This window comes from Balearica regulorum, chromosome 5 (assembly GCF_011004875.1).
Source record: "Balearica regulorum gibbericeps isolate bBalReg1 chromosome 5, bBalReg1.pri, whole genome shotgun sequence".
NCBI classification, from domain to species: Eukaryota; Metazoa; Chordata; class Aves; order Gruiformes; family Gruidae; genus Balearica; species Balearica regulorum.
This window is the reverse complement of record NC_046188.1, coordinates 3,270,550-3,527,968: the sequence shown is the minus strand read 5'-3', so window position 1 is coordinate 3,527,968 and position 257,419 is coordinate 3,270,550. Positions and strand designations below refer to the sequence as shown.

Below are 257,419 nucleotides of genomic sequence, written 5' to 3'. Positions count from 1 at the left end.
GGCGGGGGAGGTGGTGCCTCCCCCCCCCCTCTTCCCCCCCCTTCATGTTCCTCACAGGCTGAGGGCTGGGGCTGGGTGGCCGGGGTGGGGGTGCAGGTGTAGGGTGGCTGATGCCAGAAGCTGCCCCCATGTCTAACAGAACCGATGCCAGCCAGCTCCAAGATGGACCTGCCGCTGGCCGGGGGCCAAGCCCATCAGTGATGGTGGTAGTGCCTCTGGGATAACAGAGTTAAAAAGGGGGCAGGGGGGAAACACCAAAAGCAATTGTAGCCAGGGAGAGAAGTGAGAATATGTGAGAGGAACAACCCTACAGACACCAAGGTCAGTGCGGAAGAAGGGCAGGAGGTGCTCCGGGTGCTGGAGCAGAGATCCCCCTGCAGCCCCTGGTGAAGACCATGGTGAAGCAGGCTGTCCCCCTGCAGCCCATGGAGGGAGGATGAGGGGGTGTAGAGATTCCACCTGCAGTCCATGGAGGACCCCACGCCGGAGCAGGTGGAGGCACCTGAAGGAGGCTGTGACCCCGTGGGAAGCCCGCGCTGGAGCAAGCTCCTGGCAGGACCTGTGGATCCGTGGAGAGAGGAGCCCACACCAGAGCAGGTTTGCTGACAGGGCTTGTGACCCCGTGGGGGACCCACGCTGGAGCAGTTTGCTCCTGAAGGTCTGCACCCCATGGGAGAGACCCACGCTGGAGCAGTTGGTGAAGAACTGCAGCCCATGGGAAGGACTCATGTTGGAGAAGTTGGTGGAGGACTGTCTCCCGTGGGAGGGCCCCCAGGCTGGAGCAGGAGCAGAGTGTGAGGAGTCCTCCCCCTGAGGAGGAAGGAGCGGCAGAGACAGCATGTGAGGAACTGACCACAACCCCCATTGCCCGTCACCCTGTGATGCTGGGGGGAGGAGGGAGGGAAATGGGGAATGAAGTTGGGCCTGGGGAGAAGGGAGGCGTGAGGGGAGGTGGTTTAAGATTTGATTTTATTTCTCATTGCTCTGTTTTGCTTGGTAATAAATTAGATTAATTTTTTTCTAAGTCGTGTCTGTTCTGCCCATGACGGTAGTTAGTGAGTGATCTCTCCCTGTCCTTATCTCAACGCAGGAGCCTTTTGTTACATTTTCTCTCCCCTGCCCAGCTGAGGAGGGGGGTGACAGAGTGGCTTTGGGGGGCACCTGGCCTCCAGCCAAGGACAACAGCCCACGGTGTGGTGGCCGGGCACGGCCTCGGGGGCAGCCAGGGCAGCTTCCCTGTCCTCTTTCTGTGGCATTGCCCCGGGACATGGAGGTCACTGCTGCTTCCCTTACTGGGGTGGGCATCCCCACAGGGAGCCCAGCCCCGCAGCTGCACAGCCCGCACAGGCTGTCTGCCCTCCGTGCCCGGTGCATACTGCTTCCCTGACCTCCTCTCACACCCTGACAGCAAACAGGCAAACAAAGCCAACCGCAGCAAATGCTACAGCTGTGTTATTCCTGTATGCCCTCTTTCCTGCCCGAGCAATGGGAGAGAGCTCTGGGCACTCGGGGTGGATGTGGCCCGCAGTGAGGTGAGGAATCTGCTGTGCAAAGTCACAGGGAGAACAGATTCCTCTCACACCAACCCCTGTTTCTCTCTCCTGCATCTTTAGTTACTTCTGGCAGAAAGTAACTTAGTACTCGAATACTTAGTTCTCAGGAGAAAGGTCACTGTAACGAGCAGATAAATCCCACATCATTTCATTGCAGTCTGTGAACAACTTGAGCTTTTCACAGGAAGGAACCTCTCTTTTTCATGTGCACGTAGTTTCTCTGCCACAAAGTTTTCTCCAGCTCTTGGTCAGGAGTGGCAGTGATAATGTCACCTTTCCTTTCCCACCTGGATCAGTTCTTCCCTGCAGCTTTCAAAGGGGCCTTTGCCATCATTTCATATCCCACAGTTTAGGGCCTTGGCAGGTGGAGAGAGCTGGTCTGCAGCAGCCATTGGAGCAGTGTAGGAAAAGAAAAAATCAGTGTTTGGTTTCCCCCCCCCCCGCAATTTTGGCAACTTTTCTGTAGTACAATGTGTACATTCCTTTCTGTAGAACACTAAGGCATTACTAAGGACTCGATGAAGCTTGTTATTCCTTGATTCAGGGTTCAATAATAAATCGCTGCTTGCAGCACTCTCCCTGTTCATTGCCATTCCATATTAGTCAAAACTGAATTTTTGAAATTTGTTATTGATAATCCAAGAATACCTCTGTTCTGCACCAGTAATGAGACGAGATGCGAAGAGCTGTCTTCAGTTCTTCAGCGCAGCAGTACGCATCCTGGTAATTTAAGATGCGTTGAAGAATAAATGCATAAACAAATGTGTTGCATTACCATGTGGAGCGGAGGTTGGGTGATCTACATCCTGGGGAAAGCAGCTAGAAGCGTGATCCCACCTTTTATTCATGCTGAATAAGAGGATAATTAAATGTTCCTTTCTTTGATGCGTCCAAACAGATGACTGCATGGAGGATGAGTTTGATTTAATCCATGTGCAGGTTAACAAAAGAGAAAAAAAAACCCATGGTGACGTACAGGCAACAACCAAAGCAATTGCAGCACAGCCTTTAGACAACACCACAGGAGAGCTCTTCTGGGACCAAGTCCCATCGGGAAGGGCACACGTGGAACTGTGAGGCAGGAAAAATGATTTTGCCATTTAATGCTCCTAGGCTCAAGGAGAAAGGAGCTGGTAAGTTTTTGCTGTAAAGAGTAGCTGCAAAGGCACACCAAGCTCCCTGTGGAAACAGCATGAAAGACCCTGAGACGTATGACTTCATTCCTCCTTCGCTGGGTTCAAGAGATTATTTTAAGGGTAGTAAGCGCTGTGAATTACTTTTTATCTCCATTATTATTACATTGACATTGTCTTGTTTCTTTGTAAAGTTTTGAGAAGAAAGCCTTGACCATATCTCTTATGCCTTCTTCCTCCAGCCTATTCACCTCAGCCCTCCCAAGCTGACTGGAGAAATGTTTGCCTCATCTTTCAAGGTTCACAGTAATTTAATAACTGAACAAACATCAGATGGCTCTGAGTGACCTTACAAAATGAACAAGTCTCCTAATGCTTCCCCTTCTCCCTTCTGTGCTTGCTCTGTTATTGTGATGGGAGATTCATAAAAAAATGTTACTTTATTACTTACTGTATGACTTACTTTCAGAAACATGCAGAGGGTGGAAGGACAGCACTTCTTTAATCCATTAGTCACCACAGCCCAATCCCCTTCTTGCCCTCATGCTTCTTCAGAGGTTCAATACTCCTCCACGGGAGCAAGAGGAGATACATTTATGCTCACGAGGCTGCAGAGCCCCGTGGCTCTGATCTTGACCAACTTGAGGTGTCTCCAAGACCATCATGGCACTGCCCGCCTCTGCTTAGTCCTGAATCTAAAGAGGGATCCTCAGGCTTCTAGGCATGGCTCTTTCCCTGTGCAGGTGGCAGGAGTCAAATTATGGGCCAAGACATTCTCTCTCTTATTGCAGAGTTTGTCCATGCATCATTGCATACTGAAGTGAGAAGAATACGTGGTCCTGCCTACCAGAGGTGCTGTGCTAGCGTTAAAATTCAGGGATGGTGTTTGCAGGAAGGAAGAGGTTTGTTTGCCGAGATCTGTGCTGAGAACAGTGTGTCCTGCCTTTACAACCAACATCGGCCTCCACTTACAACACCACTCAAAGGGCAAAGTAGGATCACTGGTGAAAACTCTCCTGAGCCCGAGGACTGCTACAAGACTGCCAACAGCCTTCATTTCGGCAAACCCCAGTAATTGTCCACATCCTCCAAGAAAGCCCCAAGCGCTTCTGCAAAACGCTGTCTCCTCTGCTGGGATGAGTTCAGCAAGGCCAAGTGCAAGGTCCTGCACACGGGTCAGGGCAATCCCAAGCACAACGACAGTCTGGGCAGAGAATAGATGGAGAGCAGCCCTGAGGAGAAGGACTTGGGGGTGTTGGGGGACGAGAAGCTCAACGTGACCCAGCAATGTGCACTGGCAGCCCAGAAAGCCACCCGTGTCCTGGGCTGCGTGTCCAGCAGCGTGACCAGCAGGTCGAGGGAGGGGATTCTGCCCCTCTGCTCCCCTCTGGGGAGACCCCCCTGCAGTACTGCGTCCAGCTCGGGGGTCCCCAGGTCAAGAAGGACATGGAGCTGTTGGAGAGAGTCCAGAGGAGGCCACGGAGATGATGCGAGGGCTGGAGCACCTCTGCTATGGAGGCAGGCTGAGAGAGTTGGGGTGGTTCAGCCTGGAGAAGAGAAGGCTGCGGGGAGACCTTCGAGCCCCTTCCAGTCCCTGCAGGGGCTCCAGGAAAGCTGGAGAGGGACTGGTGACAAGGGCAGGGAGTGACAGGACAAGGGGGAAGGGCCTGAAGCTGCAGGAGGGGAGATGGAGATGAGATGTGAGGCAGAAATCCTTCCCTGTGAGGGTGCTGAGGCCCTGGCACAGGGTGCCCAGAGAAGCTGTGGCTGCCCCTGGCTCCCTGGCAGTGTTCAAGGCCAGGTTGGATGGGGCTTTGGGCAACCTGGGCTAGTGGAGGGTGTCCCTGCCCATGGCAGGGGGGTGGGACTGGATGGGCTTTGAGGTCCCTTCTAACCCAAACCGTTCTACAGGTCTATGAAGTTCTGGTGGTGGAGGTCAGAAGCTGCAAATAACTTTGTAAAATCAACCCCACAGTGTGGAGCACGGACTTTCCCCTCATTCTGGGCTGAGCTCTCCTTTGCTGAGTGGATTTTTTCACCCATTAGCGATTTTTTTTCTCATGTCTTTTTTCATTGCTGCCACACTGCGGCACAGTTGAGGCTGCTTCTAAAAGGGGAAGAGACTAAAAGTTCAGAAGAAAATCCTCTTCGGTTAGAAATTACCTGGCTCTCCTGCTAGGGACACCCTGTCATCTTTCAAGGCGTTAACATGGAGGGCTTTTTCCTTGTCCAAGAATACTCTTACTCGTGTTTTTAGGTTTTGTGGTCAGCCTCCAGTCCTTCCCCCCCCGCACACAACCACAATACTGCTTATCATTTTGGCCAAGGTTGCGGTTACAGAAATACTGAGTCTCTCTAACTTTCATGAAAACAGCTGTCCATTTAGAGAGACTGACTACTAATGATGCACAAAAAGAGGCTGAACCACAAGCCCAGGTTATTGTTTGACAGAGGGAAAAGGAATTACGAGTATCTTAACTGCGGGGAAGGCTGCAGTCGGCAAGAACACTTTTTGGACAAGGGGAGGACATTTTGGACAAGCTGTGAGGCACTGAACCCAGCAAACAAGGCCGATAACATTCTCCTGCCCACAGAGCTGTTTGGTTTTGATGCAGGATGAAAAATCATAAAGTAAAAAATGGCTGTGTATTCAAGAATTCATCCTTTTCTTGATGACATCTGTGCCTCAGAAAATCAGATCCCACAGGTAGGAGTGGGAGTGGAAAGACTCTGCTTTCTCTGGATGTTCTTTTGAGCTGAAAACAAAAAAAAAAAAACAAAAACAACAAAACACCCCACTTGAACGTCTCTACATTTTCCCCAAAGTTAAAGACACATAGATGAACACATTCTCCAAATTCAGCCAGTTCTGTAAGTGGTCAAAAACATTAAAAAAAAATCCACACAAATTCACCCACTCACCCACTCTTTCCCTTTATTTTTCAGAATGTTAATTCATCTGTATTTGAAATGTGACCAAATTGAACCAACTCGATTTTTACGTATTTTCTTTTTTTTTTTTTTTTTTTTTTTAAGTACTCTTCATGTCCTGACAATAAGCTGAACACAAAAGCAGACGAATGAGCAGCAGGAGCACAGAGGCTGCCCACCTGAGGCTGACCTTATGAAGGACCACTTGGAGAGAGCAAGAGTGCTGGCCAGGTAATTATTTCCAAACACGGACCAAGCTCTGCAGTCCCTGGATGAGGTACAGCATCAGAGCCCTGACCTCGTTTACAGAGCCTGCATTTATGAAATGCCAAGAGATTATGCAGAGAGCTTTCCTGCGTGTAATCATATGAGGCAGGAGACATGAAGTCATTGTCCTAAAGCCCAAGGTGAAATCAGGCTGACCCTGAACATCCCAGGCAGTCCTAGGGCTGCATTTTGTACTGCCTTAGGAAGAAAAACTGATCCTGCCTAATTTATTTGGCTGCTTTCTGCCTTCATCCTTTTGCAAAAGTTGGCATTTAGAAGAGTTTGCTGGGCTTCAGCGTTAGAAGAATTAAAGTCAAGAGCTAATTACTTTTCTGTAGCTCTGGATTTTGTTCCAGGAAGACAATCTATGCGTCAATGCTTCCTCCTGCAGAAAAATCCTCCCCATCAGGAGAAATAATTCAACCTTACCTGCCTAAACTGAAGCCCACAGAGGGTGTCAGTGGCTTCTCAGGAGCCAGACTGGGCTTAGTGCCTGTGACCATGCCTTTCACTCTGTGCGGAGTTGGGGAGGATTAGCAGATATCCCCTCTCCCCAGGGAACCGTACTCGGGGTTGGAGGTGTTAGGGGTTTGGCTTCTTGAGAGCTTCAGCTTCGGTGTGAGTGAAGAGTTTCACAGTCTCGGCTTCTGCCGTTATGCAATCCGTGCCTGACTGCAGTTTGCGTCAGCCAGTGAAAATGCTGTGCGCAGCAAGGTCTGATGCTTCTCGCTTTGGAAAACTGCTTGGAAGACCTCAGAATTACAACAGCCCTTCTCACAACCACTATCCATCAGCCTTTCCTCTCTGTGCTAAGAAACTCCAGTAACTGCTAATTATTGAGTAATTAAGTGTCTCTCTAGGGTCATAATTGTAAATCTGGCCTCTCCCAGTCACTGTTTGCTCATTAGGTAGCAGTTTCCTCATCGCAAAAACAAATTCTCTTCTTTACATTTGATTGGATTACAAAATTGCTTTAAACTCTGTGGAGATGATTAGGAAAAGTGTAGTTTTGCGCAATAGTTACCATGGGAACTAGAGTGGAGAGATCTTAATAAACCAAAAGTCAAACAGATTGTGTTTCAGACAATTAATATTGTCTCACATGTTTATTCATTTGCTTTAATTCTTTCATGCACTATTCTGAAATAGTTTTTAATCTCTTTTTTGGTATCAAATGCTGTGTCAAAGAGATTCTGCTCCCTCAAGGATTCACCTCTCTCTTCTCTTGCAAGGCCACCTTGCAGCCCTGCTTAGCTTCATCTTCCTCTTCTGCTTTGCCTCTTTGGTCTGGGACATCTCTGGGGGCTTCCAGGTGGGATTTGGTTTGGGATTGTGACACACCTGTGGGGAGAGATGTCAAAGCTCCAGTCCTGTCAGTGGAGCCCAGTGAGCTCCGGCAGACCAGGGCGTGTGGTGGGTGAGCTGAGCTGCTCTCTGCTTCTCCCCCACGAACCCCTCTGCTGTCTTTTCTACCACCTGGGACTCTTCAAACCTGCGTTTCTTCTGGTTCCATGTTTCACACTGCTGACCGAGTGCCAGTAGCTGTCCCTCTGCTCTCCTCTCTTTCCAAACCCTCCTCTTTCTCCAGCATCCTGACCCTATCCCACCTTTTGATTTCTCTCTCACCTGCCCTCAGCTCTCTCCCTAGCAGCTCTCCCCTCACAGCACAGTCTATCACACCTTGAAAATAATTAGCATTATGCCAGAGACCCATTTCCCGCCCTAGCAGTTTCTGTTTCTCTTTCTCCACATCCAAGATGCCAAGAGGCCACCACCTCAATGAGAAGAGACTGAAAGCAGGGGCTTGCAACGGGAAACGTTGGGCAGCCAGAAATGTAGGTGTTGCTACTTCCTCTGCTGATAGTATTTTGCTGCAAAAGATACCCAAACCAGAGAGGATAGAGGAAAGCACGTGTGTATAAAGGGACGTAGTGCTGGGCCCAGCACTATCTTGCACACTCAACTGCAGAGCCAGGCACAGAATGACCATCTCCTGCTCTACAAGTATTTATTTACTCCAGACTAATATGGCTTTAAGTCCCTACTGACCTGCTGGCTTTACATCACTTTGCACTCACCTGAAAGTTGCTCTTGAAAGTTCCGGGAAAGCTCCTGAAAGTTCCAGGAGACAGCGAACATTGTGCTGATTAAAACCCATTTGCTGTATTTTAGTGACAAGAAACCTGTTGCCCTGAGGCCAGCGCAGGAGTCTGCCTAAGGGTGTCCAAAGACCCACAGGAAAAAATGATATTAAAACCATTTTCTTGTAAAATGTCACTTTTGCAAGAGGAAGGTCTGTGCAGGTATTCTTGTACTGACTGAGGAGCTCCAGCAGACCCTGCGTGCACAGGGCTCATTCAGGCGAGACAGAAAATAAGCCATTTTTAACTCATTATACTCAGGCAATGAAAACATTCCAGTTCGGGACCAGTTTCTCTCTTTAAAAATTCCTGAGGCAGGGAGATGTCAGTATAGCATACATTTTCCCTGTCACTGTGGGAAACGAAGCCTATATAACGAGAGAAGCTGGAACCAGGCAACAAAAACCAGAAAGCGTTTCTCGTGGTCAGGGCCGCATGTGGACCTGTCCCCATGCACCAGCCTGCACAGCAGAGCAGACCAGTCCCAGCCTTGCACAGGCTCTAAAGAGCCAACCTGCATTTTGAATGTGATCTCTGAGGCTGGAAGAGTTTTCCTGGATAACTGGTGAGGAAGTAATGTGGCTTTTGAAGCCAAAAAATATTCTTTCAGATAGACAACATAATCTGTAACAGGCCCAGCACTTTACTGCTGTCAGATAATGCTGGCAAGATGCAGTTCATGACACTCTAGAAGATTATGTTGGATTATTCGATCAGATTAGATTATCTTCCTGGATATTGAGGTCAGAAGGGCTTTTCTGCATATCCCCAGGCATCCAGGTATTCTTCATGTGGGATCACGCCACTCCTCCTTTTCCTTACATCCCTGTTTCATTTACTTCAGCCTGCCCTGTGTGGGTACTGATGCCAACCTCTTTCTAGTCGCGTCCTTGCTATTGAGATCAAACCACACTGTGCCAGGCACTGCTACAAATAGCATTGTAGCACCTCGAAAGCGGGACTCATTTCTGCGTTCAGGAGGAGACGGGCTGGCTGTTGGCAGAAAGCCCGCTGCTGGTTAATTGGAAAAAGAGTTTTAAATCAAGTTGGTGTTTTTTCTTTAAACAAGACATCTCAAATGGTGTGCTCAGCATCAAAGAATCAAGAGGAAGAGCGCAGAAATAGCAGCAAGAGCAGCTAACGAAGCAGAGGACAAGACTGCTGGCCCTGGTGAGGCGAGCGAGGGAGACAGCACTTCCAAAGTCGTCATCTTCGAGCACAGGGGAACATTTCTGCCTGTGACTTTTCTATTTTCCAGCAAAGGGGGAAGCACAGTGGTAGTATGGCAACAGAACAAAAACTGTTCTTCCAGAAGGAATCGTCCTTATCTAGCCAGATATCTTCTCATTGACACTGGTGGGCTCTGAATCAGGCTCACAAGAGTATGAACGGCACATCATGATTTTGCATTTAACACCTCTCCTCCTCTTCTCTCCCTGGAAAGTCCTGCTGTGAGTACCCCCTTGCTGCCTGGTGCTGATGGGTATTTGCTCTCCTGGGCTGGGATTAGGATGGTGGGAACTTGCATGGAGCACAAAGTAAAGTTTGAGATCCAAACTCCCTGAGACTGGAAGAGTTTGGATCTCACGCTGGACTTTATTATTTACACTTTTTTTTCATGGCCACAAAAAGCCCAGATTTAGCCTGCGGAGTCAGTCTTTAATTGCAAACCCATTCAACAAAGACCCTCTCTGATTTGTCCTCCTTTCCCGCTGACCACGGCAGTACGAACCTCTCCCTCCTCTGCTGACACCAAGAAACCCAGCCTTGGCTACTGAGCGGTTTGTGAGGGACGTGGTGGTAGCAATGTAATTCATGCTGTACACTTACCCTGTTGGTTGTGAAAATGTGTCATAATCCTATTTTTGCTTGCTGAGAGTGCCTTTATACAGTGGGTGCACACTTGCCACACTCGTTCTAACAAACATCTTGTAAGGTTTTCTAAAAACTGCTCATACTATTTTTATAACTTTTCTTTTCTTTTTTTTCCCTTTGGGAATTGCAAGCCCAGAGGCCGTGCTCCCAACCAGGTAGGTACACAGCCCAGCCGCAGGGAGCTGTGATGGACAGGCTGTGATAAGGATGGATGTGCTGGGCCACTCGCAGGACCTCGGTTTTGTCACATTGTACTTTCCTCCACCGCTCTCTGCTGTTGCTGGTGGCCCGAGGGTTTGCTCTGAGCTACCTGCAGAGCAAGAACTGGCTGATCTTTCGTGCCCTCTGTCAATCCAAATGGAAACCTATGTGCACTAACAAACTGGATTTATTCATCCCTTTGCAATAAAAAGCAGAGTCATTTTAATATACTTTCAGGGAATAATTGAGTCAATGATTCTGTAATAAGAGCTCTGCCCTCTGTTCCTCAGAGGGTGTTCTCTCTGGCACATATATCTGCATTTCTGTTGTGAAGAGCCCTGTACGATTTGCCCACACACTACTTACCAAGGGTGCTGTAACTGCTGTGTAGGCTGATGCAAAATGTTCCTTCACCCACAGATCCCTGCCTGCCTCTGCCTTAAAATGTCGTTGAGAAACCAACCACGAAACCATGCTTATTAAAGAAGCTTCTTTCCTAGGAGTCCACTCCAGCATGTACCTGCTTACTTTCAGGTAGCAAAGGTAGTGCCGGGCCAGAAAAAATGTATCTTAGAGCAAAGCATTCTCCTCTGGTACAGCTCAACCTACTAAATCGGGGAACGTCTCTAAGTGAGCATGAGACACCTTTCACTGCAATCACCCCAAATGCTTTCTTCAGCCGGAATACGCTGAATAAAACAAAATGTTGCAGGCTGAATCAGAAACCCTGCAGGGAGGTGGTGCTTATCACGCTTTAACATTTTCTTGAGCGCTTCTGGAGAGCACTACGGGAGTCATTTTTTGGTTATCCTGATGCGTGACAGGCGAGGAAGCAACACGCAGGTCTCTGATACCCACAGACACAAGGCAGCTTCTCGTGCAGCCCCAACATGGAGACGTGCAGCCAGAGGGGATGAACTGGGAGCTGAGAAAGCTGCTGCATGATCCCACCTCTGCCGCAGAATTAGTTTGAAAAGTGACGGGGTATTTGTTTGCCATTCAAAGGAAAAACATGGGGACGTCTCGTCATACGCAGGATAGCAGAGTGCAGGACCCCCGCCTCGCAAGAGCAGGAGATGCAAGTGGTGGCGGAGAGTCTGAAGGTCAAACATCAAACAAGGGAAAAGTGGGACCCAGGGGTTTCTATCAAAGCCACATCTAAGTCAGAGGCCAAAGAGACAAGAGGGATGCTGGTAAAATGGGTCCATAAAGGAGCACTCTTGCCGCTCGTTTTCATGTATTTATGTTTTTCTCCCATGTCGACAATGGCCTAGTCCGCTGCACGCTCTTAGAATCAAAACTGAATCTTCAAGCAAGCAAATAAACGGACAATAAAATACTCCCCAACAGAAACTCTTTTATTTGCTTGGTAACATAACGCAATGCAGCGATAGCAGCGTGTCATTGCCACAAAGGTGAACTCCACTTTTTAGCACAAAATCTGTCATAACTGCCTTCCTCCCTTCCCTCGCAGTGCCTGCGCCGCAGTCCCCTGAATCCCCCACCTCCTGCACAGACGTGTGTCATGCCTCCTGCTACCACAAGCATCTCCTACTCGCCTTGCTTGTCTGCCGGTTGCGTGATCATGATGTCAGGCTTGATCATTTCCAAGCCTTATTCATACAGCGTTCGTTGTGTTTCAGCAGAAACACGGCGCAGATCAGTAACGTACGTACTGAACTCTTTAGGAGGGACGGTTTCACCCAGTTCAGAACAGGCATGAGCTGGCAGCAAGCTCTCAGCAGATAATGCGCATAATAAGGGGAACAGTTTAAGGATACCGCAAGTTCTCTGTGGGGAGGGAAGGTCAGCCAGATTTACAGGGCTTGGGTCCTGCTCTCCTCTCCCCTGCAGACCCCCAGGGTGGCATGGGAACAAAATCCCCCTGCGAGCCCGTACGGAGGGGGCTCGAGGCGGGCAGTGCCTGCTGGAGACCGCGGGAATGAGAGGAGGCAGCTGGGACACGGCTGTGGGAACGGCACAGGTCACAGAAGAGCAGAGCCCGTGGCCGTGGCTGAGGTGTGATGTCCTGCTTTGCACACCTTGTCACCGTCACACGTGCCCAGGCACACAGAGCTGGTCCCCGGTGCTGGTGCCAGCATCAGCGAGCCGGTTGTTCGGCAGGCAAGCTCCCCACGTCTGGCAGCCGCAGAGAAAATCCACCCTAATGAAATGCTTCCCTGTGATAATTGGATTTCCACTGTAAACGAAGTCATTATGCTGATTGTCCTTGCACTTTCGAAGACGAGACAACGCCAGCGAGCGCAGCTCTGGCTGATGGACCCATTTACGTATCTCTGCAGCGGGGAGCCAAGCAGGGGCACGTCCCTGCTCAGGAGAGCAGGGGCCGGCGTGTGTGGGATCAAGGTGGCCATGTGGCTCCAAATGCTCACAGCTCTGCTCCAAAAAATGGGCAGGGAAGAGGCTGTGGAGTGATCTGTGCGGTGGCCAGAGGACGCAGGAGCGTATCTCAGCTGCGACGGCATTCCTCCCGTGAAGGGCTGGCCGTGTCCAGCATCGGGAACGCAGAGGTCTCCAGTCTCCAGGGACGAATGATGGGAGAAGGAGCAGGGGAAGGGTATGTACCAAAGATGTGCAGCAGCAGCAGAGGTGAGATCAGATCTGAGCTCCTCTTCGAGGTCTCCACGGAGCTTGCTGGCTTTGGAGATGTGGGCTGATCTGGTGCTATCAAGGGAGAAAAGGTGAAGGCTATTTCAGGATGCTCTGGGAACACCCACAATTCAAGCTGGGGCTTGAGCAGGGCTTTGTCATCGTAGTTCGATCAACAGCGCGTCTGTGCCTGTGCCATCTCCTCCCCCTTTTGTTTTTAAGGTTCTTTAGTCACACAGGAAAATGTCACGCTATAAAAAACTCACAGAACAAAAACAAAAGCCCAAGTGAGAAGAAAAATACAGCTGCAATTCCAAGGTTAGTTTTCAGGTTGGCAGTGACCAAAACCCTTTCAGCGGGTTCACTTAGCAGCACTGCTAGGCCAAAGATGCACGTCTGGAAACAGAAGACAAAACACCGTTTGAGGCCAAGATGCCTGGTTGGACTGGGGACAGATGAAATAAAATAAATCTAAATTAGTGATTTGAATCATCATTTAAATCAAGAAGTGAAAGGTATCCATTTAAACAACTGGGAAATCTCAACTTGCATTTACACCTCATTTCTTTCTAGCGAGAATTTCTTGCGATCAGCGATGCAGCTGATGAAAGACACTGATCGGGAGCTACACCGGGGCTTTGCTCCCTGGGCGCTGCCTTTTGCTGATGGGAACGATGTGTTCAGGTAAAACACGCTTACGGAGGCACTGCTCTGCTTCGGCGGGCGTTTATTCGGTATTTACGTAGTGCGATGCTTGTGCGGTCGCACTGTCCCTGCGGTCGCACTTGTCTGTGTTCTCCTGAACCCCTCTGGACTCACGTTGAACCAGGCCAGCAAAGGGACCTCGCTGATGCTCACGCAGCATCGTTAAATGGCTGCAGGGTGCGGCTGAGGCCAGACACATAAACGAGTCCAAGAAGGGATTAGAAAGACGGGCTCCTTGGTGGCTACTGGACAGAATGGTCCAGAAGCCGCTGCCAGCTCCGCAGGTCCCTGCTGCCGAGGCACAGCCAGGAAAGGATCAGATCGGAGCTGCCTTCTCACTCACATCCTTTGCCCACAGCACAGACGGCCGGCCGTGGTTCGAGAAAAAGGGAGGTTGGTCTCTGCTCCGAGCCCCGCAGCCGTCCTTGTGTCCCCAGGCTGAGCTGGTCCCCTCTCTTCCTTGCAGAGCCCTTATGCTCCAGTCCCTTTCCCCGCCAGAGCCGATCCCCGTTCCCAGGAAGGCAGTGGGGAGCTCGGTGCTGGCACAGCCGGGTTCCCATCCCAGCTCCGGGATCCTTCGCCTTCTCCCCAGCCTGCCGGGGAGTCCCTTTGCGTCCCCGTGGCCGGAGGCCAGCGGGCAGAGCAGAAACCCCGCGCACGGCCAGCTGGCAGTCGGCGGGAGCTTCACAAACCCTGTGGTGCCGGAGGAGACAAGCAATTTACTTCATCTCCAACCCAGTGCTGCGAAGGACCGTGTCCCTGCGGAACTGGTGCAGAACCAGGGCTGGCTCCCGTGACAGCAGCACCCGAGCTCGTGCGGAGGAAGCACAGCCAGCCCTGGAAAATGCCGCCTGGGAGATTTTAGTGGTTTAGATGGGGTTTGGGGCTACGAAAGCCCAGTTTTAACACTGGGCAGGAGCAACCTGGAGACAAGGGGCTGTGTCCCCATCACCCGGGGCTGCGTGGATGCCTGGTACCCTGATACGGCAGGCTGCAGCCACACCATAGCCCTGGACCGGCTCTCCTGCGCTGTGGCGGGTCCCTGTGCCCGTCCCCGTCCCCTCCACCTGCCCCACGTGCCGTTGCAGCGAGGACGGGCAGACAGGCTCGCCCGCACTCCGTCCCACAGAGCTGCCTGTCCCCCCACCGCCAGGCAGATGGGATCAGGAACTGGGGCTGGATTCAAGCTGCCAAGAAGCAATGCATCGATGCCAGGAGGAGTCTTTGAAGAAATCTGGGCTCCAAGCCACTGCTGGAGCAGCGTGCCCAGGTCGCAGCGTGATCTGTGGCATGGCTGCGTTGGGAGAGGCGATGGCGAGCGCAGTACCTCACCAGTGCCTCTGTACAACAGAGAGCAAGTTTGGGGAAATCTTTGCCAAAGGCCTTTGGGGAAGCCAAAATTTGGGGAGACGGAGTGACTTCTAGGAAGGGAGACTTCTTGAGACTTTGCAAACAGACAAATCACGTACAGGTGAGGAAACACGCAGGTGTGGGAGAACACCCAGGGAATAAATCATATATATTGCCCTGCTGTGACAACTTCCTCTTAAGCCCCTAGCTGGAGTCAAGTATCGAGGGCTAGGACGAGAGGAAATGGCCTCAAGTTGTGCCAGGGGAGGTTTAGGTTGGGTATTAGGGAACATTTCTTCACTGAAAGGGTTGTCAAGTGTTGGACCAGGCTGCCCAGGGAAGTGGTGGAGTCACCATCCCTGGAGGTATTTGAGATGTGTAGATGTGGTGCTTAGGGACATGGTTTAGTGGTGGAGTTGGCAGTGCTAGGGTAATGGTTGGACTCAGTGATCTTAAAGGTCTTTTCCAACCTAAAAAATTCTGTGATTCTATGCGCTACATGGGCCATGGGCTGAACAGCACGGCTGTTTCTCTGATCCTATCACCCCCTTTGGTGGTATTTGGCAGTAGAGATCTTCCAAATGGGGCTCCTCGAAGAGAACTGCCGGCAAATTCAGAGGAAAGCAGAAAGCTTAACGCACACGCCATCAGACAATGCAGAGGCAATGCAGTCCCACTGTGCCATTCCCAGGGGGAAGAGGTATGTGTTGGAGACCTTTCTGATCTAATAAAAACAGTGCATAATGATATCCAACGGCTAGAAGCTCAAGTCTGAAAAATTCCAGCTGGAAATAAGATGCACATTTTTAACAGAAAGTAATGAATCACTGCAACAGATTGCCAGGGGATGGGATAAACTCTCCATCACGCGGAGCCTCGCAGTCCTGCCTGGCTCTTGGAGAGTGACGTTCTTCCATCGCAGCACAGCGCCGTGCAGAACCGCTGGCCGTTGTCGGCCTGTGCTCGGCAGATCAAAACTCCCTTAAAATCTGGGATATGCATTTTCCAATGGAAAATTGGCCTGCATCTGATGGAGGGGGCTACAAAGCCACTACTTTTTTCATACTCTATTTGCATGGCTGTTTCCCTAATGCTTTTCCTGGCTCCCCACGACAGAGGGGAGATACCAGCGTATTACCCCACACTTTGAGACTGACAGATCTGAAAATAAGGGGCTGTGTATATCTGGCTTTGGTCCAGTTCATCACTGAGACACATCTCTATTTGCTCAGTGACCCAAGATGCAAAATTATCTCATCTTAATATAGCAGAACACGGGCCCAGGGAATATACTTCTACCACTGTCATCTAATTTATTCACAACAATCAGATTAGTAAATGAATATATGCCAAGCCCCATCACTGCTACAGTCCATGCCTGCATCTGCATGTCTGACAGCCTGTTTACATGGTCACGCAGATGAAAAACTCAAATTATTTGGCTTAGCATCAAGAGCAGCCTCTGTCTTAGCAGCCTGCAGTGGCAGATCCCGATGAATTTTAATAAGCCGTTAACAATGCGTGCGTGTTTTGTTGTTGTCAGCGGAAGCATGCGGAAGGACAGGGTGACATACACTTATGGTGGGACACAAGAGGATTAATAATCTGTTTCCCGTGTGTCCTGCGTGGCTGAGCTGCCTACCGAGGCGGCTCAACCCCTTCAGCCGTGCAGGCGGCAGAGCTGGTGCCAGAGCACGGACCCTTCCCCGACCTAGCGTGGTGGCAGGAGCTGTGCTGTCACCTCCCAGCTTGTCCTCCTTACCATGGCTCCCTGTGAGGCTCATTAAAAAATCAACTCCCTCCTGATTCCTTCCCAGCTCACAGGTTTCAGTGACCTCCCTGAGGGGACACTATTTTTCGGATGCTAATAGCAATTGGTAGAAAACATGTTGCCTCGATCACTGGCGAGGCAGGTTAATGAGAAGTGGCGCAGAGCACGTGTAGGTGGTGGGAAGACCTCCTGGGAGTTTAGGTTGTTCATCCCATCTGATGGGTTCCAGAGGAGGGGAAGAAAAGTCATCCGAGGGCTGGAGCACCTCTGCTATGGAGACAGGCTGAGAGAGTTGGGCTGGTTCAGCCTGGAGGAGAGAAGGCTGCGGGGAGACCTTCGAGGCCCTTCCAGTCCCTGCAGGGGCTCCAGGAAAGCTGGAGAGGGGCTGGTGACAAGGGCAGGGAGTGACAGGCCAAGGGGAATGGCCTGAAGCTGCAGGAGGGGAGATTTAGACTAGATATAAAGAAGAAATATGTTACATTGAGGGTAGTGAAACGCTGGAGCAGGTTGCCCAGAGAGGTGGTGGATGCCCCATCCCTGGAAACATTCAAGGCCAGGGTGGATGGGGCTTTGGGCAATCTGATCTAGGTGAAGATGTCCCTGCTCACTGCAGGGGTTGGACTAGATGGGTTTGAAAGGTCCCTTCAACCCAAACCCTTCTGGGATTCTATGTGCAGAGGTGGCAGAATTTGTCTAATGGTTGGATCAGACAGCAGCAGACCTGGAGGACTGGATTTCACACAGAAAGGCATCAAAAGATCCTGGGATTTTATTTTAACATCCTACAAGGGAGGATTTTACAGTGTAAATATTGCAGCTCTGCCCCAGAGCCAGGAGACCGTAATCAGCACATGGGGAAACTGCACATCCATGCCCCAAGCCAAGGACCTTCTCAAAAAAAAAAAAAAAAAAGCTTTTACAACTAATTTATTAACTTGAGCAAAGTGATATCTTAACATCACTCTTTATCCCTGCTCCAGTGAGTGCAAAGCAACATCCCAGCAAGGAACGTGCCCGCCCAGGTGTGGGTAGCATGCAGGGACCACGTCTGTGGCGAGAGAGGGTGATGAGGTCTGCGTGACATCAACCCACCGGTGATCTGCGGGTAAGAGCCCAGCAGGAGAAAAGGCGGGAGGCTCAGAAGGAACAGCTAAAAAGGGATTTGCGCGCTCTTCTATTTTAGCAGTGCTTTAGTCAGAGCAGCACGTATTGCCTGGATATTTTTATCTGTTGCGGTTTGGGAGCGCATCTTCGGGTATCCAGCTGGCAATGGACCCTGCCTGTACAGACTGATGGACACGCTGACATCCCCACCGCCCGGCAGCCCCGCTGTGTCCCCTGGCTGCCCCATGCCCTGCGTTCCCCGTGCCCCCACGCCATGAGGGGGATGTGGGGAGCTTGGTGAGAGTTTGGGGGGGAACCAGGAGCATTGCATGTCCTCGCTGCCATGTGTTAGAGAAAAGAAGCACCTTCTGGTGCTCAAAACCTTGGGATGTTGAATTGTTTCCCTCCACGATGACCATTTTGGAGGGGAACTTGGCAGCTGGGGCTCCCCGTCTCACCCTCCTGCTATCGTGTACACAGCACGGGGTGAGGAGCCATCCTCCAAATCGATGGAGACGGGGTCACGGCTCCGCCAGAGCCTCCTTTCCCTGGTAAAATCCTCAGGCACATTGACCAGGCTCCAAAGTGCCACCCGTGACTTCTGCCTGGCCGCAGCTTTCCCTGCTGTGCAGGAATTAAGACCAGCACCAGTGGGGTCTCTGCCAGATTTCCTTGCCTACAGATTAAAGCTTCCTATGGGTGCTTGAAATTTTCCTATGAAAAGTAATTTCTCCTATAAATATAATGACTCAGTGATGCTTGGGAAGACTTTTCTTACTTCTAGAGTCATCCTAAAAGGCAAATGTCTTATTTATTCCTTACTTGGATAAAGATTTTTCTTTAGCATATATTATTTCCTGCTACTGCTCTGTGAGTCAGGGCACCTTGTACAGACACTGTAAGGTTGTGTCATGCTACAGCTGGTTATTTATGTAAGGGGAGATAATTACAGCATTAATTGAGAATTAACAAATTGTATGCAATCCTCAAGCAGCTTTCTTGCAGCCCAAAGGCAGAACCACTGCTGCCATGAGCACCAGGAGAGAAGGTGTCGCGTGAAAGGGTACAAGTCTGATATGTGGCTGAGGGGAGGCCCTCCCGTTGAGTCAGGAGGTTCAGAAAGGACCCCCTTGCTTTCTAAACTCCTTCTCAGAGAGGAGCCTAGGTGCGGCTAGGTCCAGTCTTAGTCCCAGACTTGGTCAACGGTTTCTGTCTAAAGGGTTATGTGTGTAGCCACTTATCAGAGTCAACGTTTGCCTGTCAGAGCCCCACTAAGGACTTTCACTGAAACAGTTTCGCAAAGTTGAAAAGAAAAATAGGTAATTTATTGAAGCGACAGATATAAAAGTTCGGAATTGCCGTTGATAAATGCACTAACTGCAACAATTTTGAGCTCAAGTTAATAGTTCAGCGCTTTTGTTAATGATAGTTTTCCCGGGGTAACATCCGACATAATCAGAGGCGCAAGTCTTACCAAAGAGGCGTCCCTGCTTGGGGAGGAGAGAGGTCCAGGCCCGTCGACCCGTCCGGATAGTTGGAGTTCTCGTCCTCAGAAAAGAGGATTCTAAATGCCAGATTTATACTTTTGGCGAGGTGGGACTAAGTCAGGTATTGTGTGTCGATTGGCCCTTAACAAGGCTTGTTGTGCAGTTGATCGGGGCTGGGGGGGGGGAAGTGGTGGAGAACAAAGGCGTTCAGTACAGAGGTGCGGTGGTCTGTTTAGTTTTACCAAAGTAACGTCAAGCTGTGAAGGCTCCCCCTCACCCCAGGCGTCACTTAGTTGATTAAGGAGCAGACCCGTCAGGCGCTGCATCTTGTTAAGATGAACAAATTGCTCATCTCCTGCCCCTGTTCAGGTCCAGGGCTTATCAGTTGCTCAATCCCTGCTCTCGCCCAAGCTGGACTCCCCCAGGGCCCCTTCTGCTGGGTCATAACGGCCCTGTATTCGGCACCAACAAGCCTGGATAAGTCCGGCACCCCACAGAAGGTCCTCGCTTGGGCTATCCAGGACTAAAGAACCACTCTAAAACTTGAATTTTAAGGGCCTATTTTGAAAGCCAGCGTAAGGGTGCTTGGAGCCATTTGCTGCAGAGCTTGGCTTCCCACGGAGCCTCACCCAACCCTGGAAAATTTTTTCAAAATACAGATTAAATGAGGTTAACTTGAAAAGCCTCCCCGGTCTTTTCAAACCCACAAATCCTCTACATGAAGCTCCAGGTAGGGGCCACGCAGAACATCCTGCAGCAAATGGCCCAGCCTGGCAGCCCGCTGCGGGCTTCGGTGCCCCGACGGTACCTTGTCCCCGCCGAAGGGTCGGCACGGGTCCCTCCGCCGGACGGTGTGATGGGCACCCCGGGAAGTGGCGTAGGCAAGGCAAGGGCAGCGGGATTGCGTCTGCATCGCAGAGATGCAGCATTCACTGATCCAGCTCTCGGGACCGCTCTTTGGGGACGCTTTGGGTTTTAAGGCTTTTCAGATGCATCTGCAGTAGCTGCTCTCTTTGCCGCCACGGGATGTAACAAACCTCTTCCGTTTTTGCTCTATTATAACTGTTTAGAGAAGCAGTGAGCCTCCCCTTAGCTTACAGGATTTTTTCCACAGCCGGGCGCTATTTGCAGTGTGGAGACATCTGCCATAAATGATTCATTCCTTCCCCTCCTCTCTCCGCTGATATTTTCCTCCGAGCCATAATAACATGCTTTTTTTTCCCTGTTAATGTTCCTCACGCTTCCATGTGTGGGATATTTCATGCCCCAGGAGAGGGCCAGCGAGGGCAGCGGTGGGTTCCCCCTCGCAGGAAGGTGAGACCCAGAGAGTGGCACGGGGACATCCCTGCCACCCGCCTCCTCTCCCCAGAGGTGACACAGCCAGCGTTGCAAGGGTTGCAAAGCCAGCCTGGCATCACCTGCGGCACTGCGCAGCCAGGCTGGATGTTCCCAAGCCAAGCCAGGACCGACACAGACCTCTTCCATCGGTACCACTTGGAGATATTTAAATCCCCTCGGATCGGCTTTGGAAACCACAGCCAAGGCTCCCCAGCGTGCCCACCACCCCGTGTTGGTGCGAAGGTTCAGCGAAGCAGCTGCTAAGCAGCTATAAATAGGGAGCTTGGGGAGCCTGTTTCCAACTGCAAAAGGCAGAGCCGCAGAGATGGCTTTGCTCTGCTTGGATGGTGCTAAATTTTCCTGAGCTCAATAGCGGAGAAGACAATGAAGATCTCAGACATTCGGATCCTACTCTCTGACTGCCTTCGCCTTGGTAATTTTGTCTGCCCACCTCCTGCTCCTCCTCCGGCAAACCTCCGCCTCCGGGCACAGATGTAGCTGCAGCATCCCCCAAAGAGGATTACATGAGAAAGGGAGCTGGGAAGACACTTCTGCCTTCGTCCAAGCATCCCTCCTGGGCCTCGTCCTCGAAGCACGCTGCTCTGATGGAAAGCGGTTTGTGCTGAGCCTTGCATCACGACGGGACGTCACACACCCTCCTGTGCTCCTCACCGCCCCGTGGGGCCTTTCTGCTCCATCCCATTCCTTCCCTGGCTCTCACCGCATCCCACCTGAGCCCACAGCCTCCGTGGGGTCTTCAGGAAAACATCTCAATTCAGATCCAGTCCCTGAGCCACCCAAGGAGGTAGCTTGCAGAAGGGTCACTCTGTGCTCAACCCTATACATTTCCCCTATGTGTTCACTGTTGACCACGCTGGAGAAGCTCCCAGCCCAAGGTCCAGCACGTACGGCCAGTCTTATGTTCTTAAACATAGGCACCTTTCATTCAAGAGCATCCTTTCATGACAGCCGTTCCCTTGTGCGGTCTCAGCATAAGCAGATGCTGCTCGTTTTTGATGTCCGTTGCAGAGGGGATCATTTTATCTCCAGATTTCCCAGTGAAGTCAAGCCATAGCCTGCAATTTCCTTTCAGATGTGTTAAGTTCCTGCATAATTTTCAATTCACTCTTCTTTTGTTGTTGATGAATAGAGAAGGGTGTTCTCCATCAAAGATGGTTTATTAAAATGCAAATAAACTTCAGACTGAAGGTCCGTTTGAGCACTGAAAATCACATACGTAAAATTTGGTCTCAAGAAGAACTGAGGAGCAGAATTTTTTTGCTGGGAGAAGCCAACATCATCACAGACACAACCCACCTCCTCTCACTGTGAGACCTTTATCGGTGGCATATGGCATCGCCCTCAACTCCGGGCAGCCAGAGCTGACATTTCCCATGCCAGGTCTCTTATCTGTCTCTTTGGAAAAGTTCAGCCAGACCAAGCCAACCACTTTTGAAGAAGAACTAAAAGCTAAAATATTAAGTAAAATACCAGGTTAATAAGAATTCAGCAGTAAAAAATGTCAGTGACAGTAAAACGTTGCAAAGTTCACAACAACCTTTTCTTGAATGTCCCGGGAGATTTGGGAAACCCCACGCCCTGCCTAGGGGATCGGTGCTGAGGAGACCTTGAGTCCAGGCTGGGCTTTCCATCATGCCTGACCACATCTGAAACACCGCTGGCCTGACGGGCTGAGTGGGACCTCTCAAGCCCAGCGGGGAGACTCTGGAATACCTCAGACTTCACCCAGGGTTTGGCTACAACACATTTCCAAGGGCTGCAGGGGAAGGTGGACACGTCCATGGAAGAGGACTCTCTGGAGGCTCACTAAATTCGTAGCAATGGAACCTGCTTGTGCTAAGCATGGATGGTGGCTGGGAAGGTCTACTGGAATACCTTGCACACCTTGAGTCTACCTGGGGCTCCCCATCCTGAGTCCTGTGGAGCCTGGAGCTGCTCCTTGGCAGGACGCTCTTGCTGGAGTGGGGATTTCCCCCTCTGTCCCCTGATCTCAGCAGTCCTCCACTGAAGACCCCATGGAGCACCCATCCCAAATGAATGGTGGTCACCAACCCTGGTCCCTCCTGCTGTAGTTCAGCTTCGTGGCAAAGGCTTCAGGGCAAGCATGCCAACTGACATGCCCTGGGGAGCCCCAGACCTCCCAGATGTCATCCAGTGCCACCCAAACACAATCCCTCTCCTTGGCCTTAGGCAGAGGAGACCCACCATTTCCCAGTCACACAGGCAAGGCAGCACTCAACGCCCACAACCCTGGGGATTCAAAGGAGCTCAGCGATGCTCCGGATTCGGGAACACAGGACGGGAAGGGTGGGCACATCTCCTCCCCATCCATGGCTAAAGCTGCCCGGCAGTTTTGGTACCCAACAGGCTGAGCAGGGAGCGGGAACGGCCATGGATTGCCTTCCAGGGGAGCCAGAAGGAGCTGCTGGTGATGATGAGGAGGGAGGGAGGGAGTCACTGCAGAGCTCAGAGGGGAGCAGTCTGCAGATTCCCAGCTGCGACACTCTCGGAGCAGCACCCATCTCCCACCCTTCCCGTGGGGTGCAACAGGAAGCCGGAGGCAGGATTTCCATCCCTGCAACCTTAAAGTATCCCTCGGAACGCTGCTCGGGGCTTCCCCAGGGGATGGTTTGGTCTCAGCAGGAAGCTGAGGGTGATGGCCGTGGGTGCTGAGGCTGCCTGGGCAGGCACCCGAGGGGCGGGCAGGATCGAACCCTCTTAACCAGCTCTATTTTTAAACCCCAAACGGGGGTCTGTAAAGTGGCATCACCGAGCACAGCCACGGCTCCTGCCGCCCCTCCGGGCACCGGTGAGGCAGGAGTGAGTGCAGAGGGGCGGCTGCTGCCCAAAACAGCCCCCATCAAAGCCTTCCAGCACCCGGTCCTGGAGGAGCCACAGGCAGAGGGAGGAGGGAACGTGTCCCGGGTCGGTGAGCTCTGCTCTTTGCTGGGGATCCAGCCAGGTCCCTGCCTACAGGGGACATCCCCAGCTCTGCGGGTCCCCCGGGGAGGTGTGTCACTTGTTGATTGATGCTTCTGTGGCCATCTGCAGCCAGGGAGGCCAAAGCCGTGACCAGAATCTATCCAGGTTGCCATGGAAACAGAAAAAAAAAATAAAAAGGGAAAAAGGCAAGTAATAGGTATGGGAGAAGGGATCTCCAAAAAAATAAAAAGCCAACAACATCTCAGTGCCAAGACAGACCCGGTGGAAGCTCCCGGGTCCCATGGGTCACGCTGGGTCACCCCGGGTACCCAAAAGCTGAGCAGCCGCCAGCTGCAGCCCCGGTTTTGTGCCGCCTTGCAGTGCGGTTAGGCGACAGCAGCAGCACCCATCGAGTTGCCCATCAGTACCCCCGGCACGCAGAGGAGAGGGGTGGATGTTGGCACAGGGGACGGGTGATGGATGGATGCAGAGCAGTCATGGGAGGAGGAGGAGGAGGAGGAAGCCGGGAGCAGCATCACCAGTCCATCACTCTCCTTGGCGGGGGGAAAAGCCCTTTAGAGCCTTACAGGACACAGGGATCAGGTAGTGGTGCTGCCGCTGCCCATACACTCAGAGAAGTTCCCTTTCTTATAGGAAAATGCTTCGGTGTTTCCTTGCCCTGTCCTGCCCCGGGGACCAGGCAGCCGGCACTCACCACTGGCTCCAGGACATCCAGCGGCTGCAAGAGCCCGTCAAAGCAGATTTGTTCATCACCCAGGCTTTTGTGAGGTCCAGAAGGACTAGACTGACTCATTTTAACTCTCTCTCTTTTCTTTTGTAGGTTGATTTTTTCCAGTCCTGTTCCCCACACTCCTCTGCTCCCAACTGCTCTGTGCTAAGGCACAATCACAAGTCCCCAAACCTTTCATTTTTCTGGCATTTTAGCAGCCCTTTCAAATTGTGTGGTTGTAGCAAGTGGGTGGCTGAAGCCTCTGTACAAATGATGGCCTGTTTGCTTTCCTGGAAAGAGTCTTCGCTGTTTCTCTACTGAAAATCAAAGCCAAAAGCAGGGGGGAAGTATGAGTTATGGGCAAGAGCCTTCAGAGCTAAGAAGAGTGTCCAGCAGGTCCTTGTCCTCTACAATTCAGCCATGGCGGGAGCAGGGCTCTGCCTGGTCAGTGCTCTCCTTTCAGCCAGGAGACGGTTATCCAGCTGCTGTTGAACCCGTGGGTAGTTTCACACTTATCTTCTTGGCTGTTTGTGGGCCTGAAGTTACCTACAATGGAGCAGACATGGAGCACCAATGTCCTGGCATCACCCCCTTCCTCTTTCTGTGGTCCAGATGTCTCCCTTCCTGCAAGCTCAGCATTTTCCCCACCACATCCACCACCATCACCTCCAAACATCCAGTCTGTGACATCCCTGTGCCTGCCCAGGCAGCCCACACGCTGGATGGATTGCAGAGCCAGGTGGGAACACACCAAAGAAGTGTCCTGGCAGCAAACTTCAGCTCTGCACGTGGTGGCCTTGGTCCTGCCCTGGGGACAGGACAGGCTGCAACCATTTCCCACCCAGCCATGCACGTTGCATCCACTCCGGTGCCATACGGCCCTTAAAAATAAACCAGGCAAAAAGGGGACAGAGTCTTTCGCTTTTGCTCAGGGAGGGCTTGGTCCTACCTTGGACGACTGGCAGAGGACATCCCCTTGCCAGCTCTTGGCTACAATCACAAGGCCCTGAGGTATGTCTGCCTGGAGCAATGCCCCAGGCAAGGTGTTTACACACCTCTTCTTTCCTAAAATCCCACTGCATTGCCAGGACAGCAAGGACCCTCCAAGAGAGAAGCATCAGCCCGTCACAGAGAAGGTGCAGTGAGGACAGCTCAGCTTCCAGTGAGATGGTGTATCAAACAACATGTCCCATGAGATATTTTCTTTCCACATCCTCTCCTGCACAGATCAACTGTTCACCTATGCCAGCATCTGCTCTCACCATGTCTGACCACATGGGATGTACATCTTGTTCCAGCCATGAGGCTGGGCTGGATGCCTGGGTGCTGGGTCCCCTAAATGCACAGGGAAGGTGTGTGTGGATGGAAATAACACCCCAAAAGAAAGATTTCTGACTTTTTAGAAGTTAACCTTGGTAGCAGAATAGCAGGAGGTAGTAATGGTGTGTAAACGCAACAGCACTGGACACCCATGGACACACACTGGTCTTCTGGATGTTGCCCCTGGTGAGCGGCAGCCCAGCATCCTCCCTGAGCCCAGCTGCCCCCTGGGAGGAGATGCTGGTTTCTCTCTGTGTCCTCCCACCACGTTGCCCATTTATTGAGATTAAAAATGTGACTTTGCCAGCCAGAGGTGAGTCTTCATGAGGAGAGGGCTGTCAGGGCTGGGAACATGCCTGCTTTGCTTACCTCACATCTCCTCAGCGCTTCCACCACCTCTTTGATTCATCTGAGTGTGTCACTGCATGGCAACAGGCTTGTGGGAACACCCACGCCGCGTTATCCGTGGTGGGAGGAGAGGGAGACTTGCCGAGGAGCTGGAAGCAGCGATTCCTCTGTGGAGGATGAGCGTGGGATCAACGCCACTGATCCCACCCAGGGCTGGAGCTCAACCACTGCCATAATCACCACCCCAGCCCAAATGGGCAGTCGTGGGAGGAGTGAAGGATCTACCTGCTGCTGTCCTTCCCACAGCCTTCAGTTTAGGACCTGTTGGCTCAGGGAGCAAGCCCATATGGCTGCCGAAAAGGCAACGGCTATGAGACAAACAGGTCTCCCAAGCCTATCTGAGCAAATTTCCACAGCGAGGCACGGTGGCACCTTCTGTTGACCTCATCAGAGACAACCCCAGCTTTTTGTGCAGTCTCTGAAGCGGGGTGAGTGTCCTGGAGTCATGGGCTTCATCTGAAGGCTGCTTCGAGCAACGGAAAAACTCAGCACATGGCTATCAGCCCATCTATGTCATCCCACCTAGCATGAGATGTCCTCCATGAAGACATCTACACCTGAGCAAGTCCCCTCAAGCTCCCTTTCCAAACCCCTGCCTTATTTCAGATGTCTGATTTAGGAAGAGTTGAATGAAGTCCTTGGACAGAGGCACCAGACAGGGATGCGTCTTTCTGTGAGCTACAAGCTGGTGAGATATCTGCACATCTGGGAGTGAGCAGCTAAAGTGCACCTTGCATGCCCGTGGGGTCTTCCCCGCAGGTTGGTTGCCTGTTTCCACCTGCACGGGCAGATTTTCCAAAAGTCCAGACTTTGCCAAGCCCCGGATAGTGGTTTATTTAGCGGTTAATTAGAGAAGATGGACAATGGTGCCGATTTCATGAGAGCAATGCCTCCCTTCGCATGTAACACATCATAGCAGATGTTAAAGAGCTACGCTAAGCATCTAATTATCACGTTAACAACATAAATATGAAAGAATACAGGGAAGCAGATTGACTACCAAAGTTATGCAAAACGTCTAACCTGGAGACAATTGTGCCATGTAATTACTGTAATGTTAAACGTCGTTACATAATGATTACAGATTTCAGGTCAGATACTCCGTACGTCATGGAAGCATGGTGTGTTTTGACATTTATGGGAATACTTCTTATTTTTAGTTAGTTTGGTTACCATGGCAGCGAGAAGAAATCTGCACTAGACTCAGCTATACATTAGATTTTGGCCTCCTACTTGATACATCCAAAAACTTTTCAACCGATTTGCCCAAAATTGTCAGCCATAAGCCGCGATGGGTGGAACGAGGCTTGAAAAGAAAATAGCCCGCACGCTGCTCTTCAATGGGGAAGCTATTCCTGAAGCCCTTCTCTAACGCCTGGGTGAAAGCAGGCACTCATTAGCATATCAAGTTTTACTTATTTAGATAACGAAGCAGACTGTACTGCGGAGGTTAGTGGAGGTTGAACAGGTTTCAGTGGTGATGAAGGAGCTGTGTTCTGCTCAAAGCAAGCCGGAATTGTCTGAAAACAGGAATATTCTGCAAATACCTGGGGTCTGGTTCCTGAGCTGCTCCCCGGGTGCTGCGGGAGCCGTGGGCAGAGCTGCTGCAGGTCACCAGTGGGGATGTGACCCTGGTGCACCAGGGAAGGGTGGCTTTTACAGCTCTCCTTGTTGGGAAGCAAGAAACAAAATGCCTTCGCTGCCCTCCTGAGTGTCTCAGCCATCAGCACACCGAGAACTGATGGAGGGGCGGCTGTGACAAATAACTGCCCATCGGCACTGCGTTGCTCCCACGCTCTGTTTGATGAAATTCCTCCGGGCACTGCAATCTCGCCGTGCTGCGGCACCCGCTGAGCTGCAGCTGGGGTTGGCTTCTACCAACAGCAATTTAACTCCTGGAAAGCCTCCGGAGCAGGAGCACTGCAGAGGCAAAGGAAAGACCCTGGTTTGTATCTGCATGGGGTAGGACTAGAACATTTAACCCCTTCCTGGAGAGGGACTGTTCATCAGGGAGTGTAGTGACAGGCCAAGGGGGAATGGCCTGAAGCTGCAGGAGGGGAGATGGAGATGGGATGTGAGGCAGAAATCCTTCCCTGTGAGGGTGCTGAGGCCCTGGCAGAGGTTGCCCAGAGAAGCTGTGGCTGCCCCTGGCTCCCTGGCAGTGTTCAAGGCCAGGTTGGATGGGGCTTTGGGCAACCTGGGCTAGTGGAGGGTGTCCCTGCCCATGGCAGGGGGTTGGGACTGGATGGGCTTTGAGGTCCCTTCCCACCCAAACCAGTCTGTGAGTCTATGAGTCTATGATGCCTCTGGCAGGGGACAGCCTGCTTTATGGCGGTGGGAGGCGATGCAGAAAGATGTGGGTGTAAAGCACCCGATTAGCCATCGCAGAGGGACGGCGTTGGGACAGACATGGCCCTGCCATCACCGTGCCCAGAGATGGGGGCTTCACGTTGGGGTGCTGCTGAGGATAACCTCCCTGGTGAGAAGCAAGGGTGAAGCTTAATGGGAAGCCGGTCTGACATTTGCGTGCGCTGAATCTCTACTGGGGGAGAAAACGATCCCATCGGCCTTCCAGTTATTTTCCAATCAAACATGGTAATTCATTGCAAACATCTCAGAATCTACCACCGCTTGACAGCTCAGGAAATCCAGTGTTGCCCTGAGCCTCCTCTGCCTCGGCCAACGCAGACTGATGCACCCTGGGCTCGGTTCACACATGGCAAGCACCTGCCAGACCCCCACGAGAGACCCAGGGAAGGCACCGGGAAATGAGTGATCGCTGGCAGGACCTCGGGGAGGAGCAAGAAAGGCTTTTGGATGCTGACTGTCCCGAGCTGATGGTCTGGGAGCACAGAAACCTCCCCAGTGCCCAGACCGGACCTGGGTGAAATGCAAAGTGCTGGTGGAGCAGAGCAGCCTGTGCTCACCAGTGCTTTGCTGTGCACGTTCAGAGAGGGGTGGGTTTATTTCGTTATTCCCCAGATGCTGGTTTGGCTCAGGAACAAACGGGCTGATCTGTCTCCCAGGGCCGCTCAGCCTGTCCCGCCGCATACGTCCACCCACGTTTCGAGGAGATCCATTCCCTCAGTGCCTCGGGCTCCGCTTTTGAAGCACCATCACTGCCAAGTCCTGGCGCTTTCGTAGCCTCCTGTGGGTGGGCAACGCCAGACAGCTCCCGGCCACGCCGTGCTGCCGTGGTTTTGGCTATTTTGCCGAGACCTTTGTGCTCTCCACCTGCTCCTCTCCTTGCAGCTGCTGCCGAGGAGTGCGTGGCCACGCAATCCTCCTTCCCTCAGCATCTTTCTTGTGATATCCCCAAACGCCCTTAGATCTGGTTTATCTGGGGTGACATCTCCCTTTTCCCGGTGGCTCGCCTGCTGTGCCGGTGTCAAACGAGGCGAGCTGAACGCCCCACCAAGCCTCTGAGTGCTGTACCAGCGTGAGCACCTCCATCACTCAGATTGCTGCTGGAGAAACCAAACTGCATTGGGTTTGCTGGTTCAACACAGCCAAAATACATGTGGATTGGCACAAATGCCCTGCTAGGGCTCTGTACGTGTCACAGTTCCCTACGGCAGGACCCTGTTATGGTTAAAGAAGCCTTGGATTGTTTGTTGAAGCCAGTAAATATTGGTGGGAGAGAGTTTTCTTTTCAATGCTGAAGACAAAGAGGCTATCACACCTTCAGAACATCTTCTGAAACACTAAATGTTCCCCAGCCGAGCCTTCAGGCAGCAGAGAAAGGAGGAAGAAGACGAACTCAGCCTGTGGGAGGAAGGACAGATTTCTCTGGTGGGATGAGTTTAATATTGCTGTTCTCCAAAATGAAAAACAGGTTGGAGAAGTGGGGCATTAATCTCAGGGGAGATGAGTAAGTGGGCAGCATGCGAAGGCAATGGTCAAAGGAGCATCACAATTTATACTTGCAGCTTACATCTTCCCGTGTATTAGCAACAGCTTCTGCTGTCTCTTGATTAAAATCAGAAATTTTCCACTAGCTCCCCGGAGTTAAAAAAAAATAAATTAAAAATAAATTATGTCACCTTCGAAAGTATTCAGCAAATTTAGATTTGCAGATTTTTCAATACATCTCACTCTGAGGCATCATTTAAGCATTTAGCTTCTCTTGTGCAGTCCTCCTGCAGCACTCAGACATCCCCAGGTCCTGGCGTAATGCCAGGCTGGGAGTTACTTGATGGAGCAATTTTGCCATCTTATTTTCAGAAGCGATTTTCAGCAGATGTTTTCAGGAGGTGACAGAGAGGCAGTGCCACCCTGGGGCTCAGCCACTCGCCGATGCCCACGGTCACTGCCGGCATCACTGAAAAAAAGACCTCAGAAGGAACAGCAGTTCCTCGACATCTGGGTTTTTATCCTTATGCTGTGCTACCGCTGAAGTGCTGGTTTTAATAAGGAAAGTGTGCGCTCAGCGGTTGTAATTAAAGTCTGTTAAAGGAAAAGATCATTAAATATTTAAAACGGTTACACTGTTAATGTTCTCATGAGTGTTTCTCAGGACCCAGCCTCCCCACCGAAGAGACTCGGTGGCCCAGAGCAAGCCCTGGCCACCTCCGCAGGTTCTTCAGAGGGATTTAAGCAGATACAAACCTGGGGTTTATTTAACTCCCACTGTGCACGCTACAGGTGCTGCAGAGAGAAGACTTCTCTGGGGTGACAATGAATAACTTTCTTGGTGTATTGGGCTGACAATAGTAGACCCAATCTCTGGGCATAAATCTAGAGATGTTGCTCTTCAGCCAAAGAAGCCCTGAGTGGCATCATTTGGGGAGCATGGGTGAGAGGGAAGCAGTGAGATGCTGACTCTGACTGTGATTCAAGTAGCTCCTGACTCAGAGATTGGTGGAAAATCTCTTCCTGATGCCGGTTCAGCTCAAAAATGGGCAAATCTCCCATGGCTCGATGAGTGCTGCAAGGTGTTACAGCTCTGCGATTTGATGGCGTTCATGCCATCGCCTAGCTACGGAGGAATTTCCCGGTTGCCACTTCCCAGCAGCTTTGCCTGTCTCCTACACAACAGGAAAAAATCCAACTTCTACTGTTTTACCGTTGGGAAGCTCTCCTCCAGCTTTGGAAATCCACTTAGTCCCAGAAAATCCCATCGCTATCTCAGGAAGCTGCCGTTCACTGCCAGAAGTGAAGCAACAGAGCTGGCAACAGCCACCGGACTGCAGCAGGCTCTGAGCGATGGAAAGCAACCCATCCTGGGCAAGGGGAGATTGGTCCTGGGAACTGGGCATCAAAACATTCAAAAACGTGAAGGTTTGGCTACAGGCACAAAGTATTTCTTGGATCCCTCGTGTTCAGGCAAGTTGGTGACCGTGAGATAAAATGGGCAAAGGTGCTGCCTGGGTTCAATGAAGGTCGACCACCCACAATAATTTGGTGCTTTTCCTTGAAGAGACCTGGGAAACAAATGGGAGGTGTTTTCAACTTTCTGAGCTTCTTTGGTGCACCTGAAGTGGTGCTTGGAGCAAATGATGTAACTAGTAATAAGCTCTAAAAACTGTGCTGGGAGGCAGTTACTGACGGAGCCCGGGGAGTTTCAGACCTGGGATGCTGTTAGGCATCTCACCTAGCATTTCTGCTGCTGATCTTTGCACCAAAAACAAGGGTGACCTCAGCAAAAGTGCTAATGACACAAAGCCAGGAGGCATCATAGAACCATGTCGTAGGTACAGAGAAGCAGCAGGAGACGTTGAAAACTGAGTGACCTGGGGGATGCAGTGACAACAGGGATGTGGATTTCAAGGTCACGCAGGGATGAATAAGCAGATTTCTGCAGTCAGCCAGGAGCTCGTCTGTGCAGAATGACTGAGGAGCAGGAGGATCAGGGTCTATTGGTTGATCACGGGATGAATTACGAGCTGCCAATGTCTTAAGGTCATAAAAAGGCAACTCTAATCCTAGGCTGCATCCATCGAGATGTTTCCAGCAGGCACAGGGGAACACGAGTGTTATTGTACAAAGGGCTGGAGAGGCCCCGTGTGTTTGACGAGACACCACGCGTGGCACCTCCAGGCACGAGAGGAGAACACGTTGCCAAAGCCTGACGCAGGTTTCCCGGGTGGTGGTGGCAGATCTCCTGCTTGTGTCAGACACCCGAGGCCTCTCCAGCACCTCTGGGAAGGCCCTGGGGCACCCCAGCCATGTCCCAACCCCTTCCTCCCAGGAGGGAAGCCCTCAACCCTTGTCCGTGCTCTTATTTATCTCCTCAAGGTGTTACAGGAGCGCAACGAATAAAGGAGACTGCAGAGCTCTTTGTCTCGCCTCATTCCTCTCTTTTATTAGCTCTAGCCCAGCTCAGGGCCTCATAAATCAGCCCAAACTCACCCTCCTGGCTACCCATTACCCGCACACGTGCGCCAGCATGCCGGCGTCTGTCCAGTCCACTTCTCCCCTTCAAATCCCACCCCGGACCCGAGGAGCCGGTGCGGTACAGGGGAGCGAAGGTGGGAGCCAGCCAATCTATCACCCTGCCGGCAACCCACCGCGGGGAGATCCAGGCAGGCTCCTGCTCTGCCCCGGTGATGGAGATCGATTGGCGTCGCAGGGACGACGCTGGCAGATTAATTAGCGACAGACAGCCTCCGGCTTCGCGTCCACTGCTCCTCGCTCCAGTCTAAGATGTGGTTGCTATTGATTTCCCGAGTCCCGCCTTCCTTCTGTCCTGTAATCCTTTCGCTGGTGGGGATCTCAGCAGAAAAATTTGTAGCGGACGTGTGTTTGCACATACACGTGCATAAATATAAAGCAGCGGAGGTTTAAGAAAGCACTATTGCCCAAGGCAAGTGAAGTTTAGGTTATTTGTCACCAAGGTAATATTAACAAGAAGAAAATATTCAGTTGTTAAAAGGGAAGAGGCAGCCCCTGCCTGCCAGGCAGGTTCCCAGCCCTCTGTGCCTCGGTGTCCCGGCACACAGCGCTCCCCCAGCCCAGGAGCCCGGCATCCCTCTGCTCCCACCTGCCCACCTCCACCTCTGTGTCACCATCACCAACAGCTTCCTCCCACGGGGATTTCACAAAATTTTACAGAATTCCCCAAAACTACTCCAGAACATGACACTTGATTTTTCCCTCCTAGTGCTGGGCAAGTCCCGGTCATTACCCCAACCCTTACCTCTGTCCTGCCAGGGAACCGGGGGGACAAGGACCTCTCATGCTCTCCATCCCTTCTCCTCTCTCAACTTATGGTCCCCCCACCTTCTCTTTCCCCATATTCTTATTTCTCAGGACAAGGAATGTCTCGGGGACACAGCTGATGGGAGCCAAAGGAGGTGGCTGGATGGAGGTTGGATACGGGAGCAGGTCCTGACGCCGTGGGCCACCTCCACCCCTCACGTCACACACCAGTTACTGTGGTTTTCCAATTGGTTTAACAGAACTGCACTGGTGTTGCAGTCTTTTTTGGGGGGAGTAACACGCCACACACGATTGGGGGGGTAACACACCACATACAATTCAAACAGCATCGCCCACTGCCCCATCTCACTCCTGTTGATATCTCCAAGCTTGATCCTGATTTCTAATCTGCATTTCCAGCAGACAAAGCAAACGGACCTGCAGGCTGGCGGGGCACAGAGAGGAACAGCCAGGGGCAGGCAGATTCACAAAATCCCAGACTGGTTGGGGTTGGAAGGGACCTCTGGAGATCATCTAGTCCAACCCCCCTGCCAGAGCAGGATCACCCAGAGCAGGTTGCACAGGATGGCGTCCAGGCAGGTTTTGAATCTCTCCAGAGAAGGAGACTCCACAACCTCTCTGGGCAGCCTGGCCCAGTGCTCGGTCACCTCAAAGTGAAGGAGTTTTTCCTCATACTGAGATGGAACTTCCTGTGTCCCAGCGTGGGCCCGTTGCCCCTTGTCCTGTCACTGGGCACCATTGAGAAGAGTCTGAGCCCTTCCTCTAGACACCCACTCTTTAGATATCTGTAAGTATTGATCAGATCCCCTCTCAGTCTTCTCCAGGCTAACCAGCCCCAGCTCTCTCAGCCTTTCCTCATACCAGAGATGCTCCAGTCCCCTCCTCATCCTCACAGCCCTCCGCTGGACTCTCCCCAGTAGTTCCCCGTCTGTCTGGAACTGGGGAGCCCAGCACTGGACACAGAACTCCAGATGTGGCCTCAGCAGGGCAGAGCAGAGGGGGAGGAGAACCTCCCTCGACCTGCTGGTCACGCTGCTCTTAATGCACTCAAGGCAGTTGATCTTCAGGATAACGGTCCTTCTTGTTATTACGAGTCACCAAGGGGATGCAACAGAGCTTACACAGAGTCCCAACGACTTTAATTTATCTCAGCCCAGCAGTGTCTTCCGCGTCCCCCAGAGCAGAGGCTGGTTCCAACAGAAATGGAGATGCACCATTCCTCTAGAGCTGAGGCTCCTGGCAAGAGGCACGTGAGAAAAACAAGAGCCAGCTTCGAACAAAACGACTTCCTGATCCTTTAACTTGTAATCGCTGATCACAGTGACATTAGACAAATGAATGTTGAAGCCGGGTCAAGTAATTATTGCAGGTTCATAGCTGCACAGCTCTCAGGGCAGTAACAAGTCTGACAATTGTAAATAATATGCAGCCAGAGCACGGGGATGCTTGCCTCTTGCTGAGATGAAAGTGAAGGCGTAAGCTGCTGCGCCAAGAAGAAAACAGCTAAATGTTTATTGAGCGAGGGTTGCTTCCAAATGCACTGGCCGCATTCTTCTTCGTAGGGCTTTTTCCTCTTTCTGCCTATTTACATGATCAGCATATCACTACAGCAGCAATGGCATCATATACCTGCCAGGGTGAAAAATGGCCACAGGAAACAAGAGGCAGAGCAAACGAGGAATGACGGTTTTCTTTCGGCAAAAGGGCAGAGAGAGGGATGAGAGCAGGAAAAAAAATTACCAACTCCGAGCACACAGCAAGAGGGAGCAAAGGAGGAACGCTCCGCAGAGTTCCGGGGAAGCCACGGTGCTGGTGGTCGGTATGGAGCCAGCAGGAGCCTGGAGAGGCAGAAAGGAAAGTACAAAGCACCGCTGCGCTCACCCCACACGGAGCAGCAGAGAGAAACACTCCAAAAGTCCTTTTCTCCTTATCACTCGTCCCTCTTTATCAGGCTGAGAAATGGCAGTGCCTTCCCTGCGCATCTCAGCTCTTGGGCTTCTCCCCCTTCTCTGTACCAATGTGGGAGCTTGAAATTGTACCTGCTCGCTGGATCTGGGGCACTGCACGAACCCCGAGGGGCTGGATAGAGCCCCGTGGTCTTGGTGCCCGTGCCTGGAGCTGTGCTTGTCAAGGCTTGGGCCTTTCAAGGCTCAGCCTAGTAAATCCCGCTCAAATCTCTCCAGTACCTACCCCAGCTGTTGGCTAGCAGGGTGCTGGGATGGATGCTGTGCTCCAGCGGGATCCCGCTCCCCCGGTCCCCACGCTCACCCACGCGACACCACAGCTCAGGCTCGGTAGTCCCGGGCTGCGGTATCACCTGTGCCCGTCCCCGCAGGGGGAAGAACGAAGCAGCCGGTGCTAGGTCCCTGCCGCCACAGCCCTTTCATCTGCCCAAGACTCAGATGAACAGCGTGGCTCAGCAGCAGCGGCCAAAAAATGGCTCCTCAGGAAAGGGGAGTGCACCATGTGGCTTGAATATTTCAGAAAATAACCTTGATTTCTGGGGTCCACACCAGTTCCCAGCACTCTGGATGTGCATGTACAGGCAGCCAGAGGAGAGAGCACCGGTGACCGTCCCGTTTTGGCTGGGCATTTCCAGAGCCAAACAGGTCACTGCATCTCCTGGGTGGTGCAACATCATCTCCATCAGTGGAGACCGTCACACACTGTGTCAGGGCTCCGAGGGCATTTAATTGTCCCCCACCCCTCTGCCCAGGGTCCTGGAGCTCCCGCTAAGCCCAGGTCTTGGCCTTTGGCCCCAGAATGGCCAAATCTTCAGTCACAGGGGCCTGTCAGCATCCAGCCCTCACCCTTTGGTGTGTACTGGGGACTTCATAGAATCACAGACTGGTTTGAATGGGAAGGGACCTCAAAGCCCATCTAGTCCCCCTATCTAGTTCAGATAGTCCTGCTGGGATGAATTGGATAAATATCTATTTCGAGCAAGCACATAAGCCAAAGAGAGCTCATGGGATAAATCTGTGGTGACCCTAGCTCAGGTAGCATCCTGGGACGAGAGGCAGAGGCTGGTGCGGCAGAAGCCCAGTTACTGTGAATCATCGAATCCCAGACTGGTTTGGGTGGGAAGGGACCTCACAGCCCATCCAGTCCCAACCCCCTGCCATGGGCAGGGACACCCTCCACTAGCCCAGGTTGCCCAAAGCCCCATCCAACCTGGCCTTGAACACTGCCAGGGAGCCAGGGGAAGCCACAGCTTCTCGGGGCACCCTGTGCCAGGGCCTCAGCACCCTCACAGGGAAGGATTTCTGCCTCCCATCCCATCTCCATCTCCCCTCCTGCAGCTTCAGGCCATTCCCCCTTGGCCTGTCACTCCCTGCCCTTGTCACCAGTCCCTCTCCAGCTTTCCTGGAGCCCCTGCAGGGACTGGAAGGGGCTCTAAGGTCTCCCCGCAGCCTTCTCTTCTCCAGGCTGAACCACCCCAACTCTCTCAGCCTGTCTCCATAGCAGAGGTGCTCCAGCCCTCAGATCATCTCTGTGGCCTCCTCTGGACTCTCTCCAACAGCTCCATGTCCTTCTTGACCTGGGGACTCCAGAGCTAGACACAGAGTAGAGGGGCAGTTGCTGTGAACCTGCCTCAGTTTCCCCACCTTTGCCACCAATCCCCCTGTGTCACCCCATGGCATCAGGATCCCCAAGCCAGTCTCCCAAACCCTCAGAGAATGGCAGCAAGGTCTTATCCTTTCCTTTGGGCCAGGGCCCTGTGCCCCACATATGGGATCAGAAGCCAGCCTTCTTCAGCTCCACTGCTCCCGCCCTTCCCACAGTGGCTTTGCAGGGACTCTGCGATCTGATTCCCAGTCCCAGGCAGGACCCTCTGCCCCCAAGCTCCCGTACCATGCTTCTCATGTCATAACTCCCAAGAGAGGTCCAAAGACACCGTCACAGCAAGCACAGAGCAACTGCGCTAACGTGCCACCCCAATCGTCTGCACAGGGAGAGGGAAATGAGGGAGAATACAGAGCCATTCCAAGTAATCTTATTCTTCCATTGGCTGAAAAGGAACTGTGATGCCGCACCACACCTTGCCAGGACATTTTAAAGACCTCAGACGACCTTCAGAGTAAGCCTGGTTGACAAGCTGCCCACTGGCCCCTTGCCTGCTCTCCGGCAGCGGAGCAGCACCCCACGGGGACACCCCATGCTCAGGGACCACAGCATCCCCACCCACGCAGGCCTGCCTGCACCCCACTCTGGGCTTGTGCAAGTCTGGGATCAGCGCCGTCATCTTAAGAGAAAGCTATAGGATTACTGAGCATGTTGCATTTATTAGACACGTATGGCTATTCTAATAATTATTACTACAGCCTCGTGACCCAGGCCTTCAGCAGGCAGATTTCTTACCTCCAGCATTCCCAGCCCTGAAAGTCACCTTGTGCTGTCAGAGGGGAAACTGCCGGAGCCCCAGGAGCCCCCCATATTGCATGCATGCCCTCTCTTCTGCAAAACTTCCCCCCAAACACGCTGCGCCTGGACTCGGGGCTCCTTCTCACTCCACCGCCCTTCATAGCACTTCTGCCGCTGTGGCCCCAGGGCTCAGCCCCCCTCAGCCCTGCAAAGCATCCCCTGTAGAGGAGCCTCGTCCGCCGGCTCTCCTTAAAAACCATCAGGAGAGACGTCCTGCGGCCATCGGACTCGCGGGGCGGTTCTGCAAGGAGCCCCGGTCACCTTCCCCTCAGGCTGAGCAGCCCCTCAGGGCTGGGACCCGACTCTCCCTGCCGCACCCCAACACACGGTCCTGACGCACCAGCAGCACCCAGCGGGATACCGCCGGCCTTCCTCCTACCGACAGCGAGGCCTCCGAAGCCCCTCGCCGGCCAGGCTGTGGGCCTGGAGACACCGCAGCGCGGGGGCCCGAGGGAGGCCGCCATCTCGGGGGGCACCCTCGGGGCTTGGGGCAGGTTGCTGCGGGCACCGCGGGCTGCCCGCAGGGAAGGCGAGAAGCCGGTGGCGGTACGGACGCTCCTTCTAGGCGTGGGGCGGGGAGGGGGGGGGGGGCGGGCGGGGGAAGCCGATGCCGGGGGAGCCGGGGCAGCCCCGGGGACAAGCCCCGCAGCTCCGCACCGCAGCCCTGAGGAGAGACCCCCGTAGCTCCCCCGGCGGCAGCGGGCGGACGGACGGACAGGCGGCGGAGCCAATCGCAGCGTGCAGCTCGCCTCCCCCGCCGCCAGTGGACCAATGGCGAGGCGCGGGGCGGGGCGGGGCGGAGCGTGCGGCGGGCGGGCGGCGGGCGGGCGGCAGTCGGCGCTGAGGCGCGGTGCGGTGCGGGTGGCTCCTCTCGCTCTGCCGCGGCCGCTGCCGGCGCCGCGCCGTCTCCCTCCCTCCCCTATGGAAGAGATGGAAGAGGAGCTAAAATGCCCGGTGTGCGGCTCCTTTTACCGGGAGCCCATCATCCTGCCCTGCTCGCACAACCTATGCCAGGCGTGCGCCCGCAACATCCTGGTGCAGACACCGGAGTCGGAGTCGCCGCAGAGCCGCCGCGCCTCGGGCTCGGCCGTCTCCGACTACGACTACCTGGACCTGGATAAGATGAGCCTGTACAGCGAGGCGGACAGCGGCTACGGTTCCTACGGCGGTTTCGCCAGCGCTCCCACCACCCCTTGCCAGAAGTCTCCCAACGGCGTCCGCGTCTTCCCGCCGGCCGCCCCGCCGCCCCCCGCCGCCCTGGCGCCGCCGCCGCCGCCGCGTAACGCCTGCCTCACCTGCCCGCAGTGCCACCGCAGCCTGGTGCTGGACGAGCGCGGGTTGCGGGGCTTCCCCCGCAATCGTCTGCTGGAGGGCGTCATCGACCGCTACCAGCAAGGCAGGGCGGCGGCTCTGCGCTGCCAGCTCTGCGAGAAGGCGCCCAAGGAAGCGGCCGTCATGTGCGAGCAGTGCGACGTCTTCTACTGCGATCCCTGCCGCCTGCGGTGCCACCCGCCGCGGGGGCCGCTGGCCAAGCACCGCCTGGTCCCGCCGGCCCAAGGTCGCGTCAGTCGCCGCCTCAGTCCCCGCAAGATCTCCACCTGCACCGACCATGAGCTGGAGAACCACAGCATGTATTGCGTGCAGTGCAAGAGCCCCGTCTGCTACCAGTGCCTGGAGGAGGGCAAGCACTCCAGCCATGAGGTCAAGGCCCTGGGCGCTATGTGGAAGCTCCACAAGGTGAGCCCCGGTCCCGGGGTGGCCTCTGCCAGCAGCCCCGCGGCTGGGAGACTGCACGCCTTGTCCCGCACAGTCCACCTTCCCCTGACTGGCAGGGCGGGAGCGTCGCCACCCACGCGCTCCCTCACCGGGGCTGCGTTTTGCACCCTTGCTTGGGAGGAGAGTTGCCCCCACACCCCCCCCCCGGCACGAGGAGGCTGGCATCGGGCAGATGATGCTCCCCGCGGGTCCCCAGATCGTGCAGGCTGGCCCCCACGAGCCGAGGCTCCCCCAAAGGAGCCGGCAATGGCCTGCGGGTGACGGCCTGGGGGTGGATCGGGGACATCTGCCCTGGGGAGCTGGAAGAGCAACGGGGAGCGATGGTTTCACACCTCCCTCCTCCTGAAATCCGCCGCGGGGGAGGACAGGGACACGGCAGCGGGGCGCCGTGGGGTGCTGCTGAGGAAGGGCTGCTGCCTCCTCCCGCACACTGAGTCATTGGGAGGAGGAGGGACGGCAGCGGGCGAGCGGGCAGCGCAGTAGCGGAGCCTTTCGCTGAATACTGATCAGCTCCTCTTGAGCGCACTCACTCCCACACGCGTCCTCGCCAGAGGAGAGGGTCCCAGCGCTTAAGGCAGGGGTGCAGCCGTCATTAGCTTCAGCTCAACTCCGTCCGCCCCGCTGCCTCCCTCCCTCCTCGCACCAGTGACCCCCTCGCCGAGGGAACTGGGGCAGAAGTGACTGGGACGCAGGCGGACAGGGCGCAAGGGGACGGGCATCACTCCCCGGATGAACATTGAAATAATCGTCCCCTACTTCAGCAAATCGGTGCTGGCAGGAGCAGGTTGGGGAACCTGCGACGAGGAGTTGGGGAGCTGGGGAGAGATCGGGAGGTGCGTGACGGCCCCCCTGCCGAACGGGGCTCGGCCGGATTGCTTTGATACTTTGGCAAACTGCGTGGCGGCGTGCGGCTCCGTGGAGGATGCAGACCGCTGGGCTGTTGGGTCGGTGGATGCATGCAGAGACAGGCTGTCCCTTGTCATGACGCGTCCCCTTGTAGTGTGGGAGGAAGGGGTACGGCGGTGCCTGTTGCTGCTGGAAAGGGCTCGTCCTGACCTCCTTTCACTGGGAGCAGGAACACCTCCTCCACAGCTTTCCTGCACTCTTACAAAGATGAAGCCCATGTGCCAGAGCAGTTTTGGTGCCCCCGTGCCCTTGTCCTTACACGTGGGCTGCAGACCCTGCTCCCAACTGGTGTTGGGCTCCCGGGGTGCACCATGGCACAGGTAACTGCTGACCAGCTCACAGGGGCTCTTCTTCACTGGCGTGTTAGCGCGGCACGAGCTGTCAGATGCTGTGAGCATCTTGCTCCTCTTGCCTATTATAAAACGCAGTAAGCGCACGCTGTGCGAGAGCAGCCCGTTCTCCAGCGCCTGGTCCTCCTGGTCCAGCTCTTGGTGGAGGATGAACCCGTTTGGTCTGTGCTGACAAGGAGCAGAGCAGAGCTGCGTCCATCTCTCGGTGTTCTTCTCCAAAACAAGATAAATCTAATGGATAATAGACCTTTTCGTAAGGTTTGGGCTTCACCTTCCTGCTTTGATTCGGGTGCAGCAAGGTAGTTAGGTACGCGCATGAGCGTCCGGACGACTTCGTACGCAACTACTCGCATACTTGAGGTTCAGCCCTTGTGTTCTTGATTAGGAGGGCTTATTCTTCCTTGAATGCTTAGCTTTTCTTTCAAAATACCTTTTCACGGGGAAGAGCTTTAGCACTGCAGCATGTCATTGATGTAGCTAGCAGACATGGAACTGTGATGTTATTTGAAATGATGAGTTTCATGGAATTTCTCTCAGATTTTTGGAAATCAGAATGTGAGGTCACACCTGCCTTGAGCGAGCCTGCGCTTCTGCAGGTGGATAAAATGGCTTTTTTGATATGACAGTGCAGGGTTTTACTCCTGTTTCCTGATGTTTGCTTGTTAGGGGAGGGAAAAGAGTCAGTTGTGGCAGTGTGGTGTCACCGAAGGAGGGATTTCAGAAGCGCTCCCTGAGATGCCGTGTAACTGGATCGAGGGGAGAATTGAATTGATGTTTCAAGCTTTATCCTGGTTGGGAGTGGGTGTTAGGAACCAAACCACCTGTGGATTTGAGCCGGTGAACCTCCTGCAAAGGTATCTGGGTGTCATTTTTTTGAGGGGACGGGCTTCTGGCAGCAAGACAAACTTGCTGGAAGGGTGACTGTCCCTTTTTGCCTGATCTTTTCGCTGCGATGAGTAGTTGTAATGAGTACTTACAGCTCGTAGGAAAGGACGGAGTCATCAGCTCTTGACTTCTCCACGATTACAACACCGCTCACTGCAAAATGTTCTTCGGGACACGTCTGTGCTCTTAATTCCCGACCTGAGGAGACCGTGATTCTCGCTGCAGTCTGCGATGACCCAGGAGCGCCTTGATGAGCTGCTGTTCTCGAAAGCAGCGTTCACGCGTCAGTACGTGATTGCCGGGCCCTAGGCAATCGCTGTTAAGTGCAGCGTGCTTTGCTTTGGAAAGGAGACCAAAGGGCTTTTTACAGACCTCTCCAGAAACTGCCCCAATTTTTGTTCTCCTCTGACAGCGCTGATTGTGTGGTTCTCGCAGATGATAGTTTCAAAATAATCTGTGCTAAGGCACAATCAAACATAATTCATGGAGCTAGGATTTCTAAGCTGGGCACAGATGATGGGAAATCCTCTCTCTTCCTGTCTTCCTTTCAGGACAGCTGTTGGGAGAGGGGAAAATATTCAGAGAAACACAGAGGAAAATGGGTTTTTAATCTGAATCGTTCCAGTTTTATACATATATTGCAGCTGTCTGGTTTTTATCCTGACAAGCTGGATTGCTGCTTGGCATGTCAAAAGCAGAAACACAAAATGGAGCTGAATCATTCATTCTTTGCGCATTCAAGTCCCTCTTGCTTTTGCTGGGAGGTGTGTGGTGAGTGCAGGCTCAGCAGCTTGCTAATGACTTTTAATAGATAGGTAGATACGTCCATACGTACGTACGTATACAAACGGACTGGAAGGGCCCTCCAGGGTCACTCAGTCCTGTCTCCAGCTATCCCCGACAGCTCTGAAATCCCATCCGTCAGTTGATCAAACTCTGCCTTAAAAATGTTTTATCCTTGCCGATGTACGTTGGAAAGGTCTCCCAGAAGTTCAGGGTTTCTGGTAGTAGCTTTTAAGCCGGCTTGAAAGCTTTCTGGGTTAGGCAATGGAGAGACGGTGATGCAGAGATTCCTGCCCATCTCTCGGAGGGTGTCAGGTTGTTGCCCGGCGCTGTTACAGCCGGCTATCCTCTGGAGTGTCCCCGGTGCTGGACATGGCTGGACACCCTCCCTGGGGTGGGTCATGCCTGCCAGAGGATGCTTTTGTCTTTGAGATTGGTACCCCACTGCAGCAAACGTGAACCTGGATATACCATGGACAAAGAGGCTGAAGAGGTCAGTGGTCCCACGGTGAATGGTGACACAAGCTTCTGCTCTCTTTTTGGGCAGTCAGGCAAGAAGGTTCCCTCTGCTTTGGGTTTTCTTTACAGGGGCTCAGGGGGCTCTGTCTCTTTTCTCCACTAGCATCTCTTTCATGTTCCTTTTGCCTTAAACCAAGACTCTGGGGTGGGAGTACTGTCTGCTTTGCCTTGACACTGAAAGGGGAGCAGGTTAGGCAGCCTGTCCAGTTCCTCCTGTAGAAAAGCAGAAACAGGTCTTGACTTCAGTGGAAGGTTAACAGCGCTCACAGTTACACTTTTACATGGGATTTAACTGCCCAGGATGGGATTGCCCAGGCTGAAGACACAAACTGTCCTCTGATTGCAGACCCCTGGAGCATCTCTGCACAGATTGCAGCAGAGACCAACCCTGTGAACTGACGTTACGCGCTCTGTTGAATCAGCTGTAACGATTGTTAGCAGTCAGGGGCTAATTAGCAGAGGTATTCTCTAGACCTCAGCTGATCCGGACTGTCACTAGCACAGATGGGATGAGGGATGCGGGGCGGGGAGCTCTGCTTTTAAGAATCAAACATCCTACGTACACTAGGCATGACTTTGTTGCAGTTGGTTTGCACATCTGGGGTGAACTAGGGGGTGGAAAATACAACCAGTGCCTCTTAGTTTCTGCCCGGGGGACAGCGGGCATCAGAGCCAAGATGAGGATGAGCAGACAGCGTTGTTCATTAGCTTACATGGCTGGGCCTCCGCGTTAACTTTTGTGCGGAGTTGCGTTCTTGAGGCACCATGACCGTACTGCTCTTGGGTCCATGGGAATTCCTGCAGCCCACAGCACTTGGGGAAGTATCCAGGGAGTTGCTGTATGGCGAAGATCTGTTTGCATTTGTGAAGTAAAATATTCGCTGCTAAAACAGAAGCAGGGAGAATCCATAATCTTTTCCTGTTGCAAGCAATGCGCTTTCCCAAGCCTTGCCTTGATGGCCTTCCCGAATCCCACCGCGCTTCCTCCGTCACCTGCCATCTGCAGCAGCAGGGTCCCTCCTGTCCTCCTCTGGCCGTGCCGAACAGCCTTCCCGATCGCTCCATTTTTCTGTTGCCCAAATCCCGAGAGTGGCAAACAGGCCGAGATGCTTTAAAGTCAGAAAAAAGCAAAGAAATGTCACTCAGGTCCATGGATTTACACCAGCTTGTGTCTGTCCAGGATCCGGAGGTGATGCTGCCTTCTTGTATTAATTTATTTAGAAAACAGCTTTCTGTCAGGTGGCTCTTCCCGCTGCACTTACCGCAGTTAATGGGGTAAGGAGCGACTCTGACCATCACGTTAATCAGAGGTAATGCGGTACAGCAAGTTCTACGAGGCGTTCTTGGAGCCTGCGTTGCGCTCGATGCCAGGAGATGTTCTCTTAGTTATGTGCAAACGGAAATGGGCCCAAGGGCCGTCTTAGAGCGGGTGTAAATCACTGCAGCTTCATCAGTTCCAGTGAGAAGTCCAAAAATACGCCGACCTGACAGGGCGATGCTGTGTTGCACCACCAGTGCTCAGGCTCTCCGAAGGCTTTTGAGCATCTCAGCGTCCAGACTGGTGTCTGGTGGGATCTGTCTTCATCCAGAAGGTTCCTGCGCTCTGTAAATACCAAACCTTTTCCATTCTCCCCATGCAGTTGTATCTGATTATTTTTTCATCTGCTCTTGGCCACTTTATGAGTGAAGGATCCCACTGGCTCGATATTTCTTGCTGCGTTTGCTGTGGTGGGAGTCAGGAGCACCGCAGCTGAGATGGGTGAAAAATCAGCCTGTGGACTCATTCTTGTCTCTCTTTCGTGGAAATTTCAGCAGGTATCAGTGTGCGTCACCCGGAGATTCTCCTGTCACCACATCCCTAGCCTGCAAAAAACAGGAGAATTAACAAGTAAAGCAAACACTGCACCTGGCGTTAAGTAAATGACATGAGAGCGAGAAAAAGACATTGTTGTTTATTTACCGGGTTTCACAAGATGCGCTCGGAGAGCTGACAGCGACGCAGGGTGGATCTGGGTCGGGAATATATTCTCAAAAGGCTTTAGGAGCTGCTCTGCGTTCCTTATTCCCACTCTCCTAAATAAACCAGCACCCAAAAGTTCAGGCTTTTAGAAGGAAAACTGCTTCATGTCATTTGCCAGAACCTGTTCACATATGACCACAGATCCTATGAAGGAGCCTTGCAGTGTACTTCCTAGAGATCCAACACACACCAGTTGGAGATGTCTTCATTTTCTTCCCTAAAGTTTGAAGGAGTTTTCTGCGTCCCTTGATTAACTTGCACGATTCGCATACGTATTCATTTAAAGCAGAGTGCTTTCGAATTGCTCGTGCTCTTCCCAGCTGCATCAAAGAATAATTAAAAAAAACCAACAGTCGAATCGTTGCAACTCCCCAACCCTCAAAACTGCTCTTTTGGCAGCCGTGTTCCCTGCTTTGTTTGTTCTTGGGGCGAGGCGTTCTGTCTGCCTGTGGTATGCATTTTACCTGTTAAATTGGCTTATAAATAAGCCAGCTCATTCCCTGTTCGTTCAGATAGTCCTACTGGGATGAATTGGATAAATATCTATTTCGAGCAAGCACATAAGCCAAAGAGAGCTCATGGGATAAATCTGTGGTGACCCTAGCTCAGGTAGCATCCTGGGACGAGAGGCAGAGGCTGGTGCGGCAGAAGCCCAGTTACTGTGAATCATCGAATCCCAGACTGGTTTGGGTGGGAAGGGACCTCACAGCCCATCCAGTCCCACCCCCCTGCCATGGGCAGGGACACCCTCCACTAGCCCAGGTTGCCCAAAGCCCCATCCAACCTGGCCTTGAACACTGCCAGGGAGCCAGGGGCAGCCACAGCTTCTCTGGGCACCCTGTGCCAGGGCCTCAGCACCCTCACAGGGAAGGATTTCTGCCTCACATCCCATCTCCATCTCCCCTCCTGCAGCTTCAGGCCATTCCCCTTGGCCTGTCACTCCCTGCCCTTGTCACCAGCCCCTCTCCAGCTTTCCTGGAGCCCCTGCAGGGACTGGAAGGGGCTCTAAGGTCTCCCCGCAGCCTTCTCTTCTCCAGGCTGAACAACCCCAACTCTCTCAGCTTGTCTCCATAGCAGAGGTGCTCCAGCCCTCAGACCATCTCCGTGGCCTCCTCTGGACTCTCTCCCCCACGTCCTTCTTGTCCTGGGGCCCCCCGAGCTGGACGCAGTACTGCAGGGGGGTCTCCCCAGAGCGGAGCAGAGGGGCAGAATCCCCTCCCTCGACCTGCTGGTCACGCTGCTGGACACGCAGCCCAGGACACGGTTGGCTTTCTGGGCTGCCAGCGCACATTGCTGGGTCGTGTTGAGCTTCTCGTCCCCCAACACCCCCAAGTCCTTCTCCTCAGGGCTGCTCTCCATCCATTCTCTGCCCAGCCTGTCATTGTGCTTGGGATTGTGTTAATAAGGTGTGCGTGTCTGTTGCCTGAAGTGCTGTGAGCAGCAGCCACGGTTGCCGTTGCCCATCAGCAGGAGGTCAGATCCGCAGCTGGTGCAAACGAGCAGGGCTCCGCTGATGCGGCAGCACCGAGCCATTTGAGTGGAAGTTTGTGTTTGCAGCTTCGGATGCCTCATGTGGAGATCCCAGCCTGGGTGCCCACACTGGAGAGGAGGTGTAATACCTAAACACTTGGGCAAATATCACTTCAATTATTTGCACGAACCCTGAAACTGTGGCACATCTTTCAGCCAGTGAACCCTTTTTTTTTTTTTTTTTTTTTTTGGGGGGGTCAGACCCTTGCCTTTAGTTCCATTTTTTCCCCTTTTCCCCTGCCTGGTCCTTTTGGATTTGCACCATCAGTTCCCTTCTCTTCTTGCGGTGCCCCGCGGCAGGATTGTTTAGTGTGTGTGAATTAACGACGGCTTATGGTCGTGCTTTCAGCTCGAGGGTGCATAATGCATCCATAGCATCAGTTGTTTAAGCCTTCGCTGTGGAACTGCAGCTGCTTCCCACCTGCAGCTCTTGGGGTCTTCTCTGATGAAATCCCTCTGTCCTCCCAGATAACCAATGCCCCTTGATTCAAGAGGCATTCATTCACTGATTCTTTTAACGTCACCACTTTCCTCTTCCCTGCTCTTTTACCTCTTGACCTTCGCAGGCATCAGCTGTAGATGCTGGAAAGAGCTGCTGCTCCTGGCCCCTGCCCAGGCTCTCTGTCGATGCCGGTGGGCTTTCTGCTTGGGAAGGACCTTTCTGTCCGCAGAGGCAGACTCAGAGGTCTGGTTTTTACTCCACAGCCTTGTTAGGAAAGCATCCCTTTCCAAACGAGTTTCTCTGATTTTATGCAGTAGTCTCTCCATTGGAGTACGTAAAGCTGGGAGAAGGGGGGGGTCGTGTCAAGCTTTGAAACGGATCGTTTCTTACAAGGGGTATTTATTGATTTCAAGACACAGACGTACTGCTTTGGGGTCAGAGCCACCGTTCCCGTGCTCCCCTTCCTGGCAGGGCTGGGCTGCGTTACCCAAAGCACCCCAATAATTCAGCCCGAAGCAGGGGAGGAGTGGGAAGATGCTGGCAAGCTCGGCTCCGGCTGTTTCTGTTGCAGCGAGGAAGGGAAACTGCAGCAGCATTTCCCTGAGGATGCTGGAAAAAGAAGGGGAGGGCTCATGGCTGAGGGAGGTCAGCTCTCCCTGCTGAGGATTTGCCTTGTGCTCCTGGACAAATAATTGCTTACCCTCCCTGTCTGTCCTTTCCCCTGCCTCACGCTGCGCTAGCTCGTCCAAAGCTGCCTCTTAGAAATGTATGTTTAGCACAGCTCCCTTCCTCCAGCCCAGCAACCTGATCGCGGTGTAATGCAAATTCCTAACTGAGCAGCCTTCTGCTACGCGCGGAGATGTACTGAGAACGTCCAACAACGCAGAGGGCATCGTAGCTGCCAGGGCTGGGTGAAATCCCATCAGGGACATAATGGGAGCATCAGCCTCCCTCCCTGGGAAAGCACTTCCATGCATGCTCAGTGTTAAATTGAAGTCACAGAGATTTAAGGGCATGACTTAAACGCTTTCTTGAGTTGGGGCGTCTGAAATGGTAAACTGGTGAGAGCCCTTGATGTGCAAACAGCGTCGGATTAACTGCATGCAGCGTGAGAGCTGGCGTTGTCCCTTGGCTCGGTGACAGATGCCACTGTTTCCTGGGAACACAGCGCTCTTTCTCTGGCAGGGTGCAAGATAGAAGTGTAAAACAAGCCTCGACTTTCACGGCCAAGCCAGTAAAGTCTTAGTCTTGCCATCTGAGGATGCAGTCAGAATGCCTCTGATTGTCCCAACATATATTTTATTGGTGCTCCTTTGTAGTTCAGCCGACTGCCTCTTTCTTACGCCATTTTTAATCTCCAGCCAGCTCTTTGTGAGGGTCTTTACTAGGAGGAGCAGCAGCGGTGGTTCACGTCTTACGGTTGCGTAAAACCCACTCGGCTCCGCAGCTCAGATGTGGCCGAGTTTGTCCTGTATCCATCCTGCAGCAACGCTTCTTCCATCCTGACACTGAATTCCCTGGAAATGAGGACCCGAAGGGGTGTTTGCTTAGGTCTGTGCCGCCGTCAGCCCACAGCTCCGTGAATCAGAGCAAGCACGTAGACACGGTTTCTCACCTATGAGATTATTTCTCACCTCCCCCGGAGCACAGCAGTTAAAATTTGTTGTTGGCTAAAAAAATCCCAAGCAACCGACTCCTATACCTACAAAGAGTTGTGGGTTTGTATCATTTTAAATTTTGCCCTCTGGCTGCGTGGCGGGACGGAGGGGAGCCGAGCGCTGCACCTTCTCCTCTGCTCCGCTGATGACAGATGGCAGCCCAGATCAAGGGGCAAGGAGGTTATTTGGTCGTTATCGACTCTGTGTGTGTCGTGCTGTGCTTCTGGAGCTACCAACCAGATGACCGATCAGTCGATCCATCTGTGACTTGGGCAATGGTTAGGCTCTCTATTGATTTCCTACCGCGGCTGTCAGAGGGTGAAGGGCGCGTTGGAAGCAGCTCAGAGGAAGATCTCTCCTCCGTTCCTGCCTCGCAGGTGACTTGCCCACGTCTCGGCTGGGCAGACCCTGCCAAGCTGCAGGCTGACCGGCTGCCTCTTGCAGCGGGTTTCTGGCTCGTGTTGCCGTGTCCTGGGTATTTGCTTTTGACAGATGTGCCAGATGTGGCTGGTTGGCCTGGCGTTGTGATCCCTCGATGAGCCGTGAGCGGTAGGTAAGGTGCCGGAGGAAGGCCACCGTGCTGCTCTGCTCCTGGGATGTCTCATCGGCGTGTGAAGCCCAGAAGAATGCATCTGTGGCAGGGGAGAAAGGTGAGAGGAGGGAAGGGGAAGGAGGTACGATCCCACCCCATGGTCTCAGCTGCATTCTCCTTCCCCACCTTGCAGCTGCAGCACTTCAGCACCCGGGGAGGATCCAGGGCCAGTGGAGTGCTATTTATTTAGTAGAGCTAAGGTTGATGATAGAGGGAGTGTAAGGAGCTCTACCTGATCATAGAACAGTTTGGGTTGGAAGGGACCTCAAAGCCCATCGAGTTCCAACCCCCTGCCATGGGCAGGGACACCCTCCACTAGCCCAGGTTGCCCAAAGCCCCATCCAACCTGGCCTGATGAGAGTGAAACCTCATTTGAACCCTCTTTGTGATTGAACTAGAGCCATTTTATGATTCAAGCGAGACAGCTGGCGCCAGGATGCTGTAAGAACCAATGCAGGTGGATTTTGTTTTGAAACAACCCCATTTCTGCTCAGGCAAAAGCTATTTTGTTCAATTACAGGGCAGTTCTTAATGCATAACAAGCAGGAGCACGGTGCAATGCAGCAGGAAGAGGAACAAGCAAGCCACGTCTTCTCGGCGGTATGCTGAGACTTGCATGAGTAGGTTGTCACGGGGAAAAATGTCAAAGCTGGTGGAACTTTAGCTGGCTTTTAGCTCGTGCCTCACGGGTTTGATTTCCAGGGGTTTGTAGCTGTCTAGGAGCTGGTAGCTGCAGGGTCAGTCTTTGCCTGAGAGTGGGCACTGGTGGGAAGAGAATTCTGGCTGTGCTCAGGGTCTGGGAGAGCACTGGGGATGAAGGAGGGAGGTCAGGTTTAGAAGCAGGTGCTCTTTACCCCAGGATCCTGCCCGATTTCTCAGCTGGAGTAAATCAACATAGATTCATCAACTTAAGTGTCTTCCTCCCTGAGCGTGATCCTTTCCCTGTGACTCCTCTAGACACGAGAGGAATATACAGCCCGCTTCAAATGTGAGTGTGACCCGGGGCGATACCTCCCACAATTATGTGATGTTTCTTCTGCAGAGTGAGAATAGGGGGACACTTTCATGGGGCTGTTCCCGTTCCCGGGAGCGTTTGCGACTCGGCAGAGGCAATGTCAGGAGGACGACACTGCGCAAGGTCGTTTGTGGCAATTAGCACAGATCGTCTTTCTGCAGGAGCGCGTGCACTCGGCGTTTGGCACCTCGGTTCATCCTGTGATGCATCAAAAGGAAAGTTGGGGGAATAATTTCTGTCACGACTGCAGCTGGCAGTGTGTGGTAGGACAAAAGCCCTTCCTGCCATGTGCCGCAGGTCTGGCTTCACTAAAGCTGTGAATTGTTGCAATTGTCATGAGTCACGTCAGGCCCAAGAGCCTTGGGTTTTACAAACCAGCCTGCGGCCCCAGAGAGATCTGGGAAGGAGGGACAGACATTTTAGCAGGGCCTGTAGTGACAGGACAAGGGGGAATGGTTTTAAACTAAAAGAGGGGAGATTCAGGCTAGATATACGAAAGGAAGACATTTTTTACGCTGAGGGTGGTGAAACACTGGAGCAGGTTGCCCAGAGAGGTGGTGGATGCCCCATCCCTGGAAACACTCAAGGCCAGGGTGGATGGGGCTTTGGGCAACCTGGGCTAGGTGAAGATGTCCCTGCTCACTGCAGGAGGTTGGACTAGATGGGCTTGAAAGGTCCCTTCAACCCAAACCCTTCTGGGATTCCATGGGTCTATGACAGTTGAGCAGTTTGATGCCAGATGGGTCTGGAATGGCAGCATGTGCAGAACTTGACGGTCTCTGTGTAGATCGTGCCATCAAATGCCGTTGACCATGGTGATTTGTCCCATCTCCATTCTGTGCGCTTGATGAGAGTTGACAGAAACCCAACGATCGACCTAAATACTCTTGCAAATCCGGAGGATTTTGTGGTTGCCCAGCTCCAGATGCGGCACCTGGCTGGCACTCGTCGTGTGATCTGAACCGCCCGCAGCGGTGCTCCCCAGCACCCGATAAAGCCTGTGTATCAGCAGCGTACGTCCGAGGGCTTCATCATCCCCCAGTCCTGCAAGGGCTTCTTGGGGTTTTATCGTTTAATTGGTGGTCATTCCCTACTGCAGAGAACAATCCTATTGTCTAACGAGAGGAAAGGCGCTAGCCACAAAATCAGCGAGTTGAGCTCGTATTTAATCAAGAGGCTGGGGTTGGGAGGGTGGGATGCTGGAGTTTTTCCTCACCCGGCACGTAGACCGGTGGCTTCCAGCAGAGATCACCAGGGCTGTCTGAAGGGCACCAGGCAGTGTGATGTATTCAGAGTTGTCTTCAGATAGGTGATGGAACAGTTCCCTTCTAGTAAATGTGTTTTTCATCACCTTGTATGTTATCAACAGTAAAATTAGTGCAATTTAAAATGAAAACACACAAGTAGAGTCTGTATTTATGCAGCCACCGGGTGTTAAGCCATTCCAGAAGAGTTTACATCCCAGCAGGGTTCCTGAACCCAAGAAAACATCTGCTTTATTTGTGCATGCCCCAAAATACATTTGATTTAAATTAAATATAATGAGGTTTACAGGACCGACGTCATCACCTGGCGGGAGCATGTGTTACAGTCTTGAGTTCAGGGGAGCTGTGCTGATTTAGACTGCCTGAGACTCCGCTATTATATATGACCTATTAATAAATGTGCTTACCAGGGATCCAGAGCAGAGTTATGTGCCTAATGACCATCTCTGTGAAAAGCTTTTAACCTCAGCAAAATGTTTACAAAATCAATATTTATTATATTGCAGTCATTTTGTTTAAATAGACAGTCGACTCGGTTTGGCGTCTTCAAGTTGATTTGCAGTTACGGTTTGAAGGAGCCAAGAGATCTCTGAATACAAGTAATATCACAAATGTGTGTTAAGTATGTAATTTAAGGCCAGATTCTGCCTCCTTTGTTTGTGCAGAGTGGTCCCTGCCGTCAGGAATAACCGTGGTAACTCGAAGTGATTTACTTCTTCAGTGTGAGGTTGGTGGAATTTGACTCTGAAAATGTATATGCAATTGGTAGGTAATTTATATAACGCTTTGTGTAACAACTTACTGCGTTCCCAATTTCGCATGTGCATAAATACATTAATCTACCTCTTCGTTAGTGAGAATATTTTAAAAGCAGGTAGCCTCAACGACCGCACAGCTCGGCAGTGGAGCGTCGGTTGATACATAGATGATTATTTTTAATGTACGTGTTCAGAGTGGCAGATAATAGAGTCTATAATTAAATATCAGTAACATCCCTGGCCCTCGACGAGGGGTATGGGGATGATAGGACGTGAATGTGGCAGGCAGAGGAAGGGTGGACGGGGGGGAAAGGGTCCCTTGTTCCGCAGAGAAGTGTTTTTTGGCCCCAGCTTTGCACAGCCCTCCACGTGCTCCCTGCCGCACACCCACGGCTGGCCGGTTTCCAGCGGCCTTGGTCGGCCAGCTGGGTCCTCCCATGCCCGGGAGAGACAGGGTCCGTGCGGGGAATGCCGTGGCCATGCTGATGCAGCATGTCCCCCAAGGGTGGGCAGCGGGAGAGGACATCCGAGCAGGGACCTCCTCACATGTCCCTCCGAGCAGGGCTTTACACCTGCACGCTTAAGCAAGCCTTCAAGTTGCTCTGATTTATTTGCCTTGCAAAACAGCGATTTTATTTCGGGGCTGTTACACCTGGCAGCATGAAATACCTTCCTCCTGTTGAGGGCTCGTCCTGCGGCACGCAGGTGCCTCCCCGGTGGAAGTGCCTGTGACGGCTCGGAGCCCGCGGTGCCGGTTGCTCCTGGCACTGCTGCGTTTGCAGCCGGTGTGTTTCGCTGCTGCTTCGCTGGGAGCTGTGCGAGCCCCTTCCCTGCGCTTGAGAGAAGGAAGGCAAGGTCAGTCCTGGGCAAAGTTTTGCTTAATGAGCTGGTTTTCCCTTCTGTATTCAAAATTGGTTGTAAGTTTTATTGGAAATGTATTTAAGTAAGTCAAAATCTTCAAGGATCAAAGCCGCAACCCAAAGGAACTGGCCCTGCCGCTTCTGCAACTTACCCCTTGCCTTGCAATGTGCCCCTGAAAAAAGCCCAAACTTCACATTTTAGAGTTATATTAGAAGCCCTGGTTTTCTGCCACATTTGTGTTTTGTCCTTTATCCCTCCCAGGCTGTCGTGAGAAGCAACCACAGCCTCCTCATAGTACTGGAGCTTGGATAGAGGTGAAGGCACGCAGGCGTGCTGTCCCGCGCAGCGTTCTGCCCGGAGCTGGTGGGTGCAGGGAGGCCAGAGAGCCGTGGGGCAAACCCAGGCTCATCCCGTGCACGTGGATTGTGAAACCGAGGGGTCGCGGCAGGGACACTCAAGCCATGGGAGCTAATTAAGAGTCGGGGCTAATGAGCTCAGGCAGAGCACTGGGCTAATCTCACTAGAGTAGGGCTGTTGTTCATCCAGCTCTGTGGGGTGGACATCCCAGCTTGGACACCCGTGGGAGTCCCTGCACCCATCTCTTTGGCACCATGAGAACGTGTCTAATGAAACCAACACTGCTCAGAGCAACTTTGAGCAGTGTCGGGCTACATGAAGACCCTTCGCTACACGTACAGGCTGCTGCCCAGCTGCCCCTTGTCCTGAGCATGTACTCTTTGCTTACCAACGAGGTAAGACCAGAATTAAGTGGCAGGAGGAATGAAACTCCTCTGAGATTCGCTTCTGCTGCTGCTCATCCCCGTAGCCCAGCAGCGGGGAGCACAAAGAGCGTTTTAACAAGCTGCTCCCAGCCCCTGCCAGCACATCGTGGACATCGTGGTGTGTTTGCTTTCTGCACCCGGGAGATCCTCTCCCACTCTCTTTAAAGTTTATTGGCGTCGTGGCAGAGTTGGAGACTGGAGTAACAGAGTTCCCGAGACGCTGCAGGCTACTACTGCGAGCTGGCCAGCTTAGTGCTGGGTTTAAAGCTGAGCTTATAAATATTACTAAAGTACGTGTCTCCCCAAGAGTTACAAATCCTCAGTGGGCATGTTGCAAGAGACTTCTTTTCCTCCTAAGTTAAACCCTTAAACTTAAAATAAACCCTTCACCTAAGTAGGAAGAGTGGGGGTTTTGCTGACTTTGCAAAATGAGAGGGGTCTCCGACTGCCTGTCAAATGCAGATTGCGCAAAGTCTCCAGAGACTCTTTTTTAAAAAAAGGAAAACAAGTTTTTTTCTGTAAAAGAGATCAAATTTATCACTTCCAACTGTGTTGGTACTTTCGTGGTATAAAGGGGCTTTTGTGTGTAAAGATAAATGCTGTGCAGCCTTGTCTGAGATTTGCGATACCGCCTGCTAATCCCGTATGCGGCACTTTACAGTACGGCTCACGACTTAAGACGACTGTTTGATGTGCCTTCTGTGAACTAAACCTGTCTCTCATTTCCCCCCTTCCCCACGCACATGTTTAGATTAGCAGTTTCTCCAGTATTTTCCTTTACCTTAAAAATTCACGTGTTCCCATTGAGTTGTCTCACTACCGTAGCTAGCAACAGCAGCAAGTCAGAGACCAAGGTGATGGGCTTCTTTCACGATGATGGTTGTTACTCCTTAGGAGCGGCTGTGCATCCCGTGTCTTCTCTGCTGATTTCCCTTGGGGTACACAGAGATGCAGGTCAGCTCTCAACTGGGAGAGGTGGTGGCCTGCTGCCCAGTGACCCCGAGAGGCTCAGTCTGGAAATGTCACGGTATCTTCCATACCACATCCCTCCTGCCCTGCCCCTGACTTGGATGCCAGCTTGGAATTGGCCCTTCCCCTTGGATCTCATGGCTTCCTTTGGTGTCACATCCCAAGAGGAGATCACCATCACTTCTGTGTCACCCCTGACTGTCCTTTCACTGTCACAAGCTGCTTGATCTTTGCAGGCCCTTCTGCATCTCCAGATCTTCCCTGGCCTCCTGGAAGCTCCTTTCCAACGAGGTTGGTGGCTGAGGAGAGAGGCAGCTCTTGTGTTGGAGCCCTGCTCCTCAGCACCATCTTCTCCCTTCTCTGCTGCTTCCCTTCTGGTCTTTGGGCTTCTCAGCACCTTGGGTACCTCATTCCCATGTTTGTTTATAAGGATTTAAGTGATTTCTCATCCCGCATTAGACCTGTTGATGTTTTAGTAGGAGAAGGAGGGAGTGGCAACTCCTGCGAGGTGGTCACAGCCACTGCTCTGGAAAAAGGACTGACTTCTGTTCCCTCTCCTGACTGGGCAGAGCCAGCACAGAAGCACGTGTTAGGTATATCTGGATTTTTAAAGGTGACATCATCAGCTACAGGAAACCCTACACATGGTGAACGCATAACCAGGGTCTTGTGCAGGACTTTGGACTGAGATGTGCTATGTTTGCTAGTCCTCCCTGAGATTTCGTCTCCCTCTCTTGCTGTCACCTTGTATCTCCTGCCCTTTCCAGCATCCTTCGCTCCTCCCTTCTGCCAGGCTTCCCCTCTGCCAGTTTTTCTGGTGGTCATTGCCCCTTCTCCACCCAGCTGAGAGGTACCTGTCCTTGCACAGGGGAGCTGGATCCATGCTGCAGCGGTGCAGAAGTCTCTTGCACACTGCACGTTTTTGTCTCATTTTGCTATTTCCCAACCATTTTTGATTTCACACTCACTGGAGATGATTGCTATGTGAATCTTCCAATGTTCTTCCTGGCTGGAGCTCACACCTATCTCTCGTGCGTGTTCATGGCCATGAAGATATCTTAGAGCTGTTTTGAGTCCTACTCTCAGTGGTGCTGGCAAGCCCTCATTTGCTGGTCTGGGGATATTCCTCCTTCACATGATGTGATTTTGTTGTTTTTGACTGCTGTGCCCCATGGTGGGCCCCCGGCTTGGCTTTCCATCCACCCAGCTGTGCTCGGATCCCAACCGCACATCTAAAGTCCTTGTGGAAGCCAAGTTTCTCAAGGCCCTCCAACGCAATGGGGACCAAGTTGGTGAGGTTTGGGCTCCCTGTGGGGTGAGCCCTGGCCTTGCTGGTGGTGCCTTTGCTGCAGGGGGGTGCGAGGGTCCAACCTCCAGCTGTATCCTCCCCACGCTGAAGCAGGATATTATTTTTTCTAGAGACTTTTAGAGATATTGACCATATTTGTGGCTCCTTTTCTCCTCAGTCTGGTTTTTCTGTAAGGTCTTGAGAGCACTTCTTTCTTTCCTCTGAAAAAAAAACTATTACTGAAGTAAATGTGAATTATTCCCCCTCCCATCCCTTAGTACTTCCTGGATTCTTCACTTCTTCATAAATAATCATGAATGATTCAGTGAGTCTATTAACTGCTTTCCTCGTGACACTAAGATGTATTGCCCGGCTCCAGCGATTCGAATATCCTTCAGTTGTGGGTACGGAGCCCCCTCACCTCCTCGCTCTCTGTAGATACACTGACAAGTTCTTCATTACTTCCTAATTAGCCATACATCCTTTCTTATTAAAGAATAATTTTTTTAAAGGCACTCATTATCTCAGCTCTTCCAGAATTATTGATTTAATCTTCCTCGTTTTTTATTAATGGGTCTACAATCTTCTCATCATCCATCCAGTTCATTTGGTTAGCCTTCCTGACAACAACTCTCATCCTCCCCTGCCTACACCCTTCCTAGTCTCATACCACCTTCAAGTGCTTTTGTCACTCTGTGCCTCTCTCCGTGGTTTATTTTCCTTGAAAATCTTTGTGTGGGCTCCCAAGAGGCCACTTCAAACACATCTTCTGAGCTCGGGGGAGTGGGGTTTCCAAAGAGCTCGTTCCTGGATTGCATTAGGAGAGCTGGAAGTTGAAATCCTCAGAGGTTTTAAGTCTTTGTGCTTGCTGAATTCACACCTTCCTGCACTGCCCTGCGCCTTCGCTCTGGGCACCTTGCTGGCTTTGGTAGGCTCCTTCCTGGAGGACCTGGTGCTAGACCACTTCCACCGACCGCTTGCTCCTTCCTCCCTTCTGCTGTGCCACGTTGCCTTGCTTCCAAAAGGGATAACAGGCCTGCAAGCCGGCAAGCGAGGAGACCAGAGGTCTGGGTCTTCTGCCTCTCGGTACTTTCAGTGCTCCTGAGCAAACGGGACACCCGCAGAGTTGCTCCGTTGGTTTTGCCGTGGTGTCCTCTGCGCAGCCGGGGAGGCCTGGGGACCTCGGGGTGATGCGTGTGTCTTGGTGCCAGGGCTACTTTTCTGCTCAGCATCCTCAGAGGTAAAAAAGCACGGCGTGTCCCAAGGGGTTGAGTCAACGGACTCTGGAGCAAAGTGCTGCAGCCACCGGGGCATGTCCTGAGCTTATTGGAGAAACGCCAACCAGTCTGGCCTCGCTGCTGGGAGCAGATGGCTTCTAGGGAGCTTGGGGTTTGCGGTACTGCCGAGCTGGTTTGCCTGAGGCCATCTCCAGCACCCAGCCAGAGGAAGACAAGGGGCCTGCGAAATGTCCCCTGTGCACACCCAACATGGGGATAGAGCATCTGGCACACGTGTGGTCTGCTCCCTGTCTGAAGGAGGACTTTTGGTTGTTCTTAGTCTGGGAGTGAGTTGCTTTCCCATCTCAGTCCTTCCCCATAAATCTGTGCCCTCCATGTTTTGAAGTCTCTGTAATCCAGACTGGCTTTTTTGGTATTTGCAGCAGCAAATGCACTCTAGTTACTATCACATTTTGGGATTAATCCCAAATCCAACCCTTTCCAACTTGAGAAGCTTGGATCCAGGTGTAGGGGCTCAGACTCCAGTGCCTGGAGGAAGGAGTTAGCAGAGGACAAAAGCTGGGTTTACTGTGGTTTTGCTGTGCTTGAGGTGAGATCCAAGCTTCCTCGCTCTGCTCTAGGTGCTTTCCTGGCAGCAGCCACCTGAGCATCTCTGCCGCTGCTGTGGTGAGTGTTGCGTTCCCAGTGCTCCGGTATCCATGGTGATGGGAAGTATTTCTAAAGTGGTGCTTCAAAGGAAATAGGAAATTCTGGTCCTTGGACCTGCCCTTTGATCTCTGTTACACCTGCCCTGGGTTTTCTCCTTGGCGAGCAGAAAGAGCCCTCCCCTACGCACAGCAGTGGCAACACTCGATGGTTTGCGTGAGCAGGAGCTCAGCGTGTGCCTGCAGAGCCTCTGAGCTGCCCCTCTGCCCCGAGGGGAAAGAGGAACTGCTCTCGGGGAAATGGCACACGTAGAGGTGGGACTACATGAAGCCCAAGGGGTTTGGTGGTCACCTTGCTCTGCTGAAGAGACTGGAGCTGCTTTGCCCCCACACTGAAACCCCAGTGGGCAACTAAGTGGGAGCATCTCTGCTCAGGCAGAGATGTTCACATCAGGCAAAAGCTCTTTTTTTAGTAATACAGCTTTGGTCTTAGAAAACTTCAGATTAGAAGGGACCTCAGAGAGCTCAAGTCCAGCTTTCTGCCCAGAAGCAGCAGCAATGGAGACTGAAGGAGACAGTTTCTCTAGTAAGCTCAATCTGGGGTAAGTCCCTCTGGCCTCTGCTTCTTTAAAGAGACGTGAGAAGAAGTAATGCCCAACCTACAATCCCTGCGACTTCCCCGGCACGAGAAATGCTTTGGTACTGCTGAGAGCTCCTTGTCACTCGCCTGGGCTGGCTGGAGTCTGCGAGAAGCTCGTGGCTGACAGCAACCATCCAAAGTGGTGGTCTCCAGAGAGCAGTTTCCCATCCTGTTGGAGATGGAAGGAATGAAGCAGAAAAGCCAATCGATCCATATGCATCTTGATTTCACTTCCTCCTCCTGCTGCTGTGTGATACCAGCAATCTTCCTAAAAGCAGAAAGCATAAAATTAGTCATAGTTTCCTGATGTTCTGTTGCTAGTGAAGTCTTGTCTGCCAGTGACTGCTAGAAAAGCAGAGATCTTCCAGCGTTGGTCCTGTCTCTGCTGAGCAGGCTGGCTGGCACGGACGGGCTGGGTGGGTCCGATGGGCTGTTTGGCTGTGTCATCTGCACGTCCCCGGGGAGCTGCCCTGCCGCACCGCGGCTCAGGTGTGACGGCGAAACAGCTCCTCAGCAGTCGCACCTCGCAGCCCAGTGCGTTACGGTGATGTCAATATACTTCGGTGACTGGGCACGGCTGTTTCCAGTGGTATTGCCTGCGGTTCAGCCATCGCACGGGGGTTTGTGGCAGAGCCAGAGCTCGCTCCTGTTTCCTAGAGATGTGAGGGAGAGCTCAGGACAGCTGCTGGAAATGCTCAGGTCCCCAAAGCATGTTTCACTGCTGGCTCTGGGCATCCTTGTTACGCAGAACATCTCGAGAGATTTAATGTTTCGCTTTTATGCTCATCAGGCACTCACCATTAAACATGAGCTTTAAAGCACTAGCCAAGAGCAACATTTAGAAAAAAACAGGAACAAAGAACCCACGTTCTCTTAAAAATCTATCAGAGAAGCAGAGAGAGAGGGGGGTTTGCTGTCTACTCTGAGGTTAGGTAGGTAGTGGTGTATTTGCCCAAAGAGCTGATAACACCCTGTGATTTATTTGGTCGAGTCCCATACACAGCGCAGTCGATTGAAGACCTCAGAGGAGAGCACGAGGAACACTCCAAAAGGGTGATGTGAGCTATCCTGCATGTAGGGGACAGTCATGCCAACGCAGCCTCAGCTGGAGGACGGTGACGGTGTGGGGCACCCAGGCATTGAGGCAGTTGCAAACACTGGTCGTAGCACGCAGGGAGAGCATCTACAGTGACCGCAGGGGAAAGAATGAATGAGCTGGGCATGCGTGGAGAGGGGGATTGTGATCGTCTTCAAGCCTATAGCGGGCTGTTGCAGGCTTTGTATTTCCATGAACGCAGCAAGAAGTTTGGCGCTTAAATTGTAGCAGTGGAAATGTGGTTAAATTTACCCTTTTCCTAGAGCAGGCGTTGTGATTGGAGTTTTGGCACATGGGCAATGGCCAGAATACGTGCTAATGACCCCAAATACAATCTCCTTCAATGGGTATTAGCCAGTATCCCATCAGGGAGTATCAGATTGGGAAAGATGGCTTAAGGCTGAGAGCATTGAGATTTGAGACAATGATGGAAAAAACCAACTGCGGGCTGTAGTCATAGAGTTGTAGAATGGTTGGGGTTGGAAGGGACCTTTAAAGGTCATCTAGTCCAACCCCGTCAGTGCTGATGCTGTTTCACTTCAGCACATGCCAGACTGCTTTCTGCAGGGGCAGATGGTTAAAAGCAAATAGGCAGAAGGAACATACACAGAAAAGCAACAGTCTTGTAGTTGTGTAGGACTTTGGATGTGCCCAAGGTAAGATTTGAGTGGAAGAGGAGATACCTTTTCTTACACTAATTCAGTTGGGAAAGGCAGACAAACTTTTGGGTACACCAGCCTGTCCTCAGAGGCTGCAGCATCAAGGATTTGTTAGGAAATGCCAGCAGATGGGTTGCCTGCAAGGCCGTGATGCAGCCCTGCTTTGTGGAGATGCTGGGGGGATATACGTGCTTCCTCCCGTTGAAGGGAAGGTCTGTGTGTTGATAGCCAAGGGGAATGAGATGCCATCTCCCATCTGTGCTTTTGAAAAGCTCCCTTCAGCTACGTCCACGAGTGCTTGCTGATGTTCTGTAAAATCCCAGTTTTGGTCAGCAGCCAAAGAGGCAAAGGGCTGTGAAATGTGAAGCTGCTGATAAGGCACCAGGCCGGGATCCCTGAAAGCCGCAGTGTGTTGCCAACTCGGTTCAGATGGCTGGTGAGATACTGCACAGGACTGACAACACGCAGAGCCGTTAGGATGCTAAGGCTGTGTGACCTGTTTGGTTTCAACCTGCGTGCTGCTGCTGTTTGAAAGTTGTGCTTTTACCTTTGTATGAAGCGCGAGGCCTCATTAGACCGAGTGCCCACCCAGCCAACTGCCCCAGAGCTTTATGGTCTATAATGGCAGGAGATGGGAGAAGTGGACTTGCCCAGCATCATGCTGGATGAGAGCAGGGCTTGGACTCCAGGCTCCTGGATAGAATCATTGAATCCCAGACTGGTTTGGGTTAGAAGGGACCTCAAAGCCCATCTAGTTCCAACCCCCTGCCATGGGCAGGGACACCCTCCACTAGCCCAGGTTGCCCAAAGCCCCATCCAACCTGGCCTTGAACACTGCCAGGGAGCCAGGGGCAGCCACAGCTTCTCTGGGCACCCTGTGCCAGGGCCTCAGCACCCTCACAGGGAAGGATTTCTGCCTCACATCCCATCTCCATCTCCCCTCCTGCAGCTTCAGGCCATTCCCCTTGGCCTGTCACTCCCTGCCCTTGTCACCAGCCCCTCTCCAGCTTTCCTGGAGCCCCTTCAGGGACTGGAAGGGGCTCTAAGGTCTCCCCGCAGCCTTCTCTTCTCCAGGCTGAATCACCCCACCTCTCTCAGCCTGTCTCCATAGCAGAGGTGCTCCAGCCCTCGCATCATCTCCGTGGCCTCCTCTGGACTCTCTCCAACAGCTCCATGTCCTTCTTGACCTGGGGACCCCCGAGCTAGACACAGTACTGCAGGGGGATTCAGGTCCAGGTGGATGCCGTATCAGGACCACATTCAGTTGGAAGGCAGGTTCATTGAGCTGCCCTGTGGTGGGACTTCATGGTCATCAGTGGTGGTGCTGATGAGTTGCTGGTGTTCTCATGCAGCCCCAGCAAGTGCAGTGAATACCGACCGGTGGCAGCGCTGGGGTGTACTCCTTTACCTTCGTGCCTCAGTGAGCGCTGCTCGGAGCTGAAGAGTGCCGCACAATTTGCATTTCTAGGTAATTAAATGTCAAAGCAAAGTCAAGATGTTGGCTAGCTGTCAAGCCTGTTTATGCCTGTGCCAGTCTACGGTGCACAGATGGTTATTAAAGGCATCTGTCTACTCTTGTGCTAACTGTACCCCAAAAAGTGGGTGCACTGATCCCCTGGCAGCTTCACCTGCAGGCTGATGGTCTTGATTTGTTTGCACACTTGTGCATCCATAGTATCTTTATTCTGTACAGGACACAGATCTTGGCCCATGAGATCATAACCTGAGTCTTTGCTTACCTGTTTTTCCATGCACCACGGAGAAGAACAGGGTCCAAGGAGACAGGATTTGCTTGGTGGGACTTTCCTCACCATTTACAGGAATGTCCCTGGATTTTTTTTAATAAAAAGATGCAGCAGTAGTTTGTGCCGTTCCAACCTAGCCAGACCCAAACCTTTCCCTATTACTGACCCATTTGGAAATGGTTTAAAGCTCCTTGACCTTTTCTGGCAGTCCTTCCCCTAGTGCTCATTTGTTCTGCATAAGTAAGAGCATGTCATAACCATCCCTGGGGAGCTCATTTTCTTCTGGATGGACTCAAGCCCTCTGGCACTCCTTGAGCCTGAAGGAGAAGGCAGGTCAAGTCGAGCATTGGCCTGGGGGATGTTTGCTGGGTAGATGGCAGCAGGTTGCTGCTGCGTTGCATTTCCTTCGTTGTGAGAGATATGAACCTCTATCCTGATGGCTCTACCAGCAAACCTGAGTCCGACCTGTGGGAAATGGGCTGTTCACGGGGTATTTTCACAATGCATGGGCGAGTTTAAGGAATTCTGCAAGAAAAATAATGAGACGATCTTGCCAGGAAAATGTAGACCAAAACTTGAGAGGTTTGTCTCATTATGGATGCAGCCCTTGTGATCGACCCATCCTCGACTCGTTACAGCCTTGACCCTTTTACAGCAACGAGCTGAAGCAGGGAGAGGATTTTGCTGCTTCATGTATATAATTAACACTGGCCATAACACCATCAGTGCTTCACATCCTACTCTTCATCTCATGGCCACATGGGAGTCCTTGGGAAGACCTGACATAGCTAGATGTTCCTTGAGCATCATGCGGAGGCCTGCTTTGATGTTTGTCGTTGACCAGAGATGCTACTTCTGTGTCGCTAAAACTTTGGTGGGAATTCATAGCACCCCACAGCCTCTCTCTTCCCCACAACCAGCACTGCATTTGCCACGTGGCTAGAATGAGCCCGTTCACTCCTGCAGTGTTTGGGAGCTAATGCTCTTAGCACAAGACATGCTTGCATGAACAACCAGCCGACGGGGCCTTGCCTGGATGTGTGCCTGACATGCAAGTGCTGGAGCTGGCCAGACATGCCATGCTTACAGGACAGCAACAGTGGCATCTTGGTCATATGGTGGCTATATCTCTAGTCCTATGATGGATATATGGCCTTCCAGCTCCGTAAGAGGCTCTGTTGCCTCTCCTGAGGTCTTGCACTAGCTTGTGAGAGGAATGGTGCAGAAGAACCTTCTCTTGGAGGGTGTTATTGGTGCAGTCCTTTGCATCCCAAAGTAGTTTTCCCAGAGAATGGAGGCCATTCTTGGTCACAGCAGTGGTGTGGGTCAGAAGGTGGCCTGATGTCCAGGCTTTTACCTTGCAGCAACTTTTGCTCTTGTAAATGCATTTTTAGGCAAGTTAACATATCTCAGGTTCTGTCTGCGCTGGACAATGGGGATTTTCTTTGGTGAGACAAATAGCAACAGCCAGAGGATTTGTTTGATCTCAATGGAGAAAGTAAGTGATGTTTGGCCCAGTTCTCCTGCCGACATGAGGCCAAGCAAGAGCACTTGTTAAGGGTAACACCATGTGTCAGCCTGCTGTTGCCTGGGGAGTTGCCATGACCCGCTTTTCCCTGTGCACAGCATGGAGTGGAGACCTAGATGGATGCAACACCAGCACACTCCTTTATCATTCACAAAAATGCTGGGTTTAAGCCCGTTTCTCCAGGTTCTCCTACTTGAGGAGCCTGAAAGCTCCTAAAAAGAGTCGATGCTCTTATCAGTGCATTCCCGCTGAGCCATTTGTCTTTTTATCTTGTTCAACCTCCTCCACTGCCCCTTGTTTAGCTCCAGACCCCTTGCAGAGGCAGCTCCCTCTCCGATGTGCGCTGCGATGGTCCGGGGAGCTGGCTGCTTGGGGTTTCTTGGTGTGTGTCACTTCACCGGCCCAGCGTTCACCTGAGTGCCTAATACCTGTTCCCTTACGTCTTCTGCACCATGGAAAGGGGAATCCAGGGCTCGGAGGCTTATTCAGAGTGATGGGAAAATGCTACAAGGAGCAGCGATCTAAGGAAGGATCAGCGCCGTAGAGATCAGCTGCTAAGCAGCGTTCTCAGGAAGTGCAGCGTCTGGTTGTATTAACTGCCTTTCTCTCTAATTAAGGCTGTGCGATGAATTTGTTATTTTTTAAAAACAATAATAATGCTATTTCAGTGGCTGCTTGAGATGTGGAAGATCTTGCTTGAGGAGCCAGTTCCTTCTGACCTGCAGAGTACTCCTCCAGAAGCTGAACCCTGAGCTTGCCGAGGCTGATTATGACTAGATCAGTTGCCTTGATTACCTTGCACTGCCGAACGTTATTACTCTCAATATTTGCCGTGCACTGACTTCCTCAACAGCTGTGCAGCAGACCGGTGGGTAACTCTGTGTCAATAAAACATCTCTCTGTTTCCCTCCTGGATGCTCGCTCAGGGCTGGTTCTGCGTCGGTAAGGGAAGCGGCATTAACAGCGGCTCTGGGTAACACACATCTCACTTTCCAGGGTACCAGGAAGCCAAATTTCTGCAGTTTCCCTGCAGCACGGACTTGTCTTCTGGGTGTTTTTTTCTGTCTGCAGCGTGTCCTGCCCTTTGTCATCCCTAGGGAAAGGAAATCTGTTGGTCGGGCCAGGATGAGCCTGATTTCAGCAGGCAGCCCCAGTGACGTTAGCAGATCGACAGCTATACTCTTATACTCTCCCCTGACTGATTTCCATCCGAGGAAGACCTTTGCCGACCGGACTCAACCCCAGTCTGCTCATCTCAAGCAGCTGGCCACAGCGCGGCTCTCTGGTGCCATTTGAGACCTTCGTCCAGACGCAGCCCACGCCGCACAGAGCTGCACCCAGGCCAATCCGCCCGAGCAGCGGGCGTGCTAATGGAGCTGCGGCGTGACGCTAAGCCGTGCTGCTCGGTGTCGTGCTCAGCTCTCACCCGCAGCTTTCTGACACCGCCGCTTGGCCAAAGGATCCCGAAGCACAACCGGGCACGCTGTCCTCCTCCTCTGTGATTCTCCTCTCTTGTCACGACGGCACACGGAGCTCTCAGCAACCTGGATGCGTTCCCATCTCCTCTCTTGTTTCCGGATCTCTCTAATTGGATTCAGCTCCGCTCGTTTCATCTCCCTCCCCCTGTGCTGGCAGCAGCTGCAGTCGGAAGCGGGGGAGCCTGGCAGAAGCCGTGCCCGGTGGGAATGCCCCTCTGCAGGCAAGGAGAGGAGGCAGCGCAGGGCAGGGGGGTCCGTGCCTGGCTCCTCCGGCCAGGAGGGCAACGGGCTCCGGGTTCCAGCGGGTGGGAGCCCGGAGGAGCAGGACATGGCCCAGGCACTGTCTGCCCAGGCGTCGGAGCCCGTGGAACAGCCTTGGTGGCCGCCCTTCGCCGTGCAGTGGTTTGCTCCAACGCTCGGCCCTCTGAGGGTTGGGGAACAGCAAAGAGTGCTTAAACCTCCTTCTTCCACAAATGTAGGGAGAGCGTGTGCAAGATGGTGTGTTCCCAGCTTCTCCAAAGAGGAGTGCAGGGGTAGTTGTGCACTTATTCTGCCTGTAAATCGCACCTCTAGCAAAGAACCAGCCTGTCTGCCTGAGGACGTGGCTGTAAGCGCTGGTCCAGGAGAGCTACGAGCATTTCCACCCTCTCAGGACACGGCACGTTGTTGCTGGACCGTGCCTCGCAGGGGAGGGAGCCTGGAGAGGTCATTGCTCAGCCGCGAGCTGTCCTCTGCCTCTCGCCAGCCTCATTCATCTCTAGAAACATAACAACGCTGACACGCAGCAAATGAGCCCTGTGCTTCCAGGGTGGTTTGGAAATGCCACCGGCCGCACGACGGCAGCTGTAGATCAGCGTGCTCCCAGCTGGGTCGCAAGCGACGGTGATCAGCCATCATTACGATTGCACCCCTCAAGACGTGGCTCAGCACAGTCAGTAAATGGAGCTACGTGCTGCTGGTGCTCTGGATGGACTGGTTTGCACCAGGATCCTCACCTTGCCTTTTCCGGCCAAAGCATGGCTGTGCTTCCTCCCATCTGCCTCGTTACAACCCGTACGGAGCTGCCCCTGCTTTTGTTGCTGGCACGTGTCCCTTCGGTGTCTGCATCCGTCACATCTGCACGTCTCCTCAGCCCAAAGAGCGCTCCTTTCGGGGCTGGAAATGAGCCTGACCCCGCGTTGCGCCCTTGGTACGTGGGAGCTGTGCCCAGGCTGTGGGAGGATCATCGGTGGCGATGTCGGTCGTGTCCCTCGCAGAGCTCTCGCTGTTGTGGCAGATGCACAAAGCCTGCAGTGAAGGCAGCCTGACGTCAAGGCTTGGGCATCAGCAGTGCAGACAGGAGGGGATCCCCTTCCCTGAGCAACCATCTTGGCCTCTGGCAGCGACAGGGAAGACGGTGGGCAAAGACTGCCTTTACTTGATGCCTTTGTGTTAATTGCTCTACAAATTCACCGCTATCTCACAGCAAAGGTGCATGGCTTTGCCCTCCCTGCCTGTTTTGGGCTACTTCAGACTTGCTGGGCCCGGTGACCAGCAGCAAAATTACCCCAGAGTTACAGTGGCATGGACGAGGACGAAGACGAAGCAAGGGCCAGCGTGCAACTTCAGCACCCTTGGCCTTTGGCAGGACACCGCTCCTGGGTGCGCTGATGCTGGGAGAGGGACCTGGATCTGCAGCAGACCTGGCTGAGGGAAGGAACGGGAGGGTTGTGCACAAATATGTGGTCCAACCTATGGTAATTTCCTCCTCCCGGTCTGCAAGGTTGCCTGTGAGTGCTCCGGAGGGGAAGAGATGTGTCCTGAGGATCCCATTTGGATCTCAGCTGGCTTTAGAGCTGGGAGCTGAGTTTCTTGCTGCCTGCCGTGCCCTGAGCTGCCCAAAAGGGACGACGGGGAGGAATTTATTTTAGTCTCGCTTGCGTGAACCAACCACTAGCAAAGTTCATGGCCTTCTCGCTAGGGTTCAGATCCCTGAAGAAGCCAGGCTCAGCCACTATCATCTTGGCAGCAAGACTCCAAGGGAGACTGCCACCCAGGCCAGGATGTGGACATTACTCAAGTCAGAAAAACAGCCTGCAGTGAACAGCTACAACATGGATTTGCGATACTCTCGACCTGCATTTCCACCCTGCTGTCTGTGTGCAGAGCTGCAGCAGGACCTGGGCTCCTCTCAAGGACACTACCTAGAAGATGTTCTCCAGGAGCACACCTAATGCAGTGCGGCTGAAGCAGAACCAGGTGGGAGTGAGTCCAAAGTATCTCTCCTCCTGAAATATGCAGAGCGTAGACCTCAGCATCAGCTCACTCTACAGATCTGTGCCAATCAAGCCAAATATTCGGCCTTTTATAGCTTCTCACCTTTACCTTGTTTGCCCCTCCGTGTACCCGTGGGCAGTTAGCTTGTGTTTTTCTCAGCATCCTTGTAGTAGAGCTGGCAGTTCTCTCTGTGGTTTCAAAGGGACGTGCGTTAGTTTTGCCAGTGAAAAGCTAAGATGATTTGTTGTGGAGTGTTAATGAAGCAAAACAGGAATTAATTGGACAATATCAAAGAGCTGTTTACGTCGGTGCTCACATTTCTTCTCCCTAAAAATCAAGGCAAGGACTATATCCTCTATCAAAGCAAGGACAGAGCATCTTCAACACATCCTCACAGCAAGGAACTGTCAGCAAGGAGCAGCCTGGGACGTTACGTACCTCTCGTATTTGTTTAGTCCGAGGGCTGGGGACAGCCGAGCAAGCTGCCGCGCGTGAACTGATCCACACTGAGTGTCCCTGTGCGCAAAGCCGACCTTCGTCTGGTTGCAGCCCTCTTCTGCGAGCTAAGCTGTACCAAGGTTGATCCCAGAGTAGTCCCCTTGAGACGTAGAAGGTCACTCCAGCTCCAGTGGTATCTAATAACTTCCTGTGGTGTCCCCACGTTTTTGGAAGCAAGCCATTGGTGTGTTATCTCACAGGCCACCTGGCAGCCCTATGTTCTGCTGGAGAGTTTTGCGTGCTGATTGTTTCCCCCTTGAAGAAGTGGGGTTAAAGTACCAGGATGCTGGAAGTTGGAGGTTCAGGTCCTCCTCCTCTTCGTACAGGCTTCTCCCAAAGCCTGCTGAGAAATTGTTCCAGGCTGCAGAGCACCAGCTGTCCTGGCCACAGACGGCCTGCGAACCGGGAAGCGGCAGGTTCAAGTGAGCACAAGGGTTCGCAGCAGGAGGAAAATGCTCTGCTGTTTGGGAGCGGAAGCAGCAGCGTGTGACCTGTCCCCCCGGCACCCACAGCCCGGGCGTCCCAGCTAGGCTGTCATGCTCGCTGCTCCTAGCAGGGGGTCTGGAGGCCAGAGTTGTTATTCTGCAATTTTGGCGTAACAATTACATGCATTAAAGCCCATGCAAAGAGAATAATTGACGTTTTTACCCTACGTCTCTTGCTTCCAACAGTGTCCCCAGCGCTGGCTAATGCTCAGTTCCAGGGCTTGGTGACTTTTTCAAGCATTAGAAGTCACCTTTCAGAGAGGACCCCTGGGGCTGGTCAGGGCGTAGAGCCCCGTCCCTTCCTGCCGCGCGTGCGGGGCGAGGGGCGGCCAGGCAGCGAGCTGGGCTAGGCACGTCGCTGTGCTAGTACAGACGGACTGACGGACATTGCTGCCGCGGGTTGTAACTGAGACCAGGCTAAATACACCGCGCAAGAAATTCGGCGTGAATTCGGCGTTGCCCGCAGCAAGGCTGGGAGGAGGCAGAGCAGCGAGCCTGCCCGTGGCCAGGGAATCCCAGAACCACACAGGAGGCGATGAAAGGTTTTTAGCAAGGTCATGCTTGAAAAGAATATATCCTTGTTTTATTTCCAGGCTGGAGCCTTTGAATCAGTTCTGCCTGCTGAGGAAATACACTGCCCTAGTGTCTGCGTGAACAAAGCCAGCGGCCGGGGCCATCTGTGCGCCCAAGCGACAGCACGTCGGTGCTGGGGGCTTCGGCTCCTGGCTGGTTATTGCAAGGGAGGGGGATCCCAAGGAAGCGAGGAATCCCACAAACACCGGGCTCGGGCTCAGGAAGGGCACAGACACAGGCTGAGCTGCGGACCAAAAGGGTCGGTGAGGCCGGGACAGTGCCGCAGCAGGCTGGCGTCCTGGAGACATCCAGGCTCGTGTGGGGTGCGCAGCCGTCTGCAGCGTTCCGACCTGAGCTCTCAGGGCTTGTCCTTCATGGGGACATCCCAAGAGCTGCTCCGGGAGACCCTGCCATGCCCAGCCCTCTCCAGCGAACACCCGTGACCCTGTGGTGGCTCCTTATCGTGGGGGAGGACAGATGCGCGTCCGTGTGCAAGATTTCACCTTGATACGCAATGATTTGGGGTGGGCAGGAATAAATAAAACCAACCTGGGCTGAGCTGATAAGGCCTCCAGCTGTGACACTGCTGGGTTTGGCAGTGATTTCTGCTCTGTGCTGCAACACCCCGAACGGCTTTGCTGTTCTGTTATCAACACTATCAAAAAATAAGTAGCTTTAACAAAATCCTACCAGCTGACAGGCAGCAGCCCAGCTTTGGGGCTTGGTGTGGGGCAAAACCCACGGCATCGCCACCCCCCCAGCTCGTGGGAGGGCTGCGGGAAGCTTGTCTGCCTGGCAGAGGGGACAGGAGGTGTTTTTCCCTGCTGAATTCTCCGTTGCCTCCATCCTGGGCTGGTCCACAGTCCCTTCTGGAGCGTCAGCTTTGGGTGACACACGTGAGTCTGGGGTGTTGCTGCACAGGGACAGGGGGAGAGGTGGGAGATGACAGAAAGGAGGAGGCTGCAGGAGGAAAATTCCCTGTACGCAAAACACAGCCTGCGTCCCCGGGGATGCTGAGCACCCTCAGCACCCGCTGTTGCCTGTGGGCACTGGGTGCCCTCAGCACTGCGGAGGGGTTGAGGGCTGGGTGCTCTGTTGCTCCACGCAGATCGATAACGGCCGTGCCGGGTTGGACCCTTGGGCATCCCAAACCCACCGCATCCCTCTGAAACGGCTGTAACTCACCCGAGCTCCAGCTGGGGCTGGGCATCCTTGTGGAGCTGCACGTGGGTGCCACCACCATGGAGGCGACACACCCCAAAGTGTCCCCATCTCGGTTGTTCTCCCTCCTCGGGTTCTGCCTAGGGTTTTCCCAGCGGTGCAGTGGCAAAGGGTTGCACGTTCCCCGCGGGAGGGTCTACTGGGGTCTAGGATTAATACTAGCGGGTGTAGTGGCATCTCTGCCTCTCCCAGAGATACAGGGACCCCTCCGCAGGCCCTGGAATTAACTCCAACGTCAATACAAATTGGCCCAGAGATAATCCGCTCTATGGATGCCTGCCCGCCCCAGAGTGCCAGCCTGCCCTGCACGTGCGGAGGCTCAGCTGCTTTGCAGACCCCAGCTGCCCTCCCGGCTGCTGCAGAGGCAGCGGGAGCAGCCCGGAGCTGAGGCACGCTCCCTGCACGGAGCTCCTCTCCCAGGGGCTGCTCTATCTTACTAGGTCACATTTCATCTTCCTCCTGCATACCCCAGTTTCCCCGGCATAACTGGGAGGAGAACCAAAGCCCCCCGGCACGCAGCCGTAACGATCGCTGCCTTCCCATCCCTTGCTCCCGCCGTGGTCTGCAGCGGGGGAGCGGGAGCCGTTCCTAGGGTTCATTTCCAGCCTGCGGTTTGCACCCGGGAGCTTTGCTCGCAAACCTGGCGCTGCGCGTGCGTGTGTCCTGCTGACAAGCGTAGGCTCTTCCGTCTGTTACTTTATTTGCAGCTTTAGGTCAGGCTGAGAGCACATCCTTCTCATGGGAAGCCAGGAAAACCTGAGCTGGGCCGATGTCAAAACGCGCAGCGGCAGAATGGCGCTGGGTTTGGAGAGGGGTAATTCAGACCCGCGCTCTGTTCCTGTCTCCTGCCTTGGCTCAAAGTTAGTTATTAGCAGCTGAGATGGTCCGGCTTTGCTCACCCTGCAGACACAGAGCATCGCTCACCTGTATTACTCTGCGTCCCTGCCAGCGGCGTGCCAGGATGGGCCCGGGAGCGAGCGCTGGTCTCCACCTTTCACAGCTGTTTGCTGGCTGATTGCTCTCCGAAGATGCCGAGGAGTTCAGCAGGCAGAGACCGAGGGAGCTGCAGCGAAAGCGCTGCTCTCCACCGACCTCTTGGGCACACGGGCTCGGGATGAGGTTGCCTCGGGGTGGAACCCACCATTTGCCGCACATCTGCCGCACATCTGCATTTCCAGTGTGATTTTGGGGGAGCGGGCTTGGCAGAGCAGAAGGGTGAGGAAGAGAAGAGGACCTCTGAGGAGGTTCAGGTTTGGTAGCCGTAGCTGCAGAGGTGTACGGCGGTTTTGGTAAGAGGTCTCCTTACATGCAGACGGGTAGTAAGCTCCCAGCCCTGCGTCGTGTCGCGTCGCATCACATCACATCACATCACGTGCGTTAGGAGCTGGCGGGCTGCTGGAGCTCTGGAAGCTGCTGTCTGTGAGCAGCGATCAGATAGAGCTGTTTCTGAGAAGGTTTTGGGCTTGTGTACTTGTACACAGGGATCACTGATAGCGTTTGGGGATGACTGCAAGGGAAACGGGGCTGGGACTATTCGGCGGGAGCAGAGGCAGCAGGGCCGGTGGGCACGGGGGTGTTGCTGGGGAGCAGCCGGGGGTTTTAGCAGTCAGCAGCGATGCCAGGTCAGCCCCAGAGCAAGCCCAGCAGGAGCGCCGGATTGCCTGTCTCCCATGAGATGCGTTCCCCACGGGACCCCGCTCTGGTCTCCCCTCGCCCCGCAGGTTCAGCCCAGGCTGCAGCTCCAGCAGAGCTGCTGGGTTCTCTTCTTAGACAACCCTGAAGCCAAAAGTCAGGCTCTCGTGACTGGAGCCGAAAGCCAATTAGCAGCAGTTTAGCTTCATCAACTTCCTGACTGAATGCAAGTTTTAATTAAACATCCCATTTTAATTAGTCAGGCATCACATACAGTAAGCTTGCCTCAAGAATCAAAGGCTGTAGGTCCTATGCTTTAATTAAAAGAAAGAAGCACATGACTTCAACTCCAGCATCTGTGACAGCTCCTCACCCTTTGGAGGGTACAAGCGGAACAGCTGGGAAGAGCATCTTTTCTTGCCATGGCTTATTCCTCTTCTCTTTTACCTCTGTATGGATACTCCAGCCCAGGAACTGCCTGCGAGATGACTTGGTCGGAAAGAGAGAAGAAACAGGAGCTGGTTGCGACATTTGGGATGTTAGAGCAGGTGCTGGGCTCTCAGTGTCATGCCAAGAGCTCTTTTGGGGTGAGTTTTCTATCCTGGGGTGACAGCACCTAGCCCGTCTGTGGCTGGTGAGGAGGCGCAGTCATCTGAAGTCTCAGGTGCAAACGGCCTTTGAAGCAGGCAGGGTCTGCAGCAGCCCAGAGGAGGTGGCTTGCACGGGGCACGCACTGAGAAGCACAGAACCGTTTGGGCTGGAAAAGACATTTAAAATCATCGAGTCCAACCGTAAACCTAACCTGAAGCTGGGAACTCCTTGCTACAGGACCTTGTGAGTGATAAAAGCTTATGGTGGTCACAAGGAGACAGGACAGTTCTGTAGAAGAGAAATCCTAGGGGGTTACACAGGCTACATGAAAGCCACGCCAACCTCATGAGGTTCCTGAGCTGCGAACTGTTGGGGGCTGGAAGAGCACCCTTGTACAGAAGATGCTGCGCTGGAGCCTACGTTTGGCCTGACCTTGAACAGAAACGTCCTTTCCTGATCTCGTTTGAATTCGTGCCCTTTCACCGTCACACACAGACGAGCTTTCCTGCATGTGGTCGCAGCGCGTGCGGGCAGGGGGCAGGCAGGGCAGGGCATCGCAGCTCCTGGGTGGCCAGGGGACTCGGGCTGGCAACTGGGCTTTGGCTTGCAGAGGAGCCCTCCTCTCCACTGAGCAGAGACTGGCATCTCTCCCGAGTACTCCAGGGACTTTCTCTAGTGCCAGAGCCTGCAAGCGAGTTGGGGTTTGAAACAAGAGCAACTGTTCCTCGCTCTTGTTGGTGGCCAACGCTAGCCAACTTCAGATTTTTCCCAGTATGCCAGATGGAGCTGACACACAGAACCAGCTCCGCGAATCCAGCATCCAATGCCGAGCGGTGCTCAGCAGCTCCTAAAATAACAGGCTCAGCTCCCTCCTCGCCTCAAGGTAAACCCGGAGGAGCTCCATCGCTAGCAGCTGGGTTATACGGGAGGAGAACCAGACCAGCTCCATCTGAGAGATGATGCAGAGTTTAAAATGGTGCTTTTCTCCGTTTCTTGGAGCTTGCTCAGCCCTACTGAGCCAGCAGCCTTCTGCACCGACTGCGCTCCCCGTGATCTGGGACAAGGGAGAATGAAAGAGCGACAGAAATCCCTTTGTCAGCCCTGCCTGGGAAGGAGGGTTACAGAGCTATTAGTGAGCACAAAGAGGGGACAGATCCTCTCCTAAGTGCTCCAGGGACAGAGATTTAAATGCTTAGCTCCCATTAATGCTGATGTGAATTGCAGAGGTCTCCTCTTAGTGTCTTGAAACAAGAGCATTGAAAAAGAGGCCAGCTTTCAGCAAAGAACAAATTCACTTGATTTTAAGACGGCGCTAAATGGGATTTTTCTTCATTTCACACTCATTAATTCCCCTGCCTGCACTAGCTCGGGGTGGGACTTTGCTCCAGCGCATGCGAGCTGGCTGGCCCACGGCACGCTGGAGGACACTGGGTTTCCATCCACTGTGCCCTGCTCTGAGGGGGGACAGTGGTCCCCAGAGTGGGGTTCCCAGCCCTGAGAAGCCCCAAAGATTTTGTTTCCACGCAGAGATGCCAAGTGCAACGTTTCAGCTCTTTGCAAGGAGGGGAGATCCCTCCAGTGTGTGTGTCAGAAATAATAACAGCATCTCGTTTCATGCGATCTGGTACAGCATCCACAGGAGACAAGGCTTGAGGTCCTTCCGACCCCCTGCTCCCGTGCAGAGGACCCCTCCTGAATCTCCATCTCCTGCTCCCTCCGTGTAGATCACACACTTGTGGGAAACCTGTGACTCTGCCTCCCGTGTCCGGTGATGAAATCCTTCTCCGAAGCGACAGACTGCATTAAAGCTTGGGTTTGCTCCAAGGGTCATGGAAGGTTCCTGTAGAATTTACAGACCCGATCAGTCATTTCATTTCTCTCCGCAGCCTCTGACTTATTAACATCATAACAGAAACCAGAAGGACTTTGTTTTTCTGTGGCGTACGGTTATGAATCACGTTGTCACTGCGCCTGCAGCGCTGCCCTTAACGAATACATTCAGGCGTGCCCGCGAGTCCCTGCGCACGTTCCCATACGCGCTCCGTTGTCGTATAGCGTTAATTAACCTTGTTTAACGGGCTAACCGTGATGAGTCCCCAGCGGGGTGACTCTTGCCGTAAGCAGCGGGGATGCAGCGGGAGAGCTGGCCAGATGTTTGTTTCAAAGGGGATGTGTCGAGGAACGCGTCTCCGCTCCGGGAGAGCCTTGGCGTCACGGGGACCCTTCCATGAAGCTCATGCCGATAAAAAAAACGAACCTTAGAGCTCACCTTTCTGGTGAGGAGCCCGTGGCCACCCATACGTAGGAACTTGAGGGAAGGGCTGAGCCGAGGAGGGGGATGCGGTGTAAGACCGCGGGGAGGGATGCTCTGAAGGCGATGGACCATCTTTTTCTTTTTGTGGACAGGCTCAAAGCTTGCTGCGCCGTGGAAGCCGTTGTGCTGTGAGGCTGGGGGTGTCCAGGGTGAAGGAGCTGCACGTGGACAGTGCGCACTGGTGCTGCAGAGCTCTTATTAAATTTTAAGAGCACATTTAAAATGCTTTCCCATTAGGAAATCCTCAAAGAGTTATGTTGATATAAAGGTCCCCTTTCTGAAATGTATGTTGATAGAAAAAAAAGCCTTCCAAAGACTGTATTAAAGGAAAAAACCCCACTATGCTGCAATTTTAATGAGGAGCTTGTAAACATAACAAACTCCTGCTGATTTTCTCTATTAATTGCCTGCATTATCACAGACCAGAGCCCTGCAGCGCTCGGTTCTCAGCAAACCACCTTGCCGGGCTTAAGACGTCTTCCTAAATCTGGGAGGGCTGGAGCCGTGCAGGGGCTGCGGAGGGCGATGGAGGGTTTTGCCGTGGCGCAGCGGGGAGGACGAGGCAGGGCTGGGCTGTCCCTGCGGTGCGTGGGGCTGCCAGGGCCACGGGGAGCAGCTCGGGCTCCGACCTCGGCTCTCCTCCAGCCTTTGCTCGGGGAGAGGGGGGAGGAGGGATGGGGAGGCCCTGCTGAGCTGACTTAGCAATCCCGGTTTTATTAGAGATGCATTCGCTGATTAGCTCCACATCCTAATGACTCGGGCACGATAAATTACAAAGGAAATGCAGAAATCGCTAGGGTTGTATTAACATCTCCCAGGGAAGCAGCGGTAGGGTCATTTTCTGAGCCATTAAATGGTTGCCATTCGTTTGTTACCCCGTCTCTTCGATAGCAATTCTTTTTTTCTCGATTTCAGCCCAGCCCCATCTCAGCAGGCGCTGCGCTCCGGTGACCTCGCATCCCTTCTGCACCATCACTCCCCCCGCTCTCGTCTCACCTCCTCCCTCTCCCCGTGCCAGCGTCCGGGGGAGCACAGCACGACCAGGCAGGTGCCAGCCCGGTGCCGACGTCCCGACCGCAGGTCACATTAGGTTTTTGGAGATATAGGGACATCGGCCGTCTTCTGGGCCACCTTCTGTGTCTCCCACAAAGAAAGATCACACCTCAAAACCCGCGTGGGTGTTTGCAGGCGTTTTGCAGCCCACGAAAGAGGCAGAATCTTTCCCAGAGGTAAATTTGTGTCACGGGTGGTTTGCCCAGCTCTTGAGATAATAACTCTTACTGAAATCGTGGCAAAAGTGGAAGATTCCGGAGTTAATGTTTGGAAAGCACCATGGAAATGAAAAAGCACCAGACAGATCGTTATTGTTGCCGTGTTACGCCGCTCAGCTTGGCACGGGCCGGAGCTCCCAGCCCTAGCACTGGAGGAGGAAGGGGCAGTCCGTGTTGTGCGTGGTGGTGGAGGACCCTGCTTCACCTTAGCTTTCAGGAGATTTTCAGTCTGATTCGGGTGGCCTGACCTGTGCCCTTTTGCTGATCACCCTCAGCCAACACGGGCCTGATCCTACAGGATTTGTGGTGTCTGGCTCCCCGGAGAGTGCAGATCCAGGGGAGGTAGCGACTGGCTCGCTTTGAGACCCAGGATGGATGTGGCTTGTTTGTCATCACCCAGGGGAGCCGATGGAGGAGGTGGACACCCAATACCTGCTTCCCAAACCCCGGGTATCCATGATGATGGCTAACCCTCCTTTTCCTCTCCTTACGCTCAGGGCAGCAGGGGCAGGACACCTCGGTGGGTTGCTGAAGGTTGCACATCCTGGCAAGGCCGTGCTGGGCTGCAGTTCATCCCCAGCCCACATCGCACACACATCAGCTCCTCCAGCACAAGGATGAGTCCAGGACATGGAAATGACCCCGCTCTTTCTTCCTCTGCAGAGCCAGCTTTCCCAGGCCCTGAACGGGTTGTCAGACAGAGCCAAGGAAGCAAAAGAGTTCCTGGTCCAGCTCCGCAACATGGTGCAGCAAATCCAGGTACTGTGTCTCCTGGCTGAGGAACAGCCCCTTCCCACCAGGATGAGCTGCTCTCTGCGATCCTCTGTCCCATCTTCCCAGCTTGGTTTGATGGGTGCTCTCCCAAAGAGAGACCTGACTTTTCATATTACCCCCCCTACAGCCCTCCCCAGAACTGCTCCTCCCAAAGCTGCCTGTGCCCTGGAGCGAGCAGCAGAGACCCCAGCCCTTCCCATCTCTGCCACAGGCACATCCGAGGATGTGGCAGGACGGACCAGACCTGTTCCTCACCTGCCACCACCACTTTTGCCACGAGCCAAGGGCATAAGTACCCCATGTGCAAATGGTATAGATTTGTGTGTTGCACGTATAAAAGTGGCCCATGTACCATAAAAAAATCAGGTTTCCCAACTGAAACGGAGACGTGCTCCGGGCTGTGATGCTCTGCTCTGACCCGCAGGAGAACAGCGTGGAGTTCGAGGCCTGCCTGGTGGCCCAGTGTGACGCCCTCATCGACGCCCTCAACCGCAGGAAAGCCCAGCTGCTGTCCCGCGTCAACAAGGAGCACGAGCACAAGCTAAAGGTGAGTCCCTACGCGCCGGCCGGGGCGGTCAGAGAGCTGTCTGCAGGGTTGGCACCGGACGGGGACGAGGACCGTGATGCTGTTTGCTGGGGTGAAGCGCCGCGGGAGGAGCAGCGAGGTCACGGGAAAGCCACTCTGCTTGCTTGTCACGTTAGCTGAAGTCTGTTTTGCTGCAGAGGCCCAGCCCGCTCGGAGCACGACGGGCCCTGAGCAAAGTGCTGGTTCTCCCAGGCGGTGGTTCCCACTGAATGACTCCTTTACTGGGCCAGTTACTAGTTACCAGCTCAGCAGAGCCAAGCGTCCAGCATCCACAGGCTGGAAGATGACCTCGTTCATGTCCCATGTTGCTTCCGAGCTACTAGCGCGATCCTGCAGGATGCTGAGTGCCTGTAACTTCTGCTGGCTTCAGCTGAAGTCCTGGAGCACTCGGTGTCATGACACGTCACTTTTGTCATCAGGCAGGAGCGAGAATTGCTCTGTTTTCTGTGCTTGGTGAGCACCTCATGGCCTTAGGGTGGTGGTTGCACTGAGAGGTGAATTGGTGGCACTGGGGGAGCGGAGATGCAGCTCTAGACGTGAGCGTTGAGGTCAGCTGTGAAAACAGGCTCCTGGGTTGTGTCATTCCTGCAGTCACTGCGTCTTTTCAGCTGGTTTGGGGCCGAGAGGGGAGGCGAAGGGCCAGATCTCACCCGGGAGCGGTGGAGCGGGTGTAGCAGTGCCCAGTATCTGTTGGACGAGGTAGCTGCACCGTGGCCATCACTGATACGGGCCAGCTGGGGCATTTCAAACCGACATCGCTCCGTGCTTCCAGGGTCCCTCTTCCAAGGGCGTTTCAGTGTTTGGGCTAGAAGCATCTGTATCTCTTCTCTGGCTCCACTTGCAGCCCCCTCCCAGCCTTCCTTTGGGCCATCCAAGAGGTTCCCGGAGGGATTCCTGGACCTGCCTAAAATGAGGGAGGAGGCCACCGGTCTCCAGGCTGCCTGCAGATGATGGGCACCACAACGTGAGGGCCCACGAGTGATTCCATCGGAAGATGGATAATAGCAGCCAGAACAGGCATGCCACGCCACCGGCCTGTCTTCTGGGTGCAGAGAGGACCCCCACTGCCCGGTGGGCTCTCTTGCCCTCTTCCCCTTCAGGGCACGGTTAATTAAACTCTCACAAAGCCCACCATCACAAAGCAATTTCCCTGCTGAGCACAACCCCAGGAAGCCTTTCACTTTTTGGCTGGAGGAAGGAATCTACATCCCACTGCTCGCTCTTGCCGTATCGCCTGTCCCCCCAACATGCACGCACGTGTATCCCACCCCCATCCGCCCCAGCTTTGTCATTAGGCCTGGCCCTTAAAAGAAGAAACAGCCCCTGGGTTTCAGACTGGACTCTGTTAAGCTCAGCCCTTGAACATCCATCCCCGAAGGACAGAGCTCTTGCAGCCTGCCACACGCCGTGGGAAGGGAGCTGCACGGGCAGGAGGGGCTCCGTGGCGCCGCGTGCTCCAGCAGACGTGGCACACGAACCTGCATCCCGTTACCAGGAGCATCGCGGCAGCTGGTGTTTCACATCCAGAAGCTGCTCCCCTCGGCTCTGCAGCCTGGGCAGCCTTGGTCAGATTTTTAGCCTGAAATTATTTGATTTTCTCTTTTAATTCTTGCAGGGGGTAGAGGGGGTAAATAATAAATGCAGGGGTACTGCCTTGGTCTTAGGCTTGTATGCGGAGACTCGTGCAGCGCTGACCCACCCGAGTGCCAGCTAGGGTCTGGCACACCGAGATTTGCCTTCCAGGGCTTCAGCATCGTCAGGCTGGGATGCACAGCCTCGGCACGCAGCCCAGGTGAGCCCACATCCTTCCCCTCTGGCTTGGGGACGGGGACAGAGAGGGTCTTGCCTGCTTTCGCAGCCTGCAGACGGGACAGGGGGTGCAGGCGAGTCTCAGCCCCGTTGGGCACCTCCCCGCTGTCCTCCTCGTGCACGCACAGGATTCCCCGGCCACACCAGGCCACCGAGGCGAGCGTTCGCCACCAACCCTGCAGCCTGTTCCCCGCACCCCCTTCCCCAGCACTGCCACCGTCCCCACCGTGCTCTGTCACCCAGGGGAAGGGGCTGCCCGGGTCATCGCCCCGTGGGGCAGTTTCCCCTTTGCCCCTTCCAAGGAACCCCCCCGGACAAAGGCAGCACCTGCAGCTCCAGCTGGGCACGGGCCGGGCTGGTCGCCTCACGCAAAGGGTCGGGGGAACGCGAGGAGACATGAAAGCAGCATTGTGCCTGGAGCAGCTGCCTCCCGAAGGGACGTCCCCCCCCGCTGTCCAAGGCTGGGGCTGACTGCGGGGGGGGGGTGTGACAAAGCCCCCAGCTCTTGCTCCGAGGGTCTGGAGTGCTGGAAGGGTTGCAGACAGAGCAGGAATCCTTCCAGGGTGTCGGGAAGGACGGTGGGCTGGCTGCGGGACCCCACCTCCGCCTGCCCCCGTCCTCGGCAGCGTGCTGCGCGCTGTCTCTTCCTGCGCGTGCCCTGGCACGCACGGTGTGCTGAGTTTGGACCCAGGGGGTCCTGCTGCAGGGCCGTGGGGTTCGTCCTGGTTGATGGTCACATTAGGACAGGACAGTGTTGGCTGCTGACTTGCAGTGATAGCTTCACCCTTTCCCAGAGGAGACCAGTCCAGAGCATCCTACCTGGCCTGCCACTGCCACGTCCCCGGAGCATCTCAGCTGAGGAGGAGATGAGCAGATAGATTGACCAGTGGGATTTAGCTGTGCCACCCAGGAGCCCTTTCAGACCCAAACTAGTTGCTCCAGCAGCTGGCACGGAGCCACAGTGCCCTGGCTGCAGCCGATGGCTCCACGGGTGCCCCTCCTGCCTGTGGGGACCTTGGCCATCACGGCACGGTACGGCACCGTGTGAGCGAGGACGAGAGGCACGGAGGGACAGAGCCTGCTGGCTGGCACACTGCCACAGGTGCCTTTCACCGGGGAGCCCAAGTTCCCGTTCGTTCCCGTGCCGTGCCTGGAGTTTGGCTCGGCTTGGCTTCAGGACTGACCTACTTTGGCTTGACACATATTTCACGGATGCCGGCACAAATCCAGGTTTGCCTGTGGGCCAACACTAATTGCTCCGGAGAGGGAGAGGATTGGGAGGAAATGAACTTAGAAGGGATGCTCCCCCGCCTTTCCCCAAGCTCCCCCTACACTTGGATTCAGAGTAAGAACCCAGGCTTTAAAAAATAACATCCAGAGGAGCAGTGGGGCCAGGTGCCTGCTCGAGCTCTGGGACAGACCTCCTTGTCTGTCCTGCTCCTCGTTGTTGGCCTTGGTTTTCAAAGGACCCAAGGGATGATTCCCTATGACATGGGCCAGTTTGAGCAGGGCGCACAGAGGCCTCCCTGCAGTGTTGTCCCAGGAAGAAATCTCTCCTCAGTCCACAGCACACGTGGACTGAGCTCTGTGTGCACCTCCTTTAAGCCCTCGGCAGCGTGGTGGACTATTCTGACCTTCTTCTGGCCTTCAGGTCATAGGATGTCTTTGCTCTGTGATTTCCCCACGGTGCTTTGGCTGCAGAGCCCTTGCAGGCAAACAGCGGTTGCCACCTTTCCCAGGGGAGCTAATGATACACGAAACGCTCACCAAGGGCTCCTGTCCGTAGCGCTGGATCTCCAGAGATGGAATGCTGGTCCGTGACCCTTCTTTAGGGGTCAGGATACAGTCAGGATTTTCCAGGAAGCCCAAGAGAAGTTGATGTGTCCCATTGGATTAGGTCACTGGTGTCAGGACTGGTGTGAAAGGAGGAGAGACAGGACAGAAGCACAGGTTTGGTTTCCTGTGCCATACCATTTCTGTTGGAAACACCAGACAGGACACACAGGTCAGATAAGCTCATCACGAGGCGCCTTATTTCCCCAAGATGCAGATACCAGACCGTTGCTTTCTCGTACTAATCCCTCCACACCCTGCACTATTTTCCCCCTGCCGCGGTGTCTGAGCACCTTGGGAAGGGCATCGGCTGATGGACGAGCAGCTCTGCAGAGCTGTGACCGAGCTGCAGGGATGCCTCTGGTTTTCTGATGTCCCTCGAGCTTTCCACTTGTTTTGTTGAAGAGCTGGATCAAGTCTGTCCTCCGCAGCATCTGCCCAGGTGCGATGTTCTCCAGCAGCTCTCTGCACTGGAGACCAGGTCTCCGTGTTGCACCTTCCCGCGCTTCCTGGTGCCTTTGATGAAAACGGGCTTGTGCCAGTCCCCAGGACGTGTCGCTGCCAGCATCGCACGGGGTTGGTAACACAGCAGCTCTCCGCTTTTCCCGGCTCCAGCCTGAGCCTCCTCTCCCAATAGCAAGAGGCAAGTCACCATGGAAACATTCACCTGGAAATGCTCTGCTCAGAGGACGCGTGGTTGGGGGATTCAGCACAATCAAACCGCCGGGATCTATCCTGGGGATTTTTCCATGCGGGATTTTTCCATCTGGGTTTGCAGCGCTGCGGCGAAGCACAGCAGCACTGCTCCCCAAAACACCGTCCTCCTTCCCCACAGCCGTGTAGGTGACCGTACCCCGGCCACGGTGTGCCCGGGGTGCGGAGGCTCCATCCCCGGCAGGATTTGTCCCGGGCGCTGAGGAGCCGAGGTTCAAGCGAGGTTGAGTGCCTTGGAAACCAGGAATCTAACCAAGTACTAAAAAGAGGAGGAAGGTGAGGAAAACATTTAAGTAGAGATGAGTGCAGATGTTACTGCCTTCTAGGAGCTGTATTAAAATGTAAATTATAGTTAATGTCATCTTCCAGGGAAGAAAAGCTCTTGAAATAAATTTCCTATTTTAAGGTAGTAGTGAGCTGCTGTGAGTGCACGGCAAAAGTCCTTTTTATAGGCTGTAATTAGCAGCCAGGTTCTGGCTGTTGCCTCCTTTGGCACCTAAAGGAAGAAAAAGGCGTTTGATAAAAGTGATCGCAAACAAAACGTATGGAGCTGCCCAAATCCCCTCGCCAGCTGAGCCATTAGCCCTTTCTCAGAAGATGCCACCGTTACCCGCATAGTTTCAGGAGAGGTTTGTAAACCATCTACGCAGAATTCATGGCAGCCTGGTTTTCCTGGCGATCGGGTGGATCCTGCAAGCTTTTTGAGACCTCCTGAGGCTGCCCCTCAGCCCAGCCCAGCCTCGTTTCCTCGCACGAGTCGAAGGCTTGAGGACCTTCCAAATTTTGCTTTCAACTGTCTTCATCAAAATACTCTTCATCACTGGGGTAACAGGGAGCTGAGGTACCCCAGGGACTGGAAGTCCCTGATGCATGAGGAGAACCAGAGGATGCTTCAGGCCATACGGAAAACTCGTGGGCTTCGCTGGCCCCGCTGGTTTCAGACCGTGCCTTCAGAGGTGTGGGGGATGCTTATGTCTTGTTTTTAAAACCTGTCGTTTCGCTAATCGAAGCAATTCACGGAGTCTCCCTATTCCTGTCTGCATCCCACGGAGTCTCCCTGTTCCTGTCTGCATCCCTTTTTTCTTGTGTGGAAGCTGTAAAGCCCCGAAGCCCCGCTAGGTCCCGACCGAAGATCCCTCCTCTTGCTTTGGAAACAGTTTGGTGGTGAAGGGAACCATGGCTTTCTGCTCTCAGCTTGCCTGCTGTGTAGATGCTGCAATTAAACTGCTGTTTCATGCTCTAGTTCTCCAGGTGAATAGGTGCTCGGTCCCCAAAGGGGATCACAGAGTTACAGAAGGGCAGGATTGCTGCGTTGGGTGCAGTTTCGGAGCACCTAGAGCAGGCTGCCTCCAGTCGGGGTTTGGATGTCTCCAAGACTGGAGACTCCACAGCTTCTCTGTTCTGGTGTTTGACCACCTTTATGGGGGAACAAAAAGCTTTTACTTATGTTTAAATGCAATTTCTTGTATCTCAGTTTGCACCCACACGTGTAAAGATTTACGTAGCCTCAGTGACAGCCTGCAGCAAGCGCTTCCACTCCGGACCAGACCTTTATTAGCAGGGATAATCTGCCAGGAAGCTCGGTAATTAATCAGCCTGGAGCTGCCTGGCGCTGGCCTCACCTCACCCTGCTGCCGGGGAGCGGGCAGGGCGGAGGGGCAAAGCCGGGGCTGGCATCTCCGTGTCGAGCTCCCCCCTCCAGACAGTGCCAGGAATGCCCGGAGGTCTCACGCCGACGCCGCAGCAGCGGTGGCAGGTCCCCTTGCCTCGCCGGTAAGCCCGTCTCTTGGCCAAGTGGGTGCTGGGGGAGCCAGCCGTGTGTCCGGGGCTGTGCTGGACACCGTGCCTGGCTTCACCGAGCAAATGCTGTTTCTTGGGGTCTCATGTCTGGCTGGTGGTAGCAGATGGCAATTCTGGTAATACTTCGAAAGCATCTATTTGGGCAGGGAGAAGCTCACAAATTCATTATCCTGGGCAAACCAGACAGAGATTTAAGCTGCAAAGAAGATAAGAAGATTGTTTTACCAATCCCATCTTTGCTGTCTTCCTGGTGGCATGTGCATTTCCCCGGAGAGGGGTCTCAGTGACAGAAGGAGGCTGCTTTTCTGGGCATTCAGGGTGGGATCCCCCCCTTGCCCCCCTGCAGCCCAGCAGGCAGGGAATGCAAACCTTGCTCTGGCTCGGTAGCTGCACTCAGGATATGCTCTAAGAGCAAGGTTGGAGCCCACAGGCAAGGTTCATCTCCCACTCAGTGGTAACACCACGGTCTGCAGCTGAGACCCAACATCCACACGGCCAACACCCGTTGTAAGAGCAGAACAACCCCCCCAGCACCGTCTCTCTGGGCAGAAGAGATCAAATTAATGCAAGGGGCTGCTTTGTGTCGCACGGCAGGAGCTGCGGCTTCCTGCAAGGCTTTGCACCCCTGCTGCACTTCTGGATCCCACCCCAAAGGACTGACCATCCCCATGGAGAAAGGAAGGCCAGGGGCCTGCCCATGCTTCTGGCAGAGGTCAGTGTAGGAGTCCAGATCTCCAGGACAAGCTGTTGCCTCCGCTCCATCCCAGCAGAGCCACTCCAGTGCACTCAACTGGCATTGAACGAACTCTTCCCTCTAATGACAGCGTTTCAGGCCAAAACCGGTGTGTGCCGATCATGCTGCTCGCTAGCCCTGTCTCAGAGCCATCCAGCGTCTCTGCAAGCCTCCGTACACACGTCTTGGTCCGGAGGAGCAATATGGGAGCTCCCCCTGCTGCCCTGTCTGCCCTGCACAGGGGGTGCGCTGGGTGCAGCCCCCTCCCCAGCCCCCAGCTTGCTGGAAATATCGCGCTGGGATTGCTAAAAGCAGCAAGGACCGGCTGCTCCCTAAAAATCAGAAGCTGGGTAGGAGAGTGTTTCGTAGCATTTCACAGAAGCAGATACATTGTCCCAAGTTCATGAGTCTTTTCTTCCTGTTGGGTGATTAAGTAGAGGTGATTAAATTATAATTAAACAACACATGGTGGGATTGATTGCCCCGCAGGAGTCATCGCCTCCCTTGAAGCCCCGGTTCATTCACCGCAGGAGGCTGACATGTGCTTCGTTTCACCTCCCCGTCCCCCAGACCGGTAGGGATGCTCACGGGAGGAGATGCTCCTCAGCCCGAGCGCTGCTGTGCCTGTGGAGCGGTGGGCACACAGGCGCTGGGATTCACCCACTGCGGTGCTGAGGATGCAACTCTGCGTTCAGAAATGTTAATCGCTGCTTATTGCAGTCTTTTCCATCACGCTGCAGCTGCAGCTGCTGATGCAGAGCTCATCTTTAGTGTCTGTAACATCCTGAATAGCTGTGGTCTCTAGAGCTGCGTAGCTTTGTTCAGTCCTAGTGGATAACTTTACACAGCTTTAAAGCTGCTCCAGAAAAAAAAAAAATAATGATCTGCAATGGGCACGTTCCTCTAAAGCAGAAAATCTCTCTTCCTGAGCCACTCTGCCGATCTCCCACCCACCGCCAGGTCTGTCTGACAGAAATCCTGCTGGCACCGGGTGCAGACCTGCACTGTCTCCAGGAGGGAGCACTTGCAGTTGCTCTGAGGGACCGGCCGCCCTTCAAACGCCCTCGCAGTGTTGGGACCTGAACCCCATCCTCTCCGCTGTGTTTCAGCCAGCCAAACCACACATTTGCTGGTACTCGGCTGCTGGGACGCTGAAACCCATTCCCCTGGGGGAACCATCCGTGGGTGCAAGAAGACGTGCTGCAACGTGCAGGCTGAGCAGCCGCGGGCAGTGCTCGCCGTGCTGGAGGGACCCCCACCGCAAGACCTGCGGGATTTATCTTCTCTCACTGGCACACCTCTCCCTCTGAGCTCATCCCCAGATTCCCGCTGCGGCCAGTGGAGAAAATGAGGCAATTCTGCAGCGTGGTCCATCTCAGCTGCTGGGCAGATGAGCATCTCAAACAGATCAATAGTCAGAGCTGAACTTGGGGGTGGGGGTGTGTTCATTCCTCTTGGAAATACCAAAATATGGGGCTCACTCCTCACCCGGGGCGGCTGGGTGCCGCTGCCCCAGAGCCAGCCTCGCAGCCCGGCTCCGTGCCGGGGATGGGTAGGGCAGGCAGCGCCACGGAGGCTGCAGCAGCGGCTCTGTACCCACGGAGGTAGGCTTTTGCTTTGCATGGAGTTCATAAGCTGTCATTTGGAAGCTGTCTGAAGTAAAGACAGAGCATGGAACTGCCCTACTGCTTTGGGTAGTTCCGTGGGTTAATAATTTTGAGCTAAACGAGGCTTGTTGTTGTTCGCCAGGTTTTCAAGGATCTGGAATTTGGTGTACGAGTCTTGGCCAGTTCTGCTCTTTTCTCTTTCCTGGAGTCTTCCTTGTTTCCCTTTGCGTTGCCCTGACCCTGTCCCTGTGCCCACGCAGCACCAAAGCCCGTTTGCTCCCCGTGTCCCCAACGCTGCTCTCCTTGTCCCATTGCAGGTGGTACGAGACCAGATTTCTCACTGCACGGTCAAGCTGCGCCAGACCACGGGTCTGATGGAGTACTGCCTGGAGGTCATCAAGGAGAACGACCCCAGCGGCTTCCTGCAGGTTGGTGTGGAGCTGCTCGTGCCTGGGCTGCGAGGGGAGCGGGAAAGGCATCGCACAGCCGAGGGCCCAGGGGTAACGCGGCAGAGTTGGGGGAGTTACACCAAGGATGGTGTAGCAGCTTTTCGAGCCATAAAATCAAGGGCCAACCTCTCATCACCTCCAGGTGGACAGCAGGACAGCAGCAGAACCCGGCCAGGGTCGTCGCTTACTCTGACCAGAGGGCTGCAGCACACGGTGGTGTATCTCTGGAGCAGTGATCATAACGTGCTGTCTCGTGGTTCTCCAGTGAGAGATGAACGTACAGCACTTGAGAACTGCACCCCACCGTTCGTTCCTGGGCCGGTCCCTTTGATACTAGACCCTGCCTTTAAAATAGTCCCCAAAGCTCCTCTGCCGATCTGAGCCGGCGGCAAAGGGTGATGCTAGAAACCACGCGTGATGTCCTGGCCCTTGGCAGTCAGGGACAGAAGTGGCAGCCTGGGAGGCCCAGGGAAGGAGGAGAGCAGGGCAGGGACAAGGCACACGCAGCCCCGGTGGCCCTCGGTAGCTGAGGCTGCTCCTTGCCACCAGATCTCCGACGCTCTCATCAGGAGAGTGCACTTAACCGAGGACCAGTGGGGAAAGGGGACGCTCACACCCCGGATGACCACGGACTTCGACCTGAACCTTGATAACGCCCCTCTGCTACAGTCCATCCATCAGCTCGACTTTGTGCAGATGAAAGGTAAGAACATTTCCAGTGCCTTTCAAAAGCCCAGCTCCGCTCCTGCTGAGTGCTTCCATCCATCTCATCACTGGGAAGGGGCAGCAGAGGGGAGCTTTTCATTTTCTCCCAGCGAAACTGAGCGCCCCAGACCCAGAGTTACGCCTGTTCCTGGGTATTTTGCACCCTTGGGCCAGCCATGTGCCTCTCTGTCTCTGATCCCTGAGCAGCTGTGTGCCAGACCAAGGTGCCAGGAGCTCGGTTTTGCCCGGCGGTGCTTTAGAAAGTGCTCTGCGGCGCCGGGAGAGCCAGGTTGGTCCCTGCTCAGCTGGTGGAGGTTGGGACCAGGATCTCGGGAGCAACACAAGGCACTTCCCAAACCTGGGCTCACCCACACGCTCAGTGCTGAGCAGCGTCTGGCACGGGCCAGCTGGTGAGCTGCCTGCTGCGGGCAGCCACGGCGTCCCTCCAGACACAAGGCACAGCCACGCCGCTTAGCTCGGGGTCTTCCTTCCCTCCCCTCTCCTCCCTGTTGTTTTAGACTTTTATTTCAGTTTCAATTTCCTCCATGGTCTCGCTGTGAGAGAGCGAGCATGGAGGGCCGCTGCATTTGCATCACTTGGCAGGAAGCAGAGAGCCGCTGCAACCTGTGAGCAATTTGCGTCTTGGCAAGCCCTGGGAAGCTGACAGAAGATGCAAATGGGCTGTGCCGCAGGGAAGCTCCGGAGGACGTGGAACGTAGGCCTGTACCTTCAGCGTGGTGCAAATGGGCTGCCTGGAGGAAAGGCCACCAGCCGTGGGTCTGGCATGGCCCTTGGTTGCCGTCGCGGCTGGGTTTCCTGGCCCGGGAGCCATTTGCACACACCAGCATTTCTCGGTGGTCAGACACAGGAAGGCTGTCGACCACGCGCTTCCTCCGTAACGATAACGAGCGTCTTCAAATTACGGCCCCGCTGGTATTTGCTGCAGGGAGAAGGGTGTGTTGGGCATGGCTGCTGGGAGCGCTCGGCGTTGCTCATCGTTAGCCAGGCTGTTAATTTGAAGTGTCAGTAACATTTTTTGATAGCGAGGAGAGCCAAACCCAGGGAGGGCTGGATTCCTGTTGAGCTTACACACCAGCCGTGGAGACGTTAGTGTGTTCCTGCCCTCCCTTCTTTCAATTTAGCCCGGAGGGTTATTTTTAATTGATAAGAGCAAATCTGCTGCTAGTTGAGCCGCCTGCCCTCCTCTGCGGAGGCAGGGCAGAGCTGACGGGCTGCCCTCCCATCTCACCCTCGCTGCGGAAATCAGTTGTTGCGTTTCGTAGACTTTGCAGAAAGTTGGGATCCCAAACACGCGTCGCAGCACCGGGGGGGGGAGGCAGGGCGACACCAGAGGTCTCGATAAAGAGCAGAGGTGAGCAGTAGGTGCAGGGCATCCCGCGTCCATTGCCAGCACGTGCTGGGCAGGAGCAGCGCTCCCTGCTCTGTATGAGCTGTAACGCGAGGCCTTTCTCCACTCCGTTTCTCCATGCTCTCAGCCCGGTGGTTCCTGCTGAGGATCCGACCCAGGAGGCGGAGGAGTTGCAGAGGGAGGTGGTGGATGGTGAACCTTTGCCAGCGAGTCCATCTTTTCTCTCCTGGGCATGCGTGGCTCCTCCACTTCTTGTCTGGATTCTCTATGTCTTCTTTTTCGCTGGCCCTTATCAGACTTTGGGCAGCGAGGATGAGGATGGAGGATGAGCAGCTCTATTGAGGGCTCTCCCTGACCAGGGATGGGATGTGTCGGTGGACATCCCCTTTCCCTGTCGTGCTGTCACCCCTCCGTGCTTTCCAGAGCAGGAGCGGGCTGCGTTACAGAGGTGGAGATGCCCACATACAGCAGTCTGAGCAGAAGCAGCCCTGGCAGTCCCTTATGTCCCCTGTGTAGGTGGTGGGAGGCCATAGGGCCTGTCTGGAGACCTCTCTGAAATGTGCTTGTGCCTCTTGTCCCTCCCTGGGAGGTGTTCGGCAGCAGGGGACAGCCCTGGGGACCCCACAGGAACCCCTGGGAGTGGGTGCTGTGCTTGGGACAGCATGGGAGGACCCTGAGCCTTCTGTGGCAGGTCAAGGGCTGTCAGTCCCAGGCACTAAAGCAGCATCGTGGAGAGACACCCTCATCTCTTCACCGAGTCTCTGGCTTCGTGCGGTTGCCTCTTCTTTTAGGTCAAACTCTACCACGGCAAAAAAATCAGGCGCTCCCCGTTCTGCAGGACCCGAAGCTCGGCTCTGCTGCTCCGGCATCGCTTGTTTTATTGCAGTGAATTTGGTTGATGGAAAAGCAGAGCGATGCTTGTAGATAAGGCCAGGCCCACGGCTGCAGCCAGCTCTGCGGAGCGTGTGGGAGAGCGTCCCAGGTTTGGGACCAGCTGCTGTAAAGAGTCCTACACCAGGTATATTGTCGCGCTGTCCTATTTCACCAAAAAGCACTAGAAAACGGGAAGAAAGCAGAAAAGCTCTGGGGAAATCGCAGCTTCAGCATGCTGCGGGGTGGAGGAATTTGGTGGAGCTTGTCTGGAGAACAGTCCTTTCTGCTTCCTCCCCACCTCACACCCACGAGATCACAGTTACATCCCTCGTGCCGTGCTGGCTTCGCACCGAGGCTTCAATGCATCCTCCACGCTCCAGCTGAAGGGTGCACGCCGCGGCTATCCCCCGCTGCTCCTCTGTGGTGCCAGCAGCCAGGGTCACACTAATTTGTGTTTAGTTTCCTCCCCAGTGCCGGCCCCCCCGATCCTGCAGCTAGAGGAGTGTTGCACCCACAACAACAGTGCCACCTTGTCCTGGAAGCAGCCCCCCTTGTCGACGGTGCAGGTGGAAGGTTACATCCTGGAGCTCGATGATGGCAACGGCGGCCAGTTCAGGGTAGGTGCTCGGAGCACGAAGCCAGTCCCGGCACCGAGGTGTTCCTCCTGGCGTCAGTATTTCCGTGCCATGAAGGGACCAAAGAGTTCCCCAGCCTTTTCGCAAGTCTCCTCCTTCCCTGGAAACATGGGGCTCGCTGCTGGGGTGCCCGGGGAAGCTGACAGTGCAGACAAGCTATGGGCTTTTTTTTGGGGGGGCAGGGTTATTTGAGGGGGTGGAAATAACCTTTCCAGTGACCGCTGACTTGCAAACACAAAGAACGCATTTGAAGCTCCGTCTTTTTTAGGTTGCTAAATATTTCATGCAAGGGGTGCTAATTGCCATGAAAAACTCATGGGTTGCCAGCTGCCAGCAAGCCGAGGTGTTTAAGGCCTGAGGGCTTTTAAATTGCTGTAATTACACAATTAGAATATGATTTTTCTCTGATCCGACACGCTGATAATTACCCTGGCGTGTTCACATCCACCTAGAGCAGGCGCGGGGACCAGCCCATCGCATTTTCTGAATTCATCCACAAGAAACTCAGGCAGGCAGGAGCCAGAGCAGAGTCGAGGCAGAAGAGAGGTGACACGGGTGGGATCTGGAGAGAGAAGGGAGCGGGAGCCTGGGTGCGGGGAGGCACAGCCACCCCGGCAAGGCGAGGGCGATTCCTCAGCGTGCCAGCCTTCTCCTGCCAGCAGTGGGAAGGGGCTTGGATGTACGTGGTATTCCTGCCGCTGCGGTTCTACAGGGCTGCTCTAGCCCGTGCGACGTGAAGGGGAACATCTCTGGCTTCTCAAATCACTGAGCCGTTCTCCTTTCCAAAAGCTGACCATGTCAGGCAGTGATTTGCCCAGCGAGCTGGGAGTGCCGGCAGCTCGGGCAGCGAAGCGCGGCGGGCTCTGGAGCGGGAGCAGGGCGGCAAAGCTTTCCCACGCGGGCAAGCTGCCCGCGCAGAGCGTCCGTCTGCGCCGTGAAGGGCAGCAAACAGGGCTTTGTCTTGGGATCTGCTACATACAAAGGCGTGTTTTCTGAGCCGTGTGTTTCGGTGGCCCGTAGGCCTGTTCACCGCTGTCCCTGCTCACACAACTCCGTTTCTCTGAGCGGAGCTATGGCAGCAGAAGCGTGACACTGGTGAGTCAGCGCCTGTTTGGTGTGATCACCTTGTTTTCATTCAAAGAACACTTTGATCCTGCCACCCCGGAGCATGCAGAATTGTTTTCTGCAAGGGTGTTTCTGTGCCCTGGGCTCAGTCTGTACACATTCTCTGGCAGAGCCCTTCTGGGATTCAGTGGGAGTTTGGCTGGGATTGATGTCCTGTGACTTGGTCCAATATGAATAGCATCTCCTTCCCCTACAGAAACTGGATTTATGGCACAGTATTCGTAGAGTCATAGAATCCCAGAAGGGTTTGGGTTGAAGGGACCTTTCAAGCCCATCTAGTCCAACCCCTGCAGTGAGCAGGGACATCTTCACCTAGATCAGGTTGCCCAAAGCCCCATCCACCCTGGCCTTGAATGTTTCCAGGGATGGGGCATCCACCACCTCTCTGGGCAACCTGCTCCAGTGTTTCACCACCCTCAGCGTAAAAAATGTCTACCTTCCGTATATCTAGCCTGAATCTCCCCTCTTTTAGTTTAAAACCATTCCCCCTTGTCCTGTCACTACAGGCCCTGCTAAAAACTCTGTCCCCATCTTTCTTATAAACCCCCTTTAAGTCTTGAAAGGCCGCAGTCAGGTCTCCCCGCAGCCTTCTCTTCTCCAGGCTGAACCACCCCACCTCTCTCAGCCTGTCTCCATAGCAGAGGTGCTCCAGCCCTCAGACCATCTCCGTGGCCTCCTCTGGACTCTCTCCAACAGCTCCATGTCCTTCTTGTCCTGGGGCCCCCCGAGCTGGACGCAGCACTGCAGGGGGGTCTCCCCAGAGCGGAGCAGAGGGGCAGAATCCCCTCCCTCGACCTGCTGGTCACACTGCTGGACACACAGCCCAAAGTATTGTCAAGGAACAAATCGTAGCGTGCTTCAGCCATATCCAGCGTTCACGGTAGCAAGGCACGGCAGAACCCCGGGCGTCACGATGGCTGGGAGCTGTTCTCCCGTCCCTGGGACTCGGTGGTCTGGGCGCTAATTGTGCTTGCTTTGCAGGAGGTGTACGTGGGCAAGGAGACCATGTGCACGGTGGACGGGCTTCACTTCAACAGCACGTACAGCGCACGCGTCAAAGCCTTCAACAAAACAGGAGTCAGCCCCTACAGCAAGACCCTGGTCCTCCAGACATCCGAGGGTAAGGCATTGCAACGGCTCCAGCCCGACGCGCTCGGACACTGCTCACACGCCCGCGGGGGGCCCGTCCAGCACACCCGAGCTTAGCATTGCAATACGGGGAACCGCTCCGCTGGTCCTCCGGTACCTCAGCAATCACTGCAGGAAAGCCAGTGCTGACGGGAGGGGAAAGGTTCTGTCAGGAGCCTCGACCAGTGCCAAAATTTCTCTCTCACCCCTTTCCTTTGCAGAAGATGTTCTTTGGGGAGGTACAGTGAGAGGCATCCCGCAGAGAGATATTTAAAATTTGATTGCAGCAGGGTTTGTATTACACAAAAGGAAGCTCAGATGTTTTCATTAATTTAATCTAAACCAAAACACTGTCAGCATTGCTCCTGAGACACTCAGGGCTGTGCGTGGCTGCACAACGCTGTAACCGCAACCCTGGCAGCGCACGACAGAATGGTGGGACCGTGGAGCCGCACGGGTGTCCCTGCAGACCCACGAGGCGTACGGCTAGCCACGCCGGCATCATCCGCATCGCCTCCGCGCCGGCAGGCGCTCAGTTAGAATATTAAACACCCTCTTGCAGGTTGCGGAGGAGTCTCCCCTCCTGGCTTTTAAGTACATTTGTCACACCAGGCACTTAATCTGCCGCGGAAAATTGGCTTGCTTCTGACGTGCAGGTGGAGAGTCGTAAGGCTAGCTCCGAGAAACGAGGTGGGAGTCAGAAGCAGCAGGCGATGCGGCTGTGAAGGAAGGAATCGGCCCCCACCACCACGTCTGCCGCCCCGTAACCTTGCTGCCAGGCGAGAAACCCCTCCTCAGGAGTTTTCCACGCTCAGTGGAATCTCTTTTCCTTAGTCCCAGACTAAAAATCTCTCTTTTTTCCAAGCCATGTGAAGGTTTGTTTCACAGCAGCAGCGCTGTCAGACCTGGCTGGCAGCTGGCTCTCGGCGGATGCGGTCGGGGGTCGGAAGGGAGCACACAGCTCGGGGGGCTGCCGCTGGGGCGGAAGGACGGTGAGATCCTTCTTGCCACAGAGCACCTCTGGTGGCTTTGAGCAGGGAGAAAAAAGGGTTTTCTGCTGAAAACTGATTTACAGATAGAAGCAGAGCAAGGCTACACAGAGCGTTTTCACTTGCCTGCACTCATCTGCAGGAGGTAACGGTTCCAGCTCAGAAGGAGCTCGTGCCAGGTTTGAATGCGTGGGCAGCACACGTCGGTGAGGAATGGGACTCACATGCGGCAGAGAGCAAACCAGTGACAAACCCTTCCCGTACGAGAGGCAGAACGCTCAAACCACAGGCCACAGAGGCCCTGGCACGTCCGTCTGAGAGCTCTGCGCGTGTTTGCAAAGCTGGGCACCAGCGTCGAGGAAGCTGCAGCTTCCTCTGGAGATCCAGGGACGGGACAGCCCTGATGCAGCCCCACGCCGGGGTGGCCAGGCCTGCTCCCAGGGCCTGACGGTCAACGGTTCCCACCCACTTCTCTACCCAACTTCAACAGCCTTTGCAGGAGACAGCAGAGCTTTGGCTTCTCATCACTTTTGTGTCTCATAAGACCCATTTGAGACACAGTTTCATAACCAAAACCAGTAGGGCTTTAAGTCCTCCCAGCCAGGAGTTCGCAGGGTCCCCGCTACGATCTTTCCGGCTCTGCTTTCCTCTCGTCGGGGTTTTCCCTGCCGAGCCAAGCTCCAAAATACAAAGGAACCTGGGAGAAAATAGCTGTTTGTGGGCCCGGCTGTGCTTGGGGCTGGCGCCTTGGTCTGTGCCAGCAAACAGCCGTTTCGCTCTTCTGAGCATCGGATGAAAGTTTGCTGCATTCACCCTTTTCACTGAACGGGCTTTTGCGTTTGTTATTCCAGCGTAAAAGAAATAGGGAGAAAAAAATCAAATGGGCCCGGAGCATTTTCTGTTCTTAGAGGCCATCTGAGCTTTTTGGACTCAAAGTAAAATAAATTACATCTCTGTGCAGCTTCCAGGTACCCGAGTGACTTGTTGAACAGAGCCGCCTCGCACGTCAGAGCTCTTGGTTAGGCTTTTATTTCTGGCCTTTACAGCAGCATCAGGCCTTTAAGTGCTATTTTGTCAGAAGTAGGCTTAGCTTTCCCCTTCAGCCGTGCTCTGCAGCTTGCTGCAAAGTGTTCGTGCAGGAAGGGGAGACGGGCTCGATGTGAAGAGAACATCTCTCTGAACATAGCTGTCCTGCTGTAAGTGGTTAGGAGAAATTCTGCGTAAAGGGTGTTATTTAAAAGCTGGCTTCTGGTCCTAGTGCACAACATCCTTATCCGCAGCCTGCGGAAGTTAACTGGAGTCTGTCTTCTGCCTTTGAAGAGCAGCGAAACAGGCTGTAGAGGCTAGCGGGGAGTGAAATGTCTCGCAGGGTCTCAGACAGCAAGGATGAGAAAAGGGTAAATTTGTGTCTGGGCCTCTGCAGGCATGCCTCTGTGGTCCTGTCCTGCCCAAGAGCCACGGTGAGGCAGCCAGCACCGATGGGAACGTCCCACGGGACGTCAGCACATGCACAAGCCTACAGCAAGCTGCGGAGCGCCTTCCCAGCCTGCAGCATGGCACGTCTTCTCCTCATCCAAAGGAACTACGTTTTCCAGCTGAGGACACTGCAGTTTGCTCTCCAAAGCTGGTGCTTGGTGCCACCAGCAGGACAAGGTGGCTCCTGGCTGGGAGAAGGTCTGTGCCCCAGAGCCCTTCCCACGTGCTGGGCCCTCTGGGGCTTCCCAGGGATGAAGATCCTCATCATCAGCACAGCAAATGGCAGCAAGGGCTGAGGGCAATGGTCCTTACTTTGAACTGTGTCCTCTCCTCAGCTGGTGTCGGGCTGTTTCACAGCAGCCCTAGGAGCATCTCTTGCCCTGTCATGTCTTAGCCAGTGCCTCTCAGGACCGTCACTGCAGGCCCCAAGGCACTGCGACGTGGGGCCTGGTTTAACTTCTCTGTTTCTTCAGCGCCTGAACGAAGTTCAGCTGTAGGCTTGGAAATCAGTCTGGAAGAAAGTTTGCAAGGTTGACCCCGTCCCAAGGCACAGGCAGCTTACAAAGCTTGGCCGGTGACAGCACTGCTCGGCTGTCCTCGTCCCTGGGAGACCTCAGGTCTCCCCCCCAGCCTCCTCTTCCCTGGGCTGGACAGCCCCAGCTCTCTTAGTCTTTCTTCATCCAGCAGATTTTCCAGCCTCTGGCCGGTCTCCTGCTGACTTTGGGACCCAGGTTCCCGTTTTCATCCTACCCGCAGCCGATGGTTCCTTGGTGCGTTCGTGGCTGCGTCAAGAGCAGCCTCTGAGAGGCTTTGCAGAAGCCCCCAGCTCTGGTCTGCTGGTCCCAAGAGGAGGAGGCACCTAACGCATGGTGGCAAGGAACAGAGGAGGAGATGTCCCAGTTGCGGTGGGATTAGAGTCTCCAGGTGGGCCGGCTGCTGGGCTGCTTTTCTCTACAAGGATTTCCGAGATGGCTTCTGAGTCCCTCCAGCGTCGTGTCTTTCCATGGGCTGTCCAGCCAGCTGGATGGTGGTATGAAGGACCAGCTCGCCCCAGGTAGAGGTGGAGAAGAGGAGCTCGGCAGTTCTGGAGACTGTCCCTGCCTGCTCCCCAGGCCCAGATCTGCACTCCTGGCTGGCGCTGAGGTTTGACCTCCCTCCTGCCAAAACCTGCTGCTCCATTGTCACCCTTCCCCAGGTCTCTTTAACCACCTTGACCCTTCCATTGGGCTGCTTCGTGTCTTCAGCCACGCTCTCCTGGGCCCGTGCTGCCTGCAGCCGTGCACTGAGAGCCAGCGCGGGGGAAGAGCCGTGTCTCCGCTTCACCTTCTCTCGGCTGTGCTGAGTCTCCAATTTTAGGCATGGCTGTGGAGTTTCGAGGCAAGCTTGGTTTTGGCTTCTTGTTCCTTTGGCGAGACACAAGCCTAGGAGCAGAGGATCGGGGAGGAACACCGGGCTTGTCACACCCCTGTCCCCTCTCCCGGGTTACCAAAGTTGACCGACTCTGCCGACACCACGAGCAGCCGCTCCCGTCCGCCTCTGCCGCCCTGGGGATGTGGCGCAGGGGCTCGGGCACCGCAGCCTGAGAGCCCTTCCCCAGCCTCGTCGAGCACCAGAAGCTTTTCTCTTCTTTCAAGCTCAGTTCCTCATCTGGGGCCCAGCTTTAAGTTCCTTCCCAGCCCTGGACTGACCCTCGGCACCAACCAGGGCTTTTTAACTGGCAGATTTTGGCAAGGGGCGGACACCACAAGGGGAAATCAGCTGCAAGGAGCTATAGGAACATAAGATGCTAGTTAGGGAGAGTCATGAGCCTGGCTACTCTTGGTAGTAGATCCTCTCGCTCTTGGTAGATGTTGGAGTGCACGTCCTTCCCCAACCTTGAGCTCCCCTTATTGACCTGTTGTGCAATAATTTGTCTAACCCGTGTCTGAACCCACTGACACTCTTTGCTTCCACAGCCTTGCACAGCAGCAAGTTGCAGAAGTTACAACCCACTGTGCGCAGAAACGCCTCCTTTGGCCTGGTTTAACGTGCTTTCCAGCTCAATCCGTATTCACAGCCGAGGCAGGAAGGCTGGGGATACCGGAGTTGATCTGATTTGAATGTGTGGAGGATGGTGGATTCTACATTTTCATGTTAATATACCCCTTGACGAGGCTAGGGAAGAAATTGCAGGAGGTGACCGTTTGTCGTAGGTGGGAACGGAAACCGATGACCCGAGAGGTTCCCTCTACTCTGACGTTTTGCTGTGAATCACATGAGTTAACTTCTTACTGTAAGGCTCAGATGTGTTTTGACAGGTACAAAGGGATACCAAGAACACAACATCCCGAACAACCTTTGAGTAAGGTGGGTGCTTGGTGGTACTTAGGGTTCTATAGCTTAGTACAGCCCTGCAAAATGCCTTTCAGCGTCACCGACCGACGAGCTTATACGCCAGTGATTGTTGCGCAGAAAACGGTACGAGATTTATTAAAGAACGATGGGAAGTGTGAATGGTAACTTGTGAATTTTTTTAGGTGCGTTACTGTGAAGAGGTGCAGGACTCTAAAGAAAAGCGTATTGAATTTGTCCTGGTGACATGGGAACATTTTGGAAGACGAAAATATGTTTATTGCCGATACTGTCAGAGGCAAGGCTTTCCTGAAGGGTCTCGCTGGGTTGCGCAGCACCAGACATTTCTGCTCCGCGCACCGCACGCACGCTCGCTGCAGCGAAGCAGGGTCCGTGCGTGCCGAAGCGTCTGTGCTCTGGTCCGAGATCTGGTCTTGGGCGACGGGAGTGACACCGTCCAGCAGACCCGATTTCTGATCTCTAGTTTGCATTGATCTTACGTTTAGACACGCAGTCAGAAGAACAGACCCTCCCTTTTCCAGTGCCTTTGGAAAGATCGCAGCTTCGTAGAATGAGTCCTTTCTCCTCCACCCTTAATCTACAACCCAGCTTTCCGGGGAGATCCTACTTTGAGCTAAGATCTTCGGCCCACCAGCTGAGCTTGCATTCTTCTTTACAGTCCCTGAATTCAGCCGGTGAGCCGAGTGCCTCTGGCATTTCCTCTTGGTCTGTGCTTCTGGGCATCTCCAAAATATTTGTTTGTTTTGTTCCGTTGTGTTTGTTTTCCCCATGACATGCGGATGGCAGGGGGAACTCACTTCTGTCTGTCAGTGGCCTGCTCCTGCCGAGGAGGGAGTTGCGGTGGTGTAGTTCTTGTGGTGTTTTCATCTGTACGTACCAGCATGGGCAGTTTAGGCGTGGGGTGACGGAGCAGCACAGTAACTCCTGACGTGGGTGCTGTTCTTGGCAGGGCCGGCATGGCTGAACCCTTCTGCGCAGCCGGCCGGCGGAGCAGATCCCTCGTCTCTAGTTCGCATTGATCTTGTGTCTAGGGACAGTCAGAAGAACAGACCCTCCCTGGCAGAAACCTGTGGGGACGTCTCTACGGTTTGCTTTCCCTATACAGCCAGAAAACGCAGCCTCTGCCGTGAGATTTGTTCTGTGAAATTTGTTTGCTCAATTAAATCTAGACCCCTCTTAAGAAAGAATTGAGTCTAGATGCAAGCAAGGTCTACTAAGGCCAGCTCACAGACCCCTCGCCGTCTGGCTTAAGCCCCTGAAGATGTGGGCTCTCAGCCGCTCAGCTTTGAGCACTGGGCTCGGCTTTTGCAAAACCAGACGTGATGGTATGGAAGTCTGGTTTTCCGCAGAGCAGAGGAAACCACTCCCGTGACCCCTCGCTCGTCCCGCAGCACCCACGGCCGCTTTGCTTGCCTCCTTGCGCCCGGTCCTCGCGGGCAGTGGCGGGACGTAGGCAGTACAGGCAGAACGAGTGACGGTATCGGGCAGCCAGCGAAGGAGCCGCAGGCACAGTGCATCTCTCTCAGCTGTTTTCTAACCAGTCTTTGCACATCTTCCGTTGCTAAAGATCCTGGGCCCTGATTCTTCCGCCACTCTGGATTTACACCACTCCATGGGCTCCAATGGAGTAATTCACAGCTTCCTCTGGTGTAAGCCCAGGAAGAATGGGGGCCCCCGATTGTTTGATTTCCATCCCATAACCCGGAATGAGGAATGCTGCAGCATGACCCTTGCCAGAATAACCAGGGGCCCTGCAACTTTCTTTTTCTTTGTGCTTTTTATGTTTGGTTTTTTTTTCTCATCGTACTGCTGTGCGCTAATGGCTTGAACTCTGTTTTGTTACGGACGTTTCTTACTTTGTGTCCAGTGTACCGAGATCCGCTGCGATGGCCACGAGCAATACTCGTGTGTGCGGTACGGACCTCTGCAGCCACGGTCTGGGGTGGTGGGGCAGGGGGAAACGGGGTCCTGAACGTGCCCGTGTGTCCGTGCTCAGGTGGACTTGTATGGCAGCGATGCGCAGAGACCTTGAAAACCACTTTTTGAATAGGGGCACGGGGCGCGATTCATTAAAACAGCCTCGGGAGGTGCTGCTCGGCATCGCCGGATGCTTTCCCACCAACACACACGTCAGCGGGGAGAAAAGCCTGCTTCCTGGCCCGAAGAGAGGTGACAGCTGGTCACAGAGCTAGACAGGGGGTTCCTTAAAATACAGCACCCTTCATCAGTGCCCTCCCATGCAGCGCCAACCTGGGGCTTCATCTTGCCCTCTCCCCCTGGCTCAGGACCGCCTCCTGGCGAGGACAGGCTCCTGGCTCAGGACCAGCTCCTGGCTCAGGACCAGCTCCTGGTTCCGTCCCCGGCTGCCACCCGGCTCCCAGAGGTGTTTTTTGCACCCAGGGCTCAGGCACAGCCCAGTCTCAGGAAGGTGAGGGGCACCCCGATGCATCCCACCCGTGTAGCTGCAGTCGAAGCTACAGCCCGGTGCCGTTCGGGCGCTGTGGGGGTCTGAGGCCAGGCATCTGCCCCCAGGGACCCCCACCCCCGGGGACACCCACCCCCAGGGACCCCCGCCCCGGCTCCATTCCTGCCCAGACCGCAGGCACGGCAGGGGATGCAGCCCGGGAGAGACACACCAGTGGCTGCTCTTCTTTTCTCAGTCCCTGTCCCCCAAGGAGTGCTTTTAAGTGATTCACCTGAGGGTCAATCTAGAGACTACTTACCAAAGGGCCATGATATTCTGCCAAGGCTAAAATTTCCTGCCCCTTTTCTGGAGGAAAGTCCAATGATTTGGCATCCCGAGCAGGTAGCGATCAGACTTGATGTTCTCAAGGACCGTGATGGGATCTGGCAGTCAAAGAGCAGATACCCCACACTTCCCAGACGTGAGACTCACCAAAACGGCCAGCAGTCCGCACTCAAACTCACGGGTCGTCTTTGCGACCCCTCTCCATGCTCTTTGGGCTTTTAATGAATCAGGCCTCCCGTGGCTGGCTGGATGCTTAGTTAATGGTTAAATGCTCGTGAGTGTTTTTCAGGTGGTTGTTGTTTCATAGCTGTGATGTGTGAAATGTAGTATCTCTTTATAGGATGCAATTTTGAGACACAAGGAACGCCTTACTCTCAATTAGGCAAGTATATTTATTACAATTAACTGGCACCTACTCCATGTCACTCATCCTTTTTTCTTTTTTAAATCTTTAACTTTTCTTTGGCGAGTGAGCAGCATTTCTTGGGCATACCCTGCTCACAGAGCAATCTTGGATGTCATGGCAGCAGGCAAATTTGGAGGAGGAATGGCGATTGCCATACGATATAAAGGCATTTTAAGTGTTCCACTGTATGGTTGTAGAGAGAAGCCTGAAGTCAGTGCTCTGGAAGTGGCCCTGTAATTAGGAACTGACCCTCCCGCTCAAAGCCATACGTATTCCAGTTCATTGAGGGCGCTGGAGCACGGGCCAAATGCCGAGGAGGTGATTAGCCCCTCTGCAGCTAATTGGAGCGAGCGTTCGTTGGAGCTGCCTGCCTGCCCCATGCAGATTGCCTCCTCCCGGGGCAGCGGCGCTCAGCACCCTGCAAGGTCAGGCCCCTCGGTCCTCCCCGGGGGAAGGAGCCCCGTGCTCAGCCCAGCGGGATTCCCTCCCCGGGCAGCTCGCACACCGTGCCGGCCAGCCTGCAAGGTCCATGCGGTCGCTGGAGAAGCAAGCAAGCAGAAATTGTTTCTCGTTCCTTTCTTTACCCCGACTTCACGTGCTGTTTTCTCTCCTGCATGCCTTTCCTTGGGAATGACCACAGTTGACATTAAAAAAATGGTGGCAGGTACGGAATCACCCCCGTCGAGTTGCGAAACTGGGGCGTCCGCGTGCATGTGAGCTGTCTTGTGAAACGATCCAATAAATCGATGAATAAATCTCACCAGAGTGTTTTATTTTTCAAGCCGTATTTACCCCTGCAGGCGTGAGAGTGTTTTGTGGATGTGTCAGTTCACGTTTCAGTGACCGCTGGAGAAAACCACCTGGGGAACTGGGCTGGTGGCTTGTGAAACCCTGTGCCTCTGTCTTGTCGGGGACGTGACGCTGTATCTGTCAGATTTGCAGTAACCGAGTCCTGTGCGTTTAAACCAGCAGCCGTACCGAGCCGTGGAGGTTTCCAGGCATTTTCCAGCCTTCCCACGAGCTAGCTCTTGTCTTACGTGGGGCCGGTTGCTCCTCAGGGAGGTTTCTTGGTGTGACGTAGCGTCTCTGTCAACGTAGGCCTTTGTACGTGCTTTTGGTTCCCAGGACTGCCAGCCCTCGAATACACACACACGGTTTATCTGCTGATCCTCGGTCCCCTCCCCGTGCTGGGCCTGACCCTGCAAACCGTTGCTTGCATGAGTAACCCTTAGTCCTAAGAGCAAGTTGTGTTAGCTAGAGCCTGGAGTCCTGGCCGGGATTGCACGTCTCCTTCTGCTAGGGCCAAATTTTAGGAGACCATGAGGATCCCGCAGGCTCGTGAGCCCAGACAGACAGACAGTGGGATGGGACGGAGACAGACAGGCACTGGGGAGCAGCGAGAGCAAAACTCGGGTGGATATCTGAGTCCCGGCCATAAAACCTCAGCCACGCTGGCAGGCCGCAGTTGCACAAGCTCAGAGCGTCCCTCCGTGATGGAAGGCGCCCTCCGTGAGCCAGCAGCCCCCTCCGCTGCGCAGCTCCCTGCCTGCTTCTTGCTGCCGCGACGGCGGCCAGCAGCCCGAGCCCGCGCCGTGCCTTCGCGCTACGTGTCGGCCCTGCATGCGGCATGCGCTGTTCCGTGTCCGCTCCACGTGGCTCGGTCGCTGACGGCCGTGCTCCCGCCAGACTAACCTGATGTCCTTTGTGTATTCCAGTTGCTTGGTTTTCTTTCGATCCTGCCTCTGCCCACGCTGACATCATCTTTTCTAATGACAACCTGACTGTCACCTGCAACAGCTATGATGACAGGGTTGTGCTGGGGAAAACGGGCTTTTCCAAAGGGCTCCATTACTGGGAGCTGTCAATCGATCGTTACGATAACCACCCTGACCCGGCCTTTGGCGTGGCACGCATCGATGTCCTGAAGGATGCCATGCTGGGCAAGGACGACAAGGCCTGGGCCATGTACGTGGACAATAACCGGAGCTGGTTCATGCACAACAATTCGCACACCAACAGGTAGGCCGTCTGCAACGGGCGCTTCCTCCCAGAGAGCACAGCCCGAGCTCAGCCCGCGTCAGAGCCCGTGGCTTTTCCAGTGGCACCTACAGGCGCCCACGGGAAGGGTGACATCGCTCCTAATCGCCTCCGTTAGAGGATGCGCCCTCACCCGAAGCAGAGGAACGGTCCCTGCCTCCCTGGTTCTGCCTTGCTCCAGTATTCCCTCCCTGCCGGCTGCGACTCTTTCCGTGCTGAGTCTTGGCCCGAGCACAGCACCGCTCCTGTGTGGCACCCCCTTCCCGTTAACACCCAAAGCCTTGCAGGTCGTGCAACGAGAAAATGGTGTTTGTCTTTATCCCTGTGCCACAGCTATCGCTCGCTTTCCCCGTGGGACAGAGGGCTGAGGGCTTTGAAGCTTGGGGTAGCTTGGGGACAGCCCGGTGTCACCTTCCTGCAGCCTCACGGGCCGTCCCCTGGTGGGTCGACGGGTTTTGAAGCGGTCCCTGCAGCTTCGCTGCCCAGCTCCACTTGCTTTCCCCTGTGGTTGCGTTGCTGTGGCTGCTCTGGTAGATGGCTTTGCCCTCGGGGACATCACAGCAAGCAGAAAACACCTCTGCGAGAGCCCTGAGGAGGAGGTGCCCAGGGCCCTGTGAGCGTGGCTGGGCTGGGTACAGGTCATGGCCTGGCTCCCGGGTGAGCTGTGAAGTTGAGGTCCATGGGTTGAACCCTGAGCCAGGAGTACAAAGGACGTGAAGCCACAGAGATGCTCTGATCTTCTTCTCGCCCCCACAGAACCGAGGGTGGGATAACGAAAGGCGCCACGGTGGGAGTGCTGCTGGATTTGACCAGGAGGACCTTGATGTTCTCCATCAACGAGGACCAGCAAGGGCCTGTCGCCTTCGAGAACCTGGAGGGCCTCTTCTTCCCCGCGGTCAGCCTCAACAGGAACGTGCAGGTACGTGCTTTGACCACGCTCCACAGCAGCGTACCCTGCGGCTGAGCTTGCTGGTGGACTCTGATGCTGCTGTCGCTGTGGTGTGTGTTGATGCTCGGCACCACGGGGACTTTGTGGAGCGGGGAGGGCTCTTGTGCACCGGGGGCGGCTTGGAAAGAGCTAAACTTACACCCTACACCAGCTGTGAGTCTCTAAAGTCAGGACAGGCCTTCCTGCAGCCACAGCTGCTGCCTCTGGCTCCTCGCTCCGGGTTTCTCCATCAGGGCTGAGGAAGCACCAGGGTTCTCCAGCCCTCCTTGGCTGATGGGGTTTGACAACTCTGCTTCGTAGTACTACCCCACGAGAGCCCCACTAGCTCTTACAGCTCTCCCAGGACACGGACAGGAGCATTACCAGGGAGGAGGGCACCTTTTAGAGCCTGTTCGCCTCTGGGGAGTTTCAAACCCCTCTTCTCTTCATCTCTCCCAAGCTCTCAGCTCTCCTGAACGTCACCAAGCGGTGGCTCCCTGGGCCTGTCTGGTATTTTCATCTTTCATTTTTTCTTCTCACTACTCTCATCCCTGCTATCCTCTCCCCCAACAAGCCCCCCCCACCCCGTCTTCACCGAACCTGGCTTTGCCGCATCCGCTCCACCACCGCTTGCACCTCCAGGACCGCCCAAGTGCCCAGGCACATCCTAGGACACGTGAGACGTAACGGATGACTTCAGGTTGTCGAGCATTTTGGCATGTTCTTCTGCAGTGGATGTCAAAGGCATCACCTCTGTGCAAGGGCAGAGGCACCAAGTGCCTTCTGTAAATTAGGGATCCCTGGATTAGGGCACGCTCTGTTTCGTGTGGCGTGTCCTGCTCTGTCACCAAGGCAGTGACAGTTTTCCAGCGGCACTGGGGCAGAGGTTGGTCGGTACCGTCCCAAACCCTGGGAGCATCCCTACCGGAGTATCCCACCCCAAGGGCCTTGCGGGCAGGGGAGGCTGCCCGGCTTGGAGCAGGGCTGGCAAACGTGCGACGTGCCGGGGCCGTCCTGGTGTTTAATTAGGAGACTTTAAAGCAGCCGGTCTTGTCTGCGCTGGTTTTAGAGGTTACTGTATTAATTTAGTGTGGTAAAACCATCCTGCTCTGTGATGGGTTTGATTCCTGCAGAGCCCTAAGAGAGCAGCGCGTGTCTGGAGCCCCTTCTGCTTCCTGACAGTTCTCTGGGCAAGGCAGAGCTTAAATCCCCTGACAATAGAGAAGTCCCATGGGATGCTGATAAAAGGCTGCTAATAAACCCAAGCCATTCGTTATCCTTCTTCAAAGGTGTATGTGTAATTAAAAATGACTCTAATTAGGAGGGAAATAATTGTATTTTAGATAAAGTTTTCCATAATCTGTATCCAAAGGGGAAAATGCTGCTGTTCCAATAAAAGAAGGAATTGTGCTTCCCTCCCAAATTAAAGTATTTGTGGAAGGAAGTGAATTATCCGTGTGCAGCTCCTGGGCGCGTGTGTGGGTCTGTGCAGGACCCGGCCCCTTGCCCGCTCAGTCCGTACGAGCAGACCTGCCCGTATCCCTTCCCGTGGACCGGGGTTTTCCTGGACGTGGTGAACAGCAGGTCTCTGGTATTTCTTCCACTTTCCCTTTGTCCCTGGGTTGCATTCTCTGCCACATCACTCCCCATCCCTGGATGATGCTGGGCCAAGTGCCTAGATCTCATTTTCGTAGGATCATGGAATGGTTTGGGTTGGAAGGGACCGATAAAGGTTGCACTTGAGCATCCCCCCCACGCCGCAGCACGGCTCTGCCCCAGCACCCTGCTGCTGCTCAGCTTCACCGCCGCAAAGGGCCTTCATCCCACCAACAATCGGCCACGTCCCCTCCGCTGTACGGCCTGCGCTCTGCTCAGGAGCTTCTCGGAGGTCTCCTTCTGTACTGAGCACCTTCGCTGTCCTTCAGGCCCCTCCATACCCTTTTGTCCGTCCCATCTGCAGAAGGACCCAGCTGGTGCCGTGTCCCACCTCTTCCAGCAGCTGGCTGTTGGACTTGTCCGCAGCCAGCTGGGAATATTTGGGGCTTGGTACCACTGGTGCCAGCGGTCTCCCTTCACGCTGGAGCCGAGTAGGGGATCCTACAGCGCAAACAAGTCGTGCGGCAGCAAGATGGAGCCACCGCCGTGGTCCTGGTGATGGCCTCTCCCACCGCCCTGGTCCCCACTGCAGCAGGGAGGGTGCACAGTGGGGCAGGAGGAGCAGTGGGCTCCCTGCGACATCTCCGGCCACATCCTGCCTCTCCCAGGGCGCTGCTCCTGCCCTTCCTGGGGATGATGTGCCAGCTGCCATGCCGTGGGCTGTCCCACCGGGCACGGAGGGACACGACTGAGCCCCGTGTCTCTCATTGCAGGTGACGCTGCACACCGGCCTGCCGGTCCCCGAATTCTACGCTTCGCGCTCGGCCATGCCCTGAGGATGCTCCCGGAGCCGGCTGCCTCTTCTCGGGACGAGAGGATCCAGCCCGTTCCCTCCTGCGGGACGAGGCCAGCCGCCGAGCCGCCGGGTCCCTGCTCGGCCACCGGCCGGAGACGGGGAGGCGAAGCGGGAAGGAAGAACCTGGCTTTTGGCCGTCTCTGATTTCCACCCTCCCGCGCTGTCCTGTGTGTGTGCGCTTCGCTGTTTAGCTCTTTTTGGCTGATGACGTACCTAGGTAGCCTGAGATGTTCCTCTGTGTCCGCTTTTAGGTTTGGTTTTATTGATTTGAGTTGGGGTTTGGGGTGGGGGGACGGTTTTGTCTCATTTGGCAGAGAGCTTTCCCCTCCCGTGGGGCTGGCCGGAGGGACCGAGGAGGGACCCCCGCCACGGGAAAGCTTTCACCCACGCCCGCCCTGTTACTTTGCAGGATATTTCTTTGCCCCGTTGCCTTTCTCGCAGAGCGCCCTCGGTCACGTGTAGAGGTGGGTCCTGGATTACCAGTCAGTCTCCGTGTCCCTACCAAAACGCCCGGCCCTGTCCCTTGTCCCCACGAGGCATTTCTGTGGGGCGCATCGGGGGGGGGGGGTTACCCTGTCCCCGGGTGCTCCGGGTGCCGTCCGGCCCTCAGTCCGGCGCCGAGCACCCACGCAGTGCTCATCCCCCGGCTCCCCGCAGCCCAGCGCCGGCACGCGTGCCACAGCCATATGCCGGAGAGCCCTCGCCCGGCTCTTTGGAGATTAGCGTTTATTTTTTTATAGTTGCCGTATAAAGCCTAGCCTTAAATACTACCTGATAGTGTCCTTCTGTTCACAGGAGAATTCATTCATTCTGCAGCGAGGGTCTGATGGGGAGCCCGGGGATGGGGACGGGGACGGGGATGAGGATGGGGATGGGGAGGAAGGAGAGCTGGCCACAGCCCTGCCACGCACTCAGGAATACGCGCCTGCTGCCCTGCCTGCGCCTGCTGCCGGCAGCAGTTCCCTTCACCCCGACTTTCTGGTAATTCAGAGGCAGGAGAGGAGCGGGAGGTCGCGGGCGCCGTGCCCGGTACCAGCCCCCATCCCCGTGCCGAGGGCGCCTGCATGCGCATGTCCCCACGCTTCGCTTTTCGGTCCCTCGCCGTCTCCCCAGCACGGCTGGTGGGGCTGGGGGAGGCGGCGGTGTCGCTGCCGGGTGGGTGCCGGCGTGCCCAGCCTGGCCGGAGACCTGCAGCTCATCCAGCCGGGGGCGGGTGGGATGCTACGGGAGTACCGATCCAGCAGAAAGACGAATGTAAATAGACCATTCCCTTCCGGCGTGCCCTCCTCCAGGACGGTCCCATTCGTTCCCTTGTTGCTCTAGTATTAAGTTTACCTAATTTATTGGATGGGTGCTATCTTGTTGACTTACACCGAGGAGTTTCTCTCAGCTGCAGGAGAGCCGTGTTGCGGGACAACGTTGAGCAGCTCTTTGGTGAATTCCTGACGAGCCCCCGTGGCCGGCTCACCCGGGGCTCCTCTCTCAGCCGTTACCCCCTGTTCTTTAGGATGTTCATGGTGCTTATTAGACTCCCAGTGATTGTAAGACGTCGTCCCCCTGTACCGCGATGATAGCTGCCTACAGCCGCTGTACTGAAGAGAAGTGTCATGTTTGCTGTTCTAATAAAGGACTTTTATGAGAGAAGGGTAGAGCATCCCAGAGCATCTCTGCACCGCCACAGCCCCCGGCTTCAGTTCCCATCTCGTTCCCCCCGGCGCGGGTCACTGCAACGCACCCCGTGTCCCTCCACTGTCCCCGTCGGGGGATGGCCGCAGAGAACGGACAGAACTCGGTTCGCAGGAGGGAGGGGGGCAAGGGAGCCAGCTGAAACCCAGTGCTGCGGCAGCACCACGAGGTGACCGAGGGGGGGGGGAGTATGTGCCACCGTGTCCCCTTCCCTGGCAGGCAGCACCGCAGCACCCTCTCCCCATGGTGATGCCACAGCCGGTGTGGCAGCAGCACCCGCGGGGTGGCGGGGACGGGAACATTTATTTTCCACCCTGCGATCAGGAGATGCCACCGGAGGGAGACGGGTCGTTGCAAACCCCGTGTTACGCCTGCGGGTGCTCTCGGGGAGCTAACCCAGGCACTGCCATGAACCCCAAATCCAGCAGCCCCACGTCCCGCCCAGCCTTTTCCCGACCCTTTCCCTTCCCCGGCACACTCACACCTCCCTGCTTCATGTGCACGAGGAGCGGTGGCGATTCCCGGCTCCCAACGAGGGTGCTGAGCTGGGACAGCGGGAGAGGGGAGGGGGCGGCCCCCAGCCCCGCCGCACACAGGGACACGGGGCCCACCCGGGGTTCCCCGTTCCGCCTGCAGCCATCAGCAGGGCAATTCGGGGGGCCGAGGGATGGTCCCCGGTGCCGAGGAGCCGGGATGTAAGGAAGGAGGGATGGCATCTGGTGGGAGGGAGGAATTACCTAGGCCGGATACAGAGCAGCATCTCCCCGGGGGGACAAGCCGCTGCATCCAGCCCGGCGCAGCCACCCCAACACCAGCCCCTGCCTGGCCCACCCAGGATGAGAGATGGTGGCAGGGACCAGGTGGGGAAGGGAGATAAAACGATGGAAATCACGAGATGTCAAGAAGTGAAAGAGCCCGGCGTCGTTGCGATGCAGTGCTGGCAACCTTAAAATCCCTTGAGGCAGCTTTCTTCCAGAAATGGGGGCAAACGCTAAGGGATGAGCGGTGTTGGGGCTGTTCCTGAAGGAAAGGCAAGGACGGTTCTCCCAGGGGCTGGAGAAGGGCTCGCTCTTGGGATATTACAGCTCGTTCTACGTTTTCTCAGAGTGCTTCAAGAGAAGTTTTCAATGTGAGACCTCTGAGCTCATCGTGGGCTCAAGTCCAGGGCTAAAGAAAAACCGCTAATGCATTGCATTAAGTGCATTTATGTCTCACAACTGTGCTCGTCCCTTCTGGAAAGGGAACGCGCCCAGGACACGGGAGATACGGGAAATTGCATCCTCCCTGCAGCACGTAAACCCCGGCCTGTAAGTCACGTACAGGGGGAGGGAATGACCCCGGGCCAGAGGACACCCCCTGTCTGGGGACGGGCCCCCGAGGCGAGGGCAGAGCCGCTTCCCAGCTGCATCCCCGCTCCGACTTCCGAGCGGGCAGCGCCAGAGGTCTTCTCAGGCTGCGCAAACCCAGCCGGGGCTCTGCCCCACGCTCGGCAGCTCCCGCAGCACTTTGCATGGCATCGTTTGCACGGCTGCAACTTCCGCCTGCGTTGGAGGGCAGGTCCTGGACACGAAATGGCTGCTCGAGGCACCGAGCCCCTGTCTGCTCTCTCTGGCATCTACTGGCAAGGAAACCATGCCCAGGCTTCTTCCACCCGGACAATAATCCTTCAATGTGCCCTGCAGAAAATCAGGATAATCGGTCACATTTCTTCTTTTCCATGTTGCACATGGGCAGTTCGGGCTGGTTTGGGAATCAGCCCCTTTTCCAAAGGCTTTTGGGAACCACGGCAGCCCTTTGCCAGGACCCTGCTCAGCGTGGAGCCTCGTGCCGCTCGGTCCCAGCCAGGGTGACCATTGGGGTGGCCGGGTTAACCCCAGGAGCCCGCAGGCCAGCGCTCGGGTTGTCTCGCTCTTCGGCTGCGTGTGGTTTAGCTTTTTGCAGAACTGGGCAGGGAAAACGCGCAAGGCTGAAAAAGCCTGCGCAGGCATGGCTGGAGGAAGAGGAAGAGGTGTTGCGTTGCACGCTCCGATCGGCTATCCTTGCCCTCCGGAGGAGCCGGAGGCAGGGCGGGCAGGACTCCGCGGGCAGGCACGGAGCCCTGCCCTGGGCCAGGGCTGGGAAGTGCTGGGAGCCCATCGGGAGAGATCCCACGCCATTTCCAGAGGGACTGCGGAGCGGGCAGAGAGAAGTGAGGAGGAGAGGGGAGAGGGAGCAGGGGAGATGGCTGCAAGGGAGGGGGTGCAGGGTGCAGGGGTGGGGGGTGCAGGGTAAAGGGGTGCAGGGGTGGGGGTGCAGGATAAAGGGGTGCAGGGTAAAGGGGTGCGGGGGAAGGGGTGCAGGGTAAAGGGGTGCAGGGGAAGGGGGGTGCAGGGTAAAGGGGTGCGGGGGAAGGGGTGCAGGGGAAGGGGGGTGCAGGACAGCAGTCGGGCAGGGGTGGGATCGTGACACTTTCCGTCTCGGCCATGAGAGCGGCATTTCCGTACGAGCCCCGAGAGCACCCACCGCCCCCCCTCGCCCCGGCAGCCGCAGCCAACGCTCCGCGGGCGGGCGGGGCCTTGCGTGGGGCGGTGGAGCCTTGCGTGGGGCGGCGGAGCTCTGCGTGGGGCGGGCGGGGCCTTGCGTGGGGCGGCGGGGCCTTGCGTGGGGCGGTGCTGCGCTCCCGTCGCACCCGGATAAGCGCGGGGGGAGGCCCGTGCTCTCCTCCCCTTTGCACGTTCCCGGGGTACACCAACACACACGTCCCCACCCTCCCCCATTTGCACACCCCCTCTGTGCATCCCGGGGGTACCCCCCCTTTGCACGCCCATCCGTGCAGGCCCCGAGGCGGCGGTCCGCGGGGCTCCCCCTTTACGCGCTCCCGGGTGGCGGGGCACCGCTCCCTCCCCACGAGTGGGCGGCCCGTGGCGGCGGCCCGGCCCAGCCCGGCCCGTTCCCCTCCCGTTCCCTCCCCACGAGTGGGCGGCCCGTGGCGGCGGCCCGGCCCCGTCCCCTCCCCGGGGCGCTGGCAGCTCGGCCCAGCCGGTGAGTTCGGTCCCGGGACGGAGCCGGAACCCGGTGCCCAGCCCCGCCGCGACGGTGTCCCCCGTGTCCCCGCAGCCACGCCGGGATGTCGCGGCCACTGTCGGACCAGGAGCGGCGAAAGCAGATCAGCATCCGCGGGATCGTGGGAGCCGAGAGCGTGGCCGAGCTGAAGCGGGGCTTCAACCGGCACCTCCACTTCACCCTGGTCAAGGACCGAAACGTGGCCACCCCCCGCGACTACTACTTCGCCCTGGCCCACACCGTGCGGGACCACCTGGTCGGGCGCTGGATCCGCACCCAGCAGTACTACTATGAGAAGGACCCCAAGGTGGGAGCGAGGGGATGCTGGGGATGGGGGGGAGGGGGGGGCACCCCTCCTTGTAGGGCAGGGGGTGGCGGGAGTCGTCGTCGTCGTGTCCCCCCCCCCGGCTTTCCCAAGGTGGGTCCTGCGTTATGGCTGGGGTGGGAAGTTGTACGGCCATCATAAGCCCTTGGGTGCAAACTCCCCCTCTGTGGGAAAATAGAGAACGGGGGGCTTGGGTTTTCTTGGGTTTAGGGATATTCCCCTTAACTTTGCCGAGCGTTGGGACTGGACTTTACCAAGCGAGGCCACTGTCCTTTGCTTTGTAAAACAAACAGAGCGCGGCTTGGCCGGGAGCTGGGTGCAGGGCATGGGAACAGCGTTTGTTGTCCCGCAGCGCTGGCGTGGGTGCGGTCTACCAAAAGCAGCTGCAAAGCCTTCTAGGGTCAATTAGTTGAAAGGCTTAAACGAACCCAAAGCCAGCCACAAGCAGGTCTTGTTTAAAATAGGCACAAGCCTAATCTACGCCGGAGAGATCCCGAGCGTGAAAGATCCGGTTTGTGCAGGAGTTTCTGCGGCTCGTCCATGCTGGCTGGCACCGAGCGCGGGGCTCTGGCTGCGGGGGGATTAAGCAGTAATCCCCTCCTGACACCTGGACGGTCCTGTCGGCTCCAATTTCCTCCCGGCGAGGGTGGCCCCGCAAACGCCTTGCTGCGCCCGTGCCAGCCTGCGATGGCTCAACCCTCGCCCCATGTCGTGTAGCGGTCAGAAAAAAAAAGATGAGGCTCTTCCAGGGCTTGAACCTGGGGACTCTCCTGTATAGCCAAGCCGTGCTGGGTCCTGTCTGCCCAGCATCGCTGCCTCCGGCTCTGCTGGGACCAAACCAGTAAGCGCAAGCGATCCTGCCCAGCACATCCCATTGCCGACCCCACCCCGACCCTGCACAGGTCCCAGGGAAACCTGTAAAGTCAGCGACTTCCTCCAGCCTAAATCCTTCCTTAAAACCTGCCGGTGCTGACGCCAGGGAATGGCTTACACAAGCCTCTGCCTTACTGGCCGCATCCTGCACCCCTCTTGTTGGTGAGAGGGGGGGCGGGAGCATGCCGTGCTCCTGAGACCGAACCCCCTGGTGACAGCAGAGGAAGCCGGTGTCCCCGCAGCTGCCGCACGCGCCTGGCACCGGCGGCTTGCTTGGTTTTCCGGTTGCTTTGCAGCTTGGGGTGACGTTAGGAAACATCTCCTCTTTAAAGTTTAACTTTGTACCGCCACAGCTGCCGGCGTGCTCGGGGTGACCAGCCTGGAGCTGTCCCCGCTCTCGGACAGGGCGTTGGGGCTTTTCCAAACAAAACGGCCTCAGCGCTACCCTCTGCCCGGCTTGGGAGACAGCAGCGGGGCTGGGGCTGTGGGGCACGGCCGCCTCGGGGCCTCCGAGGAGCCCCAGCCCTCAAATTCCTGCTGCAAACCACCCCGCTTGGTTGAGAGTTAGGTTTTCTCCTCTTGCTTTGAGATAACGCCCGGTATCAGCTTCTGGGGTCCTGGGGAGCCTCCTCCGGCCCCGGGGAAGGTGACCGGGGCGGGGTGGTGGTTTTATCTTTCAGAGGATTTACTACCTCTCCCTGGAGTTTTACATGGGGCGGACACTGCAGAACACCATGATTAACCTGGGGCTTCAAAACGCCTGCGACGAAGCCGTCTACCAGGTGAGCACCCCAGGGGGTCGGTGAGGACCTGGACTGGGAGGGCTCCGTGCTCTGCGGCTCCTGGGGATGTCCGTGTTTTACCGTGCTTCCTGCAAACTGCTCCCTGAGCCGCAGGCAATGCCGTAGTGGATAAACGCTGCTCCAGGACCTGCTCTCGGAAGGTCTGGGGCCACAGCCGGTGCTCGCAGCCTGATCAGGGCTGCCCAGCGTGGTGGCTGCGTGCTCAGGGATGCGGCACGGTGCTGCTGAGCGCTGGCAGGATGGAGGCTCGAGCCCGTGAGCTGCGAGGAAACTCATGGCTCTGTGCGTGAGGCCATGAATAGCTGTAATCAATGGCAGAGGGGAACAAAACCTTGGCCTAACTCAATACCCAGCCTGGCTCTGGCACCGCGCGGCACTCGGGGTTGGTGAAGGTTTTTGGGTGGCTCCTTTCCCCCCTCCCACCCTCTGTTTGCACCCCTCATGCCCAACACCATCGTACGTGGCTGGGGCGGTTGCACAACAGCAGGAGCAGCATTTGCACAAACACGTTCAAAGGAGAGGAACTTATTTTTAGGTTTTTAACTTTTTTTTTATCTGTTGACCTTGCAATGAGGGCAGCAGCCCAGCCTGGGATGCTGCGTGGTGGTAGTCTGGGGAAGCGGAAGGTATGAGGTTATTTAGAAATCATCTTCTTTGCAGCGATGGCAGATAAAGCTCTGAGAGAAATCCTCCTTACTGCGTACGCTGAGCCCCCCGGATGCAAACGCCAAAAGTTTCCAAAACAAAATGTTTGGCATAATACAAATCACTGTAAGATATTTCTGTAGGCCTTCAGGGCTGCCGATGAAATTCAGAGCTGTGCAGCCTAGTGCCAATGAAACGCCGGTGAGGCTGCGGCCGATGCTGGTGCTCCCAGACCTGTCTGCGACCGGCTGCGTTGGGAGAAGGTGCTGCCCACTGTCCCCACTTGCTGTGACCGTGGGACATCAGACCAAGGGGTTTCCGTGGGAAAAAGTGGCTCAGTCCTGACAAGACGTCGTCTTGTTTCCCACTGAGCTGCCCAAGGAGCTTTGCATAGGCAAACCTCTTCCTCCCAAAGCATCCCAGGCTGGAAACTTGAAATTTCCCTGTAAAAGTGGTGTAGCTGCTTCTCTGGGTGTCTCTGTTAAAGGGCGATGCCTGGAGCCAGGGCGACGGGCACCCGGGTGCCTGCCCCAGGGGATGGGGGTGCTGGGGGAGCAGGAACCTGCCCCTGTGGGGCTGGAGAGAGGGAACGGGCCCGGGAATGAGCCCCGGGAGACCAGCCTGAAACATCTGGGGCCATGAGAGCAGCGCCCTGGTTATGAGTGGGTGCCCCCCACCCCCAAGAACTTGTTGGGGCGCCTGTGTCCCTTGTAAAGGCTGTTGGAGTGACTTAAACCCCGGAGCTGGTCCCTGCCGCACCGTGGAGCAGCAGCGGAGGGGAAGGGTGCAAATCACAGTGTCCCGCCTGCAGGGATGGGTCTCGCAGGGTCGGGTGCCTTTCCACCCCTCCTGGAGCCCACCTGCAAGGGGGGACAGCAGTGGTGGGCGCAGGGCAGCCCCTCCATGGGGCTGGGTACCCTGGGAGTCTCCAGCCCGTCGCCCCCTTCTCCCCTGTAGCTCGGGCTGGACATGGAAGAGCTGGAGGAAATCGAGGAGGATGCCGGGCTCGGCAACGGCGGTCTCGGCAGGCTTGCTGGTGAGTGAGCCCCCCAAGTGGTGGTGGGGCACAGCCCCCGAGCCTTTGCATCCACTGCAGGGGGGTACCTAAACCCGGGGTTGGGGGAGGGGGGGTATTGCTCCAGCCTTTCCGTGCGCGGGGCGAGAGCAGCTGGGTGCCTGGCGAGCAAGCGGCGGCTGCTGGCCCCGGCTGGTGTGCCTGCGGGGCGGCTGCCTGCTGCCATCGGCTCTCCGCGGGTGAAGGACCTGCTGTCTCCGGGGCCCCTGGCTCCCCAGGGAAGCGCAGCTCACTGCTCTCCCCTCTCCCTGGCAGCCTGCTTCCTCGACTCCATGGCGACGCTGGGGCTGGCAGCCTATGGCTACGGCATCCGCTACGAGTACGGCATCTTCAACCAGAAGATCCGGGACGGGTGGCAGGTACGGATGGAGGCGCGTGGCCCTCTCGCCTTCCCCGGCACAGCTGACACCCCGAGTCCAGCCCCCCCTTAGCTCAGGACAAGATCAGGGTGTACAGACACTCTCCCTTAGCTTGGAGACTGCTGGAGCTGGAGTTGGTGCTGCAATATCTAGAACCTGTCAGATGTTTTCTCAAACAAGTTTAACTTCTTAAACCGGTGCAAGCACATAGCATCCCTCCCTGCGGTGGGGAAGCTCGTCTTTCATCCCGGCCGGCTCCGGCACGCGAGGCTGGGGATCAGCCCGCTGTTATGATTCCCAGTCGAGCCCGTTAGTGGCTCGGTGCAGCGGCGTGGAGTGGAGCGGATCCTCCTCGCAGCACACCCCGCTAATTAGCGGAAAGCTGCAAGTCATCCGCGTGACATCCTTTCCTCCCGAGCTGCGTTTGCGCAGATGCCTGCCCGCATAGTGGGGACGGAGCCGTACCTGCAGCGGGAGCAGGGCTCCTGTCTGGGGCCGCTGTAGGAGCGGAGAAGTCAGTGCTTCCACCTCTCCGGCATCCTCGCTTCTCCCGCACGGAGCCGCAGCCGCCCCATGCCCTGTGCTTCCTAGCAGCTCCTCGCAGGGACTAGCGGGATGGTCTCCTTGGGAGGCTTCTGGCTGCTGTGGGCTGCCCTCGCCTGTGCCCACAGCGTGCCCCGCTCGCGGCCAGCACCACCACGAGAGCTGCTCGGTGGCCGTGTGGAGCAGGCGAGGATGCAGAAGTCGTGTCTCTGCTCCTGGCAGGGTTGGGATGGTTTCGCTGAGGTGGTACGGAGATGGTGTGGGGAAGTTCGGGGGAGGCCAGATCCAGCCCCCCCCAGCCTGGCTGTGCCGCTCGACGGCTGCGTTAGAGCATCAGAGGGTGGAAGGGGCTGTTTCGGAAATGCAATGGAAAATGTGTGTATCTGCAAAACCCCTGATGGGAGACAACCCCAAATACCTGGAGGGACCCTGTGAGCACGTCCCAAAGCTGTATCCGCAGCCGGCAAGCGGAGGCCGTTCCTCCTCGGCACTGTGAAATAGCATTAACCAGCTGCTGAGCCCTAAAGGGGCTTATCTCCCCCTCTGCGACCCAGAGCTCTGACCTGGCTGTGCCAAAGGCGACGTCTAACCCGGGCTCTGCCCTGTGACAGCCCTGCCAGGGTAGGGAACGAGCCCGCTTCGTTAGCCGGCCTGCAGGTTGAGATCAAAACCCCAATTAAGGGGGCTAATAGCATCTCGGCCGCAGCACAGCAATGTTAGTGGTGTGCTAATAGCAGCGTTGCTTTCATCCCCACCTCCTCGTCCCCATCCATCACCCCTCTGTCAGGGAGACCCCAGGGCTCAGGGTGGTCTCTGCAGAGCCCTGCGGTGCCAAAATCCGGGTTTAGGCCAGACAGACTCCAAAGCATCACCTTTGCCTTGGGCAAAAAAAAGCTGGAGTCTTTCCCAGCCATCCTCCCTGTGTCTTGGGCTGCAACCCAGCGAGGTCCCTGGGGTGGGTGGTCCCGTCACCGCTCTCGCTCCCTCTGGCAGGTGGAAGAAGCCGACGACTGGCTCCGGCACGGCAACCCCTGGGAGAAAGCCCGTCCCGAGTACATGCTGCCCGTGCACTTCTACGGCCGGGTGGAACACACCGCCGCCGGCGCCAAGTGGGTCGACACCCAGGTACGGGCTGGGGTGCCGGGAACACCCCTTGCATGGCTTGTCCCGTCACCTGGGGGGGGGCTCTCGCTGGCCGGCTGCAGCCCGGGCACGGGTCCTGCCAGCATCCCTGCCGGGGAAGGTTGCACTGGTGAGGCTGCTTCGCTGGGGTGCAAAAGGCAGTGGGGGAGCAAATTGGGGAGGAGATGGACATAGGGGTGGGGTTTGCTGCTCTACATCTGCAGCCAACCTCTGAAATCCCCAAAAGCACCTCCAGCAGGTCTGTGTGCAACGCACAGCTCAGCACAGCAGCTTAAATTAAGCTTCTCCTGACCCTCGCAAGCCTCTCTCCACCCCCTGAGCGCTTCTGGCAAACACCAGCCGCTGGGCGAGCCGGGGTGTCCCCGGGGCAGGGGCTTGGGGGTACCAGCACACCCCCACGCGTGCAACCCCATGAAGGTGGATGCAACCCTGAGCTCAGTCCTGCAGGAGGGTCTGGGGGACCGGAGGGCTCGGCGGGGCGGGGGGGGGGGCATGGGGGAGACACCAGCCAGGGGCACAGCCCCGCTCCGGCTGCCCTGCCCGTGTCCCAGGTGGTGCTGGCGCTGCCCTACGATACCCCCGTGCCCGGGTACATGAACAACACCGTCAACACCATGCGCCTGTGGTCGGCTCGGGCACCCAACGACTTCAACCTGCGGGACTGTAAGTGGGCGCTGGCGGGGTGCCATGCGGGATGGGGTGCATCGGGGGTGTCCTGCGCCCACCTTATCCCTCTGCTCCTCCTCAGTCAACGTCGGAGACTACATCCAGGCCGTGCTGGACAGAAACCTGGCGGAGAACATATCCCGTGTCCTTTACCCCAACGACAACGTAAGTCACGATGCGGGGAGGGGGGTATCCCTGATTTAGGGATGGCTAAAGAGCGCGCAGATGGAGCGTAAAGCGGAGCAGCCCCTCTTGCCGGGACACTGCAGAGATGCTTTTAGTTGTGTTTCAAGCTGCCGGGGCCGCAGCAGAGACGAGTCCGTTCCCAGGCAAATCCGTGCTCAGCGTGGTAAGGGGAGGGAGTGGGGATGAGCGTGTCCTGCTGCAGAAATGTTCCTTGAGTCTCAAAATATAACGTGAGGGCAAATTGATGAACACTGCTGGCATTTCCCTGCCGGTCCCTTGCAGCCCAGGACGATGGTGATGAGGATGAGGTGATGCCTCAAATTGCCCTTTGCATCCTGACCCTTTGCCGCGGGTGCTCTCGCTTGCTGCACGCTGCCTGGCAGGGAGGTGCGATGGGATGTACAGCCCTTCCCCGGCCACAAAACAAGCCGCAGAGTGGGGGAAGAAGGCGAAAGGCGGCTCTCCTTGCTCTGCAGCCTGGTTTGGGCAGGCCCTGATGGGTGGTTTTTTTACTTCCTACATAATCCTACCCCAGCCTTCCCAGCGGGCGAGGAGAGCTCAGGGCACCACAGCTCCAGCGATGAGGATGCCTCGTGCAGATCCTCCCTTGCAGACCAGTGGGTTGATGCGTTGTGCTGCGTGAACGGGGGTTTTAATTCTTGTCTTAGAAACAGCTCCTAGGTGTTACAGCCCCTAGGGCTTCCCTTCCCGTTGCCCCGGTACCTTTCTTTGCGGCTGAAACTGTCAAATCAGGGAGAACAGGTTTCAACGATGCTCGGGGGGGGTGGATTTAAACCTGTTTGTACCAGCACATCTCAAACCCCCGTGCTGAAATCTGGAAAGCAAGAAGATGTTGGGGTTAGAGCTGAGTGCCACAACACCGGCATCGGGGGAAGCTTGTGCCGCGCGGTGGATGCGTGCCGGCGTGGATCCCCAGCCGGCAGGAAGCGCCGGGAAGGCTCAGCTCCCCCCGCGCAGGCGTGCCTGGGCAGCACGGTGCAATCCTGCAGCGTTCTGCTCCTCTGCTCGCAGTTCTTTGAGGGGAAGGAGCTGCGGCTGAAGCAGGAGTACTTCGTCGTGGCTGCCACCCTCCAGGACATCATACGCCGCTTCAAAGCATCCAAATACGGGAGCACGGACAGTGTCCGAACCATGTTTGATTCCTTCCCCGACCAGGTACGAGCCAGGGTTGCTCCGACACATGCCTCGGAGCTTGTTTCGATGCCTCCCGGGTGCGTGCGCAGGGCTGGAGGGGTTTTGTGGCCCCTCTGCGGGTGCCTGTGCCTGGCTGGCTCGGGCAGCGGGATGGCCACATGTTCCCCCGCGTGTCCCCATGTGCCACCCCTGCCCTCCCCGCAGGTCGCCATCCAGCTGAACGACACACACCCCGCCATGGCCATCCCTGAGCTGATGAGGATTTTTGTGGACATCGAGAAGCTGCCGTGGAACAAGGTAGGGACACTCGACCTGGGCCCTGGGTCCCTTCCGCTGGAATCCACCCTCCCACCCACCCATGGCGGAGGAACCGGGGAACCAGTTTTGTAGCTGCTGGTGGCCTGGGGAGTGATGTGGAACAGTCAGGTTGGGTTTAACTGGTACGGGCTTGGAGGATCTGGCTCAGCGATGCTGCCGGCCATGGTGGGAGGAGCACATGTGGGTGCTGGCACCCACCCAGGGGTGCGTCCACCCTCACCGCTCAGCACTGGCTCTCCCCCTGGCAGGCCTGGGACATCACCAAGAGGACTTTCGCCTACACCAACCACACGGTGCTCCCCGAAGCCCTGGAGCGCTGGCCGGTGGACCTGGTGGAGAAGCTGCTCCCCAGACACCTGCAGATCATCTACGAGATCAACCAGAGACACCTGGATGTAAGTGCCTTGGGGTGGCACAGGAGCCCCCTCCAGAGAGGGGGACGGGGGTGGCATGCGTTGTGCTGTCGAGATTGGGGGGATGCACAAACGGATGATGGTGGGTGCGTGGCCGGGTGGTTCTGGCTGCTGTTCTGGGAGGTTGGTGTGTAGGAAAGCCCTTTCCCACCAGCAGCTTGCTGTCCTGCAGTCAGTGGCTGTTTTACAGGCTTCAACCGTTGCTCCAGACTTACCTGTTGGCCTTTTTTTTCGCTCCCTAAACACTACGTTCATCCTGGAGAAGGATGAGGTTTGGGTTGCAAGGGAGACGGTGGTTTGGCCTCCTGGTCTGGCAGCACGATGCTTTTGCCAAAACGGCCCCGCTGGCCAAGCGGGTGCCTGCAAGCCCCTCTCTGGGAGGGGTCCTTCTGTCCTGAGCCATCCATGCTGGGGAAGGGCACCCTTTGGAGGGGGTTTGCACCGTCGCTCTGGACTAAAAGCCACCGCTCTGGCTGGTGTCAAACACACTGGGGACATTGCTGTGGCCCCCTCCGTGGGAGCCATCAGGCGGGACATCCCAAAATGCTGGCACCGTTCACCACCTCTCCGGCCTCCACCGGCAGCACATCGCAACCCTCTTCCCTGACGACGTGGACCGGCTGCGGAGGATGTCCCTGATAGAGGAAGGAGGCACCAAGAGGATCAACATGGCCCATCTCTGCATCGTCGGCTCCCACGCTGTCAACGGCGTGGCGAAGATCCACTCCGAAATAGTCAAGACCCAAGTGTAAGCACGGGGAGGGAGGCGGTGGTGGATCGCCCTCAGCTTGGACGTGGTGGTGGTGCCTGCAGCCTGAAGCTGTCCCCTCCTCATCCTCGCAGCTTCAAGGACTTTGCGGCGCTGGAGCCGGAGAAGTTTCAGAACAAGACCAACGGCATCACCCCGCGTCGCTGGCTGCTGCTCTGCAACCCGGGGCTGGCGGAGCTCATCGCGGAGGTAACGGCGTGGGGGGAGCGCGTGGCCTCCGACCCTTCCCGATCCGAGGGATGCTGCCCCCGGGGACACCGCTCTGACCTCAGCCATTGACATCTTTTAAATGGTCAAGCTGGTTGCATCTCACCCGAGTCCCCTGCTCCCGCTTTCCAAGCGCCGCTGGCTTTGGGGGGTGGGAGCAGCGCGCCCGAGGAAGGCGGTCGCCCCCGTCCCACGGTCAGCGTGTGCTTGTGCTCCTGTTGCAGAAAATAGGGGAGGACTACGTGCGGGACCTGAGCCAGCTGACAAAGCTGCACGAGTTCGTGGACAATGACCTCTTCATCCGGGAGGTTGCCAAAGTGAAGCAGGTGAGGGGTGCGGGGACGCGGGCAGGGGGGAGCGCAGGTTCGGGGCTGACACGCTCCCTGCCCTCGCGCAGGAGAACAAGGTGAAGTTTGCGCAGTACCTGGAGAAGGAGTACAAAGTGAAGATCAACCCTTCCTCCATGTTCGATGTGCACGTGAAGAGGATCCACGAGTACAAGCGGCAGTTGATGAACTGCCTGCACGTCATCACCATGTACAACCGTAAGCCACCGCGCACCCCGAGGGGACAGGCTGCCCTGGGGGTGCACGAGCAATCCCTGCCCCCCCCGGGGCTGCCCCTAAAACCAGGGGGTGACACCACGCTGCTGTCTTCTCCAGGCATCCGGAGGGATCCTGCGAAGCTGTCTGTGCCGAGGACAGTGATCATTGGGGGCAAGGTAAGTCGGGTCGGGAGTTTTAGGCATTTTGGAGGAAGTCCTTGAAAATGCCCTAGGGGATTTGGGTGCAGATGTTCTCGTGGGGTTGCGTCTCTGAAGCTCTCTGGGAAGCCCTGAGGCAGCACTTGTTGGCTTCAACCCAAGCAAAGTCCTGCTGCCTGTGGTCACGCGAGCCCCAAAAAACTTGGTGGCACAACACAGTGGATGAGGGATGGGAGCAGGGCTGAGCGGGTGCTTCCCTGGGCACGTGGGAGCTGGGTGCTCCTCACCAGCCCCCCAGGCTCACCTGTGGCTCTTCTCCTAGGCTGCCCCAGGATATCACATGGCTAAAATGATCATCAAGCTCATTAACGCTGTGGCTCAGGTGGTCAACAATGATCCTGTTGTGGGGAGCAAGCTGAAGGTCATCTTCCTGGAGAACTACAGGGTCTCACTGGCAGAGAAAGGTAGCCCACGTGGGGCACGCTGTGGGGAGGGGATGTCTGCCCTGTGGCTGTCCACCAGCCCATGGCTCCATCACTGCAAGACAGCAGATCTAACGTCATCTGGCAGGATGCAAACGCAAGGATGGTCACCGTGAGCCCCTTGCCGTCCGTGTGTTTTGTTGGCAGTGATCCCTGCTACCGACCTGTCGGAGCAAATCTCCACGGCGGGCACCGAGGCGTCGGGTACAGGGAACATGAAGTTCATGCTGAACGGGGCTCTGACCATCGGCACCATGGATGGAGCCAACGTGGAAATGGCTGAGGAGGCTGGAGAGGAAAACCTGTTCATCTTCGGCATGAGGGTGGAGGATGTCACGGAGCTGGACAGGGAAGGGTGAGGGCTGGGGATGCTGTGGGAGTGTCACCACAGGCGGCTGGGGCAGCACCATCTCATATCAACCCTTCCCTGCCAGGTACAACGCCCAGGAGTACTACGACCGGCTCCCCGAGTTGAAGCAAGCCATTGACCAGATCAAGAGCGGCTTCTTCTCCCCAGATGAGCCTGACCTCTTCAAAGACGTGGTCAACATGCTCTTCCACCACGACCGGTGAGGCTTGGGATGCCATCCATCCCCTGGGTTGGGTCTCTCCACCAAACTCCCCGTGTCTGTGCAGAGCGGCCCCCTGCACCAACCATCCACCGCTGGCTGATAAGGTCCCATTTTCTGGCCCTGATGTTGTGCACGTGGAAGAGCGATTGATGCTCCACGGGTACAAAAGGCTCTCTACGTATGGCACTTCACGCCTGCCACCTTAAAGCCTGGGGTACGTTAAGGCCAAGATGCATTTGGGTGCACAGCCCTCACCAGGTGGGAGATGCTTTTTAGGTATCTCAAGGGCTTTCCTGGCCGGAGCGCTAAGCAGCCAAGGGCCGTGGGTGTTTTGTGTTGGGGAAGTGTTTTCCCGGTGAGCTGACGCAGGGTGTCCCCTCCCAGCGCACCCGTCCAGCCTGTGCCGCAGCGCTCGCAGGGCTCTGTACCAGCAGGGCTTGGGGAGGATGAACTTGTCTGAAGCTTTTGTGGTGGAGGAAGCCCCAGAGCTGGCAGCCCGAGCCCCGTGCGCTGCAGCCGCTGGCCGCTGCTGTGCTCCCACCTACGCATTTCTCTTGTCGCTGACTCCCCCTTTTTTCGCCGCTACAGGTTTAAAGTTTTTGCAGACTACGAGGCTTACGTCAAATGCCAGGAGAAGGTCAGCGAGCTGTACCTGGTGAGTGCCAGCCTGGGGACGAGGTGGGGGAGCTGTGATGGGACACCAACATCACAACATCCCATCCCGGAGAAGGGGGCTGGTGGGGCTGTGCACGTCGGTGGGTTCCTGGCAGGGAGGCTCCTGGCTGTGCTGCTGCAGGGGCTCTCTGGTTGAAAGCCGGTCTCGGGGCCAACGTGGCACCCATGGGCACGAGCCTCCGGCTGTACTGTCCCACCACTCTCCTTGTAGAACTCCAAGGCATGGACCAAGATGGTCATCAGGAACATCGCGGCAGCCGGCAAGTTCTCCAGCGACCGCACCATCAAGGAGTACGCCCGGGACATCTGGCACGTGGAGCCCTCCGACCTGAAGATCCCCCCACCCAATGAGCCCCGGGACGCGGTCGAGGACAAGACCCCCAACGGCACGGCAGCGTAGGGACACGGAGCTGCTGGGGGACGCGAGCACGCGTGCTGCAAAATTGTCTCTGCTGTCTAGTCTCTGTGTTGTTGCTGCCTTTCCTACGGACGGGGAAGGGGGGGGAATTTTTATAACGTAACTGTCGTGCGGAAAGCGAAACCATGTCACCCCGTTGCTTGCATAGGTGCTAAAAATAAAAGTGCCCTTAGAGCCCAAGGAGCTGTTTGCTGAAGCTCCGGTTAGGGACTGGGCTCGCTCGCACCAACGCTGGCACAAAAGCGCGTGTAAGGGGCGAGCTGCTGGCGCTCGGCCGGGGATGGGGTGGGCAGCACAGCTGGCCACAGCTGGCCGAGCCCTTGCAGGCGATGCTGAAGCAGGACTTGGGGTGCAGCTTGTGCCAGTCCCAAGGAATCAGTGCTGGGGGGTTAAGGGGGGTTGGCAATCAGGCCCCTATGACGCTCCCAGTCCCCGCTCGCGTGGTCCTGTCCCCAGAGCAGCACCCAGCTCGCAGCACTGTCTCCACCCCCCCACCCACCCCCCGTGTACCCTGCAGCATCCTCGGGGCAGCGGGCAAAGTGGGAAGTTTGTCAGTAGTTTTTATTACGTACAGCAGTAAGTTCAGTGCCGTGAGGGGGTCCTGGGGGGGGAAGGAGGGAGTGCTTGTGGTCGCTGCACGCAGCAGCTGGCATCACTTCATGTTCAGGAAGTCTCTGCAACAAGATGCAATAAACCTTGCGCCGTATCCCTGACCCTCCTGCGCCTCCCCCCAGCGCCTGATCCCCCGGACGGGCGGCTGAGCTGGGCTTAGAGCAAAGCTGCACCTCTGTACCCAGGGTGAGGAGGAGCTGGGGGCCGTCCCCAGAGCCCCCCTCCCCGTGACACCGGAGCTGAGGATGGGCTCAGGGCAGCGAGGAGTAACTGGAGCTCAAAAATTGATAGCAGCAAGTACTGCAGGGAGGGGAAGGGATGTGCGTGGCCGCAGCAGGGGAAGATGAACCCACAGAAGAGGCCAAAGCTCGTTTCCTTCCCCCTCCCCGTTTCTGCAGCACTTACTTGACCAGGGCAGGCAGCTCTGGGTTGAATGAGATGTAGTCATGGCCCAGGCCCAGCTTTTCAGGAAAGGTGATGAACTTCACCTTGGTTTTGTCCTCGTAGGCGCTGCGTGCAGTTTCGAAGAGCTGCCGTGGGGTGGGAGCATGGTTAACAGCAGGCACAGGGGACCCCAAAACCCCTCTTGGTGCTCCGGGGCTGGCCAACCCCTCTCCAGCCACTTCAGCCCCCCCCAAAACCAGGCTCAGCCGGTGCCCACCCCCATTAAAGCCTGTGCGGAGGTAGCGGCAGTGGTCCCCACCTTGCGGCCCAGGTGCACAGGCAGCACAGCATCATCTTCTGCGTGCAGGATGAGGAGCGGGCAGGCCAGCACCTTCACGCTGCGGGCAGCAAGCACAGCACCGAGGAGTCACCCCAGAACAGACGGACCTGCGGGAGCCTCCCCGGCCTCTGCTAAAACAACCCTGACCCCCCCCCCTCCCCGCCCCAGGCGCTGCCCTTCGGAGCCAGCCCAGCCCACCAGGGCTGCTGAACCCCGCAGGGTGATGCCCACGCTGCTCACCCTGGCATGGCAGCACCAAGCACCCCGATAATCTTAAACTGCCAACGTGGGGTGCTCGGGCTTCAAAAGCGCCCATGAACCAGGTGGCTTTTAGCAAAGGCCACTGTGGGGCGTGTGTTGTAACGTGCGTGGGACTCGAGCCCATCGTGCTCAGAAAAAAAAAAAGATAGTGGCTTGTGGACTTTGCTCAATAGTAGTATTGGTATCTGAAGTTATGCAAATAAAAAGCCACTTTTAAAGCATGAGTAACCTGGGCAAACACAAACAAGAGGGCAGAGAGCCCCACAGAGGTGGCATGGTGTGGCATGGTGTGGCATGTCCAACCCACCCCTCCTTGGCCAGGTGGTGCCAGCATCATCCCCGCAGCCCTGGGGCGGGAGGACAGCTGCGCCCCATCCCTCCGGGCACTCACTTCTCGTCGTTGCAGAAGAACATGTTGCCCAGGGCTAGCGAGTCCAAGATGAAGTAGCTGAAACCTGGGAACCGGCGGTAAATCTGCCAGGGACAGAGATGGGGGGTGCTGTGTCACGGCTTTGATTGCTGCACCCTTCCCCTGCCGGGCGGGGTGGGGGGGGGAGCCCTGGACTGCCGGGGCTGCCACCGCTGGGGAACCCCGTGGCAGAGCCCCCCCACACACACACACCCGGCACCGCTGGGGGATGCTGCGGGCAGAGTCCCCACCTTGGTGATGGGGATGTGGGCAGCCGCCTCGCGGATGTTGGTGTAGGACGACTCCAGGACGATAGCATCAACCTGGACCCCTGAGGGCAGAGCGGGGCGAGAGCGGGCATGGCTGGGGGGGGGGGGGGCCGTCCTCCCCCCAGGCTGCTGCCATGCTCCCACCCCAGGCAGCAGCCATGAGGCCAAGATGCCCTCATCCCACTGAGGATGGGGACAGCCACTTGTCCCCACCGTGGGGGCTGAGCCTGATGCTCGAGCCGAGAGTGACGGGGCTCCTCTGTGGCCCCCAAAATCTGGCCAGAGATGTGCGGAGCCCCGGGGGGGCCACTGCGTGGGGCCAACCCACCCACACTGGCACTTACCTCGCTCCTCCTGCAGTTTCCTTGCCACGTTGGTGGCAATCCTGTGAGAAGAGAGGTGACAGTGAGGGGGAGCAGCCACGATGCCCCAGCGGGGTGCACAGCACCCTCAGGACCCCCCCCCTTGCCTGCTGCATTTGGTTTTGCAGGTGCCTCCACCAAGGAGCTGCTCCAACCCCTTGGTCCACCCCTGGGTGGCACTGGTCTGGCAGCAGTGTCACCCATGGGGGGGGGGGGGTCTCACACCTACCCCGTCCCCAAGGAGTGTCCCCAGAAGAGGATGCTGCTGTTCCCACTCCGCGCTTTGGCCCAGTCGTAGAGCGCCAGGACGTCTGTGGTGAAGCCGCTTTCCGTGGGATGCCCGCTGGAGTCCCCATAGCCTGCAGGGACACGGCTCGTTGTCACAACCCGGGAGGTGACCAGCCCCGGGGCAGGGGGGGAGGTCACTCAGCGAGAGCCAGGGGGTGACTTTACCTCTGTAGTCAAGAGCCAGGATGTGGAAGTCGGCAGCCCCCATCGTCTGTCGGAGCAGCGGCACGGCATTATGTCCCCAGGGCGGGGGTGATGCACCCCCGTGTCCCCGGGCTCGCTCTGCCCAGGGTCCCTCTTGGGTCCCCCGAGCCAGCGTGAGCCGTGCCCCCGGCAGGTCCCGGCCCCCCCCCCCCCAGGTGACCACTTACCTTCAAGAACTGGACACGGTGGCTGGCGGCCCTGATGGGAAAGGGAGGGTAGAGCTCGGAGAGGGGTCTCCATCCCACCGCGAGGGCAGGACCAGCTCGGGGGACCCTCCCCTCCAGCGCCGGTGGAGGTGAGGGACCGGGCTGCCCTTTTCCCAGGAGGGGAGAGCGGGATGCTCTGGGGTGGGTGGGTTTTGACATTTCCCTTTAACTCAAAGGGACTTTCCTCCACCCGTGGGGTCAGGAACCACCGCGGCAGCCCCGGCCCTACAGCGCTGCCGGCTGCTGCACCGAGTTTGCTAGTTCTCACCCCACGCAGAGACGCTGTGCGAGAGCAGCCGCCGCACCCGGCCTCCCCTGGGAGAGGCACACGCGCGGTCCCGGCCCCGCAGCGGCACTCACGGGTACTCGCCTGGTCCCCCCATTGCCGTGCAGGTAGATGATCACGGGGTGAGCGTCGCCAAGCGCCTCCTCGTACCAGCGCGGGTCCTTGCCCTGCGCCTCGGCCCCTCGGCTGCTCGGCACCGTGTGCCTGGGGGGGGTCAGAGCGGGGTTACCCCGGGGGGGCTCCACGCGGTTTAGCCAGGACACTGGCGTAGCCCCGCGGCTGTGCCGACCCGGGGTGCCGGGGCTGCCCCCCTCACCAGATGCCAACTGTGATGCCTGGCTCGGTGGGGAGGTACAGGCTGACGGTGTTGTTCAGCAGCAGCTCTGGCCGCCGAAGGTCCATGAAGAAGGGAAAGGCCACTGACGGAGAAATCGCAGCCGTCACATGGGCAACCCAGGAACCCTCATACCCAGCCGCTTTTATGCATTTTTTTTTTTTTTTTCCCCAAAGCAACGTGTTGTTGTTTTTAAATTATTTGCCCAGAAGCCAAGGACCGTGCTACGGCCGGCTCAGCAGCACAGCCCTCCGCCACCTCCTCCCACCTGGATTTCTAGCCCCATCGATGCTGTGCGCGCCAGATGTGTTGCAACTTCTGGCAGTAAACAGGGTTGGCAGCACGGCGTTATTACAGCTTGCAAAACCTGAGGAAAGGTCCCTCCGTGCCTCCTCTGCAAGCCCACGGCAAAGCGGGGGGGGGTTGGACGGGTGCTGTCCTGGTGCCACCCAGGCGCTGGGTGCAGCCCCACCCACAATTTGGGGATGCACACACACACACAACCCCCCCAGCCTGCTGGATCCCTGGGTGGGGGGGGTCTCTCCCAGTTAGGACAGCCCCGGAGCACTCACGGAAATTCAGAAAGACAAATTTGGTGAGCAGGATGGGGAAGAGGCGGATGACGAAGGGCACGGAGATGTAGATGAGGAGCAGGTCCAGGAGGAGGGTGCGCAGCCGGGGGCGCCAGGCCAGCCGGCCCCTGCAAGGCAAATGCCCCATTAGCAAATCCCCTCCCGCCCCAAGGGCTTTGGGGCAAAGCAGAGCGGGGTCCCCCTTCTCAACCCCAGTCCTGATGGTTGGATACGGCCGCTTTTCCCTGGCGAGGGCCTGAGGCTGCCGTTTGCGTCCCACTGGGGCCAGGAACTGGTTCCCCACACTGGGGTTGTGTTTGGCTTTTGGGGACGGAGCCGAGGTGTCAGAGCAGCCCCGCTGTGACACAGCACGAGATGCCACGATCCGGGAGGCTGGCCGGGGAGGAAGGGCAGGGCACGTGCCAGAGCTGGGAGCTGCAAGCCAAACCTTCAATAACGAGCAAACAATACTCTGTGGCAACACCCCGAGACGTGGCTGGTGTGGCACGACCACGGAGGTGTCCCCAGGCCCGGCACCGAGAGCCCCTGCAACTCTCCAGGGACAAGGAGGAAAGCTGGGAAAGGGGCTCGGGGACCCTGCAACGTTGCGGGAGAAACCAGTCCCCAGAGCGACGTCCGCCAGTGCCACCAGCACAGGGTGGGGAGCGTGACCACCTCCAACAGCATCCTGTCCCGAAGGGCTGGGGGACGCATCCAGCCGCCCCGGGCCATGCCCTCTGCAGACAACCACCGGCCGACCAGCCTCCGAGAGGGAAGGGAAAGCGAGGAGCTGCAGATTGCCCGGCATGGCTGTCCCTCACGGCCCGACAGGGCCAGGCGATGGGGAAACCAGCTTGGGCGCGGGGAGATTTAGGGCAGAGGCTTCTGACAGGCGTCCAAGCACAGCTCGCTCCCCGCCAGTGCGTGTCCCGGGGTCACCGTCACTCCTGCAGAAGCGGATTTAGTGCACTGCCTGCCCTCGGGAGTTCTGCAGGATGCCGAGAAAAGGTTGCGACAGGGGTGCCAAGGCAAGGTGCCCCGGGCACAGGCACCCTTCCTGGGAAGGTGCAGGGTGGCACGAGCCGTGCTGGAGCCACGGGGAGCTCCTCGAACCCCAGTCCCCCTCTGAGCCGCTGGTCTGAGCAGTCCCGCTGTACGCTGGCAGCGACGGGCCAGGAATGCCCTCGCAGTCACCGCAGTTAATTACTAGGTGCTGCTTTTCGTCTACACCCAATATTGAAGTGCAGAGGCGAGCGCTCACACCCGCTCTTGCACAATACCTGCTCCAGGTGAGAACCCACGGGTCCAGACCGGGGGCGAGGGGACGTGCCCACCAAGGGGCACCTCTTGACAGTTGACAAGGCAACAGGCCGCCGCGTGGCATGGCGGGGACAGCAAGGTGAAACGAAACGGGACGCAGCCAGAGCACGGAACCGTGACGGGGGGGAGGACGTGGCCACGGTCCGGTGTCATAGCTGTGGCAGGGTGACACGGGGACATGGCGTGGTACGGCGTCACGGCTGGGGCAGGCTGGCACAGCCATGGCCGGGGGGACGGACACACACGTGGCGTCACGGCCCCAGCAGGGTGACGAGGCCACGGCGTGGGGACACAGGAGCACGGCCGCAGCACGGGATGGCGGCCCCGGCAGGGCAGCGCGGCCACGGCGTGGGGACGGACCTCGGGCACGGGGTGACAGGGGGCACGAACGGGGGACAAAGCACGGCCACGGCAGGGAACAGGGGGACCCGGCGGAGAACCAGGGCACGAGAAACCGGTCCCGCGGAGCGCGGCGCTGCCCGGCCCCGAGTCCCAGCCCGGCAGCGCCCCTACGCCGACCCGGCAAGCTCAGGCTGCCCGCACGGCGGCGGGTACTCACGGCTCCTGCCGGGCCGCGCCGGCCCTGCCCTCCGCCCGGGCGCTGCCGCTGTCACCGTCACCGTCACCGTCACCGCCGCCCCGCTCGCCGCGCCGCCGCATCGCTCCCGCCGACTGCCCGCGCCGCCGCCGCGCCCGCCCCCACGCCGCCAGGCCACGCCCCCACGCCCTCAGACCACGCCCCCACGCCCTCAGACCACGCCCCCACGCCAAACAAGACCCCGCCCACGTGAAGCACGGCCAGCCACTAGCAGCCGCCCTCCTGCCAGCAGGCCACGCCCCCCCGGTCAAGCCACGCCCTCTTCCCGTCCCTCGGAGCCGCGGGGGCGGGGCCGCTGTCACCCCCGTGGTGCCGCTGCGGCCTGCCCGGGCCGTGGGTGCTGGCGGGGGGGGGGGGGCTGAGCCCGGGGCGGCTTCGGGGCGACGGAGCCGGGTCACGTTTGCGCCGGGCCTGGAGCGGGGAAAAAAAAATGCCCCCAACGCGGCCGCGGCCCTCCCCGGGCTCTAGGACCGGAGGTGGGAGACGCGGGCGGCGGGGGGACCCCAGCAGGGCTGCAGCCCCCTGTCCCCGAGGGCCGGGCCGGGGGGGAGCACGGGGCCAACAGCACGGTGACAACGCGGGGGGAAAATCCGCCTCGCCGCGGCGAGGAGAGCCCGGGGAAGCGTGCTGCCGGTTCCCCTCTCAGCTCGCAGCTCCCGCCCGCGGCTCCGTCAGCCAGAACTTTACCGGCCGAAACTTCCCACCGGGATAGAAACATCCCTTTGCACCGGCATTCCCCGTGCAGCTCCGGCAGGCGCGGGAGGGTGTGCAGCCAGGACACGGGCACACGCACCTGGGCCGTCGCCTCCACCAGAGAGGGCTTCGTGAATACGCTGCGGGCGGCTGGGGAGCAGCCCCCTTCTGCGGGGGAGCAGCCCCCTTCTGTGGGGGAGCAGCCCCCTTCTGCGGGGGAGCAGCCGGCCCTTGCCCGTGTCCCCCGCCGCTCGCCCTTCCCCTGCCCTCCAGCGCCGGGCCTGGGCCGCTTTTCCCAGCGCGCACCAGGCCGCTCCTGCTATGTTAGCCGAACTCCGGGGTCGGGCAAGGTGGGACGTGACGGTGGGACCGGCTGCTGGGATGAGGCAGGAGTTGGGCGCGTGGTCCCGCACCCCTCCAGCACCCGGCACCCGTAGCGAGTGTTTGAGGCGGGGGTTAGCGGGGTGCTTACGTGCGGCTGCGGGAATCGGTGTGGTTTATGCGGATGCAGTCCGCTCCGAGCCCCGAATGCAAATTCGAAGGCAAACAGGTCCGGTTAAACCGGGGCCGTCGGGGCCGTGGGCAGGCAGACGCGCGTTCCCTGTCGGCAAATGTTGCAATAAGGTGGCACAAGTCGCCCACAAGCTCCTCTTCCCGTGCCGCAGGGCCAGGAGGACAGGGGAAGCCGTCAGCGGATCCAGCTGGTTTTACACACGCGAGTTTGTCCATCCAATCCCAATTTTACCCCGTTCCCAGCGGGTGCTGGGGCTGCAGCTGGGGCATGCGGCAACGCGTTGTTGTCTCAAAGATGACGGGCGAGATCGCCCCGCGGGGCTCCGCTGCCTGCAGGGATGGGCAGGGTGCAGCCAGCGCTGCCTGCGGGCGTTTTATTGGGCAGCGAGAGCCCGAGGCGATCGGCACGGAGTTACGGCAGACGCCTTGGCGATACAGCGCGCGCACACCGCGCCGGAGCGGCCGTGCGAATGCTTCTTGCAATAAGGAGCTGGCACAGCAAACGTGAGGGTCTCCTGGGCTAGGGGAAAAATCCTGCGGAGGAGGGAGACAAGCAGAGCCGCCCGCTGCAGCCCCCGAGGGGGTGCGCAGGATCAGGCCCAAGTAGCGGTGGCGGAAACGCGACTTGTGCAGCGGGGGCTGGACGTGCGATGGCAGCAACGAGCCGCGGCCGAGGAGGTGTGACGCTGCTGCGGCTTAGCACGGCTCGCCATTGTTTTATGGGAAAAAAAAAAAAAAAAAAAATCAAAGTTTAGGCTTATTTCAGTACAAACTTCTCCCTGCACCGGCTGTGAGACAGGGAGGTTTCCGGCTGTTTTTTCCTATGGCGTCTTTCCCTGAACGCCCCCTTTGTTTATTTTTCGCTGATGGTTTCGTAGCAGTTTTCGCTAATTTTTTTGCTATTTTATGGCCCTGCTTTCCCCTGGCCCGGCGGGAGGCCAGGGTTAAGGGTGCTTCACCCGGCACAGCACAGCGGGAGGAGACCCCCGGAAGGCGGCAGCGGCTCTTGGCTCCCCCCCAGCTCCCCGGGACCGCGGCCGGACTTTTCCTCGCCCCGGCGGAACAAAGCGCCCCATTGTGCAGGGGAAATGGGAAGGAAAGCGTGACGGGGCAGCGAGAGCCGTGCCGGGAGGGCGTTTGCAGGGACCGGGCACCCACAGCCTCGCAGAGGGGTCACCCACAGCCTGCGCAGGCGCCCGTAGCCGCTGACCCCGTTTTTGGGTGGCTCCCTGCCAGCCCCTGAGCTTGGCCGTGGCGCTGGGTCCGGCCCGGCTGTGGGAGGCAGTTCATGTCCAGCAGTCTCGGATTTTCCCATGTGCCCCTTTTTTTTTTGTGGCGTGTATCGCACGTGACGGCGTGGGCGAGCGGAGGTTTCCTTCCGCCGAGCTTGCTTGCAAGACGCTCGCCGCAAATGCCAGCCTCAAATGCAGCTGCTTGCTGGAAGGGGGCTCCAAAAATAGGCTGGCGGGGTCCGTGTCTGGCCAGGCCCCGTGGCTCCTAGAAACATGCTTTCCTCCTGTGGGAAAAAGCGGGGAAAAAATAAAATCAGGATGCCTTTGCTAACAGCCGGTCCTAAAAATGAGTCGGGAATTCGCACTGCGGTGATAGAGCCCGGCACTGCCGAGCCCGGGGTCTGCGCGTCCCCGTGGGCTGGCTGGGGACACCGGGACACGGAGCGTGCTGCCCGGCCCCGTACGGCTGCACACACGCAAAAGTGTGGCGAGTCGCTTTGTTGGGTGATGGCAGAGATTTTTCCGGGGCTGTCGCTTGGATTAGCGAGGCACCGGCACCGGCGAGGCGAGGAGGAGGGTGAGGGGGATAAAGGTCCTGGCACTCGCGGGGCTCGACACAAAACAAAGCACCAGATGGTTTCAACTTCGGCATAATACGTGGTGAAAAAGTGTTTGAACTGGGTATGAAAAAGCAAATGCGGAAAGAGAGAGAGAAAGAAAAGAAAGAAAAACCCTCGGCAAGTGTCAGAGCAGAAGAAAGCGTTGGAGAAAAATGGCAAATGTTAAAAACCAAAACAAAAAGCCCTCCCCCGGCACAAAGCCGTGGCCGCTAACATCTGTCCAGCGAAGCCTCTCGCCAAGGCCTCCTTCCCTTTAAAGTCACCTTTCCTCGCCTCCGTTGTGGGGACACGGCCCCAACCCTGGGCAGGGCTTTTGCTCGACGTTGGGGGACCCGCTCGGCTCTGCCGTGTCCCACGTCCCCAGCGCTGGCACCCTGGGAGCAGGCGGCGACACGCCGAGCGGGTGCTCTCGGCCAGCACGGCTACCCCGGCTGCTGCAGCGGGCTAAAGATTTTATTACGCTGTTTCGCTCACGTGTGACGTCCCAGGCGTCCCCGACACAGCCGGTGGGACCGCGTGGCAGCCCCAGTCTCTGCTGCAGGATCTTGTGGGGTTTTGAGCCTGGTTTAAGCCAGGCTTATGGAACTGGCTGTGCAGCTGGCTGCAGGGCTTTCGTGTTTCCCTTGCTTCTCCCCTGGAAATATTTTGAACCTATAGACCAATTTCAGAGTCACCTTATAAAAGGGAAGAGGGCTTAAAAGTTGCTACGTCCCTAGTGCTTTCACAAAAAAGAACAAAAATAAGCCCATGCAATTGTGCGAGAGCAGACTGCAGGGTGAGCTGAACCTCTTATTAGCCATCAGAGAATCCACAAGCCGCAAGCCTTGGGGATTGCAGGCTCCCTGCCACTCAGCCTGCTGGCGCTGAGCTCCAGCCTCTAATGAGGGCTGCCGAGGTTTAAGTGAGGGTTTGGGTTTTGCTTGTGCCCGTGATGGGTGCGTCAGCGCCCCGGAGCCCCCCCGCGGGACGGCTCGTGGGGCAGAGGGTGGTCCCTGGTTGTGTCGTCGTCCCCCCGAAAGCAAGTGGGGGGCACAGGAGCCACCATGGGTGCTGGGGGGGGGATGGAGGGACTGGGTGTCACCCATGGGGGACGACGTGCAGAGCGGTCCCCGCGACACGGTGGCACAAGGAGATCCAGGGGGGATGCCGACCCCACGGGCCCCGGGGTGGCAGGGAACCGGGGTGCCATGTCCCCAGTTGGGGGGGACAGTGGGGTGACGTGGTGCCGTGACCTTCAGGCACGGGGCAGCCCATGAGGTGCCATTGGATTTTTGGGACGATGAGGCGCCTCAGGGCCTTGTCCCCAAGGAGGCGGGACAGCGGGGAGCCGGGGCGATGCCACCCCGGGGTCCGCGATGACGGAAACCGAGCCGATGCCACCCGGCGGGGCGGGACAGTGGGGATCACGGCGGTGCCGCCGCGGTTGCGGGACAGCGTGGGGGACCCCACGCAATTGTCCCCCCGTGCTGCGGGACGCCGCTGATGGCAGGCGGGGGGCGGGCCCGGGCGGTGCCAGCTGCACCCCACCGCACAAAGGCCGCCGGGCCGCCCCGGGGCCGCCCCCGAGCCGCGGCCCAATAAACGCCGCCGCATTTGAACGCAGCACCTCCCCCGGGCCCGCAACGCTCCGCAACGCTGCGCTCTGCCGCGCCCGGAGGCACCGGCACCACCGGCAGCCGCGCCGGGTGAGCCCGGGAGGGGACCGGGACCGGGACCGGGACTGCGCCGCCGGGGGGGTGCAGCGCCGAGCACCGCGGGTGGGTGGGGAAATTACCGGGGCGGGGGGGGACACACGACGACACGACGCCCGGCCGGCGGTCCCTCCTCCGCGGGCGGTACCGGGGCGCAGCCCGCCCCTTCCCGGCGGGGCCGGCCGCGTGTGCGGGGCGGCGGGGCAGGGGCGCAGCGGGAGAGGTGGGTGCGGGGGGAAAGGGGGGGACGGTGGTGGAGAGGTAGGGGGGGGATGCTGGAGGAGGGGGCGCTGGGGACGGGGTCTCATAGCCTGAGGGTGCCGAGGGGGTTTTGAGGCGTGGGTGGGCGCGGAGGGGGTGCCGGGGGTGGTGGTGGGGGGGGGGACACACACGCAAAAGCCCCCCGCGAGTGGCCTCGGCGCTGGTGGCAGCGGTGGGGTGAGGGGTACCGGGTGCTGCTCGCCCTCCTGCCAAGGGCACCCCGTCCTGCAGTGCATCCCCCGCCCGGCCCCAGAGATGCTCCGGATGCCCCAAAGCGCTGGGGCGGGAGCCGGCTCTGGAGCAGCTCTCCCGGGCTGAGATGAGGAAGCAGCAGGCTGTGGCTGGAGGAATTAATAACAGCAGTCGTTTTGTCATCGGCGAAGCCTTCGCTGTCACCGGGGCGGCAGACGGCATCTGCTGTCTGGTCGCAAACCGTGGGCCCCATCACCTCCGGCGCATCCGGGTAAGGATGGGACCAAGGCCGTGAGCCTGGCAAGCCCAAATCCGCAGCCCAGGAGGGTCACCCACCGGAGCCGGGCGCACCGGGGTTTTCCCATGCAAGTGGGTGCCAGTTTGGGTGGGTGCGTTTATCCTGCCCGTCTTTCTCGTTCGCTCGCCGAAGCGCGGGATGCCGGCGAGGGGCTCACCGCACGGTCCCCGCAGCGCGATGGACGCGCGACGTTATCGCTGTGATTCAGCGTGGCCGGGGTTTATCGGAGCCGGCGCGAGGCTGAGCTCTGCGGGAATCACTGAATCCCTTATTTCCCGGTGCGCGAGGCGTCGCTGGATAAATTGCCGGCTTGCTTTGTTTACTTCTGAAATAATCAGCTTTGTGCCTATACCTTAGGCTTTATCGCACCCAGGGCTCCCCGAGTTATTGCAGCGCAACTCCATCCCGATTTGCAAAATCAAACCAGATGGGCGCTTTGTTTTTCCTTGTTGAGGGGAAGGCTGCTTATTGAAAGGCCCTATTACAATGCAAATACCGGGGTGGCGTGAATATTCAAAACGCTGCGCTTCTTTTGAAGCTCTTTACATAAATTTATAGTGCTTTATATGCCATCGCTGCTTTGCTAATCCGGAGTGGAGTTTGGTTAAGAGAATCTTTTTTTCTCTGCCAACTTTGGAGGGTTTGGCCGTGGTTTGGGGAGCACGGTGAGAGGTGGCGTTGAGGTGCAAAACAGCCGGCGCCGGGCTGCAAAAATTATGACCGTGCTCAATGGGGAGGAGGAACCGCCAGCTGTAAAGCTGACTTTGGTGGTGACCCTTGAAGAGCCAGGCGTGCTGTCGAGTGATTTACTGATATTTGGGTGCTTCATTGTCCTTTTGGGCTTTTTTTTTTTTTTTTTTTTATCCCCTTTGGTTTCTCGGTGTGACCCTTTGTGGAGCTGCTGCTCCCCAAGAGGGGATGGGGTGTTTGCGGGGTGGGCTGAGCTCAGAAATCGCCCTGACACAGGCAGCGGTGTGGGGGTTTTGGGGTGCACGCAGTGAATCACGGCAGCTTAGCCGCAGCTGCGATGGATGAGAAGGTTCATTAGGGAAAGGAGATAATGAGTTAGATGAGACAACCCCAGCTCTGGCTTTCCGGCACGAGCTCAAGGGTCTGGTTTCGGTGGCTGCTGGGCATCCCGTCGTAAACCCTGCCATTAAAAACTGGGGTCCTGGTGGGTTCTGCCTGCTGTGCTCATATCGTCCCGGTCGTCCCAAGTGTGGAGGGAAAGACGAGTCGCTTTTAACCTGCCCGTGCCTGGCCTTGCTCCCCAGCGCAGGGCAGACGCTACCGAACAGTTACATCTCGGGGAGCGGGCGCTCGTGTTTTGGAGCGGCCACGTGATGCCGATCCGCTGGGCGCTTACGCGCTGCTAATTGCCAGGCCCTCGTTTGAGTCGAGGCAATCAAGAGTAGCAGCAACAGCAAGGAAAATACTGCTTTCCCTTGAAGGAGATGACTTGCTCCAGGCCGGAGAGCCGGTTGGGACAGAGGCAGCGTAGCCCGTAGCTGTGCGTCCTGGAGAGGGGCGGTGGGTGACGCAGCCCTGGGAGCATCCCTGAAATCTCCGCGTTGTGCCACTGCACAGCAGCGAACGTGCCGTTTGCATTCGTATTGGTTTGGAGACCCCAAAAAAAAAAAAAGAAAAAGGGAGGCATTGTGTTAATTGTCGTGTTTTTACTTGATGGCGCTATTGATTGACCAGGTAATCTGTGTCCTCGTTAGCTTGAGGCTAAAGCTTGGAGGTTGATATTGATTCCAGGCACTTAATATGCGAAGCAGTAATTACCATTTAAGCCTATATTGTTTGAGTTAAATTTAGCTGAGAATTTAGGCATATCAGGCCTCTACATTGTGCGCCGTGAAGGTTATCTGGCTCTCAGGAGGGGGTGGATTTAAAGGAAGGAAAGAAACATTGGTGAAAACTTCCTCTTCTCATCATCCCCCAGTGCTTTGCTTCCCAGGACTTGTTATAGGGAGGAGAGAAATAAAGAATAATGTGGTTATGACTCCAAGCAGTTCTCCTAATCCCGCACCTTTCTGCGCCGTCTGCTCGAGCTGGTCATTTTGGGGGACTTCCCATGACACAGAAGGCCAGCTATAAATCTGAACAAAGTGATGCCCTATGCAGGGAACGGCCCCTCTCCTCCTCGCAGGGGACCGGGGAGCCCCCCGCTCAGCTGCCGCCCGCCCCTATTATCCTGCCGGCTCCGGGCCGCCCTCCTGCATCTCAGCTGCTGGCCCATCTGGAGTGGGAGATGAAAGGCTGGGGTTTAATTCGGGCTTTGTGTGCCTCTTGCGTTCCCCCCTCCCCGCTCCCTCCCCTCTTAGCCCTTTCTCTGCTGCCAGTCTCCCATCCCCGACCCTGCAAGGCGGCTCCGGCGCGCGGGTGCGGAGGGTGGCTGTGCGCGCCGGGTCTCTGACGCCGCTGACCTCATTATTTTGACTGCTGGGTGATGCCAGGCTGCCTTGCGAGCTCATCAGGTAGGAGGGTTGGGTTTTGCTTTTGGTTTTGTTTTTTTTTTTTTTTTTCCTCTCCCCTTCTTGAAGTGCTGCTGAATAATTCAGCCGGGAGTAGGCATCTTGGGTCACCTTGCGCAGCCGGCTGCGTGCCGGAGCTGGCTTCCTAAGATGGAGGTTGCGCAGGATGCGCGCGGGATCGCCTTGCTGCCAGCAGCTCGGCGTTGTTGACTGACTGCAGGTAGGCAAAGAGCGCTGCTCTGCTTTATTCATTTCTGATGCTTTTTATGCTGGAAAGCATGAAATCCCTCCCCGGGCTGCACAGGGGTGGCTGGGTCGTGCCGAGCTGGTGCGGAGCCCAGTGAGCTCCCACCATTCCTCGCTGTGGGGACGTGTCAGGGTGCCGGGGCCACCGCGCCCTCGCCGAAAAATCACCTGGGCCGCAGGGCAGGTCTGGCCCGTGGCAGGGACCGTGCACCCGATGCTGTTCTCCTTTGGGGATCGTATTTTTCTTGCTGGTTCTATGGGCTCCCCGGCGCCTCCTCCCTCAGCCCATCTGGGGTAAGTTTTTGGGGGTGCCTGCTGGTATGGCACCGAGAGAGGGTGACCCCAGGGCTCCAGCAGCATGGGTGCTCGGGGACACCTTGGGAGGTGGCACTTTGCTCTCTGCGCTGGCTAACGGGGGGGAACTGGTTCTGGTGGTGTGGAAGTAGGGTCGGGTGCTGGAGAGGTCTCTGGGGAGCAGGAGGTGGCTGACCTTGGAGAGAAGAGGCTCAGAAATGCCTGGGAAACTCCGTGGGTCGGAGTCACCTTTACTGCAGGCTTGACTTGGGTTTTGGGGGCTGCTGGGGGTGTTTGGCCGGGGCAGGCAGGGCTCTCCCGATGCCGGTAACCGGCAGCAGCTGCTGTCGAGCCCCGTGTGTGCTGAACCATGGGTGCAGGTGGGAAATGGGGTTACCGGCGTGAGAACTGGGAAATTAGTTTGCTGCCTTCCTTCTGTTTGCAGACACCTGAGTTTCTGGGCGCTGACTCTTCCTCTGTGCCCTGGGTTGAATGCAAATGTGTCTGCACCCTCGCTCCTCCCCGCAGCGCTTGGGTGCTTCGCTGAAGCAGCTCAAGAAGCATCTGGGTGGGGAAAAACCCAGGGGACGCCGAGGGTGTAAGGCTCAGGCGGAGCGATGTGGGGATGGGGAGGGATGGTGTCTGCTCCCTGGAGAGGTCTGGCCATGCTGGTGTCCTTGCCCGTGTCGGCACGGGAGGAAGGACAGCCAGGCTGGGCTATTTCTGTCCCGTGGACCCTGCGTGCCACTTGGCACCGGCCCGACGTCCCTCTGTGGGTGCGGGAGCCCGATGCCGCTCTGCGTTGGCATCCGCCTCTGCGGCTGGTGAAATCAAGGACGCGGCTGCTGCTGTGTCTGCCCCGGAGATTTCCCAGTTACCCAGCTGCCTAGGTGGGACAGGCTTTTCTGATGGCCCCGAGGCCGCGGGGCGCTCGTGCGAGCTGATGTGGTGGCTTGTGATGCTCTTAAAGCTCAGAGTGACCCTCGAGGCTGCGGTGGTGGGCAGGGCTGTGAGATCGGGCAGCACCTTGCAGTCAGGGCAGCTCTGCTTGTTCTGGGATGTCCGTGAGCACCGCCGGTGACACGGGTGGCCGCGGGAACCCCGCGATGCCGAGAGGGATGAGGGGAGGTGGCTGCTCCATAGCAGAGCTGGACAGCGAGGGGGTTTGGATAGGACCCCCCCACACACCTTTGGGCAATCTGGCTGAGACAACCTGCAGGAGCGTGGGTAAAACAAAATTCACACGGAGACCTGGCTGGTGCTGGGTGATGGTCTGAGGCTGGCTGAGCACCCTGGGGTTGTGTCCTCGGGGCGCCGGGTCCCTGCAATGCCCGTTGCCGCTTGGTGCCCCCCCGGGGTGGTGGCACGTCCTCTGCACATGCCAAGGCTGTGTTGTGGCACTGGGTTACGCTGCTGCCGCCCCGAGCTGGCGGGGAGCCCCACAGCCAGGCTGGGTACCCGGATGCCAGCCAAATCCTTCATTTCAGACAGGAAACTTCCCTCCCTGCTCCCCTGCCAAAACAAGTCCTGGGGCTGCGATTCTCTGGATAGCGATGGAATGAGAGATGAAAAATTGTTGACTTGGAGGGGAGCGTGAAGCCCTTGGGCGAGTGATGAGGAAACCACCTGGGCTTTGTTTGCCGGTGCAGGAGACCAGCCGCATCTCGGCCGTCCCTGTGCCGGGGTCGGCTCTGCTCTGGGCTGGGTTTGCTGTCACCCTAGCAGTGTCCCCTGCCAAACCCTTCTCTGCCTTCAGGCAGGGTTTGAGCTGAAGTACCTAAAGGAGAGCAGTGCGGTAAGTGCCGTGAGTGACCCAGTGGGGACACGTCCCCCCCAGGCACAGGGCACCGCGTGGCTTTGTGCCGGGGTTGTGGAGGAAAGCAGAGATGCTGCACGCTGGCAGCAACAGGGCTGACTGCACGCTGGGGCTCCCTGCACCCCGACCAACACAAAAAGGAGCAGATTTGGCGCAGGGATGTGACTTTATGGTGTGGGGGGGGCTGTATGAAGTGGCTGCCCAGGCCAAAGTGCTCGGGGTGGGGGGAGAGGCAGCGGTTGGGATCTCCTGCCCTCCCCTCCGCAGGCAGAGCTGCACGCTTTGCTCCCCGCCGCTGGTGAGCTGTTGCTGCCGGGATCGTTGTTTATCTTCTTGCTAAGGCTGGTGAAGCATCACCTGCAACACCTGGGAACCGGCGCAGCTCAAGGGAACGATTTTCCCCTGCAGCACCTCAGCTGCTCCAGCCGAGCCAAATGAGCCGCTCGCAGAGCCAGCGCGAGGTGGCAGGTAGGGACGTGCGACCCAGGGCTGTCCCCACCCCGAGGGTTTGGCTCTGCAGGCTTTTTTTCCCTTGATCTTTCTGCTGTGCGACTTCTGGCTTCACCCAGCGGGATACGAGAGGCTGGAGGGGTGGTAGACCCCCAGGTTCACTTAATGCAAACAAACTGCGGCCAAAGGTCTCGTGGGCTGTCCCCGTACCAGGCCTTGGCGGGGGGGGTTCGCCTTTGCACGCCGCGCTCGATGTTCACTGGCCCCGTCTCTCCCCGCAGGTGAGCGTGGCAGGCTATGGGATGGATGAAGCTGAGCAGGACCAGTATGAAGCTCGCCTCAAGGAGCTCTTCGACAGCTTCGACAGCACGGGCACGGGGTCCCTGGGGCAGGAGGAGCTCACCGACCTCTGCCACATGCTGCACCTGGAGGAGGTGGCCCCGGCGCTGCAGCAGACCCTCCTCCAAGGCAACCTCCTAGGCAGGGTAAGGCTGGGGCGATGCGGAGTGGGGGGGGCATGGAGGGGTCCGGGGCTTGGGAGCAAGGCAGCGCTGGGCACGTGGGAGTGAGAACTAGAGGGTGAATGTCTGTAATTTGTTGGTGTCCAACGCGACTGAGGCTCTGGGGCTGCAGGACTTGCAGGGTGGGCACAGGGTGCCCTCCGAGAGCGGTAACGGGGAAGGAAACTGTTTGCTGATGTGTCCTCCCTGACTGGAGGCAGTCTGAAACTCTCCGAAGCCACCGCTTGATGCTCAGCCTTGTGTGCTGGCGTTGCACCGATGCGGGGTGTGGTTTTTTTTTTTCCCAAGGCTAGACCAAGCACTGGGTCCCCGCTGCCCTTGCACGGACGTCGGTGCTCGGCCGAGCACGCGCTGGCTCGCGCAGCAGACGTGCTCCCCAGCACCAGTTAGTGCCGCTTCTGCTCCGGGTCATCTTCCCGAACCAGCTCACCGGGTGCTTGCACAAACTCTGCGGTGCTTGGGGACCTAAAGCCCGGGCTTGAGCCTGTGATTTACGTTGACTTAAGCTATAGTTAAACTGGTGGGGCCGCGTGCAGGCGTGCACGTTTCTCTGAAGTAGAGAACGTTGTCCAACTCCAGCAGTCACTGACCGAGCCGCCTTTCTCCGTGTTACCTGATGTTGGTGTCTGCCGGCAGCTGCGGTTATCACAGACCCACCCGGGATAGGTTTTTGGGGACAAATGGCTCCTTTCATCCTTCTGCGGGGCTGCAGCATCCTGCCAGCCCGTGGAGGGGAGCTGGGGCTGGTGAGCACACCGTGGTTTCCAAAGCGATTTCTTTCAGTTGTGGTTGTACCTCTATAGAGTTAAATGCCAGGGTGCTGAGCACAAGCTGCTCGCCCTTGGGGACCTTCATGTTCAGCGTGGATGTCCTTGTGCTCCTGCATTACCTCTTTCCCAGCACGCTGTGCTCGGAGCGCGTCAGATGCTTCCTTCAAAATCACCCTGAAATCCCATCACTGCTCATTAAAATCAGACAACGCAGAGCAGGGCAGCCGGGGCTCTCAATAGACATGAGCTAAGCAGCTGTCCCGATTCCAATTTTCTATTAAACTGCAATTTTCACGAAACAAAATAATTCCTTTAACAAACAAAGCCTCCTCTTCTCCGCCTGCCCTGGGGCCGTAGCTCTTCTGACATGGAGCAGTGCCGGCACGGCAGCACGGATGGATCCGAAGGAGGTTTCTGACCTTTGGGGTTGCAGCATGGCATTTGCTGGAGCACCGGAGATTTTTTTCCATGCTGCTCAGCCATCTTGAGCTTCCACCGCTCGGATGCCGTCGTGCGGCTTTGCTGCTCGTGGGAAGGTGGGATAGCGGGGGAAGGAAGAGCGGTGTTAAAGATGTGGCTGTCACAGCTGGCCGGGGCTAAAGCAGCAGCGTTCAGCCCTCTCACCTGCTCAGAGGGGGTGAAAAATGAAGTTAAATGCAGTAAACGCTCAGTTTACTGACCAAGAGCTGGGTCACGCTTGCCCTGTCCCAGCCAGGAGCTCCATCCCTGTGAGCTGTCCCAGGGCACGAGGCATCTCGAGGAGCTTTATTTTATTTTATTTTATTCCCCCCTCTTTGTCTTTGGGGATGCTTCTCGCTTACAAACCTGCTACTCAAACGTCAGAATAATCTTTGTCTCCTGCATTTCCTCCCGTCTCCTTGGCATCTGTGCTCGTTAGCAGCAACAACGGCCCACGTCTAAGCGTGAGTTTGACGTAATAGCTATCGAATCCTCTGCGTTTCCTGGGGAGCTCGTCGGGAGGACAGCAGCAAACGTGTTGCTCCCTAAGCGCAGGCTTCTCGCACCTGCCCCACCGGCTCCTTGCTGCAGATGGTCCCTCTTGGCGGTGGGAGCAGCCTTTGTTCGCCTGCGCTTCCAGGGGCTGGGTTTTATGGGAGGGCACCGGGGAGACGGCTCCGGGGGGGGGGGGAGTGTTTTGTCCGCCGAGGGGAGACTCGGTGGGGCCACGTGCTTGCTTTTGTGCTGGGGGGCTCCGCTCTGGGGGTGAACGTGCTGCGATGGGGCTGCTGGGTTGGACTGGGAGCTGAGCCGGCGTCCCAGCGAGGGGTTGCGCGCGCTGCGTGTCCCGTCCCCGCCCCGCTCTGTGCGATGCTTTGGGGATTAACGGGTACGCGCTATCTCCGGGGTCCGGCGGGGGTGTGTAAATCCTGCCCCGGCTCGTTGCAGAGCCAAACCATCCCAGAAGAGCTTTCCTCACGCGACGCGCGCGGAGGCGATGCTCGCAGCAATTCCTGGGATTCCCGGGAAGGCCGTTTCCTCACGCCCCTCGCGCTTGTCTGCGGGACCGAGAGGATGCGTGCCGGCGTGCTCTTCTCGCCTCGCCTCCGAGACACAGCCTGACCTCCGGGACAGCGCGGCAGCAGCGCTCGTGGGCCTCAACGGCGACCGCAGTTATGTGATTTGCAAGGACGAGGTGAAATCGGGCACCTCCACGCCCTGCCCGAGGACCGTCCTTCCTGGCTGTCCTCAAGCAGGGACCCAGAGTTCAGGTTTCACCCTGCCCCTGCGCTATCGCCTTAGCAAGCTTGCAGCGAGGACACCGCAGCGTGGGGTTTCGCTCGTCAGCTCCCTTCAGTGCTTTGGCTGATGACTTCTTGCAAATATACTCCCTCTGAGCCCGCCGTGACGCCGCCGCCCTTAACGCACGGTGGCTTTTTGCGTGCCAGGCAGGAGGTTTGGTTGTAAGGTTGCCCTGTTCCTACGTCTTCCCCATCTGACATTTCCCTCTGCAACCTTCTGGCTAAGCAGGGACAGGGCTGTGGGGAAAGGATTCCCTTCGAAGATGGAGGAGAGGGAGCTGGAAGGAGCCACGGATGCTGGTTTGCCCCAGAGAGACCGGGCTTGCAGACTGCCGCTTTGCGTTGCAGGGACACGTAGCGAGAAGCAGCAGGTAGCTTGGCACATGCACGCTCTCTTTCTAGTGCTAATAAGTCACAGCTTCATAGGAAACTTGCTTTAAAGCAGGTGTCAAGATTTCTCAAAGGTGCAGGGGTTGCTCAGCAGCCGGCAGCTTGGTTGGTCCCTGGTTACCATGGGGAATCTGGGCTGGGCTTGCGATGTCCGTGTTGGCGTATTAGTCTTGTTTGCCTCTGATTTACTTGCGCTGGGAAAATTCTTCTCACCGGGGACTTACCGTGCCCTCAGCACCGCGCGGAGCCCTGGTCTCGCTGTGGGTTTGCAGGGATGCGTGTCCCGTCCCTGACCCGCGAGCGCCCGCCCTGCCGCTGCCTCCCAAACCCTGCCGCCTTTGGGCTGGCTTGGATGGAGTTGCCGTTTGAGAACCCTGGGAGCCACGTGAGTTGGCACTTCCAAAAATACCCCAAATTCAGTCAAGCAGATTGAAAAGAGCGTTAAAACTTTAAACACCCTGGCACTCTTTTCCAGCTGTATACTTCCTGCCTTGTGTTTGTAGAGTTTTTGGGTTGGCTCGAGTGTCCGAGGCAGTCGGCCAGAAGCGGACGACGCTTTGTGCGATGCTGCTGCAGTTAGTGCTTTCCTCCCCGGGGCCGTCCAGGCCCGTCCTTTTGCTGGGAACGTTCTCTAAGCAAAAACCAAAGACTATTGATGCGGACATGTGCCTGCCCACGTGGGCTGTCGCCTCCCTGGAAGTGCCCCTTGCGCTCGCACAGAGCCCGCGGCCTCCCCGGCGTGGGCTTTCCAGACGGGAGTCTGACCCTCCATCGCGTCCCGCGTGTGCTGGAGGCGTGCAGATAGCGAGCACGCACGCGTGGGACGCTTCGCGATGTGGGCATCGCCTGCGCCGTATCTCCCGGGATGCGCGTCCCTGCTGCGTGCACGCTGGCGTTTAAATTGGATGGGGATGCAGAGCCAGGACGTTGCCGGGGAGCAGCAGCAAAGGGTTGATCGCTTTAAAGCGTGCGATGTTGTTGTGGTGTTTGTGCCTTGCCTGGCTTGTGCTTGAGCACAGCTCTGATTTGAAGAGTTGCGTTTCTCTAACTCTTGAAATACTCTCCGTGTACGGATACGCCGCATCCAAGGTCAGATGTGCACCGCAAACAGATACTGTTTTTCCTGGTTATCTTGTGTTGGGATGGGCCGGAGGTTTTCCTGAAGAAAAATATCCCCCCTCTACCAGCTCGGGCTACATCTGCGGAGCCGGGTGCCACCGCTCAGAAGGCGTTGCGGGACCCCTCTGAGCCCCCGCAAGCGCCCGCCGTCGGGTCTCTGCGCTGCTGATTTGCATTTTAAATCCTGCGCCGCTGGCACGGGGGGCTGGAGGATGGCAGCCTAATCTTCCGTGGGCTCCTTTGGACGTGGTGGTCATGGTAAAATCGCCATGGTAAAATCTGCGGCCTCGACGCCGGAGCCATCTGTCCCGTGTGCAGCTGCGTCGACGAGGGCTCGGCCCCCCTTTCCTTCCTCCCCTTCCTTAGTGCTCCTTGGCAAACACAAGTTTTGGGGCTCGTTAGGCAGAGCAGGGTATGTGTCAGTGGTGCTCTCCGCACCCGATGGGGTGGTTTTACTGTGCCCTCTCATTCGGCGTATTTGCACAAGCAATGATAAGTGATTTTGTTGTTGTTGTTGTTGTTTTTGGGTTTTATTTTATTTTCTTGCTGCTGTGAGGTTCCATCCCAACCCAGCCCCAGCACCCGTCCGAGGGACCGGCTCTGTCTGTCCCCGTGGCTGTTGTCACCGTTCCTTTCCCGAGAAGATCCCGTGGGGTGGACCTGTTATTTGAACACCCTCATCTTTTATTCATCCTCATTTAGTCTAAATGTCAAGGTTTTTTGTTTTTTTTTAATCAGGCAAATTCTCCTATCTCTGTAAACTGTCCTTTTGAAGTACACCAGCCCTTGGAAATGAATGGCAGCAATTAGTATTCAGATAAAGGCATCCCTGACAAATTTCTTTGCTGAACTTATTTCGAACTGTTTAATTACTTGAGGTGCCTGTATTTAAAACCGCGGGGGTGATTCGCACTGCCTGAGCTGCTGTGTGAGGTGCTGCCCTGCACGGGGGGGCCTGTGGCTGAACCCCCAGCTCCGCCGTCAGCCCCAGCCTGTCATGGGCACGTTACTCCTTTTTTTTTTTTTTTTTTTTTTTTTTCCAGTTCAACCCCGAGAACAAGCTGACAAACTTCAGACCTGGACTTTGCAGCTTGTGCCTCCCCCAGCAGCGTTAAAACCCCTCTGACCGCGACTCCCGCTCTTCGCGCTGGATTCGCAGCAATCGGACCTGCCAACAAGAGCGACATCGGCGGGTTCTTTAAATATAAAGTCTCTTGTTCAATGCTAAAAATTCTCCTAAGATTTATTTAGCCGAAAGAAATCGTGGCCGCCAGCTCTGCCTCACCGCTGACCCATGTCAAATAACTTGCCCAGCTGTCCCCGGGTTTCCGTCCCCCGCGGCTGGAATTGCTGACGTTCCCCGGCACGGCTGTGAAGGATGCTGTAGCCCCTTTCAACTCTTTGTGGCCATAAGGCAGGAGGCTTTCCAGGAAGCCACAGATGGAAAAGGGGGGGGGGGAACCTAACCCAAACCCCAGTGGTGGGACCATCCCTCCTTGGTTTTCCCCATAGCCACCTCCAGACCTGGGAATTCCAGTCCAGCCTTCACAGAGCTGCGGCAGGCGGGAGCCGGGAGCACGGCTGTCCTGGAAAGGCTGCGACCTTCTGCCATCCGCTTTGGAAAGCGTTTTGTGCCGCTTAATTAGGGCAGCGGAACATTTCCATAACTGAGTATCTCTCGTCACTGGTGAGCACTGGTATCTCACTGTAGGAGCCGCTGCCCTTGGCCAGGTCCAAGCGATGTTCATGGTCCCTCTGGACACATTATTTCAGCTTCTTGCTTGGTGGAAAAACCCAACTAATGCACTAAAGCAGCGGCTTTGGGTCATTCTGTGATAACAGTCGGTTTTTCACATGTTCAGAGGCACTGGCTGTGTCTTCGTGTTGCTTGCTGTCATTTCTCCAGGCCCCAAAACCGAACGAGCCGAGGTTGGCTCCAGCCCCTTGACGAGGCTCTCGACGGGCGCTCTCGGCTCAGCGTGATGGTCTGAGAGATTTGCATTGCTGTCCGTCGTCCGGCTGGATTCTTGGTCTGATATTTAATTATCTGCACCGGTTGATTTCTTTCTTTCTTCCTTTTTCCCCACAGGTCCACTTTGACCAATTTAAAGAAGCACTTATCCTCATCTTATCCAGAACCCTCTCAAATGAAGAGCACTTCCAAGAAACAGGTACCTACTAAAATCATCGAAAACAGTCCATTTTCTTTGGAAAAGCAGATTTGGGTGGCTCTCACGGAGGAGCTTAGAAGAAAAAGTGCTTTTTACGTGCTGAGATAAATTCTGCTTGGATGCCCAGACCTGGGGAGAAGGGAGAGTTAAGGTCCTCTGCGGAGCCTTGTACCAAAGTGTTTTCTGAGCTATTATTTATTTATATCCCATTACCATGATCTAAATGCCTAGAGAGGCACGTGATGTCTGAGTGTAGATGACTAACAGCGCTTCAGATGCTCGAGATGGCCCATAGCCGCTAAATGGGCTGAGGTCTCTCTGTCCCACGACGTTTCTGGTGGCCAGGGATGCTTTAGGAGCTCTCCAGCTGCAGTAGATGGTTACGGGCAGGAAATCAAACGGTTGCTTTAATGCTGCCGCTGCTTTTTCCCGGCTGGGGCTTGCGCATCCCCTTGCCCTCCCCTCGAGCCGCAGAAACCCCAGCCTGGCGGGAGGATTTGCGAGCTCTGCCTCGGGGGAGCCTCCGCTCGGGGCTGAGCGGGCGGCAGCCGGTGCGTTCCTGCCGTGCCTCCGCCGGGGCCAGCGGTGGGATCTGTCTCGGGGGACAGCAGTGTCTCACCGCAAACCCGTGCTGGCTTTGGATGCTACTGTGGTTTTTTGTGAAGGCTCTAAGGGGAAGCTCTCTGCAAGAGTTCCTCCTGGAGCCGGGCTGCTGGACACAGCAGAACCCCTTCTGTCTAGCGCTGATTTTTGCTTTTTAAAGCCCATTCTGTTTCCTTGTGCCTGAGGTGAGCGAGGTGAACTTGGTCCTGTGGGAAGCTACTCTGAGGTGACTGTATTTCTCCCAGGGGACAGTCAGACTGCCCCAAAGATGCTTCCTGAACAAGATGAGCCCTCTGATGAACCACGTTGGGGATGGTGGGAGAAAGCAGTGGGTGCTGCCAGCCCTCGCTGCCCTGTTTTCTCCTTCCCTTTGTTTCAACGTGCCTTTAAAAAGTGGCTTTTTAGCCCTTCGTCAGGAACTAGGGTCACAGCTTCGGTGGGCTCCCTGTGCACGAGGGGCTGGTGGTGCTGGGAGCACTGGGGAGGTGTGGGGCCAGGGCTCCAGCTGGAGCGGGGGGCTGAGGTCTGCCTGGTGTCACACCTGTATGTAAATCCCTAATCCTGCCCGTGGAGCAGCGGGAGCACGAAATCCCCGAAGGAGAAAACAGCTTAGCAAGGAGGAGAGGGAACTCCAGGTTTCCTCTCCTGGAGCATCAGTCTCAGCTGGAGCATCCCACGCTCGAGAGCGCAGCCAGTCAGCAAAACACCACTTTTCCCCCTTAAATAGGCTGCAAAAACCACAGCGCCCAAGGGATACAATTGATGGATTATTACGTTTTTCCACCCCTCGTTTCTAAAGCTCTTTATGCTTAGAAGGAGATGATGGGTGATGACAACTCTTGCACCCAGCGTCCCTTAATGCGGTTTTCCCGCAGGTCAGCGGGTGCTCGGGAGCGAGGGGTCGGGTCTGCTGCGATCCCTTCGGCCCCTCGGAGAGGACCTGGCACGGAGCGGAAGGCAGCCCGGGCGAACCAGAACTAATCCAGGGTTCTGCATTTATCGGGGAATCGTACGGCTGAGAAGCTCCGGCTTGATTTCAATATAAATAAATCTTCTAGAAATGGTTAAATTTGGGGTTATCGCAGGGGAAATTACAAACGCAGCTGGCAAGAGGCTGCGTTGGAGCTGGAGAGCCCTCCTTGGGGACACGTTTGTCAGCGGGGTTTTGCACGGCAGGTAATCAAAGGGCATGCGGCGCAGGTAGGGAGCCCGCACCGGGCCGGCCTGGGAGGCATTTATTTTTAATGCGTTTTGACAGGTCGGTTAATGCCAAAGTCTTTGCTTCTTTTAATTTAGATCAAACTCGAGATTTGGAGAACAAGCTGCTTTGTGCTGTTGGTGTCAAACTGTCAGTGACTGTGGAAATGCTGGTGTTACAGCCCGCCCCGGGCTTGGGAAAAATTGAGTTAAGAGCTCCAACTCGTATCATTTAAATGAAAAATTAATTTTGGAGGGGGGGTGGGGGGAAGCAGAGATTTGAAGGCTATTTGCTGCATCTGGAGAGTTTGCTGTGCAAGGAAGCGGCCATGTGCCTTGATGCTGTGGTTTTACCCGGTGACTTGGGTGATGGGAAGGTCCCTGGGGTCTGCGAGCAGCCGGAGGGCTCGTGTCTTTGCTCTGCAAACCAGCTGCTCCCCTGCAGCCCTCGGACAGGCTGTGCGACACGGCAGGGGACACGGCAGGGGACAGCATCGCTGTCCTCGCGGCCGCAGCGCGGCCTGGCTCGGGGAGGACGGCTCGGCACGAGGAGCCCGTGGGTGACGGAGCAGCCCCTGGGGTCGCAGCGGGACCTGCAGGCTGGGGACAAGGAACCAAAACTGCCATGGGATGCAAAAGCAGTTCCTGCAGAAGTGGCTGGTGGGAATTTCCTTGGGTTTTTTTGGGGGGAAGCAGCAGGTGGGAGAGACACTCAGGCTTGCAGAGAGCAGCTGACGTCTTATTTATTTATTTTTTTTTCCTTGGCAAAGCAGCTAAATTCCCTTTCCAAAGGGAAGACTGGCAGGGAGGATGGTCCTGGCGGACGGCAGGCGCTTTGCCTGGGAAGCAGCCCTGCGAGCCAAGGCAGGCAGAGCTGCCGGCACTGCTGTCCTCAGCTCTGTCCCCTCGAGGACGTTGGTGTGGGGACACAGACCCAGCTGCGAACCAGAGCATCAGCCAGCTGGGGAAACCCCAGCTCCGCTGGGAAGCGGTGGGCAAAAAAATGGGGGAGGTTCCAGGAAAAGCAGAAAAAGGCCTGAATGTGTCTTAAACTAGTGGTTAATTTAGCTCCTGCATGCAGATGTGCAGGAGCGTGACTGCTGGGGAGACCCATCGCCCCCAGCAGCATTTCGGGGCTTTGCGGAGCCGCCTGACAAAGGTGGTGTGTGCGGGATAAATCGTAGCCCGAATTACCGGGGTTTGGCGCTCTGGAGCGATGCTGCGGTGGGGCTGGGGCTGAGCCCGCGGCTGCCGGGAGCCCCGTGGGACCCAGGCTGGATGCTGCTCCCACCAATGCTTTTTGTCCATGGGACACTGTAGCAGCGAGGGGGTGCCTGGGGCCATAAAATAGATTTGGGGGCAGGGGAGAGGAAAAAAAAAAAAAATCAGGTGGTATTTTTTCCTGCCCATTATGGCAAATAAAAAGTCAGCGCTGTGGATTGGAAGCCCGGATAGGGAGGGATTACTGGGGTGGAGCACGGGATTACGGGAACACCCAGGACAAATTAAAGAGCAGCTTGACGCCATCCTCCCTGCGGTCACGAGGGGCTGCTGGATTTTTTTTCTTCCCACCATGTGGAGACAACCGAGTTGCCCTCCCGAAGAGGAGCTGGTGGGGATGATGCCCTTGCAGGAATCCCATCCGTTGGGGAAAGGTCTGGCTGCGGTTCCACAAGCAGACCCAGGTGGGGACAGGTATAAAACCAGTGCCGCTGCTGGGACGGGGGTGATTTAGGCGCAGGTGATGCCTCTGGGGCAAAATACCTTGGGTTTGGGTCATGGTGCCCTGGGCAGGGTCCCCAGCAGCCGCCACTCTTCTCCACCTCGGTTGCTGAGCCCGAAGCTTGAAACGGGGACTAGGAGGAGTTTAAACTGTACCTGTGTCTCGGGGGATTGGGATTTAGCAGATCCTGGCCACAATGTGCTTCACCCAGCGGCAGGCTGTGCGCCGCCGCGAGGAGCATCCCTCCCTTCCGAACCTTAATCGGCAAAGAAATTAATTTTGCCTCTGAACGATGGGCTCACAAGACGAGGATCTTCCTCCTCTAAACCCCCTTTTGTCTGCGCTCGATGGCTTTGATGCTGGGCCCAGGAAAAAGCTGCTCACCATCAAGGGGAGCCCCCCTCTCCTTCCTCCCCAAGCATCTGAGGGCAGAGCAGGATTTTGAAATGACTTATCTAGCGCAGAAAGGCAGAAAATCAAGTGTAAATCTCTAACCATGGAGACGTTTAACTGCTGAGATGGACGGGGGGGGGGAGCGAGCCAGGGAATTGATGGCTTCTGTCTGCAGCGCTTAAATCAAGAGGGGTTCTTGTGAAATGCAGATTTAAGGTGGGATTTTTTTTTTTCAGGGGGCACTTTGGGGTCCACACACACACACACACCCCCCCCCCGCCCCGGGGCAGTGGTGTAGGGAGGCGAGAGGCGTGTAGGGAGGTGAGGCGTGTAGGGAGGCGAGAGGCTTGTTGTCTTGACGGCTCCTGCTCTCACCCCCAGCCCGGGGGGCAGTTCAGGGGGGCAGATCAGACCCCAGTGTCTAATTAGGCGCCAGCTCCGGAGTGTGTGTTTTACTAAGCCCGTGCGTCGCCGAGGGCTGTGGGAAGCAGGGAGGGGGTTCGACCTATTTTCTTTTTTTCTATTTTTCCCTTTCTTGATGGCTTGTCAGCCGCACAATGGCCAGAGTCTATGAGAAGCAGCATCTCACCTTGCTGCTGGTTGCAGAAGGGGGTACCAGAGGTACCACAGGTACCCTCTGCGTATACAATACCGGGGTATATTGTACAGTTTTGCGGATAAATAGCACACAGGGCTGTCTCATGTGCATCTGTCTCAAAAGAAGCATTGATTTTTGACGTCTCCTTCCTGTTTCCTCATGTACCTTTGAAAGCACGTGGGGGTTCAGCAGCTCTTTCCATCCTTCCTCGTGAGTTTTGGCTTTGTGCTCAGCTTTCCCTAAATACTGGGGATGGCGGGAGCATCAAGGGCACCGGCTGCCGTGCCGAGGGGCTGCCTTGGGAGGGCAGAGGGGCTCAGAGGATGCTGCACGTACGGGAGGTATCCATGCGCACCCAGTCCAGAGGTGATGGTGCGCGGGGCTTTCTGCAAAGGAGACGGGGCCGTGCCCGGGGATGGGGCCGCAGGATGTGATCCCTTACACCGGTGAGGTGCCCGTGGCCCCGTGACACGAGGACTTTGTTCTGCACCGTGCGCTTGTCGGCCGTCGGCATGAAGGTGCACGAGGGCTTGCGGGGAAGGAGCTGTAACCCAGTGTTAACGAAAGCACCCTGGCTCTGGAAAGGGGATTTTGGGGTGCCTGAGCTGGGGTGCCCTCGGTAGCTGGGCTCAGGCACAGCCTGTTTCAAAGTCAGAGCTTTGCAAGGCAGGAGCAAACTTTCTGCTCTTCTCAAACTGCGAAGGGTCACCTTTCCCTCCCAGGGATGTTCTCAGCCTTCATGATTTTTTTAAGTGCAAAGGCAAACCAAGCACACGCAGGTGCTCAGACCAAAGAGGAGAGAGGGCGATCAGCTGCCAGCCTCCAAATGCTTAAAACACAAAAGCGGGGAGACCCTCCCGCTCCCCGCTTGCAGGGTGGCATGGCATGAAGGCACCGGTGTTTCCACGGACAGCTGGATTTTCAGCTGCCGCCGTGGTTAAACACGCTGGCGGGGAGGGGTTGGGAACAGGACTCTTCCGAGCGTTGGGAAATCCAGAAGGCAATTTAGCCATAGCGTCATTACTGCTAAATATCGGCTTCTCCCCCCCCCCCCCCCCCCGTCTTTGCAAAGACAGATGTACGTGGAGGTGCGTTTCTGTCTTAGAGGAGGAAAAATTATTTAAAAAAAAAAACCAAACCAAAAAACCAAAACAAACCCAATCAAAGCCCCCCAGCCCTCTTCTGCAAGGGCGGGGAGATGGCAGGGAGAAAATAAATGGGTGAACGAGTAGCCACAAATATTAGCATTTCAGAGAGAGCTGCTCGATGGAGATTGTTCACCACCGGGCAGGCTTTAATAGGAGTGATAAGGTTTGCTTTTGTTCTCGGGCTCTTCCTTAATCAGCCTGTCTCATTGCGATTTTTCTATCGGCGCACTTCATCACACAACTTTCATGTGCGAGTCCCAGCTGCAGCAAATCTTGTTAAAATGGCCTTGTTCAAACACGGGCGCCGGGTTTGTTCCCTAGAGCTGCAATATGGATGGATGGAGTGAAAGGCTGGAGGAATCAAAGGACTCCTAGTCCTGTGTATTTTATAATTCATTGCATAGCTAAGTTGCAGAATATTTTTCCTCTAACAAGCTTGAAGCTTTCTTCCATATCTAAAGGAATATTATCCAAGGAGGCGTTTGGGCAGGGGGGTTTAGAGACCCGCTGCTTTCTGTGTACTGTTTGTCAATGATTGAACGGCTTCCCTGCGCCTTATTAGTATTGTGCTCTTGCATTTATTTTTGTAGCGGAGCGCTCTGCAAATAAAATTTTTAAAAGCTGCTGCTCTTGCCACTGCCTCGGTGCTCTGCAAGTGGCGGAAAATAAAGATGATCGAGTCCTGGGGGGGTTTCGATGGTAAGGTTAGCAAATACTGAAACAAAGCACGGCAGAGAGTCTTTCCTTAATTGAATCCCTGGTTAATTTGGTCCTCCGTTTAATTTGCCCCCTGCTCCAGACGTCAGATGATTCTCACTGAAAATAGCCCAAAATGTGCTTTTTTTTTTTCTTTTTTTTTTTGTGTTTTGTTTTGATCCCTGTCTGCGAGTGCTCCCGGATAATTCAGTCCCCGAAGGCAGGAGCTTGCTGGAGCCGGGGAATGCGAGCGGAGCCCCCTGTAATTAGATGACGACTCCAAAGGGTTATTTAGATCTTGCAGTTGGCATTAGTTGCACAGCACAAGCTGGGACCTGCCCCGCCATCGCCCGGATCAGCTGCTCATGTTGGCCCCCGGGAGACGTTTGCCTCTAAACTTGCTCAATTTTTTTTTTTTTTCCACTTGCCCGATTGTTTTCACACTTTTAATCGAGCTGTGATTTAAATCCACCGAAAGCAGCGGCGGTCACCCAGGTGTCTGCATAATCTGGAGACTTGAGCTGCCTAAGTGCAATGCTGTCCCTAATTAGACCTGCCCGTCGCTGGTAATGAAGATTAGTGCAAGGAGGAGAGACCTGATTGACTTTCCATCCGAGGCTGCGTTTGCAAGGTTGCGGGGGTTTGTTCCCCATCCTGTTAACGGAGGAATCTGTTAAACTAGGTCTGGGGATTGGGGAAGGGCGAGGAAGATGGAACCCTGATTCCACTTTGCAGCAGCATTGTTTTGGTTTGGGTTTTTTTGGGAGCAGGACCGATTCCAACCCATCGGACCTGATAGCCCGGTGAGGGTAACGCTCCTGGAAAGGAGCAAGCTGCTGGCGCCTGCCTGGGGGGAACGGTGGTGGCAATTCGGTGCTCAAAACACTGCAGCCAAACCAGTCCTTTGCCCTGGGATGCCAGACTGGATCTGCAAAAATCACGTTACCGATGCACTTTGTTCTTGACTTTCACAGATTCTTCCCCAGAAGCGCAGCCCAAGTACATCAAAGGCGGCAAACGCTACGGCCGGCGGTCCCTGCCGGAGTTCCAGGAGTCGGTGGAGGACTTTGCCGAGGTGACCGTCATCGAGCCGCTGAGCGAGGAAGCGCCTTCCCCGCACATCGCTTCCAGCGGCTGCGAGGAGGTGAGCGGGAAGGGGCCGGGTGCTGGGGTGAGCTGTCCCGCCAGACGTCGCCGCTCCTCACGCCATCCTCAGGGGGTTTGGATGTCCTTGGGGCCTTGCCAGCGAAGGCGATGGTCGTCCTCCTCTCCTGTCCCCAGCGATCAGCCGTGCCAGGCAGCGCTTCCCGTGGGAAGCCGGGAGGAGCCGAGCTCACGCGGCGGCACGGTGACGTGCACCGGGTGCCGGCGCCGCCGGCCTCCCTGTGCTCCTGGCTGTGGCGCGGGCCAGCAATTAAGCGAGGGCTGTAACGTTGCCTCCGTGGCTAACGAAGTATGGACGGGGAGCTAAGCGAGCAGAAGGAGCACGTCCTCATCCATTAGTTCATCCGCAAAAACCCGGCTGTGGCTCCGGCACCCTCCGGTAGCGGGGATGGGGGAAGAGGGGTGGTGAGCGGCAGAGCTCTGCAGCAGGCGGCTGCCTTGGGACGGTGCCCTAAATCCAGAGCCACCAGCTTCTCCGCTCAGTCCTCTGGGGTTTATTTTCCCAGCAAAAAGCTCGTGTGCCCCAGCACCAAGGGAAAAGGCTGACTGCCCCCGGAGCTGCACGCCTCTCGGCAGCCCCCATGCCCCGTGTATGCCTGTGCGTGTGCTTGCTCAAAAACCTAAATATTTTTTCCCCCCTGGTTTTGTGATCAAAATGTGCAGCTCTTTGTGCTAGCGCTTTCACTCTCAGAATCTCCTCTTGCTTCTCCAGACCAGAAAAGCAAAAGGTGAAGAGTGGTTGGGTTTGTGGCACGCGTTAGCATACGGCCACAGCAGCATTTCCCGGGAGCTGGGCTCCTTCCAGCCTGCCCCAGTTTGCCAAGTTTTGGCAATTCAGTGGTGCGTGTTCAGGAGCGTGCGGTGGGAGTTTTCCAGTGGGAAGGAGAAATGCTGCTGCTTTCTCTTCTCCTGTCTCCACTTGTGCTTTCCTAGAGATGGGGGGGGTCTCTGCAGCCACCTGCGTGGGGAGGGGTGCCCAACCCTGCATGGGGAAGCAAGGGAGAAATTTCCAGGTTTCCAGTGTTATGCCTATGCAGCTGAGATTAAAAATACATAAAAATACTCAAAGAAAAGGGGTTTTTTTCCACCAGACCCAGCTTCTTTACCCTGTTCTCAGCAACCTTTGCTTGCCATCACGGGGATGCTCATCCATCTCCTGGTGCCGGCCACCCGGACTGCCCTGACCTTGAAATCAATGTTAATCTGCCCACGACCCCCAGGGAAGTGATGCCCTCGATAGAAGAGGCCACTCTCTTCTTACTCCTCTGTTTTAGCTGTCAGGGAGGTGTAAAAGGCTAGTCCGTTAACAAGGTCAGTCAATTAACTCAACTGGTACGTAACGACGCTGGGCTCCCTGTTGGCTGAATCAGTCTCCTGGTGGGACCTCTTGTCGCACCTTTTGGAGCAGATGGGATGCTTAATTCTCTTGCAGCTTGAGCAAAAAATCAGGATGAATTTGGAAAACCCCCATTTTTCATCTTTATCAGCATCTCATCTCTAAAAGGAGATCCTCTTGGTATGCATAGAAATGAGTTGCTTGAAGGCGTTGGGGGTCCCTGGGGCTGAAACACCGGGTGGTGTTGGAGACTCCTGAAGCATTGACTTCTCCGGGCTTGGCACAACTAGCAGCCTTTGCCCGGGTTTCTCCTGCTGCACGTATAAACATGCTGCTGCCTGCGCTCCGCAAGCCTGCCTCCGGCCCAGGGTGTTTTGCTGGCCTGAGAACTGGGGCAGTGTGGCTTAATTGGTGCTTTCTTTCACCCAGTGCCAATTAAAAGGGCTCAGGCTCTGTCTGAGAGGCTTCCTTCCCCTTCTTGTCTCTGTAAACACGAGAGGAGAGGCTGGAGGGTTGGTCTGTGCCGGGGATCGGTTCTGCCACCTCCATCCATGGTGGTTTTTCCAGGTGTCGCTGGACAAAGTCATGAGCAGCCAGGTCTGAATTCAGCGTTGACCCCACAGTGAGCAGAGGGTGGCGTAGGGATCCCAAGGTTCCCTCTGACCCACGTGAGTTTGTCCCCACGGATGTTACTAGGCTAATGGGCGATGAGAAACGAGCGGCTCTGGCAGCTTTATGGATGTGGTGCTGGTGGAGCTGCAGTCACGAAAGCCTCGAGGAATGCAGTATTAAAGCTTGTGGTGGTTCAAGGTGTGCACCTCTGGCCCCGGTTGCCACTTGAGCTTGTTTGTCTCTTGGTGCAGGTGATGGGTCTTGTTGGGCTTTCAAACCCACGGCAGCTGAGGGCTGGCCAAGTGTGCTTGGGAAGTGCCGTGACCTTGCTTTCGTTTCCTTTTCGCCTTGCGTTACACCCGATGATGATCTGTGCCGTGGTGGTAGTGTAGGGTTGGGGTGGGGAGCAGGTTTGGTGGCCGTGGGGTACCGACCCCAAGCTAGTGGTGGGGCAGCAGCACCCTTTGGCTCCCGGGTCCCCGGCAGCACACCCCTGGGTACACAGCCAGCCTTCGGGCCATGCTGGTTTTCAGACCTCAGCGCAGGACATCTGTCCTCTCCCCTTCCCCAGCTGCTGGCTCTGCTCTGGGGAAGGTCTCTCCTACTTGCAGGTCGTGGAAACCGCTGCCACGGCCCAGCTCTGTCCCTTCAGTGCCCGCCAAAGCCACTCGCTCCCCAGACATCCGTGTGTTTGCTTCTGCGTAGAGCGGTTTCCAGCGTGGCATGGCCTCGGAGCAAAACCTTCTGGGGGGTGGTCAGGCCGAAACCCTTTGTCTTCAGGTCCTCCATGTACAAATGGGAGGCTCCCGAAGCGCAACCGGGATCCGCAGATAACGGCTCGGGGTAGCGCTCGTTCCCCACCAAAGGTGCATTTATGATACGACTCTGGTGCTTTGCAGCTGAAGGCGACCGGCGAAGCGGGGTGTGAAGATTTGCTGCCTTTCAGGGTGGTCTGCTCCAGCCGCTGAGACCAGGGAGCTGAGCTCTGGGCAAGCACGCAGAGAGGGGAAAACCGGGGGCCGTCGGCGTTGGTGCGAAGGCTCACCTTGCCGCGTGCAAAGCAGCACAGGCTCAGCGTGCGCTCCTGATCGTCATTTTAATTAGCAATATATTCTGGCGGAGAACAAAGGTCTGTCTTGCTGAAGCAGATGGCGGGGGGAGGAGAGGTTGCTGCCTTATTATGGGGAGAGGCCACCGCGAGCGAACGGCACGGGCTGCAGATGCTCGCCCGGGCCCTGAGCTGGAGGGCGGTGGGCATTGAAAGCTGCGGCCATCTGCTCCTCGGCACGGCCGAGCACGCGCCTGCCCAAATAATAACGCATTCCTGGGATCGCCGCCTCTGCGCGCGGCCCGGCGATGTGTGTGACCCACATCCAGCTGTAGCACCACCGGGGCCGGGGAAACAATGCCGTGCCTGACACGGGGACGCGCAGGCCCCCCGCGTCCGCCCCGGCTCCTCTTTGTCCTCCCGCCGACGGTGGCCGACCCTGAGCCCCCGCCGCACAAAGGGACCCCCTCGCCCTTCACGGCGGGGCCCCGGCACGGGGAGGGAGCTCACACGAGCTCCCCGGGGTCGGTGGCAGTGGGTTATCAGCCTGCAGCTCCCCCCCCGCCATATTCAGCCTCTTGAGGTTGTTGGTATTTATGGAGTTACCGCGTGCTGCGGTTTGGGGCTCTTGGTTTTGAGGCAAATCCTTGAAGTGAGAGGGTCTGGTGCTAAGTAGCTTAGATCTGGTTCTAAATAATAATATATACGTTGCTTATGCAAAAAGACTTGGACGCAGCAGTGGATTCCCCTTCTGAGCATCGCTGCTGAGATTCCCCTCGGTGCCCCCCGCCAAGGATGCAGGGCACCCAAAGATACCTTCTCCCAGCACCAAGTTGGCCGTCGCATATGTACAGGCACTTCTAGGTGGGGATGGTGTCAGCTCATGCATTTTTGGGAACATGGGCCATTTTCTGCCGTTGCAGACCATAACTTGACGGTACCTGTTGCCTCAGCTCCTGCTTTTTTGTGTGCTTGTCCTGATGGTTTATCAGGCAAACCAGGAATCTGCCACCCCAATGCCTCCATGGTGGCGCTAGCACTCGTTTGGGTCAAAATCTGCAACTTTCTAGTGCAGCATTATATACATTTTTGGCTTTGTCCAGAACATCTAGCAGAGCCGCAGGCCAGTTTCTGCCTGAAGCCTGGCTGGGAAAGCAATGGTTAAGGCTGCCTCTCCATCCAAGGCTCTCCCCAATTCCTGCCCTGCGACCAGCCCCGAAAGCAGAGGGGTGCGTCGAGATGCTGCAGCAGCAGCAGCAAAAGGCCCTTGTACAGTCCAGCAGATGAAACGGGAGCGAGCGGCAGAGCTAAAAAAAGTCCGGTGACCTAATCCAGTTTCCATGGTAACGTTGTAGATTAATGGCTTTTAGCTGTAATCTGAATGAGATGTATTGAACTTTTATATGATGATTTAGAGCCTCTTTATGTCCTGGGTGACTTTGACTTCAAATCCATCAGTCACGTGCATGCAGAAGTATCCGCTCGTAACGGTGGAGCAGTAACATTTGCTGATGCTGTTGCTAAACCAGAAATTAATATCGCTGAGCGTCGCGTGTGAGTAAATACCCTCGGCTGGTACAAGGGAGGTAGAGACGAGACAACATGTAGTACACGCGGAAATCATTTTAAACAACGTACTTCTGCCCTGCTCCTGCTGCCACCTAAGCTGATGTGGTATTGCCACAGAGGAAGCGGCATGGCTTAAGACCAGCAAAGAGTATGGGTTTTTTTTCTCTAGCTAGCTCAGCAGAGAGCTTGCTGGCAGCACGGCTCCGTCTCCTGACCCAGAGCTGCAGTTAGTGGAGGTGTTTTGGAGTGCAGGCTGCTGACCCTCTAGCTCTGCAGGCAGATGGGTGCCCCTTGTCAAAAGGGAAAGCATAAAGCAGCAAAAGCTTCGTTTCCCAGACCACACGTGCTCTGGGAGCAGATGTCCCCATCACGCTCACATGGCGGGCTCCCTGCAGCTTAATTACCTGCCATGGACGTCTGTTCGCTGGTGCCCGAGACGTCCAGGCTCTGCAGCTGGCGTGGGTGGCACGCAAGGCTGTGGGATGGTGCTGTGCCACGCAAATATCTTCCAAGGGCTACCCATGATGGGGGACGCTCAAGAATCTGTGTGCTGTGCTCATGTCCCGGCTTGCAGGCTGCGTACGAGATCCACGTGGGCTGCAGACAGCTGCTCTGCAACGGGGAGGTAGGGTGCTGGAAGGAAAGGGTAACCCAAACTCAGGTGGTGGCTACGCGCAGCCCATGACCTGCCCTGCATCCTCATCGACCATCGATACCTCTAAGACAAGTGGCATGGTTTGCTTGGAGGGCAAATCTCTCCCTCCCCATCAACCTGCCGGACTCTGATCTGTCACCTCTTGTGGGTCACTCGTGGGGCTTTAGGTGTCTTTTGCCGCAGCTGTGGCTTATCCTTGCCGAAGAACCTCGCGTGCCAGCAAAAGGCAGCATCAAAGAGCTGTGGATTGCCAGCCCAGCCTCTGGGGAGTCGGGAGATGAAAGCCTGGCGGCACCGCTGGAGCCCTGTAGCTCGTTTGATGCTGATCGCAGAGTCTCTTTCATATGGGTGATGTCTTGCAATAGTAATAACTCAGGAACCTTTTGTCTTCTCCCCAGCACTGGAAGACGCGAGACAGCGAGGAGTACGAGGCCGAGGGTAAGAGCTAACCCCAGCACTTGTACGGGCTTCTTATCTTTTCAGCTTTGAAGATGAGTCCGAGGAGCGCTTTAGGATGGTCCCAGGCCGGCTGGGTGTGCTGAGCGGTCCCAGCCTGGTGCAGTGCAGAGCTCGGGAAGGTGTACGTGGGGCAAGCAAGCCCCGAGCTGGGAATGAAAGCTAAAGCAGGGCTCCTCGGAGGGCACAGTCTTGTGCCTTACCCTCCCTGCCCTCTTCCTCCTGCCCAGCACAAATGCTGCCCTGCTGTGGGTGTTCCCCGTCTCCCTGGCCCCAGCACCCCTAGAGCAGCAGCCGGGGCTGGTCCTGGTCCCCAGTCCTGCCCTGGGGGCTGCTGGCTGTAGTGGAGCACGGTAGGCACTAGATGTCAGCACGGACCAGTCGTTAAATGTTTCCTAATTGTCCCGTAAGGGAGAGCGGGGTGACCCCCGGGGTACGGAGAGATCCTGCCCTGCTCCTTGTCCCACATGGACACAGCTTTTGGGGCTCAGGGACTGAGCGGGGACAGCAGTGGGGACACGTCCCTCTTTGTTCTGGGATGTGGCTAAAGGTTCTGGCAGGGATGCTTGAGGGGGACCCCGCAGCGTTGGCTAGCCGTGTCACAGCAAGCTCCTCTCAGCGCTTCTCCTGGCACCGGGCTGGCAGGCACTAACCCGCAGCACACCAAGATGTGTCTAATTGCTCCGACACCTCTTCTGTATTTCAGCTGCTCTCTAACCCCTACCCCACCCGAAGGGACTAAATTTTTGCTCCAAAACCTGCTTTTTCCGGCCCCAGGGTGAGGTAGCGGGTGCAAGGAGGTGGCCTCTGAGCAAGCTCTGGCTGTTTTGTGTCTAGTGAGCGTTTCCAGCTGGGTGAGACTGCTGCTCTCCAGGCATCTGCTGGAGGGAGAGGAAATGTGTTCAGCTGAAGGCTATTGGGTTTTTTCCTTCCCCTGAAGGGGTGTTTGGAAGTACTTACATCAAAACATACACTGTAGTTTACATTCAAAGGGTATGGGAGTTTGGGCAGGTCCACCTGGGAGGGGAGGGTGAGATTTATGGAGACAGGCAACCACTGAAGCTCTCGACCTAGTCAAGGTATATGTGGATATGCAACTTGCTTCGTCCTCTCCCTCGATCCCATAACTGCCCGGAAGGGGAGGAATCCCTCCTCTGTCCGTGCCAGCAGCCGAGGTGGCAGGGCTGCGCTTCCCCTGGCCACCAGTTCACGTTGGCCATCGGACTCATCCGCATCCCTGGAGATCTCCTGGCCACGGTCCTGGCTGCAGCTCGCCCTGCGCCTGGACTCAGGGCTCCCTCGCTGGTGGTGGCACATGCGAGTTGAATGCTGAGCAGGATCTGCCCCTTCTGGTAGGGTCTGATAGCCCAGAATTTGTCGTACCTCAAAATTACAGGTGCTTTGTGCAGGATGAGGTAGGGCAAACGGTCCTGTGGGGTCTGAGCGAGGAGGGAGGGGCTGCCCGCTGCCCCGTGATGTGCAAAACCCCACCAGGTCTTCTGGTGATGACTCACGGGCAGAAACCGGAGCAGTTTCCCCCATTTCCAGGGCAGCTGCGCTTCTGGAACCCGGATGACCTGACCGCCTCCCCCGGCACCTCGCTGCCCACCCCAGACTGGATAGAGGAGAAGCTGCAGGAGGTCTGCGAGCACCTCGGCATCACCAGGGACGGCCACTTGAACCGGAAAAAGCTCGTCTCCATTTGTGAGCAGTACGGGCTCCGAACGGCAGCCGGGGAGGTGAGTGGCCACGTACGGACCCAGCTTACACCAGCGCACGTGCCTGGGTTTTAGGTCCCCGCAAAGCCTGTCCTGCAGTTGACCAGAAACCTAAAGCACGAGTGCTGGTTGGAAGGTGGTTTCCAGCTCCAGCTCGCAGCTTTCCAGCGAGTTTGCTGGTGTCGAACCATCAGACGTGGGAGGCTGCTCTAGTAGAAGGCAGCTGCCAGACTCACTGACACCGTGGCGTGCGTGTCTTCTCATGCAATCGCAGAGTCCACTGGAATTTAAAAACATATCCTAGATTCCAAGCGTGTCTTCTTAATCCCAGAAATCTTCTAGCTAGACAGTAAATATGAGTTAAAATATTCATACATGGTTGCTTTTGACTTTGTGAAGGCCTCCGGGCTGTTTCTGTCCTGCAGGAAGAGTCCATGAGAAAATTATTTCTCTAGCAAAAAAGTCTCTTGTCAATTTAGGATTCAGTTTTATAAAGAAAATCAGACTGTTTTGCATCTTAAAATAACATGGCTTGTAACAACTTCCTCCATAAAGCATGTTTCTGAGCAGGTATTCATTTGCAGCAAAATGTTTTCAGGATATTGAGGCAGAAAATGGAAAAAAACCCCAACCTGTAGACAAAGAAATAGTAAGGGACTAATCTTAACACCTCTAGTCCTAATAAGGTTGATCTTGCTTTTCAGAAAGCAGGACTGCTCTGAAGCATAAACCAGATTTATTATAACCTTGCGGTGTCTTACCGTGGGGTTTTTTTGCTTGGTCACTTCAAGCTGCTGGGGTTTTGGCTTCCATCTCGCTACCTTGCACTGAATTCCTGAGGTCACCCTGTCTCGAGAGCAGAATGAAACAAAGGGTTTTTTTTTCATGCTGCCTCGCAAGATGAAGGCTTACACGCTTTCACAGGCAGGATTTTAGGAGTGTGTGTGGTTCTGCAATTTGCTGGATGGAGATTGCTCTACCAGTGTTGCAGTGTACCAGGTAACTCTTGCTTTGCTCTTTTTTTTTTTTTTTTTTTTTCCCCCAAGCCTTAGGGAATAGGATGTTTTCTGCTGTCCCAAATTGTTACCGCGGTGGTTTTGGCAAGAGCAGCTGTGATTTCTATCCCCTGTCGCTTGCAGGTGCTCGAAGAGGTGCTCCGTAACCTGGAGCAAGATGGCACCATGAGCATAGAGGACTTCTTCTACGGCTTGCTTAAAAACGGAAAGTCGCTGACACCCTCGGCGTCTACTCCGTACAGACAGCTGAAACGACACCTCTCCATGCAGGTGAGAAGCTGAGGTGGATCCTGGGGAAAAAGCAGGAGGAGGGGGAGAAATCCTGGGCAAATTCCACCTAGCCTGTCTCCTCCTCTTCCTCCCTATTTGTCCCTGTGGTGGGGCGGCTGTGACGGTGGAGCTGCTGCAGGCTTCCTCTGGATGTGCTGGGGCGTGGGGCGGGGGGAATAATGCAGAAAACACCCTCACGGTAAAGGGGAGGTGGCTTCTCTTTCAAGTAGGGTGCCTTGGAGATGGCTCTTGCGAGCTGTGAAGTGCAGTAAGTAAATAGTAAAAACCGGCTGCAGGGGGAAGCGGTGGCCTGGGGTAGAGCTGGAGATCATGGGCATGCAGGTCCTGCAGCTCTTCTTTCAAAAAATAAAAATTAAAGTTTGAAAGCTGCTAGCCTTCTCCGCCCGGAGGCTGGGGCCTACAGCAAAAGTACCTGCGCACATACTCCCTGCGGGCTTCTGAGGGGAGCTGCCGTTTGAAACCAGAAACGGACAGTGGAAAACCACTTTGGGAGCATCGAGGGCAGCTCTGAAGTGTTGCTCCTCGGATTTATTTTAAATCCGAAGCGCCTGGCTGCGCCGCGGTGCCGTGAGGTCAGCGGCAGCGTTCCCGCCGGCTATTTGCGTGGCAGTGAGGAAAAGCAGACCTTAAGCCTTAATCTCCAGAGTACCGTTAGCAAAATTACATTTGTAAGCCTTTCTTGTGGCGGGGTGGCCGGGCGCCTGGCTCTGGCCACCCTCTGGACACCCTCTCCCCTCTCCGCGCAGTCCTTCGATGAAACCGGGAGACGCACGACCACCCCCTCGGCCATGCCCAGCACTGTCGGCTTCTGCCTCTTCTCCAGCCTGGATGACGGGATGGGCTACGGCTGCGTGGAGGGCGTCCTCGACTGCTGGCACCAGGAGGGCATAGAGAACAGCCAGGAGATCCTGAAGGTAACTGGCAGCTCCATCTCACCCCTTTTATTTGCCTTTTTTTTTTTTTTTCCCCCCTGGTGTGGGATGATGAACTGTTGCTGGATTTTTTTTATTTTTTTTTTTTCCCCCTTTAAAATTCCCAGTACTAGCAACAAGAGTTCTGGGAAATTTCCAGTAATTTCCTTTATTGAAATGATGGTGCATCCCAGAGAGCTAGAAGTTAATGATAAAAATGTAAAGTGTCTTCCAGCGTTGCTCAAAGAGGTCACCTATATTTTTAAAAAGCAATTTAATTCCTTTACCTCACTGAATAGCTGCACCTGCAAACCTCTTAGCACTGGGATGACCTGAATGATGGCTTGTGCTGAGGTGGAAGACAGCACTTGAAACCCTGCCCAGTAATTAGTGGTTTATTATATGGAGTAAAAGGGTAATGTGGGTTGCAAATTGGATACCTGAAGTAAACCCCTTCCCTGTCTGTCTCACGAGAAGCCACGGATGGGAAAAGATAATTTCAGGTGTCTGTCCCGAGCCCATCGCTGGGTTCCCGGCAGCGATGACGCCATTTAACGTCCGCGTGGATATTGAACATCCGGGTTGTAATAAACTCTGCCGTTGCTCCGGCTTTAAAACTCGCTCGTAGCCACCTCGATCACCCGGCGCTGCTTTCACCAGGCTCGCGCGGGACACCTTTACCTCCTCTGCTGCTTTGCACGGTAACTTGTCTTGTTACCGGCGACACCGGGGTGGTTGCTCCAGTGTTTCAGCCCTAGCGCTAGCCCTTCTGCGCCCCCGCAGAGTTACCTTGAAGGAAAGTACGAGCAATTGCCGATAATTTATTTTCGAAGAGGTGGGATCTTTGCTATCAAATGCCTCCCTCCGTGTTGTCTCCACTGCAAGAGCTGGTTTTGTTTAACATGAACATCTTCAGCCGCTTTCTTGCAGTATTTGAATGTGTAAAAAGTGTACTTAGGTGCCTTAGAGAACGAATACTTTTAATGAGGCGTGGGCTTAATTTCCTGTTGGTCTTGCAGCACAACCAGGACGCTCTCCGTCTCCGCAGCTGGCAGCAGCTCTTTAACGTAGGAAGGTGGTGGAGATGTCTGGTTTATTGCCCCAAAGCCATTTGTGACAGATTAATCAGCAAGCGAAGATCTTTTCTGAGCCTCCTCATTTTATTCTGTCACTTCTGTGTACGAATGTCTCCAGGCTCCTGCGGGGCGGGAAAGCTCGTTCTGCTCTAACGAGGTGGTGTTTTGCAGGCTTTGGATTTCAGCTTGGATGGGAAGGTGAACTTGACGGAGCTGACGCTGGCGCTAGAAAACGAGCTTTTAATAACGAAGAACGGAGTCCACCAGGCAGCCCTGGCGAGCTTCAAAACGGAGATCAGACACTTGCTGTAAGTCACCAGGATCGCCGGCTCTGCCGCTTCCTCTCTGCCCTCTGCGTTTGGCCAAGCAGGACGATAAGTAGCAGCTGATTAACGGCAGGTCGTAGCACCTCTCCAAGTGGCACTGCCGTTTCGCTGCAAGGTTAGGTTCTCCGTTAGCTTGGTCAGAAACTTTCAACTCTCTCGTTTTGCATGGGTAAAATTCTCAAACTGTTTTTTTGGGTTATTGCAGGGGAAAAAAAAAATATATATATTTTAAAAATCAAAGCAGCAGGCTGTTTCCAGCCCCACTCTGCAATCCATAAATGGCCATCAATAACCGCTGCAGATTGCAATGACCAAGGAATGCAAAACTTAAGACAGAGGCTGGCGCAACGTGATGAGCGGTGCCGTTAATCCTAACTGGTTTCTTACAGTAGCGTTACGTAGGTTTTGCCATGCGCTAGAGGTGCGGGTGAGCTACAAAACCACCACGCACCCCCACTTCTTTCAGTTGAAAGTCAACACAGTTTGACTTTGCGCTGGACTTGCCGTGCGGGCTTTTCCAGTGAGAGAGCGTAGGAGGTGGGAAATGTTTCCCTGTAGGTATATTTATTAATTTATAAATTATATACACGTACTACTGAAGTGCAAATGCTTCTTCCCCCACACCAATGGATCATCTTGTCCGCCCCGCTTTGGAGCCCCCCCAGCTCTAAGCATTGCACCCTCGGTTTTGCGTTGGTTCATTCCCGGTGCGTGACCCTGGCGTCCACCTGCCGCGTGCACAAGCTCCAGTTGTCACTGCTGGTTTGTGTGCGCCGTGTATCTTTCGGTAGCGCTGGTATTTATCAGCTTACGCATCCACCTCCGTGCAATGCAATAGATGACTTTTGCCCGTCGTTAAGACTGCACGTGTCCTGTTACTTGTCGGCTCGTCACTTGTGCTTGCGAGCTGCTCGCTTTGCTCGTGTGAAACCTCACAAGATGAAGCTTCCCACTGTTTGCTTGCATCGACGTGTCTAAATACCTTTTTACATTCACTCGGTGGAGAGATTTGTTGTCAAGTTCCCATCAAGGAAGCTGCTCAACGTAGCAGATCTTACAAGCTCGTGATCAAAACCAGGTTGGAGGTAGCGTAAGGATGAAGCGGTAAAGGTAAAGCTTTAAAAAAAGTGATGAGAACAAGTAAATGGGGCAGAAAGGGGCCTGGCAAAATGGCACAACGTGGCAATTGGAGGGGGGTGAGACCACAGCTGGGGAGTTTGTTGTTGGGGCCTCGGGACCTCCATGGGGATATGGAGACAGGTCCGGAGCTATGTGTGCGAGGTCATATCTAGGGACTAAACCCAGCTGATGGTAAAAGACCCTTGGAGAGCTTTCCGAGCTGTTCTTCCCCACCAAGCCTCTTGCAACAAGTACCTTCTCTGGGGGAGCTGGGAGGGGTGAGCTAATCCAGGGCCGCTGCGTTTACCCTAGGGAGCGGGTTGACCAAGTGGCCAGAGAGAAAGAGAAACTGCGGTCGGACTTGGAAAAAGCCGAAAAGCTGAAATCCCTGATGGCCTCCGAAGTGGACGACCACCATGCTGCGATTGAGCGCCGGAACGAGTACAACCTCAGGTACGGTGTCCCGGTTCACCCCTCCCCTCTCCTTTGGGATCACTGCCGCGGCACTGCAGGGACTCTGACGCAGGCAGTGGCTTCGTGCCTGCTGATTACCACCAAGCTTCGCTCGCAGCGGTATCTGTTTCTTCTTACGAGCTCTTCTTGCCTCCGATGCCTTCATAGGAAGCTGGACGAGGAGTACAAGGAACGAATTGCAGCTTTAAAGAATGAGCTCCGGAGAGAGAGGGAGCAAATCCTGCAGCAGGCTAATAAACAGCGGCTGGAGCTGGAGCAGGAGATAGAAAAGCTGAAAACTGATGAGAACTACATCCGGGACCGCCTCGCCCTCTCCCTGAAGGTAACGGGGACTAGATGCAGCCACGGGTTTCCCCCAAAAGGCAAGGATGCCCAGGAGCCTTGTTGAGAGGGTGTTCGCAGTGCGTGTCGGACTAGTCGGAAGTAATTTTGGTGGTAAGATAGAGGCGCATCCATGAGAATTGGTTTTTGGGTCACCTTGGGTTTGTAAGGCTCCGTTTCAAATCTCTGCTGCCAGCGTGTGCATGAGTACAGCTATTGGATGGGCTCTCTGCCTCGCTGGCTCCTTGGCTGTCTAGCAAGAAGATAATGCATCTTGACAAAGTTTAAAATCTTGCTTTAAACCCCCCTCCCCAAAAACCATCTCTAAAGCAAGGTTGCTGATATGCCTTTTGATAATTAATCTGCTGCATAATGCAAGGGTATCACTCACCCACGACCCACAGATTCACATCCTTTTCCTAGATTTTCTTTAGAAAACACTTAAGTCACAACTCTTATCTGACCGCTGCCTTACCATATAATTAACTTTTGCTTAGGTTTTAAAAAAAAAAAAAGTAATGGTGGTGTCTTACAAATGACATCAAAAGTGGTGAACGTCAGAGGGAGGTGGTACACCCTTACAGATGATCCGGGGAGCGGCCATCCTGCGAGCATCTGTTCCGCTGCAGCGGGAAGGGTCATATCGTGCGTGGATTCACGATTCCCGTCTTTGGCTGAAGTTTGTAACAGTGTCGTGTTCTGACTTGACTGGGAGATTGCTCTTTTTTTCTAATGAGTTACCACGTGCTAATGTTTGCCTTCTCCAAATGCTGAGGCTGTTCGTGGGTTTTGTTTGGTCCAGGAAAACAGCCGCCTGGAAAGCGAGCTATTGGAAACGGGAGAAAAACTGGCCGAGTATGAAAGTTTGGCAAGCAAACTGCAGAGGAACTTGGAAAACGTCTTGGCTGAGAAGGTAAATCCTCCTCTTCTCAGTACGCTTCCAGAATTAAATCGCTTCTCAGTTACTACACTCGAGCTGCCAATTTAACTAATAGCCGGAGGCTCTTGGGGTCCCTAGCCAGATGTGACCAAGGCACTGCCTTTGACATGGACTGCTTGACTGACTTCCAGTTAAGGAAATTAAAGCTACCTTTAGCTGTAGTTTTATACTAATTAACAGAAGGGAGCCTTACAGTGAAGCAATTATCCCACAGATCTGCAGGGATTTTTTTTTATCCCAGCACGTAGTTTTGGATAGACCCAACGTGCAGATCCTCTCTAGGGAAGGTGATACACGAGGTGTTAGGTGGCATCTCCGCTAAACACAGGTGAAAAGCGAGGTGAACAGCTGATCACGGCTGTGTTACAATAAACTCATCAGAATATCAGCTTCTCCGAAGGCATTTCAGTGGGCGTGCACCTAGAGACAAAGGCTCGTATACTGGGATTCTCACCCAGCATCTGTTTTCCAGACTTCTTTAAAGCTGGGATTATTTATCAAGCTGCGATGTGCGTACGCTAAGCTAGAAAGCTGTGGTCTGAAATCAAAGTTAGCGTCCGAGCGATGGTGGGAGAGCAGCGAGTATTTGTTAGGGAGGTTGCTTTTGTGTTTAAAACTATAAAAGCCGAGAGGAGAGGGCGCAGGCTGCAGGACTGCTTGCGAATGGCACCCAGAGTGCCGTGAGCGGGGCTGTTTGGAAGAGTAACTGCATCCCATTGCTGCCCTTTCAGTTTGGTGACCTGGATCCCGGCAGCGCAGAGTTTTTCCTGCAGGAGGAGAGGCTGGCACAGATGAGAAGCGAGTACGAGCGGCAGTGCAGAGTAAGTGGAGTCCACGGCTGGAGACCCAGCACCCGTCTGCCCGTGTTCACCGACAATGCCGTACTGCAACCTGTAGTTGGGGTTTTTTTTGATTTATGAAATAATTTTTCCCCTAATCTGGATTCAGAGTTGTAGGAACTAACAGCAGAAATGAGATATATCCAAATCTGTCTTTCAAAGCAGTAGTATTTTCTTAAAATAAAACTGAAACTATAAAGCTTGTCTTCTCTCCAAATCTTGTATGGCTGACTACTTTAAGGTGGGCTTGCAAGTATCTATTTACATATCTGTTTTCTGATGACTGCTATGGTTATGAGCATTTGGCTCATCTGTTCTGCAGGATCCTTTTTGTTCAATAAAGGACTACCTTGACAAAAGGCTGTCTCATCTGAAATAGCATGGTAGCCCTGTTAAGAAGTTGCAGTTTAAAAGCACAGATTTTTCTAGAAATGTGTGCTGAATTGATACTTCTTGATAATAAATTGCTTGGATATGCAATTGATTTATTTTAAATTTTTTTTAGTACTGTCAGATATGAATTGGTATTCGGGGTTCACTTTCTGAACCTTTCAAATCTGCAGAATTGTATGTTTACACATTCAGGGATTCCTTTTCCTCAATAGATGCCATTCACTGAGCACTTGGCACAGATACTTGGGATATTCCCCTGGCAAGCGGGCAGGAGTACCAGATGGTAAATGCAGTCATGAGGGTATTTCTTTCCTAATTTGATCTTTTGCTTCTGATTTGATTTTGCAAGTAGATGGTGTTTGAGGAGGAATTTCTTGACCATCTGAAACCATTCCTAAGCTGTTGTTTAAAAAAAGGTCGTAGGAAGGAAGAGTAAAGTGGAAAGTCCTGGAGCATGATGAGCTTTAGAGGCAGAACATATACAGGCTCTCAGTCTGAAGACGCTTCTGCTCTTTTAGTAAGAAACACATCTGTTACTGGCACAGGTTGGAACCTGGAGAAGGGCGTTGTGCTGCTGCGAAGAGGATGACCAACTGTGGCATGATGGCAGGGTTATAGACAAGTCTTTACTACTATAATTCCCTCTGAAATGTCTCGGCATGGGAGTGCGGTGAGGTACAGATGCTCAGCTGCCTCAGTTGCCTTTTTTTTTTTTCTTCCCCCTCCCCTCTCAGGAGCTGCAAGACCAGATAGATGAGCTGCACTCGGAGCTGGAGGAGTACCGTGCCCAAGGCAAAGTGCTCAGGCCTTCACTGAAAAATTCACTGTCGGAAGAGTTTGACGTTGATATGAAAAGTCATGGCAATAGTGGTATTGAGCCTGACCAAGGTAAAGCACTTCTATATGACCAACTTCTGTGCTGTAGGTATTTACGATAACATCTTAGAGGCAATTACATAAAAAGTTTCCTGAATCCTCACAGTGAGGCTCAGCCACCGCCTCTGTTTCACTATTTAACATTAAGCGGAATAGGGCGGCTGTAACATATTTGAAGCTGAAACTAGTGTTTTCAGTTTCTTGTCTCTGTGTGCGATGGGAGTTTGAGAGCTGCAAGTAGCTGCCTAAGGAAATTTAAATTGATGAAATAGTTCTGTTGAGAGTGTATCTCTGTGGGCTTCAAGAATAAGTATATAATTACTATTTTTAAAGGACTTGGTTCAGAAGACTGCAACCCATTAAATATGAGCATAGAGGCAGAAATGGCGATTGAACAAATGAAGGAACAACATCACAGGGATCTACATCACCTCAAGCAGGAGCTTGAAGACACAGTAAGCTGTTTTAACTTAACCCAAAACTTCACAACTTTTCCAGCCTCTTCATATAGGTGGAACAGTCTTAAGAAGGACTTTTAATTCCTGGTCAGATTATAACCTTTCCGTGAATCTGAGCCCTCTACCTTCCCTGCTCCTTCTGCACGTTGCTGTGCAGTAGAGAGGTGCTGGGGAGGGCTGGATGAACGCTGCCATAGATCCTCGTGCCGCCCACCCGCTAACGAGAGAGCAGCGAGGCCTTCCGAGGCAGCGTTGCGTTTCCTGTCTTGAAAGCCTGCTGCATCTGAATTAGCCACTTCATTCCTGCTGGCATGGGATAATTGTGGGTTAGAAGGGCTGCTGGCAGGAGTCTCCGCTGCTAAATGCTGTGCTTGTGCAGTCTGGTGGCGTTGAAACGCAATCTCTGGTGTGGGAGTATGGAAACACTGCCGTAAGGATACCTCTGCTACTGAAAACGGGCAGTCGGCTCTCCGTTTTCTGGGGATTAATCTTGCCACACGTGCAGAAATACCTCCGTTGGCTCTATGTGGAGAAAGCTTGGGTCGAGGTGGGCTTACGAGGCTGGGGCAGCTCCACCCCAGGGCTTATCTACTCGTCTGCTGTTTCCAAGCAAGACCTACGAGGTGCACCGGTGTAGAGATGGCCACGCTCGTTCTGCGGGACTCGGTTCAGGACCAGAAGTCGGGGGATCCCGTCAGGCTTCCACCGCATCTGTCAGACCAGTGCCCGCCTCCAGATGAGAGCTGGCTATATAATTATAATTGTTAGAGAACTATAATCTATTCATTTCACATATGGAGTAACCTAGGTACACTGGAACTGTACTGGGATGAAGCTGAGGTGGGAGTGGGATAAGAAAACTGATAAAATATTACCGCCAAATCATTATTACGCCGAAATAATTAATTTTTCTTACGGCTTTGTCTCAAAAAAAGAAAACCAAAACCAAAAAACCCGACCACCCAAAACCCCAAAAAAACCTTTTTAAAGGGAAAGGCCTCACCTGCCTCTTAATTTGGGGAAGGTTTTGGGAAAGTAATCAGTGAAATAAAGAGCCCACTTGCAATTTGCAAAACTACTTAGGACTTGAAAATTGCTCATTGCTTTGCTTCTCCCTGCCCACCCCCCCCCAATTTGCTTAATGGAAAAGCATGAATTTCTTAGGCTACTACAGAATAATCATCTTTATCCCAGTAAGAAATTAAGCTGAGCACTTTAGCATTCTTTGCAGGGGAAATCAATGTAAGATGCTAATGTCGAAATCAAAATATTTGGTAGAATATATGGAAATACACAATACCAAAATGTTGAGAAAACACCTCTGTAAAAAACGAACTAATCCAATCCGGTTTCCTTTTTGTAGGTGAGCCATTATGAAAAGCAGCTAGATGAGACAAAAATCCACTGCGAAAAGGAGCAAGAGGATATGAGGAAGAAGTACGCTGAAGAGATGCACGTCATGGAAAAGCAAATCACCGGCCTTAAAAATCAAATTGCAGAACTGCAAGGAGAGGCAGCAGCGCTCAGAGAACAGCAAGAAAAGCTTGACTGTAAATATAATGATGAGAAAAACAAATTACAAATGTGTTTTGATGAGGAAAAAGCCAATCTGCAAGAACTCTTGAGGCAGGAGCATGAAGAAGATGTTAGAGCCAGACTGGAGCAGGTAAACGAGAAGTTTAGTCAAGAACGGGAAGAACTGATTCAAAATGGTGTCTGGGTGGAAGAAAAGATGAGAGTTTTAGTGCAGACGCTGCAGGAAGAGAAGGGAGAGCTAGAACGTGGCTTTCATGAGCAGCTGAAAAGGATGGCAGAGGGACATGCCCTGGAGAAGGAAGAGCTCCAACAAGAGCTGCTAAGGAAGCACGAGCAGGACCTGGAGGAGGAAAGGTGAGTGTCACCGCTGGTGGGGACGGTAGTGGGGTGTTGCTGACCTCGATGGCTTGGTCTGGTGACCAAGGTGAACCTGGTGCAGAAATGACTCCTGATGCTCAATTCAAGCGTACTAATCGTACAGTGCTGTTTTATTCCAGGACACCGGGCTGCTATCCAGGGGCTTTTCCTTCTGACCTTTCTCAAACAGATATTTATATTGATTTTTAGCTCACCCTGAGGCAACAATAGTGTTAAAGCATAACTAGACGTGATTAATTTGAGCTTTATTCAGGATCCCTGCGCTTTACAAATCCCCGCTTTGTACTTTTAAAGCGTTCGGGTTTTCAGAGTTGTTCTTTTCTGAAGAATGAAGGGATGGCTGGGAAATTCTTTTAGCCAGGATCGAGTGTCAAAAGAAACGGAGACCATCCTGGGGTGACAGGGAGAGATGGGGGTAAGAACATCTGCCCCCACAAATCTGCTCACAAGAACAGAAGGGCATATATAGTACATGAAACCTTTTCTGAGGACATTTCATGAGTTGTACTTCTCCAAGGCAATTAGACTTTTATTTTTGAAGTTTCAACAAATTGCCTTAAATTTAGCTCTCGGAAACATCCGTCAAATAGTACTTCATCTAATACTCAGTGAAAAAGTAATTTTTCAGCTTGTTTTATTCATCCTGAAAAGCCATTTGAATCTCTTTGAGTCAGCCCAGAGTTTAGTAATATATTATGTTAACCATGTTTAGGATAAAAATGGAAAGTGACTATAACAGAAGAGCATCTCATGCAGAAACTCAGTTTTCTGCCGACACACAAACACTTGTGAATAAATATGAAGAAACAATCCAAAATCTGGAAGGACGTTACCAGCGAGAGTTGCATGAACTTGCCGAACAGCAAAGAGAGGAGAAATCTCAGTGGGAGTTTGAAAAGGATGAAATTGCTCAGGAGGTTGCTGAAGCTCATGAGCAATTGAAGAAAAGTCTGGCAAATGAAAAGGCCATTTCTTCTGCCCTGACCCAGGAGAAAGATCTCCTGGAGAAAAACTTCAAGGAGGAGGTGAACAAGCTCGTGTGCGAGAGAGAGCAACTTCAGAAGGAGCTGCGAGACCTGAGGAATGCCAGTGAGAAGCAGGAGAAAAAGCTGAATGATAAAATAACACAACTCCAAAATGACTACGAGAAAGAGCTAAAGAACAAAGAAGAGCGTATATCTGCGGTGGAGGAAAATGGGAAGCTGGTTAGGCAAAAGCTGGAGAGGCTTGACAGTGAATATAAGCAAGAGAAAGAACAACTCAATTCCAAGCTTCTTGCTTTGGAGAGTTTGAACAAAGACATTTGTGTGACAGCAGAATCAGAAAAGGCTGAGATGAGTTTGGAAATCTCGAACCTTCAAGAGAAAATACGGAAGCTGCAGTGGGAGACTCACAGTTTTTCTGCACTACAAAATCATTATAGGATCCTGGAAAATGAGTATGCCAAAGCAAAGAGCAAAATTGCTTCTTTTTCTGGTACGGCACCTCTGGGAGATGATGTGGATGTTCTCCTAAACCTACAGAGAGTGCACGAGCAAGCCGTGAAGGAAAACGTCAGAATGGCTGCTGAGATCGTCAGGCTGCGGCACAGGTTGCAAGCTGCGGAGCGGGAGCCCGTGCGACCTCCCAGTCCTGGCTGCTCCGACTCTGGCTCGGAACAATCTCAGCTGCCAGATGAAATGGATCCCATTTCTGAAGAGTTGCCCAGGGATTGTAAAGACGCAGACAAGGGAACAGATTCGAATGTCCTTCTGCTTTTGGAGGCCGATACTACGGACTTGGAAGAGATGACTGAGATTGATTCAGATTTGGAGAAAGCAGGTGGCCGTGCACTCAAGGTGCAGCTGGGTCAGACGCAAGGAAGCGAGGCAGCACCAGAAGCTGATGACAATCAGGATTGTGACAAGAACCAAGAGCTGCTTTCTTGGGTGCCTCTGCTGCCAGACAAGAGAGATCTCGAGAAAACTCTTGAGAGAGTTCCCAGACCACAAATGCTACACAATGATGTTAAACGGCAGAAGGTTCATCTGCTAAATCGCAGAATAGCTCCCAAAAATAAAGGGTTTGTTTCTGATGCTTTGAAGCTTCAGGTGGAGCTTGAGAAGGCTGAAGAACTGAGTGAAGCCTCTCTCCAGCTTGATCATGCTCCTGGCTCAACAAAGGGTGACCTGAAAAGTGTAATAGCTCAACTTTGGAAAAGGGTCGAAGAGTTAGAAGACAGATCAGTGGCACAGGCTGAACTTCTGTCACTACAAGAAGAAATTCAGGTAGAAAATGAGGATCTGAAATCTGAAATGATAAGGTTGCTTGAAAAAAATAAAGTGCTAGAAGACAACCTGCGTAAGCTGAGAAGCCTTCATTGCAAACTAGAAGAAAGCAAACTGGAAAGTATTAAGGTCGGAGAGGAAAACACACAGCTCCTCCAAAGAGTTAAAGAACTGGAAGATGTCCAAGAACAAGATGCACAAGAAAACGTAGATGCACACAGTGACAAGTTAAGACTGCGACGCCAGCTTAAGAAGCTGGAAGAACATGCTGCCGCATTTCCAGGTCAGCAAGACAAGCGTGCCCAAAGCCACAGCACGGTGAAAGAAATGTTGGAAAAGAGGGAGCTGCAAGAGCCCAGGGGAGAGCTGAGGGAGAAGGTTGCTGCTCTGGGTAACCCAAACGACATGCGTTGCCACGAAGAGAGAGAGGAGAGGAATACGGTGCCGCGCGGCTTACAAAGCACGTGTGCCGAGCTGCAGCAAAAAGTTGATCTTCTGAGGTAACGTACGCTTGCAAAACTTTGTGGAAACGTGCCGGCCCAACGTGCCGCTTAGAAACTAACCTAGCGTGCCACTCATCGCTTCGTAACCGCCCGCCTGCCGTACGGTTGCTGCATTAACCACTGTAGTTTAACTCTGATTAGAAAACGGTGCCTTGGACTCTAACTACTAGCAAGTGGGCTGATTAATCACGGATAACAACGGTTGAAATAAACGTGCGTGCCTTACTCCTCTCTGACCGTGACCTAACATGAATGGTAAAACAGGAGCACCCTGCCAGCTGTTTTGTCTGTGGATGTGGTCACCTTCACAGCGTGTAGTTTATGGTACAGCAGAACCCCCTGTGGGCTTTTTATGTCCAAAATAATATGGTAACGCTTCCAGAATGCTTTTAGCTTTTACTAATATCACTTCTTCACTCGGTTTGCTCCCTTCTAGTACCGAATGTTACTTGGAATGCTAAAAGTGCTTCTGTTTTTCTCAATATTTAAGTTAAAACTAGAGAATAGAGAATTATGGTGACATTTTTCCCCAGCAGGAGTACTTGTGTTGGAAATCCATCAGATGTGTGGCATGGTAAATACCATTATAATACAGAGAATATAATAGCTTTTACCTACTTGTTTTTAACTGCTGTATTTCAGCAAGGATCATTTTTGGAGGCCATAAAGTGGCTTAACTATTGTTCAGCACCAGCTCCCTGCAGGAAATTGTCCTTTTGGGTATTACACCGTGGCTAAGTTATTTCTCTACGGTCGCCTCAGGACAGAAAAGGCTCTTCCCAGCGCGGCTCTTCCCAGCATACTGGGCTCTAAACCAGCTGGGGAGACCGCTCGCTCCCCCAGCAATCTGCATGTTGTGGTGTTAAGCTGTTTGAAGTTATGTCATTTGTAACTTAAGGACTGGAAGTGATAGTATAATATTAGTGTGGAACTTTTGTTAGGTATCTTAGATTTTTAACTAACTTTAACTGTACAAGAACATGCATAAAAAAACCCCTTTTTTCAGTGATCTGGGAAGCACTCTTACTAAATGAAAAGTAAAACCCATATACCATCCATACATAAAATAAGTCAATTGTAGCTTTGTTTTGAAATAGTACAGGTAGCTTAGGCTTCTAGTAATTTTTCTCCCTGTGGGCTCAGCTGATATGCAGAAAGAATTTTCACTTGTCTCGTGTCTCTGCCACAGATGTGAAGCCGAGAAGCTCAGAGAAGAAAATGCTGTTCTGAAAAACGAAGTGACTTTATTACATGAGGAAGGTAGCGCTTCCAGCCTGAAACTGAGAGAGCTAAATGGATCCCGAGAAGAAATGTGGTAAGAATTCAATGGGGCACGTACCACGTGTAGCCTTCAGGCTGTCGCAGCGGTGCTGACGTGATGGTTGCATCCCTTCTCTCAAAGCTCCTTCACGTGTTAGATATTCTACAAAATCTGAGATGGGCTTATTTCGTGGTGCCATTGGAAATCCAGCTGGCTGACAGTCTGTTCCTCATCCTTTTCACCTGCCCCAGCTTGTCCTGCTCATGCCTAGAGCCAAAGCGGGGCCTTAACTGCAGGAGTTCAGGTGACCCAGTAGCACGTACAACCACAGGACCAACGTACGAGCTGACCTGATGCAATTCTTCTTGCTTCAGCAAAGGCAGAGCCTGTTGGGCTGGTGTGGCCTTAGAAAAGGCAGGAAGAGGTACAACGTGACAGAGTGTTTCGGTGATTTGGTCTTTTGCAAGTAGATAACCATCCGTGATCCTGGGAGTATTCTTCCCTTCTAGAGAAGAACTACATGGGGTATAAAGAGATAGGATGAGGGGGAATGGCCTGAAGCTGCAGGAGGGGAGATGGAGATGGGATGTGAGGCAGAAATCCTTCCCTGTGAGGGTGCTGAGGCCCTGGCACAGGGTGCCCAGAGAAGCTGTGGCTGCCCCTGGCTCCCTGGCAGCGTTCAAGGCCAGGTTGGATGGGGCTTTGGGCAACCTGGGCTAGTGGAGGGTGTCCCTGCCCATGGCAGGGGGTTGGGACTGGGTGGGCTGTGAGGTCTCTTCCCACCCAAACCTGCCTGGGATTCTGTGATGATACTTTGAGGAACTGAGCACTTGCCAAGCCTCTGTAAACCCGTGATGCTAAGCAATAAATAAATAAATACCCAGGATTACCATTTCTGGTGATGTCAAAACCCAGCCCATTCTTGTTGGTGTGTGTATTAACAAGTGACCCTGATGTTAATGAGCTTTCATGTTTTCCTTAGGCAAAAGATAGAGGCTGTGAGAAAGGAGAAGGTGGCTGTACAGAAGATGGTTGACAACCTGAAAAAGCAGGTATACAGACTGAGCCCGTAACCTTCTCTGTATAAAAGCTGTTCCTTAGATGGTCACAAAGGCAGTAGAAAATGACCGTTACAGAAACTTAAACGTCTTGGTAACTGTTCTCATTAACTCTCTGGGATTGATACGAGACTTGTTTGCCCTGATCAGAAGATAACTGCAACGCTACTGTAACTAGCTTACAGACTTGAAAGCACTTTCCATAGTCAGCTTGGAAAGTTTATTTAATAGAAATATATTTTTTTTTTTTCTTTTGTAGTCTTTGTGGGTAATGCTTTGCAGTACCTCATGGGAAACAGAGGTTATGTGACTCAGCCTCTACTTGTTTCCCAGCTAGCTGGGCCTAGGAACGCTGCCAGCTGTGACCCTTTGCTAATCCATGTGACCGCTACTTTTATTTTAAGGGTGGTTTGTTATGCTAGGCAAAGTAAAAGGTTTAAGTCGCTCTTACGTTCATGTCCCTCTTAGTATTGCTTAATTCTACTTGCTCAGAATAATCTACTAGCTCGCAAGCATAACCCTCAAAATATACATCAGCGTGGCAAAGGGAGGGAGGAACTGCGTGGTGTGCCAGGTGACTGATATCGTAACTGCTGTAATCCAGACCAGCTATGAGAAGTTAACAGTGCGTGAGGCCAACCATGCACGCAACACGCCGTCAGGAGGATTCCTACTCCTAGCTATGGTTCTACTTGATTTGGCCTAAAATTAGGAAGTGGAGCAAGTGAAACAGCTGTAGGGAAATAAAGAAAGCAGTGCTACTGGGGTCATGACTGTCACGCAGAGTAGAGGTACCAGTTGTGCCCCACTGCTCAGAGCCACCATTGAATTGGAGTGACACTTGTCAGTTCTTTTAATCATCTTAATAGAAAGGAAATGATTTTAAAAAAATCTTATCCCCAGTGTAAAAGCAGTCATAACTGACACCGCTCTCCTGATTCAGGTAGCAGATTTGAAGACCAGGAACCAGCAGCTGGACTCTGAAAATACAGAACTTAGCCAGAGGAACTCCAAAAATCAAGCCGATGTGCAGGATCTTAATCAACAGCTGGCAAGGGTGCTCAAGCAAAAGGAAAGGGAAGGAGGAAAGTGTACCCTGGAGGAATGGGAAAAGGAGAGACTGGTACTGAAAGAGGAACTGGAAAACTCCAAAGTAAAGGTACAGGATTGCACCATCTCTAACGGTATGAAACAACTGAATGTTTAGGAATGCACAGGTGCTATGGAGTTCACATCCCTTTCGGGAGCTGCGCGTGGTCTTTCAAAGCTGAACTTTCCTATGTACTAGCCGCAGACGTACATACGTGCAACAGTGGGGGTGGAAGGAAAGCATGGCAGCAGCCAAAGGCAGGGAGGTACAAGTGTGCAGGTTTGTCTGGAAAATGCAGCTTAGTGATGCTAAATACTTACCTGCATTTTCCAGCATGCCTGTTCTGCTCGGTCCAGTGCCGTGCCAGCTCTAACCCACGTCACTGTCTGCAGCACCCTCTGGTTAACCTTTGTTACTCTGCCTGTTTCCAAAGTTGAAATCTGAGCCTTTTACTTTTTGCAGTCATCAAATATGGTGTCGTCTTTGGAGATGGAGCTGTCAAAAATGAAGGTTCAAGCTCATATACTGGAGCAGGAGAACCACCTCCTCGAGCAGGAACTCGAGAAGACAAAACAGGTACGGCATCCTATTGAGTGCCATCAGATAATGCTGGTTGTCCTTAACGTGCCCTGCTTTCTTGCCTGAGTTGGAAATAGTTAATTTCTTTAAAGAAAGGTCATAGGGGAATATAAATCCTCTTGAAACAGTCTCTGAGTACAATGTGTAATTGTTCAAATAAGGCTGGTTTTACTTAGCCTTTGCCAAAGGTTTTCCAGAATAGTGATTCTACAAAAACCGGCTTTGACAACGAAGACAAAGATTTAAAGCTCTAGTCAAGGAGTAGACAGGGCTTTTCTAGCTTGTGCGGATGGGATAGGCAGGGGAACACTTTCCTGAGTAACTGGTGATAGCTCTGCTTAAGGACTGGACTCTTCCAGTACGTCCTTTCGGAGAGAATTCCTATTGCTAAATCCATCTGGAGACTTCGACATCTCGCAGCTTCTGCGGATAATTTCCTGGAGGGCTTGCTTATCGTCTGTATAAGCGTGGTTCAATTGGCTGCAAATATATGCTAATAAACACAGATAATGAAGGCTACAAATGAGGTAGCTCTCCCGATCAGGGTTCCACAAAGTAATTTTCTTTACAGCATCAAGCACTCATTTGATGCACCTAATGTTTAGGATTGATAATAGTCTTAAAAAGCAAAAGCAGATGAGGCCTATTCAATAAAGAGTGGATTGTGGCTTGAGTGTAATTAAAGACAGAAGACTGAGCAAGCAAAGACAGAACAGCCCGGGAGAAGGCAGAGCATTAGGCTAAAGCACTGTGTCAAGTGGCCAAAGGATCAGAAGTCAGCAGTACGGTATTTTTTCCCCATTCACAGAAGAGGCAGAGAAAGACCGGCCCTAAAGCAAATCCGAGGGATCGGATCCCAGGGCGATTAGGAATCCTTAGCGCCGCTGTTGCGGGAAGGATGCCCTGGATCGTATGAACGATACCTGTATGGTCATTGGTGCCAAACTGGAGTCTGCCCCTCTCTCTCCCATGCTATTCAGAGTGGGATGCTTGGCCCGGAGGAGAAGAGAAAGCTTTGTGTAAGACTTGCATGCAAAATTCCAAAACAGCCCAGAAATGCAACTGAGAGAGGTTTGTTTTCCACAGCTGCCCAGATGTCCTGATTTCTCTGACCTTCAAAATGAAGTTTCGAGCTTAATTACTAAAAATGAAAAGCTGCAGAAAGAAAAAGAAGCCCTGAGTGAGGAATTAAACAGATGTATTGATAAGGTAAGAAAGAACTGCAAATCCACATCCCTACCTATGTGCTGTAACGGGCTGTTAAAATTTTTGTATCACTATCTGTACTACCTAACCTGTAAAACTACTTTGTGGGGTGGGGTTTTTTTCTTACTTTCAAGCCAGATAAAGACTTAATTGTCAATGCCTTTTTTTTTTTCCCCTAGCTGGTCTTAAAGCTTAAATTCTGGAGCACAGCTTTTACTGTAATTTGATTATGTGGAAAATTCCAAACATTGCAAGGTACAGAGGCCTGGATTATAAATATTGCAGCAGGACAAGGAAGACAGTGTTCTTGCACTCTTATTGCAACTCTAACATTGTAGCTCTGAACTTGAGCAGTGTGACTAGTACGTGCACTATAAATAATGATCCCGTTGTGTGGAGATTCGGGCTGGGAGCCGAGGGGTTTTTTTGCTCTCCTGTGTTCTCTTCTCGTAACTGTAACTCCCTCCAGTTTAACTCTCAAAGTGCAATTGAGTTAAAGAAAATCCTGAACGAGTCGGGCTTACCGATGTAATCTTATTTCAGGTAGCTAAAGTAAGCTGCTTAGAGAATGCAATTGGGAGCTTGAAGCAGGAACAGAAGTCCTGGGAACAGCAGAGTCAGACACTGAAAACACAGCTGACCATTTCACAAGAAAAGGTATAATAGTGATTTTTGTAATAGCCCTAGATCAAAAGCATTTTTTTAAATCTCTTGTAGTGCTTTTTTTCATAAAAACCAGCTGTCTTCTAACGTGTGCAAAGATGTTGTGCAGCTAAGAATGGCAGCTTTGATGGGCTTTCAAAGTGACGTTCTTAAAGGACAAGAGGAAACTTTTTAAATGCTACAAGGGACTCTTCCCCCCCCCCCCCCCGCCCCGAACAAGCTATGCTGTTTTGTATCTACAGCCAAGTTCCTTTTGCCGATTCATTCTGCCCAGTTATTTTTAAAATACTGGAGAGATTCTGCTGTTGCTCACAACTCTTCCGGCGGTGGCTCATCTCTCAGCAGGCAGGGGAGGGGAACGAACGGCTGTCTGCTTGGCTGATGGTGCTTGGCGTTTCTTGCTGGCCATGGGCTGCCAGGAAGAATAAATAATAGAAGAGAAATCTTCTCTTCCCAGCATATCGCAATAAATAGTCGGGGGTGGATGATGTGTCTCTGTAGTATTCTGGCTTGTATTCAAAGTGGATGGCTACTAATTTGGAACAGAAAGTCAGAAAATTATTTGGCATTTTTAAAGGGGGCTGGCAGCATTATATCTTCTCCACTCCTTCCATCAGAGATCCTAAACACGCGCGATATGTGGCACACACGCATCCTAGCAGACCAAGCTTATGAGACGTCTCGTACCAGCAAATGCCAAGCTGTATTCCTGCTCATTACAGGTCCAGAGTCTAGATGAAACGCTGCAAAATACCAACCTTCAAATATCCCGACTAAAATCGGACTTACGGGTGACACAACAGGAGAAGGAAACTCTTAAACAAGAAGTGATGTCTTTACACAAGCAGCTGCAGAATGCCAATGAAAAGGTAACAGCCCTCAGGTGCCCCAAAGTCACCCAGCTTTGCATGCCGGCTGCTCCTCTTTGTAGCCTGCTGCTGTAGCCAACTTATTTCTCTAGGTTGGCTTGTCCAGTAAAAGGACACAAATAGTGCTGCAGACTTGAGCAAGTAGACTCTGAATTAACAACTATTGATTTTTTTGGTTTTTTTTTTTAAATAAGTGATGTAAAGCTAATAATTATTAAAAAAAAAAAAAACCTGAAAGGAGGTGGGTATAACTTTTTTAATTATATTTTAATGATGTTTTCTGTATTCATTAGTTTTCCATTTTAAAATAGTTAACTATAATTAAGTCTTGTCAGATTGTACATCGTGTGCAGATTTTAAACTTATTTTTTAAAAACACATTAAGTTTTGAATGTGAGGACAAACAATAAGTCCATCTTCTGAGTCTCCGTTCTTCCCTGAAATAAATCTTTTGCACAAAAAATAATAAAAAAATAATCCGTGGACAATGTATGAATTTACACATATCAAACCCAAACCTTATTAACAATCATACTAGTAATTGACAGGGGGATCTAATTTTCAGCTGTACTTGTTTTTGAAAGGCACTGTATTATAGCAGTCTCTCTTAACTGATGAGGAACTGTAACCGTAGGTGGTTGTAGACGGCAGCCTTGGGATTGGTATTATGAATTCAGTTACTAATTTGCCTTGTTTGCCATGTAATTAAGGACTATTTAATGTCCACATGGAAAAGAGGCTGTTTCGGAATTGTACAACAGGAACTAAATTACAGCTATTACTGAATAATATATAACAGTGAATTCCATTATTTGCTTGATGAGGCTATGAAATGGAGCACAAATTGCTTTTTCGTGGTGTTGAACTCTGTGTGCTCCTATCAGCCGTTCTGGCGCACGGCTATTATCTGTGATTTTAGCGAAGGGAAGCACTGCGGGTTTGCGCTGTGATCGGCATGTTGGGTTTCTTAGTGGAAAACAGCGCGTAAGCTGGGAGGAAGACAGGAATCCTGCGACTTTCGAGTCTGCAGTGACTGAAAGCCTACTTAAAACCCACCTGAATAGAGAAAATGTCTGCTGCTTTGTTTAAGGCCTAACCCTGCAATTCTGTCTGTCTTAAGAATCGGGTTCTAGAACGGGCTGTGCCTTCCTCAGGGCTGCAGGACCAAGAGAGGCAACTACACTGGGATGAACTGGACCAGCTGACGCAACAGGAGCAGCAGCTGCTCAGGCAGGAGAATGAGAGGCTCCAGAGAGAAGTCCAGAGCACTAAGACAGACCTGACTCACTCCAGAGAGAAGGTAACCGGAGCAAGCTGACAGATCAGAGGTGGTCCCTGTGTCCTAGGCAGAACTTAACGATTCTTGGTTTGCAGTGGGTAATACAGGAGAGGAACGTGGTTCGTTAGTTTTGAATAGAAAGTAGTTCTTTTTATCTCCACTGAGTATGCAGACACTCCTATGATGTTTCAAACAGCTCTCTTTTAAAAAGAAAATCCTGATAACTCTTGTCTAAGATTATGGTCTGACTTTCAGTTAACACCCTTCAATTTTTTTTTTTTTTTTTTTTTCATAAAAACTTCTTCATACTCCTGGCATTCTTCATGTTCAATTTCGTGGCTCACAGTATTAGGCAGATTATGGAGAAGAGGAAGGGAAAGACCTTTTGTTCAACAAAGCTAAAATGTCAAAAATACATGAGAATCTGTTCTGAGTCCAAAACCAATTGGTACTTGGTATTTTAGATTAAGTAAATGCAATTTGATATATTTTTTTTTTGAATGGTCTGGAATGTTTTTCCACATTTGTTCATCTCTGGTCTCTTTAGGTCAGACAGCTGGAATCTACTATCCTTTCCCTAAAGCACCAAAAGCATCAAAGCCAGTCAGGTATCGTCAAAGCCATAGAGCAAGAGAAATTAAGCTTGAAGAGAGAGTGCGAACAGCTTCAGAAGGAGTTGTCATCTGCAAACAGGAAGGTTAGTTTTGGATGGTAAATACATGACTCAATGCAGTACTTCACTAAGGGCTAATGGGGTGAGCTGTATTTTCTTCTTTTACTCTGAGCGTTGTGCTCTTTGTCTCTTATGAATCTCTGTCCCAAGGAGCTGCCCGTCTTCTGTGCTTCTGCAGAGCACGCAGGGTGGAAGTCTGTGCCAATGTGCCGCGGGACTTCTAGGCAGTGCAAGCAGTTCGGTGGTAGAACATGGGGACCATAAACAAAATGCAGCTTGCTCAAGTGCTCTTAAAGCCATATGCAGCGCTCGTAAGCTAGTATTACCGCTTTCAGATTAAAAATCAGTTACCCTGCCTATTCTTTGAAACTTGCATCAGAGACGCTGTATAGCATTGTCTTAGACGTCACTTTTAGCAAAGGTTTTAGCAAAGTCCAAATACTTATGTCTTTTAATCTTGAATTGTCTTGATGTGCAGTGATTCATGACGTGCACGTTGGGGGTGGGGGGGAACAACCAACAAAACAAAACCAGATAAAATAAGAAACTATCTTTCTAAGGAAACTTCATGTCTCTAATAGATCAGTCAGATGAATTCTCTTGAACGTGAACTGGAAACCAGCTCAGAAAATGAAGGGCTAAGAAAAAAGCAAGTCAAACTGGATGATCAGTTAATGGAGGTACTTTTCCATCAGTACTGATTGTGCTGAATACTGTGGGGCTTTATCACTTTCTCACTGAATCTAGGCATTTATTTAAAAACAGCTTCTGGGTGTGTAGGAACAGAGGAAACTAATTGAAACTAGAAGAATTAATCTCCTCTACTGCCTAATCTCATCTTTCGTGATCAAGATGTTAGTGTGACAAGCATGCTTCTCTGGAGCACGTTGTGGTTTATTGTAATTCACATAAGGCTTCGGATATAAAATCAAATAGCAAAGAAATTTGTTTCTGTACTTGAGGCAAGGCTAACACTTTCCTCTTCCTTCCTAAAACATGTAACCTCAAGTTTCCTAACTAATATTTGTGTAATGCTGCTCTTAATGTAGACACCTGTTCTTACTTACTATGGGAATAATTTGCTGAATTTAAGCCTTGCTGTCTTATCTAGGCCATGATAGAATAACAATTTACACAGCTTGCTGTTAATCTACAGGCATGAGTGAAAACTTTGGTTGAGATTCTTCCAGAGCCTGCTGTAAATGTGGGTGTTTGTTCAGTACTGCTGCAGACAGATCATGCTGGATGTTACGAAAACTGCCTAATTCTTAGGTGTCCTTGGTTACAGGAACGGGCGAGCTCTTAAGTTAGTGTATCTCTTAAGGTCAAGCTAGATCTCAGAGTTGTGTCTCAGCAGTCTTGCCTAAATTTGATGTGCTGAATTTGAGTTTAAAACAGAATATATTAAACATACAAACCCCCCACGCCAAAACAAACCACACCACAATTTTGACTTGTTCGATAAAGCAAAGCATCTTCTAGATGAGGCTTTTACAACACTGTATTAATAGACTTCATGTTTTTCATCAAGTAAGCAAATGGGAAAAATGTTATGCTGAATATACTATGTAATTAGCTGTAGAATTGTAAAAACTTGATTAGAAAAGATGAGATTTTGACAAGTTACTGCAAGACTGTTTATATGCCCTGCGCTTTTATTTGTATAGTCTTAATTAAGCTTTGGGAAAACTCCAAACACTGTTAAAACCTTCAGTATAAACACCAAGCATGGAAATGCAGTTGCTCCCAAAATTTGCATTTCAACCACACGAGACTTTTGTTATTTCTGATAACATTTTCCCAGCAGGTGTGTATAACGTTCAAGTAGCACTTTATGACTTCTAACTTTCTCTTTTGTGCCTGTTCTCCTTTTGTTCATGGCTAACCTGTCTAGAACTCAGTGGTTGGAACTAGCAGAGAAGGGTGCAGTTCTCTTTCTGAAATAGTGTGCGAAGGTAGAGCAATCATTTTCAATGTACTACCATAGCATGGAGAAAACATTTCTTTTTTTATGGATTTTTTTTTTTAATTATTCCATGCATCTTTTAAGTAAAGAAGCCACTATTCATTTTAATGTAAAATTTTTACTTTGATAGCTGCACTAACTTTTTTTGTGGTTGGTATATTGTGCAATTTTATTCTGTATGCCAAGAAGTTGCATACTTCTAAGGGATTGCCATGAAAATGGAGAGAAATAACCAATTGCATTCAAAAGACTTAAACTGATTGTAAGAAAATGAAAAGTGGCTCAATCCCTTCCTTCTAACCCATCGACTGTGAGGCTTGAAGGTGTTTGCATATTTACCTCTGATATCTGCATGCTTTTTCACCAGATTGTCGAATGTTTCCTGAATACTAACTGATATGTGATCGCTCTCAGTGTCATCCCTAATAGTTTAGCAAGTTCATTATTGTTCCACTTTCTTCCACAGATGAATACGACAAGACTATGTTGTTTTCATTAGCCACGCAACTGGCATTTATTTTTAAGATGCTGTTAATGTTAATTGACCGTTTCTTCAGCTCTTCTATTAGATACTTGTGTGCTTCATGCCACTACAGGAAACTCTAAACAAATTCCATCAAAAGCTCATTATTTTCACTGTTTATATTGCCAGTAAAAGAATAGCTCCTTTACAGACAAGTGTTTCAAGGGAACCTCCTGATAGCTTCAATAAATATAAATAGTTTTATTTCTGTTTACCTGGGCCAATAGAGAGGTACAGATGCTAACAGGGCCAGAAGAGTTGCACCATTATGAAAAATGCTTATAGTTGTTTACATTATAGATGAACTCACTAACTGAAATATAATTACAAATGGAGGCCTTAATTCTGCCACTTGTGAAAGGAAACTTAAAACCATTAACATAATCTTGTATTCCTTTTCCTAAGAGAACAGAGTAATGGGTTTGAGATAACAGGTGAGAATCTTAGATGTGGGCAGCTGAACTTTATGGGAAGAAAGTATTCATCTTCTGTAAATTCAAGCTGCAGATCAGCTTGTCTGAAACATCAGGGGGTTTTACTGTACAGTTCTGGTCTTTTTTTTTTTTTTTTTCCTTAGTATTATAGACTACTGCAACTGTAAGCTAGTCTTACCTGGATTTTACTTTAGTCTAGAAAAATGCTAACTTGATTCATGTGACTATCTTAGCTCTTAATATTGTCTGAAGGTTCATCTAATGCTGGGCCAGTTTATCGACCTTGGCCTCTCGTGGTTGCATTGCTACTGTAGTAATGCAATGCCAGAAATGCCTTTTTTCAGGCCACCTTCATCCAGTAACCACCATAGCATTGCTTGGGAGCAGCACTTAATTCAATGATGTGCGGAAGCTAAACTGTTTGGGACAAGTCTGTTCTGAGGTGTTGTTTAGGCTGTAGCAAGGACTATTAGGAATGTGATCTTTTTGTCCCACATGAGATGCCTAGTTTTACCAACTAAAAGACTTCTCTGGTAGGATAACTTCACAAAAGACAGCCATTATGCCTGCCCAAGCTATTTGTTGGCATATACTACCTTTACATTACATAGACTTGCTGATGCATTTGGTAACCTTTTTTTAATGAAAGCAAGACTTAAATTTGGAATTAAACTACTTCAGATTACCGCATGCATCTGTATCTCAAGGGCCGCTCGGAGTATACTTTTGCTTATGCAGCACCGACACTCAGGAGGTCTCCAGACTTGCTCTCAAAATCTGCTTGTGGCATGTCTTGAAATGACAATTATCAAATGTGTTAAGGTTTCTACAGCTAGTAGTGAACATAAAGAAAGATATATGGGATTCTAAATGTAATATAGCAGCTGGCATCAAATTACTGAAGTCATCATACATAACGTTGAAAATCTGTTTTGCTTTTGAGAATGTTGTCTCTTCATCCTAAAGGCTAGAAATAAAGAGCACTGGTGGACAACTTCTTCGGCCTGCCTCATGCTAGTGCTTTTATTTGTAAGTGGATACTATTTTTAGAAGAGCTGCTGAGATCAAGGTTAAAATTAAAAAAGGACTATTAAGTTAAAGCTCACCACAGGCTCATTTAACTCTGACAGGATTTCATCAGAAATTCAGTGAATTTCTAATTCAGGTCTGAAATAATGAATCAAAGCTCAGATTCCTTTAGACTTCAGAACCACACATGATGATGCATCTTTTTTCATCGGAAAAATAAAAGTTGTCTCTTTAGCTTCTGTTACCGAGTTCAGGCTTGTTTCTCTTGTGTGTGAGAAATTGTTGAAGACTAACTAATGTCTAGGGCATCACTAAAAGATATCTTGTATGTACGGTAGTGCTGCTTTCTCCTGATGGCTGATCTCCTTTACTCTTCAGATGCTCCACTCAAGCGCCAGTGTGATGCTTAGCCAATCCCCGCACTCCCGGGAGCTCCAGCAGCAAGGCTGTGCTATGGTGCCCAAGGAACAGTTCCTGCAGCTCCAACACCAGCTACTACAAGCAGAGAGGAGGAGTCAACGTCTTCAGGAAGAACTTGAAAGCAGACCCTCTGAAACAAACATGCAACAGGTAAAGCTCTCGTTACTCTGCAGGTTACAACTTTAAGAGGATATCTGGTTAGTTTTCTTGTTTTGTTGTTGGTTTTTTTTTTTCAGTTCCAATGAGATCCATTCTCTGTTTATGCCAGTTCAAAAATTAAAATTAAAATTCATTCTATCAAAGATACGTACCACCCAAACCTTTGTTATTTAGCATATTTAGCTTGAGCCATAGCTTAATTCTGAAGTTGCCTTAATCTTCTTGAAATAAACCCCACTCCCATCCACATTCAACTGGCTTTTCTCCTTCTGATCAATGTGCAGTAAGTGTTTATAGGATTTTTGGTTTGTGTTCTTTACCTAATGTCCATGTCTGGAACCATTGCTTTAAAAAAAACATTAGACCATATATTGCACAAGCACATACCCATCACATGTAAAATAGTAGTTTGGGCTGTTGCTGTCACATGGAGTTGCGTGTCAGCTGTAGTAGAGCATAATACAAACAAATGAATCCTTTTTATAAGGTCAGCTTCTCTTCATTGTTTGGCCATAAGACAAGACATTGTTTGGAGAACGCTTAACGTTATACAGAAACTTCAACATTGGTATTTCTGAGGAAAAACAATCTAATTCCAAGGAAGATTACAGCCACTGCACATATTGGGCAGAGCCACTTTTAGTGTTGTTTTTGTTTTTTAACATGTAAAACTGATTTATAGGCAATAGGTAGAAAAGTTGGCATCTCCCATATAAAATTAAGCTTGGGGACTAGGCTTGCCAAATGACTCTCTTCAAAAAATAACCAAATCTCTAAATTTCTAGAGGTTTGGCTCAGGCTGTAGGTCTTAAGATAAAGTTGTAATATTATTTTATGAGAAAAGATAAAGGTCTAAATAACTTAGATAGAATACTAACACTTTTATTAATCTGTCAGCAGAAAAAAACCCCACCTTTACATTTTAAACTCAGATTGCAGTTACAGTTTTTAAAAACCAATAATCATAAGACCAAGACTGAAGCTCAAAAAACACTCTGAACATGTTGATAGGGTGTTCTGGGAAAACAGGTATTATGGAGAGAGAGTACACACAGTAATGGTTTCTAAAGTTTCTGAAATTTGGAGTAAGAATTCCTTTTTAAGAAAGTTATAAAATAAAAAAGTTCTCCCTAAAAAAGAACTTCACAGCAAATAATACAGGCTAAGTAAAAATAAATCAATTGTAAGGTTCTCTCCCTTTCAGCTGAGTCCTGATAGAAGTGCATTACTGCAGGCTAATGTACTTGGTCACATACAATGGAAAGTAGAGCGTGCGGTTTAATTTTGAAATCAATAAAAGCCATATTACAGCAGTAGCATCTGCAAATGAATGTGCTGTGTATCGCATTAGGAGTGATTACTTTGTAATTTTGCCTTTGAAAGCCCGAGAAACAATTTGCAAACTAGTCACATCCTGGAACTTGTAGTTCTACAGATAAATCACTTCTACATTTCCTGTAAAAGCTTTTATTCTGGAAAGCTTCATGAATTTAAAAATACTTTCAGAGAGGCTTAGCAAATATTTGCTGTCAATGCACTAATGCACTTAATCCTTTTAATTTTTTTCTATTGATTTTTTTTTTTTGCTTAAAGTGAATGGATATTTTGGTTTATAACATGTCCTACAGCGCTTTTTTTTCATGGGCTTTACTAGATAAATTTCTAAAATCATTATTAAGTGCATGAATTCTACAGCTATAAATAAGGCCAAATTTGTTTTTAGTTTGTCTCAACTTTGACATTTCTATAAGCACATCTTGCTTTAATTTTCGCAGATTTTTTGCTTCGTCATCCTGATTTCTAGGGTTAACATTTAGTTGAGCTTATGTCCATTTTAATGTCCCCTTTAGCATCTTGAAAAATTGCATCCTAATCTCTCTTCATCATCTTTTCACCAGTGAGTACAACACCAGGTTATCTCCATGCTTTCTGTGTAAATTTAATCACCTAGTTTTGCTGCTGCTGCTTTGCACTTTGCAGCTTTCTTAGATTCTGAGTCCTTCTGTGTAATAAGGTATTCAAAGTTCTCCTCCTCCTTTTTGGAATTATGTTCCTCATGCTTTGCAATTTCTGTTGCTTTTTGATCATTGCTATGGTGGTCTGTGTTCTCATTCATTTTAAAGTCAGTCTAGAGCTACTGTCCTCCAAAGACCACTGTCATACGTTCCAGTTTCACTGAATTAGAACTCCTGAGCCTTTTCTACTGTGTTAACCTGCGTGGACTCTCCCGAATTCCAAATGACTGTTTCTGCTGTGTCTAGTGCTGTAAATTTGTATCTGCTGCACAGTAACAATTGCTGCACTTGCTCTCATATTCCTTGCTCAATAACCAGATTTGGGAGCCTGGTAATGACCCAATCTTTTCCTAAGTTCTCTTAGAACCTCTGCTAACTGATATTTTTGTTCAGAGTTGCTCAACTTCCCCTTTCTTCAGCTCTTTATTTCAAAATTCAAATCACCTCTGACCAACAGCTTGTTCACCTGTTTCAGGAAAAGACTTACAACTAAGTTTAAAATAGAAATGCAAATAAGTTTTCAAAGGAGGTCAGTTGGGCTACATTTTTCACAAACACTATTCAGCAATTTGTGAGATTATATATATATATATAGTGGCAGAGAATTTCCTCTAAAACTTAACTGCTTTGCTAATTGCAGTTAATCACAGCCACTGATCTTCTTAAATCCCCCCAAAAACATGGATGAGCCATCTGAAGAGTCCTTACATCTAGAAAATGCATCCTAAATATCTCCTCAATTGCATATGTGTAGTGCTAATACTAGTATTTGGAGAAATACGTGATACTCTGCATGTTTTCTTTTGTGTGTGTTTTTGTTTGTCTTGTGTTGCTTGCTTCGCTTATATTGGTGGTTTGCTTTAACTAAGTATACGTACGTATTTAAAAGAAAATCTGGATATCAGGGTGAAGTATCCCACTTGCCTTCTTTCTCTAGGCCTTGCTACCGGAGCAGCGAGCAGTGCATGCAGATTCCTACCGGAGGATCGGGCACCTCTGACAGCTTGGCTGCTTATGATCTCATTCCTTACCATGATAAACACACACAAACACACGAACTGGCATAAGCTGAGAAACTTGAGGATCAAATTATTTTGTCCTTTTTCTTAAAAAAAAAAAAAAAAGTCTCCACAGTGTTATTTCCTATTTATTTGTCTAGAAGCTATTTTGTTGAAAGCTCATAAGCTGTCTTTTTTAATTTCTTGCAAATACTTTTTATTTATGTTATTTAAAATGTGGAGTTGTTCAGTGTGGAAAGAGATTATTTTTCTGAAATGGTACTAATTTTATATGAGATTTGAAGAAAATCCGGGGTATTTATACTGCATTTTTGTATAAGATGTATAAACTTTTTAACAGGGAAAGATGACATTTTTTTGATGTAAATGAAAAATAAAAATTTTTTTTAAACATAATGTCTCTTGTCTTAATAGTATCAATAGTTTCAGCCTTATAAACAAGAATTAACACATTTTAGACAAAATATTTGTCTTTGATACTGAGGATTATCATATCAGGACTTCTGGGAAAGATTTGTAATAGGTGATGTACTTAAGCAGAGTATCTGTACTTCTCTTTAGCAGATGTACCTGCACATTTAAGAAAAAAATTTGCACATGGGCATATTCTGCTGCTGTGGCCATAAAGTAAAAAGGCAATGCCAGAAAAGGGAGAATTATTTACATACTTGTTTCTTGGATAACATCCCTTAGTTTGTTTTTCTTTTGTCTCAAATTACTTGATTAAACTAATTTTTAATATTTCAAGAGGTTAGCAAAACACCTCCGTAAAGCCTATGATTTTTCTTGTTGGGAGCCACGAACCATTTCAGCTGTTTGCTTTGAGAGATCTTTTTGCTCCTATTTTTCAAATGACCTTAAAGCTAATGCTTGAGCTGGCTTCTCCCATTAAACATGAAATAATGTGAAGTTAGATAGAATATTCTCAGATCAACTCTAAGCCAAAACATAGGGATCACAAGTATTAAGACCACTATAATTCTTAGTTTCCACTTAACTACTCACTCAAGGCTCCTGCAACTACTACAAAGTGTAATAGTCAGACGTGTTTTTGAATTCCAATCAAAATTACAAAGATAACTGGGCTAGAAAGTCCCTGTGAGTTCTGATTAGTAGTACTTTAACCTGGAAAAATATCCAGTCCAGCTACACTGTAAAACTGCTTTCTATATGACTCATATAATTTTTTTCAATTTTTTTTTTCCCACAAATGAAGTGATCTTGTAACCCCATCCATAGACTTAAGGAGTTTCTGGTGTTACAACAAATAAAATCTTGAGTGGACTTCAGCCAATCCCCTAAGGGGACTGATCTTTTTACAGGGGTTTAGATGAGCAACTACCTATCTGAAATGCTCCTCCCTCGGTTTTTCATTTATCCTCCTCTGCATGTGTGAAGGTACTTTGGGTTTGAAGGTGTTTAACTTTTGAGACAAATCTCAGATGACTTCCTAGAATTAGAGCAACAAGCTAACATTAAAATAAAGAATCCCTTTCCCTACAGTCAGTCTCTAAAGTTCCCAAAAAGAAACAAGCTTTCTTGCAGTTCCTGGTGTTTCTGATTTATTTGGGAAATTTTCACTCAACCGTTGGTGTAATGGGCACTCTTGTGACACTGAGTTACTATGCTTTTAGTTAGACTGTCTGTTACCTCACTGAAGAAAAAGAGCAAAAGCATTTTATAGTTACTATTTGGAAATGTTAGTTATCAATAACTAATCTAAAAAAAAAAAAAAAGTAAAAAATTAAGTTTGCAATAATATCCTACTTCTTTAGGATATTACTCAATTTCAAGGGGTCTTTCGTGTGGGAGAGTTATACTGTCAAGCTAACATGCCCTTACGTCTTCACCTTAATTTTTTTTTTTCTAAAATCATTAAGATTTTACTTGTTATGTTTCCCACATTCAGCAGAAATATGGCAGAACCTAGGAACCAGAAAAGGAAACTATCCAGATCTGACTATCACGGTCAAGACAGAATTTTATATCACTTTTTCTTAAATCTGGTAATCTCAAGTGTAACTTAGACTTGGGAAACTAGTTCAATGTTGCAGGTGTCCTTTATGTGCTGCCATAATGTTTTGCTTCCATGAATGGTTTATTAATTGAGTTGACTTTAAAATAGACTCAGATGAGTGCTAGGTATTTTCTTAAGCATAAACTGAAAAAAAAAAGACTGGTGAATGTGAACTGATTTTTGTTAACTGATTCTCACATAAATGTTGCTTTCCAGGGGGGTCATGAGCAGCTTCTAAAAATGATGGAAGAACGTATGATGGATGTTGAACAGAAACTAAGGCTTGTGAAGAGGCTTCTCCAAGATAAAGTAAATCAGCTGAAAGAACAAGTAAGCATTCCTACTGTCTTCCTCAAATCGTCCCCATTACTTCTGTAAGCAACTAAGTGGGCAAAAGCTTGCTTAGAATGAAGTTAAAGGTACTTTCCTTTTCCTTTTAATGCTTCTGAGCTGAGTGCAGCATATCTGCCCAAAACTTCCTAGAACTCCAAACTGGGGACTGAATCCACCACTCATTAATTTCCTAAAAACTATGCTGCTTTGGTATGCTGATGCACTTAACGTCAGGAAACAAACAACAAATTCCGGCCAAGTATCCGAACTGGAAAAGTTGCTTACAAAAGAAAGAAAAAGAATTTCCTGAAGAGTACAGACAGGATTACTGTACAACTATTGATTTCTCCATGCCCCCTGCCCCAACACGCCCTTTCCTTGATATGGTTTTGGGGTTTTTGTTCTTGCCCTGGTCTGCTTCTTCAGAAGTCCTCAATAGCGTAGGAAAAGGCAGCTTTTGAACACTGAGGCTTGACGTAAGAATATCTGTTTTCTACTGAGGTACAGTCTCCTTTTTCATGTTAAGGAATTGCTATGCTTACAGAGTCTCCTGCCATAGGGCTGTTCCCAAAAGCATATAGACAAGCGCTAGGCTGCTCTCCCCGATTTTAGAGGAGGAGCTGATGGTCCAAACCTCAGAGGAAGTATCTCTATGGGATCACTGGGCTGGTGGATCCTCTTGTGAACTAGACTCATCCTTAGAGGACAAATGCTATAAAGCAGTATGCAGCTGACAAGATTTATGTGAAGCCCTCTAACATCTGCTGGATCTCCTTACAAAGTCTTTCCAGTTTTCAAATATTCATAGTTATCGATTAAGACTCCACAAATGTATAGGTTTTTAGACAAAAGAAAGTAAGATGAGCGGGTGGCTTGTCTCCCTTTGATATCTGAGTTACAGTAAACACATTCACCTAGTTTCCCAGCACTGTTCTGGCTTTTAATTATTTTTATTTTGCTTTTAATTTGCTGAGTAATTATGTTCTATTCACAATTCAGCTTTCCAAGAACACTAAAGCAGATGCAATGGTCAAGGATCTCTACGTTGAGAATGCACAACTGCTGAAGGCTTTGGAGATGACAGAACAGCGGCAGAAAACTGCTGAAAGGAAAAACTATTTACTAGAAGAAAAAATTGCCAACCTCAATAGAATAGTAAAGAACTTGGCATCCCCATCATTTAATTCAGCATCCGAGATAAGGTCATAGCAAAGCCATTCAGTCTGCCACAGCCCCATGCACTTTACTGAAATGTTAATATTTCAGCTTTTCACTGTGTTGCCTTTTTGTATTGATGAATTTTTGTTAACAGATGCCTCCAAGGGGAGGACAGAGCTAAATCCCAAACTGGACACTGCCAAAAGGGAACTTTTGTTTATATTCAAACTGTTTTTCTGCTAAATTTTGCCTAAAAGTAATCTTCACTATGTAAAAAAAGACGTTTTTCTAGGTTAACTTATTTTGATACTTTGGTTTTAATTTATAAATTCTGAATTTACTGTACTGAATCAATTATTCCTATCTAGATTGAAGCCAACGTCTAATGCAAACTTAAGTTACTGAATTCAAAACTTCAAAATATTTTTGGCTTTCTAGAATGCTTCATGGTCCACACCGAGTAATATTGATAGGTCAGTCTTCAACACTGTCAGTCTAATTGCTATCGAAAGCAAGAATTTCCTGATGTGGCCTGTGTCCTGCAAAAACTGATTCTGGTTTCTGTAAAGCAATATGCTGCCCCTTATGCGTTAGGCTTCTGGGTTATTCTTCATGGTTGTTTCTCTGCAGAGCTCAGAAAAAACCGTTTTCTTAAAAATATGTAAATAGACTACTGCCTCCAACTAAGCATAACAGTATTTCATCTGAAGAAATTTCCCAGCTGGCAAATAAAGACTACTTTTTTTTTTTTTTTTTTTTTTTTTAGCTGTGCTGCCAGACAACTTAAAAATTGTAGAGGCCTTAATTTTTTTGATGTGGAAATAAGTTATGCTAAACAAAGGAAGAGTCGCTAAACAGAAGTGAAGATGTGAGTTTTGTTTATACGATTTGTAAATTCAGTACGGTTTATTAAACAACTGGCAGAAGAATGAAGAGGGGGATTTGAATGATTTCTTCAGTGAAATCCTGTCATTAGGCCTCAAAACATGGACCTTTGCCATTAATCAGTGTTCGTTTTGGCCTGAGTGATCATTTGGAAAGGCCTGTCTTTTGTAGTAGGTCCTAGTACAGAATCAAAGTTTGTAATTAATTGTGAAGAAACATATTCAATGTGAATATGAAGAACTCAGGGAATAACAGCCTAAATTAGCCTCCTTCAATGTTATAAATGTGGATATTAATGTCAATAGATGAAGATAAATGCGCATTAGGAAAAGCAGGATAAACCAAATTGTATTTGGATGAGTATCACCTTAGTACTCCTAGACCAATGTGCAGAAGTGCCGTAGTCATGAAAGTTGAAGAGCATCGAGGTTTGGAATGGCAGGTATTACCTCCTATTTCATCAGTCGATGAGGCTAGGGAAATGCAAGTTTTCTGGGAACACCTTCAAGACTGAGACGGGTCTGACACAGAAGCAGCTGAGTTAAGAGCTTGCATGCTCAAATGCTTGTATATAACCTCTTAACTGCAAATAGTCTAAACACCCTACAACTGCCTTGCCTCCATCAAACCAGTAAGACACATTTAACAATGCAAATAAAACTGGTGAAAGGGGCCCATGCTGGCAATACTTGAAAGTGGACCTCTTTAAATATGCATGAATTGAGAACGCAGAGGAAGAGGGTGAGATGTTTTGTCTCTGAGACCGCTAGCAAGGTGACAATTCTGACAGCATTTCGTATGAGCCAAAAATCCCCCAGAAACTGGGACAATACTGCCTACAAACTGTGGAGTAACCTACGGAAAATGGCTTTCACGTGGTACTGATTAGCGTGTGGCTGTAGGGGATGCTAGCTACGTCTACCTGGTTACCTCCCCCCAGCTGAGGGACTGAATTAGACATACAGGGTATGAGCTCCTCTCCTCCTCTCCTCCTCCCCTCCTCCTTATGTTGCTTTATGCAGGCACTATAGTGGAAATGGAAATAAAATAATGGAAGAACACCTGGGAGTGTCACAAATTCCTCATAAATTATCTCACTGCTATGCTATTCTAAATGCCTCTACTGGCTCTTTCTCTAAGTAACCTCAAATTCAGGGATTTACGTATCCCATTTTTCACAAGCTGCAAAAGCTTTTCCACAAGTTCGAAATGTGTCAAATTGACAAACTGCATTCATATAAATCAGAGCTTTTAAAAATTTGAAGTAGTAAGATGTTGCTGCTTTTAATATTAATCAGTAAGTGATATAATTTATCATAAAGCTGTGTGTGGGTACCAGGACTGCATGTTAGCAACATGGTAATTGAGCACACCCTAAAACCATGCCTATGCTACGGAAATTAGCCAAGTTTCAAAATGCCTCCAGGAAACAAGGTAAATGAGGTTTAGATGATCACAACTGTATTTGGAAAAATATTATTAGGTAGCACATTTGAACACTACTTCGTATCTTCACCTAGGTTTACTTCTAATGCTCAGTATGTGACCAAAGTCTGAACGCTGAGCAGAGGGCATGAGGTCTTCACTTAAACTATTGTGTAATTAATTTCACATTGCTCAGTTTTAAAGGTTAGACTACTTAACTAATTCTTTTAATCTCCTCGTAGTTACCAGGTTTTTGTAAACCAAACATACAGATGTTTCTAGAGCACAGTACCGAAAAGGGAGTCCAGATGTTGGAACAGAAGGGAGAAAGAGAGACAAGGGCCTTTGACTTCTCCCATTCTCACCCTACCCTATCTTGCTCTACTTTTCTTTCACTTCAAAAAAACTAACCTAACCACAGGAGAGAGAGGAGGAGAAGAAGGAGGAAAATGTTTGGTAAATATTTTTTTAGACCAAACTCCAATTTCACTGGAATACTTGTGTGAATTAATTCTCAGAAGTGCCTTTTGTAATTACATATTCTAGAGCCTTTCTGTGCTGTGTGCTGGTTTTGTTGCTACAGGACAATTCAGGACAATCCCTCCCCAAGTGGAGGGAACACAGAGAAAGGTAGTGCTGTTTACAAACGAGTGTCATGTTGCTTCTTGGTTCGTTGTGTAAGCTCAGAAGATAAGCAGCTAGTTTTACAAAGTCCAGGCTACTGAAAATAAGCATATAAACATGTAAGTTATTAAGCATTAGTGGTCTTTCGTGCATGAATGTGTCCCCTATGCAGTAGAGGCATTTTAAATATACCAAAGTATTTAATGGTATTGTACCAGTCAAAAGTCACTGAATTTCTAGGCCTTGTTCATACAACAGGTCTTGTCAAGTAAGTTATTAACCACTTTGTTACCAGAAGATGTTTTAAACGTTTTTCAACTCTTGCTTTATGAATCATTGTGAAAATAAAGGCACATAGATATCTCGGGTTGGGAGTTTTGGAAGAGGAAAGACCCCAAGTTACATTTATGTGCACTGAATTCACACTGTTGAAGTGCTACTTGTCAACTTGCAATGATTTAATTACAGCGATACATTGTCACACATTCTTCAATTACTACTTTAAATACAATGAAAATTGAGTTCTTTGAATTCTAATTGAAAAAAAAAAAAGGATTGTAACATATTTGATTTTAGCCACATTATATGTGAGGTAAAGCAGGGGACAGTCTGGATCTATCAAGAGAAAAATCCTTTTGTTTACTTTCAGCTTATGACATCACTGTCTCTCAGGTCTTCCATCATTTACCTGTTAAGTCTCCTGTTTGGTGTCAGATGCTGTCATTTCATGAGAAATGACTTCTGTATAAATTAAAACAATTGTATTATTTTTTTCTATCAATCACGTTTGTTGTTCTGGTGTAATATATTATCCTTACAACATCATGTAAAACTGAAAGATGACCCAACTTACACATTATTTATAATGAATGTAAAAAAAAATACATAAATAAACAAATGACTGGATGATCCATGCTTGTATCTGTTGGGTTTTATCCAACATGAACATATTTCAGTATCTTCCCATGGCAGTTGTAGGTACTTCAGGTAGTATCTGCAAATTCATCAAATGGATACACAAAGCTATAATAATAAAAAAAGCAGTTTGGAAGCTACTAAAAGTAGTTTCTTCCATTATGAAAGTCTAAAACCATTTAAAGTGTAAAAAACTGATGGGCAGTGAACACACCTCTTAGCTTGTTTTCAAGCACACCTTGCCCTCAAGTTGCATACCTATTCTTCCCCTTTATGTGGAAAATATCGAGTGCTGCTTCTTGTAGGTCTTTCCTGTTTAACCTAAAACTCACTCCTTTGGTCAGCAATGTGAAAGGCCTGTACTGCCCGCTGGTCACTGAGCTCCTGTGGGAACTGAACTTCCCAGCCAGCTGAGGGGTTCCCCACTGCCACGCGGGAAGAGAGGCCGGCGGCAGCCTGCCTTTGCCTGCCAGTGGTGCCCACGGGCCGTGTCCGGGTGCGTGGGGAGGCCCCGCCCTGAGGTGAGACCCCCCCCCAACCTGAGGTGAGACCTCCAACCTGAGGCGAGACCCCCAACCTGAGGCGAAGCCCCGACCTGCGGTGGGTCCCGTCCCTTCCCGCCACCGCCCCGGCACCTGCGCCCTCCCCGCCGCGAGGGGGCGCTGTGACAGCGCGCGCGCCCCCTTCCCTGCCCCGCGGCGTTCCCCGGAGGGCGGAGGCCGCTTTCCCACAAGCCCCCGCGCGTCGGCCCCGTCGCCTCCCCTCAGCGCCGAGCGCCCCTTCCGTCCCGCCCTGTCCCGGTCCCGGTCCCGGTCCCGGTCCCGTCCGCCCCCTCCGGTGCGCGGCCATGCGGACACAGAGCAACCGCCGCCGCGCCTGAGGGGGTCGGGGCGGCCGGGCCCTGCCCTGCGGAGCGGGGAGCGGCACCGGGTATGCGGGCGGTGGTAGCGGGCCGGGAGGTGGGATGCTGTCGCGGAAGAAGACGCGCACGGAGCTCTCCAAGCCGGGTGAGGTGCAGGGCAAGTACGTGAAGAAGGAGACCAGCCCTCTGCTTCGCAGTGAGTGTCGGGGACGGGCTCGGCGGGCTGGGGGACGGGCTGGGAGGGAAAGCCCGAGGCCTCCAAGGGGGAGCCGCGTCCTTTGTGTGTGGAGCGGCGGGCCCTGGAGGCCCTGCGCGGCTTCGGGGGGGTTCCCTCGTCAGGGGCGGGGGGAATTCCTGTTGTGAGACCTGGGGGAGGTGACACCTGAAAGGCAGGCGGAATTTAAAAGGGAGCCCTGCACATAGTCACATAGCGTACCACCAGGTGCTGCCGGTAAACAAACTTGGTTGTTTTTTTCCTCAGCCGCAGTTGCTCATTTTCAACAGGTAGAGATTAAGGTAGTCCCCAAACAGGTATCGTTCAGGTGAGCGGAACAAATGATCTCTCGTTTTCCAGAAGTCGGTGGTTATTTTCCCGATCTAGGCTGTGTGTGCTGCCAAAAGGTGTATGCTTTGATAATGAGATAACTGTACGAGACAGTTGCATAAAATCCCTGCGGAAGCTAGTGTTCCAGTTCTTAACCATGAATCAACTTGATGAGGTCACCGCTGTGTACCTAGGATGCGCTCGTCTTCGTGTGGTTAGCCTGACACTAATGCCACGGTCCTGTTTTTGCTGGAACTATACAAAACACTAGCAAATACACAGTGAAAGTGCACTTAGGTAGTGGGGATTTTTGTGAATCTTTGAAAACAACCTGAGATTGAAATTTATTATGCTATAATTGCAGGATTAGTGTGGAGATCACAACTAGCAACAACTGATTTGCTGGCAGGAGCAGGCACTCAGCTTTTCTGGAAGGATTTACTGCATGAACAGCTGGTTCCCCAGTCAACAGGCAAAATCACTTAGAAGTCTGCTTACATTTAGTCTTTAAAAAAACCAAAACAAAACCCACAAAGTTTTTTTCATGTTAAGCTGTAGGTGTGTCTAAGGGGTTAACACCTTTTACACGTATTATTTGCTAGGATGTAGTGAGTAGATATTACATAACTGCTTTGTAATGATAAATTTACTGATGATGCTTTGTGGGATGCACTGAATTTCTACCCTAAGTTATAAGAGTTTATTAATATAAAGCAATTAATAATAGGCGTAACTTCCTCCTAAATGAAAGTTGTCATTTGTGTTAGCTCACCTGGATGGAAACTACTTATGTATATCATGTTGAAAGTACTATTAAGGAGTGGAGTAACGTATCATTTACTTGCGAGAGGCAGTGAAATTGTATGAATAGTTGTCACTGTTGGTGTGCAAAACCCCTTTAGGTAAAGGAAAAAGTGAAATACCTTCTTGATAGTTTGAGAACATGTGCAGAATGACAGCATTTTGCTGGCTAAACTTTGTGATTAGTAGAGAAAGTATGAATTCTGATTCCTGTGAGCATGTAGGCATTAACATCTTCAGTTATTCTGAGTTCATAAAGGCAGTGGTCCTGATGAAGCGGTAAAGTGGTAGCCAGGATACTTGGATTTTCTTGGCACTTCTAGTAGAGAGGTATGAAGTCTGGCTGATATAGCCACAGTGCATTGTGGGGTGGTTTGGGGGTTTTTTTGGTTGGGTTTTTTTTGGATAGGTTTTGGGTTCAGGTTTTTGTTTTCTTTTGTTTATTGGAGATGCAGTTATACTGGCAAAACTGCACTCTTTCAGCAGGAGTTTGTTGCTGGTGAAGGATGTGAATGGTTTCTGTTGCGCCAGTACAAACTGCAGCGTTGCCATTATACTTGCATATGCATTAGAGGTGCCTTACAGGGGTAAGGCAATTTCCTCAATTCCATGGTGTAAATCAGCATTGTGGCTAACCAAATACTTTATGTGTAAGTACGGCCAAAGTTCTTATTTCTCTTTCATGCTGTGTTATCAGATCTGATGCCTTCATTTATCCGTCACGGTCCAACCATTCCAAGACGAACTGATATCTGTCCTCCTGACTCAACAACTTCTGCATATGCTTCTGGTGGAGATGGAATTGTGTCCAGGAACCAGAGTTTCCTTCGAACTCCAGTGCAGAGGCCACCTCATGAAGTAATGAGACGTGAAAGCAACAGACTGTCTGCACCTTCCTATCTTGCAAGAAGTTTAGCTGATGTCCCCAGAGAATATGGATCTTCCTCCCAGTCCTTCTTAACAGAAGCTAATTCTGTTTTGGAAAATGGAGATGCTGGTGCCCGTTGTTATTATTACGATCATTTTTACGATGCCCAGAGGAGACGTCAGTTAAATGATCGCGTACATGAGGACTACAGGTATTATGAACACACCAGTGATCTTTTCCAGAGGATGTCACAGAATCATGGGAGGCACACTTCAGGTAAGTATTAATTGTTGCTTTTAAAAAAATTTGTTTTTGATAAGACTTTAGGTGCAAAGGTACATCTGGATCATCAGGGTCATGTTTTCAGGAGTTATGCTGTGTAGGACATGCTTCTTTTTAACGCATTTCTGTGCTCTGAGTACACTACATGTTCACATTTCTTAGAGTTAAAGGTTTGATTACATGTATCCAGAAAGGAAAAAATATACTTAAAATATGATTTATTTTTTAAATAAAAGGGGTAACGCTGAGCAAGTGTTTTTTAATGCCAACTATATACGCAGCTACTCACAACAAAGTCGATTCTGTTGCTAGCTAGCAAGGAGTTTTATTTGGTAGGGGACATCTGCTGTTTTCATGTTGTGTAGAATAACCAACAGCTCTAATTTATAACATTGCTATTTTTTTATTATTATATTCTAACTATCATTGTGTTGTTACTTAATTTTGTGTTAATTTGACCTCAATAATTAAAATAATTTATTACAAATAGTCAAAGGGAGGAATGACTGCTTTAAGTAATTAGCAAATTGGCATATAGTTAGTGTTGAAATTGACTTTCTAGTCCTTGCCTTTTTTTTTCTTTTAGCTTGTAATATTGTTTGTAAATACTCCTCCTTTGCCCCTCAAATTCACTGGAACTTGTCTTTGTTTTCTAATGGAAGAACAGCCTAAGAAAAAAGAATCTGTTAAATACTGCTTTTTGAAATAATTTGATTATATATTCTGTAAAGAAGTCGTCTTTGGTGTAGTCTGCCATTGTGAATCTATTGATGGAATAAAAAGTCTGGGATTACGATATTGTCCATAAAAAGGTGACCTTAAAAGTAGTAAGTTTGGCCATATTTGAGCACGGTATATACTAGAGAAACTGTGTTCAAGGAGGAGTTTGAAACAAACATTTCAAACCTGCAAATAACATACCTTCCATATGAACTACGTTGTTAGTTCATCATTACTTGTAATCTGTAAACAAAATAGTAAATAGTGTCTAGTAAAATAAATCTTTTGTCTAAAAAAATAAATCTGCTAGGAAGAACGTCAACATTGAAGGCTGCTGACGATGTGTATGGAACTATAACCCCACAATGCTTTGTGGGTTTTTGATTACAGAAATGTTTCAGTGAAAAGTGACAGAGGAGTAACACTAGCATTACTGCTGTCAGCAGTAAATTCTGAAATACTAAGGTTTAAGACTTGCTACTTTATCCTCATTTATTTTGCTAAATGCTAATACATCTGGTCTACCTAGATTTTTGTCAGTTGTTGTTCAGCCAGCAGCCATTAAACATTTATCTGGTCCAGAAAAGGAGCACCTGTTAGCGTGTGCTGGGATATTTTGGGGAGGATTTTATAAACCAACCCATCAATTTAACATACAAATTTACTACAGTAACTCTGTATGCTGAGGAAGATTTCAAAAAATGGTACTGCTGCTGTGTAGAATTGAAATAATTCTAAATGGAAATGGAGTTCTAGCTATTATTTGAAAGTGGAGTTTAGTAAATTTTTAACACAAACTAAAAGTAGGGCTTTACAGCCATATTCTTCTCAATTGTAGCAGCATGGATTTCTTTCTAAAAAGACTTTTTCCCCCTGTTTGTCTACATGGCCCCTTAGTGACTGGAAATCATAAAGAAGGTGCTGATATTTGGTTGGTCTTTGTCCTTCACTCTCATATTTTCATGTTTAATACTTTGAACAAATTCTACACATGTTTTGTAACGGGTGAATATTCAATCTTATGTATTTGTAAGGAGAGACAAAAAAAGGTGAGCCTTTTGTCTGCCAAAATGTTTCCATTTTCCTCTTTTTTTTTTTTTGTATCTCAGCATGGAAAATGAACTCTTAAATTCCTCTTGTAGTTACACTGCAGTAAGAATATTGACCTGTGAGACCTTAACTTCTGTACATCTTTTCAAGAATTGCTGTTACTTTTTCTCAGTAAAAGAATTATGTGGCCAAAAATAAGAAAACCTTAGATTTTCTTACTTCTTTCATCTCACCATTAAGCTGCTTTTTATTTGAACCATCCATTGTCTTCAAACCTTCAGTGTTTTCCTTGAGCTACACTCATCTTTCTGTAATTTCTAGTTCCTGTTGTCCTTGCATTTCTAGAATACTGAGGCAGGCCTTTTACTTTAATTTTCTTTGTCGGAATTACTTTTTCCTTTCACATCTCCATTGTTGTTTATAAGTGTTTCACCTAATCAAAATGCTTCATCAAGGTAACTGACGACAAAATTGCCTAATACCTACAGTTTCAACATATTCAGTCTGTTTATTAGCTAGAATCTGTAAATGCTGCCTTCTACCCTTTTCTTCTTCTCCCACCCTCCCTCAGAAGGTCCCCTCAGCCTGTTCTGTTACCGTTTGGGTTGATGGCTATAGAAGTGTTGCCTCATGAACACAAGGTATGGTTGCTGTTGGTCAGTGATGTTTCATTTGGTGTTGGTTACAACTGAGATGACTTGAGAAGCAGTGGCCTGGAAGTGGTGTATGTGAACTTCAGCTTTCGTTCCAAATAAAGATTCTCCTCTTCATAATCTGGGGATAACTTGACAACAAGTTCTTACTGAGATCTTCATACTTGAAGTATTCAGCGGAGTGTTTAAGCAAGTCCCATGATTTTTCACCAGTTGATGTTGACAGCATTGATATTTTCTTTCATAGGCATTTCTCCTTGAAGTCATGTTTTCTCTCTCAGTATGCTTCAATTCTCCATGTTGTCCTTTTCTTATTTTCGTTGGATTTGTTTTTAATTAGCAATCTAGTGCTGCCGGTTTTCCTGAAAAATGTCTTCAGTTGAGTTATTTCCTAGTTTTGTATGTTTAACTACCTCTGTGGCATTTCTTGAATTTTTTTTTTCTTTTAGTATCCGTTTCAAACTTAATTCTAAGAGACTTTACCTGTCTTTCCTCGACATCTCTTTCCTCTCTTCTAGGTTAAAGGTTTGGGGAGGTCTGTGGTTGAAGTTATATCTGCAGTATAGATTGGAACTAACTTGTAACCAAGACCTCAGAGTTATTTGTACCTGTTTGAGCGGTAAGCTAAAAAATTCTTACATGTATATGAAAATTGCTGAGATTAAAATCGCCGTGTAAAGGGACTTTCTGATGCTGGATTGTAAGCAGTTGACTGATGTCTGAGGAGAAAAATGATTAACCCTGTGAACGGAGAATCCAGTGCACGCTAGTGAAAGTAGATTGATCTCGTGTTAAATTGTGCACCTTAAAAATTGCAAACTGTTATTCATGTTTAATATGAGAACAAAGTAAAGAAATACAAATTATTAAATGGAGTCTATTTAGAGTTAAAGTAGCAGGGGCTTTTCTTCTTTTTAAGTGTGTATGCGTCACTCTTTTTTTTTTTTTTTTTAAACAAATGGCAATTCCTGCCCTTTTCTTCTTTTGTGCTGATTCTGCAGTAATTTCTTTGTAGCATACTTTTCGAAGCTTTCAGAGCGCTTCCTGTCATTTCCTATTGGTGAATTTATGCTTACTTGGAATGCCCCATTCCCTCTGACAAATGAGGTACTTGTGCTCAAAAGTACCTTCAGATGCTTTGGAATGGGTTAGGAAGGCCTAGGACCTGCAGACCTGTCTAAACAGGATAGTTATCAAAACTTCTTTTTGCTATTTTAAGGGAGTGAGTAATAATAAAAATAAACCGTTCGTTCATCTTCTCTTTCTGTTCTTCACCCTGGTTTGATGAGGGGAAGGGAGAGGATTTTGGCATCCTGAGAAAAGGTTCTTGAGACAATTGACCTAATTAAAGACAAATATGAAGGCCTTTTGGCTAGATTTGTTTTCAGTGCTTTGAAATTTGGTGGAAGCTAGTTGTGGGGAGTTCATAGGCTCTAAAACTTCTCTGCCTACATCAGCACTGTATCTAATAAAGTGAAACTTTCTCTTCAGTGTTTTTGCTCTTTTTCCTTTATGCTGGAATGCTCTGGTGATACGATTTTTCTCCTGTGCTTTCTACCCGGCAGACTGAAGAACTGCTCTCTGCTGACCTGGAAACTTTTCCTCCTAAGAACTTGGGACTTCTTTCCAGGCAGAATGCCTTTACAGTAAAACCCCTTCATTGGGCTGTGAAAGCGTTAACGCGTATCTCTTACAGTTTTCTTTGTTCCATACAAATGGAACAAACAAACAGAACTTCCTTGATTGATGAAGATACTATGTATTTTTCACATTCATGACGTTACTAGCTTAAGATACATTTTTAAGAGAAGAATTTTAAAGGAAGAAACTCTGCATTGCTATCTTACAATGCACTGGAATGTGGTGCTCAAAGTTTGGGTTCTGGTATTAGACTCATAGACTCATAGAATGGGTTGGGTTGGAAGGGACCTCAAAGCCCATCCAGTCCCAACCCCCTGCCATGGGCAGGGACACCCTCCACTAGCCCAGGTTGCCCAAAGCCCCATCCAACCTGGCCTTGAACACTGCCAGGGAGCCAGGGGCAGCCACAGCTTCTCTGGGCACCCTGTGCCAGGGCCTCAGCACCCTCACAGGGTAGAATTGCTTCCTAATTTGACCTAAATCTACCCTCCTTCAGCTTAAAGGACACCCCATTGTTGAAGACTGAGCATAGGCCCTGGCCTTTCTTAAGACTCTTTGAGTATAAATCTTGTTAATGCTAGTAATAAGTAGTTGCTGTTCCTTTGCACTTTATTTTTTCAAAGTGTTGAGAACATACAGAGTGATACTTCTAAGCAAGCAGGCTGCATTGAATGGGATTTTCTTTTGCTTTGGAATAGCATATAATGCCCCTTAGCCTGGTTGACAGTTAATTCAAGACCTTAAACCGAAGATAGTGTATTTTACAAGAGAAGGAGAAAGCAAAGCCACATATAATCTTCAGTATTGATGTTCCTTAAAAGTAACAGCCGAACCAAAAAATAACCCAAATATACACCATTAGGAAACAGAATTAACAAAGGAGGCTAGACGAGTTCTAAAGAGGCAAGCTGAAAAGGATTTGCAATTTCATAAATTTAAATTCATTGATGACCTTTCTTGAGACTTGATAGCGCCACTCAGGGGAGTTTATAAAGAACAGTGCTCATCCTTAAGCAGAGGAAAGGAGACTTAACATTTGGAAAAAGCAGATAATTTAAAGAACTCTCTTCCTTGGGAAAGCAGGAAGGATGAGAATTTGTGTCTTGTCATAGATAAAACAGTATGTGAGCAAGGAAACCCTGAGTAGTTACAGTGAACTGGTTTGACTAGTCTGTTTTTACTTATCCTTTGGTAGAGAGCATATCCTCCATCAATAGGAAAATCACAGCTTTTACACTAGATGTTTTGATTAAAATGATTCAAGTTGTAAGTTTAGGATTTTTTCTGTAGCTCTTTTCATTGTGCAATACAAATCTGGTGCCAGCCCGTGATTCAGGGAATATCCTTGGTGTGTGCAGGAAAATCCTATGTGAAGCTTTGGGCTGCTATAAAAATGCTTTAGGGCTAAGACCTCACCTGAAATTTAAACACAGAAGAGTATCGTACTTTGGCAGTGTGACGCAGAAAAAGTAGGGTTCACAGTAGGTGGGTTTAGGCTGTCTTGTAACTTTCTTCTTTGGTTTATGCTTTGGAAAAGATCACACAGAAATTTACTTTTGGAAGTGTTGTTCAGTCTTATCGATACTTACAGGTGTATATATATGAAAGCCAGTTTTCATCTTCTCTTACTGTTCAAAATCATAGCAGGAGCTATTTCTCTTCCATGTGTAGCCGCTCTCCCTTGAAGGAAGCATCTGCTGAGTTTTATACAGGAAGCCAATATACAATTTATTTTGATCTATAGTAACTCCAGTTAGATAAACAAATGTTTAAATTGTACTAATTGCTTATTTGAATGCCATAGTGGGTTGATGGTTTTAAGACACTATGAATATTACCTGACGTCTTAAAACTCCCAGCACGCAAAATATTTCGATATGATCAGTGATTTTAAGGAGGAAAATGCATGTTAAGACTATACATGATAATCTACTACGTGAAGTATTTGCAACCATCTGTTTATAAATCTGGGATTTGATTTCATAATGAGAGCTTGCTAGTTGTAGAGGCTCAGAACACTGTTCAATACTGGTAACTGCTGCAGCTGTGTAATTTTATCTTAACAGTATGGCTCTGCTTCTTCATATATGAAGTCAAAATGGCAAAAGGAATGTATAATGTCGTTGTAGTCTGGTATTATTTTTGTTCTTTGCATCCTGGAAATTAAAAAAAGATAAGCTGGCATTGGGAGAAACCGTGTAGCTAGAACTAAATGATTGTACAAACACAGAACTGGCAGTGTTGCCTTTCCATTGGGTGCAGCATTGCTTTTTAGCCTGCGTTCTACCTGATTCCTCTCTGTAATCTGATTGGGGTTTTCCTTTCTGCCTGAGCCCATCTCCCAGTCTTCTCTGGCTTTTGCATTAAGAGATACAGGCATTGTGTCAAGAGAACTTCTGGTGCAGAGGATGGCTTGTGCAACTTTTAATACCAACTTCCAAATATTACAAAAGATTAACCTTTACCCCAAGGAATAAATATATAAGTATTTGCTGCTGGAATCATGCTAGAATTTAAGTAGGAGGAACTGTAACAAAAATACAGACATGTGCTGGTTTTAACAGTAAACAGAAAAATATGTTTATGCTTTTGTGAAAGTTCTTTTCCCCCAGTCAAGTTTCTGTGTTCAGATCTTCTGGTAGCGGTGACTTAATAGTCACTGTTTATACATTCATGAAATTACAACACAGTGGTCCAGTTAGTTGGAGAAAATACAGACTTTGTTTATCCAAAGTGCTGTATTTTCAAGAAGCTTAGATGTTTGTATTTTGTCATTGGAATGAAAACAGAACCAGTGACATAACTGTAGCTAGGGTCTGAAATAGTTTCCCTGCCCCAGTACTGCTAAAGGTCAGGATGTTTCTTCTCACTGGAAGTAAAGGTCTAGGTTGCTTAATCCTAATGAGAGATGGGAGCTGTGACCTGAACACAGCCATCAACTTTCCTTTATGAAGCTAACAAATGGGTAAGTACTACAACAAGAGAAAATACTTCAGGGCAAATAGTTCAGAACATGGCAAGGCTGGAAAAAGATGTGTAGGTGAGCACAAATGTTTTAAAGAACAGTACTCAGGAGGAAGTTTGTGAGATTTTTTATTATTATTATTTATTCATTTGCTTTGGAGCCTTCTCATTACTTTATTGTTGATGACTGCTATCTTGTAGTAGAACAATTCTGCTGCTACTTCAGTATTACTGTTGTGGTTTTGAGTTACTGACCACACCTGAAACCTCTTTTCTTATACTCTTATACTTTAGATGAGAGAGACTCTGCCTTTCCCTTCCACTCTCTCAAAAAATATTCACACAAAAATGTTATTTCTGAAAAACAGAAGGAAAGGGGCGTATTCCTCAGTCAGGAAATATGGTGCTTTTGATGGAGTCACTTTCTGACTTCTAAGAAAGTGGAAAAAGTCGTTCCCATGCCCCTTCTTTTGGCCATGGGAAACAGTAACGCAAACTCTGATGAATGCTGTGATTGAATAGATGTATTTGATTGTGGGATGAAAAGGTAATTGGAAATTCTTTAAAGCCAGAGACTGTTTAACTGTGGTAACTGAAGGTAACTACTTAAAAGGATTTAAAAAGGAGAGTTTAATTTGGGCCAGCATGTCCAGTACGTAGTAGGTTTCCAAGGAATGGAGAGAGACCTGCAAAATTCTTTACTATGTCACTTGGGGTTTGTGGTTGGGTTTTTTTGGATTTTTTTGGAGTTTTGTTTGCTTGGGTTTTTGTGTGGTTTGTTTTGGTTTTAATTACTTTAATGCTTTTATTTCAACTGGCTTCCTAAGTATCCATGGTATATAAAGGGAAGGAAAAGAGGAAATTTGGAATTACGTTTCTTCAGTACATCTCTCGGCATCCAGCACACTCATTTTTAAAATGTAAAACCTATGTATGTTACAACAAATTGAGTATTTTTAAATGCTAGTGAACAGTCTCTTAAATTAGCTGTTTAGTGATAAGGCCTAAATGTGCTGTGTTTCTAGGGCAGAGGTGGAAACTTAATCAACTACCGATTCCTGTCAGCCTTCCTACTACCAATATGCTTACCCTAGCCTTTAGTTGTCTTGCTGGAGAAGCCCTTCTCCTACTGCAGCCCACATCACCAAGAAAAGCTGGAAATTTACTTTTTTTTCATGTCCCTCTTTGGCATTATGAAGCATAGGTGCTCAGTTTTAGAGAAGAGCAAAATGTAGAGAAGCAGATACAGTTTTAGAGAAGCAGATATACAGCCTACTAGACTAGGAGATCAGTTTTTGTGACTCCCTCTGAACAAAAGGTCTCTCGAGCTTGTCTGGATTGCATTCAGAAGGCCTGACTGTCCCTCCCAGCAGTGCACATAAACTAGCTAGTCTAACAAGCGTGGGTAGTTTTAGCAAAGCAGATGTGGCAATGTCAATTTTAGTGTGCGCAGAACTATGTTCAGGAAGGGGCTTGTGCAGGATCCTGTTTGGAGCCAGCTTTTCTGTTTTCTCTTGTTGCTGGTGACACTTTTTGGCTCTGATTGCATGGACTTCAGTAATAATGGTCAGCACAGTGTAGAGCTAACCCTATTAGTCCCTCGTCTCTTGGTTCACCTGGGCCTGTTCCTGTTCTAGACTGGTTAATCTGAAAAGCTTTGTTGGTATTCAGTGATTTTTCTAGACAGTTGTAATTTTTGATTGTAACTAGATAAAAAAATAGCCGTGTTTTTTTAATAGATAAATAGATTTGTAATCGTATGTCAGCTCTCTGCTCAGCAAACTGAAACAGTAACAACAGCTTCATCCCTGTTACATATGCTAACGTATGTCTCTAATTGAAAAAGCAAGGATGCTTTAACTGTCTCTGAATGAAGCTATCTAGTGAATCCAGGGTTGGAGGACAGTGAAACAACTGAGACTTAAAAGGGAATAGCTATTTTGACTTGCTCATGCACTTTTACTAACGTACAAGTGCATACACCATAAACTGTGGTATTGCTCAAAGATCATAGAGTGCCTCAGGTGGGGAGGGAGTTGACTTCGTACATATTGTTGGGTTTGGGTATTATCAGTTTAGCTAAATGTTGCTTTCCCTTTTTTTTTTTTTTTTTTTAGGCATCAGTAGAGTTGCTGCTACATCTCTAGGAAACTTAACAAATCATAGTTCTGAAGATTTACCTCTTCCTCCTGGCTGGTCAGTGGACTGGACTATTAGAGGAAGGAAGTACTATATAGATCATAACACTAATACAACACACTGGAGCCATCCACTCGAGCGTGAGGGACTGCCTCCAGGATGGGAGAGAGTTGAGTCAGCGGAATTTGGAGTGTATTATGTAGATCACATCAATAAAAGAGCTCAATATAAACATCCTTGTGCTCCCAGGTAAGACATCTGCCTTCTCTTCTGTGGTTCTTGGGGTTTTTTTCCTAATCCAGTTAAGAAAGTGGAACTGGTTTTGTTTCGTATATAATGTGCCAAAACCTTCTTATTTTTAGAAGTAAGCTTTACTGGTTCTTGACTTTAGAAGAAGTTGTAATTGTTAGGTTTTTGTCTCGTCTGTTACTATCTTTTGAGTTTAGAAACAGGATATTGTTCCTACCTCACTAAAACAAAGCAGCTATTCTCAACTGTCAGTAAAACAACAAAGTTGCTGAGAACAGAATTGAATTGTAGACTGAAGAGAAACTTGATCTGATGTTCCAGGAGAGAGATTGAACAAATAGCACATACAATCTGAAATATGAATTAAGTCTTGTCTAGAATGAAAATTAGTATTTTAGCTACTCATAATTTGAAGGTAAAATAAAGTTGGTGTACACCAAATCCAGCAGTCAATTTCTGCAACTCAGTCTATTTTGCTGTTACACAGGAAGAGAAAGCATTTTAACATGTGGCATAAAAGATAAACATGAGGATGTCCTTTGTTATAAAGGGAATAACTCTCATCAACTGCTGCCCGAATCCATTTGTTCTAACGTATTAAGTGGTGGATTATTTAGCTGAATCAATACTTGCCTTTTTCATGTTTTAAAAACATTTTTTGTTCTGCTTTAGTGTCCAGGTAGTAGGTACTAGGTGAATAGGTCTAAGGTGAATTTTACAGTCTGTTAACAGCAGCAACACTTAGATGTGATTGGAGTGAAGCATAAAAATAGCAACAGAAATTTGCCGTCGGTACAGACCTGCTGAGGCAACTCTCCGTATGTGGTTGCATCATCGGCCTTTGCATGCATTAATCTGTGTATTAATGTTAACAATTTAATGCTATCAGTATGTCTGAGTTATGGCTTGGAGGTTACGGACTTTGCCTGTCTTCTTTTGTCCAGCGTTCCCCGTTATGACCAGCCTCCCCCAGTGACTTACCAGCCGCAGCAAGCTGAGCGAAGCCAGCCTCTCCTCGTCCCTGCAAACCCCTACCACACTGCAGAGATTCCAGACTGGCTGCAGGTCTATGCCAGGGCTCCTGTAAAGTGAGCTTTTTTTTTCATTCTACATTTCACACTATGTATGCATAGCTTAGAAGGGAAACAAAGGAATTTTGATGACTGAAAGGTAGAACTCTAGCTGGTATCTGTTTCTTAATTGCATAAGAACTATTGCTGACGGTGGATGGGGAAGCTGTACCAGATGTTCATCGCATTAGTTTGCTTTGTGTTAGGCATTACTTAAAATCATCACAGTACTTCTTGCAGTTGACATGACTTGCAGAATGACTCATTAGAGAGTTGAGGATGTGATTTAATTTCAGTGTATTTCTGAGAACGGTACCATGTGGCTTAAAAGTACGTGAAATATTTTTAGGGTATTAAATTCTTAATGTATATATTACTCCTTTTCTAAAAAGACATACAAATTCTCCTTCACGGTTAAGAATTTTGACTACAGACTGAAATCTATATTGGTATTCAAGAACTTAAAAACTAAGTGGTAGTAAAAAGTCATTTTTTTCAAAGATACAATGCTATCGGAACAGGTAGTCTCCTATAAGAAAAGATTTGAGTCAGCATAATAAAACAAATTACATTTTCCAATGGATACAGCTCTGCAGAAGAGAAATACTAAATGGAAAAGCAATAAAAAAGGCTAGATACATTTTAATAATTATGAAATCATGTACTTTTTCATAAGGAGAATATGGAGAAACTAAGTTTTACAGCAGTGAGCAGGTCCATCTGTAGTTGCAAGTTCAGACTGTGCATGATGTTCAGTGACTTCCAGCTAAAAACCCTCTTTTTTTAGCTGCTTCTAGTAACTATAATTTGAATGGGTTTTATTACTTCTTGCAACTACTGGGCTTGCCAGCAGCCCATAAAGACTTAAATTGGCCTAAAATCCGCCAGTGCACTTACGCACCCAGGGACGTGCAAAGTTCCTATAACCTATGGGAGAACTCCTTTCCTAGAAATACTTCTAGGTTTTGGCTGCAGCTGCATTTCTTTATTTAGGTCTTTGGCACATTCAGACAGTGTGGTTTTAAATATTTCAGCCTGTGTTGTATGGACTCTTGTTGGTACTTCTCTTGAAACTTGAGAAACAAATTTAAGACAACTTCAGCAATTTAAGACTATCAGGAATTTCTTTATATCTAGTAGGCTGAGACAAATTTGAAAAACAAACAAAACCAAACCAACCAAAGCATTTGATTCGTTCAAACTGTTTGAATAGAATGTACGTTGTTCAAAAGTCGTGTATTTTTTCATATCCTTTTAGCCTTCTGTTGCAGTAGTGCTGGTGGTAATAGGAATATTGTCATAATTCTCAAACACTTCGGTGAAGAAGTAAATTCTGATTAATGCTATTATTATATTGGAAAAGTGAGGACGCGTGGTAGCAGCTGCCTTAATGTCACCTCATCTTGAGGACTTCTTAAGGAGCAATTGATAAATAATTTTCACAGGTATTGAAATAAAGATCCCCTATATATTTTCAATGTAATTTTGCCAAAGCAACTGGCTTAAAGCTTGAGAAAAACACCCAGCAATGCTTGTAAGTTTTTCAGTAGTATTGTCCAAAAGCTGAGTATGAGAACTGCATGAATATCCTCCTGTGTTCTGGTGCAAAAATGAAAGTAAGTGGGCAAAACGCTTTTGTAGTAGTAGAGGAATACCTTTTGCGATCTACTATTTGAAATTTGCTGTAAAAATCTGTCGATTATCAGTACAGTTTTGCACTTAAGTCATTATGGTGTATTTTGTTATGATTTGTTACTTACACCTGATGCTGTAGCTTGATTTAGCTGACTAAGGGCCAGTTGTTTTTCTTGAAAAAAATAGATAATGATAGCAAAAATAGATAATGTTAGCTTTTATTTCAACGAGTTTCTCTAAAGGGTAAAAATTCTGGCCGCTGGAAAAGTCTAATGGAGAGTTTAGTAGGTGTGAGCCATAATGCTTCCCTATTTTAGTGAAAAATGGTCAAACTTAAGAAAAAGATGATGATATTTGGCTCACCACGCAGTGAAGAGGCTTTGCTATCTAGTTATAACTAGAGCAAGGATCTGAACGCAGGATGTTCTTCTCCCAGCCCTAACCAATAGGCTGTAAATATTCAGGGCAGGTCAGTGTCTCTTGTGTTGAAAGTGTCCTATTTTATAGCAAATACCTAATGGGAGGAGAACTGGAGACAGCATATGTTTTGGCTGTGTGTCCTGTCTAGTGAGCTCCTGCTTTCTCACCCAGGAGGGAAGGCTTTGTGCTCTGCAGGAATTTTGTATGAGTGTGCTTTCTCCCCTTGATTTCTGGCTCTGTGACCAGTTGCCCTTCTAAAAAATGCCTGAGGAGGCTAGGTCAGGTATGGTACTCTGTGCCCTGTTCCACTCGGCGTCTCTGGTGAGCGTTCCTAGAGCTACAATCTTTTGTGGATTTGAATGAGCCTGTTGCCATTGAGGCACTGTTGATAGCTTAATCTTTAATTAGTTATCTTCCCCCATTCAACACTTCTCTTGGCAGGGGAAGCGAAACGCTCACGCAGAAAAGCAATCCTGACATGCTGGTTTTCTTGAGAAACTGTCGGCAGCGACAGCTTCAAAGAGCTAAAAAAAACCACCAAGGCTTTAGCAATCTGTCATGATGCTTTAAAAAAAAAAAAAAAAAAGGCAAGTTGCAGGCCCCGGAAACCCTGCAAACACATTATTGCATGTGACAGAGCTTTGTTTTCTTTCCTGCTTGTATTGCCACCTTAATGAGAAACAGTCCTTCCATTGAGAATTGGCCTTGCTGCGGAGTGTATTTTAATAAATACCATCGGCCCAGAACATATGAAAGGAATCATTGGTATGGGGCAGGCCAGGGGAAATCCTGCTGCAATTGAGTTTAGCTCATGATGAGTGGGAAGGGAGCAGAGAGGGAAAGGTGTTGTTCACCTACACTCAGTAATGAAGTACTTAAAAAAAGATGGTTGTACTTGGCAAACCCTCGAAAGCAGCAGCTTGCAGTCTGCCTCTCTCCGGAGTTTGCTCTCCGTACGGACACACAGCTGCGGTTTGTTCTTTCTTGCTTTTGGGCAAAAGGGATTTTAGCAGTGCAGCCCTGTCAAGCTTTGGGATAACTTTAATATAGAAGCTTAAAAATCCTCAAAAGCATCTTTGGTAGTCATCCTCATGTCTTGGTGTTTCTTTGATGCATAGAGCCTTCTGAATATATCATTTCAATACGTAATGTAGTTTATTTGCATAAATTTACTGATATTTTGGCTTCGGCCTCCACTCAAGTGAATGCATTTTCTCATGTAATTGTCAGATCAAATAACTGTTTATTCCATGAGTTTCTTCTATTCTTTTAATAACTATAGTAGTCAGCTGCCTATTTCCAAGTTAAGAAAACTGGATTGAAAAGGAATTGTGTGTGTTTAGGAGCACTGGGGAAAAAGCGGGAAATGAGGGGTATTGCAGTGATGATGTAACTACATCAGGGCTTTCTTTTATCCCAGTAAAGTAGCATTAGAATGCCTACTGCAGAGCAAGACTCAGAGCAAACAAAATCAAGATTAAAACTGGGTTGGGGAGTTGCTGTTTCCTCATCTTGCTCAGGAAATTCTGCAGCCTGTCCTATTCCCGGAGCTGGCCAGGACACTCCCTGCTGCTCAGGTCTCCTTTCCGGGGGCGGCGTTAGCACCCCTGCTCATTTTGGGCTGATAGTCCTCAAGTCTCTCCAAGTTTAGATAGACTCAGGTTATCCCAGATATGCTCACTAACGAGAACTGCGCTTACAGTTGTGTTGCGCGTTGTTTCGGTGTCCCTTGGGAAGCGTGCCTGTTCTGAACCCAGCAGGTCTCTTCACCGCGTGCGCCCAGCCGTAACCGTTTGGCCACGTGGGCTTCGGGACCTGAACTGTCACACTGTTCAGGCTCACCAAAACAGTTGTTGTGCTGCTGGCCCAGTGTCTTGGGGCTTTCCTGAATTATTTCAATGACCAATTCCTTGAGAAATATCCCGAATGCCTGCATCTCCGGCTTAATGTCATCCTGCGGCTTTTCCCCCACAGGGTGTGGTGGTAGTACTGGACATCTGGCCATGAGCCACAGACCTTTAATCCCATCTCTGTAGAATTACCATGATTTTGTTGAAAAACTTTGTTAGAAATGCTGTTTTTCTACCAGGATCTTGGAAACCTTCCCCTCCTACGGGAACAAAAAGAGATCCATTAAAAAAAGGAAATGAAGAAAAGTGTTTGCTTTATTGAATAGTTTGGATAGTTTATACGTAAATATTATAGACGTTAAACACGGGGAATGTTGAACCGTGTGTTTGGTATAGAAGATCGTCAGCACTAGCTTTGAAGAACTTGTGGCATGAAAGCGAGTCACTAACTAACGTATGGTTCAACAAACCTCCAAGATGAAACCAGACTTCATTTGACCAGCCATCCCCTTCCTTCACAGACCTTACAGTGCCAGTTTGATTGTGGCAAATTCCTTGCAGCAGGAATGGCATAGCCTTGATTAGTCACGACAGTGGTTTGGCAGTTAGGACACAAAATGCAGCCTTCAGGAAACTTCCTCAGCTCTGCCAGCGAGACCCGGGAGGCTTGAAGAGGTTCATCTTATGCCACTTGTACCTATCCAGTGGCAGCAGCTTTGATATCCCAAAAGTCTGAACGTAGGGGTCTGGTTTTAGATTTCAGAATTTGAAAAAAGTGTTAGGAGTATGAACAGAAATTCAGAATTGCTCTGCATTAAAAATTAAAAATAAGATTGCTGCCCGTAGCTGCAGGCGGTTAGGACGTCCCTTGCTGGTGTGAGTACTTTGCAGCTACTGGTTGTGGCCTAACTGGATTTCACCCCTCCCTGGTGCTGCTACCGCCCTTTTGTGGTCCCATGGGGTTCATCGCCCGCGGTTTGAGACACACTGACGTAGGTTATTGCTGCTAATTAACCAAGAAGGGGACGGTGTCCGAGAGTGCTTGTTAAGGCTGGAATGCTTTTGGAACAGAGGTGTGCTGTGAGGGAAGGCTTGCAGGGTTCTGCCCTGCTGGGGACTCTTAGGGTCACCTGTTCAAAGAATTCACTTTTTCTGTCTTACTCTAATTTTAAAAGATGTTTTACTACTAAATCTTCAAGGCTCGTTGAATGGAATTGCTGGTTTAATGCTTCCAGGACACGTTTTCTGCATTGGTTTATTATAATCAGTTCATGGGATCTTGCGTATTTCTAGAGTTTCTCTTGCTGTATGATGAGTGACTCTGCAGTTTTGCTGGAAGTGATGTTTCTCTGACTCTGAGACACGGCTCTGTGTCTTTTGGTGCCAATTATCTTACTTCTTCACAGAAAACACGCTGATGCAGATTGCTAGAGATCTGATCGGTGGCTGTGCAACCGTGAGGCCGGTTCTTAAGAAAAAAGCATAAAATGCTGCGTATTTGCTTGCAGGGGCGCGTAGATAAGCATCTTTTCTATCAAAACAGATACGATCACATTCTGAAGTGGGAGCTCTTCCAGCTGGCGGACCTGGACACCTACCAGGGGATGCTGAAGCTGCTCTTCATGAAAGAACTGGAACGGATTGTGAAGCTGTACGAAGCGTACAGGCAGGCGCTCCTCACTGAGCTGGAGCATCGCAAGCAGAGGCAGCAGTGGTATGCCCAGCAGCACGGCAAGAATTTTTAAGCTAACAACTCTTTTTAATAGACTTCTATGAGGACACTACGAGCTTTAAAAGGTTTTCACACTTAAAACTATGAAAAAGTGCTTTTGTTGAAAAGGCAGCTTATTTTTGTTGATGTTGCACCTTTGTTATTATCCTCTTTAATATTTTTCTACATGTATTATGTATTGTTTATAAAAACGAAAAATGTTTGTTAATCTTTTTTTCCACACAAGAACTAGTTTATTATTCTGAAAACCAGCGCGGAGTTTAATCAGAGACTTGATTCTGGTATCTTTTTCTAGCGGTCAGCTGTAGTATTAAGAAGCTGACGATGTATTTTTACAGGGCAATAGATGCAACTATATGAAATGTCCTGGATTCGAAACACTGTTAAAATCCAAATGAATATTTCTGTGTATTTCCCTCAGGATTTTACATCCCGAGAGAGAGGTCTGCTCTTTGTTTACAGCTTTAATGTACAGACCGCCCATACCGTTCCTCTTAACAGCACCCAGGGCTATAACCAGACAGAAGCGGATTTCATCAACCTAAAACCCAAGAGCTTCAGGAAAGTGAAGTCTGAGTTGCCTTATTTTTTACTTTAACACATTTACTTTAGATTTACTACTAGTTTTCACAGACATTAGTCGGAGGGGAAATACTTGTACCCTCTTAAAGACCGAGATCTCTAAGCAAACTTTTCACGGGTTTTTAAGTCTAGGTAAACTGCATTTCATAAAAGGTGACACAGTCACGTGGAAGGTAATAGCTTACCAGTCAGCTGCACCACGCTGTGGAAACAATCAGGGATGTAACAACAATTACTTTTTTTTTTTTTTAATGAGCTTTTGCCTTGTATTAAAGCTTCCTTCCTTGGGGAAAATTTTTAATTGTACAGTTACCCTCCCCAGTATTTTCATTTGGTTCATTGATTGTCCTGAAATGTTATTTATGGATTCTTTTTAGTGCAATAAACATTGTTGCAGACAAAAAAAAAAAAAAAAACCACAAAAACAAACCAACATTTCTTGTAAATCCTATTAATTCAATAAAAATCATTTTGTTTAATGAATGAAGCGTCGTCCAACTGATTTCTTTTTGCCTTTTAGAATGTCAAATAAAATGTTCTTCTAGCTGGTAGAGAGATCTGCTTGGGGGTGGTGAAAAGGAGAAGCTGGGCTCCCTGGAGAGGAGCGACCTGCCTGGGTGCTGGGCCGGCTCGCCCCGACCCCCCCGCGGTTACGGCATCACCCCAAGCGTCACCCTCCGAGGCAGAAGGTGTCTTGTTCCTCCAGACACCGAGAGGATGGGGCTGTACCTGCTCCTGCCCCAGTTCAAAGCTGGAGACTTAATGCCCAAGACTTGTAAAACCTGGCTTTAGCGAGGGAAGCACCTCCCCGAGGTCCTGCCTGGGCAGCAGCCAGGCCAGAGTGTTTCCAAAACCCCGCCATCCCAATTCTGAAGGCTGAAAGGACCCAAGAACACCTGAGAGGAGAAACTCTCACCTCGTTAGTCAATAATTGCTTCCTGTATAACCAACTTCGTAGGAACCGAAAGCAAACTTTAATCATTCTTGACGATAAAAGAATAGAACTGTTGACCACACTTTCTATGCACTATAATGAATATATGTACAGAAATACAGTGAGACTTTCTCCAATACATACAGAAAGTGATACTTTGTGCATGGGTTACGAACAGAGAAGTATGCGTTCCGCACGAGATCATTCACGTTCCACAGCTGAAGTGCCCTTACAGTTTCTGATAAAGCAAGTTAATACACTTTTAATCATGTCTATGTAATTAAATAGTTACTTGAAGAAAAAACGTGGTTACATGTTATAACTTGTTCAAGTATCTGAAAATAAGTTGGCTTTTGAATAATGCTAAGGTCTGGAGGATTTTTAGTTGCAGTATGGTGTAAATTATGATTTCCTCGGTGACGTCATAACTAATTAAGGGGAAAATAAGGCTTCGTAAGTGAGCTGGGAAGTATGCTGGCTGTTACAAATTAAAAGCACTTTGTAGTTGCGGCAGTACCAATATGTACATATTAACAAAATGAAAAACACGCCGACACCTTCCTGCCAAACCATCTTGTCGAACGAACACACCGACCCCCCCCCTTTACGCGCGAGCTGTTCCCCACTCTCCCCGTTCCGCGGCAGGAGCTTGGGATGGGTACGAGGATGGAGGTGCTGAACCGAGGATGAGGCAGCTGCGCCTCGTTCATGCATCATCAGGAACGTGTCTGGCTTACACCTTCTTCCTCTCTGAGCCCTCGGCGGGCTCCGCTTTCTGTGCAGGGAAGGCGTGGTGGTACAAATGTCTGTGGGTGGCTGCTGCGCTGTACAGTTTGTACAAAGCCTGGAGAGAGAGAAGAGAGAGAGAGAGGAGGGTCACGTCCTTGGCCCCGCTGCGTGGGACACGTATGGTCTGTGCTTTTGCGTTCATGCTGCGGCGGCAGGTTCGAACCTGGTTTGTTTTGTGCACTGACTCCTGACTGTGTGAAGTGTCCAACGGGGAAAAGCAGCATCGCGTTCAATGGTTCGCTCGGTTTTCAAACGGCTCGGCTACGGGAGGAACTCCTGCCAGCTGTATTGAGCCAAGGCCTGCCTGCAGTACGGGCAGGGGACGGGCAGGGCTTGGCTTTCTCTGCAGGTTTCAGAGCTTCAATTTCTGCATCCTCAGCATTTTGAGTTACACCACCAGGCAGATGCCTGTTGCATAATATGGAGGGCCTTGCTATGTAACATGGACCTGGCTTCTCTAGATTACTTTTCTGTAGGTGAATGCAGATTTTTTTTTTAAACCAAACCCAAAACCTTTTAATTTTACCATTTTCCATTTGTACCCAGGTGCATTCTCCTGACAGAGAAGCCTGGCCTTCCCCAGCAGCCCCACAGTCTAATGAAGGTGTGTGCCCTCGCTTCTGCAGAGCATCGGGGCGACAGGCGGGGAGAAGCAGGCTGTGGGGTCAGACAGCAGCTGCGGTACCTGTACCCGTGGGCTGCGGTTCCTGTACAGACCAGCTGTCACAGCGCTATTTCCATTTCAAATGGGGGGGAGAGACACAAAAACCAAACCCAGGCAACCCACCGGCTGCTGCTGGGGACCTGCAGACGGTTGGTGAGGCAGGATTAGCTCAGGGCGGGGGAGGCAGAAGCAGCCGACCAGGAACCCGCGTTCACCGGGTGAGGGGTTTGTTCTGGTGTGCTCGGGGCTGTTGGATGAAGAGGGCGAGGCTGAAGCTGCAGCGCAGGGCTCGGGGAGTGTTCAAGGCGATGCTGACCGCATCCCAAATGGGCCGCAGGAAACAGAGGTGGGGCTTTGCGTGCAAATATTCTGCAATTCTTGGGGAACATAGTGGACTGGTAGAGGAGACTTCATGCAGCTTCTCTAGGTTTCTTTCGTGAAAAAAATCTGCCTTCAGAGCCTACATTTTGTGCTATTTTAGGCTTTTTTTCATGCCTAACGCCTCTCACAGAGCTTTGACTTGGCTGGATTTGTTCAAGAGCTCATCAGCAGCAAAGCCCGTGTCCTGCCCCTCATTGTTGCAAAAGCCAGAGCAAACCTCACGGGTGCAGAGGCCAGAACACTTTTAGCTGCTCAGCGGTTGTGGCACTGGGAGGTACCAACTGGCCAGCCTGGGCTGGCAGCGGGGGAAGGAAAGGGTTGATCTTCAACTCCTCCTTTTTTTTTTTCTTTTTTTTTTTTTTTTTTAAACTTGCAGTGAGAACTGCTCAAATTTTTTTTAAATTTTTTTTTTTGGAGGAACTTCCCTCATAACTCAGTGGCTGAAAAGTCTGTTGACAGTGATGGTTTGGTGACAGGATAAAAGATGGCACTTTTTTGGTCACACTCCTTGGCCCGACTGGGCTGGCATTTGGCTCCATATTAACCTATGTGCACAGTAATACAGCCTGGTCGGGATCCCTTTTTGTTTTAATTAGATGCTGATGAGGCTTTGCCTAAACATGGTTCCATTCGCCCTGGGCACAGGCCTGGCAAGCGGCTCAGCGTTGGGCAAGCAGAGCCACACCGCACTGGCCTACGAGGGCTGCTGCCGGCTGCCGAGCCCGGTTCCCCGCAGGTCTGCACCGCGAGCACCGGCCAGGGACCGGCTGCCCGTAGAGCAGGGCTGGGGAGACAAACTGCGCTCCCAGGCTCTGCGGTGGGCTTACTCAATGCGGTGCGGGGTGGTTTTGCCCGAACCACGACACGCAGCACTTCCAGCAGCACCGAGAGGTCTCGCCAAGTATGGTGGGGGGGGTGCTGCTGCTGGGCAGAACCCCAGCATTGGTGCTACAAACCAAACTGCTGTTCAGGTTTGACCTCTCAGCACAACAGGAAAATCCCCAAACAGAGATGATGGGAAAAAGATGAAAATCCCCATCGTAACAAATGCTCTCCCCACTGAAATCCCCCCGCCCCGTGGCTCCCAGCACCGCCTGCAGCGCAGCGCCCACCTTTAACCCCCTTCCCGGGCGGCTGGTTCACAGGGAACAACCAGCACCCCAGCTCCAGGATGGCAGCCACCGCCCAGAGCCCTTCCTGCCCCCCATCCTCCACAAGCCCAAAGGCAGGGACGTGGCTGAAACGTGCAGCTGGGTCTGAAACGGTTTTCCCTGGGAGCCCGCGGCTCGGCTGCCCGTGGGGGCCAGGCGGAGTTGCATGCCGGGGAGATGGGGAGAACAAGAGCCACTTACCTCATTCGTGCTTCCCTGGGGAGAGGCAGCGGGAAGAAAAGGGGGAAAAAGAAAAAAAAGCATCTCTGTGTATCAGGCACGCCCATGGGAGCGCACAGTGCTCACACCTCTGGCCACAGCCACTTGCTGGTGCCCCCACGGCAGTGTATTCCCAGGGGTCTTGCCCCACACAGGCCACCCCCTCCTGCAGCCAGTTCTGCCACCCCAGGACACCACGCGCTCCCACAGGACACAGCCACGAGGGCTTTGAACCCGCCCGGGGCACCAGCCCTGCGTATGGCGGCAGCATCGTGCTGCCCGAGCCCCGGTGCCTGCAGCGGGGCCAGTCCCACCCATCTGCACAGCTCCTCGGAAGAAGCAGCTCCAGCTGAACCGGAGAACTGGGTGCTCCAGTTGGAAAGCCGTGCCTCACAGCCCACGGGGGCCATCCGGGCGCCAGGCAGCTGCAGGCACTTTAACCTCTTTATTTTTTTTCCCATCTGGGCACAGGTTGCAAGTGGGCAGCGGCTCTGGCTTCCTGCTGCGTCCTGTTCTCATTGCCGTTCTAAACCCCCCACTGGTTCCCGCACAGGGATGGGCCAACGCTGGGCTTAAACACGCCGGCATCTCTCAAAGGCACCGGGAAGGGTCCCCGAGCAAACAGCCGCTGCACGAGCGCGCAGGATGCTCAGGCTGCTGAGGACCAGGCAGCCAGGAAGAACCCACCCGGGATGCGGACGATGGGCTGCTCTTGCTCCCAAGCCGCCTTATTTTAAAGGTGGGTCAGCTGAGCAACGCTGCTATGCAGCTCTGGGATGAAGGAACCGAACAATTAACACTTTGGGTTTTTTCTCCCAAAGCTGTGTGTTTAGCTCGCTGTACAGCAATGGGAAGCAGGCAAATATGGTCACTCTGGATCAAAAACTCGCTGGTGGATAAAAAGCAGGGAAGGAGCAGGTAAAGCTGTCGAGAATGGCCCTTTCTCCCTTGCAGCACTCCAGAAATAAAACCCGCAATTGCAGCCGGTGGCTTCTGAAGGCCAAGCAAACAATAAGCTCACCCCGGCTCTGCCACGGGAAGAGCAGGAGGCCGTCGCGGTGCTTTGAATGTTATTTCGGCACATGGACCCGCAGCTGCGTTCCTGTGGGCTGCTCCCCTGGCTGGGGCAAAGGGGGGGCAGTGGCAGCCCACAGGGTCTGGCCTTTCCCTGGCAGCTCTGCCATGGGGAGAGGAAAGGGCTGCTGCAGAGGGGAAACAGGAAGGACTGAGTGTTAAAAATACTGCGGTGTGGCCTGCGAGATAACCCGGCCAGGGCCAGGCGCGTTCGGAAAGCGGGCAGAGCAATGCAGGGGGGTGTGGGGGTGTAATTGCTCACTGTCACCATTTTTAAGATTTTGGAGGTGTTTCTGTTTGACATCAGGGCCCAACCAAGACCTTCCCACGTTGTTTGGAAAACCCCCCAGCAATCAGAAAAGAGCGGGTGAGAACAACCAGGCCAGCCCTGTTGCAGCTGTACCGGGAAAGCGCGGCCCAGTGCCAAAGCAGGCAGAGCCGAGACCTGGCCCGGGTCTCCGGCAGAGCCAGGGAGAGCCAAAATCCCTGCCCTGAACCAGGAGAGAGATACAGGTCTGTTCTTTTGGACATACAGATACATGCACCCACAGAGAACACCCCCCCAGCTGTGAGAACACCTCCCTGGTGGGACCCTAGGCAACGTTGCCCCGTTCCAGCAAGGGTTGAGGCTCCACAAACTAACATTTGCTGATAGGTCTAAGACAAGAAGGAAAAAAAAAGGCAGAACGAAATAGCTTGCTGTGAGTTTTCTCATCCCCAGCCCGGATCTACACAGCTCATCTTTTACACTGGGTAGGATTCAGAGGCTCAGGCTCGAGCAGGGGAAGGGGTGGGCTGGGACACAGCTCCAGCCTTGCTGCTTGGCTCCTGCCCTCCAAACCATCCCGTCCTGCCTAACCCCGCTGCCGCACAGGGCAGCCCCTCTCCCCCATCTTCCCCTTACAATCAACTCCACAAACTGATCTGGAAACATTTCCTCTGTCCCTACTTTCCCCATCTAGAAAGTCTAAGGAACGGATTAAAACTCGTCGTCCTGCTGTCTGAAGAAGACAAGGGCACAGGTCTTCTCCTACTGATCACAGCACAACCAGCTCAAGCAGCTGGATCTGCCCAGGCAGCCCCAGCCAGGGCGTCTGACAACCCTAAATGCAAACTCAAAAGCCATTTCAAAGGGGAGAAAAAGCCTCAGGAAACTCAACACTTAAGAACTTGGTGGGGTTTTTTTTGTTTGTTTTAAATCAAAAGCTCTTTATCCTACCTGGTCCCATAACGCTGCGGCCACTTGGTCTATTACTGCGCCCAGTTCTCTGTACTCCCCAGAGTATCTGATATATGCCCAGGTACACAGTGTGATAAGTGTCAAGCCCATGATCATGTTGCACAGACTGGCTATGATGTCCAAGCCAATGAAACCGGTCACTCCAGCTATCACGTAAGTGATGAAGATGACCACAAAGAGCGTGGCGGGGGTGCGGGCGGCGTGGAAGATGTTCTTGCTGTCGTTGTGCTTGATGTACTGGATGTAGAGCTCATCTATCTCGTTTTCCAGCTGCTGGAGGTAGCGACGGCTGAACTCCTCCCCACCCATCTTCTTCACCCCGCGAAACAGCTTCACAGCCTCCTCCTTCAGCTCCATGTGTTTGGTCTGGAGGTCACTAGGTGCAAGGAAGGGCTTGTCCCCACCACAGACCTGCGTGGAAAACACAGTCCCATCACTCCAGAAACCTCAGCGCCCAGCCCCAGCTCCTGTGTTGCCCAAACCACTAGAATTAGGGCTCTACAGGCTCCCGTTTGGTACGGAGCACTAGGTCCTGCAGGAAGACCTCCACAACTGTGCTGTCCACCTGGGACAGCTCTGCAAGGCACAGGTTAAAATGGGGCAGCGGGTGTCTGCACTGAGAAGCTGCGTCCCACAGCTCCCCTACTCAATTTCCTCACAGCCCAAGCCAGGATCCTGGGTAACACTGATGGTTGAGCCACGCTGACCAGCATGACCCCAAACCCCAGTATTTTCTAGACCTGGAAAGTCTGCAGCATTTTCCTTCTCTTCAGAGAACGGAGACATTAGTTTTAAGGCCAGGGCGGTCCACAGACAGCTTGGCCATGCAGCTCCGTACCTTCTTCCTGCCAACAGGCAGCGGTCTCCAATACTGATGAACAGAATGGGGCCTTGGAAGTGGCTGGAGACAGGCTGGGGTCTGAACTTCACCTTAAACATCACAACCATCTGCTCGCCAGATCTGAGAGATGGGCTGACAGGGCAGGGCACAGGCGGAAAGCCAGTGACAATGACTTTTATCACCTAATTAGCACCAGCCATTGCACAGGTTGCAAGGTCACGCAGTGCTGCCACCCCGCTACATCACATTTTTGGGGAATGCTGGGAAGAGGAGAAAGCCCCTTTTCCACGATGAACACAGGAGAGGCCTTCTTTGGGACCCTGAACATGCAGGACTGTAACCAGCCCTGGCCAAGTCCATGCAGGATGTTTTCCACTGGGAACCCAGGTTTCCTCATGAGGACAGGAGAGTCAGGAGACACGAGCGCTGTGAAACCACCTACCTCTTCCATTCTCCTGCTGTAGGTGTCTTTGGCAGTGGCAACTGCTGCTAAATTGTTGGCTTCTGCTGTGGCCTGCAAAAAGGGCAAAAAGGGTACAAAGTTTAGCTGCAGTAAGACAGGGTTAAGAAGTGTAATTGCAGAGAGCAGCAGCCACTGGCTGCCTGGGTACCCACAGTCCGCACGTGGACGCGGCCAGGACATGTGCACGGTACACCGGTGCACACGTACAGAATTAAACAGCTCCTTTGTCTTAGCCAAGTGTATTCTCTCCAGCCTCTGACCAATGCCAAAAAGATCATCCCGTATTTACACATCCAGTCTCCTCAGTTTCCCCAGGCAAAAGCCTGCACGGAGAGAGGATTCCTACCCTCCAAGCCAGAGCAACGAAAACTTTGGCTTTGGCTGTGGGAAACAGCAAGAAAACAGATAAAAGGCTCAGTCATATGTAAACAGCTACAGCTGCAACCTCCCGCAAAGCCGTCTGGCTCGGAGAGCAGAGCTGCAGCCCAGCAGCCACTGCCCATGTGGGGCAACGTCACCTCCGTGTGAGGCCCCGCCGCAGCCAAAGACGATGCTATTTACCTGCGGGGGAATAATTTCAGCTACATTGGTTGACGCTGCGTGCACAGACAGCGAGGCACCGCAGTCCTGCCGAGGCGCACGAGCCGTGCTGCCGCAACTGTTAAGCCGTATCAGACTCGTGACTGCCATGTACTTCCAAAAGGGCTGTTTCTTGGGTTGTTACACTAAGGCGTTTGAAATAAAATCACAGAAGATCCAACGTGCTGCACTAGCTGGACACCTCTTACAATTAATTGGAAATCAATGGCAATTACGGTGCATGAATGCTCACCGGCTCACAGCGCAGACTCACGTACCTGTAGCATCGACTTTGGGTGCGGCAATTCTTCTCCTTGGTAAATCTTTATGTATGCCTGCAAAACAACGCATAGAAAATGAAATCCCATTGAATGCGGCATTCACGAGCAACACACAAACACCCCCACTCAGTTCCAGAGACAGCTTTAACAGGGTGTTAAAAGCACAGAAGAGGAGGACATTCCTGGCACAAGATGGCTTCAGCAGGGGATGCTCCGTCAGAAAACGCTGCGCAGCGTGGCTGGAGGTCGACTCCTTGGGTGGCCTGGGTGAGGCACTCAAGGCTCTCGCTCCATCACTCATACTAAGCATTTCTACCATCAGATTTGCACCTACCTCCGTCCTTCAGTGAAGGAGAAGGAACCAGAGTCAGGTAGCCCTGGAGAGTAGGTGGTGAGAATTACTCACTGATGTCTTGCCTTAAAATGTCCCAGTAGTCATGACAACAAAAATAAGCTTTTTTCCCAAGGCAATGGGAATACAGCCCGTAGCCTGCCTCCCCCTGGCCCTCAGTTCTCTGGGGATGGGGAAACAGCCCTGCCCACTTCTTGGGCTTACTCTCTGGTCAAATATGCGACCGCAAGGTGTTTGCTTTCTGCAGCAATGGGAGCCAGGACTATCAGCTAGACCAAGAACATTTCTTCCAGCTGGCCTGCTTGCTGCTGCTTTCTTGCTGCTGCTTTCCCCTTTAATTACAGCAAAAGTGCAAGTATGCCGCAGATTAATAAGCCAAATTTCTCTTAAATAAGCCAGTACCTTAAAATACTCCACAAGGCCTCGACAGGTGATATGGTTTCCATTGATCTCCTTAACGTCCAGGCTCTCGGGACTAAGCAGCCAAGGAATCAAAATCTTCAAGTTCTTGATGAACTCATCATCTATTTCTGGAAACAAAACCCAAAGTCATCAGTACCAGCCCTCTGTCAGAATTGTGCTTCAGTGTGCACTCACATGAAACAAGAGGAGGAGAGTCAAAGCCAGAGACTCAGCCAGCCTATAATTTAGTGATGTGAGCACGCAGAAATGATCATGGCCCCAGTTAAGTTGTTACTTAACCCATGGACAGAATATACAGCTGTGCATATATCCACAAACCAGTGTCATGGGCTCAGAAATACTTGCGCAAACACAAACGTGACTGCATGGGGAAAAAATCTGCTTTTGCTGATGATGCCGGTAAAGTGCACGCAACGCTGAGAGCCAGAGAGCAGCATCTTCTTGCCCAGACACATACACTCTTTGCAAATCATGACCTTTAGTGTACAGGGCACAGACACGTGCTGTGCCCTCCCTCTGCTCTGCTCCATGGCACCTGTAGCGGAGATCTCCTGCCAAGGCTTACGCTCCCTGGTTTTCATCCCCGCCACCTCCCATGCCAGCAGGTAAGATTTTCTGTGCCAAGTTCTTGGTCCTCCATGAACCCACATGTGAAATTCTCATCACAAAGCATTTTAAAGCTTTTGCAAACTATGAGGCTCTTGGTACAGGTACCCTAAGAACTCCTGCATTTACACTGCACCATCAGACACCCCTCGGTGCAGGTGCCAGGAACAGGCGCAATCTCTGCTCCTACCAGCCTGTCCCCTTTGGTAAAGCACAGAGCTGGCGCAGGGCGCTGTTTGAGGGGTCCGTGGGCTGCTTGTGTCACTTCAGCAGAGGCAGACTCATCTCCTAACAGTCATTCTTACAGTTTCATAGTGTCTGACATCCATTTACTGCCATTTAAATTAAACTGTACAAGGCTGAAGACAGAGAAAACAATGCAACATCCAGGCACTTGGAAGGTATGGAGGGAGGGGAAGTTTCCCCACATTTCTTCCATCAGAGCACAAAAAGCTGTGTACAGCTCTAAGGGAACAAGAAAACGGTGTCAAGAAGCTGCTGCCAACTCCCATGCCAGTTCTGCACACACCACTTGTTCAGCACCTGAAATTAAAGGGGGAACTAACAGACATCGGCTCAGTTTCCACCAGCACGCCTCCCCCCTGCTGCCTCGCTGTCTTGCTTGCTGGTTAGCACGGAGTTTGCCAGAAGAACAAGTCTGATCACTAGCAAGACAAAACCAGAAAAAAAGCAACATATTTGTCTGCTAATTTATTTTAAGTGACTAATGGGCCGCTTTCTCTATTGCTAAGATTGCAAGCAGCCTGTAACCAGCGATGCTGGTAAGCAGTTGGTTCACAACCACCAACTAAAGTGGCTCCTTTGAGGGTAGAGAATCTTACCATGGCTTTTCTACCTTCTCCTTTTTTTTTTTTTTTTAACTGTTGAACTAAGTCTGACCTGTAGGGAAACCACTGATCAGATAAATCAGCAAGATTAAATATTCCTTGGAAAGCTTTTCAAAGTGAAATAACGTTCCCTTGAGAGCACGTGTAACCGGCCTTGCACCCTCTGCAAGCACCAGCCTGCCTTCCAGCAGTCTGCACCGCTCTGCGTCTGTGCCGAACTGCAAGTGAGGTGTAACTGGTTAATAACAGGTTTAACACCATGTCCATAAACTTCCTAGCTCAGCCCTGCCCTTCCCCAGTTGCCTATCAGCCATCTGCCCTGACACTGCATTTTGCCAGTGGCTCTGAGACCTTTTTGGCCTCCCACGCCTTTTCGCCTCCACCTCTGTCTTACGTTGAAAGCATCTGGCAACAAACAGGCAGCTGCTGGACTCGGTAGAAGGAGCTGAGCACGTATACGTCACTGGGAGGAGGATCCATCTCCTCTCCCAGAAGTTTTTTCATGGAAAATACTTCTAGAGGTTTCAGGAACCAGCGGGACAGTCTGCCAGGGTATCTAAGGTAGCCGCTTGAAAACCAGACCTTTGCTGTCGTACCTTTCAGTTTTCCATCGAAATTAGGGTTGGTGGCGACTTTCAGGCCCGGGTGAGGTAAGAGGAAGCAGGAGATTTTGGTGAAGCAGGAATGGATGTGCTTTCTGACATTCTGCAGCTCTTCATGCTGATTTCCCGAGACCTGCAAGAGACCGGTTTGGGGTCAGGGGGTTTCCTTCTCATGGAGACACCGGTAACACTGGGCCAGCGGTGCTGGCAGGAGCACGGGGTACTCCATGCTGTGGCTGCTCACAGCAGAAAAAGCAACACCGATGGACATCCCAAAGGGGTACATTGCACGAGGACAAAGACAAGGCTCTTCCAGCAACCAAGAAACTAGCGTATCTCTGACCACATGCCCTGGGGCATGTTATTATCGTTTGGAAAACGTGCATGTCCGTGTATGACTGGAATACAAAAACATTTGGGATTTCCCACTAGTGCCTTTCTTGTCTCCTCTTTAATTAGGTGTCTCCACTACCAAATCACCCATGCATTTCCTGATTAATCCCAGCGGAGCCCTCGCCCATCAGTTTTACTGTACAACCACCTATTACTAAAACATCGGTCCTGGGCTCTAGGGAATCTGCTGACTCCCATCGCTAATGCCTCTCCCAGCCACTCCCACCGAGACAGCCCCAGGGAGCCCGGGCTCGGGCAGAAGCTTAGCACAGGCGGTCTCAGCCCTCTGCCTAACGTGGCAAGGAAATTCAGCCTCCTAAAATACCCTTCCTGTGATTTTAAGGCACTGGATAAGCGTGACCGTAACCAGCATCTCTGTACGCTGCAGTTCACACCTAACAGCCAGCGCTGTGGCCACCCAGCTGAACCCTCACTGGTGGCGGTGCTCTGCACCCTGTTCCCTGCTCCCTGCCCAGGATTATGCTCGCCAGCCCCCAGATCTAGGTCTCACCCTTGTGCCCCGTGCACTCACTACGCAGGTGATGGCAGCGTATCATTCCTGGGTCACAAGCCAGATTTGCCTCTTCCCTCTCCATCACCCACGAGCGTACTCCCAGGTTAGCACTGCTCATTAAACGGACCCAGGTCAGAAAGAACGCACCTTCAGCCGCTTCTCCAAAAATCTTGCACCACCATCGGATCCATAGGAAAATTCATACGGGAAGCTCCAGTCACGAACAAGGAATATAAGGGACTAGAAAATAGAGACAGAAACGTAGCAGGGTCAGTGCTGTACAGAACCCCCGAGTCAAAGTTACCAGGCACCCCAGCTCAGAAAAACTCATCTTTCAAGGGCATCGCTCTGTTGTTGGCTGCTAATCACAGGACCAAGAGTGGTACGTGAGACACGTAACTCTGCTGTACATGATCAAAAAGGGGTTCACAAGGGAGCTCAGGGCCTCCTTCCCCACTGCCACCGCTCGCAGCAGCTGATCGTGCTCAGCCGTCGGAGCCCGCAGCGGTAGCAGAACCCCCCCGGCACCCTCGCCCCCACCTTCGTGCTGCAACAAGACCTGGCCCTGAGTCTCTGCCTGGCTCCAGCAGCAACTCACACCTTTACTGGTGGAAACAGCCCTCTGTGCAGGGCCATCCCAGCGTGGCACTGAGACCGCACAGACTCGCCGCACGCGTGGCTGTGTCCTGCGAGGGGGAAGGGGGGGAACAAACCCAGGATGGCTGTACAGGTTTGCTGGGTGGCAGTTTGATTCTCTAGCTTGAAGAATAGCGTCAAGCATTTAAACTGCAAAACAAGAAAGAGATTTTTGCTAACCAGGACAAAAGGCAACGAGCTCCCTAATTCCAGCCACATTTAGTTCCATCCTATGGGAATTTTACAGGCTCATTTTTTCAGCCTTTTTCACTGGGCAGCCTTCCAGACAGACTTTTAATGAGAAGCAGATGCAGGATAACGAGGGTGAATAAGAAATGGCTGGCTTTTGTAATCTTTATTAAGGCATTCAAAGTGCCTATGCAATAAATAAATAAATACCAGTACGGTCAACTTTTAATCTTTAAAAAAAAAAAAAAAAAAGTATTTTCAGAAAAAATCCTGTCTGCAGTGTCTCATCTGTGCAAGGGACCTATGTCCCGTGTAACAAATACACGGTTTGGAGGGGGAAGCCCTGAACGCCAAAGCCCAGGCGGGCCTGGCAGGGGTGCCAGGGTTCCTCTCATGCACATGAATAAGCAGGTCAGCAAGTGCAATCCATTTCATTGGAATTTCCCTAAAAATTGTCTCTGTTTAGAACAAAAATTTAGTGGAGGGAAAACATTTCCCCTCCTTATTTCTCTTCCATAAAACATCAGGAAAGGTTAAAAAAAGAGAGAACAGTGAGTTGGCCATTCCTAACTGCATGACAAGCCACAGCAACTGCACCCAGTTAGCTGTTTCAGGACACACTGTTCTTTCTGAGACTATGAGATGCTTAGAGGACATGTCCATGTTTAGCACTTTTCCACAAACACATTATGCATGCCTTGCACTGTTTGATTCTGGAATTATTTTCTTTTTTCTTAAGCAAAATTGTTCCAGACGTGCCGTCTTTACCGTACCTCATAGCCACCCCTAGCCCCTCCAGCCCAGCAATCCGCCAGGCACCACACGCAGCCTTTGCCAAGGCATCGCGACCGGGACCGGTGTCTGGCGAGGGCGCGTGGGGCAGCTTCAGTGCGAGTGTGAGGACACACCGTGGAGAGGAGGGAACCAAAGCGAAATGTTAATTTTCCATTGCCAAAAGTATTACTTCCCTTCCAACAGGATCAATGCAACGGCCTCGCTATCGCCACTTTCCGTGCACTCCCTGCTTGGCAGCATTTTCCTACAGGAGCTGTTTTCCAAAGCCTCCTTTACAGATTCCTATATTTTAAGGACAAAAGAGGTTCAGCTTCTTTGACTTACAGGCCTGGAACCTCACCCAAGGAACTCAAGCTGTAGACTCTCTTCTGCAAAAACTCTCTTCTGTCTCTACTGGTTTAAAGCCTGCAGCTACCAGAGAAGCCCCTGCATCTCTCGTTAAGCCGCCCTAACCATTTAATTGCCCCCTCATTAACGGTGTGCTCCTCATTGCTAGTCCGACATTGTCCAGCCTCAGCTGCAGACACTGAGCTGCACACTGTCTCATCCTCCCTGTTGGAAAAGTGGTTTATTTACCATCGCCCTTCTCCTGCTTCCTAATCAAAACACTTGTCCGCCTTTAAAACATGCTTTGCAGGAAGAAGCCCACTTTGCGATGGGGACAGGAGACCTCCGGTGCTCACCTGGCCACACCACCATCGATCCTTCCACCAAGTTTCATCACAACCGCAAAGGTTACCACCAGTCGCTTGATATTTCTCCCCAGATCATTAATGAAGATGACAGTGAATCAGAGAGACCCTGGGGGGAGCCCCAAGGAAACACTTCTGAAGGATGATGATTCCCTATTAAAATTAGTTCAGCGTGCTCTGTCATCTATCAGTTAATGAGTTTTTAATCCATTTACAATGGATTAAACCAGACAATGCTTACTCGGTATGTTGTTCGCTTGCTTTTAATCAGCATCATAGGGAGATAAGGCTTACAGAAGGCAACGTATCATGGCGATAGTTACCTTTATCAATCAAACTCATGGTCTTTTAAAAATTGATAATGGGATTGTTTGACAAGACTTGCTATGCACAAAACTGTGTGACTTGACAGCAATTATGGTCTTTGGTAAAACCAGAGCCTATTATCCAGCCCTAATGACTTAAGCATATTTAAAAGTTTCCCCTCACAGCCTCCTTTTTACTGATGGAGTAGGAAGCATTTCACTTTCCCTGAAATATTTGGCTACATTATCCTCATAGTTTTTAAATAAGGAACAGGAATATTTATTTAATGTCTGGCTTTTTTCTGTACCATATTACAATTTTCTCCTAGTTCTTGCTACTACAAGTCATATATGTTTACTGGTAGCTTTCACATTGTTTATCAGTCATCTGCCCAAGCCAGCATCCAATATACCCTCAAAGCTCCCCAAAATCTCAATTTGTCCATTTGTTGTATTTTTTAACCTTTTAATTTTATTTCCACTTCCTGACCACAGAAACCCTATAAACACCTTGGGCCTTCCAGGACAGCAGTGAGGACGGCGATTCTCTTTTTATGTTGGAAAGTAAAATAACAGTAACGCACTCCCAATTACTATTTGCATTTTTACAGCATGGTTTGCTCTCTGCTGTTTTCCACTTTGGGAAGCTCACAAACCCCCATCCAGCTGCCACCTAACCTACTGTGGGTGCCAGCTGGAAGTTGGACCAAGCCATTGGGACTGCCAAAGAGCATCTGGGTAAAGGAACAACTTGTACAGGATAAGGCCAGAGCCCCACAGAAGGTGTTTTCCTTCTGTTTATCACCTCAAACATGCAACAAGCCCTGCAGCTCCACTGCAGCGTGAGAACATGCGGGGACCTCACAGCATGAGTGAGGGGGTCCCACAGACCCCCCCGGAAAGCTCCAAACCACCTTCCCAGCCTCCCAGGCACACAGGATTCAGTGCAGCCGTAACCAAAGCCGTACAAAATCTCCACTGTTAAAGGCCTGGAGCTTTGGTAAGCTGCTGAACAACCCTTCTCCAGGGGCACCTTCCGCCACCCTCCCTGCCGCTTTGTCTCTTCACTCATATTCTCTCTCCTCCTGGCAAGGGCTGTCACAGCCCACTATCCTCCATCTCTGGAGCTGCTCACAGCTGCTCTGGTGTCCAGAGCAAGCTGGCGTCTGCCCAACGCTCTCCCTTTCTTGAACACCAGCTTTTGACAGGTTGGGAAGCAGCAGGGTGAACAGATGTCCCTTATTTGAAGTTAAAACCCCACTTAAACCGAGCCTTCCCACAGATCTGCTGTCACCCAGGAGTGCTCTGGGATAATCCCCGTCCTTTCATTTTGCCAGGAGCAGGGATTCCTGGGGCAGGCGGGTTCAAACGTCTCCGAGTGAAGGCTGCGCAGAGTCCCCAGCTAGATGGTGTGACAAACCTGCCACAAAATCTGACTTCTTTCCAAGCCCAGCAGGACGTCTGGCAGGACAGGGCAGAGCTCTCCGGATGGCAAGGGTTCAGAGAGGAAAGAAAGAGGGATGTTGGATGTATTTGGAAGCCTGGTTGGGGGCAAGGAAGCACAAAGGCTTTCCTTTGCAAAGCTGAGCCAGTCCCCAGGCATCCCCATCTCCTCCCCGTCCTGCAAACTGCAGTGACACCTCGTGGTGAAGCCAACCGGCTCGGGGCCAAGCCACCTCTGGCAGAGGGGATGTCTGCTGGCCACGACCTTCAGACTCACCTGGAAAGGTTTCAGGAACGTCTCCTCCATGGCCAGCCGGCCATACTCAGTGAAAAGCTGGAAAGAGAAGCAAAAAAATCAACAGGACTGTTAGCTCGTCGGTCTGTATAAACACACAGAGAGCTGTGGGTCACAGGCACAGCGGCAAGGGACGGTGGTTGACTTGGGGCTAACAGCACCATTTGCAGAGCTGGAACAGAAACTGGCTGGCTGCGTGCTTTCGGTTCGCATCTGAGAGGCACACGGAGCTGTTATGGACAATCACTGTGCTGAGCCATCATGTGAAAGATCTCAGCCTAGAATTTTTGGCTGCTAAATCTGTGGAAAACAGCTCAAATCAGCTGCTTGCTGTTGCTTTCGTACCAACCAGAAACTTCACATGCTACAGGGGACTGCTGGAGCCCCACTCTCTTTAAACACTCCAGGAAGAAGCGGAAATGAATTCAGAAATAAGTACTTTCCCTGCAAGCCCCCACTGTGCAAAGACTGTAAGATCAGCCTACCAGTAAGATTTGAAGGCTCTCCAGTCTTTCTGGACTGTAATTTCTAACTGAAGGCACAATAATGTTTTTCACAGATGCCTAAAAATGGGTCAACTTGTTAAACAATAATGCCTTAAAATCCAAACTGAAAGATTAGAGTTGCACCAGATATGTTAAATGTTAAAAAGGCATTATTGTTAAAAATATTTACTGACTGAAGTGATACAGAAGTCTTCAAATGCTGATTTTTCCAGCCGGACTTTTGCTTTTCTTTCAATTTTTTTTAAGCTCCTAGAAAAAACTACCTAACCAATCAATCAACCACCTAAAGAGAAGAGAAAGCTAGAGGTAGTGCCAGGAAACGGGCAGGACACGTATGCCACAAAAATCCCATTAGCTGCTTGTCTCCAACAGTCTGGGCTGTAATTACCCTTAGGGGTCACCCGTATGGAGCCAGCACCAGATGGCAATATCCAGGCTTCTAAACCAGTTCCCAATTTCTTGGGGCTTCTCCTAACAATCCAAAGATCCTGTCTGCAGTGTGAACAGCACAACTTCGACTTCAGCTTCCCCATCTCTTCAGTCAAAGGAGCACTTTTACTGCCCCAACTCCCGGAGCAGAAGACGGATGCTCACAGCAGCACGACAGCCAATACACAGATAATTAACTGGGATCCCTCCCTATTACCAGTCACTTTAGCCCCTTGCTACAAGTCACTGCATGTTTCCAGTCCCATGGGTCAGTCCTGCCTCCGATGGGTCTCTGCTCCCCGAGGAACCCCAGCATAATCCCGTGGAAGGACACACAGGCTGGTGTGAGCGATATCCAGACTGTTCGTGGCAGACTTGTGATGGTGCTCCACATCGAGATGGTCTGTGATGGGTACTCTACACCCACCCTATGCAGTCTGTTCGATGCTCCTCTAACTTTGCCAGTAGAAAGTCAGCCCTCTGTGACTGCAGCACCACCCATGACAACTGGTCCTGTACAATGTGGACATAGGAAAAGATACTGCCCACTTTGCAGCAGCCTCGAACACGACTGAAGACCCAGACCACCTCCCCTCTCAGTCACTTTTGTCTCCTGATGTAAAAGCCTCAGTTCTTTCAGCCTCTCCGTGCTCTTCAGCCACGCACTGCAGCACGAAGCACGGCCGCGGGCCCTTTGCAGCTCAATCAGCCTCAAGAGACAGGAACACGTGCCCCAGAGACAGGAACAGTCCCTCCTGCGAGTGTCCCACTGGCTGCCCTGCCAAAGGACCCAGGCCCCCAGGAGCCATGCTACGAGATCATAGACAAGGTTTCAACCCAAGAAGCTGTTCCTCCGTGCCCACAAAACAAAATGAGAGCTGAGAAACTGAAAAACATTTTATAGCTATGAATGTGAAAGTGCCTCTTCAGAGCATAATCCAGGCACCCCAGCGACGTGGAGCAGCAGGGACAAGGGTCTTACCTGCAAGTGCTGCAGATCATCCTCCTGCACGTTCTGAGACAAGTTATAAACCTGCATTTAAAAACAAAAACTTCAGAGCACTCAGAATGGCCTGTCCTTCGGGCCAACGCACGGGTTGGTGTGGTTAAAGCCTACGACATTACCACGGGGACACAGCCAAAGTCCCAGCTGGCCTGTGGTGCTGGTACAAGGCAGGCCCCAAGCATAGCTGGACAGCTGGACAGCCTCACAGTGTCAGAGAGACAGGCACCGCTGCTCCCTGCGCAGCAAAGCACTCCAGCACGGGAGCACCAGGGGCTGCCATGCCCCAGCCTGGAAACCTGTTACATCCAAATAATGTTCCTTCTTCCCCATTTTTATGCTGAGCTCTGTACCAAGACACAGCTTCCATCCCATTCATGCTGTCCTCCAAGAGCAAAGGCCAGGCGGTCGGAAGGGAAGCCAGAGCTGGCTGTGCAGTAATGTCCTGGTGTGCGAACACCTCCAGCCCAGAGGTTTCTCCAGCAGCATGGAGACACACGCACACCCAGTTCCCCAGACCAAGGCCCTTTCCCTCTGGCAGCTGGAAGCAAAGGGGCGCATCTGCTGCTGGCCCTGCTCCTGGGGTGAGATGAGGAGATGATGATGGTGGGGTTACGTGTGAATCCTGCACCCAGTGCAGCCAACATGCTGGCCTTTGTCTCTCCCACCAAAGGCCCTGGCTGGCTGCTGTGTTAGGCTGGTGCCAAGCTACTGGGTTTTTGCCATCACCTTTTAAGAAGTGATTCTTGGAGACATCCCCCTTCTTACCTGTATCGAGCTGATCATTGTGCTAAGGGCAAACACGGTGGCCGAATCCCGCAGGGTGGACTGGCTGTCAAAGGTCCCCTGCGTGTCCATCAGCAACACTGCGACCTGAGAGGCAGAAAGCTTCACGTCAGCTTGGATGCACCCGTTCAGTACCTGCATTCGAGCAAAATCCCTCTCAAATGCCAAAGGGGGATGTGTGTGAATGTCAGCTGCATTATTGTGCTGGGAATCTCACTGCTCCTGCCTCAGACTTAAAATTGGTGGAGGACAAAGGAAAAGAGCATCCCCAGCCACTCTTGACAGCGTGATGACTCCAGCAGGCAGCAAAATGAATGCTGTGCAACCCAGAGGAGGGAACTGCTTTGCTCCTCAAATACTTGCTGTCAGTGCAGATGGGTCTTATTCCTGAGTCTGCGTAAGCTTCGTGTCACGGAAGCCAAACGCAGCAGCATATCACACCTCCTTAACCCAAAACACATTCAGACAGTATTAGAAATTCATACTATGAATAATTCAGCGTCACTTTGACATTGGGCTCTTTGTTAAAGAGTAGATGAATACAAATACTCCTGGCTATAAGCTGAATTTGCAGGATGCCCCAAAGTCCAGTTTGCATTGTATTTGCCTACCCTGAATGAACACACTCCATTTTACAGCTACTGCTCTAGGAAAGGGGAGTAGTTTGTGAGGACCTCAGATTCAAGATCCCTAGGAACAGCAGAGAAATAAACTCTGGGATGCCCAGAGTTAGAGGGACACCTAGAAAGCATATGGGCGACACCTAGACATATCAACTCATTGCATGAAACCCACTCATGCTAAATTAGGGCTATGGTATTAAAGACCTTCTCTGAACTTGCACAGGCACTGGAGCCACCTATGACAAGGCAGGAGAGTCCTACAAAAGCTGGAAAAGAAAACTGAGCTGACCAGCCACAGACAGCTATGCAACAGAGAAGCACAGACCTTTTTACCATCGGGCTTGTCCACCAGGAAAACCTCGCTCCATATCTGAATGCCGGTCGTCTCCCGCTCGGACCCTCCCCGCCAGGAGAAACCAGTCAGAGGCTCGTTGTAATCTCCAACCCAGTCCACTGCTTCCTGCAGGTAGGAACAGAAGGAGTTGCTGGAGTTCTCATCTCACTTTGGTTTTACACTTTTCCTCTGTGCTGCCGCCACCCCAGTCCTGGACAGGGGCAGCCCCTGTAAGAGAGGGGCAGCAAATGTGAAAATCTCTGCTCCAAAGTCAAGTCCACTAGAGACTCACTGGTGCACAGGCTGTGGAAGGATCTGCTCTATTTGATTTTGTGAAGCCCATGTTAACGAGAGGCTTAAGCATTCCTAGAGCGCCAAGCCAGTGTCCTGTCCCTGGACAGGACATCCCTGGGCGGTACATGGGAGCAATGAGCAGCAGCACCATACCCCTGGGAAGAGCCACCAGAGCTGGAGCCATACCTTATTGTACATGTAACGCAGCATGAAGTCCATCAGGAATGATTTTCCTTTTCTAAAAGCTCCAGCCACGGACACAGCCACGACCTCTTTGTCTCTGACAGCCTCTGAGAGGAGGATGCGGTTCAGTGCAGCTTCATCCAGTTCAAAGGAATGGTCATCTTTGACAATGAGGACTTGCACTGGTCCTGCCTTCCTCACGGACTCCTCCTCCTCTGAGCTCCACTCATAAGTCTTCTCTGCAAAACTACCTGCGTAAACAAGTGAAACAAGAGCCATTAGGTTCCTTCCTCCACAAAGCAAAGAATCACAGACAGCAGGGCTGGACAGGGTGGTAACAGGCCATCCCAAACCAGCATCGTTCAGAGCAGATGTCTGTTGAACCTGTCCTCAGACATCTCAGTGGGGCTCCGTGCCACCTTGGGGCCATCTGTCTGCATGCTCCCTGCAGGCAGAGAGTTCCCTGCCGGAAACTCCCTTGACAAAACACACCCAATACCTTTTGTCCTACAAGAGTTGACATGGAGAACAGATCACTCTCTTCTGGCCTGCAACAACTTCTTACATACACAAAGACTGCCATAACGCCTCCATTAGCCTTAATGCAGGCCATAACATCTCTCTTAGCTTTCTCTCTGCTAGACAAGAGAAGTCCAAGCCTCCCAATCATCCCTTCCTACCATGTCATCTAGGCATCTGACTGCTCTCCTCTGGACACTACCCACCAGGTCCTGTCTCAAAAATGGAAGCACCATTTAAGCCGGAGCATCTAAGTAGCTCATGTCTCTATCAAAGATGCTGCCTTTATGCATCCTGTGCTGATCACTGTTTCTGTAGCAACAGCAGAGTCCTGCTCCATCTGCAGTCTGCACTAATGCTCCAAGCATAATCTGCTGCTTCTGTCATCAACCTCATCGACAGCCTCCCCAGAGACAGCCCCAGCAGGAACCAGGCCACGAAGACACACGCCCATCCTGATAAAAGCCACTTTTTGACTCCCAAGTGGAAAAGCATCTGCAAAGCACAGGCACTGCTCACTTTCCCACTTTGAAATGGCAAGGTTTCCCATGGAGCTGCTCCCCAGCACAGCGGCGAGTCCTGCCCAGGCTGTGCAGCGTTCCTATGGCCTTACAGGAGGGTGTTACCTCCCCAGCGGGACAGCGGGGAAGCAACAAGCACGATGCTACAGCAGGAGCCTTTGGAGGGGACGGGCAGGGACGCAGTGTTCAGTCACTGCATCCACGCTCGGCAATGGGAGGGTGCCAGACAGATACGTGTCACCTGCATGACCCTCCTGACCAACACAGCAGAGATTACAGCTTTTAATGGTCCGTTTGGGCTGCTTTGTGTACCTGCTGTAATATCAGAGATGGATGCATTTTAAGACCTGCCATCCACAGAGACGGCAGCCCCGAGGTTTGCCAAGAGCAGGCCAGCTCCAGTAATTTTCCTTTCATTGTCTCCAAACATCCCAGCACAGGAAAAAGGTGCCGAAGGTGATTAATCATGCCAGTCAGCACACCTACAGCCACGTGAAATCTCCTCGCCAGCAGGGAAGGGAGCGTGTGATGGAAAGTTCCCCCACATTTCTACAAAAAACTTTCCAGATCGTTGGCTCAGGCTGCAAGTTTCCAAACATGGAGCCTCAAGTTAAAACGCCTTGGTCTCTGTTTAAGACCCTGACCTCAGGGACCCAGTTTTCAGCCAGTCCCAGCTGCTTCAAAGCACAAGGACTATGTGTGCACATGCTAAAAGGCAAGCTATAAATACCAAGAGGAATAGGGTTTACCCATTCTGGGCCTCTTTATAAAGAAGCCTCCGGCAGCAACTTCATATTTTAAATAACAGCAGTGCTTTTGTACGAGTTTCTGATTTCCTATGATCCTGCAACGAAATATCAGGATCATTAAGCCTGGTTGCTAGGGGATTTCTGGTGGCTCTCGGATATATACTACAAGCTTTCTTTGCTCCCAGTTGAAAGACAAAGATCTTTTCTTCCTGATGCTTGGAGGTTTTTTAGCAAAACAAAAGTCCCAAGCGCTCTGAAAAGCTAGATTCTCCACCACACTGCAGCAGCAGGGACCAGCAGCACCAAACTCCCTTCAAACACCAGCCCCTGCCCCGTATCACTGCTTAGGGGCCTCCAGGACAAAAATCCAACCCTTCCTATTTCAAATACACAGACCCGGGATCCAGGCACACATCGCCAAATCACCTGAAAAAGGCAGGCCTCCGAGAGCAGTCAGTCCTCTTGCTGCACACACCAAACACCGTTTGCAGCATTAAGATCTTCCCAACACATAAGTACGGACGGGTGCCAAAGGGCCACAGGCTCGCGTGCTCTTTTTAAGCCCGGCTATGCTGCAAGTGCCATCTAAACTCTACAATAGGAAATACCTCCTCTCCCTTGGTGTTTCCCCACGCCCTGCTCAGCTGAGTCTAGTTTTTTTTTTTTCTTTTTACAGCTGCACAGAAAGGACAGTGGAGAGGTCCTTGTATAGGATGTGACTCATGGCGGAGGCAGGAAAAAACGTGTAAAGTGAATTAAATCTAAACATTTCTGACTCCAGCCACCAGTGGTGGCCAAGCCATCAGGCGTGCGGGTGGAAGAGCTGTGCCACCTCCCCAGACCAGACAAATGCCACCTCCGGGCACACAGACGGAGGGCGAGGGGGACCAGCATTTTACCCATCCCGCACTAGCAGTAACGGGAGCTGCAGCCAGAGCGCCCAGCTGGGTACCGAGATGGGCACAAACCCTGCTGCCTGCGGCTTCGAGCACTCTGAAAGGCAGCACGGATGCCCCCCGGCTCAGCCAGCTGCGTGGACTGCCAGTCCTGGTCAAGGATCCGAGCACTGTGACAGTGGGACTGAGGAGAGTCCCTCCCGTCCTGCTACCAAAGGGACAGCTGGTGCCAGATTCCCCTTCCTCCTGCTGCCGGCACTTGCACGGCATCTCCCAGGTTGTCCTCTCCCTCCGGTACAGCTGCTGGAAAGAGCAACAACCAGTGCAGAGGAGAAGAGACTGTGTTGTCCCTTCAAAACGTCAGAATCTGTTAAGGAGCATTTTTTTTTTTAGCAGATATTGACAGATTTTGTCAGACACAGGTAACGGTCCAAAGCAGCCGTGGTCTCCTAAGGGACATCCTTGCTTCCATTACCCGAACACCAGGAAAGCAAAATACAAAGTGTTATGAGCAGGATATGTTGATTTCCCAGTTCATTGGGGATATCAGGAGAAAAGGCATTATATTAAGCAGGTCTCTGAACTAAGTTCAATCCTGTTATCTCTGTTCCTTTCATGTATGCCATCTGCAGACAAAACTCTATCTTTCATACTTATTTCCACATGATGAAACTTCCATGTTCCGTTTATTAGATTATCTGCTGTACTGGAGAGCCAGAGATTATTTTATAAGATGGCTGCGCATTACTGGAAATCAATTATTTTAATTGGTCTTTCCTGCATAAATTAGTTATCTGCTTTGAAGGAAGTTGTACCTGGCAATGGCAAAACATCATGTGGCCAAAAAGGAAAGGAAGGAGAGCTAAGCTTTCCTAAACACACTCTTGTTTTTACTCATTTTCTAACTTGACTCCTCCTTTCTGTCAGCTCTCTTTCGGCACCTTGCAATTACGTCAATTCTCAAGCTGCTCATTCAGAAATTGCCAGGATACAGTTCCTTTTCCCCATTTCATAACAGCTCATTTCCATGACTCTAAAGCGGGGTGGAATCCACGTCGTTTTTCCGTATGGTGATTCAAAGTGGAAAGGTGAAGAAGATCAGAATTTGCATTCGTACTCGCTGGGCTGTCAGACAGCAGCAAGGAAATGGCCCGATTCACGCAGACAGCCCCATAATACAGGATGTACAGCTCACTTTATTAGAGTCTAAGGAAAAAATACAGCATTCTGCAACTGCTCTAGGACTTACTTTTGGTTAAAATTAAATAAACCAGCATATTTCACGTTGCGCCTGTGCACAAACTGACAGCCGATGTCTAATGTATTTAAGCTCCTACAGAAGAATAAATTAGATAAATTACATGTCACTAATTATGCAACATACCTTTGGTGAGTGCTTGCTTCAGCCTGTTCTTCCTTAGCTATGGAAGAACAGGTCACAGAAATGCTGACTGCCTTCCAGAGACCAACTAATAAAGTTAGTTTTCTCCTTAAATGAGTTTGCACAATAAATACATTTCATTCCAGAGAATGAAATGCAGCCATGACCCATCATCTGTGCAAACAAAGGCTGCCTAACCAGACCCTGAGAAAGCCAATTTGCCAGCCCTGCTCTTGTGTTCTCTTGGATCCCAGGAGCTTTACCTACCCAAGCACTGCCCACGGAAAGCAGAGCCTGGGCCCCGATCCCCCCCGCTAAAATACACAGATGTCATGCGGTGCTGCTGCTGCTGAGGGCGTTTGAACCAAGTTACTTTACTTCATGGAAAAACGGAAACTACCAAAGAGAGAAAATAGAGGTTTGGTGGGAAGCTTTGACTTGTTGTTATTTCCCTGGACTGGAGCATCCCTGCATCAAACGGGCTAGGTTGCTTACCAGCAGCCCTCTAGGGATTAATTCGATCAGCACTGATAGCCGTGCGGGTCCTTTTTGAAGCCGTGTTCAGCCCAGCTGTTTACATGACAAACGTATCACGGTGCCACCAACAGTACCACGAGCCAAGCGCTGAACAGACCTTATAGTCAGGCTTGATCCCTCTGCACGTTCTCCAGAGAGCTTCAGCTTCCAGGAAGCTTATCTGCCCCTCCGCAAACGGCACTGGCAAAGAAAGACATCTCTCTCCAAGCTGCAGTCTCCCTTGCACTTATCTCATTCAGCGTGGCTCCTGCTGTGACATGAGTTCTGCTCACCCTATTCATGCTGAACTGCCTCTGCCGCACGATCATCAGCGAGGCTCTGAGGAGGCTGGGAAAGGCAGCATCGCTTTGAGCATGCACCAAGCATCCTCTCCTCCTTTCCCAGACAGGCTCGCGCAGAGCTCTGCATCTTATCCTGCTAATGAGGGAAAAATGAGAAATAATGCATCAAAGCAAAGGATGTATACTGGACAGCCAGGGCAGAGGGGATGTTGTAGAGCAATACCCCATATCGATCCTGCACAAAGGATCAGACAGGATCCTGCACAAAGGATGCACGGCAGGGCACAGCTGCATCCCGAAGCGCTTAGACTGCTGGGGAAGCCTGGCCTGGCCAACTATGAGTTAGCAAATTCCCTCAGCGTGGGGCTGCCATAAGGTGTCTAGACTGAGGTGCTCCTGGGAGATGGTGTCTTCGAGAGGACGAAGCAGGGAAGCCTGACTAGGTAAAGCCCTCTCTCACACCCATCACTGCTCTGCAACCTTGCCTGCACTGCGCTCTCTGAGGGTTCCGAGCCAGGTCAGAAAGCCTCCCACACCCAGGGCACAGCCGACCACACAGCCATACAACCCCCCCTCCACCCTGCTCACACCTCTGCTGGGATTTGTGACACCCCCACGGAGTCAGAGGACCCCAGACCCGTGGAGGAGAAATGCCAGGCGCTAGCCATCAGTAGCACCCACTAACCAGAGCCACCGAGCCCCCCTGAAGCGGCACACATACACATGTAGCTCCCCCCCAGGCCCCAGCCTTGCTGCACTGCATCCTTACGCCTGGGGCTGGTGCAGCACTGGACGGGAAGGCAGAGCCAGACCTTCTCGTGCCCAAGTGGGAAATCACTTGCACCTTCCCAGACTGGACGTACAGATGTAACCCAGCTCTGCCCTGAACCAAGGTGCAAGGCAGGCTCGTGATCCCCATGGAAATGATGGGTAAATGACAGGGCCCACGATGAAGATCTGCACCTAGGGAGGTGCAGGGCATTGCCTAGAAATAGGCGAAAAAAATCCCAGCCTGAATTCATTACTGGCATGCTTCAGAGACACAGGCACACAACTACCTTGGGAAGAACAAGATCAGACAGAGGTTTTTCTACAAGTTTTTCAGGAAGTCTGAGGTCACATTAGGCAGTTACATCGCTACGTACGTGCCAGTTCATGTGCCAGGACGGGTTGATTCAAAGGCAAGGTGGGCAACTCTCGGCAGGAACCTGATTCCCACCTGTGTCTGTCAAAAGACTGTCGTAAGAGAGCGCTACCAAAAGGCCGTTATCTATTTCTCAGTTACAAATTCTGGGCCTGCTTGCTTACCCACAGGTAAGCCTAGCCAGAGTCAGGCGTGACACAGTGACTGAAATGCATCTTGCATGAATACGTCACCAAAATTCTCACTTCACGCATTTTCTGCGTGGTCCTTCATCCACCCTGTTTGTCAGAAACCAGCCTCCCTCCATTACCAGTATTTGATTTAGTCATTTCTGACATGACTTTTTTTTTACCCTTTTGTTGCTACAATCTCCTGAAAATAAAGTTCGGTAAACGTGCCACGAAATCCTAGGATATAGCATGAAGGGCAGTCACACTCTGGAGAAAATGTTTACGTATATAGAATGCTTTAAATATGTTTCACTGCCTTGGCAGAGTCCAGCACCTTCTCTGGAGCCTCCACCTCATCTGGGAAGTTTGTGTTCACTTACTTTACCATCGTAACACTTAACCTTCCTTCAACTGATGGCAAACGTGAGCATTTCTGGCAGGGCCAAAGGAGCTGGAGTCTCTCTAGACTGAAGTGACTTTTGGAGATGATCCATGGGACATCTCATACCTCCCAGAGCACCACGAGACCCTGCACAGATGCACTCCCTTGCTGGAGAAGGTTCCAGTCAATGGTGGAGAGGAGATAACGTAAGACCCGCTGCCTGTGAACATCACCTAGGCCCTAAACAATATTTATGTGTGCTGTTTCTCTTAGTAGAGAAAATGCAGCAAGACGCAACCAAGTCGATACGCTGCTCCTCCCTTCCATCAATCAGGCAGACAGCCAACACCGAAGCCTCTCGCCGCACGGACACGACGTGAAGCACGACGAGGGCACCGTGTCACTGCTGCCAGGCAGGCTCAGGGTATCTCGGTTCTTCCCCCAAAAGGGGAAAGGCAGGCTGATCGTGCAAAACGCTTTCTTTGCACAATGCTGCTGCCTCAAAACCAAAGGCAAAAGGACCAAGCGTCATGTTTAGTGACTTGGGTCTCCAGCTTGCAATGTTGTCTTGTCTCTTCTTTCAAGGGCCAACACTTCATTTTCTTTTCTCATTCATAAGCTAGTAATTTGGTTTTGAATCTTCTCATACCTAGAGGCTTTTTGCATAAAGGCCCGCTTGTCTGAAACATCTAACTTTCACTTTTCAGGAGATTTCCAGCATTCAGAGTCACAAAGAAATGCCAGTAAGTGGAATCTGAAAATCTACCATAAAAGGTTAGAAAACAAATAACAAACAGAAAGGATGTTAGCATTATCAGTTAAAAAAAAAAAAAAAAAGACTACCAAAATCATCCTTTTCTTTCCAGTTTAACCCATTGCCATGCAGTCTGAAAGTGTGGCATTGAGAATCTCAGCCTGGTCTGCGCTGGAGAGGAGTCCCTTCTCCCCGAAACAGTTGCTCAGCCCTTCCAGACAATCGGGTCTCTTTAAGAGCTCTCACAAATCTAACGCCCAGTTTGAAAATCCTGACCAAGAAGTATACATAACCTCTGTAATCCCTTTTATGGTTTTGAAATGGAATTCTTGATGAGTGGGTCATTCCGATTACAACACGGGCCGTAATGGGAAACATGAGAGATTTCACACAGTTTGTTCCAGTCTGTGCTGTTTAAAGGAGTGACTGGGAGCAGAGGTCTCTGCTGGCTGTACTGTAACGGGGGAGCAGGCCGCTGAGCATCTGCAACTGCCAAGCACAAAGAATTTCAGAAAAAAATCGGTGTAACCTACTATAAGCCTTCATCGAGCCGGTGGGACCTCACCATGCCGATCAGGATTTAGATTAACAATCCTTATTTCGGGAAAAGCAGGGTCCCTTACTCTTACCTAAAAATTATACATCCGTAGGTCGCTCAGCCATTCATCCAGCAACCAGCAGCAGTTGTGAGGCCTCTGCACCACTTAGCGCGTAGAGTCAGAGCGCCTTAAATGATGCACAGCCTTACACTGACCTTCTGCCCAGGGCTAAATCCTACGCTTGATGCATTACACACCCCTACACGAGCTCCTGGGGATGTATGTATGTGACAGTAACCCAGCTTTGATAGCTGACCGGAGGCAGTTTCTTCTGGGTGCCATATACTCACTCACCCTAATTTGCTCTGTGATCTTTAAAAAGGCAAATTATTTTTTACAAAACAAAGGAGAAAGGTTGCGCTAAGCAGTTGCCTGTTTTCAGGCCTGACTAACCAGGGAGTAACTAGGACAAAGTTTGATCCGTTTCAAAATAGCGTAATATTTTTAATGACCCACAAGCCCATTTTTAGAACACAGCAAGGACTTGTACTTTGTGCCTTAGTTTGAGTAAAAGCCTGAGACTCCTCCTTCGCCAGCTAGGCTGGAAAACGTAGCAGTGGAGTAGTCACCCCACGGACTGATGTCAGCAGACAATGCTGCAGTCACTGGATGTAAACACATCTTTCAGGGCAATGAGGTTCTGTTGGAGAAATGCACATTTTTATTAAAGGAAGCTTTTTTTTCCCCTAGTAAAAAATACAGGTATTTTGCTCTGTAATTTATTACCTGCAATGTCAACCAGCCTGGCAAAGTGTCAGGCAATCATTCGAGGAATATGTAAACCTCTGTGGAATACAGGGCATGATTTTGACCTGTGGATGGGTTGCACAGCAGAAGGTGGCTGATCCCACCTAGATTCACCTGGATCCATGGACGGTTCCAGATTCTTGCAAAACTTACAGAGAATCTAAGGAAGAGTTCAACAAATCAGTGACACATCACATTTCACTATGGCTTAGCAGCACATTTAGATTGAGGCATGTGCCTAATTGTCTCGCTGGACCAAGGCTATGCTTTCTAAGATGACGTTTCCTCCATGTATATCCGTTTCAGCATCATTTGCATTTTCTTCTCATGCTATCAAGATCTGACGGGAAAGCACCAGCACGTGTACGTGCATGCAATTCTCAACATACACAGAGACGGGACTGACAGCTCTGTGAGACAAAGCTGAGAACGTCAGCATATTCACTGGGAAGTTTTCCCTCCAGTTTACCCAAGGGTCTAACGACCTTCATCAAGAGTCACGCTTAAAAATGATGCTGATCAAATGAGCATTGCTCATTTTCTCCCCACTCTCCTGCAAAAAGCCCACCACCCGCTCCACTTACTCAAATCACACGTGCCGTTATGCGAACGCTTCCGCAAACACGTCCCTTAACTGTTAATCATTACCATGGGAAATACTACACTCATCTATACAAATTAGAATGTAATTTGTGTATCTAAACATCACAGCTCAGCTCACCTGCTCTGCCTGACGAGACGGGATACCGCAAGCGCTGATGAGCGAGCTCACACGAATACAACTCAGGGAAAATGACAAATTATGCTCCTCAGCACCCTCAAAAAATGGCAAATGGCTATATAAAACCTGACTTTCTACAAAACAGCGCATCAGTGGAAGTTGGTAACAGAGTGCCGGACGCAGGCGGCTCGGCCGCAGCCCTGGCTGTATGCAGGGTAAAAGGCGGCAGGAGCCCCTTTGCTGGCTGGGTGCAGCCCACCTGTGGGACCAGCTTTGGCTCCCGTGGGGAAGCAGCAGCTGCTGATGGCTCCAGGCCTGTGCAGGCAGGCGGCTCCAGAGGAGAAGAGAAGCCTTGCAGGAAGACGACATGGAATTTCCTCCTCGCCATGACCCTGCTCTACTCCCCAGCGATGCTGCTACCAGTTCCCCAGGGGCTCAGGTGGGGTTTGTAAAGGGATGGATTTAAAATGGCCCCTCTCCGCAGGGTCTGACACACCAACAAAGCCCTACAGCCTCCAGAAATACGAAAAACCCTCTGTAGGAGTGACCTGCTGGGGAAGGCCGGCGGCTCTGCCTGAAGGAAACGGGGTGAGCGGGACTCCTGCTCCCCGGCTGAGGCGGGGTGGTGGCTGAGGTGACACCTCCAGCTGCACCGGGACTGAGGGCGGGTGCTGCGGGGCCAGCAGCCATGGGGTGAGGGAGGCCAGGGCAGGCCGGAGGAGAGCCGGAGGGCTCCCACCGAGGTGGCTGCCGGGGGTGGCCAGCCCCGTGTGGGGTGCAGGGCACCGCCCGCCCAGCGGGGCCCCGGAACAACGGGCACCGCCAACCCGAACCCGCTCCCCGGCCACGCTGCCAGCAGGCAGCAACTGCGGGCGGGCGGGCAGGCAGCAGAGGAAGGGCAACCGGATACCCCCGCCATCGGCTCTAGACCCCCAGAAGCGATGAGGGCGGTGGGTAAACGATGCCAGCGCGGCCCCGCGGAAGGAGTAAGGAGAGGGCGGCCCTCCGCCCCCTCGGCCCCTCCCGGGGCGGCCGAGCCCCCCGCCGCCCGCGGCCTCCCCCTGCAGGCCCCGCGCCCCGCCCCGGCGGCCCCGGCCCAGGCGGGGACCGCCGCGTCCCCCGCCCCGGCAGCCCCGGCGTGGAGCGGGCCGCGGGCAGCCGCAGGCCCGGCATTGTTCGCGACCGCGGGGCGCGCCCGCCCCGCCCGGGCTCGTTTCCCCGCCGCGGGATCCGCCCCGCCGCCCCCCGCCGCCTACCCCAGCTGCTCCTCTCCCGGCGGTTCCGGGCCATGGCGGGGCGCGGGGCTGCCCGGGCCGCGGCGGCTGCGGGAAGCTCCGTACGCGCTCCGAGCCGCGCTGCGTCTGGCGCGGCTGCCGCGGTGGCGCGGGGCGGGCGGGGGAGCCGGCAGCAGCATCCCCGCCCGCCGCTACGGCGTGGCACGGCACGGCGGCCCGCCGCCCCTTGGGGCACCCGCCCACGCGGCACCCGCCCACGGGCGTCCACACTCCGGGCACCCACGCGTGAGGCATCAGGCACTGACCTCCGTGGGTCAGGCACGGGCAGATCCAGGGGCACCCAGTTCCCTGGGTAGCCGCACCCAGGGTCCCCCCACACCCGGGGCATGCGGCACCCCCACGGGCACCCACCCACGGGGGGACGTGACTGGGGGACCCAGCGCAGCCAGGGTGCGCCCATATCCCGGTCACTCCTGCCACGGGCACCCACCCATGGGGAGACACTGGGCACACAGCTCACCACTGAGCCTGCCCGGCGTGGGACGGGCTGGGGGCTCACACACACACGCACACATCTTCCCAGGTGTGACACACGCACAAACACCCACCCAGCTGGGGTCACGCACAAAGCACCCAGGTGGGACACACAGGGCCCAAAGCAGAGCCACGTGCACCACGGCTCATGCACACGCAGACCTCGAACGTGCCACGTGCCCTTCCTGGAGCACGCGGCTAGCACGCAGGCACACGCAGGCTGAGAAATCACCAGAGGGATCCTGCCGTGGGGTGGGGGTCGGTCAGCTTCTGCTCCCCCAGTTCTGCCTGTTCCGGCAGCATCGCCAGGGCAGCAGGAGATACGTCATACGTGTGCAGATGCAGCACAAAAGATGCAGCTCAAGGACCCAGGGTTGGGTACCCCTGGTGAAGATTTAGCTGCGGTGTGACTGATAACATGCACCTTCCCCCCAGATTTCCCTCTAACAGCAAGCGCTTGCCCCCTCATATTTGGGATTGACTCATCCACGTGGGACCGTGACGCAGCCCAAGTGCACGGGAATGCCCAGGCACAAAACTTCGGCAGGGGAACAGCAACACCGGCCGCACACCCCGACTGCCCCGAGGGGCTGCTTGTGCCCTCAGCCAAAATATCCCACCTGCACAGGGACGCAGGGAGCACATTCTGATTTCTTTTTCTTCGCCTTCCCACACTCCTGCCAGCCGCAGCCTCCCAGGCCTGGGTTCATTCTGCAAACCCAGGAAAAGCGTGGAAGCCACAGAAAGCCTGACCCACTCCCACCCACACCACCGCAGACTCCCATGCTGGTGAGCGTGCTCGTCCTCAGCATGCCAAGCTAACGCTTTCGATGCCAACAAGCTGCTGGTCAACTCATCTGAAGCTGCAGCCCTGTGCTGCTCTTCTTTGGAAGAAGCACGGCACAGCACTCGAGGCATGATCTCGAAACTGGAAATGTGGCGGTCACCGGAGGATCGTACGGGCCAAAATCTGGAACTATGAGAAGGGAACTGAGCCCCAGACTGTATCTGCAAGAGGAGATTTTGGGAGAGTGCTGCTCATTTCTGCACACTGGCCTGCAGTGGTCGGGGAAAGCCAACAGCTGTCCAGCTTTGTTGGATGCACAGGAACTGGCAGAATCCGCTCTTCATTTTTGAAAGCGGGAAAAACATTCAAAAGTGAACTGATTTTCTGTTCCAGGCGGCTCATCCGTGCCAAAGCCATGTTGTTGGTGCGCTCCCATTGACATGCTGATACTTGATTTGTAAGTGCCTTCTCCAATACTCGGTGACTGCCTCCCGTTGGCTTCCTCCCTGTGTTTACAGCGTCAGGGCGAAACGTATAATTTCAGCTCGCTGAAGTGCCGGCTCACGTGGCAGGCAGCTGAATCCTCCTGCCCATGGCTGCTGGGCACCGTGACCGCGAGGAGCTCAGCCGCCCGTGGCCTTGGCAGAAGCTCCCTTACGATTTTTATAAATAATCCCTGAAGTCGCACGTGCCTGTTGCTTCTTCGAAGCAGCAGAGAAGCAACCGGCATTGCGAGGAGGGATTTCTTATGCTGGAGACTGTCAGAGGGGTTCAAATAGATTGAAAGAGGAGATTAAAAGAAGAGCGGGTGGGAAATGGAGAGGGAAAGAAGGAAAAAAAAAGGAGGATGGGAAAGGAAATCTGTTAATTTGAAAGTCTAAACTGAGATGGGCTTGAGTCCTGTTTTCCTCGTTCCCTTTGAGAATTGCTGCCTAGGTCAAGCTTATACTGCCCCATTTACTGGCATTTTTTCCCTTTCTCTTTCCATTATGGCACGTGGTAGCAAAAGGAAAGAGGAGCGGAGAGATTTGATCCTGCGCCATCCCTGGGGAATTGTCTGCATCATCTCCCAAGGCCTTTTCCTGCATTATTTCCTATGATCCCAAGTCATGGTTTTGCAGATGATGTCGTTTCCAAGGAGTGACTCAGCATTTCATTTTCACACACTGTCCATCCCTTCGCTCTGCCGATTCATCCTTCCTTTATTTTTCCAGTTGCAAACAGCCTTTCCTAGGAAGTATCCTTACGTTTCTTGCCGCCCGAGTTGCCAGATCACAAAGAGCTAATTTCACAGCAGACACGCTGAACAGGCATGCAATGGAAGGATTCGTCAGGAAAAACAATGCTAAATCGGAGAAGGGCATAAAGAGAAAATACCCCGCAGAGAAAGACTACAGCTGGAGGTCCCCAAGTCGGTGTGCCAGGAGAGCTGAGAAGGCCCTGGAATTAGGAGAGAACCTGGATTTAAATCCATCACGCACCGCTCACGCAGCTCGCAGGGGCAGTTTCATAATTCACCTTGATTCGACTGGCCCACTTACCCAGGCGGCATTTACAGTTGATTTTCGTATCTCCAGCCCTTCGCAAACAGAAACCAGCCGCGTTGTGCAATGCTTATGTAAGAGGTGGGAAAGGGACGCTGTAAAATCTCTGCTCTTTCTCAGGTGCCACCAAGCACTCGCCGGGGTTTGCTGTTGGAAACCGCGCCGTCCGCACGAGTTTTCTTTGCCGTGACACAGACAAGGCACTGTCTTAACCCCGAGTGACAGATCTGTTCTTGCGGTGGTTATACAAGGTTCTTGAATACGCTCGCTTCTTCCCCACAGTTATTATTATCACTTCTCCCTTCTCAGTCTTCACTCTTTCACTGCTTCTGCTTAATTGCATGGGAAAGTAAAAGGAATATAGATCTCAACTGTGTTTGACGAGCACTGCAAGGGGACTTCTCCCAAGCAGTTACACTCTGTGGTGGTGATTTGTCATCGCTGGTTTAATTTCTGTACCCTTACTCTTGGGTTATGAGGCCACAATTCCTAGGAAATATCAAAAAGTGATAAAACAGAATCGGCTTTTTCCCCATTCTTCTTGAAAGCTGAAGCCTTCCTAACATCTTTCTGGTTTTTTCTTACTGAAATATTTTTAAGTGAAGCAGATCTTTGTTGCTTAGGAAATCCTTCTATTCTTGCTGTTCCTATTTCTCACCCCCCAATAGTGTTATGCCCGCCTACATTTACATGGGGATTGCAGCCAAAGGAATTATCTTTGCTTCTTCTGTAAACATGATTGCACACTATGGCTGTAACAGAGCCGTCATATTTCACTCATAGAGGAGACAGAATTTCAGCAGTTAATTATATGATTTGTTTAATCAGTCTGTGCGAAGGTCCTTACTTCTGGAAGATGTTCTGTAAAGTGAAGGATCTACTTAAGAATACAAAAAGTCATGTAGATAAAGAGTCATCAGCCCAAACCTTCAACCAAACCAAGCCCGGCATGTGTTCGGGAGCTGCCTTTGCACCGTCTGGGTCTGCTCAGCGCTGAGCCCTAAACCAAGGAGATATTGCAGAAGTCTGGCAATAAACAAACACAACTTTTCTAAACAGAATTAGACTATCAGGCTGGTTTCCGATAGGTTCCTCACCCCAAACAGCATCCTCAGGACTCCTGCAAGGTTTTGCTGGATTTGAATAAAATATCCCACTCTCCGCTGTGGGTTCAGATAATACTGCAGCCCTGCAGCCTCATTGCCTCGCAGTACCAGGTTATTCCCTTCTGTCACAGACACCGAGGCACACCAGCATTGCAAGACTAACTAAAACCTTCTGAGGTTTCTCTTCCTTCCTCTTATTTCTCTCTAGAGCTTAGTAATATCTCTTCTAAGCCCAACTTCCCATCTATTTCCAATATTGTTTCTAATTTGTTCTTTCTCTCCTGCACTGGCAGGCAGATGGACGCTATATTCAAAACATCCTTCCTCGCCAGTCTCTTTTTTTTTGCAATGTGGCTTCAGTAAATTGAAGCCAAAATCTGTGCGTGCCAAGTTTGTTTCTAGGATTTCCCCTTAAAGATACACCTCGTCCAGGGAAAGGGTTCCAGCTTCTCTTGCATCTTGGCAGAAACAACCGAATCCACCTGCCTGCATGATTCAGCAAGATATGTGCAATATGTTACAGCCAGGTTCGTGCACCTGGAAACAGGAGGAGCAGCCGGATTTTCAGGCGGTGCTCTGAAGTCCCCTTGTTAACGCTGCTTTTAATCGAACGGCCGCATTTTCCTGCATCCTTGTGCCGAGCTGTTCCTGTCGGCAGAGCTGCCTGCTCCACCTCTGCCCTCCCGTGCGTGCACGTGGGAGGGAAGGGCATCCAGCTGGTTTCCTTCCTTTGAATGCAAACAGCACAATCAGCTGCAAAGTCTCCTGAGATACATCTACGTAAACAGGGTGACACAAAAATAATGTATAGCCACTAGCGGTCCTGTTCCTTCCGTCAAAAACAAATCCTTGCACAAGGGCCTCAGTTAAAGCTGACGTGAGGGTCTGAGCTATGTCTTATTTAATTCTCCTGCTCCTGCAAGGGATACAAGCCTCCTGACAGCCTGAAAAAGTTTTGTTCTCCCTTAGCGTCTTTTCTCTCTTCCCAGAGCATCTCGGCAACAGCCCCTGCAGAGATCCTCAGTCCATGGGAGGTTGATGCTTCCTTGAGCCAGTGAATTCCCACGCTGGACGTAAGAAGCATCTAACAGGCCTGGATGCCATCTCCTCCTCCTCCTCTTGCCCAAAGCTGCTCCCTCGGCCGTGTTCCTTGCATCCGTCTTGCCAAGACCCCTCCCTCTTTCTGCTCCTGCGACAGAAATAGCATGCCAATTTCAGAGCCCCTTTACCCAAGCTCTTTAGTTTTTTCCAGGCATCTTTTGTACTTGTCATCATGTGCCTGCAGCAGCTGCCATCCCAGCTGCCCCAAAAGGCCATTCCGGCAACGAGAGACCATTCGGGACCCTGTGAAACCTGCCCTATCCCTCTTATTCGGGGTCCCACTAGCAGAGCTCAGCAGGCAGGTAAAGCGGCATTAACAGCACTGAGAGCTGCTGAGGTGACACCGAGAAGCTTTGGTAGGTTCAGCATCCTGCCTGTCGCAGGCAGAATTGGACTCGGTGGCGGGAAGCTGCCTGCAGAGAGCCTGGAAATAGCTTCTCTGCAAGCTCCTCGCTCACGGCTGCGGGGAGACAGGGTGTAGCAACAGTGTGTGTTTCATCGGGGCAGAAAAGCGGCCTGAAAAACCCAAACCACAAACTTTAAAAAAAAAAAGCTACATCTCCAATCATAGGGAAGATGTTGCAGCATTTCTTGAGAGCGTAATCTGGCTGCTCAAGAATGAAGTTTGATGTGAAATGGAGTGTATTGCAGGAATCAATGAGCGGGCAAAGCTGCAGGCCCTCGAGTTGGTTCACGAGTCTTTGGCCTCAGCATTGCTGATCTATTTTATTATTGAAACGCCCCACAAACATGAAGCAATCCCACGGAATAGTTTTGAATACCTTCCGTGTGAGATTGTTAGGCCACGTGAAATTAAAGACATTTTAGCGCTCTGATGAAAACTAAGGCTGAAGTATTTTTTCTTCATGCTGCTGTTTCATAGCTCAGAGTTTCCTATTTGACAATGAACATGCATTCACACGCACGGCACATTCCACCCCTTTTAAAACCACCTTTATTATATTGTTCAGTTAGAAATTTCTGCAGTTTTGCATCTACTGTTAGCAGATGAATCTCAATGTCTCGTTAAAATAACCTTGGCTGTTCTTCCTCTTAAGACTACGATGCAAACAGATCACATTCTCTAATCCTACGTAATGCCTTATGTAAAACCACTTAACATTCCTTTTAAGGCTGGGACCCATCCAGACTAAAGATGCTGCATAAAAGCACATTCCTTAACACGCTTGACCAGAAAAGCAACGTGGTGTAGGGTGGAAAATACAGAGTGGGAATCGGCGTGTGTTCAAGAGCATACGCCTGGCAGCGTACAGCGTCGGGCCATGTCTTGCTTTGCGCAACTCATTTACCTCCATTTTTCTAAGCGTGAAGTGGCAATACAGCCCTGGTGCTGCTATTATTTATATCCACTTGCCAGTAGCGCTTCCAGCAGGGACTGAAACCCAGCCAGGGAAGGTGGACTTAAAGCTCGGATCACGAGACAAAGCTCCGAGAGCTCACTTCTCGCCGCTGGCAATACGGGATGGGAAACTACACCTCCAGGTGGGAAGTGAAACTTAACCCAGTGACGGCAAAATAGTGGTGAATACAGGAGCCTCTGCATTAAATCGCAGTCATCGGACGGCCCTTGGATCCGTAAGATGTTCTAGGAGGCCAAGTCTTAATGCACCATCTGCTACTGGAAAATGAAATGGCCTCTTTCCTGTGTAATGGCTTGTCAAGAGCAGCAAATCAGTAGAGTGAAAAGCAGCGTTCGAACCCTCAGCCAAGAGAGAGAAAAGAAAAAGGACACAACCAGCTCGCTATCAGGAGCGCAGGAAGCTAATTTATAGGGGGAGAGGTAATTGTTTTGTTAAAAATCGCTTGAGGAAATACAGCTCCCTAAAGGGTAAATAGTTTCTTCTTTATTTGCTGGGTGTTCAGGAAAACTTACGTATTTATGTTGGAGAGAATATACAGGATGTAGAAGGCTTTCAGAGTACAAGGGGAAATTAAATGCGAATCTCTTTAAGTTAGCAGTCCCATGCTCCCCTGTATCTGACCGTTTCAAACGAGCCCATAAATAAAAGCCCAATAAAATCAAATGCCACTATGCAATTCCCGAGAGTCTGCATACGTTGTCTTTGAGTTTAACCTAAAGCAATCCGCTGATCCTAATGAGTTATGCTACAGAGCCTGTGTTTTGAAGGAAAAGCTTATGCAATCAGCAGCGCTGTTTCAGGTACTCGCATGTGGGATTTCTAAATGTGCTGGAGTAAGCTTAAAACCCAGACTCCATTTTAAGCTGAGAATCAGTACCCAGCTACTTTGT

At 52.2% G+C, this 257,419-nt stretch overlaps 6 protein-coding genes across 20 annotated transcripts; 4 read left to right on the top strand and 2 right to left on the bottom strand.

Moving 5' to 3' along the window:
* The first annotated feature begins 38,257 nt into the window (after window positions 1-38,257).
* On the top strand, window positions 38,258-106,894 carry TRIM9 (tripartite motif containing 9). 5 transcript variants are annotated; one of them, XM_075753175.1, is made up of 13 exons: window positions 38,258-39,190; window positions 76,385-76,480; window positions 76,920-77,042; window positions 85,895-86,005; window positions 86,576-86,729; window positions 89,445-89,590; window positions 91,715-91,853; window positions 97,164-97,352; window positions 99,768-99,809; window positions 100,474-100,497; window positions 101,549-101,852; window positions 102,627-102,789; window positions 105,168-106,894. In XM_075753175.1, exons 1-13 carry the CDS (start codon window positions 38,375-38,377, stop codon window positions 105,228-105,230), a joined length of 2,370 nt encoding a protein of 789 aa, XP_075609290.1. In that variant the 5' UTR covers window positions 38,258-38,374; the 3' UTR covers window positions 105,231-106,894. The 5 variants fall into 5 exon arrangements, 4 of the variants coding, with proteins under 4 accessions (XP_075609290.1, XP_075609289.1, XP_075609291.1 ...); XM_075753174.1 differs by having other exon boundaries at window positions 38,292-39,190; window positions 89,433-89,590; XM_075753176.1 differs by lacking the exons at window positions 97,164-97,352; window positions 99,768-99,809; window positions 100,474-100,497 and having other exon boundaries at window positions 38,292-39,190; window positions 89,433-89,590; window positions 105,168-105,372.
* Window positions 106,895-108,971: 2,077 nt separating this feature from the next.
* Window positions 108,972-122,488, top strand: PYGL (glycogen phosphorylase L). The gene is made up of 21 exons (XM_075753172.1): window positions 108,972-109,124; window positions 110,033-110,285; window positions 111,857-111,958; window positions 113,582-113,660; window positions 113,955-114,058; window positions 115,595-115,726; window positions 116,296-116,407; window positions 116,493-116,575; window positions 117,629-117,772; window positions 117,956-118,048; window positions 118,318-118,464; window positions 119,067-119,230; window positions 119,326-119,440; window positions 119,683-119,784; window positions 119,856-120,003; window positions 120,121-120,179; window positions 120,484-120,625; window positions 120,791-120,998; window positions 121,078-121,212; window positions 121,804-121,870; window positions 122,102-122,488. The coding sequence occupies exons 2-21, from the start codon at window positions 110,043-110,045 to the stop codon at window positions 122,288-122,290; spliced, it is 2,568 nt and encodes an 855-aa protein (XP_075609287.1). The 5' UTR covers window positions 108,972-109,124; window positions 110,033-110,042; the 3' UTR covers window positions 122,291-122,488.
* A 364-nt stretch (window positions 122,489-122,852) lies between these two features.
* On the bottom strand, window positions 122,853-128,849 carry ABHD12B (abhydrolase domain containing 12B). The gene is made up of 13 exons (XM_075753173.1): window positions 128,715-128,849; window positions 126,836-126,963; window positions 126,246-126,348; window positions 126,014-126,133; window positions 125,605-125,635; window positions 125,399-125,444; window positions 125,175-125,304; window positions 124,928-124,968; window positions 124,566-124,645; window positions 124,297-124,379; window positions 123,624-123,702; window positions 123,326-123,450; window positions 122,853-122,982 (listed from the first exon to the last, which is right to left on the bottom strand). The coding sequence occupies exons 1-13, from the start codon at window positions 128,813-128,815 to the stop codon at window positions 122,961-122,963; spliced, it is 1,089 nt and encodes a 362-aa protein (XP_075609288.1). The 5' UTR covers window positions 128,816-128,849; the 3' UTR covers window positions 122,853-122,960.
* A 4,526-nt stretch (window positions 128,850-133,375) lies between these two features.
* NIN (ninein) lies at window positions 133,376-198,506 on the top strand. 10 transcript variants are annotated; one of them, XM_075753187.1, is made up of 30 exons: window positions 133,376-133,496; window positions 139,821-140,024; window positions 146,189-146,270; window positions 153,603-153,772; window positions 159,411-159,450; window positions 161,017-161,207; window positions 162,326-162,472; window positions 163,240-163,407; window positions 164,652-164,788; window positions 166,238-166,378; window positions 166,547-166,721; window positions 167,523-167,633; window positions 168,392-168,481; window positions 169,627-169,780; window positions 170,102-170,223; window positions 171,590-172,116; window positions 172,853-174,907; window positions 176,100-176,225; window positions 177,154-177,223; window positions 178,173-178,388; window positions 178,782-178,895; window positions 179,985-180,107; window positions 180,648-180,761; window positions 181,490-181,636; window positions 182,757-182,936; window positions 183,463-183,612; window positions 184,170-184,268; window positions 187,919-188,110; window positions 193,387-193,500; window positions 194,503-198,506. In XM_075753187.1, exons 2-30 carry the CDS (start codon window positions 139,842-139,844, stop codon window positions 194,710-194,712), a joined length of 6,348 nt encoding a protein of 2,115 aa, XP_075609302.1. In that variant the 5' UTR covers window positions 133,376-133,496; window positions 139,821-139,841; the 3' UTR covers window positions 194,713-198,506. The 10 variants fall into 10 exon arrangements, 9 of the variants coding, with proteins under 9 accessions (XP_075609302.1, XP_075609309.1, XP_075609304.1 ...); XM_075753189.1 differs by lacking the exon at window positions 133,376-133,496 and adding an exon at window positions 133,552-133,568; XM_075753186.1 differs by lacking the exon at window positions 133,376-133,496 and adding an exon at window positions 133,641-133,725.
* Window positions 198,507-199,266: 760 nt separating this feature from the next.
* SAV1 (salvador family WW domain containing protein 1) lies at window positions 199,267-219,059 on the top strand. Its single transcript, XM_075753171.1, has 5 exons — window positions 199,267-199,568; window positions 201,415-201,861; window positions 211,013-211,283; window positions 212,228-212,371; window positions 217,802-219,059. The coding sequence occupies exons 1-5, from the start codon at window positions 199,475-199,477 to the stop codon at window positions 218,001-218,003; spliced, it is 1,158 nt and encodes a 385-aa protein (XP_075609286.1). The 5' UTR covers window positions 199,267-199,474; the 3' UTR covers window positions 218,004-219,059.
* A 464-nt stretch (window positions 219,060-219,523) lies between these two features.
* On the bottom strand, window positions 219,524-250,300 carry ATL1 (atlastin GTPase 1). Of its 2 annotated transcripts, XM_075753170.1 has the most exons (14): window positions 250,097-250,296; window positions 239,443-239,690; window positions 238,954-239,088; window positions 237,988-238,092; window positions 237,199-237,249; window positions 235,264-235,320; window positions 231,074-231,166; window positions 230,014-230,152; window positions 227,943-228,070; window positions 227,186-227,242; window positions 226,308-226,379; window positions 225,004-225,435; window positions 222,693-222,707; window positions 219,524-220,350 (listed from the first exon to the last, which is right to left on the bottom strand). In XM_075753170.1, exons 1-14 carry the CDS (start codon window positions 250,128-250,130, stop codon window positions 220,240-220,242), a joined length of 1,677 nt encoding a protein of 558 aa, XP_075609285.1. In that variant the 5' UTR covers window positions 250,131-250,296; the 3' UTR covers window positions 219,524-220,239. The 2 variants fall into 2 exon arrangements, with proteins under 2 accessions (XP_075609285.1, XP_075609284.1); XM_075753169.1 differs by lacking the exon at window positions 222,693-222,707 and having other exon boundaries at window positions 250,097-250,300.
* Between the last annotated feature and the right edge of the window lie 7,119 nt (window positions 250,301-257,419).

What these genes read in the sequence shown, in the direction of transcription:
- TRIM9 (XM_075753174.1), top strand. Translation starts at nt 38,375, where the DNA reads ATGGAAGAGATGGAAGAGGAGCTAAAATGCCCGGTGTGCGGCTCCTTT. An exon ending in ACATGGTGCAGCAAATCCAG is followed by an intron (nt 76,481 to 76,919) that starts GTACTGTGTCTC and finishes TCTGACCCGCAG; the next exon opens with GAGAACAGCGTGGAGTTCGA. An exon ending in AACAATTCGCACACCAACAG is followed by an intron (nt 101,853 to 102,626) that starts GTAGGCCGTCTG and finishes TCGCCCCCACAG; the next exon opens with AACCGAGGGTGGGATAACGA.
- PYGL (XM_075753172.1), top strand. Translation starts at nt 110,043, where the DNA reads ATGTCGCGGCCACTGTCGGACCAGGAGCGGCGAAAGCAGATCAGCATC. An exon ending in CGGTCTCGGCAGGCTTGCTG is followed by an intron (nt 113,661 to 113,954) that starts GTGAGTGAGCCC and finishes TCTCCCTGGCAG; the next exon opens with CCTGCTTCCTCGACTCCATG. An exon ending in GAAATAGTCAAGACCCAAGT is followed by an intron (nt 119,231 to 119,325) that starts GTAAGCACGGGG and finishes TCATCCTCGCAG; the next exon opens with CTTCAAGGACTTTGCGGCGC.
- ABHD12B (XM_075753173.1), bottom strand. Translation starts at nt 128,815, where the DNA reads ATGCGGCGGCGCGGCGAGCGGGGCGGCGGTGACGGTGACGGTGACGGT. An exon ending in GGCGCGGCCCGGCAGGAGCC is followed by an intron (nt 126,964 to 128,714) that starts GTGAGTACCCGC and finishes TTTGCCTTGCAG; the next exon opens with GGGCCGGCTGGCCTGGCGCC. An exon ending in CTGTGCACCTGGGCCGCAAG is followed by an intron (nt 123,451 to 123,623) that starts GTGGGGACCACT and finishes ACCCCACGGCAG; the next exon opens with CTCTTCGAAACTGCACGCAG.
- NIN (XM_075753187.1), top strand. Translation starts at nt 139,842, where the DNA reads ATGGATGAAGCTGAGCAGGACCAGTATGAAGCTCGCCTCAAGGAGCTC. An exon ending in CGAGGAGTACGAGGCCGAGG is followed by an intron (nt 159,451 to 161,016) that starts GTAAGAGCTAAC and finishes CCCCATTTCCAG; the next exon opens with GGCAGCTGCGCTTCTGGAAC. An exon ending in TAAATCAGCTGAAAGAACAA is followed by an intron (nt 193,501 to 194,502) that starts GTAAGCATTCCT and finishes TTCACAATTCAG; the next exon opens with CTTTCCAAGAACACTAAAGC.
- SAV1 (XM_075753171.1), top strand. Translation starts at nt 199,475, where the DNA reads ATGCTGTCGCGGAAGAAGACGCGCACGGAGCTCTCCAAGCCGGGTGAG. An exon ending in GACCAGCCCTCTGCTTCGCA is followed by an intron (nt 199,569 to 201,414) that starts GTGAGTGTCGGG and finishes CTGTGTTATCAG; the next exon opens with ATCTGATGCCTTCATTTATC. An exon ending in TCATGGGAGGCACACTTCAG is followed by an intron (nt 201,862 to 211,012) that starts GTAAGTATTAAT and finishes TTTTTTTTTTAG; the next exon opens with GCATCAGTAGAGTTGCTGCT.
- ATL1 (XM_075753170.1), bottom strand. Translation starts at nt 250,130, where the DNA reads ATGGCCCGGAACCGCCGGGAGAGGAGCAGCTGGG. An exon ending in ATGATCTGCAGCACTTGCAG is followed by an intron (nt 235,321 to 237,198) that starts GTAAGACCCTTG and finishes TTCTCTTTCCAG; the next exon opens with CTTTTCACTGAGTATGGCCG. An exon ending in TTTCGATGGAAAACTGAAAG is followed by an intron (nt 228,071 to 230,013) that starts GTACGACAGCAA and finishes TTTTGTTTCCAG; the next exon opens with AAATAGATGATGAGTTCATC.